The sequence below is a fragment of the Felis catus genome, chromosome C1 (genome assembly GCF_018350175.1).
Source record: "Felis catus isolate Fca126 chromosome C1, F.catus_Fca126_mat1.0, whole genome shotgun sequence".
In the NCBI taxonomy this organism is placed as follows: domain Eukaryota; kingdom Metazoa; phylum Chordata; class Mammalia; order Carnivora; family Felidae; genus Felis; species Felis catus.
The window spans coordinates 180,696,702-180,985,059 of NC_058375.1; the positions used below are offsets into that span (position 1 = coordinate 180,696,702).

The 288,358-nt window shown below is 34.6% G+C and overlaps 1 long non-coding RNA gene and 2 pseudogenes across 1 annotated transcript; 1 reads left to right on the plus strand and 2 right to left on the minus strand.

The window, feature by feature from the left end:
* The first annotated feature begins 19,556 nt into the window (after positions 1 to 19,556).
* LOC101085994 lies at positions 19,557 to 20,541 on the plus strand (annotated as a pseudogene).
* Positions 20,542 to 83,258: 62,717 nt separating this feature from the next.
* Positions 83,259 to 240,798, minus strand: LOC123379223. The gene is made up of 3 exons (XR_006583449.1): positions 240,389 to 240,798; positions 231,385 to 231,476; positions 83,259 to 84,004 (listed from the first exon to the last, which is right to left on the minus strand). It is a non-coding gene; the product is annotated as an uncharacterized LOC123379223 (long non-coding RNA).
* LOC101081916 lies at positions 154,472 to 156,733 on the minus strand (annotated as a pseudogene).
* Positions 240,799 to 288,358: the final 47,560 nt, after the last annotated feature.

Below are 288,358 nucleotides of genomic sequence, written 5' to 3' on the forward strand. Positions count from 1 at the left end.
TAATTTTGCATCCTTTCCCACGAAGGCCATTCAATTTTTATTGATTGTAAGGTACACACATTCCAGGGAGTAAAGTCAAAAGAAAACAGTCTATGCCATAGTAATCAGATCAAACAGGGAAAAAATGTGAAAGAACATCTACAGTAAATAGCTACATTGTGTCAGCCAATTAACAAAATTACCTTCTGTATTACTAAACTGCAGACATATGTGATAAGCCTTTTTTAATTCTCCATTTGTTTTAGTTATAGATTTATTTTAGGAAGTGTTTTTCCTGGTCTTTCCATTTATTTTGAATATGAAGAAATCAAATTTTCTCATGTTTAAAATGATGAATATAGGAATACTTGGAATATGGTGGCAGTGACAGAAGCCAATTTTGAATCTTCCCGAATCTGCACATAAAAACAGCACACTGTGGACAATATTTACAACAAACTTGACTGTAAGTATCTCTTCGAAACACAAAGAACAAAGTAGAGCTCATTAAGAGCCACAAGACCAGCCTTGTATCAGTATCTAAACAGGAAGAAGTAGAAATTAACAGGACCAATGGAGACCTGAGAACAGGCAAACCCCAAAAGACCCAATAGATACTCATTGAAAGTGAGCCAAAGTGAGCTGAGACATAATTACAGGCCTTCTTTTTAGAAGAAGAAAGATACCTATGCTGCCACAATGTGAGTACATGAAGAAAAACATGGTTGGATTCAGTTAGCAAAAAGGTCTGTGTTCCTTGGTCATTAGTGATATGGCAATCTAATAATAGTTCCTATTACTCAATATGTTATGCTTCATTATTTACTCTCAACAATGCCCCAGTGAAATCCTTCTGGCTAAATTTTTGTAAATATCCATCTTTTTTTTTTTTTCTTTAGACTAGATTCGTGAATGCTGCATCCTGGATTTTTGAGACAAGGGATTTAAGGATACCAGAATTGATCGTATCAGAGTTGAAAAAAATCTTGAGGAGATTATAGTAATATTTCACATGGTACCTTCAAACAAATCAAAACATGTTAAATTGCTTTTATGAAACTATTTTTTATGGTTTTGGTACAAACATTCATGCATATTTCTCCCTAGTTTCTTTAAATGGTTGATCAAGCGAGAAAAGTAGTATGAAATTTCGGACTAGAAACACAGCATGCTGCATTTGCTAGACTTTCTTACTTGACAAATGAATAGCACAAAATGCTATATGTAATTAAAAATTATTGATAATCTCTAAAACCTATAATATCAAGCTTTATTGATGGTTCCTTTTTCTCCATCAGTATTAAAAATAATACCTATCCATATAATTTATAGGATAACATTATTTCATTTCCAGTTTAAATAATACCTTTTATTTGATGTGATATATACCAAAATAATTAATAAATCTTATGGGTTTTTAATGGTTATGTCACAGTGTTCAAATGCTATTTCTAGATGTTTCATCTGAAATATTGTCCAATCAACTGCTTTCTTCTTTCAGTGGTCAAGGAGCAGTCGCAAGAAATTTTATTCAAACACACTGCCTTTTGAAATATGATGGGTTGATTCTTTCAAAATGAATTATACCTTGATATCTGAGGGCTTACTATTCAAACTGGGAGATCATAGGAGCTAAACTGGAATCTTATTAAATTGATAATTTCTGGCCTCTGCCTCATACTTGTGACTAATTTAACAAGGCTAGAGTGAAGATAAGAATTCAAGTTAACAGCAATCCAAATTTGGGAATCAAAGACTTAAAAGTCTCTATATAGTAACCCATGTGTTACTATACAATATATATATATACAGTATATATATACAGTATATATATACAGTATATATATATTGTATATATATATAGTCAAGTGTCTATATTAAAAAAAAGAAAGAAAGAAAAAAAGACCAATGAAACCTGTTGTTAATGCCCTTCATCAACTCTAGAAGTGAATCATCCTTGGGGTTCTTGATAGGAGTATATGGGTCTGAGAGAAAAGATGACATTTTGAGTTTGAAACGACTGAAACAGCCCACTTTGGATGAAAGTATGTTAAGATCTGAGGATTCAACAGCAGAGCCCTATGAAGACTTTTGAAGACACAAAACGCTAAAATGATTATGGTTCTCTTATACATAACTCAAAATAAAAATATTAACCATTATAAGATTATTTAAGTATGTTTAACCTTTCCCACGTTGACTTCATTAATATCTCCTGAAATATCAAATTTAAAATTATTTAAATATTTTACAATAGCTTTTCATTGAATGCCTTGGGCCATAATTTCTTCAAATATCTTTCTGGTCCTCTTCCTATATTGTTCATTGACTCTAATTACACATGTATTAGAGCTCCTGATGTTGCTCTAAAACTCACTGATTCTCTGTATATTTTGTTTATTTTTGAGTCATTTTACTCTTCGTTTCATTTTGCATAGTTTCTATTGCTATGTTTTCAAATTTGCTAATCTTTTCCTCTGCAATGCCTAATCTGTCATGAATTCCCTCCAGTAACCTTTTCATCTCATCAATGTAGTTTTTACCTCTAAAAACTTGATTTGAGTATTTTTGTGTCTTCTACATATCTGTAAAATATATTCAATCTTTCTTCTAACCTTTTTTTAAGTGTTTATTTTTGAGGAAGAGAGAGAGAGAGAGAGTGTGTGAGTGCGGGAGGGACAGAGAGAGAGACACACAGAATCTGAAGCAGGCTCCAGGCTCAGAGCTGTTAGCACAGAGCCCGTTGCGGGGATGGAACTCTCGAAGCCTGAGATCATGATCTGAGCTGAAGTCAAACACTTAACCGACTGAGCCACCCAGGCACCCCTCTTCTAACTTTTTGAACTAACAGAACACTGTATACTAACTGGTTTGATATTCCTTTCGGAATAGTTTATTCCAAAGTTTATTAGTTTATTGATTTGGTTAATTCAGTTTTCTCCTCATTCTTTTTGGTAGATTCCTGGGATTTGTTTTTGTTGGTTTTTTTTTTTTTTTTTTTGCATCCTGGGAAATCTTTGATTGGATGCCAGACATGGTGAATTTTATTTTGTTGGGTGCTGGTTATTGTTTACCACTCTTAACTTTCTTAAGCTTTGATCTGGGATACATCTCAATTACATGGAAACTGAAGTAATAGTTTGTCTGGAGTTTATTAATCTTAACTATTGAACAAAATCTTTCTGAGTGCTCTGCCCAGTGGGTCATGTGAATTATGAGGTTTTCCAGCCCAAATAATGGGAACAGGGTCTACTCCTGACTCTGTTTGAGCCCTGAATACTGTTCTCAAACATTTTGTCTACTTTTTTAGTTGTTTTAGACAGGAGGTATATCAGCCCTTATTATGATACATTGGCCCTGAATATAATTTTGTGATGAAGAAAGATTCAAAATTAGAAGAGCAATAGAAAAGGTAAACCCTATGGATTAATCTTTAAAATATATTGACCATATAAAAGTGAAAACATTGTGCTGGGGAGTTGGAAATATACAAAAAAATTTTAAACACAAAATAAAAGGACATACATGTCAAAAAGGTTCAGTAATGGAATTGAAGTGTACCTATGTCCTTTTATTATCTTGGGAGATGTAAATATGTCATTAATATTAGATATCCACAGGTAATGATGCATGTTAATATCTAGTTGAGAATAACATTTGAAAAATCATAAAACTATATATAAATTCCAAAGTAACAGGAAAAAAATTCCAACTAAAACACCAATATAGCTATACTGAATTATAAATTAAAAAACAAACAAACATAATTCAACTGTCTTCTACATACACGATGGCTACTGAAAGTAATAGAATACCGAATGGATGAAAAAAAAAGTTTATAAAGATATAACCAGAAAATATTAACAAAAGAAACATGGCAAACTTATATTAAAATCAAAGTGAACATCAACATAAAAAACATCTTCAGAGATAAAGAAGCATATTTTATTACAATAAAAAGTTTAATTCACCAAGAAGAAATAAACAATTCTAAATTTTTATGCTTATTTTATTAACATGGCTTTCAAAAATAAAAAGCAAACATTAAATAGTCTACCAGAAAATAAATGATAAATAGAAAATTATGCTAGGACCTTTTACCACATATTTCTCAGCAAGTTAATGAAAACAGGAAAAAAAAGATAGGTAAGACAGGTAAGAGTTTATAAATGAGAGAAACAATTTTAGTTAATATCAATATAGGGAATTCTCACCAACTATACTAAACTCAATCTTTTCAAGCACATCTAATGATTTTCAAAAAATAAAATCTTCATATTTTCTACTACAAGCATGCTGCAACAAATTTTAAAGACTGACAATTTAAAAAACAGTTTAAAAGCAGATAATGTTAAAACACATACATGTTTGGAATTTTGACATATGTTTTTAAGTGTTTATTTTTTATTTATTTTTGAGAAAGAGAGAAAGAGAGAAAGAGAGAGAGAGAGAGAGAGAGAGAGAGCGCAGAGTAGAGGCAGAGAGAGAGAGACAGAGAATCCCAAGCAGGTTCTGTGCCCTCAGTGCAGAGCCCAATGTGGGGCTCGAGCTCACGAACCGTTAAGATCATGACCTGAGCTGAGCCAAAATCAAGAGTCAGATGCTTAATCAACTGAGCCCACCCAGGTGGCTCTGAAATATGCTTTTAAACAACAGATGGACTAAAGAAAAAATAAATGGAAATTAGTAAACAATTTAAACTGAATGATAAAAAAACAAGTATCAAAATTTGTGGAATGTATAACTACAGCACACTTAGAGAAATGAAAGCTTAGCTTACTCAAATGAAGTATTAGGAAAAATGAAAATGAAAAATAGCAAAATATTAGATGCATAAATTGATTGTTCTAAAGGAATGTAAATTTAAAAAACATATCTATAAATCAATTTAATTAACTTCCAAGATCAAGAGAATTTTTAAAAATTACATCATTCTCAGAGCTCCTGGGTGGCTCAGTCAGTTAAGTGTCAGACTCCTGATTTCAGCTTAGGTCATAATCTCACAGTTGTGAGATCGAGCTTTGTGTCGGGCTCCACACTGAGCATGGATTTGGCTTGGGACTCTCTCTCTCTCTCCCTCTCTCTCTCTGCTCCTAGCCTGCTTGTATGCATACACACACTCTCTCTCTCTCTCAAAATAAATAAATAAACATTTAAAAAATACATCCTTTTCAAATATACATTGAAAGCATGTCAAAAAATTCAGCAATTTTTCTGAGTGAAAACAAAGGTTACCAAACTAGAAATCAACGGGTGCATCCCTTTAATCTGATAAAGGGCATGTACAAAACACACACACACACACACACACACACACACACACACACACACAAATAAAACTATTATGAAATTGATATTTAGGCACTGTATTTGACAGTAAAATATAAAAACTTTCTATACAACATTAGAAAAGCACAATTGTCTATACTGTCCGGATATATGTCCAGGTAAGAGAGACAAGAATAGTGGATTTGGTGGTTTTGGACAAATATATTACCATTTTTAAAGCAAGTTGGAAAAATTCTGTTCTCAATTATTATTTTCATTGGTAATGGATTTTGGTATCATTTCAACATCTTACCTTTCTTTTTGTGATTCTATCTTTTGTGTACTTTTACATTCTTTTACATTAATTGGTTTGTTAATACAATTATTAAAATATATGAATTACAGAAACCTATATATATTTGAGTAAACCACTATGCTTTGGTATAAAAGCTTACAGATTATTTTATCAATTTTTAATTTTCCATTTTAATTTATTTTGTATTTTGTTTATTAATTTAAAATGATTTTAATTAGCATTTTGTCTTTCATTTTGTAAATATCTTCTCACATCAAGGAGACATCACATATATGAGCTAAGAAATTAAGTTAAAATGTAAATTACTGTCATTTAAAATTTTCTTTTAATGTTTATTTATTTTTGATAAAGAGAGACAGAGCATGAGCGGGGGAGGGGCAGAGAGAGAAGGAGACACAGGATCCGGAAGCACGCTCCAGGCTTCCAGATGTCAGCACAGAGCCCGATGCGGGGCTCGAGCTCACAGACCACGAAATCATGACCTGAGCTGAAGTTGGACACTCAACCACTGAGCCACCCAGGTGCCCCATAAATTATTATTTTAAATGAAGTTCCACTAAGAAAACATGTTTTGTTGTTGTTTTGTTTATTTTTTTTTGTTTGTTTTGAGCAGCAAGCAAAAGTGTATTATAGTATAAAGTCAGAAAGTAAGAACAGTATGAAAGTTCTACCAAAAAGGGGACATTCAAAAGTGAGTGACCCTGGGGCACCTGGGTGGCTCAGTCACTTGAGCGTCCGACTTCGGCTCAGGTCATGATCTCACGGCTTGTGAGTTCAAGCCCCACGTCAGGCTCTGTGCTGACAGCTCAGAGCCTGGAGCCTGCTTCCGATTCTGTGTCTCCCTCTCTCTCTGCCCCTAATGCACTCGCATTCTGTCTCTGTCTAAAATAAATAAACATTAAAAAAAAAAGTGAATGACCCTAACAAAACCTTTAAGTAGTGAAACTTGATGGAAAATTTATTCATTTAGAAGTCATCATTAATTAACATATATTTCAAAAAATTTGATAAGCTACATTCATGAAATCAATCACATTATAAAATAATTTCAAATATACGATATATATGTAAAAAGATAAAATACGGGTCAAGGATTTTTTCTCTGTTCATATTGACAATAAACATATGTAGAAACTATTCCATAATTGGGAAAAGGCAGTTTTGCCTTTATGGAAGATTATTAAAATTGTTGTTACTCTCCAGGAGATGGAATTACATTTTATATGTCACTGCATAAATTTCTACAATAATGCGATCAGTAGAAAAATAACATTTGTGTCAATATCACATTATCCAAAAGAAAAGATTGGTATATAACTGAAGTGATAACCATAGAATTTTATCACAATGCTAACCATTTTATTAACTAAGAAAAGCAAAGAAAATTGTACAAAATAACTTGTTCTTGAGAAGTGATTTTGATTAAATGTTAAGTATCATAATTTGCTTTGATTACATACATAGTGCTGCCAATAGTCAAGTGTATTTTATGAGCAATACCCTATTTGTAATGACTTTACTAATGACTGGTCCTGAATTCTGGAATGTCATCATTTGACATGAGTTCTAAGCATAAATGAAAAGAGACTGAAGGTGACAATTATGTAATAAGGTTACTTACAAATTTTCCTAATGATAATTAATCAATTAGAGACTTAATCAAGGCATCTTGACATTTTTGGTGGGTATTTTTAGAATTGAATTTAAAAAGCATATGATATTCTGTCTCTCTATATAGTCAGAATGTTTATTCAGGCAACATTTACTAAAAAGATTACTAGGTACAAGGCATCTTTAAGTGTGATTGAGAAGAAGGAAATGATTGATTGTCTTAAAGGAAATTAAAATGTGGTAGTGACTAGACAACACTATCCAAATTATTACTAACAAATATAATCTAATAGGCAGTGTGCAAACCATAAACATTTTAAAGGGCTTGATATGAAAGGATAATCACTTCCAGGAAATCAGGGAAGATTTGAGGATAGTTTATATTTGTGACCATTAAAAATGCAAGATTTGAACAAATTATTGAAATGCAAAGTCTAATGGAAACAAAGTGGAGGAACTGCATACTTTCTAGAAAATATCTATGTAGATGGATGTATAATAATAGGATAAATGGCATAAAGGTAAATTTGCTTAACTGTGGTAGATCCTGACTTTTGAGATAATCTCGAAATACTGTCTCTGTATATTTGTGTAGCCACTCTAAACACTGGAAACATAAAGAAGATGAGAAATGATGTTTTAATATTTAATATTCTAATAAAATATTAGTTTTGTTTATTATCAGATCAGCATCCTCTCTGTGAATTATACACAGAAACTAATTATTTAGTGTTTATCTGCAGGTTGACTTCTGCCTAACAACTTTTACATTCTGCCTTTGGCTAACAAACGGGTAGTGTTTCCAGGCGTGATCACTTACAAGGAATATTAAAACACACTGTTCAACTGTTTACAAAGAGCAAAGGAAAGTTTCCACTTTCTGCTTTTGATTTTTCATACTAAAAAAGTGCAGTTTTGATATAAGAGTTTCTTATTTCAGTCAACAGAGACATCCAGGGGCAACTCTGAATTACATTTTTATCACTACCTCTTTATACTTGAATTCTTTAACAAGCACTATCAAATTTAACAATAGTTTTGAAAACTACCTCTAGGTTCTTGCATTTCTAATCAACTTTTATCCTGAAATATTTGTGATTTCTCTTGCACTTCTGATGCTTTCCACATTTTGCCTAGAAAGATATGTTAGAAAAAATATTTCTGTTTTCCTCTGTAGTTTGTTCAAATTAAGCTTATGAGAAGTAACTTGAATTTTGAGTTTTTATGAGACTTCATATAAAATGTAGTAAGGACTATAATTTTAGGAAGTATTGGTGGAAATAGCATCCCTATATTGCACAAATGAGAAATCAACAAATAGGAATGCATATATGAATCCTTCTACTTTCTGTTGATGTTTTACTTTACCAACCCTCTTACTATCCATTCCTCTTTTTCATATTTCAAGCAACATAACAGCTTCAGGAGGCTCTTTTAATTCTCAACGTTCTATCTATATTTAATACTTTCTTTCAATAAGCACTGTACATATCTCTACCCTTATCCTTCTAGAATAAAAATTTAGCATGACTGCTTTGCTCTGAAAGCCATGAGCTATAAGATTCAAGTTAAAAGGACAACAAATATGTGTATAAATTTGGCATGAAAAGAGAGTAGGAAAGATGTTCCATATATTTGGGAAGAACCAGTGTTACTGAAATAGATAAAACTGACACTCAAAAATCAGCTATTCTATCTTAGACATTCAGCCATTACTGGGAAATGAAAACCCTTTAGACCCAGAGGCTGTGTGATGCACATGCCATTCAAATATGCATGGCCCACTTGCTGTGGACTCTTGACTCTTCACGCCCTTCAATTCCTAGATCAATACTGATTTGTTTTAAATTTGATTTATGGAAAAGAAGAGCCCTCCTTGATATAACTTAAATACTTATCAGTTTATTTTGTAAAGTTTTCACACTAAGTACTAACCATGTGAAATGATAGGCAATTTCTTACTTGTGGCAATGAGAATGTAGTATTAAAACTATGTTCCAGAAATCCCCAAGGAGTTTAGATTCTAATAAAACATATCGAATTCAGGATAGATTAACAAGGATGTTCAGTCACATAGTACTGATCTGCTTACTTCTTGAGCTAAGATGGTTACTCAAGTCTATCTAGAAAATGTATGTTCTATTTTTATGGGGTTTTCTCACACACAGAACTTCTAGTGAATATTGTTCTGATAATTGCTTCCATTAAACCAATTTAGAAACTGTATATTTTATGTACGAATAAGAAAGGAAGCAAATTAGATTCAGATGCATACTGTGCTAAGTTCTGTGGCCACATATGGAAATCAAGGAGTATTGAGAAACACTACTTTCTTTTGGATGCCACTGTCAGTTGTGTGACTCTGCTAACAAAACAACAGTAGGAAAAAACCTGGTTTCACATTTTGAACGACAGCAACACAGTGGTTTTTCATTGAACAAAACTGCAGGAACAACATTGTACTGTAAATATTTTCTGAAGCCACAATTTATTTTCTTTCCCTGAAAGATGTTTGCAGCTTTCCTTGCAAGTCACTTTATATTATTAAAGAGAAAATAAAGTTCAAACTTTGTAATATGATTGAAGTAGGGCAATAATACGTACATACACAGGCTAAATTTAGTAAGTCCTTACTTAAGAACTCTGGATTTATATTTGAATTTCAGTAATTTGCAGGATTTATTTTCTTATTATTCCCTTTCTTTGGCCCTAATCACCCTCCTTTTTGTTATTATTATTTAAGCAAAAAATGTTCTGGAAAACTGGACATTAGAACCTCAATTGTAAGAAAAGATGTTATTTCAAGTACATCTGAGGTCCTGTCTATAACTAATGTTCTCTTTCACTTCAAAGAACTGATTACAAGTACAGCAGAATTATGCTAATGTTTAGGGAAATTTAGAAAACAAAAAAGGAGAGACTATCTCAATGGCGTTGAGTCCCTGTGTTTAGTTCTATCTTATGTACAGATTTACCTTTGCCTTTCTGATAGTTTTTTGACTCCTTCCTTAGATTCCATGAAGCAATAAATTTCTTTTTGCTGTTGTTAAAATTAATTTGAGTTGGGTTTTGTCTCTTGTGACCAAGAATCATAAGAAATACTCTAAAATGTTTGCATTTTATTCTAAAGACAGGTGAAATATTTGCTGTTGAAACATTTAAGAAAAACACCATAATAAACTTTTAGCTTAAAGAAGAACCTGGACATGCCATTAAGTATGACTTTAAAAAGACATAACTAGTTGACCAGTTAAATTTAACGCAATAGTCTAGAGAAGTGGAACAACAGAAGTATGGCCAGGCCAATAGGGATAAAGAGGAGGAGGCAGAACCTGGAAATATTTAAGTGAGATAGCCCACAATAGTTGGTGACAAGTTGACTGGGGTGAAGCAGAGACTTCTCTTCTCAAGGAGTGACTTCTCACTTGTTAAAGGCTTTGGCATGCAGAAGAATGACAATACTGTACATCAAGTCTCAGACTGGAGAAGACTGGTTTCGAGAGTATATGATGATTCTTATTTTGTTTATGAGACCTCCAACTACTACTATTTCCAACTTTTACTACTAGAAATATCCAGTAGATAGTTATTTGGTTTATGAAGACAATGAAAATCGATCACCCTGGGATTTAAATGTTGGTTCAACTATCATCCACAGTAGTTGAAATATTTGAAGTATATGGAATTATCCTGAATTGTTACAAAACAGGAAAAGTGCAGGAGAACAGAAACAGAACTGTGAATAACAGCTATATTTAAGGAACAAGTAGAAAATAACAGAGTCAGAAATGTAGAAAAATGTGCATTTAGTGGTATTTTGGAAATCAAAGAGTAGTTTCTTACTTGAATAAGTGACCTGTAGACATAAAAGTGATACCCTGTTATTAAAAGACATTTTTACAGTCATGGTAACAAGACCCAAAATACCAATAGCACAGACACTAGACTAGAAGATGGAAGACCTCACTCCTTGTCCGTGCTCTGACATTAACTAATGGCATGATATCAAACAAGCCTTTTATTCTGAGTCTTGGCTGGTAACAAAAGAATGACGTAGGAGACTTTAAGATTTATTCCAGCTTTAAATTTCAATGACTCCTCTGTTATCTCTCTCCAGTTCTCTAGTGTAGCGAAACGTACCACACTAGAAACTGCAACATTATTTGAATACTAAATCTTTAGGCAACAATAAGTTTCTTTGCCTATTATAAAGAAGCCCAGTGCCAGGTAACTGGGAATGAAGAAAGGAACAAAAAAATCTTCTGCGTTTCTCCTCCTTAGTATCTGGAGGGAGATAATGGCAAGAGTTAATAATCATAGCATTTGGGTAAAAATGGTATAAACGAAAATTACTCAGAGCAATGTGACATGCAAAGTCACAAGAGGAAATAGTCTACAATAGGATCAAGAATAAAGTGTCATTTGATCAGACATGTGGTCAGAAGATGGCTAAGAATACACCATGTGACGAGGCTGAAACAGAGAAGGCAGTAAGATATATGTGGCAGTGACAGTGTGATCAAGACAAAGTAAACAAAATTAACGTGGCCTGAAAAAAATGGGGAGATACTCAAGGACAAGGACCTACAGAAATGTATCAGTGATGTTTAGGATTCATAATATCACCCTTTGTTTATTACAAAACCAACTGAAGGATTTTAAAACCAAAAATAATACATTTTTTATTATTATTGAAGTATTGAAGTTGACACACAATTTTACATTACTTTCAGGTGTCCAACATAGTGATTGGCCAACTCTATGTATTATGCTGTGCTCCCCACAAATCTAGCTACCACGTGTCTCCATACAACACCATTACAACACCACTGACTCTGGTTACAATAATAAAGAAGATCTGAGGAATGTAAGAGGAAAGGTTGATAAAGATATTGTCAGGTGAGTAAATTAATAGAGATAAAAAATGATGACAGTTAGGGATAATGTAATAACAGAGACAATGGGGGAAAAGACCACGTGAGATACCAGCAGAATAAAAACAAAATAGCACAATTTGGTGATAGGTTGGGCGCAGGCAGTATGTGTGAGGAAAATGTAAATGATGACACCCAGATTTCTAGTCTGAGACACGTGAAAAGTGGAAATGTCATTTACAGTGACTGGGAGTATTATGGGAGGATCAAATTTAGAGGAGAGGAAGATCAAATTTAGAGGAAAAGATCATAAGTTCATTTTTGAATACATTAAATTTGAGATGTTAATTGGACCTTGTCATTTTTTTTTTGCTTCTTTATTTTTCCTAAATAAATTGCTTTGCACTTTTATTTGTTGTACTTAATTCTTTTTGTACTTTTTTCATTAATTTGACATCCTAAACTCTGGAAAATTAACTTCAAATACCAGTAATTTAATTCACACTTTTTGAAATTAAAATTTCTTTTAATTTCACAGATACAATGATGTGTATACACATATAGTCTTCAAAACTAAGCATATGTATTCTGAACCTAAGTGGAATTCTATATGATGTTCACAGTGATAACCATGTTGGATTTATACAAATCTATGACAGACTTCAGGATGTGGGCTGACACTATTAGAACATTAATGAAAAAAAAACTGGAAAATGTATATATGCTAACATCATGAAAAAAGTAAGTTATACCAACAACAATAGTAAGTTATACCAACAAATACTATCCGAAAATAAGTTCATGCAATTCTATCCTGTCAAATTAATTTGGAAAGGAATTCTCCCAGTTCACGAAATTATATAATAAATTAAAATCCATATATAAATTTAATATATTTATGATTTATCCTCACAACCAAAAGTAGCTTGGTTGCTCTACTGGTCTGCTAGTTTAATTTTAGTTTTTATTTTGTTGCTGTTTTCCCTTGTATACAATCAACATTTGTAATCCAAATTTGAACCGAATTTGTTCCAAGTTTTTGCTTTATTTTCTCCATCAGACACGAAGTTGTTTATTCAATACAATACTGAAAGTTGCTGGTTTGTTGAGTACACTGGATACTGGCACGTACAAGCCTTAGGGTTTGTTTTGATTTCAACACTGGGTCTCTTGGTTGAAAGTCAAATAAAAATAAAATTAGATTTAGTTTTATTGTTGCAAAGTTTTCTCAATCTTCTTTATCCCAGGCCCTATTCTACCTTGTCTTGTGTAGGATTTGTATTAGTTGAGTGCCAGAAGCTAAATTAAAAAAAGAAGTAAAAATTTAATTGCTTTATTGTGTCTATCTGTTTCAATTATCTTGAATCTCTACTGCATGTTGTTAGTTGAAGGAAAGTGCTATCATTTTTTTGTTGTTTTTTTTCTCACCTCTATACCTCACATGAGCATTGAGATTGAAATAAACACCAACCAAAAAGAGCAGTTAATATAAATGCTGAAACTCACAGTGTGCTCTGCCTTATTCAAGAAAATTGCTAATGCATGGCATTGATACATTGGGACAGAAATAGTGAGAGTGCAGAGGGAACACAAAACACTAGAATAAAAAGACAGAAAAGAAAAAAAAAAAAAAGAAGAAGAATGTTAAAGCAATAGGTATGGTGCCTGATAGATCTCACTGAAATTAGCAGGGTTAAATAAAGTGATGCCACTGAGAAATTGATCAATGTAGGATATCATACCGTTTAGAAAATATGCCATTAAACATCTCACCTAAGCCACTGGGTCATCATATGTTTTATTGCCAAACATAGCCCTTTGTATTGTACTGATGGCCTCATTTAGGGGACCAAAAAAAGAAAGTACTTTTTAAGTCCAGAAAAAATTTACATCCATTTTTCTCAATAATTTAATTGGTAAGATTTTACTTTCATTTTTCCAGTAAATAAAATGTCAGAAAATGTCTCCATTTTATTTTCCTTCATAGAATGAAATAAAATATGGCCCTTCAGAGTTTGACAAAAATGAACTCTGGGCTTTTTGTTCAATGGGGAAGATTGAGACAGTTTGAAACTATCTATAATGTAAAACTATCGACCATGAAAATATATTTGTTACAGAAAATCTGTTTTTATTCTACTAACATTCAGCACTCACTTCTCTCCATGTGGGGGAAACAGGCTATTGTTGTACTGTGAGAATGGCACAAACATCACAAGTTAACTCCCAGTGATTGACAACCTTGTAGAATTCCCTCGTTTTGAGTGTGGGTGGTTCTAATGACTTGCCTCAAGCGAAACAGAACATGGCAAAAGTGCAGAGATGTCACTGCTCTGATTAGGTTACATTATATGGTGAAGATGATAGTATGAGATTCATATACATGTGTCGTGTGTGTATGTGTGTGTGTGTGTGTGTGTGTGTGTGTGTGTGTGTCCACTGGAGACACTCTTCTGCTTTCTGTTTGAAAAAACCAAACTGCCATACTGTACGCTGCCTGGAGGAGATAGCAGTGCGCGTGGCAGGGGAATAACCGTACAATGCATCTAGGGGCTCAGAGTGGCCTCTAGCCAATAGATGGTAAGAAGACAGACTTTTGGACATACAACTACAAGGAAACGAGTTCTGCCAATGGAATGAACTTGCAAGTGAATTTCTCCCCTGTACAGCCTCCAAATGCGAACACAAGCTGATCAATACGATGATTTCAGCCTTGTGAGACCAAGAACTCAAGACTTAATTAAATCTTGATTGGAATTCTGACCACAGGAAATGTAGGATAATGTGTTGTTTTAGGCTGCTAAATGTGTGGTAATTCTGTTATATAGTAATGAAAAAATGAATTCAGAGGACGTTAGTAAACTACATGTTCTTTTAAATAATCATACACTAAATACTGTTTATATGCTGAAGTGTTTTTTGTGAATCTTTTATCACTTGAGAAGCTATATATACTCACTTTATTGTAAACCGAGAATGATTAATAAAATCTGATGTATTTCCTATAGTTCTCATTAGTGAGTTTCCTATGATGTCCTTTACACAGCATTGATTTTTAGTTCTCTTAAAAATCATTATTCTCCTTTTTTTTCTTTATAAAAATCTTGATAATGTGGTTTGCTGGGATTGTACTATGATGATATATGGCTAATTGATCTAAGAAAAATGTAATCCTGATAAAGAATACATGTTATCACTATCTACAAAGTTTCAGTGGAAACAAAGATTAAAGTTTCTTGTTGTCTGGCTCTGATTGTAGAACCCTACACAGAGAATCCTAAGTGGGCTGGGATATTTTAAGGATGGAAGCTCTTTTTTAAGTAAAACTATGAATCATATTCCATAAGTAATATTACTTTAAAAATGTATATTGTGATTATAATGGACCATTTTTCAACGGCTACATTTTAAAATCATGTTGGGTAGTTTAAGTGGAGGATTTGCAAGACAGGAGTGTGCAAGTCTCTTTCACTTAGGGTTTTTTTTTTTTTTTTTACTGCTTTGTTGATGACATACCATCCTAACTCTTATTTTTAAGTTTGGATTTAAATTCCAGATAGTTAACATGCAGTGTTATATTAGTTTCAAGTGTACAATATAGCCAACACTTCCATACATCACCCTGTGCTCATCATAACAAGTGTACTTCTTAAACCCCATCATTTAACCTATCTCCCGATCTCTCTCCCCTCTGATTAACCGCCTCTTACTCTTAAGAATAATTTATGCCTCTCCAACTTGTTGAGGAGCTGTACATCCTAATTTACTATTAAGCAGAAAACATAAGGTGGTAAAAAAATATGCTTTCTTATTGAGAAGGGATGTGAACTAGTATTATTTTAATTTTTGAGAACTGTCACTTCACTTGAAATCTACTAAACTATTAAAGCTCCATTAAATTACACAAACACTTATTGATTTCCTTATGTTAGGCATTCTACTAAATGCTAGTGATGTACTGATGAGGGTAATATGTCCTCTGTCCACAACCAGCTATAGTCCCACCAGAGACACCCACATGCCTTACTATAACACATAACTAAATGAGGAATAGAAACACATAGGTCAATAAAAGTTATTTGAGTATAAAAGGATTATTTTTGATGGAAACTATGAAATACAAGCTACTTTTGAGTTTCATCTTAGAGTATCAGTAGGCATTTGACACAGAGAGAAGGAAAGGACATGCAGATGGGAAATTAACAACCAAATAAGCGCATGTTATCAGCAGGTCTAGTGAACTGGCAGCATGGCAGCAAATAGATCGGGGAATTTAGGTTACAGAGTTTGGAAACATTTAAAGGCTACACACCCTAATATCTGTTAACGAGCATCTATGCGATAGAACAAAATAATTTTGGTGTACTGGAGCCAGCTCTAGCTGGCTAGCACAGGATTAAAAGGGGAAACTGGGTACATATTTTTCCAATTCCAAATTCAGTGACATGACTTTGGTACCTTGAGATTGGCCATGGTGGGAGTGTTTATCTATCCTGTGGAAATCAGCAAATGCTACAAATCAGGCAGAACTTTATTAGAAATACATTTGTTAAACATTTCCCAGCATGCCATGGTACACACACAACACACACACACACACACACACACACACACACACACACACACACACTTATTCACTAACTCAAATATTCAAGGAGTGTTTATAGAGTATCTTCTGTGTGTCAGCATCTTAAGGATAAAGTTTGAGAAAAAATAAAATGCTTCTGTCCTAGTGCAATCATAAACAAATATTTTAACTAAAATTGTTATAGGTGTTAATAAGTGAGATGAGATGAAAAAACAAAACTATGTAACAGATGAACTAGAACAACCAGGTTTCAGTGAAGGAGTTCTACCTTAGACAGGCATATATGAGAAGGCCTCTTTAAATTGGTGGTACTTTAGCTGAGGCCTAAATGTTGAGAAGGTAAATAGCATGTGAAGATTTGGCAACAATGTATTTCAAGCAGAGGAGGCAGTTCAAGTTCAAAATGGTAGAAGGAAGCATTTTTATCCCTAGGTGAATGTGGCTAAAATGCAATGAATAATGGTAAGAACAACAGAGACTGAGGACTGAGGATAGAAAGGTAATCAGTGATCACTTCAAATCTGGTCTTGTAAGCCAAGCATCTAGGCAGAAATAAATTAGATGTATACTAATGCATGTGTTCATTAATTTATTTGGCATATATTAGACAGTAGCTACCATGCCAGGTTATTAAGAAAAAGGAATAATATATAGTCTCTTCCTTAAAGAATCCACAGCCTTTTGCGAGGGCATGATGAAGGATCAGGATCTCTGCATGTCACAAACTGTATGGGAGGCTCAGGTTCCCCATCTTCACATTCTATCATCCCTTCTTTCCATGTCTAATTTAGGAAGTTCACTGGGGCATCTCTATCTACATGTTTAAATCCTATAAGAGATGCTAGTAAAATAAAATTAAAATTATATTAATATTTTGACTAGGTGTACTCAAATTTTAACACAGAAAATTTAACCTAAGGAGTCTCTGAGAGAATGTATATATTCAGTATGATGGCTGGCAAAATAAAGGAAAAAAAAATCTTATTAGTAAATCAGGTTTTACTCTAGTCTATGTGTAGAATTATAGTAAAGGACTTCATTTTTCCTATGTAGGTAATGCTCTAAATTTGAATCAAAGCTGTCAAAAACATACGTGTATTACCAAGGTAGAGTCAAGGTTTTGGTTTTTATCATTCTGCTTTGAGAAACAGTCTATACTTAAAAAAAAAAAAAAGAGAGAGAGAGAGAGGAAGTAAGGGAGAGACATCCTGTAATCAAGAAATAATGTTTTCTAGATTGTGTAGAGCTACCTGGCCAGGAAGACTAAAACAAAGCCTAGTCTTAAATATGCAGTAAAAAAAAAAAAAGAGAAGAAATTAAAAAGATGGATTCCTTAGCTCTCCCATAAGAGAAATTTTCAGTTATGGCTATCTAGGCTCCTGGGAGAAAAAGGACCTAACACATAAGAACAGGGGAAAACAGTCAGTGGCTCATCCCTCAACTCCGAGAAAGCAAGCAACACTTCCTTCCCTTCTATCTTGAAGCAACACCACTTACCAAAGTGGTGATAGGGTATGTGGGGAGAGGGTAAGGGAATATGGGGGGAAAAAAGAGAAAGAATAGTAACAAAGACTACCATCATTTATCCACACTATGTAAAAGCTCTGTCCACTAAATATGGCAAATAAAACGTCCTTAAACTTAGTAAACCCAAAGAAATATCTCCTTCTTAGATATAGAGGAAAGTCAAGGGAACAGTCTTGAGTGACACCAAGAGTTAAATAAAAAAAAAAATAGGATATTAGCAGCATGGATATAAAGGTACGTACAAGTAGTGAGAATAAATCTACTAGTATAGAGCAAACTAAGGAGATAAGCAAAAGTGTTCCAAAAGAATTGTGTACTTACATTTGATAATATACTCACATAAGTTTGAGTTTTGTTAAGTGGGCATTGGAAGAAGAAAATAATTTAAGAGGTGAATGCTCAGACAGATTATAGTTCTAGGATTCAAACTATCATTTTACTGATCACAACTTTATTATGTAGAGCTGAGAAATGTACTTAGAGCAGCTCTTTATTCCTTGATAATTTGTTTGGAGCCAATGTTCTATTTACTACTGCTGAGAACTGCTATCTAGAGGCACTGCATGCCTAGATCATAAGGCAAATACAAATAGAAGCAAAATTTGGTGTTTTTTCCCACTTGAATGTAAGCTCCATGTTTTGTTACTGTTTTTTTCTCATATATTCTACAAGGAGGGAGAGAAGACATTAAATGGCATTCAATCAAAAAAAGAAAAAAAAAGAGGCCTGATGTTGTTTGGAAAAAATGCTAAGACTAAGACTAAGTAGTATAACTAACATATATGATACAGGGGAGAAAAAGCAAGTTTCTTAATGCATTGAATTATATTCTATTTGTTAATGAAACACTCTTACACAGTGCTATAGTACATTCTGTACACAAAGTTAGTTCTTACCATCAATATATGTGTGTGTATGTATACATAGGGATGTATATAAGCATATATTTATAGATAAGTATGTATACACATATACATAAAATAAATATACATGCATGTATATATGTATATACTAAATTTAAATTAAAAAATGATCAAATGTATGAAACCGGATAGAAGATTTCAATGAGATAAAAAATGTTTTTCTTTTTTATTTGGTTTGTTATATAGATTCTAAATGTGTCTGGATATTTTTGGGTCCTAATTCTATTCCATGGGATGGTACTATGAAGGAAAGAATTCTATTGGTTTCATCTGAATGATGGTTCATTCTTATGTAATACTTGTAACTGTGAACCGAATATATACCAATCGCTTTGCTAAAATATTAAAATAAATAAATGAGAAAAAATGTCAGTCAGTTCAATATGGATCTAAAAACAAATGGTTGAACTCCTCCCCATGCAACAGACAGTCGCATCTTCTGGTGCAGTACCAGCACGTCCCCAGATACAATGGTGAAGGTTGGAGTAAACTGATTTGGCCAGATTTCGTCATCAGGGCTGCTTTCAACTCTGGAAAAGTGTATATTATAGCCATCGATGACCCCTTTGTTGACCTCAAATACATGGTCTACATGTTCCAGTAGGATCCCATCCATGGCATATTCAAAAGCACAGTCAAGGCTGAGAAAGGGAAATTTGTCATCAATGGAAAGCCCATCTCTATCTTCCATAAGCAAGATCCCACTAGCATCAGATGGGGTGCTCCTGGTGCTGAGTATGTTGTGGAGTTCACTGGGGTCTTCACCACCATGAAGAAGGCTGGGACTCACTTGAAGGATGGAGCCAAGAGGGCCATTATCTCTGACCCTTCTGTTGATGTCCCCATGTTTGTGATGGTATGAACCATGAGAAATATGACAATTCCCTCAAGATTGTCAGCAATGCCTCCTGTACCACCACCTGCTTGGTCCCTGTGGCCAACACCATCGACAACAACTTTGGTATCATGGAGGGAATCATGACCATAATCCATGCCATCACTGTCACCCAGAGGACTGTGGACAGCCTTTTTTGGAAGCTGTGGCATGATGGTCAAGGGGCTTCCCAGAACATCATCTCTGCTTCTAGCGGCGTCACCAAGGCAAGTTCATCCCTGAGGTGAATGGGAAGCTCCCTGGCATGGCCTTCCATGTTCCCACTCCTACTATGTCAGCCATGGATCTGACTAGCCACCTGGAGAAAGCCACTAAATACGATGACATTAAGAAGGTGATGAAGCAGACATCGGAGGGCCCCTCAAGGGCAACCTTGGCTACACTAAGGACCGGGATGTCTCCTGTGACTTTAATAGTGACACCCACTCTTCTACCTTTGATACCAGGGTTGTCATTGTTCTCATTGACTACTGGGTCAAGCTGACTTCCTGGTAGGACAATGAATTTGTCTACAGCAACTGTGTGTGGACCTTATGGTTTACATGGCCTCCAAGGAGTAACAGCCCCATGGACCACCAGCCCCAGCAAGAGCAATAGGAAGAGAGAGGCCCTCAGCTGCTGAGGAATCCTTGCCCCACCTCATCCCCAACACAATGAGAGTCTCTCAACCTCTGGGATGAACATAGTTTTCATCCAAGACACCCTAAAGAAGGGGAGGGCCTTGGGGAGCACTACCTTGTCATATATCCAGACAAAAAGAATTTTAAATACAAAAATAAAACAAATGGTAGAACTATGAAGTGCTAAATTTTATTAGATAAAGTTATGAATAAGGTTCTACGGGATTGCAAGTGGACATTTAGAAAGCAGAAACTGATTTTGTGAAATAATTACAAGAAAATTTATACCTCAAAATATACAGCTTAAAACTAAAAAAAAAAAAAAAGAAAAAAGAAAAAAGAAATCAAAGAAACCAAAACAAAAAGCTGCCTCAGAAGTAAAGGAACCCTTCAAAAAAGCCAAAAGGAAAAAAAAAAAGAAAGAAAGAAACGCTAAGAAACATAAACACAAATCGTGATATATAGATTATCTTGAGTGTTCTGAAAATTTATGTAAATTCAAGCTGCAATTAATGTCATCTTGGATAACTGATGCAAAGCCTTGGGCGTGTGCTGAGAAGATGGTCAGATGAGAGATATCTGCATAAGCCCATGTCCCCAAAATGACAACACACTCAGTGAACAAACAATCTATAAAAGTCAACCCCACAAAAGTAGGCAATAAAGAAATGCATTTGCTCACACCTTGTTTCTGAGTAAAGGAGGAAAATGTCTCCACTGAGAGACTCAACCAACCCTTACACAGACTCATGGCCTGAATCCACACTATCTGCATGGCACAAAATCCTTCAGGACCAGATAAACCTGTTTTTGGAATGTTTTTGGTAGTATATTTAACATAGAGAATCAGTAATACAAGAGATAACTAGAATAAATATGTCTAAGAAATTCCTTTGTAAAGTAGTCTCCTACAAAATGTTCTTCATTCTTGCCTGAAGGGCATACAATTTTTAAGAAGTTAGGTTATTTCCTTGAAGGGGGATAGGAGGTTCCTAACACATCTATTGGCTTCTACTGTGCTTTACTCACTGAGTTGAGACTGCCCTTAGCAATTATTTGACAGTATGAGATGTAGACCAAGTAAATGAGAATCATCCAGGATAATTTTTAAATTGCACACTTCTGTGCCCTCCTCCAGACCTGGGGATGTATATTCTTAATATTAAAGTTTGATTAATTGGACTGTGCTGTGGGGCTACCCTTAAGCAAGCTTTGGAAAAGCCAATAAATGTTATTTTTATCATAAGCAACAGATATATATATATATATATATATATATATATATATATATGATATATATATATCATATATATATCTCAAATATATATATACATATCGAGTATGTATGTGTGTATGTGTGTGTGTGTGTGTGTATGTGTATATATATATATATATATATATATATATATACACATATATATTTAAGGAAATATATATTAGAAGGAAATTTAAATTGTTATTAAAAACTGCCCCTCATTTTATGATGGGGACAATCACAATTATTTAGAAGTTGCCTCTAAGCAGAATGTCATAAAAGAAAGAGCTGCTGGCTCCTCTGGAACTTCACCCTTGGAGAAAGCATGGAAGGAGGAGGAGGGTAACAGACTTCAGAGCCAAAAAATCAAACTATAAAATATACACAGCCAACAACAATACTGCAACCTTGGGAAACCTTCTAGAAGACAGAATCTTGCAAGATTACTGTGTATATGTGGGGTGTGGGGCAGGTAAATTACAACCTAGGGAAGCAGAGGACCAGGCATCATGAATAAAGAAATGGTAAGACAGCTTTCCAGCTGTGCTCCTCCCTCTCACTCCTGCCCTGGGGGCATGATTACCTGGTCCAGTTACAAATGGAGTAAGTTAGAGTAATTCCAGCCACAGCCTCTGAAGGCATTCGAACACTGGGAAGTTGGGATGAAGCTGGGTTGAGAAGCATTGTAACCAAGTGCAGTTCATCTTGTCAGACCCTGGTGTTTCCCTTTCTTCTCCCAAAGTATAGAGTAGCTCAACGGGAGGAGATAATTTGTGGAAAAAAAACAATGCTTAGGGGAAGTAATGGGAGGCTTCCTAAGGTCGGAAGGATTGAACCCAGATTGCAACATGAAAGTTTACCTGACCTGGAGGGTTTCATCCTCCTTAATTCATCAGGTGGGTCAAAGCCCTCATATCCCAGGCACACCGTCTAATAATTTTTCAGGTATGAACAGGAAAATCTATAAAATCTGTGAGGAATTCAAGAGTTATAAAAACAAAACCAAACCTAAAAGACGTAAATCAGAGAAAACAGAAGAAATAAATGACCCAGAACAAGAACTCAAAGTGTGCATAACAAAGAGCTTAGAGTGTATGTATGTGTGTGTCTGTGTACATATATATATAAGCATACAGAGAGAGCATATATATAATCTATATATGATATGTATATTATATATTAGACAGAGAGCATATATTATATATGTAATTTAAAATATATATTATATTAGAGAACAAATATTTTATATATATTTATATTTATATAATATATTATATATTTATATATTATATATATTTATATATATTATATATTTACGTAATATATATTTATGTATATATTAGCCAACTCAAAGATTGGTAAATGCTCTATTTCAAAACTCATCTAAAATTCATAAAGATATGGTTGGGGCGCCTGGGTGGCGCAGTCAGTTAAGCGTCCGACTTCAGCCAGGTCACGATCTCGCGGTCCCGGAGTTCGAGCCCCGCGTCGGGCTCTGGGCTGATGGCTCAGAGCCTGGAGCCTGTTTCCGATTCTGTGTCTCCCTCTCTCTCTGCCCCTCCCCCGTTCGTGCTCTGTCTCTCTCTGTCCCAAAAATAAATAAACGTTGAAAAAAAAATAATTTAAAAAAAATAAAATAAAATTCATAAAGATATGGAAAGCATAAAGCAAAATGTAAGATCTATGGGAGTTCTAGGTGGACAGGAAAAAATTAAATAAGAAGGAGAAACACTTGAAGAAATAATGACTGGCTGTCACTTAGAATTAAAGAAAGATACAAATTATCAGACTGATCAGTTGCAGAGAGCCAAAAAGAGATAAATGAGAAAAAAAACAAAACTTCACAATTAGGTATGATATTAGAAATTTAAAATTTAGAAACAAAAATGTCAAATGTAGAACAAAAGACCAGGTCAAACACAAAGAACAAACCTCAGATACTTTAAAAAATACTTTAAACTTAGGTAAAACATTATAATATGAAATCTTTTAAAATTTATGATAGATTCTATTTGCTTTCTTGAACTCTTGACAAGGAATTTTTTTAAGGAGGGAATCCAAAAGGAATCAATGAAATTTTCAGTGGGATGTTTGTAAATCAATGGAAATTGATCAAATGGAAAGTCAAGTGAATAAAGAAAGTATATTCTCTACATGGATGTTGGGTTGAATTAATAGAAATTCCTTTCTATTCTTTGTCCCTTCCTGTAGTAATACCCTTTTCAGTGTCACTTTGCAACTTCATCCAGCAAGCCTTTCCCCACTTCTGAGTTGGGCCAGCTTTGTGATTTGCTTTAGCCAACAGCATGCTGGAGAGGTGGCAGTGCCCTCCTTCTGGGCCTGGACTTACCACGCACACTGCTTGCTCTCCTAGAACCCACACATGAGACCGCTAGAAGATAAAGGTAATGTGACCTGACCTTGAATGATTCACTGGTTGTCAGCTGGCCTAAGATTTCCTTAGCATATCCCATTGCTTTCACAAATGGATGGCTCCAATTCCTTGAAGAATCCATGACAGGCTCATCTGCCATAGTTTTTTCTCAACCACTCTTCCGGCTGAAGTTTTATACAGAATATTGCAGACTCTTAGAACTAAAAGGAAACTTAAAGGTCATACTCCTGTCTAAACTTTCAGATGCTCCTCTTAATCCAGGGAATATATTAGTCTGCCTGAGATAGATCACAATGTTTTCCAGGTCAGACCTTGATTCCTGTTCAGAACTCTTTACTTCCATCCAATCTGGCCTTTATTTGGAAGCAATACATACAGGCTTTTTTCTTTAATACTCTGGTTTACTTTTTTAAAAATGTAATATATATCAAATCCCTTGAGTGCTTTTAAACAGTGTTTGTGGGGAAATGATCAGAGACCTACTGACAAGACAAAACGACTATCTTTTAAAGTTGCTTTAGGGACATAATAGATAATCAGTTGAAAAATGTCCACTGTTTCATAATGTGATGTTAGTATGAATATGTACAAGAACAGAAAGGTAGTATAAATTTCCTCAGGCAACAAAAATAAAAGATAGTTGTTGGCTTACAAACACAAACTCCAGGAAAAATGAGGATGAAACCAGCAGTATGCCACTTTTTAAATAAGACTCACTGTTTCCTTTAGTAACAACAACAACAACAACAACAACAACAACAAATTAATTTATTTACTCAGAAACACCAACCTAGGCTATGCCTGAACAAAATTTACCATAAATCAGTCCTTGAAGGGAGAATCTTGGTACAATTTTGTGATAAGAGTTGGCCTGAGTGGAAAGAAAGCTCTATACTTTCTGCAGGGTTCTACTTGTGGGTAATCACAGGGCATCATCGGGGTGTTCCTATCACTTTGCAGTAAGCCGATAGGGGTCTGTACTTTAGATATCATTTTCCAAAACACATTAAACAACCCTAATGCACTCTGGTGGGCCTTTTATTACTGTCCATAAATGCTTTAAAGCAAACAAAATCAGATCCGTGAAAATCACTGTTATTATATATTTACCAAAAATCTATGCTGCTCTAAGTAAATGGAAGTTACTGGTAGAGCAAATCTGACATGTTAAGGTATGATGGCTCTGAAAATTTTCACAGGGAAAGTCATTTTAAATTAAAGACTGAAAATCTTTATACTCTTTGTACTTTTTATAAGCCTGGGTGCTTTACGTATTTGAATTTAAATACTTGATTGGTTAGTCCTGAGTGTTTGTTGCTGAACATCTAGTGAAAGTTACCAATATTTTAAACATCAATTTTCACAGAAACAAATAACACATTTTTTAGCATTACAGGCAGAATAAAGGGAAGAAATTTTAGGTAAAATGAAGCTCTTGTGAATGAGACTTCATTATTATAAAAGCAGAATGCTTATTTTAACAGCAAAACCATACTGTAATATAAAAAGTATTTCTAGAATATTTTGCAAACTCCACATATTAATGAAAGCCTTCATTTGTATTCGATAATTATATGATCTCTTAAGTTAATTTACTTGGACGCATCTTAGCTAATAAGCAGATAACATAATAAAAATGTAGGTGTTGTGGTTTTAGATATTTCAATTTTGAACAGAGAAGATAAAAGTATTTAGACTTCTCTTTATACCACAGTAACTAAACTGTATGTTTGATGTGTCCGTCTTATGTATAAAACTTTTAAGCGGAATTTAAGATTTTAACACAAAAATAGACAGTCTTCTGGTTTTTTCTTTAGTTATATTATTAACTTTTCAAGGAAAACAGGCCTAGCTCAATGAATAATTCATTATGAGTAGGAGGGAAAAACTGTAACATGAAAATCTTATTTGATATGATAAAACAGAACACATGTATTTATTCTTATGTCACTAAACATATACTATTCTAGGACAGTATCCCTTACAAGCGGAAATAACAAAATATGTGTATGACAATAGTAGCAAAATAAGCTATGCATCCAGTGTAGCTTATCTTACTTTTAAACAGACAGATGTTACACACACACACACACACACACACACACACACACACACACAGTTGTTTTTTTTTTTATCTTTCTTCCTTCCCTATGCTGAAGCCAAATATATTTTATTAACATTGGTTAAAATAACATCACATCCCAAATCTTTGAAGGAATAAAAATGTTCCAAAAGAGGAAAAAAAACTTTTAGTATTGCTTCTTGAGATTCTTCAAGACCAAATAAAACAATCCTAAATCAATCATTTCAATAATCCTTTGAGTTTCCTCTTTGCTGTATGCATCTATGAAGGCTTATAAACAGAAAACTAAAGGACACTTTAGGTTTTTCTGAAATTATATCAAGAATTGTGTAGTCATAGATAGCTTATGTTACTGAAAATTGCATTTTTAAGGATAAACAAAAAAGGAAACACATTTTTTTCCAAAAGCGTAATAGTTTTGAAAGCTAACACATCACACTTTTATATCCTTGACATTTAATTGAAATATATTATCCTACAGGAGTGTTTATTTTCAAACATGTATTTATAAATTTTAATGAATATTTACTGTGCATTTGATTCATTAAATGAAGTGCATAACTACTTTTGAAGATAAAGATGAATCTAAAAAATAGCATTGCATCTTATACCCTTAACCATAAGATGAGACACAGATCCTTGTTATTAAACCAATTCTATTAATGTGGGCAAAAGTAGATAACTTCATTTTTTTGTGGGGGCTTCCCCACTGACCATTGAAACCTGATATGGGAATTGATCTTTTATATCTTGGGTACAAATCAACTGAATTTCAGTCAATTTCCCAAGTTTTGTTTTTTTAAATTATGTTTAGTCCATCACAAAACAACCAAACAAAAAAATCCATGTTTCTAAGTCCCCAAAATGGTTTTATTTCATATTCAACAGTGCAGTGCAGTTTCATAAGACGACTGAAATTATAATTAATTTAGATCTCTATTTCAATATATTTTAGGCCCATCTCACTTAGAAGTAATATATTTTGGGCCCATCATTAATCAGGACCTGTGGGATAGGACTTTCTCTAGAAGATCAAGTCATTACATTGACAGTGTTTAGACTAAATTAGCAACAGGGTGAAATGTATTATCATCACATGCCCAATTCAAATTTCACCTTGTTTTATTTATCATATTAAATAAAGGGCCAATGTTAAGGTCATCTTGATCCAGTGGTCTCAACTAGTCACAGATGAATTTCTGTTAAAAGCAAAAATGTCACTATCTAATAAAAGTTCTTAGGTCTGCTTAATTATGTTAGATTAACTCTTCTATTAATACAATTAAATTCATGAAGTTATTGGAGAAAATATGTAAAAGTTAAAACTATACAAGAGCCCAAATACAGTAAGCCTATTTCAGTGATTAGAAATTCTTCATTTGAATTATAAATTGTTGTAAGTCACTGTGGTTAAAAACGGAACTACCTCTTAAAGTAAACTTGTAGACTATTAGAAATATCTTGAGTTCCTTCAGTAAAAATTTACACAAGCTTTTCTATCTTTCTTTAAAAATGTGTTTTGATATAATGATATATCTCTAAAGCAATACTTTCTAAAAAGAAACAAAAACTTTAATGTTTTCCTTTACCAAAAGCATTTCATGTTTATAGCTGTAACAGCATTGCAACCCGTCTTGAGGGTTAACTTGATTCAAGTTTATGCACTCCTTGCTTCCAGACCGAAGGCCCCTTGGTGTATAGTAGAAGAAACCTACCTTCCTTGAGATTTGCAGACCACGGGTCTTGAGGAGTGAAGGGCCAGACTCTCCCAGAAGATGAGGCCCGACCACATTCAAAAACAGCTGCCACTGATGGCAGCTAGTCTGTTCAGGGTCAAGTTGACATGGGAGTAACCACTTGGGCACCCACTTCTCTTGCATGTAGCTCTTACCATTTCCCACACCTCTCCCTTAAAACCCTCCCAGCTTCACCTGTCCCAGGAAGATGGTCTTTAGGATATTAGTCCACCATCTTCCCAGGTTGCCAGCTTCCTGAGTAAAACAACCTTTCCTTTCCTACCATCACTTGTCTCTCAAATATTGATTTTCAAGCGGTGAGTAGCTAACCCTGAGTTCAGAACCAGTTCTATGTCCAGTAACATAGCTGAGCAATTTTTTCCCATTTCCTCTTGACAAAATTTTAAGGAAATTCTTTCATTGTAAGTATGTATTACATGATATATTATGCATATACATATGGCACACATATATTCCTTGCAATACAAAGAAACAGTACATTTCCTCCTCGTGTGAAAACATGTGTATAGCATATTTTTCAATTTTTTTAATATTTATTTTTGAGAGAGAGAGAGAGAGAGAGAGAGAGCAAGCGAGCAAGCAGAGAAGGGGCAGAGAGAGAGAGGGAGACACAGAATCTAAAGCAGGCTCTAGGCTCCAAGCTGTCAGCACAGAGCCCGATGCCGGGGCTCCAACTCACAATCTGTGGGATCATGACCAGAGCTGAAGTCAGACACTCTACTATCTGAGCTACCCAGGCACCCCTATTTTTCAAGTTTTTTAAGATTATTACTTTTTGTTTTGGTAACTCAAGCAATAATAGATACTATAACTATTACAAACATCGTTAAAAGGAACATGTCTCTTGTTCTTAAGATGTAAAGTTCGCCATGAAGGGACACAGGATTCACATTCAAGTAATCAGGAAATATTGTATCTCTTCCTTTCTGCTCTGAGCCACCTACATTTCTGGCTTACAGCCCGAGCCTGTTAAGATTCTCTGCTTCGATCCTTGTGTGATAATCTATTCTCAACTTGGTATCCAGCATAATTCTTAAAATGTTTAAATCAGAGTCACTGATGATGCTCTAGAACTCTCTCTGCTTTTTCTGAGACTTTGATCTTTATACCCATAAAAATATTTAGTAAACCTTGATCTGGTAAAAGTTCTGAATCATCACTTTGACTTGACAACCTGACTTAAAAACTATTAAAACTGACTTAAAAACTATTGAAATTTCATGAAAAATACCAAAAACAGGTGTTTTGGGACCGATAATTCTTGGATATTTTCATGAAAATTTTCCAACTGATACTGAATACAATGAAAGAAAATTTGGAAATGTCATTTAGGAAATGCAGTATTTGTTTAGTATTATTTACAAAGTAATTTATAAAATAGTTACTCGAAGTATTAAATATTTTTAAATATTGATGATCGCTTTCTTATCAAAGAGAAATCAGCTACATCTGTGCTGAAGAACATTTATGTATATTCAACACCAACGTTTTAATACAAACATTCTAAATATCTAATTCCTGTGTGTATGTAAAAATATGTGTGAATTTTGGCAATTTTAGCTTCAAGTTAGAGTGGTGGATATTTGTTCCTTTTTAAATATAATACTATATGGCACATGGACCACAAATAATTTCTAATATACTCAGGATCCAGTGGTTTATTAACTTAGGAAGAAGAGTTAAAACGATGATCTACTCCACCAAAATTTGTAGTGATACTAGATTAAAAAATATAACTTTATCTTCAATCTTGAACTTTTTTAGATGTATAATAACATTCTTATTAATGCCAGATGTTCCAATTAGAATTTCTACATGCTTCACTTTCATTGCATGACTTGTATGAAAAAGTGAAAGATTAATGGAATTCTCTGGTTCTCTATCTGAAGCATCTGACAGCACTGCTTTAAAACTGCCACCTTTACGGGGTGCCTGGGTGGCTCAGTCGGTTGAGCGTCCGACTTCAGCTCAGGTCACACGATCTCACGGTTCGTGAGTTCGAGCCCCGTGTCAGGCTCTGGGCTGATGGCTCAGAGCCTGGCGCCTGCTTCAGATTCTGTGTCTCCCTCTCTCTCTGCCCCTCCCCCATTCATACTCTGTCTCTCTCTGTCTCAAAAATAAATAAACATTAAAAAATTTTTTTTTAAAAAATAAAATTGCCACCTTTAGGGGCATCTGGGTGGCTGAGCGGGTTAAAAGTCTGACTTTGGTCAGGTCATGATCTTGTGGTTTGTGAGTTCAAGCCTCCCATTGGGCTCTGCCCTGGCAGTGCAGAACCTGCTTGGGAGGTTCTCTTTCCCTCTTGCTCTCTGCCCTTCCTGAAATTGTCTCTGTGTGTGCATGTGTGTTTTCTCTCTCTCTCTCTCTCTCTCTCTCTCTCTCTCTCTCTCTCTCTCTCTCTCTCTCTCAAAATAAATAAGTAAACTTAAAAAATAAAATAAAATTGACACTTCTAAAATTATCACTCTTTGCTAGTGTAGCCAGAATATCAGTAAGTTCATATCCTGTGGCAAACAGTTCACATGCAAAACAAAACTTGGGTTAAAAAAAATGAGCTAATTTAGAAGTTATATGATCTAAAGGAAAAGCTTCACTCACTGATACGTAACAGCGTATCACTTCATTCACTGATACGTAACAGCATCTCTGCCACTGCACATATTAGTTATTTTAAAGGACTGTATAGTCTTATTTATTTTTTTTAGGTTTATTTACTTAATTTCAAAGAGAGAGAAAGAGAGGGCACATGAGTGGGGGAGAGGCAGAAAGAGAGAGAATGGTGAGAGAGAATCCCAAGCTCCATGCCTAGCTCTGCAGGGATCAACCCCAGGAACTGAACTGTGAGATCATGACGCACCAAAACCAAGAGGCAGATGCCCAACCAACTGAGCCGCACAGGAGTCCCTAAGATAGTTTTCTTCAAATAATGATAGAAAATGCTGGGTTCTTCAGTAGATTTGTGCTTTCTGATTTCTCCTTTTTTTCCAAATATGGTAAAATACATGTCTGCTCAATCTTATGGCAGTGATAATACCACAGTCCTCATGATGGATGTTAAATAACTGCAAAGATTTTGTGTAACTTACGTGTCAATTATCAACTGTCTTACAAGTAGAAAATCAGTAAACGTGATGTTTTGTTTTTTTAGCTCATTCCTTTTAGGTTTTATTGCAGAAAAAAAAACCTTATGTAACAATAACATGAATAGTAAGTTGAAAACTTATAACATAAAGTGATTGCAAAACTACTGTGACATTTTAGACGACTTCCTATATGCACACAGCAGAGATCCTCAACCTCCATTTTCTTCACATATTCCATATACAACCAACTCCTGATATTTCCTACTGACTTTATCAATTGTCTGGGCTTGTGATCTTCTATAAAACTGGCTGGTATGGCAAGTAGCCTGTCAGGGGCATCAAATACTTTTCTCAACACTTGCCCAAACTCCAAAAGGAGTTATCTCCTCATAATTATTACTATCTGAACACATCTAATTTTATTAGCCAGCCTCATACATACTTCTGTAAAAAAATAATGATAGAAGTGCTATAAGTGGATTTTTTTTAGATTTATCCATGTCTTAAATTAATACTTGATTCACTGCATGTTCAGCTACTAGAGTAATGAATTAGATTGAACACTGGGACACGGGGCATGAACAAGCAAATACAAATAAATGGTCATAAGGCTTGTGTTTTCACTTTGTTCTTTAACAAAAAATAGAGGTTTTTAAAGCTAATGAGTGGGAAAGATAAGAAGATACTATACTTGTGACTCCATATGACTGAAATACCTGAAAAACATCCATGCTCTCCACCAGCCACCAATATTTCCTAGTCTTCCTTAAAATTAGGTTGGGATCATGTGACAATTCTGTTCAAAGAATGGTGAGTATGTGTATTATTTCTGGCCTAGGGCACTAAAGAGGCAGTGTGCCTCCCCCTCTCCTCTCTTTCCCTGCCTTTAATTACTTTTTGAAGCCATAAGATAAAACAAACAAACAAACAAACAAACAAACAAAAAAACTGAGTTCCAAAGGGTCTCATTACAGGGCAGAAACTAACTTGTACCATCATCAAACTGGCACAGCAATTTACTAAAAACCATTTCTTGTGCCAAACCCTAAGAGCCGGAGGTGTTCAGGGTTTGTATTTTCCGCTGTCATTGTTGTCTCATTTTTGTTGTTGTTGTGGGGTGTTTTTTTTGTTGTCTTGTTTTCTGCGTTTTTTTAGTTACTACAGCCTCTTCTAGCCTAGTACCTCCCGACAAATACATGTCTTCTCCAGATATTCCATTGTTTGCTCTGTCACATTTTCAGGTTTTGTTTAAATATCCCCTGTTGGGGGAAGTCCTCCTTGACCACTGAAATAAATCATTTGCATTTTAGAACTAGATTAAGCTTTTGTTCAACACTATTAAGGAGAAGACTGTGAGTGGAAACTGGGGGGTTGGTGGACAAGGATGGGAAATCGGGTTGGGGGACATATGTTCCCTAATTCTAAGCAACTAATCTATTATTAATATTGTTACTATTTAGACAAAAATTCTGCTCTTCTGTTTTAAGATTTATTATGGTCTTGTTTTCAGAAATACACAAATGGTTACAACCATCACTAAGAGGGGGAGGTGAGAGGTAGGGCAAAAATAAAAAAAGGAAGCATCAGTCTTGAAAATGCTTTTTAGAATACCATCCATGTTTTTATAACACTTTTTAAAATACTATTTTTGCCAGTACCATACTGTTTGATTACTGCAGTTTCATAACGTATTTTGAAATCAGAAGGTATAATGCCTCTAGCTTTGTTCCTCTTGCAAAAGACTGCTTAGGCTATTCGAGGTCTTTTGTAGCTCCAAATGAATTTTAGGATTACTGTGTCTATTTTCTGCCAATAATGCCATTAGGATTGTAATAGGGATTGCATTGAATCTGTAGATCACTTTGGTAGTATGGACTTTTAAATGATATTATTTTAATCCATAAACAGAATGTCATTCCATTTATGTGTCTTATTTAACTCCTTTTATCAATTTTTTTTAATTTTCAGTGTACAAGTATATTACCTAATCAGTTTTTTCTAAGTATTTTATATTTTTGTAAATATTGTAAATGAGGTTGTTTTAATTTCCTTTTCAGATAATTCAGTTAGTGTATAGAAATGAATTGGCATATAGATCAATGGAACAGAATACAAAGACCAGAAATCCACACATTTATGGTTAACTGATCTACAAGGGTGCCAAGAACACACAATAGGGAAAGGATATTCTCTTCAATAAATGATGTTAGAAGATAAATGATGTTAGATCTACACAGAAACAATGGAATTAGACCTGAATCTTACACTTTATACCAAAATAAACTCAAAATGGATTAAAGACTTCAATATAAGACTTGAAACCATAAGATGGCTAGGAAAAAACAGAAAACCAACAGGAGAAAAGCTTTGTGACATTCCTCTTGGAAGTGATTTTTGTTGTGGTGGTGGTTTTTTGTTTGTTTGTTTCTTTGTTTGTTTTAGGGGCAGGGAGAGGGGCAGATGGAAAGGAAGAGAGAGAATCTTTATGCCCAGCCCAGAGTCGATACAGGGCTTGACCTCATGACTATGAGTTCAAGACCTGAGCTCAAATCAAGTTGGACACTTGACCCGACTGAGCCACCCATGGGCTCAGCTATAATAATTTTTTGTATGTAATACCAAAAGCATGGCAACAAAAGTAAAAATAGAGAAGTAGAAGTACATCTAACTAAAAAGCTTCTGTACAGCAAAGGAACAATCAACAAAGTAAAAAGGTAATTTGTGAAATGGGAAAAAATATTTACAAACCATATATCTGATAAGGGGTTAATCTCCAAAATATATAACTCAATAGCAAAAAAAAAAAAAAATCAAATTAAATGAATAAAAAAACAGGCAAGGGATGTGAAAGGGCTTTTCTCAGAAAAAGACATACAAATGGCCAAGAGGTATATGAAACGGTGCTCAGCATCGCTAATCATCAGGAAAATGCAAATCAAAACTACAATAATATATCTCTTTACATTTGTGACAATGGTTATTACCGAAAGAACAAAAGATAACCATTTGTATAATCATTATAGGAAACAGTATGATGGTTCTTCAAAAAAAAAAAAATCAAAAACAGAGCTACTATATATGCAGCAATCTTACTTCTGGGCATATATCCAAAGAAATCGAAATCACGATCTTGAAGAGAAATATCTGTACTCTCATAGTCCATGCAGCATTATTCATAATAACCAAGATAAGGAGACAACGGAAAAGTCAGTTAACGAATGAACGGACAGAGAAAATGTGGTCTAAATAGTACCTGTACCCTGGCGAAGAGCCAAAAAGGATGGGCGTTTGTGTGGTGGGTGACGTCAGACAGACTCCTCCTGGATGAGCGTCTTCGAGCTTCCTCGGGGGAGTTTCGCAGCGTGGGACTCCCCTGCCAACCCCCCTTGACCTCCTGAGATCCTGCGAGATCCCGGGAGAACGGGATCCCTCTGGGAAAAGTGGTTGCAGCTGCTGTCTCCTGATTTGGCCATTCTCTGAGCTGCCCAGACACTCAGCATGTGTCAGCACTTCCTCGACTTGCTCCTTCCTTAGGACCCATGCTTTCTCCCGAACACACCCAACGCCATTTGGAGAAGCCACACAGCACACCCCACAGACTCCCAAGTGTGCCCTGCTTGCCTTCCTGGGAATCCCGACACTCCATCCACCTGTATCAGGTCCTGGCTCTGGCCGGAAGTCGTCCTCAGCTGTGTGAAACAAAGGCGCCCCTAATGATATTCAGCTTCTTAAAAAAAAAAAAAAAAAAAAAAAAAAAAAAAAAAAAAAAGAAATCTGCCATCTGTGACAATACGGATTAACCTGGAGGACTTTACACTAAATCAAATAAGCCAGCCATAGAAAGACAAATACTGCATGATCTCACTTGTAAGTGGAATCTAAAATAATCAAACTCCTAGAAACAGAGTAGAATGGTAGTTGCTAGGGTCTGAGGAAGGGGGAAATGGGATGATGTGGGTCAAAAGGTACAAAGTTTCAGTTGTGCAAGATGAGTAAGTTCTGGAGGCTCTAATGTGCATAATGGTGACAACAGCTAACAATACTCTACTGTATACTTGACATTTGCTAAAAGAATAGATCTTAAGTGTTCTCACCAAAAAGATTAAAAAAAGAAGAAGAAAATAACTGTATGAGGTGACAGATATATTCATTAGCTAGATTCTGGTGCTCACTTCACAATTTACACATATTTTAAAACATCAAATTACACACCTTAAATAGATGCAAGTTTTGTTTTTCAAGTATACCTCAATAGAGCTATTTAAAAAATACTGTCCACTAGGCCACTGCTTATCTGTGCCCACTTTAAATTTCTTCACAGCATGTTACACATCATGGCTTAGGTTATATAGTTATTTATTATGTACTTATTATATGAGGGGTCTGATATAAGTTAATTTCATTGAGAACTTTAGATTTAACTTTAGAAAGTTAATTCAGAACTTTCTTATACTGTTTCCAGTGACAAGAATAGAACTACATATTTAGTTGATGTGAACACACAATAAATGATTTCTAACTACATGAAGAAATTCTCATTTCATTTTGGATAGAGAGGATAGCATTAAAAAGTGAGTCTTTGCTGGGGCGTCTGGGTGGCTGAGTCGGTTAAGCGTCGGACTATTGATCTCCACTCAAGTCATGATCTCGCCATTCAGTGATTCAGTTTGTGAATTTGAGCCCCATATTGGGCTCTGCACTGACAGCGCGGAGCCTGCTTGGGATTCTGTCTCACCCCTTCTCTGCACCCCCCTCAAAATCAATCAATTAATTTTTTAAAATGAGTCTTGGGGTACCTGGATGGCTCAGTCAATTAAGCAGTGGACTCTTGGATTCGGCTCAGGTCATGATCTCATAGTTCATGAGTTTAAGCCCTGTGGAGGGCTCTGTGCTGACAGTGCAGACCCTGTTTTGGGATTCTCTCTCTCTCCCCCTCTGTCTCTGCCCCTCCTTCACTCTCTCTCTCCCTGTCTATCTCTCTCTCACTCAAAATAAATAAATAAACTTTTAAAAAAAAGTGAGTCTTTGCTCTGTCAGTGACCTTCTCACCTGCAGCTGTGGCTGCCATCAATATCAGGGAGAAGTAAATGTGAAAGTAAAAATTCAGTGGGAAGCTGAGTCAGGGGCATTGAGGAAAGAGATACACCATCTGAACATACCACTAAAACTGAAGAGCAAAACAACACAACCAAATTTAGGAGTAGACAAGTGGCCACAAGGAGATAAACAAGGGAATGGAGATAAAGAAGTAGTGAGCAACAGCCTAGAAATCTGTCGAAAGAAATCTTGTTTTCCTTGCACACTTGAGTTGTTGCTGTAACTCCTGCTGTACAATGGGGCAACCTGGAGAAGGGTTTTTACTAGAATGTGATCAGTAGAGGTGTTAAGATATTAACTGTCTAATAAACCAAATTTAAAAAACTATTTATATAGAAAATCCATAAAACATTACAGGATGTGACCCTATCACTTTCTTTGTCTTTTTTTATCTTGTTAAATTTAATATTTTCTATGAACTAAACAGCATTTATATTGAGAACTATGGGCAGGTTTCAATTTAAAAACAAAAAGGAGTCAAGACAAATTACTCATATCAAATAATCAGGAGTTAAAACACCAAACCAAAAAAGATTAAGAGAAGGCTTGATAATTCCTTAAAGTACCATGGGTAAGCACTGGTTGGCTTTCCATGTACAACTTGCAAAGTGAAGGTATTTGCTTACTGATATAGATCATTTTTCACCTCACTATTTTATAAAATACTGAAACTTCTAATGCTTATCATCTAATAGTTCTATAGATTTCTGTACTCACAGCAATTTTCACACATCTTAAAACCCAATCAAAATTTAAATAGGACACAAATTTTATGATAAATCAGTTACAATACCATTACTATTCAACTGGTTTACATGGTAGCAGTTTGAAGGAGCAAAACATCATCTCAGTGTCAAAAAGCACATGCCTTTTACTGTTCCGATTTCCCGTTAGTAATTATACTATTAAATTGATCATTATGGCATCAATTCTGCAGAGGTGTCTCAAAGAGTGCTGTGACAATTCTCACTCATTATATTTTACAATGTTCTGATATAATCACAAATATTTTGTCTTAATTGCATTTAACTGCTAAAAGACACTTGCTTACTTTGTGAGCTGTGCAAATCAGGAAACAACAGATATTAGCGAGGATACCAGGAAAGGGGGACACTTTTGCACTGTTGCTGGGAATGCAAACTGGTGAAGCCACTCTGGAAAACAGTATGGAGGTTCCTCAAAAAATTGAAAATAGAACTACCCTATGACCCAGCAATTGCACTACTAGGTATTTATCCAAAAGATACAAAAATGCTGATTCGAAGGGGAACATGTACCCCAATATTTATAGTAGCATTATCAACAATAGCCAAATTATGGAAAGAGCCCAAATGTCCTTCGACTGATGAATGGATAAAGAAGATGTGGTACACACACACACACACACACGCGCGCGCGCGCGCGCGCTGGAATATTACTCGGCAATCAAAAAGAATGAAATCTTGCCATTTGCGACAGTGTCAGTTGAACTACCGTGTACTATGCTAAGTGAAATAAGTCAGTCAGAAGAAGATAAATATTATATGATTTCACTCACATGTGGAATTTAAGAAACACAACAGATGAACACAGGGGATGGGAAGCACAAATAGGATACAAAGAAAGAGGGAGGCAAACCATAAGAGACCTTTAAATACAGAGAATAAACTGAGGGTTGCTGGAGGGGAGATGTGTGGGCTCATGGGCTAAATGTATGGTGGACATTAAGGAGGGCACTTCTTGAGATGAACAATAGGTGTTATATGTAAATGATGAATCACAAATTCTACTCCTAAAACCATTACTACACTGTATGTTAACTAACTTCGATTTAAATTAAAAAAAAAAAGACAAGAAAAAAATAAATAAAAGGCCTGCCTCTTTATTGATACTGTAAATTGACATACTACTTTTTCTGAGAACATTACAAGTATTTCCCAAAATAATTTGATGATAGCCTAGGTAATTATTATCCAGATTGCTGAGATATGTATGTATGATTGCAATAACAACAATAGACTTTTCCAGCAACAATAAGTAAATAAAAGTGGCAAATTATTAAGTACCCATTATTTTACTTATGTATTTAGTTCATTAGTTAGGTTTTGTTTATAGAGACAGAAAGTTACTTCAATTTATATATAGATTAAATGTGTTGAAGTGAGAAACAAATTTTGTGCGTTCAGTAGAAAACAGTTACATTACAACTTATTTTACACAGGCTAAAATACTAGCAATGTCTTCATTTTTGTTTGTAAAGCAGAAATATATAAATCTATATATTTTTAAAGTTTTCCTTCTTCCTAATATATTTTGTACGTTGTCTTAAAACATATTTTAGGCCAGGAGTATCACAGCTCAAGTAAAATAATCAGATTCCTTAGCCAGAGACAATTCTCATATACATTCTCTGAATCTGATTTTGATCTTTATGAGAAGTTTGAGCATGTGCACTTGTTTTTAAATACACCTATAAATTATCATATCACTATAATTTTTTAAAATATCCCTGGATTTTTATTAAAATAATGATAAAATGCCTACCTAAATTTCTCTAGGACAACAAACACAAAGAAACATCGACTTCTTACAGCAACATTTATTCCTCACATATTTCATAAAGCAATTTTGAAACTAGGAACTAGAATGACGAATTTGTCAGCACAGAATTAATTTGTGCTTCTTTCAATGTACCGATTGTTTGTTTCTTTACTTATTTTTACCAAAGGAAACCTGTATCATTGTTACATCACCAGGAAAATTATCAATAAAGTGTGCCTCTTTTAAGTGGTTCCATTTTATACGTGGAATTGTAAGATTTTCTCAGATGTTTTTGATCCACTTTCATATCATTCATGGTAACCCTGAGTAAAAAAAAAAGACATACACATTAACATAAGCTGAAAGAGTGTGAAAGTCTGATTAAATGAAAGCACTGATGGGTGTTTAGGTAATATTTCCAGGGCTTCCATTTACTAGGCTCATCAGTGTTTCTGTTGTCTGGTGAACAGATTCACCCAGAAGTGGACCCAGTTGTGCAGTCTGGATTTCCTGGACCACATGCTAGATGGGAACAGAGCTGCCTTTTTCTCCCAGTGGGAGGGGTTGCAACTGAAATCAGCTTCCCATAGGGTGGCTTCCTCACCCTATGTGAGTGCCCTATAAGAGCGCACTGCAATTTACCAAAGATCCCAATCTCTCCAGGTGCTACAAATGCCAGGTCACTCAAATAGCATCATGTATAAACCAAACAGGATGGTTCTCACACTTCAATACAAAATGTAAAAAACAGCAGGCAGTCTCTCCTGTACAGCACAAACCCACTGAATGTTTGATCGTACCTGGCACAGTACACACCTTGCAGGCTGATGGCAGGATTGCAGGACCTGTGCCCTCTCTTGCTAATCTGTGGTTTGTAAGTTTTCTCCGTAAAGACTCTTTACTGGGGCGCCTGGGTGGCTCCATCAGTTAGGCGTCCAACTCTTGGTTTCAGCTCAGTTCATGATCTCATGGTTTGTTAGTTCAAGCCCCCACCAGGCTCTGTGCTGACAGCGTGGTACCTGCTTGGGATTCTCTCTCTCTTTTTCGACCCTTCCCCATTCTCTCTCTCTCTCTCAGAAATGAATAAACTTAAAAAAAAAACTGTTAAACTTTAAAAAAAAAAGACTTGTTATTAACCACATCATTAACATTGTAGATTTGAATGCATAATTATTATTGAGACAAAAAAAGCTATTTTCAAAAGCCTATAAATTTTTAGAAAGATCAATAATTCATGATTTAAAAGCAAAGATTTTTTTATCCAACAGTCTTATATACTCTTTCAGTAGGTGAGAATAATTCATAAAAATGAAAATAGTTTAATTCTAAAAATGCTTGACCTTTGATTATTATACAGGAAGTAAAACATCAATCAAATTTTCTGTGGTATGAAATTAAATAATCTTCAGAATTATGCCATGTATAAAACAAATTAACTATTAGATAAAAAAAATCTTTATGTTGTTTTAATATTTGTTTTTAATTTCTTTGTGACATTCTAATTTATACCTTATAGCCCTCTTTTGTTTTGTACATGGATTTTTAAATAGTACATTAGTAGTTTCGATCTTCCCTTTTTTTGTAGCAAAACCTTGTTTCAAATAAAATTTTACACACAATCACAATATATAAAGTATTGACACAGTTTGAAATTTATTATAGAAACCATTCCCAATTGATGACCACGCATTTTTTTTTAAGTTTTTAATTCCAGTCAGTTAACATAGAGGGTTATATTAGCTTCGGGTGAACAATGTAGAGATTCAACAACTCTATACATTACTGGGTATTCATCATTATAAGTGTACTCTTAATCCCCATCACCTATTTCACCCATCCCCCTCCACCTTCCCTCTGTTGAGCATCCATTTGTTTTCTGTAATTAAGAGTCTGTTTCTTGATTTCTCTCTATTTCTCTCTCTTTTCCTCTGTCTCATTTTGTTCCCTTTCCTCATTTTTGTTTCTTAAATTCCACATATGAGTGAAATCATATGGTATTTGCCTTTCTCTGACTGACTTATTTCACTAAGCATTATACTCTAGCTCCAATCATGTTGTTGCAAATGGCAGGATTTCATTTTATGGATGAATAATATTCCATTGTGTATGTATATCACATCTTCTTTATTCATTCATCAATCAGTGGACACTTGGGCTGCTTCCATATATTAACTATTGTAAATAATGCTGCTATAAACATAAGAGTGCATGTATCCCTTTGAATTTCTTGTATTCTTTGGGTAAATATCCAGTAGTGTGATTGGTGGATTATAAGGTAGTTTCAGTTTTTATTTTGGAGGACCCTCCATACTGTTTTCCACCACGGCTGTACCAGTTTGTATTACCACCAATAGTGCAGGAGGGTTCCTTTTCTCCACATCATCGCCAACACCTGTTGTTTCTTGTGTTGTTAATTTTAGTCATTCTGACAGGTGTAAGGTGATACCTCATTGTGGTTTTGATTTGTGTTTCCCTGATGCTGAGTGATGATGAGCATCTTTTCATGTATCTATTGGCAATCAGGATGTCTTCTTTGGATAAATGTCTGTTCATCTCTTCTTCCTATTTTTAATTGGATTATTTGGGTTTTTTGGTCTTGAGTTGTATAAATTCTTTATATTTTTTGGATACTTACCCTTTATTGGATATATCATTTGAAAATATCTTCTCCCATTCCGTAGGCTGACTTTTAGTATTTTCTATTGTTTCCTTTGCTAGGCAGAAGTTTTTTATTTTGAGATACTCCCAATAGTTTATTCTTGGTTTTGTTTCCCTTGCCTCAGGAGACATATGTAGAAAGAAATTGCTATGGCTAATGTCAAAGAAGTAATTGCCTATATTCTCGTTTAGGACTTTGATGGTTTCCTGACTCACATTTAAATTTTTAATTCATTTTTAATTTATTTTTGTGTGTGGTGTCAGAAAATGGTCCAATTTCATTCTTCTGTATAGTGCTGTCAATTTTCCCAACACCATTTGTTGAACAGACTTTTTCCCATTGGATATTCTTTCCTGCTTTGTCCAAGATTAATTCACCATATAACTGTAAATTTATTTCTGGATTTTCTATTCTGTTCACCCGCTAAATGTGGGCAAGAGATTTAGCTTCTCTTACACTCTGTTTTAAAATTAATAATAATAATGATATAGTTTTCTTTATACATTATAATTTTATAGAAAAACAATGAATTCAAAAAATGTCTTTTTAAAAATATTTAATTAATTAATTAATTAATTTACTTATTTATTTTGAGAGAGAGAGAGAGAGAGAGAGAGAGAGTGCATGCACGCATGCGTGAAACAGTGGGGCAGGGTCAGAGAGAAAATCCCAAACAGGCTTTGCACTGCAAGATCATCATCTAAGCTGAAATCAAAAGTCAGACACTTAACAGACTGAACGAACCAGGCACCCCAATAAAATGTCTTCTTGGGCAAAGGGAGCGGTATATTGTGAATTTGGTTAAGAGCATAAGCCCCGGTGCTGTACCACTTAGGTTTAGATAATAGCCAAAATACCTATTAACTCTGTTATCAGGCAAGAAATCCAAGTCAACTGTGCCTCGGTATCCTTAGCTGTAGAATGGAAATGCCAACAGCACTTACCTTGCAGTGTTGTTGTGTTAGGAGAAGTCTACTTATGTGACCACTTAGAACCATGATCGGGTTTCATAAGTGTCCTCTCAGGGGAGGACACCTATGAAATACTTACCTATTATTAAGTTAAGTATATAACTGATGATCCAAATCACAATACTTTTGACATAAAAGGTATTTCATTAATAAGTATTCCCAAACACAAACCAAGAAACTCCCAGTCAAACTGGAATATATGATTAACTTAGCTAATAGACTCTTAACTTGATTACAAGATTCAAAAATATCTTTTAAAAATATAAATATAACATTAATCAATACTAAAGGGGTATTAAGAAAAATAGTCAAAGACGTAGGAATTTATGATGTATTAATTCTGATGAGATTATGCTTAGAAAAATAGTAACAATAAAGTGAAAATGAAGGGCTGACAGTTAGACAACTAACAATAAAGAAGAGAAAGTCTACCAGAGAAGGTTATAAAATATACAAGTATGTATGCTTCAAAAATGGCCTTTGTCATACTTGATAAAGCCCTCAAATATTTGTTTACAAGAATACTGTTTCTCATAATTATGCCATTAAAGTGAAGCGAGAAGTAATGAATGCCATTTTTTTTTTACTGTCATGTCTTTCTCACAAAAATTGTGCCAAACAATATTCTGTTAGGAATTAGCCTACAGTGGCAGTTACAACCTATATTTCATTAAATGAAAGGCAAATAAACATACTTTCATTGCACTTATTACTTTTTTCAAGCTAAATACCCAATGTAATTTTAACATTAAATATGAAATGTTGCTTTCAATTTTAAGTGGATTCACTTTGATTTTCTATTTTCCAATGCCAAATATCCTTGACTAATAAGGACCTGCAGGCCCTTCTCGAATAAGGACACTGCAAAGATTAAATAAAATAAGGCACCATCAACACTTACCAGAGTGCTTAATGCATGCAATAAAGTTTAATACAGTTTAAATTTTATTATTTATACTTGCTTCCTTGCTAAACACAAAGATTAAAAAAGTGAATGAAATATAGATTCTGCCCTCTTAGTGCTTACTCTGCAGTTGGAGATTCTGATATTCCAAATACATATTACAAAGCAATCTAGTAAATACCATAATAGAGATTAGCCAAAAATTCTGGATAAAGGTGTAGAGGCAGATGATTTATAGAATAATTTTAAACCATTTTTAAATCACAGAGGTATGATTTTCAAAGAACTAGGAGAACTGCAGAATTCTCAGCACATAACAACGTCTTCCAAACCACTGCCTCAAGAGACCTGGCCAAACCATCATGGCTTCTAGCAGTGTAAAGCCATTTCCCTAGAATGACCTCAGCTCCCCTTAAAATGCCAGGAGAATTGATTGTTTGTTCCAGCCAAAACCTGATGATAGACAGATAGGCTCCTGAACCCCTCTGTAGGGCAGTTAGCTAAAAAGGTTGTAATTTTAAATCCTTTCTGTGTCCTTAGAGAAGTAAATCTACCACTGAATACTGTTTCTGCAAGTACTTGAGAGCTGTCTCTTTGAAATGTAAACATTCAGGGAGATGACTCTCCCTCTCCCTGCCAGTCCCTGTGGAGGATAAGGACCTAAATTGATGGGTGCCTTGCTCTAACTTACACCACTGCCTCCTGTCATAAAGACAGGAGGAGTCTGTTTCCCCTTCAAGTAAAGCGCCAACTAACAAACCTAGAAGGTCTAGTCAACCCTTTTAACAGCCATCAGTGCCTTCCCCTTAGCACACCTCAGCCTTTCAAGTCTCTCAATTTTTGTTTGGGCAAAATGCGTTTCTATCATGCTGGACCTTCTTCTTTATTGAAGTTATTGAATAAAATATAGTCTTACCACTTTAGTGCCCAGCTTCAACTTTTACACGGGAATACCAAAGAGAACTGAAGAAAACTTTAGATCTATTTCTTAACTTCTTTGAATGGCTTTAAAAAGACCTATCATGCCCTTGTACTTATTATCTTTGGACAATAGAACAAAAATATCTTGTAAGTATAATTAGATCACCTGAGCTTCTGTATTTAAGTAATCTAATGACACTTCTCACCATCATTTCACTAAGGGAAAATAGCACTGATTATTCAGCTCATATGTTATTCATTTTTAAATTCTTAGAAAAATACTCTCTGCAAGCTGATCAAACTGTACTTTTATGTCACTCCAAACCTGGTGCTTTTTTTTTATTTTTATTTTTTCACAAAGAAGTCTGAGCAGAATGAGGTGCCTATGCAGAAGGAAAGTCTGTGCAATGAAACATTGTGCACATCCTGGGTCTTTGTCCTCGGGTCCAAGCCTTGTGCTCCTTGTTCTGCTCTGTAACTCAGTGTAGCTGCTCTCCTGGTTCAGATATTGTCTGGTTACTTTCAACAAAGGCATTTGAGCAACACTAGAGGGAGGAAACTAGGCCAAGTCAGGGTTTTTCTCACTGCTCCTCTCTGCCTCAGGCAGCATCTCTCCAGGGTCTAGCCCTGAAGAAGAATGCCCCATGGTTCCTTCACCCCCAGGGACACAGGCCTGGCCTCCAGGAGTGCCATCTATACTTTGTTCAACACCCTGGGATAGCTTTTGCTACTCTTAATGTGGTCTCCGCTTTTCCACGACCCGTGTCACCACGTCCCTGCAGTACATTTTCTCTCCTATAAAAATATAAAGCTGTGTCCGTTTTTCTGGCTAAACCCTGATGGAGACAAAACTCCCTGGAGGAAAAATGAAGTTAATGATGTGAGAAAGCACGAGGAGACAGTCAGAAATGTCTTAAACCGTAAAACAAGTCAATTCTTGGTTTAAAATAGTGATTTGTATCTTACAGTTTCCCTGCAATTACATGACAAATCTCCATTTGTGTGGCATTTTAATATAATGAATACAGTTAACTTTTGAAGACAGAAAACATAGAGTTAATCCATGTTTCTGGGATTACAGTTCATCTTATCATAGCTATCATGTCATCTAAAATAGCAATGCTGATAATAAGCATGTCAATACATAGTTATTAGAGCCCCATCTGAGAGTTTCAGAAGTTCAAAAATATCAAGGACAGCAACAACCATGGAACCATTCATGGCCTAAACTGGCATTCTCCTACCTAAATCAACTTCTAATTAAAGCTAATTATTTTCAATTTTTCCCTCAGCACAAACACATTTATACAACCATTATTCAGTCATAAATATGTATTGTCACCCAGAGCAGTGCAGAAGACCTATTTATGACTTAAAAAATACATTAATTTGTACCTTATAAATTACCAAATGTAAAATCTATTGTCTTATAGAGAATTATTTTCTTTACTTGTAGTGTTTAATTATTAGCTAGTCTTATATATGACGATTTCTAAAAAACAACAAAACAACAACAACAAAGAACCTACATCTTTTTACCTTCTAAGACATCATTACCTATGATTCACAGATTTCTTAAAGTGTGGTCAGCGAAAGAGCTCATGAAACAGAATCAGTTGAAGGGCTTGATACAATTACAGATTCCTGGGTCGATATAGAGGAATTAAATCAATTTATCCGGCTCCAGTTGTAGCTCATTTCATGAAACAGACCGTACAATGTTTCGAAAATAACAATATGTGTATATCAATATAGAGATTTAATAATAATGAAATAGTGAAGAACTTTCAGATGTAACAAATGTTTGCACTGAAATATAAAAGCCCTCTGATGTGCCTACTTCCTTATAAAATCAGATCAGAAACTTAAAATATGGAAAATAAAGTGTAAAAGCAGGACACAGGACTGATACAGAAACGTCTATCCTCAAAAGGAAGTACACTGTTTGAATGTACATTTAATAAGCTAAAATGGGCAATAATCAGAGAGAAGATTCTAACATAAGTGATCACATTAGCAAAGGCAGTTGGAACATTTAGTGCCGATTTTATTTAGTGCTACATAAGGACACTACAAAACAAGTTTCAACAGAAATAGCTTCTGCTTTATGTCAGCTTTCAGTTTTAGACTATTCCTGACAGTTGACCTCTCCAACTGGGGTTGAGAATTTTAGTTTGACCATTTGGTCAGGAACCCTCCCCAAGGGATATGAGACAAAGGAAAACTTTTAAAAATCGTAAATTAGGTACACCACAGTTTGCACCTCAAACTAAGGTTCAGTCTATTTGCTAACGGTTTTAAAAAATGAAGATTTACTCCATAACCCTCAAAATGCATGCTTCATCTCTGTCTGCCATACTCACCCCTCTATTGTCATACTAAACTCTAATAACATGAAACTAACGGCAGTTCCTGTAATGAGTGCTGCTCTTTCAAACAATCTCTCATTTCCACAGGGAGTGTATTTTTTTTTTTAAGTGAAATTCTTTTCTCTCCCGACTTCCATTCTTCATGAATGCTACTTTCTCCGTGATGGCTTTTCTAAGGCACAGACCATGAACATTATTGTATGTTATCATTTTCCTTGGAATATTCAAAGTATATTCTGCAAGAAAATAATATTTTAGGCATCATTTGGCACGCGATTATCATCTTCAAACTTGCTCTGTACTCGTTGAAAAGTAGGCCTTTTAATTTTCCTTTTGGTTCCCTGGTACTTACAAATAAACCATGGTGAAGAATTCCCATTTGATAATGTCACCCAGAGAAATGCTTCATGACACACAGATATCCTGTATGCTGTAATAATTAAATAATTTGGTTCAGCATTTAAAATAATAACAAGTAGGATACATGAATTTGGTGAAGTGAAGAATCACGACGTCATAATCTGCATATCATAACAAGTCTATCTTTGCAAGATTTCCTGGTAAAAGTGAAATTAAATAATGTTTACATTTATGTGACTGAAATACATTTTTAAAAAACATGACAGAGGATAATAATTATACATCAGTTTGGAGAAATGGTAAATATCTGAGTTAAGTTATTTTGGTTAAATTCATAGATAATCAAGATAATTTTATGATGAGAGCATGATAAAAAACATAATTCTACTGACTTTTTGAAAGAAAGGCAATATATATCAATATTTTAAAATATCTAGAAATGGTAATCACACTGAATTGAGCTGGCCAGTGAAACACCAGTATTTTTTGTAGGCCTAAAGAATAATTCTAACATAAAAAATGTGTGAAACCAGATAGAGAGTTTCAGCATTTAAGAAAAAAACTTAGCAGTCCATAAGACTTTGTAGCCTATTAATTTTATTCAGAAATTTCTGGTCCACTTCCAGAAACAAAATGGACCTATGTAATTCATTTCTTTCTCGATGCCCTCAGGCACTATTTAGATGGCAATATTCAAATGAATCAATTTTTAAGAATAAGAACGTACCATTAAATATAATATGGAAACTTGTAACAAAATGCTTTGGCCAGCATTAGGATATTTTACAAGATAATATAAATATGTATAATATATGCAATATAAATATAAAAATATGTATGAATGCACAAAATAGTTATGATCATGGACTTCTGAAAACATCTTCCATGTATCAATGAACTATATTTCACTGGTTTTATCTGCACAAGTCAAATATTTCCTTATAATAGATGCTTTTAGTTTGTATGGACAAGGCACTCTTAGAGAGTAATGATTTTTCACCCCATTTGTACTGATTTCTAAGTACCTAATGTCATTCAGAAACACTGAGCTAAACTAAGGGATGTCAAAACATGTTGGGATCATATGGACAGTTCTGTCCAAGTAGTACCTTAAATCTGTTATTTTTTTTCTTTTTCTTGTAGAAAATCTGTCAAATATATATTCTATGAGGAATCGCAAAATTTCAAGTATATAAAAGTATCAAATTCAAGTTTTAGCAATGTGACTTTTAATATTTAAATTGTCCTTCAAGAAATGTGAAGTGAAGCAATTTTAGATTCAGTTAGATATTTTATAGTACTATATAATTCTTCTCTTTTAAAAGTCAAGCACCTTTAATTTTTAGCTAATTCAAGCAATTTTATTAAAAATAGAATAGAAACTGTAAATCTTTTAAAATAATGAAGAGTCTCCACATTCTTACACAAACCTAGTAAAACTGGTATTTTAGCTTTTACATGTTACCATACATATAGATGAACAATTTTATTTTGTCGCATTTCCTTAAAATAGTGAGCTTTTAAAAATATAACAGATATCATACGTATTTCTATATTTCTACACTGTCTAAACTATTTTAATTACTAATAAAGAATTAATGGATTGTTTTGTATTTCATTCATGAAGAACTCCAGTAGATATATGGACAAATGACATTATCAGATAATGTACATAAAGAAAAATATATTTTTACTGGTTTAATGAGATATTCTTGATAGATCAAAAATAGAACATAATTTTCTTTTCAAATAGGAAATGATTCTAATGTGCATTCATATTATAGCCTTTCCCTTTATTGACACATCCTCCTATTATGAACACGGTAGACATTTGGAACAGAACATGTAAAGATTTTAAACACTTTCAGGTATGAACAGTCTCATTTTAATTTCTAAAACTGAATATTAAAACTCAAAATCAGAATATTAATCTGCAGTCCATTTCAATGACCCCCATCCCTCACCACCACCATTAGCAGTTTCAGCCCTTCTGGAGAATTCTGAAGACCAGCAGGGTGGGTTGAGTTGAAGTCTGTTCTGTCATTCTTCTTACAGGACCTCCTCTCTTACTCACCACATGCTCCATTAATCCTTCACTCCATCCTTCCTGTCTTCTTCCCTCACTAAAATTTCTTCATTTACAGAAATAGTTAGGGGAGAGCGATGGAAGGAAAGGACCTAAGGTTTTCTACCACGCTAGGGTAATTTTTGATTCCTCTTAGCTTCTGAATGCCTGCTTGCATGCCATGAGACATTCTCATGGGTTCTTTAGCGGACTTCTGCAGGTATCCCTACAAGAGTTTCATGCTGTACTGTTCCAACAGTCCTGACATGGAAGTAGACAGTTATTACTGCAAATGTTTAAATATGACCTTCATTAATGAGGAAGCTATCATCCATGATTGTTGGTTTACCACTGGTTTTACCTCTCTTACAGAATATTACTCAACTTCATGCTCCAAATGGTGAATGCATTCACTTTCTTTTGTATCTTTTAGGTAAGTAAACATTGATTATCCAAATGATGTTTGTAGCTTCTCTTTCAGTCAGTCTTTATCTATGGCTGACACTTTTCATGCTGTGGATATACTAGTTAATTGCAGATCTGGGATTAACACAAAGAATCTGATCTCTTTATGGCTAAATGTCTCTAGCAAAATGCTAGATGTGAACAGAAGAGATATTGTTATGATGACTCATTGGTCTTCATACCATTTATGATTTGAGAGGGCTAAACCTTGAATATGATTAGACATAAAGCTTATTGAGATTAGATGTTCCTGGGAAAAAAATAGAAGAATATATAAAACTTGGTATATTAGTGGTAAGGCTGGATCTGTGGGAAAGGTCTCTGTTGGCTTGACATTCTTGGTAAATAAAGCAAAGATAAGTCACTCCAATGGTCCAAGTTATTCCCTGTGTGCCTTTGATTTACCTGGCCTTACATTCAGAATACCTTTATCAAGTATTCTCAATATCCAATCCCAATTATAAGATGCATATTCATGGCTACCACAACAAATACAAATCTAACTAGAAGAGACAAAGAGTACTGTTTCACTCTCACATAGTTTCAATATGAACCGCTGCCATCAGGCTAACACTATAAAAGGTAACCCGGCAAATCTCAGAGGCTGATTATCAGAATAAAAATAGACATAACATCACAGAGTAACAGAGTTGAAATTAATTATCACTATGTGCAATGTTTCATTGCAAGGGTTTGGTGAGTGTTATTTAATGCTGTGATTCAGGGTACCAGGTTTCTCCCATTTTGTATTTCTGATATGAGAGAGCCCTGGAGAGCTCTGCTTCTGGTCAGCTCATTGCCAAAGACAATAGAAAAAACTACATCTTTACTACTATGGTCTAAAGGGATATGTGTTATTTTGCCTCCTTTCCATTAGTAATAATTAGTTACAGAGCTCCTCTTAAATGTGAAAATTTCTGGAAAATGTATTTCTTGGATGGGCATCAGCTTCTCAGAAACAAATCTATACTGTAGAAGGAAAACATGACTCCTTGCATACTATGATCTGAGTACAGTAGGACATACAAATAAAAATGCAGATATAAAGAAAAAAAACAAACTCATATATTTGAATTTGTCAGTATATCACATGAAAATTGATGAGAAATTAATTTTATAAAAATTTGAATAATACACATAAATATATACGCAAATATGTTTTGTTCAGTAAAATTTCTTGTCCAATGTTCATGAAATATTTAATACATGTCTAAAAGCAATAATTTCAGGGTATTCTGGAGAAATAAAATTCTTAGATAACAATGAAATTTAAATGGAATAATATCTTCCATTTATAACATTATTTTATAAGCTTTATCTGTGATATGCTATAAAAATAATAGGACATATATATGAAGTCCTGATAATATATCCATTTCACCAAAATGAAAAGTAAAGCGAGAGTAGATGCATTACCTTTAAGTGATAAACGCTGATTTGAATACATCCTGTCCACAATCTTCAATTTACCCATAATGCTATGTTGGCTACTTTACATAAGATATTAAGTTAAAACAAAAATTTAAAACTATTTGGAGTTTAAACAAATGAAATTTTGAGCAGACCAAATATATTCAGACAGTGGTATATTAATGTTGCACGTGTATGTTGTCCTTTTCAACCCAAGTTACACAGTAAGTGCCTGAGAGCAAAGTAGGATAATACAAACAATAATGAAACCTGTCAAGAACCAGAGCTCTTATCAATTTACTGATAATTAAATCAAGAGGCAGAGAGATGTTCAGGATGTTCAGGTTGGCACTCCAGATTATTTTCTTTCACATTAGATGCATTAGGCACAGTATAAGATTTTTACCCTGTGATTTTTTAGAGAGATGTGGAGTCACCTCATTTACATGAAGGAGCCACTTAGGTTATAAAACTTCTCCATCTTAAACATTTACATAAATTGTGCAACTTTTTTTTTAGTGAGTTATCCACCATAAACAATAGATTCCAACTATTTTCACCATAAGTAATCCTATCTGCTATAAGCAGTCTAGATTAGCATTTTTCTGCTAGAGGTATTTTTTTCCAGATGATCTGCCATTAGTATGTTTATAAGAAGACAACACCAGGAGTCCCACTCCTTCAGATAAAAGCAGCGAATGAATTGTATAGCTACAGTTTTAACCATTTATGTCCTATGAATTATATTGCTTATGCATTCAAATGTTAGTTTTGAATACGCACTATTCAATAAATAGGTGTTTACTTATTACAGTTAAGAAATTTTGAGATGGCCTAAAAATGAGTCTAATATTATTTAGCTAATTTTTAAAGTCGTATTTACAAATTGTTACATTAAGCATGTTTTAGAAACCTACATTAAGGGGCACCTGGGTGGCTCAGTCGGTTGCGTGTCAGACTTTGGCTCAGGTCATGATCTCACGTTTGTGAGTTCGAGCCCCGCGTCTGGCTCTGTGCTGACAGCTCAGAGCCTGGAGCCTGCTTCAGATTCTGTATCTCTCTCACACTCCCTCCCATGCTCGTGCTCTGCCTCTCTCTGTCTCTCAAAAATAAATAAATGCTAAAAAAAAATTAAAAAGAACCTACATTAATAACAAGGGTTTTTTTCCTCCATTATTCTGGCTTATATATCATAACTCAATCTCATTGCATGTATACAACCCTTCTTCAGTGCAAGAGTTCAATATTGCCAGTAGGTGATTTTTTTAAATCAATGGAGCACTATAAAAAATATAAAGCATAGGGCTATTTCAACAGAGAATACTGATTTCAGTATTTATTACTTCTTATAAAATTTAATGTAATTGTTGATAGAGACTGACATGATAAATGGGATAATCCATCTGTAACATTCAATTTATTTTTCAAAATGTTCTTAGTTGTTTTTATCCTTACAGATAGCAATTCAAATTGTCTTTGCTATGCAAGACACCTAAAATTATTATAAATATACAATATGTATAATATTTAAGTATGTATTATATTCAGACTATTTGTGTCATTTCAGATAAATTTCTTTTTTTTCATTGTTCTTGAATTATCTGCTTGATGCATTTTTAATATTTTCCATTTACAAAAAAATAACAGTGATAAAGCGGCAGTTAATTAAATGATAACTTTCTCCAAATGACTTCTATGTATTTAGTGTGTATATGCTGAATAGTATACCATTTTTCTGTAGATTGCAATTGTTTCTATTCTTTTCAGTGTCTATTAGTGGAACATAAATAAATGACTCAGAATAATCATTTGATATTTTTTTCTCATGACAACAGTTAAAGGCCCAAGTCATACCCAAATGATTTCTTACATTCACAATACCTCTGTAAAGTGCATAAAGGATTTAAGGGTAAAGGGTCAAAGATAGCATCTAATTAGCTTACTCTTTTGCATAAGAAATAGAAACAAAAAAAGAGCAATAGAAATCAAAAGCATAAATCTGACACTCATAGTGACTCTTTTATTATTGTTAAATGCTAGGGAACAAAATATAATCAAATTTTGAAAATTAAGCTTCCATTTCATCTTTATAATGGAAAATAGGTCCAACATTACTTAAGCTGTTTTTGAAGGAGAGCAGAGCAGAACTTTCCAACAATTTAGTCTTTTGTTATGTAAACTGATTTTACTTATTACTTTAGGTTATACTGCTAAATTCAACAATTTTTTTCCTCTAAAAAGTATTTAGGTAATGTTTTCAAATAAATAGTGTATTTTTCCTTTGTACTATATGTATCAAATAATGCATGAGATGAGTTCAGGCCAATACTCATGAAGGGAGTCACAGGCTGACTTTCTATACCCTGGAGTACATTATTAAATAGGCTTGAGTCTACAGAACTTGCACTGTATTTATAGATAGCAAACGGAAAGACTATGACCTTGAACTACTCTTTGACCCATACAAAAGATGTATACACATACATATATAAATATGCTTGTGTGAACACATATACATACATAAACACGTATATACATACATATTATTTTAGTCAATAATTTTATTGATTTGCTCTTATAACAACAAAAATCTTCACTCCAACTTCTCACCTATACAGTTCAACCATCATTTTGCTGGAAGAATGATTCTCTCTGAAATGTAAATTCTGCTCTCAACCCAAATCCATCTTAGTTTCGAAATTCACTATTGAATCTATAGTGAGACTAACTTGATCAGCCTCATGGGACCAATAGATTGGTTCTGCCCCACATGGTGTTATCTGTCAGAAAAGTGGAGGCTATCTCAACTCCAGAGACCTACAAATTCTTGGCATTACAACCTGTCTCTCTACTTGAGGCTATAAATAGCAATTTCCTGTCCTCTTTGCCCTGTAGAGCTGCCATATGCCATTACGCTCACAGAAGGCCAAAACAACTATAGCCTAGCTACTGTTTATCAATACTCAACTGGCAGAGATGAGACCACACTAGCAGCTACTGTGCAAAAACACAATAACTTTTCAGAACACTTCATTTGGCTATGCAGCTTTTTTGTTACAAGCACCATTAATGATTGAAACTAGTTTCAGGGTTTGGGTAGTATAGCAGCACTGTTAGTTGCCTACTCAACACCAACCTCCTTCTTTCTCTTTAATTAAATCACAGACTTTTACAGGTAAACAGGTTTGAGTAACTATTTCCAGTGGAGAGGTGAAGACTATCCTGGGATCTCATTTCCCTTGCCAATGATTGCTTTAGAAATTAGAATGTGATACAATTCCAGTGAATTAGATAAAAGAGGACACTTACTGGGTGCTTCTGGAAAAGGTTTCCAGACTCATAAAAAGGAACACATACAGGAATATATAGCCCCTTTTCCTTCAATGAATGCTTTTGTGTCGGTAAATGATGCCTGAAGCCTCAGGAATTTTAGTACTATAAAAGGAGCTGGCCTGGGGTCAAATCTGACAATGGCAGGACAGAAAAATCCTGGATCCATGATAAAAGAGTTTAGTCACCAAATGAGTCACTCTGCCTCTGGATTTCTCCTTAAAGGATATAATAATACATTTTCCTTAAATGATAAAAGAGGCAGTAGGAAGTTTCTGTCATTTTTTTTTTTAACATTTGTTTATTTTCAAGAGGCACAGAGTGCCAGTGGGGGAAGGGCATAGAGAGAGGGAGACAGAGAGAGGGAGACACAGAATCCGAAGCAGGCTCCAGGCTCTGAGCTGTCAGCACAGAGCCCGACGTGGGGCTCGAACTCACCAACCCTGAGATCATGACCGGAGCCAACATGAGCCGCTTAACCGACCAAGCCACCCAGGTGCCCTGGAAGTTTGTCATTGTATCTGTTTGTTGGTTTTGGGTTCATCTTCCTCTTTCTTGCCTATTGTCTAATTGGGAGAAGAAACAATTGGCCTGGCTACACAGATGCCCTGGTCTATGAAAGTCTTCTTTCGTGAAGGTTATAACGGAGTATAAATTCTTAAATTAAATATTTGAAACTTCAACCGTAGGGTCTAATACTACAAACCATTGATTATGGCAGCTATCAGGCTTGTTACACATGCCCAATCTTCTTATATAAAAGTAGAGCATTATGAAACATTAAAAGCCATTCTGAAAATACTTCGGGTGACTGCCTTTTGATAAAATAATCAAAACCCTTAATTTCCTTACCCTTTTTGAACAATGAGCAGTCTGACAGAGATCAGAAACACAGTCCCATACATATCCACCTATACCCAAACACTCCAGTAGAGTGGAATCTGTGCTATTGCCATTGTTGATCCTTCTTGGGTCCTTAATAGAATTAGCAACTCACTTTGTCTGGAAGTCTCAAACAGGGTGGTAGCCAAAGCTCGATTTAAAATTGTTATTGTAAAGGACTGTAATTGAATGGATATAGCATCGCTTTGCATAATTCTCACCATTCAACTCCTTGGTATCCTTCCCACCAAAAGAAATCTCTAGAGATGTTTCTCTATTTGCTCATTTATTTATTGCGACAGAAGAGTCTTATTTTTTGTGCGTGTGCATAAAATGTATTTGGGGGAGGGAGCGCCTGGGTGGCGCAGTCGGTTAAGCGTCCAACTTCAGCCAGGTCACGATCTTGCGGTCCATGAGTTCGAGCCCCGCGTCAGGCTCTGGGCTGATGGCTCAGAGCCTGGAGCCTGTTTCCGATTCTGTGTCTCCCTCTCTCTCTGCCCCTCCCCCGTTCATGCTCTGTCTCTCTCTGTCCCCCAAAAAAATAAATAAACGTTGAAAAAAAAATTAAAAAAAAAGTATTTGGGGAGCATGTTGGACTAGAGTATAGGGGTGTAAGCTTTCGAACTTTTTGCAACTTTCTTTGAAATTCATTTTTTTAACAACTTGTTTATCTCTGTTAAGTTAATTTCTATCTGGAACTCTATCTGAAGACTCAGATTTTCCTTCAGATCAAGAGTTCCTTCTATTGTTAATTGACATTTTAAATTATCACCTCCATTCTATTCTACCATCTATTTCTTATTACATATAGATAGGATCTCCTAGATACGTTCGTCATATAAATTTATACAAGTTTAACTTCCAGTGCTTTTTTTTTTTAGCCATAGGCGAATGTGTTCTACTTTTGTTTTTCAGTTTTCTGTACCAATCAGTCTACTATTTACTGCTTCAATCAAGGACTTGCATTTACCAATCAAGTTTTCCATTTACATGTAATTACTTTTTATCTTAAGTTGATTTTTCTCCATAACTGCTTTCTCTCTTTTTATGGATGCAGCATTTTCTTATATCTTTTAGGGAATAGAAAATAGAAAATTTCTATAATTGCCCCGTTTCCTTACAAACGTCACTTTGAGAAAGAAAGAAAGAAAGAACAAGAGAATAATGGATTGATTTTTTGAAATTTAAATGTTTACCTAGGACCTGAAATATCTTTCACATTTGTAATAGTTTTTGTGTTTTTCTGATATTTGCTAATTTGCAAAATAGTTCAGTTTCTTGTTCTTGGAGGAAGCTAAAGTGTGATGGATTTTACTTAACAATCTATTCAACAAAAACTAATGGAATACTTTCTGTGTGCCTAGAACTTGTTCAGACTCTACACATATGACTGTGAAATAATTGGCAAAGACTTATTTCTTGATGCTTTCATGATACAGCATCATTCCCCACTTGAAATTTCTGCAGTAACAGAAACAGTCTGTTTGATATGGTATCCACTACCCCACATTTAGATATTAAAGCAGAAGAATCTTAAATTTCGATTTAATGTGGGTAATGTGACCGATCAAAGAATTATATTTTAAATTTTATTTAATTTATAAAATTTAAAGTCACAAGTAGTTAGTGTCTCTGTACAGGACCATTGAGGTATAGAAGATGAGATATAAATAATAAAAAAGAAAGACATTTTCAGATAAGGAGTTCTAAGGGCAAAATAACACAATGAAAGAGAATAGACAATTGTTGGTGGTAGAAAACACCACTTTTGGTTTGTATTATAAGAAAAGCCTCTCTGAAAGGTAAGAAGTGCAATGACACTTGAACAACATGAGGGAGCCACTTATGCAAAGATTTGCTGTAAAAATTTTCAAGCAGAGCAAAAGCAAAGGTCCTGAGGTAGATGCAAACTTAGTGGGATTCAGAAACTAAAAGGACAGTATGGCTGGAGTACACACACACTATACACACACACACACACACACACACACACACACACACACACACAATTATATATCAAGCTTCTTTCAAAATTTCCAGTGCACGAATGTGGGAAAACTAGCCTAACATCTAACTTCCATTATAATCATCTCCATGGGTATGCTTATTATAAATACTCTCTACCATGCAACTATGGAGCCTTCTCTTGAACAAGTTTGCAACTTAATGATACAACTGGGATGAATTTCACCTGCTCATTCAGATGATCTTACACAAGGATAATATGGAAATGTAGGTGTTATTGTTTTTTAGAAATATACTCATTTTTTTAAATTTTATTTATTTATTTTGAGAGAGGGAGAGAGTGAGAGAGAGCAAGAGCAGAGAAGGGGCAGAGAGAGAGAGGGAGAGAGAATCCCAAGCAGGTTCTGCTCTGACACCAGGAACCAAACCCATGAACCATGAGATCATGCATGACCTGGGCTGAAACCAAGAGTGAAATGTTTAACCGACTGAACCACCCAGGTGCCCCAAATATTGCATTTTTAAGTAGGCTTTACCCCCAGCATGGAGACCAACATAGGCTTGAACTCATGACCCTGAGATCAAGACCTGAGCTGAGATCAAGAGTAGGATGCTTACCTGACTGAGCCACCCAAGCACCCCAATGTGGGTGTTATTTTTATCAGTCACTAATTTGTATAATTCCAGTGATGATTGACTCATTTTTTTCTAAGTGTAGTGCAACTCTATATTTTTCATCTTCGTTTCCCTTAGGACCTAGCTATATGGGACCATAAAATTATATCATTTTGAAAACTCTTTTTAAGATGAATAATAAAAAAATGAGCAAAATTAACTATATGAGTGAATATTTAAAATAAAAATAAGTTAAAACCAAATTACAAATTAAAAAAAAACTGGAAAAAGTAGGAGTGCTTGGGTAGCTTAGTTTCTCATTATCAAGTGTCCAACTCTTGATTTTGGCTCAGGTCATGATCTCATGAATTCATGAAATCAAGTCCCACTTTGGACTTTATGCTGTTAGTGTGGAGCCTGTTTGGGATTCTCTCTCATTCCCTCTCTCTTCCCCTACTCTGCTTGTGTGCTCTCTCTCTCTCTCTCTCTCTCTCTCTCTCAAAGAAATAAACTTTAAAAAAGCTTTATAAAAAAACTGGAAAAATAAATAACAACAAAACACAAATATATTAATATTCTTATAATTTATTACACCTGACATAAACTTAGAGTACCAGAGTACCTTTATCCTAAAATTGTTGATTTTTTATAATTTGATTATCTCTTCTCATGTCAACTATTTTGTAATATATTCTATAGAGAGAAGAGAAAATAAGTACCACGTTTTCTTCTAGCTTTATTTTTTTTTTGTTTTTGTTTTTTGTTTTTACATTAAAGTCAGTTTAGGAAAAACAATAGCATCAGAATTTGTTTTTCACAATGCTACATTCCTAACCTACACTTCCAGCTTTTATTCTGAATGTGCTTCTTTTGGCCTAGCCCATACATCTGTTTTTGAAGAAATTGGGCCAATGGGGCTAGGTCCTCAACTCCTTTCCCATAGATATGGATGTCAGTGGAAATGGGTGCTAATAGGAAGCAGGGAGGTGGCGGTTGAAAACCAGGCAGATATGAAAGCAATTCATATAGTTTACCAGGCACTTTCTTTGTCCAAGACAGCCACAAACCTCTGACACTTATGTGGAGATTCCACTCTCTCCTGTTATCTATGGAAGAGAATAGAACTAGACTTGGGAGTAACCTCTCAAGTGAAGCCCAAGTGAAGTCAAGTGAAGCTCCCATATCTAAAGCTTCACCAGCTTCATGGTTTACTTTTTCTAATCATCATAGTCTGTTCCCTCTTGTCTTAAAAGACGATTTGGGTACTTCTTGATTTTGCAGTTTTATCATTTTTTCAGCATGTTTTTATTTCTTAGGAGATTGAAGATAATATTTTCAAAGTTCATCAAAGCTGTTTTATTCTGTTAGGCATAAGAAGCATGAAGTAGATGCTTATATTGTGAACAGTGGTGGCATCTGAGTCTTGTTAAAATTTTGAATAATTCATCTTGATTTCTGATTATCAGGAATGTTAAAATGAATGACAAAAGGAATAGTTTTGTGGTCAAAGATGGGTGGGTCAATGAAGAACTAAGAGGCAAGAAAACTTTCCTTGACTGATATTACTATGGTGTGTTGTTGACTCCGTGTGATGGGATGGTATACAAAACTAATGCTTTCTCATGTGGGGTTGTTGGGGCAGTTCATCCAGATGATGTATGTGCCAATTGACCTGTGAGCTCGACCCAGGCAATTGTATGTTCTTCTCTACTCCTAGTCTTTGGAATATACTTTCCACCCAACATTCCCATAGCCAGAGCTATTTGAGGATGCACTCTTGAGAGAACAATATGCTGTTTATACTATCTGGGCAGTATATTTGACTAAACGTAGGTAAGGTCTCTCTATAAACTCGAGATTCTGGTGGGTGGGTATGGAGATCTACTCACCTTGTAGCCATCCAAGACATACCTCATTTGGTTTCTTAAACCTGCTGCCTACCAGTCTGGAGTGGTTTGCTCTCTTCTCCAGTCTTTCCTTGCTCTCAGTATATGGGGGTCAGTTTCAGATTTCACCTGGGGAACTTCTGAGATTGCAAACCAACAGAAGTGTTCTTGTCATTTCCTCAAACATTTCCCCACTGGAAAGGTTCCCAAGTAACACGTAGCTTGGACTCTGCTTTTCATCTTGTTGCCTAATTCGTACCATTTCCATCTCAGATTCTATGCACAATAGTAAATTCTAGTTTCTTTCTGCTGATGTCACCTGTCAGTCTTGGATGAGATCCTTTTAAAACAACCCAGACTAGTTCTTATCTGTAGAACCTATTTCTGGTCTTCAGGAATGAAGCCACAGACTGTTATTCCAGCACTTCACCCCACTTCAGAGGCCACTTTGGCCATGCTCTTTCCTGAACTCTTTTTAGACATAAATTGGATATTAGGTTCCCATATTCCAAATTATAGTTTGCAACCTAAATTTCATGCAAACTATATCAAATTCTTTCTGGGGTTCTTATACAGCTAAATACGACAGAACTCGAACAACCTTTCTCTAAAAAGCATCTTCAGCCTTTTCTGTTTTCCCATCAAGGTGCAAGGTGTTGCTGTAAGAGTCTCAAAAGTGATTTATTCATTGGTAAAATTTTTGACAGTTATTCAAGTATTCTGCATCTTTATTGATTTCCTACTTTTTCTATCAATTAGTAAGCTAGAATTATTAAATCTTTGAATATAATTGTGAATTTGTCTATTTCTCCTTTTAGTTCTAACAGGTTTTGCTCCACGTATTTTGAACTCTATTATTTAAAGTGCAAGAACACTTAGGATTATGTTCTCTCAATTAAATGTCTCCTTTATAAATAAGAAATGAGCTTATTATCTTTGGTAATATTCTTTGGCCTAATAACCTGTGTCTTATGATAATATAACCTAATGGTTTTCTTTTTAAAAATAAATGTTTTATTTGGAATATTTTAGATTTAGAAAAGACTGTAAAGACTGCCCCCCCCATGTCTTTATTCAGCAGCCCCTAATATTAAGATCTTTCATTACTGTGGTATCTTTGTTAAAGCTAAGAGATCACACTGGGTCATTACTATTAACTAAACTCCAAACATTTTTGGATTTTACCAGTTTCAAATGTAATGTCATTTTTCTTACAGGATCCGAGTCAGGATGCCACATTGCATTTATTCATGTTTCCTTAGTCTCCTCAGGTCTGTAACGATTTCTTTGTCTTTCCATATTTCTCATGATCTTGACTGTTTTGAAGCCACTTTAGTCAGTTATTTTGTAAAATATCTTTATTTGTGTTTCTCTGATGATATTTTTATGTTTAGACAGAGTTTACAGGTTTGAGGGAAGAAGATCACAGAGGTTAAGTTGCTCTTCTCATCACATAATATCAGAGAGATACAAAAATGTCAACATGAATGACACCACCAGTGATGTTAACCTTTATCATGTGATTAAGGAGTGTTAAGATATATCTGCCAAGTCTATTCACTTCAAAGTTACTGTCTTTCTGTTTCCATACTCCATTCTTTCAAAGTGAATCACCAAGTCAAGCCCCACTCAGGTGGCATGGGGAGTAGGGAACATGATTAAGTTTAATCTCCTGGAAAGAAGACTATCCAGATATATTATTTGGAAATCTTTTCTAAGGAAGATTTTTCTTTCTCTCTCTCATTAGTCATTGAGTCTATTGTTTATTTATATCAGGATAGACTCATACATTTATTTCACACTCTGTGTTACAATCAATAATATGTTATTGGTTTCATTGCTCAACTTGTTTATCTTTTCCTATGTTCATAAGAAAATAGGTAGATCCCAACCCTTTCTTCTTTCCTAATATAAGCAGTTCATGTTATAGTTATCTTTATATCTTTCAAAGCAGTGATTTATTTGTTTTACAAATTCTGAAATGATTTTTTTTTACATACGAAGTTATCTAATTATACCTCTAATATCTCTTGTGATTTCTTTTTCATTTAAAACTACATCTTTTAATTTTCACATTTAGGGGATTTTCCAGATAAGTATTCATTACAGATTTTTAGTTTAATTCCATTGTAATCAGAATGAATGCTATGATTTCAATCCTTCGAAGCTGAGGTTTCCATTATGGCCCAGAATATGGTTCTAGTTCCATATATGTTTGAAAAGAATGTTAGCTGGATATACTACAAGTGTCCTAAATGTCAATTAGAACAAGCTGGATTTTATTGTTCTTCAGGTCTTTCACACTCTTATTTATATATGTCTATTTGCCCTTCCAATTTTAAGAAAGAAATGTTTATAACTATAACTATACTTTGGATTTATCTATTTTTCCTTTCAGTTCTTTCAGGTGTTCCTTCATTTATCTTAATTCTGCTATGTTCATACAGATTTAGGTTTGTCTTCTTGTTAAATTAGTCCCTTTTTTTATTGTGAGATGTCCTTTTTCATCCCCATGAGTATTACATGTTTGGTAAGTTAACTTCTCTAATACTAACATAACAACACCAACTTTCTTTGGATTAGGAATGAATTTAATACTTTTCCATGCTTCAACTTTTAATTCATCTTTGTCGTTTTATAAAATTGCAAATCTTGCATAGAAGATACAGTCGGTATTGAATTTTAAACTAGTAGACAATCTTTAACGTTTTATTTCCATGTTTATATAATCCGATTTAGTAATTATTGTATGTCTGGGTTTAAATCTGCAATCTTGCTACTTGTTTTCTATTTGCGTTTTTTTGTTTCTTCTTTCCTCTTTCCTTGACTAATTTTGAATTATATTTTTTAATGATCAATTTCATCATTACTCTTGGTTTTTTAGATATTTTTTCAGTGTTTGCTCTGAGTTTTATAATACACATCTGTAATTTTTCAATCTACCCACAACTTCATGTATAGTTTTAGAAATACAGCATATACTTACATTTCCACTCCAAATATTCTTTTATAGTTTTCATGCATTTTCATTCTATACATGTTATAAATGTCATATTATACTATTTTCTCAATTATCTTTAAAGTAGATTTAACATAAAATACATCTATTACATTTTCCCACATATTTTCCATTTTTGAAGCGTTTTGTGTCTTCTACCCTGGATATATTCCAGTATGTATTTTTTGTCTCTATTTTTTTTAGTAATTTTATTATGATGTATATTTATGTGGTTTTCTTTATTTTTCCTCTGCTTGGATTTAGTTGACTTTTTTAGGTCTGTAGGATATAGATTCCAACATATTTGGAAAACTTCTGGGCACTATTTTTTTAAGAAACTTACTACCTTTTCCCTCTCCCCTTTCTCCTTCTAATAGTCCAGTTACATGTATATCTTTCTCTTGGTATTCTACTGGCCACAGAATCTATATCCATTTATGTTTAGTCTTTTTCTTGTCCTGCTCCATTTGTATATAAATTCTATTGCTATTCCTCCAGGTTCACTGGTTTCTTCTTCTGCAAGCATCTAATGTTCTTTTTGATACCATATAAAGTCTCTCTCATTTCAGATATTCTCATTTTCATCTCTAAAAATTATATTTGGTCTTTTTAATGCCTTCCATTTCTTCTCAATTATGTATATATTTTCCTTTACATCTTTGAATCTATTTACAAGATTTATTATGTCTACTCATCTCATCTTCCTCACAATTTTTGCCTTATTTCCACTGATTGCTATTACTTTTATTTCTGGACATGAGTCATATCTTTCTTTTTTGATGTTGACAGTGTTTTACTGGATTCCAGGTATTGACTGAAAGTTAACATTTTTGACTGAAAGGGATCTGCTATATTCCTTTGATGAGCATTAAGTTATATTCTAGTACATGGTTCAATTACTTGCAGATGTGTTTGGTCTTTATGAGGCTTCGTTTTAAAGTTTTTGTTTTTATTTTAATAGTGGTTCCAAGGCAGCTTTTATTCTGGGTCATTTTAACCCCTTTCTGAAGGCATATTCCTGAGGCTCTACTCCACGCCCCATATTTAAAGATCCTTATACTCTACGAACACAGATGATCCTCAGCCTTGTTGGATCTCTGAGATTTGCTCATCCTACTGCTTTCTGGTGGTTCTCTGTCCATCTTGAGGGTTTCCTCTCTCAACTGTTTACATCAGTGCTCAGCCAACATCTTCAGCAACCCCTCTGGAAGATTTCTAGAGCTCTTTCACTGTGTGGCATTGTCTTCTTTTTACTTTGTCACACAAATTCTCAGCATCTCTGAATTCTGATCTCTTTCTCCTCAACCCAGGTGAAACCCCAGGACTGTGTTTTATTCTCTCTAATTGCACTGGGGTCTGGAAACTACCTCCAGGCAATAAGTTAGGGAAGTGTAGCATCCAATCTGTTTCTCTTTCTCAGGTATGATACTCTTATAGTGTCTTTGTCTAAAATTACCAAATTATTGCTTCATATATTTTATCTAGTTTGCTATTTGTTTATGGAGGGGGACACTAATTCCTAAAGTGGTTAATCACTCATGAGTGCAAGCAGAAGTTATATCCAGTTCATCAGTTTCTAACAAGTAATTTAGAAATAAAAATATTTTTTAATTAAAAATTCATCTAACCAGCCAAAGAGGCAAGACAAGAGAAAACTAAACTTTATAAAAATATTTGGATAAAATTAAATATTGTGTCATATTATACCAAAGAGTGTTTCATCACTTTTATTTATATTAAGTAAATATTTTAATTAACACCTTCTCACTGTAATTTGCTTATAGCAAACTAACTATAATAAATGAATCACAGCACCCATGTAGACAGTTTTCTTACTACTTTAGTTAGCCTGCATATATTCTCTAAAAATTATTTTTGCATTCAGGAGCATAAGGGAAATTGCAAATGTATGTATTTCTAGAAATTACCCCAGTCTTATAATATCTACCTTTATTTCTGGATATACACCACAAAATAATTTAGAAGTAAAAGATTTTTAAAAGTTGGTAACATCCACTAATATCGAAATTTTTAGTTGTGGTTTGTGTATGTGTGTGGAGTTTAACATGTCTAATCTTTTGATAAAATGTTGTACTGTTCCACTTGCTCTGTACATATTTAAAAACATCTGTTTTCTTTCTAAATGAAATCTGTCCTTGTCTTAGTACATTTGGGTTGTTATCACAAACATTTTTGTTCTAACAAAAATACTGCAAAGTAGGTGGTTTAAAAACAACAAATACTTATTTCTCACCAGTTCTGGAGGTTAGAAGTGAAAACCATGGCACCTGCAGATTTGGCAGATTTGATGTCGCCTGAGGGCTCTCTGCCTGGAAGGCTGTCTTTACTTCTATGTAACCTCACAGCAAAAGAACTCCCTCTGTTCTCTTTTCTAAGAACGTTAATCTCATTCATGAGGGCTCTGCCCTTGTGAGCTGATCAGCTCCCAAATGCTCTACCTCCTACAACTACCATCTTGGGGGTTAGGATTTCAACATGTAGATTTTGGGGTGGACGCAAATATTCGACCTAAGCATCCTCTAGGAATATACCTTGAAACTAGCTCCTTTTAATATTGTTGTTGTAAGCTTGACGTGTACAACCTGTTGGTTTGATAAACATATATTGCAAAATGATTGCTACCATAGCATTAGCTAGCACTTCCATCCGGTCACATAATTACATTTCCTTTTTGTAGTGAAAACATTTAATATTTACCCTTTAAGCACCTTTAAATATATAAGGCAACATTATTAGCTATCATCATCATGCTGCACATTAGATCACAAGAACTTATTAATCTCATAACTGGAAGTTTGTACTCTTTGACTAACATCATTCCACCCCCAACAACCCCTAGTAATCTGTTTCTATGATAGTTCTTTTTTTAACTAAAAATAATAATCCCTGCAGAAATTTCCCAGTTTTAGTTTTTAAGTTTTTACTTACATTCTAGTTAGTTAACATACAATGTAATATTAGTATCAGGAGTACAATATAGTGATTTAACACTTTCATACAAAACCCGGTGCTCATCACAAATTCATTCCTTACTCCCCATCACCTATTTAACCCATCCTCCCCACACCCACCTCCCCTTTCTTTGGTAACCATCAGTTTGTTCTCTATGGTTAAGAGTCTATTTCTTGGTTTGCCTCTCTTTCTCCTTTTTTTCCCTTTTGTTCATTGGTTTTGATTCTTAAAATCTACATATGAGTGAAATCATGTGGTATTTGTCTTCCTTTGATTGACTTATTTCATGTAGCATAATACTCTCTAGCTCCATCCATGTGATTGTAAATCACAAGATTTCATTTCTTTTTATGGCTGAGTCCCACCTTTTTTTTTAAGTAATGACTTACTAATTCTTTTAAAAAATATCCAAAGTTACAGACCTGTTGCCTGATTGAATGTAATCTATTCTATCCCTGCAGACACAAAAAGCTTCTATCTCCTCATCTATAAGAAAGAACTTCTGGTATACTATATTGTTAGTTACTGTGCATTTCAAAGTTCAACATAATGTTTAAAATTTTCTGGGTAACTAGTTTGTATAAGTTTTAAGGATTTCCTTAAAACTTATTTCTACTATTGTTATATTTGCAACCCCCCCCCCAAAAAAAAAGGGCAAGAGGATCTTCTTCCTTCTCAGAACTTAATGGAAATGTCTTTGTGGCAGCCTGCCCAGACAACACATGCAAAGGTGAAATTTATTACCTCTGCCAGGACAGTGTGCTCCAGGAAGAAATGCTCTCTCTGCTGCTTAAGCAGGGATGACTGTTTGTACCACTGTGCTTCCAAAATGTCATTTCTATGACTAGTGTTCTCACTTACTCAACTCTAGTTTTTCTTGTAATGAAAACACATGACAGTTGTAGTTTCTGGATAACTTTCTTTGTTAATATTTAGGAAAAACTGAACTGTCTCTCATTATCTTCTTGTTCATGGTAGGCTAAAGAAATATATTTACAATGCCACAATGAGTGCTGATAGAATTCCTTATTATTTCAAAGGTGGGTCCCAAAGTTTTAGGAAGGAGACCTATGAAGTAAAAGCACAGCTTGTGAAGAACAAAGAAATAAAGCACAATCTTTTCTCTTTTTTTGGATTAATTTTGTGTGGTCTCTGCATTGTAAGTAAATATACCTCATAGTGGTTTTCTTTAGGTGTTCCAGTAGAGTATAAATAAAATGCTCAAAATAGGTTTCTTCATTTATTGTCAGAGGTAGATAAAATGCTGACTTTTGGAATACACTGATAGAAATACCCAGAGACAAACCAAGAAACAGACTTTTAACTATAGTGAACAAACTGATGGTTACCAGAGGGGAGGTGGGTGGGGGAAATGGGGGGAATATGGGATGGGGATGAAAGAATACACTTACCATGATGAATAAAATAAAGTAAAATACTTTTGAAAAGACAGTTACAGTTAGAAAAAGGGAAATATCCATGGATCAAAATCTACTTAGAATTCTGCAGAGTAATAATGGAAGATAATTTTATCCTTTATTTAATAATTTTGATCAATGTTATCACAACTCAAAAGTTTAGGATTCAGACTACCCATGATTTCTCCTATAGATAGAAATTTGGAAGGGCAAATATGGAAGAGGATATCCTGGGGGATAGGATTGCTCTTTGTCTTATAATATGGTTCTATATCCAAACTCAGAAGTCAAACCCATGACCCTACTGAGCTAAGCTGAATTTTGGGGGTCCCAACTGTCATTTTTGCATGAGCAAGGCAATCCTAAATTGCCTAGGATAAAAGCAAGCTAAGATGCCTCTGGTCCTGATCCTCTATGTCCCATCCCAAACTGAAAGCCAATATGTAATTTTGTTATGATTTTTCCCCCATTGCTCATAAAGAAGAAATTGAAAAAAAAATGAAAGGGTTACAACTCTGAAACAAAGAACATAAAAAGTGATATCATTAATTTTATTTGCTTTTTAGCTGTTGCTCATTAGAAAATAGATGTTCCTATGGAAAAAGAAATAATCTCTGCAAAATCAGGCGATGAAAATGAATTACTGCATTTCACAGATGTTTTCACTTTAAAATGGAATATTATGATGGTGCTAAAACTTTTTACCACCATTACTGTAATTTGCATGTCATTACCAGTGATGTTTATATTTTGAGAAGTTGAAATGTTTTTGAGCTCATCATAACCTAGTACTAATGATTCTTAGTACATCTGTGGAAAACCAACATCTAGGCAGTTTTCTCCAGCTCAATCATCTTTGATGAGTTTGCAGTGTCTTCTAAAATATTCAACTAAGATTTTGTATGTACTTAAAGATTCTGCTTTATGTATACACAATCTGAAACTTAAATGGAAGGTAACAAATCAAAATTATGTGGCAACATATGAATATACTTGAATTCTGGCATCTGTTCTAATAAAAGCATTCTGGTGGACTCATGCTATATTTTCAGAATAGCCAGAGCATTTTAATTCTGGATTCATAGAGAACTGATGCTTTGTTTGCAAATAATGAAGTGAATTAGCCTTAATTTAGAGTCTGATGTTTGGAAAAAATATAAATGCTGCAGGTGCCAATAAAGGAATACTCTAAAGGAAACAATTTCAAATGTAAAATATTTCAGGACAGAAATAATCAGCAGAATTGATGTGGAAATTAAAGAGTGAAAACCAAAGGTAATAAACAATTAACAGATGTATTTTTTTAATAAAATACCATAAAGTGGAACCAGAGCTCTCAGTGCATAGTTTCATTATCTATTATCTTCAAAATAAGGGTAATTTTCAAATGCCTTTGAACTGTTCTGAGTGCAACTACATTTTTCATTTTCCTATTTTCCACATAATCATGAAAATATCTTAACCATTAACCATGCACATAACAGTAATGCTAAAATTATCCAAGCAGCAGCTTGCATTATGCAGCATTTCCTGTATAAACAAAGTTTCAATTGCATGAACCTTCTCCTTCAGTACTATATATGTATTTGATTAGCTTCAAGCAAAATAAAAACTAACTTAAGCAACTTAAATGTGAATTACCCTTCATGTAAAAAAAGTCCAGAAGTAGGCAATCCAGGGCTAGTATGACTACTGTTCAATGATGTGAAGGATCCAGCTCATATCTATCTGCTCTATCCTCTGTATATTTTTTCCATTGTTTCTTAAGGTCACCTCATAACAAGCTGGTGAAGCAGCAACAATGCCAGATTTTCAGAAAGAAAGAAAGAAAGAAAGAAAGAAAGAAAGAAAGAAAGAAAGGGAAGAGTACATGCCTTCTCTTTACAAGATTTCCTCAAAGTCCAACATTGTATTTCCCGTGTGTTTTATTTTTTAATGTTTATTTATTTTTGAGAAAAACAGACAGCATGAGCTGGGGAGGGGCAGAGAGAGGGGGACAGAGGATCCCAAGCAGGCTCCATGCTGACAGCAGCAAGGCCGATGAGGAGTTGGAACTTACAAACCTCAAGGCCACAGTGGGAGGCTCAACCAACTGAGCCACCCAGGCGCCCCTTACATTTTGTAGGTCAGAATGTAATCTCATCATCACACTGAGCTGCAAACATGGGGGAACATACAAGAATAAAAATTGGAGCTCTGATATTAAAGATAAAGAGGAAAATGAACATGGGACTGCAGCTAATAGTTTCAGCTACAGACTATATATATATATATATATATATATATATATATATATATATATATATATAAAATTCTGGGCAAAAATTCTGGAGCTGGAATATTTGTGTCCTGACTTGGTGGTGTCAGATCCAGAATCAATGTCTAGAGTGTCATGACAACATGATAATATTGACTATAGATTTTCTTAAGTGTCCCAAATATTTCACTGCATGATGCTATTACTTCCCATTATGTCAAGACTAAATCAGAGACACAGAGGAACTTAATCTTTTGATATTCAGTATTATCTGGTTTAAATATGGCTAGTTTCTAACTAAGCAGACTCATTTATTTCTGATCTACTAATTGTGCTTTCTGTTGTAGTCAAACCTGACTTCTCCGATCTTTCATAACACCATTTCTTGTTATTCAAAATGGTTTTTTAAAGAAATCTCTCTCTTCTTGCTTACCATCCTTTATAATTTTGAGGTTCAGCTCACGTATTACTTCAAAACCTTCTTCGAAACTAGTGAACAATGGTTAAAAATAGGGTCTTGAAAAATCAGGCATTCTTGGCTCAAGATCTGCCTCTCTCCTAAACTAGCTATGTTATCTTTCATAAAACTGTCAACACTCATTTTCCTGCATCTGTAATGTGCAGTAATAATAGTACCTGCTATTTAATGTCACTGCGAAGTTTAACCAAAACAATGCACTTAAAGTAGTTGGCGTATTGTCAGTTATATAATAAGTTCTAAATATATTTACATTGCTATTACTCTTAATGACTCATCCTTCATTGATTCACCTTTATGATTCCCTAGGAATTCCCTTGTAATCACTAGGATTACATAATTTTAGTGTGTTTTAAATTGTTTTTGATGTATATATGACCCCCATATATTAATTTTATTTCTCCAGTAGTTTATCTTTATAAATATGTTTCATGAGGTATAGCATCGCTCACTATATCTAGCAAATTATTCAATAAAATGGGATTTATTTTGTGAGAATATATGTTTTGGCACTTAATGATATTTATTAATTGTTTTATTTGAGATTATATAGATGAATATTACATGATTTCTGGTATCAAGGAGCTCATAATAGGTGGAGGCAATGCGAAACACAAAATTAAAGAAACAGGCAGTAAACTCTTGGACATTGGTCTTAACAGTATTGTTTTAAATCTGTCTCCTCAGGCAAAGACAACAAAAGCAAAGACATATACTCAGAGTTACATCAAACTAAAAAGCTTTTAAAAAAATTTACTGTTTATTCATTTTGTGAGAGAGGGAGAGACAGGGAGACACAGATTCTGAAGCAGACTCAGGTTCTGAGCTGTCAGCACAGGGCCCCATGCTGGGCTCGAACTGTGAGATCTTGACCTGAGCCGAAGTCAAATGCTTAACTGACTGAGTCACCCAGGTGCCCCAAAAGTTTTTTCACAGCAAAGAAAACAATCAAGAAACCAAAGGGACAACTTACTGAATGGGGGAAGATATTTTCAAATGATATATCCAATAAGGGTTTAATATCCAAAAAATATAATGAAGTCAGATACCTCAACACCAAAAACTCTAAACAATCCAATTAAAAAATGGGCAGAGGACCTGAATAGACCTTTTTCCAAAAAAACATATACAGATGGCCAACAGACACATGAAAAGATGCTCAATATCAGTTATTTATGAAGGAAATCCAAACCAAAAACCACAATGGGAGATCGCCTCACACCGGCAGAATGGCTAATACCAGAAAGACAAGAAATAACAAATATTGGCAAGAATGTGGAGAAAAGGGAAGCCTTGGATACCATAGGAGTGTAAATTGACGATGCACTATGGAAAACAGCATGGAGGTTCCTCAAAAAATTAAAAATAAAAAACAATATGATCCAACAAGTCCACTTCTGGATGAAAATGAAAACACTAATTTGAGAAGATATGTACACTCCTGTGCGCATTGCAGCATCAGTATGTTTGCTTTCTACGTGATTAGATAACACTAGCACTGACATCAGCAAGGACTACCAGCTAATGTTACATCAACATTTTTTGGTAATTGGATTCATCACAAAGCAACCTGTTTGGGCTCCTTATTATCTTCCTCCTTACAACTTTGAGTACAGTATTTGCTGTTAAACTCTAAGGAGATTTCTAAAGTCATACACACTACTGCTCTCTCTGAAGAATCCATGAACAATCACTGAAATCACCGCCACACCAGAATTTTGTTTTTTTTAAAGGGAAGTACACCTAATTGCAACATATTTCCCCCCAAACTCTATGTGCCTCAATTGTCAATCAGATAGACTCCTTACCACTGAATGTGATGAAATATATAAAGCTTTTCAAAAAAGTATTTGACTGACAGGAAAGTTTGTTACACATAAATCTGACACTACAGTTGAGTAACAAAGGTTTTGACTGACAGCTTAACAAGTGAGCTATCCACCTTTACTGTTTGTTGCTTTCTAACATTCCCAAAATTGAATAAAGGATCCCAGGATTCTAATGCCTACAGGAGAAAAAAAAAAGGTAAGCCTTTTTTTTTCTTTTTTTTTTGAAAAAGGTAATAGATTAAAATCAGAAGAAAATGTAGATAAAATTATAAGATTGGTAGAGAACTATTTTGATCAGTCTACTTTGGAAAATTAATTTTATATTTAAGATTTTTTAGGAGTCAGGAAAAAAAACACCCAATGCAATAAATTATTGCATTATAAAAGCTAAAGAAAAAAATCAAAACAAACTAGCAAGGAAACCCTGCCAAATAAATGAAAAAAAAAAATAGTCCCGATACTATTTAGATTTTTAATATGATAATTTATTTCTATGAATTATTAGTAATTGCCTCATTTTAGTTACAACTCAAATTTTTGTTATGAAAGATTGTAAAAGTTTATGGGAAAAATAAGTATCAACTGTACATATACTATTTCCAGTATTGTAAATTCAACTTGAATATACGTGCTTGTATTTTTAATGTAGTTTCATTACAAATGGAATCAGAAGGTTTCATTTTTACATTCAATTATGTTCCAAAAGAAGAATAAATATGCTACTCATCAAAGTAAATTTAATATCTATTATTATTTTCTTAAACCCTGCAACACAATGATTTCATTTTAATCAATAATTGTGTTTCTGTTTGGCATGACTCAATTGACTGGTGTACAAACCTCTTAAAACAATGGGTAATCCATGTTATGGCAAAACTTGTAAGAATCAATGTGTTTAGAAAGAAAAAAAAAATACTGGGACAGCTGGGTGGCTCAGTCGGTTAAGTGTCTTGATCTCAGTTAAGACTCTTGATCTCAGCTCAGGTTGTGATCTCATGATTCATGAGATCAAGCCCTGCTGCAGGGCTCTGCACTGCTGGTGCAGAGCCTGCTTGGGATTCTCTCTCTCCTCTCTCTGCCCCTCCCCGGCTTGTGCTGTCTCCCTCACTCAAAAATAAATAAATAAATAAATACACATAAAAATAAAAGTTTTAAAAGAAAGAAAAAGAAACTCCAAAGAAATGAAATTACGCTTCAAAATAAGAAGCCAAAGATAAAACTGCTTTGCAGACAGGCACTAAACTAGAATATTAACAGTTATATTTTTAAAAAGAATGAAATAACATTTCATTGAATCTTTTGTTAATAAAAGGAAATTGAATTAAGCTTTTGTTTTTTTTCTATCATAAGGCACTTATGGGGCGCCTGGGTGGCTCGGTCGGTTAAGCGTCCCACTTCGGCTCGGGTCATGATCTCACGGTACGGGAGTTCGAGCCCCGCGTCGGGCTCTGTGCTGACAGCTCAGAGCCTGTAGCCTGTTTCAGATTCTGTGTCTCCCTCTCTCTCTGCTCCTCCCCTGTTTATGCTCTGTCTCTTTCTGTCTCAAAAATAAATAAATGTTAAAAAAAAATAAGGCACTTGTGTTTTTTTCTTTCTTTTAAAATATTTATTTTAATGTTTATTTTTTTTTTTGAGAGAGAGACAGAGACAGACTGTGAGTGGGGGAGCAGCAGAGCGAGAGGGACACACAGAATCTGAAGCAGGCTCCAGGATCTGAGCTGTCAGCACAGAGCCGGATGCAGAGCTTGAACTCACAAACAGTGAGATCATGACCTGAGCTAGTCAGATGCCCAACCGACCGAGCCACCCAGGTGCCCAGGCACTTGTGTTTTCTATTGTTGCTATAGTGGAATTTATTGGAAAAGCATTAGGGAGTCGCAGACATTTTGCATCACTTAAGATTAATTCAATCTGTAACACTAAACCCTAAATAACAATGGCTTATTTACAAGAAAAACCAAGAGTTTCTCTCTGCCTTTGAGAAACTTCTATCTCTGCTCTACTTAGGAACTATATAATACCTTAAAAAACTAATAATACTGATTCAAATGCTCTTAACTCTGTTTTCTAAACATGGTCACCTCAAACAATCTCATTCCCCCATCAATCCTGTTGTTTTTTCTGATGGACACATGTCTATAATTGCACTTCTTAAATTTTGGCACTAAGAACTAATAAATATAAACAAAAACAAGGATAAGCTTCAGTTAAGTATTTTGTGTTAGGCACTGTTTTAAGCAGTGGCAATTCACAGGCAAATAAAACAACCAAATCTCTGCTGTTATGGACCTTATACTCTACTGGGTGAAGTCAATCATAAACCAAACTAAGTAATATTTTCTTTCATTTTATATAGTGCAATATGTTTTGGAAGTAAAACCAGGGGAAGTAATTAGAAAAATGTAAGAGTTGATATCGTTTTGAACTGGTGATTATTGGGTAGACAAAAAAATGAAGACAGGGAGAGAGATATGTAAGTGTACAGGAAAGGTCATTCTACGAGACGGAGATTCTGGATCAGAAATATCCTACAAAGACTTGAAACCAGAAAAGAAAAGCGAGTGAGTGAGTGTGTGAGTGTGTGTGTGAGTGTGTGTGTGTGTGTGTGCATGTGTGCATGTGTTGGGGGTGTGCATGGGGTGGAGGGGAGTGGATTACACAGGCCTCAGGTCATGAGAACTGTAGAACATAAAATGAAGGAGAAAAATAAGGAAAAGTAAGGAAACAAGTTGGAAGGCCTGTATCAAAAATAATAATTCTTGGGGAGAGATGGTAGTACTGTGTAAGATTGCGGCAGTGTGAGAGGTTTGTTGAGAAATATTCAGCATTAAGATAGTTTGAAAAAAAAAATGACTGACTTGATTTTGACTGTGAGAGAGGACTAATCATCAGTAGTTTTTTCTGGGCACCTGGATGGCTCAGTCGGTTAAGTGTCAGGTTCTGGATCTCGGCTCAGGTCATGATTTCACGGTTTTGTGAGTTCAAGCCCCGCGTGGAGCTCTGCGTGGACAGCATGAAGCCTGCTTGACATTCTCTCTTTCTCTCTCTCTACCTGTCCCCTGTTCCTACTCTCTCTCACTAAATAAACTTAAAAAAATTTATTTTTAAAATCATCAGTAGTTTTTCATATATCCTTACCAAAAAAGAACAACTAAATGCTTTCTGTTGCATAAGCATATAGTGTGAATAATTAAAAATGTGGAATTTGACAGAAGTTATATACACCTGCTTCCTTAATGTATCTTTAAACGTAACTTGGATATTTCATTTTCAAAAATTAAAAAAGAAACTTTTTTTAAAAAATGGACTTTTTACATTATAATTTGATTTGATAATATTTCTAATATAACTAGTATCTAATTTTATCTGTACAACTTATGTAGGCAGAAAAAAATGTCCTCTAAATTTCACAAATATGTGGACAGGAATTTTGCCTAGTTGTTTTATTTATAATAAGATTAGTCATCAAATTTAATGAATCAAACATCCTACAGCTGATGGGTATTTTCAAATATAATTTCCTTTGACAAACACAGTCTCAATTTTAAGTGAACAAGTACTACACTTTGCCACAAACATGTTTTATGAACTTACTTTCATATAGCATTTCAAGCATCAGATTTACAAAAAAATTGAATATTACCAAAAGCAGGATTCAGTCTTTTTTATTAAACACACTTAGAACAAAATTCAACATTATAATAAGATTCAGAACAACTCTGAAGCTCTGCCTTGAATTTTCTGAAAACAGTTATCTAAATATTCACCAATCTTAATTCTTATTTTTCTCCAAACAAAGGCAAAGGGATGCCATATTTGTGTAGTGCGAAAGTCTTTCTAAACAGCTTCATTTAACTTCTTTTTCGAGATTTTCTCATTTACTATGAGTTGAAACTTATTGTCCCTGGAGTCAACAAAATTTTAATTAAGACTGAAACAAGGAATCTGACCTGTATAGTAATTTATTTCCACATAATGAATTCATCTTTGAGCTTGAAACCATAAATAGAGGAGAAGAGGAAGTGGATATTAATCAAATGGAAGAAAGTAATGGAAACTAGAACCATGTTGTCAGTAGTTATATTCACCATTTTGTATAATTACTGAGAGAGATACTCAGGATTCTGTTTCATAAAAAGTCTCTTGAAAACATTTATGTTTAATATAGAAAGGATAAATCTCAATCCACACAGGCAGGAATAAAAAAAAATAGAACATTCTTCCATTTTCAACATATCTTTTTTATTTCTATCTGGAGGCTGCCATTAAGTCATAAGACTCAGAGACTTAATTTCAGTCAATGAGAAATCCTCACATCTCTCTGTGTACGTTTTTCAACTACCAGGACACTGATATCCCACCAACGAATTTTGGCTCATCAACCATCTGTCCATGTATGTGGGCATTGAGAAGGCCTATATTTCAGCTGCCCTGGTTTATTCAGAAAGGTCTGGTATACACAAAATGAAATCTTCAAGCAACACATATAAGTTTGCCTATTGTCTCAATAATTCTGATAAATGTATGACTCTCACTCTTTAATCATGATTCCATTTATATTGACATCATGGAATTATGCTATTGTGTCTAATTTCCTAATATAGTATAAGGGGAAAAATAGTCTCACACAATAGTCTTTTTTCCCATCCACCTGTCCATAATTTGGGGATAAATTTATAATATCTGTTTTTGTTATCTAAGGGAAAAACTTGAAAAAAAATTCTTTCTCAAATGATGACTGTTACTGGCTCTTTTTGTATCTGAGAATCACAAAGAGAAATTTTTCTCCATTTTCCCCACTGCCAATTTCAGCTAGAACTTTTCACACAGCCATCAACTGTTCTCTCTTAACAAGATTTTGTACATAGTTCACAATTTCCCCCCTCATTCTTATTCTCTAGTTGGAACTTCAACGCCTACGTTCATGGCCCTTACAATCTCTGAAAAGAGTAGTTTTGTAGCCTATTCCTCAATCTCAACAGCCTTCATGAATTGAATCTGATCATCATTCTGAACTACTCCAACCTCCAAAATTATAAATTCACTCTTGCATGTTAAGCTTTCTTTCAAGGGAACTACATCCACCATAAAATCTTTAATTATAATCTCTATATGAATAATGCTAAAACAGGCATGTATGGGAGGCTCAGTTAATCATCTGACTCTTGATTTTGGCTCAGAACATGGTCTCATGGTTCGTGAGTTCGAGCCCCATGTCTGGCTCTGCACTAACAGCACAGAGCCTGTTTTGGATTCTCTCTCTCTTCCTCTCTCTCTGACCCTCCCCTGAGGGTCTCTCAAAGAAGTAAATAAACATTAAAACAAATTTCTTCAAACAAATTTTAAATATTAAAAAATAAAAAGGAGTAATGCTAAACCCACATATTGGTTCTTATCCTGTCTCCTCAATCAAGACATCTATTTTCTGCATTTATCAGAGATAACACTGATAAGATAAATCACAATTGTTTACCTTATCAAAATACCTTCAAAAAAAAAAATAATCCTTCTCTGTTTCCTGCATTGATTAAGTTTCCTATTATACTTTCAGTCACAGGAGCAAAAACTTTTTGAAGTACCTTTAACTTTCAATGTACTTTTCAGATTTTTCTCTATGTTTCCACAGACTAAACTAAATTTTTTTTTCTATATTTGTTCTAACTCAAGACCTAATTTCCTCTAACCCAGAAAAGTACAAACATTTTCTAATTTTTCATCTACGTTTGCCTCTTTTTTCTATATGTTATCTCACACATTGTTATCATGGTTGATTCCCAGACATAGCTAGATCCCATCATACCACTCTAAAATAAGGAAGACAATGAATGCTTCCCTTGCCATTAGAATATATTCAATTTTTTACAAGATTGAAAGCGTTCATTGATCCATATCTTTTATTTGTACACTGAAACATCCAAACTCCTAGAATACTTCTCTCAATATTTTAATTTCTAAGCTTCATTCACTTATTTGTGATCCTCATCTACCCTACTATTTCCTTGCCCCAAAACACTGCCAGAGACCATATCACTTAGTGGTTTCACCACCTTGAATTAGACACACGTGAATATGTGCACATGTACACACACAAACATACACACGATTGTTCTTTTGAAAATAATAATGGGGGTACCTGGGTGGCTCAGTCGGTTAAGCATCTGACTCTTGATCTCAGCTCAGGTCTTGATCTCAGGGTCGTAAGCTCAAGCCCCAGGCTGGGCTCCACACTGGGCAGAAAGCCTACTTAAAAATAAGAATAATAAAAAATACCATATGATCCAATAATTCCACTACTGGACATTTACCCCCCAAAACTGAAAACACTAACTTGAAAAGATATATGCATCCCTATGTTTATTGCAGAATTATTTACAATAGCCAAGATGTGAAAGTAACCTAAGAGTCCACGGATATATGAATATGTGTGCCTGTGTGTGGGTGTGCACACCGCACCAGGATAATATGCACACCACATGCACACCAGAATAATATTACACAGTCATAAAAAAGTATGAGATCATGCCATTTGCAACAACATTGATGGACGCAGAGGATATTGTGCTAAGTGAAATGAAGAGTAGTGTGCTAAGTGAAGGGTAGTGTGCTGAGTCAGACTGAAAAAGATAAATACCATAGGATTTCATTCATATGTGGAATCTTAAAAAAGCAAACAAATGAATAATCTAAGAAATAAAGAGCAGAATCAGACCTGTAAATAAAGAATAAACTGATGGTTGCCAGAAGGCAGGGGTGTGGGGAGATGGGTAAAATGGGTGAAGGGGTGTGGGGATACAGGCTTGCATTATAGAATGAATAAGTCATGGAATAAAAGGCACAGCAAAGGAATATAGCCAATGATATTGTAATAATAGCATCGTATGGTAACAGACGGTAGCTATATTGTGGTGTGCATAAGCATAATGTGCAAACTTGTCGAATTACTATGTTGTACACCTGAAACTAATGAAGCATTGTGCATCAACATACTCAAATTAAAATGAAATTAATAAAAATAAAAATAAAAAATGCTCTTGTGAAATGGTTTCTATATGAATCTAAATTATAGACTATCACATCCATCTGCATATTATAAAATAACTAAACACTTTTTATACAAGCTAATTAAGGAGGAAAAACACAGCCTAATAATATAGGTGTCACAAAGAAAAAAAAGTGAAAAAAACAAACTTTGAGCCTCTGGATTAGTGTCCTTTTTCTCCAGTCTCTCTGGTCACTGATGTACTTCATAGTTGGGCATCTGGGCTGCAGGAATGGCAGGGGCCCAACCTAACCAAAGATGCAGTGCTCTTGTTCCTTCTGGAATATGACCAAGTTCTACAGCTGCCTCAAAGATTGGTGTTGGGGGTGAGATTTTAGGGATAGGCAGGTAAAGAAAAGGGAGCTCTATAAAACATCATAAAAAATGCATGCTATGAAAAGTTCAGGGGCCATGATGAGACCAAAACTCAAAACTTTCTTGGAGTTTCCTTCCTTTTCTAATTTCTCTTTATCAGCACAAGTCTACATGTAAAGTTAGTACTTCCCCAAATCCCTTTCAGAAGAGTTCATGTCAAATGATTATTGTTTCAAATATTGTATCATATTTAGGGAAATATTAATCAAGACATTCTTTTCTGTTGGTTCATATGACTTACATAAGCCAAACATATTGAAACTCTAAATACAGGGGCAGTTTTCAGGATCTAATTCCTTGGGAGAAATTCATATCAACAGGCCACAGGACAAAAAAAGAAATCATTTCACTAAATTCTACTTGTATTGTCTCTCTTCCAGTGGCTGAAATAAATGAACAAATGAATAAATAGATAAATAAAACTAAGAAATCTTATAGAGACATTCATTGTTATGTACTTGGAGAAGCATAGATTAAACTTCAATAGATTAGAAAGTTTGAATCGTTAGATTATGTTGCAATGAATTTTGAGATAGACAATCAAAAGAATACTTTTGTCAAAATTCCACATATTGTGAAATGGAGGTTTCAAACTGAAATTAAATCCGTACAGCTTTTATTCATCATTCAATGAGAAAATAAATGGTTACTTATCTCTGATAGTAGGATAAGCAGGAATGCTCAAAATTTGGATGTGCATTAAATTTTACTAAATCTCTGTAACATATTTTTAGCCGATCTTCCTGACTTCCTTCCCTCTTTGATGTGTGACCATATATATCCATATACTATACACATATATAGTATAAAAATGCCACAATACATAGTATAGAGTGTGTGTATGTACATGCATATAGATATGTTGTCCAGTATATAGACAGAATGATAGATACACGACAGACATGAGAAAGTGAGTTATCTGCTGGGGAGACTACATGTTCTAATACTTGAAAAAACCAAAAATACTATAAAGAATAAAAAGGTAGATTGCTATATTTCTGTTCATTTGAAACTGCATTTCCAGTATGTCATGTGGAATTTACCGTTTGTAAGTTTTCTTACAAATGCCACCAGCCATATGTGGCAATTTAAATTTAAATTAAATTCATTAAGATGAACTAAAATTAAAAATTCCGTTTCTTCATCACTCTACCAACATTTCAAGTGCTCAACAGCCTCAAGTGACTCATGGCTACAATATCGCAGAGCCTTGGACAACACTGTAAAGACTTCTAGATTCCACAAAATTCCCAGAAGCACATTGAACTACTGCATTTTAAACAAGTTATTTTTTTTTTCTTAAAAAGACCTGTATAGGGTAACTTTTCTAATTTCATTCTAGTAGGAAAAACACAAACTCAATTTATTCAGTTAAATAAAATCTTCCCTAATTTTCAGGTCTTCTCGTACATTTGGAAACCGCACTTCACAGAGAAGTACAGGCTTAAAAGGAAAGTGATGCCTTGTTCAAAATTGAACGAGTTATGGAAAAACTCAAAGATAAATAAAAAACAAGGAGACTCTGATGAACACAAATTTCTTCATTAGTTCAAAGTTTTTAAAATGCGCTTATGACTTAGAAATACCTGAAGATTTTCCCATAGTTTAAAAATGAAATGACGGAGCAGCATTTGCATGTTTCTACGATGTTTGTAAAACTGGCTCCTTCTTGATATTTCAAATACCATAGGACTGGGCCACTTAAAAGACTTAACTAATTGGATAAATTACTAAATTATTATGATCTATAACCTTCATTAACATCACAAATCACTGTCACATTCTAATTAATTCTAGTAATTGTATTTTAAAAACTAACAATTATAGTTTATATTTACTGCATACTTACTATGTAGATTATCTCATTTAGAGCTCATTAGAACCCTATATTTATTACCTATTTTCTGATGCAGAAATCAAGACTCTGAGCATTTAGTTAACTTGCTTAAGATCACACTTCTAGAAAGTAGTGCATCAAGATTCTGAAATGGGGCAGATTATCTCAAAGGGCTCTACTTCAAACTTCCATAAGACCGATGCCTCATCTATTTATTCAACAAAGGTTTCTTTAGCCCCCTTTTTGTATCTTGTGTGTGTATGTGTGTGCGTCTACCACCATTTTATTTTTTTTTTTACCCTGGAAATATCACAGAAGACAAAAAACACACATACATACACATACACTTTTGAAACAAAATTGAAGGTTTATGTCACTCACTTTAATTTATGAGGGTAACATAAATATAAATTCTAAAATTTAATGCTTTAATAAAATGTTTTAAATACTTGAATATTTGAGCCCCAGGAATTACTTGGTGTGGTTATATAAAGCAATCTCTTTGTATATAATTTTGTTTAAAATTTGGCAAGCAGTGAGGAAAGAGGCAGATCACAGACAAATGAAATATTTTATCTTTCATAATAATAAACAAATAATAAGTGAAACTTTGAAAAATATTTTCAAAGGCAACTAATTATAAATCTCTAATTTTGCAAGACATCAGCTTTGCTAAAATTCTGTGACTTAAAAGGGAATTCTGGACTCCAAACTGAAAGCCTACTACCTAATATTTAGTATGCATATGACATATTTCGAAGACTTAGCTACCTGAATAATGTATTTAATCAAGAAACTTAAATGCAATGTGTTTTTCAATGTCTGCTGATTAGAAAAATCATTATCAGCTCCCTAAAATTTAAAACTAAGTGCTAATAGTATGCATAATGTTCATTTAAAGTGTAGATTTAAGTCTTGAAATGAAAGCTGAATATAAAAACTCTGGTATATTTCTGGGTTTAACTCATAATGCATTCCTCAAACTCCATAAACAGCAGTGAATAAGAGATATCCTCAAACTAATGAAAACAATATGTAAATTTTAATCATAGTTTTTAGATGAATAATATCAGTTTTTTTAAAAAACATTTTTTTTCTTCTCAAACGCACAGTTGAAAGAAGTCTCACAAATATCTAATAAATATGAAATGCCGGATATGGACTTGTTCCACAGAATAACATGATAACAAGTTTCCTAGAACACTATACTTGTAGAGAAAAGAGAAAAAAAATTATAACATGCCCCAACCAGTTAGATTATTTGAACTTCAGTTCATTCTTTTCTCATTCCTAAGACATTCTTCTCCTACAATCAGTGTTAAGGATAAGAGACTGAAAATGTTGCTGAATATTGTTCAAACATTTCAAAATGTGCAATGTTGCCCCTATTTACTGATATAACTGCCATGGCTGTTGTCAACATGCCTAATGTGTATTTCCCTTCAGGAAAGGTGTTTTTTCAGAATGCTTTACACATCTTTTAGGAGGGAGCACTCTCAGTGTGCATTCTAAGAAACCCTAGCACAAGCTACTCTCCATAAATAACTCACTTGGTAGGGTTAGATCTTTCCTAGGAAAGTAAAAACCCCTGAGCTCCCACTTCCCGAGTTTGAGATTATGGGCCTTGTATCTTTAGGGTGAACTCCTTTGAACCTCCTATAAACAAACATACATACTTCCTATCTGAACTTTCCAGGCTGCGTCTACTTCTCTTACCAGTATGAGTAATGAATTCTTTGTTTCTGTGAGGATTGACCATGTGCCTACTCTGTTCCAGGCACTGTGCAGGGAACAGCACATTAATGGTGAACCTGCCCTAAGGAAGCTTAGTCCAAAGGACAGAAACAGTATTCAAATGAAGGCACAATTGACAGGGCACTTGTTTTTTTAGGGATTGTTCATATTCTCTTCATTCAGAAAAACTTTGCAACACTTGGAAAGTTCTGAATAATCTTCCTGGAATTGGATGGGAGACAGAGAAGACAAAAGTCCTAGTGACATTGTTGAGATTCATCTGAAACGTAACGTCTTTTCTCCCCTGTTTCTTAAAGCTCAAACTTTAGTGCTGTCAACACAAAAAAGAAAAAAAATCTAGCCAAATATTTCAAAATGCTAATCCTCTGTGAAGTGAAAATGGATTGAGTATAGATTCCGTTGTGTTGGCTGACTAGAGCAATTCACATACTACCCTTCCTTCCATTCTTCCTATGAGTTGGTGCATTCTGACTGGAAATCCATATATGGAACCCATTGCATATATGTCTAATGTGCAATGTATATTTCTTCCAGGCTGTACAAGTAACTATGAAAACCTTTTTGGAAATGGCTGGTAAATTCATATCTTAGCATATTTATGACACCAAGATTTCTACTTTCTGAATTCAAAAGCAAAAATTATTCATCACTAGTCCTTTAACCCATGCGACTCCATGTTCTTTCAAGTAAAAAGTACATGGATTTTGAAACAATTTTCACAGTGAAATATGCACCATCAAGTTTCCTGTAGTCTCTGTTCCTTCAGTTTTACATTTACAAGTCAGGGATAACATTTTGTAAAATAATACAATCCACGTAAAACACTTGAAGCCATCCATATCTTGCACATAATACATATGCAGTTATATTGTTTGATTGATACTAGCTGCACATTAATTGATATATAAAAGAATACTGTGTACACTAATTCTAAAGTTTTGCTGTTATGAATAGTTCTCAAATGTGCTACATCAATTAAATTTATTTTTTTAGAAGTGCACCTTTTAAAATTCCCGGACGTACCTCTAAAGACAATAGATACTTAACAAGTAACCACGTAATGTATTCTTAAAAGGTCACCTGTATTATTGCAATATGCATTGGTAGCATAACATATAAGATATTGTCTTTTATACACACAGAGACCATTTATGGAAAAATGACTATTGTACATTTTAAGTTTCACTCCACTTCATTTGCCTTGTCTAAAATTTCCCAGGATAATTCCTGAGATCTCTTAAAAAAGGCAGCCCCATTCTAGCTTGGAATTACTGTAGAAAACATCCTGGTCAGCAATGACATGCCTTCAGCATCTATAAAGTCCTTTTGCACCACCTTCACTTACATTTATCTGATGGCCAGCTTTTCCAGTCCTGTGAGAGGTGCTAGAAATACAAAGATGAGTGCATCTTCTCCCTGCTGTAAGGACCCAACATCCATCAGGTAGATACCCTTGAAAGATGATATGCAATAAAAAAAAGGGGAAGTCCTGATTAGTATCACAAAAGAAGGGCTCAGAATATAGAACATAATTAAATCCAGCTGATTAAGGTCACTTTATAATGAGATCGCATTGGACATGTGCTCAGAAGAGAACCGCTGAAGGGAGAGTATTTGAGGCTGAGGGCACAAACAGCCCAGTAGAGGTAAGAAGATGTAAAAGACTGTGCTGTGACTGCAAGAACGGTGAGTGCTTCCGTTTGGATCAGTGTTGAGCATCCTGCAGAAGGAAATAAAACTGAAGCACGAGCCAATATTAAGTGTGAATTCTATAAGGAAAGGACAGCATCTGTAAAAAGTATTTTATGTGAATAAATAGGGAGCAGACCGTAGCATAGATAGCATGAGGTGACAATGGAAATATGGAGACCACATAGGAAACAGTTCAAAAATTACACATGGATATGCTAGTGATAAAAGCTGATGAGGAAAATAGGGGATTAATGAGAGAGAAACAAGGGAAGATTTTACTAGATGTGGAGCCTGACTGGACCTTGCAGTAGACAGAAAAAAAGAGAGACATAAACGTAAGGGGAATGAAAATTGCGGCAGATTGAAATGATTTGGGATGGAAAGTTTCGTTCTACGTATCTTGTATAATATGCAAAATTCAAAGAGTCACAGATCAGATAATGTGCCATGCCACGATTTCCACAATAGACCTATTTTGATGTGTCCCATTTTCATTCTAGAGTAGAGAAAAGCTTTCAGATATAATAGTTTATTCTGTCTGAAACAATATGCCATTTAAGGCCATATCCAATTAAATTTATGTATAATTATCTCAGGAAATGTCAGAGCACCTCCAATCTTCTTTATTCAAACATTTGTGTCTCCCCTGTATGTTAGCTCCATTTCTATTTTTAACAGAGTTTATATGTGTTGATATTCCCATGATATCAAGAAATACAGGAAGAATGAATTGGCATATAGGCACATAGATTTTAGGGAGGTTTAAACACATGGCGCTTTTATTTGGCATATGGGAAGCTCAGAAATTGGGTCCACGTGAAAATCATCTCTAAGAGAAACCTGGAGAGAACACTCCCTCCACTCATCCCACCAGTGGGTGCCGAAGCTTCTCACGCCAGCTTTAACGGTCAATTGTGTACAATCTTCTCATCTTCCTGCTCAGTGACCTCATATGGGTAGCTTGAGATGGGCCATGGTGACGATATTTATGCTGAGGAAATCTTAGCAAATCCTATGTACAAGGGTACTCTTGTCTCATCCCCAAAGCAGTTTGTTAAACATTTCTCAGCCTCTCCTAGCTCCCCTGCTTAGCTATTTTTTTCTGATTCTTCTCCTCCGGAAATCAACAGCAACAAGCATGTTTGTGGGGTCTGTCACTCAGAGAAGTCCCCATGATAGGCGGGTGTTACTTTTTTTCAGTTCATAAACAATTCCTACATATTCTTGGGGTGTTCTCTTATATACCTATCCCCAATCTTTCATCTGGAAATCATGTCTGGGATAAAAGACACACTTTTCTTCAATGTTCTCGATAGAGTCGTAGAACTTCCCTCATGGAAGTTTCATGGCAGGAGCTAGAGCACCAGTTCTGAATCTGCCAAACTCTGTTTGACTCAACCACTTAGAATCTGGTGGTTCCACCCACTTCCCATGCCTAATTGTACACTTATGTGAGAAGTATTCTGTGTCTCCGGTTTCTGCCTTACACAGAATTTATGTTTAACCTGACAATGAGAAATGCCACAGTAATACAGGATGAAGTTCACTACACATAATTTAATATATTTCTCAGTCTATCCTAAATAAGTGTGATGTCTTAAATTAGCATAAAATCCAGGAATTAAGTCACCAAAATGTTCAACACTTTGAAGATGTGAAAATTACTATTTAAATCTTTTAATTCATTTAATAATTTAATGGTATTTAATGAGTACTCTAAGTCAACTATGACTTAGGTGTTATACTGTATGATCAGTGGCCTCAAGGTCCTAACAGTTTAGTAAAAAGTCAAAATTTAACTACCCAAAGTTTAAGTAGTAAAAAGAAGTTTAGTGAAAGAGAAACAAAAGCCTCAGTGAGAAGTTTAATAGATTAAAATATCCATTTGAAATCACAGGGCTGGAGACAGATCATGAATGATTATTCCTAAGAGCAGAATGAGAAAGAGGCTACATAAATTATTAGGTATATATGAGAGACAATGAGGACTTTTAATGGTCAAACATAATGGAAGAATCCAGAGAAATTGGGGAATATGGATATCAAAAGAAGGAGGGAAACGTTCATGAAGTATCTTCAAATGCAGAGACTTTAGGAATTGATGTAAAAAATGGCATATTATAAGTTCTTAAGTGGCAGTAACGCCATGATAAAATGTTGTCAGTGAACATTTCTTCATCACTCTTGATATTCTATGTGAAGGCAGCCACTCTCTGTCCCTCTAATCCTTTGCTCCAGGAGCACTAAAGTTTATCTGATTGAGAAATTAAAAGAAAACACTTCACATGAGTTCACCTCTCCTCTTTTCTTTCTTGGCAGTAGGCTTAACTTTATTCTCCTCTCTCCTCCTGGATGAAGCTGCCACATGGGGGGTCTGTGCCAGGCAAGTGTTATCTCTGTCTAGGTTGGTAAATCTGTCATGTTCCTGGGTTCAGATATCAGGCACATTTGAGTCTACTATTAATTAGATTGTCCAACATTGTCTTCATTGGTTTATGGATATTTTGCTCTATTTGTTTTATGCTTTTGTCTTATTTTCAAAGTAGTTGAGAATTTGAGAAAGGAAGAACGCTCTTTATTGAACTGGTTAATAGACATTATCACCAGCGTGTTGGGAAGAATAGTTTCATAAATTGGTAAAATGAGCAAAGCAAGCGATTGAAGGGTAAAAACCCAGCTAACCAGCTAATTATGGAAGTATTTCTAGTTTAGTGAAATGTAAAATTGGACATGGTGGTGGCTTTAAGAATAAGAATGAAAAAGTATATTTGGGAAAAAAGAAGCAGAAAAAGAAATTCTAATGTATGAAAGAATATGTCAAACCTTAGAAAAATCAAAGAGGTGGCTCTCTTCACTTGAAGACTACCAGTTCATAAGAGAATGGAATTTCCATATCTCAGAGTTTAATTTTTTTTCTTTTCATATATATGTCTTCACTTTTAAGAAAATATGCTCTTGGTTGGGATCTAGTATTTTCAACCATGCAATAATAAAAAAAAAATACCTGTCCACCTAAATGAAATGTTTTCAAAACATTTTAATCACATTTGCATTTTTCTCCTTCCTACTTCTTAATCGTGGTTCTAATCAAAACTGAATGAATTCCTCCATAGAAGAAAATTTACAGTCCTTACACACACTGTTATACTTGAAAGATTCCAACGAGCCTGCTAATTAGGTGATTGCAATTCCGCCTGAGATCACTAGAACTCCTAGACAGAGAGAGAAAGGGAAAAATGCAGCATCTGAAATCAAATGAAACCAAAGTCTCTCTCTTCCTCATTTTGTTTTGGAAAATAATCCTGGATGAAAATGTGACCTCGTGATCCTTTTCACTTGAAATGTGTTTCAGTGGGTCAATCACTTTTCACTTGGGGGTCTAGAGATGCAATTTCCAATAAGGTATGGAGCTTTTCATGTCAAATGAGAATACTGTACTAATTTACATAGGTTTATAGTTGTCATCATTTTATGAAACAAGGTTTATAAAATTAGTAATGAAGAGATGATTTCCCCAAATCAGGTTGTTTCCCTCTGGTGTTACCTTCTGTAATGGTTGCTTAAATAAACCAGATGGGCTTTGCCATGCTAACAGGATAACTGAGATAATAAAGATAATAATAATAATAATAATAATAATAATAATATCATTAATAACTATAATGACATTTAGCTATAGCTTACTGTATGTCAGATATTTTCTAAGCAATACTACTGGTTTTTATTACATTTAGCTCAAAATTTTCCAGCAATGTATATAAATTACATGTGTTTGTATGCACAGTAATGGGTAGAAGTTATTCTTCATTAGTAGAATAATACTTTTTTTTAATTTGAAGAAGCTTCTAGCAACATATCTGGATGGAAACATTGACACAGTTATAAGCACTGTGTATAACTCCTTTCTTTCCCCCGTCACATTGTTTTCTAATAAATTCAGAGGAGAGAGAGGTTTTAGTTTTCTTAAGAAATATTCCTTAGCTTTTCAGTTTGTGACACAGACTTGTAGCAATTAGCTAATGAGATGGGCAAATAAATGAACTCTGCAAAGATTAGGAAGGGCCAAGATGAAAATTCAAGAGACTGAGTTACATAGTAACAAACTGATAGAACAGGCAAGTTTGAAAATACTTATATTCTGTAACTAAGGACAGGAGTAGCATCTCCTGGCCAAAGTCTATTTCCCTCTTTCACATCTTAGTGTTATCAAGAGAAAAATAGTCTCGGCTGCAACATGAAAATTCTAGAGACAGAGAGTTTTGCCTCTAAAGGCAGGCAAGCAGATTAATATTTTGCTTCGTGCCATTTTGCATATCCCAGTCAAAACTGAAATCAACGCTCTGGAATGTTTTTTGTTGTTGTTTATTTTTTATAAGACCACAAATATTAGAATATGTTATTTTAACCCAAAATTCCCACAGATGAAAGAAAATGAAATGAATAAATGAGTAAAATTAAGAGGCTGTGAATAAAAACTGTCACACTGTAATAGTGATTAGAAGCACAGACTCTGGAGTCAGATTACCTGAGATTAAATCACAGCTCTGAACTACTGTGTTGAACAACCTTATGTAACTTATTTAACTTTTCTGTTCCTCCATTTCCTCATCTGGAAAACAAGGAGAGCAGCTACACCCTCCATGGGCAGGAGATGGTGAGGGGTGAATGAGTTATCGATAACATTGTCTTTATGACGTTATTGACGCTACTTGAAAGCTACTTGAACCTTGAATAAAGGGATATTTTCAGATCTATTCAATTGTTTAAACTCTGCATAATGCTTAATAATCTCATAAAATCAGATTCATATCAGTTATTGGGTCTAATTACAAAGCATGCTCTCTCTTTTTTAAAATAGAGACATGGAGGGGCGCCTGGGTGGCTTGGTCGGTTAAGCATCCGACTTCGGCTCAGGTCATGATCTCACGGTCCGTGAGTTCGAGCCCCGCGTCGGGCTCTGTGCTGACAGCTCAGAGCCTGGAGCCTGTTTCAGATTCTGTGTCTCCCTCTCTCTCTGCTCCTCCCCTGTTCATGCTCTGTCTCTCTCTGTCTCAAAAATAAATAAACGTTAAAAAAAAATAAATAAAATAGAGACATGGAAATATCCCCAATGATGGTTAAGCCTTGAACACAGTAACAGTTGTTCCCACGACTCAAAGTTATTCTTCAAAAAATCAAATAGTTCAAAAAGGCTTCTCTATGATATTTTCTAAAAATATTGGGAAGACTTTTCAAATTGACAGCTACTCTTATGACTTTGCCACTGCATCAGTTTCATGTTTAGGGTGATTTTCAGGGGCTAATTGGCAGTGTAATTCATACCTGAACCTAACACTGAGGTCTGCAATATAAAATCTAAATAGAACTTAAAATCTGGTTAATATCTATCAATGTTAAATTGATAGAACATGAATGAAAAGTGAAATGCTGTTGGAATCAGCTCAAAATGATGATAATTTTTCATGTTCACTCTGCTTACCTTAGATTAGATTTATTACTTGAGATTTCCATTTGGATTTTTAGTACAAAAGATTTTTCCTTCTTATATTTACACAATTTAAAGGCAATGATGCAGGGGCGCCTGGGTGGCTCAGTTGGTTGAGCGTCTGACTCCAGCTCAGGTCACGATCTCACAGTTTGTGGGTTCGAGCCCCGCATCAGGCTCTGTGCTGACAGCTCAGAGCTTGGAACCTACTTCGGATTCTGTGTCTCCTTCTCTCTCTGCCCCTCCCCCGCTCACACTTTACCTCACTTTCTCAAAAATAAATAAATGTAAAAAAAATTTTTTAAAAAGGCAACGACGCAATGGGGAAAAAATAATGAGTGAGCAATTGTTAGTAGTACTTGCATCAATTATGGACAGTAAAAGGGGAAATAAAATGATAAAAAAGTATTTAAATACATATATACATATATTTATAGTATTCATTGTAGGAAAGTGAATCATTCAATCAGAGTGCAGTCATTAAAACAGAGCAGCCAGGTTTAGTGTATAGATTACACAACTCTTAAAGAATATTAGCATAACTGAGAATTCCAATAAAAAAATCTAAATTTTCAATTCTCCTCATGATTCAAAGAGCAGAGAGGGCTTATTAATAAATTACATAAAATTAAGAAATGTTTCTGTGCTGCATTATCACTTTAAGGATTTTTCTTTTATTTTTGCCTCATTGTTCATTGACACGTTTGGTAAACACAGACTAGTGTTTTCTCTGCCATCTTGGTCAAGGCCTACTAGGCATATACCCAGCAGATCAAAAATGTTCATTTGAAGATAAAAAGCATTTATACACGGAAAGGCAAAGCATTTGTCCTTAATCTTTTTCCCATTGAAACATATTAGTCCTATCACTGATAAATATCCACTTGAAAGTTAAAATGTCCATCAGTAAACTTCATATTAATGTTTATGAAAAAACTGTGACTCTTCATGTTCTGCACAGAGAACAGATTGTTATTATAAAATTCTGCTTATAATAAGGGCGAAAGCACCTTGAAAGATCTGTTATATATGAAAAAGTCATCTCTGATTATTCGGAGAGCACATTCTATCTCATGTAACAGAGTAAATGGATATAATATTTGCTGGGATTTAAGAAATAAATTGGAGGGAAATGACTGCTCTTTTCTATTATTCTTTAACTGTATCCCCAGTAATAGTTTGTGCTATAATTTGGGCAATTAGTGTATGTTTTATTTTTCCTCCATCTCCTGTTTCCTGAGCACTATTTCCCTTTGATTGAGGAGTTGCTGTGACAGAAGATAATGGCGCTCATGGCACTCGGTGGGACGCCTGTCACTGCTGACTCCAGCTGCTGCCTTTGTTTTCTTTCCTTCCACTCCTCTGATTTTCTCAGGCACGGTGAGAAACAATTATAAAAGCCATGAGCCATTATAAAATATTATACCACAAAATGGTTATTTTTAAGAGCCCGTCAATCTTCTAGGTCTCTTTGTTTATCTTTAGAAGTGGTAAATTGTATCACTATTTTCTATTCAATTGGCAGCACTGGGATGAGAGGTTGTTTTCTGCCTTGGGAGAGGAAATACTTTTGCACCTTGTACCTAGTACTAAAGTTTTCCCTTGTTGACCTTGCTGAGGTGGTTTCTTGTGAATCCCCCTGTCAGGAACGACTAACTTTTTTGAGAGGATGATCTGATAGACGTTTCTAGTGTTCACCAGAATCCAGTTCTTTCTCTTTCTGTCAAGTCAAGGAAGACTGTCTGTCAAGGAAGACTATACTTTTCAGGCCATGCATATGTGGATGATTCAGGAAACTGCCCGTACCAAAGAAATATGGGAAAATATGCATCTATCACTTCTAGATTGTGAAAATATCATGGATAATTCCCCATGTTTCATCTCCTCCTGCCATGGCAACTAAGGAGACCAGACATACAGATGATGACTTATATGTTTGATACTTCCATCAGCATGTGTGAAGGTGAGACACCTTATCCCACCCAGCCACAAATACCATCATGTAGACACACATAGGACATATTGAGTAAGGAAACAATTATCTTTTGTCTGGTAAACCACTAAAACTTTAGCATAATCCTATCCAACACAGAGTAGTTTTTTTTCCTTTCCATTTTTCTAAAGAATTAAGATCACTAGGCAGTATGAGTATTATTGACAACCTAGAAATACTTAGCAGGCTATACGGGTATGGCAGGACTAAAATGTCCCAGTATTTGCTGACTTACCTCTCCCTACAAAGCAAATTCCTTGCAATAACCATGGAGATAGAGAATCAAGTGTGTGTCATTGACAAGATCTTGACCTAGATTAAGAGGAGTGGGGCGCTTTGGAGAAAGCACGGGATTCGGATTATAACCCTACTGTATACTGTGTTCCATTGAAAAAGTTGGACAAAAATACTTGACCCTGAGTTTACTGTAAACAATTAAACATAGTTAATGTAATGTAACTTGCAAAGTGCCAGTAAGATATTGGGCACTCAAAACATGTATTTTTATTATTATTATTATTAATTATTAATTAGGTTAGCAGTCCCATATGTATGCTAAAATGTTTAGGCTTATTACACATTTGGTGTAATTAGTGTAAAATAATAATACATAAAAATTCTCATCCCTTCTCAACCATAAGAAGTGTTCTTTTCCATTAACTTAGGACTTTTTTTAAAACATAAATTTGAGTACTTTCAGGTTTGCTATTTATTTTCAGCCAGCATATTGTTGGAAAAAATGTGAGTTGTCACTAACTTAGTGGAACTCACCAATAAACTTCCAGCTGTGAGAAGAAACCCAGCAAGCCAAGAGACTGCCTGGCATTCGAACTGTTTGTCTTGCTGTTGGTCCTAACTTAGTCTCCAATTTGTGGTCAGTGTTCACTCAAATGAGAGGAGGGGAAAACTGCCCAGATAGCAACTACAAATTCAGGAGATGTAAAATCACATTATGTATTCTTGAGAATGAAGTCCATACATTATTAATTTTTCCCCTTTAGCATATAACATTGCTCACCATTGTGATAAATAATGAAAATACTGTAAATAACTTTGCAAATGCTGTACATCATTTATGACATATTTTCAGGATTTATGGGTCCCTTTTCAAATCTCCTTATGTTTTCCTTTAAATATTTTTTAATTCCATGAAATTAAAATGAATTTTATTAAATCTGTTAAATGCTCTTGAGTTTATTTTCATATAACCTATCTTACATAATCCCAACACACAGGTGAATATAGTTTACTAAGTTAAAGCATTAAAGCATAATCCTTAGTCTGTTTTCCAAAAATGCAGATTTTCATGATATTATCCATTGTTTCTAAATCCACATTTCACTGACCAATTTCTATCCTGAGGGCTCTACAAGAAAATACATAATTAATTGCCCTTCTGCAGCACCAATAAGTGGAAGAGAAACAAAAAAGTAAATATAATAGTATATTTCACCATATGTTTCCTCTGAGCAGAAATATTTTAGGTAACCTTTTTGGCAAGAAACAACAAATTTGGGGGGAAATTAAAAACAATATTTAAAAATCCCTCTATATTCTTTCATTTTTAACTTAGTAGCAAATAACAACTATGAGAATCAATCATGCAGCAAAATATATACCATATAATAAGTGATTCAAAATTATGACCATTCAGCTTCTCTAGTCTCTGGGAAATGTCAGCAAAAATAATTTTACATTAAAGTGTCAAATTCACAGCAACCCCACATAAAAAAGTCACATTTACGGATCTTATTTTGACAGTTTTAGTAAAAATTGATTGACTATATTGAAGTACCATTTTTTCTCTCATCGTTTCTCTTTCTGTGTTTGAAACACTGCAATAAAGCAAATCTTAAATCTAAAAATTGCCTTGAAATAAGAAGACATTGTTCTTGATACTGTAAGGAACTCTTTTTAATAGTTTCAAACAGGGTAAGAAAGGAACTTGAGTCATCTGACATAATGTCTGTAACTTATGAAGATGCAGTGTATGTGTATTTCTTGAATGTCATGCTAGCTCCATCACTTAATGCTTACTGGTTTTGGGTAACTTGCTTGAACTCTATATGACTCAGTATCTTCACCTGTAAAACAAGGTTAGTGAAAGTCACTGATGCAAGGATGTATATGAAAATTAAATGAGATTATGAGTCAAAATACTTAATTACTTTCCTAGTAATTGCGAACAATGAATCGTAGCTATCACTATGGTCACCATTCCATTTCCAAATATCAGCAAAGATTAAATCCTCACTAAATTTCCTAATGTAGATAGAGTTTTATAGCATATGCAGATGGTCACTTTCTTTCAAACGCTTATTTTATGTGGTGTTTTGATATTCTATTCTAAATCTCCTCTGATCTTTCAGAGAGTTTCAATTTTTGTAATTTGTAATTCTGAATGATACTATCTTCTAGACCCAACAAAAAATCAATATATTGATGTATTGTATAGATGCATTGCCCATCTTTACTTATTTTGTTAGTTTAAATTTTGTAATATTACTATGAACTTTTAAAACATGCTTGAGTCAATCTGTTGATATAGGAATATTTATCCTAGTTTTGAAATACATTGTTTACACTATTTATTTAGGTAAGTTTTGCATAATATTAGCTGTTAGATTTATCTACCAACTTTTGTCTAGATTATCAGAAAGTACAGAAAAGAGAACTAGAATATTATATTCACAAAAACCATGTATGGGAAGTCTATCTTCATAAAGCTGTTAAATGAATATATGACTAAATAAAAAGGAAATGTTACTATTATTAGTCCTTACTATCGGATAATAGTGTGACAATATAAGGGTAATAATGTTAGACATTATGATTTACTAATTTCATTTTAGGCAATGCTTTATCTGAAATATAGTGCCTTTAAGTGTGGTATTGTATGTGACTCTGGGTTGAAGTGGGATTGGGTCTTTTCTTATACGCGTATTTTTTTTTTAGATTTTATTTTTACCTCTTACTATACACTTTTCCTAGCTTGTTCCAGTTTCTCCAATTTAGTTTCTTCTTAACTCATCATGAGAACTTGTAAGATATTTGTAGTTGTATTGTATGCTTGAATTAACTATTTTAAAAAGGGCATTTGCTCTAATATCCTAGCTTGAAACCCTTCTTTCTAATTCTTTATATACCTGCACTTTTAACATATTCAGAACTACACAAAGAAATTTCTCCATTTATCTATGTAAACATTCTGTGCAAAATAGGACTATTTTCTCACCTCCTTTTCCCAGTTTCTGCTGCTGTAAGATTAGGAATCATCCTGGGTCTAGCTGAAAAACGATCCTATTTATAATCTAGAATTCCCCTCTTGTATCTCTTTTGAATCATGTCTCTTCCTCTCTGTTTATATTGTTTCAGATTACCTTATAATTTCTGATCAGTTAATTATTCTTCTCATCATTTACTACAAAGATGGTAATTACTTTGTATCAGGCACTATGCTCTGTTTTATGTTTTGCCTCCGTAACCAAACCAATTTAAAGCCTTTGGACCACCCAGTGAGAAAACTACTTAAAATTTCATATATAGTTTGGGGGATATTAGCTAGAGAAGGATGCTGTCCAAGATGACATGGCTGTAAGTGGTAGAGTCAGTATTCAATCTTGGGTCTGCCTGATGATAAAGTTCCAGCTATTCGCCACCATACTGCTTATGGCAGGACAACACAATATGTAGTATATTTACACTGTTCTTATTTAATGTTTTTAAATTTTCTCATGGCCTTTTGGCTAAGAATAGAGTTTCAAGGGCCCAACTCATCATCTGGGAATCTGATATTTTCCTCTCTCGAGCCTTTGGGGAAGTGGCTTATCCATAAATTAGTGTGTAACTTGTAAATGAAGATCAGCATACTACTTGCCCCTATTTCTGAAATGTAAATCCTCATAGAGTTGATTAAATCCAAACTTCAAATTTAGATTAGACATACTGTCTGCTTTGAGGAGACTGGCCATACACGTATGAATGAATGAATGAATGAATGAATACAAACAGGGTCAAATTTGTGATTGTGCAGTTATGCAGAAATGGGAATGACTCACATACAGTCATGTGTTAATTTTAATATGTATCCATATAGCATAGTCTTAAATTTACAGTAAAAAAATTATGTGAAGTTGTTCCTGAATTAAAGTAAGACAGACTATTCTTGTATAATTTAGTCAGCAAATATTTTAACTTGAGATAAATCTTTGAAGGCAAACTGGAAATTTTCAAATTAGGAGAAAATAAAAATGACTATTCTGCCAAATTATATACATAAGGGTATAGATTATTGTTTTCTTGATTTTCTATTTTTCTTCTACACGTTCAGCTGACTTTGTCTAAAGGTCAATTACTTTGGCTAATTTTGAAATTAGTTTACTTTAATTCCATTTTGATAGGTACACAGTTTCTGAAATTGTGACTTTTTAAATATTTGTTATTAAACTGTTTATGCATCTTTAAGGTAAACACTTTAATCAGCCCCTTCAGATTATAATATGAAGGTACACATGATTATAGATACTTCTAAATCACATTCCCTACTTCTGTAATCATATAAGCATATGTTCACCATAATGACGAACATCAAGTTAATATAGATATGTAATTCATTTTGGAAGTTAGCCACAGTCCTGCCTGTTCTGAGCACAGAAACCCAGCCATATGAATGCATTTTTCTATGGGAAGTGACGATCAGAATGAATATCCATTTCTTTCTAAATCTGGAAAAACAAAAACCAAAGCCTAAACAAAGACCAGAATGAGCAAACAACAGTGTTGCAGCCTTACATGGATCTCCAACTGAAATTAGGTTCTGTTGTTTACTGTTATTGCATTTTATTTATGCTTTATTTATTTACCTATTTTTAATTTCAGCTTTAGGACATAAAAAAAGACATATTCAGTTAGACTTCTTAAAGTAAGACTGATGCAAACCCTTTTTAATCTTCCACCTGATTAAAAAAAATTGTTAATGGTTATCTTATTTTTGACAGAGAGAGAGAGAGAGAGAGAGGCAAAGAGAAAGCGAGACACAGAATCCAAAGCAGGCTCTAGGCTCTGAGCTGTCAGCACAGAGCCCTACATGGGGCTCAAACTCATGAGCCGTGAGATCATGACCTGAGCTGAAGCTGGACGCCCAACCGACTGAGCCACCCAGGTGCCCCTTCTCCACCTGATTTTTAAAGTTACTCCACAATCACATTTCAAAACTTCTTTGAGAAAGAAACTGAAATGATCTATGTTCAAAAGACCTTCTTCCATATAATCATATATCATTGTGCAAAAAATAGTTTATTAATTGCATTTCAGATGTTTGAAATATGAATGTCTGGTAGTAACTTCCTTAAAAGAAATATAAGATGCAATCTTCCTTCAAAAGAAGTCTGATTATCTTGGTAATTCTCTTATGGTTTGGTTTAGTTATTTCTATTCCTTATTTTTATTCAGTTGCTATGGTTTTTGGACAAGGTTTTATAGCTTTGGGCAGAAGAAAATCAGTGACAAAAACTTAGTGGAACCTTAATCTCATGTATGAAATAAATGCTTGTCAATCAAGCAGTTATGACCTTTACCATGTCTTGACCTTTACATTTTCAAGGTGAGCCTATTATTTGGTAGGAAGTAGCACAAAACTCCACAGGATGCTCTATGATCAATACAATCAACAGACCTTCACACTGTATGTTTAAAGGTATTAAGAAGATAAACAAACACATCAGAATTTTACCAGTTGGAACAATCCTGTATTGGAGGCTTGCCTCATTTGGGGATTTACAATCGATCGTAGCTCTGTCCCAAACTCCACAGTGTTATAATTCTCAATGACTCCACAAAAGGGAAGGAGAGCTGCTCGTTAATTGTTAGCAAATGTTTTGGAGTCTAAAGTTGAAGGCCATTTGCATATTTACCAGTTATATCAACTGAAACATGAGGAAGGCAAAACTATCATTTTTTCAAAATTACATTTGATAATCATAAGGTTTTTTCCCCTTTATTCATCTATTAAAAGTACTTTGTATATCTGTTCTGTTCTCTGGAACATGATGATGAATAAAACATACTTATCTTCCCCTCTAGAGCTGACATCCTAATGCAGAGATCAAGTTTGAACACTGAAGAGAGTATTAAAATATGTAATCAAAATTATGATAATAACCTCAAAGGAGAGGCATGTGGTAAAACCATATGATAAGAGGCCCTGACGTAGTCTAGATGAATATGAGAAAACTTGTTTGTTGAAATGACTACGAAAACTTGTTCCCCAAACTTGTTTGAGGAAGAGTCATTTGAGCTGTCTTAAAAGATGCAAAGAAACTAATGAGCATGCGAGCGTATGACTTAGGTCAGAGGGTGGATTTGGGAGTGGAATTTGGGAAAGAAGATGTCCCAGCAAATGGATCACAAAGTTCAACATTCCTGAGATGGGAAAGAGCCTGTCAAGTTTCAGAAACTGGTTAAGAGTGCAGACACTGAAGGTCTAATGTTGCCAAGTTCTACTCTTGAAGGGCATTTTCCCTGGGTAGGCTCAGCCCGCAGGGACCTCTGGGTGAAAGCTTTCTCTGCATTCTCAAAGAAGAGCAGATTATAAAAGCACATACTTTAATTTTATTTCTTATTCATTCTTATTCATTTTATTTCTGATTTCATTAGTCCATCCTTTTTAATGACAAAAATAAAACAATTTTAACAAAAGATGAGAAGTACATTGACTATCAGTATATACTGTACTATATAATACTATGAGTATCAGTATCCCACTGTCTAGATTCAAAAAATGTTAAAGTTTTTTTTAAAAAAAAATTTAATGTCTATTTTTCAGAGAGAGACAGAGTGCAAGCTGGGGAGGGGCAGAGAGAGACAGAATGCAAGCTGGGGAGGGGCAGAGAGAGAGACAGGGAGACACAGAAATCGAAGCAGGCTCTAGGCTCTGAGCTGTCAGTACAGAGCCTGATGTGGGGTTGGAACTGACGGGACTGCAAGATCATGACCTGAGCCAAAGTCAGATGCCCAACCAACTGAGCCACCCAGGCACTCCAAAAAAATGTTAAAGTTTTGCCCTTTGTGCTTCATATAAATTGTGACATCTCACTGTTAAATTTCTCACGGTGCATTTCCTATTTAAAAGATGAGAGTCTTATACAACCATAAGGTCATTATCACTTTTGAGGAAACTAATTAATCATATGAACTAATATGCCCATATTATATTTCCCCAATTGCTTGCCAAATATGTATTGCATATCTTAGTTTGTTTACTGTCTGTTTGAACAAGGATCCAATCATGGTCGCATAATGCATTTGACTCCCATATTTCTTTAACCTCTTTATTTTTGCCTAGCTTTATAACTAACAAGAAAATTACATGTATTTAAAACATACAATGTGATGATTTGATGTATATATACATTGTGAAATAATTATCACAATTATGTCAATTAACACACCCATTAGCTCACACACTTATCATTGTTGTGTGTGGTAAATATGCTTAAGATTTACTCTCTTAGCAAAACTTAAGTGTACAGAACAATGTTACTAACTTTAGTCACCATGCTGCACATTAGATCTCCAAAACTTCATCTCATAATTGAAGGTTTTTACCCTTTGACCAGTATCTCCTCACCATTTTCCCCACTCCTAGCCCCTGTCAACTACCAATCTACTGTTTTTAAGAATTCACGTTTATAGATTACTCACATGAGAGAGATCATACAGAGATCATCTCTGTCTAGCTTATTTCATTTAGCCTAATGTCCTCTGGGTTCAATCATTTTGGCAAAAGTGGCCTTTTTCATGGTTAAATACTATTCCATATTGTGTGTGTGTGTGTGTGTGTGTGTGTGTGTGTGTGTATCTTCTTTATCCATTCATCTGATGATGGACACTTAAGTTGTTTCCATATTTTGGCTACTGTACATGCAGTTACCTTTTCCGTATCCTGTTTCAATTTATTTTGGATATATATCCAGAAGTGGTATTGCTGGATCACGTGGTAGTTGTATTTTTAATTTTTTGAGACCCCTCTCTACTATTCTCCACAATGGCTTCACTAATTTACATTCCCACAATGTACAAGAGTTCCCTTTTCTCCATATCCTTGCCAACATCTGTTATTTTTAGTCTTTCTGATAATATCATGCTATTTTTTATAAGATTTTGTTTTTAAGTAATCTCTATACTTAATGTAGGGTTCAAATTTATAACTCCAATATCAAGAGTCACATACTCTGCCAACTGAGCCAGCCAGGCATCCCTGATAATAGTCACTCTAACAGGTGTGAGGTGATATCTCATTTTGATTTTGATTTGTAGTTCCCTGATGATTAATAATAAGCACCTTTTCATGACCTATTGACCATCTATATATCTTCTTTGGAAAAATGTTTATTCATATCTTTTGCCCACTTTTTAATTGAAAATTTTTGCTACTGAGTTAAATGAGTTCCTTATATATTTAATACATTCATCTGTAATCAGGTATATGGCTTGCAAATATCTTCTTTCACAGTACAGATTGTCTTCATTTTATTGTTTCCTTTGCTATGGAGAAATTTCTTGGTTTGATATCTCATTTGTTTGTTTTGTTTTTATTAGCTGTGCTTTTGATGAATATATATTTCCCCTAGACATTTGGCTGGATATTGTTTTCTATTTATTTTTTATTCTATTTGACAATATCTGCCTTTTAGTATTTTTTGATTTTCATTTAATACTATTTAGTTGAAGTAATTCTATCATTATGACATTTGTTTTCTATTCAACTTACCAGCCTTTATTTTTTCCCTATCCTCATAAAAAAATAGCTATTTTTAGAAATTCAATTTGATCTCTGTTATTAAATGATTAGGTAAAACTCTGATTTGTGCACATGCATAAGTGTGTACTATTGTTCCAAATTTTATAATATACACCTTTAACTTGCTACACTTAAAATATTAAGCCACTTAATGTGTAAGAAACTTATTAAAATAAATTTCCATTTTCTCTCATGCTTTTTTGATATCTTTGTCATAAATTTTTACTTTCCTTAAACCTCAAATGTATTGTTATTGTTTTATTTTAAACAGTCAACTAACTAAAAATAAAAAATAAAAAAAGTATATATTCCAACATATATACCAATTCAGGCACTCTCTGCTACTTATTGAAATTTTAGGAATTTCATTCTTTTGGAAATGTGAAGAATTTTCATTCTGATATCACTTATCTTTGATTGGGAGAACATCTATTATCACTTCATAGTGAAAATGTCTTTTGGCAATAACTTTCTCATCTTTTATTCTTCTTAAATATTTTCTATTATTCTTTAACTTTCGAAAGATATTTATGATGAATATAGAATCCTATATTTTTTTTCTGTATACACTTTTAAAATGTTCAACTTTCTTATGCTGCCCTTTTTCACATGTTGGGTGTTTTTCTTATTAAATGCTGGATATTACTATGTATTACGTTATGGAGTGTGTATATATTATTTTCTACCTTTAAGGAATTTAACAGAAGTTTCTGGCACAGATTTAAGTTACTTTCAGATCAATTGGATCATTTGAGGTTTCTTTTATGCTTTATTACAGTAGGTCCAGGATACATCAGTTCTAATCTATGCTTAACACTAAGGCATGCCATTTTAGGTCTCTTAGGATTGCTTAATGGTTCATCAAGGTCTCTCAGGCTGGATGGAATTTGAACATCTCCAAGCCCTGTGTATATTTCAAGAATTGCTTAATTTATACCTCCCTGGCAACTTGTCTTTACTCACTCATATAATTTCATGTAACACATGATATTATCAATATTCAGGAAAGACTTAAGGAAACATGTCTGCAGATTTCCAAAATTTTCTTTTTTGTTGTTGTTATTAATTTGTTTGTTCCTGGATAACTCTTTTCTCTGCAGCACTGCACTTAACAAACTTCAGCCACCTTGCCCTCTGTCTTCTTAACACAAAGAAACCTCCATTCTCTGCTTGAGTTCCCATCCCTTTCCCATGATCCAGAATTTTTCCATAGGCCCAAACCCAGAATGATTACTAGGGTCTCCTGATTTGTTTTCCTTCCACACGACCACAAGCCTGCACTGCTTACTGTTCCAATGTCTGAAAGCAGTTTTATATGTATAGTCCAGGGTCCTAGATGTTTATGTTGGGCTGTCAAGTTCTATACCCCTACCTCCTTTCTTGCCAGAAGTCTTACTTGTTTTTTTTAAAGTTGTTTTAGTGATAGTGTTGCTGCAATAATAACTTATTACATACTAATGGAAAGAAGTTCAAACTGCCTTTTTCCTCAGTTTAGTATTGTTTAAGTTTCCTGACTTTAACAATGTCACTAATAAACAACATATGGCTATAAATAAAAATGCTTTTTTAAAAACTCTATTATGATCAAAACCACCAAAGCTGTTAGTGAGTTTCATTTAATATACCAACTGTATAAATAAACCAATAACCACCAATATACTCTTATTAATAATTCATACTTATATAATTTTAAGTGTTTTTTTTAACTAGAAATAAACATTGAAACGTGTGCCATAACCACATTTATCTTTTAAGGCTCCTCTATTTTCCAGTTTGAGAAATCTCTACTAAATAACCTTCAAAGAATTTAGAATTCATATGCTTGTGTGTAAATATATATATTTGTATATTTATATAATATTTATATAATATTTATATAATATTTATATTTATATATTTATGTATTTATATATGTTTATATATTTACATATATTTATATAATATTACAATATGTCATATGTAATAAATTATATAATAAATAAATATTACAATATGACATATGTAATAAATTATATATAACATATATAATTATCTATAATCAATTTACAAGTATGGTGGTTATAACAGCTTCCTTTTCCTGACCTGAAACAGCTGGGCCTCAGACTTTCTATACAAACAAACAATTCAGGTAAAGTTATTTTCGTGGTGCAAAAATAAAGCTTCAGTACAAGTCTTCAGGTTTACTTTCCACAAGTTTGTATCGCATAAACTCATTTGAACTAGAAATTTCATGGCTTCTCTCATGAGAAACATTAAAGCAGTGAAGTATAAACTAAAATTATTGAGAAGAGAAATTCAAAAATAGAAAACAGAAGAAAATAGTGTACAGGTTCTTTTTTTTAAAACTAACTTCTCTTACAGAGTGACTATCTCCATGGCTGAAATTGCACTTGCTTATATTCACACTATTTATAAATCAGTCATAAAGGTTTACGTCAGACCAACGTTACTTAATATTGGGACTGATATATATAACTATATTAAAAGGTTTTTCTGAATACACTTTAACATGAGTGACTTTTAATGGTGAGTGCCAAAGCAAAGTTCTAAGTGGAGATAAAAAGTCTGCTCATAGTCCTGTAAATAATAATTTTGCAAGGCTTAATTTCAATATATCCCAACATGCAAAAATGGCAAACTAAAGAGGTTTAAAAGGAATTTGTTTAACTTTCTCATATGTCATTTTCTGTGTCTCACTCTTCAAATAATCCTTTTCCAATAAGCCTCAGCTATCTAAACAAGTTCACGTATGGACCCTCTCCAGTGTTGTATTACTGTTCTCTGCTGAAAGCACACCAATGAGCAACGCTAATAAGGTTGCCAGTCATGTAAAGAATGTAGTTGCCATGTGTTCTTATTGTTATCTGGCTGTCTACTGGTACTAATAGTGACTACTCTTTCGTGCTCATTCCATGAGCTCATAGTACTTTTCCCTACTCCCACTTAATTAAAATGTTCATCCTCCCTAGCTAGCAATTTGGGAGACCACTGGTTTTAGTCAGTAACATAACATAAAGGTATAGAAGATATATGCGCTGGATTTAAAGTATTAATCGTTTAAGGAATATTTAAATTTCTCTTTTTTAACACAAAAGAATGAACCACTAGGAAAATAATAGCATTTGAAATGCAAAGTGAACTGCAGAACTGTGGACAGGCATTATTACATGCAGATCATTTCAAACAGGATGAGAAAAATTTTTTTTAAGTTTATTTATTTGCTTTGAGAGAGAGAGAGAGAGAGAGAGAGAGAGAGTAGTGGCGGGGCAGAGACAGTGGGAGAGAGTGGATCCCAAGCAGGCTTCATGCTGTGCTGCCAGTGCACAGCCCAATGGGATACTCAAACCCAGGAACCATCAGATCATGACCTGACCAAGATCAAGAGTCTGACACTTAACCGAAGAGAAATGTTTGAAACAGGTGATACATCAATTTATCCCTAAAAGAGATAATTGTCTAATTTGATAACTACCACATTTAAAAATGACTCCAAGGTCAATTCCTTGGTGTTTTATTCATTTGTGAGAAACAGAGCACAAGAGGAGGAGTGGCAGAGAGAAAGAGGAGGACAGAGGATCCACAGCATGCTCCGTGCACAGCAGCGAGCCCAATGTGGGGCTTGAACCCAAGAACCACAGGATCATAAGCTGAAATCAGACGCTCAACTAGCTGAGCCACACAGGTGTCCCTCAAATTCAATTTTTAAGTGAAGATCGAAGCTAATTTGGCTGTTTGAAAATTGGGACTTATATTCATACATATGTGTAGCCCTGGTGATTAGAGACAATTGGGATTATAAATACCCTTTGTCACAATCTTGCAAACAGTAGGCTTCAATAGCAGCAAGGATTAATAAAAAACAATTATGTATTGTCCAATGTACAAATACATAAAAGCAAATTGGCACTGAATGTGTCAAACAACTGGTGTTAGTGAATTTCTTCTCTGAAATTGACTTTCAAAGCATATATCATATGTCTACATATAAGAAAGCAACTTCCCATAAAGACAAGATAGGACAAACATTTCATTAACCAATTCAACTGTTTTCTTCTTTCCTCAATGTTCATATTTGTTGTTTTTATTACGTTTTTATTATTACAGAGTAGATGTTCATACGGACTTCAAGAAATTTTACTCTTTTCTTTGTACCACTCAATTTCTATGTAGATCCAATTACTCAATAATGTAATTAATGACTTAAAGACAGATTTTATGACTATTTTTTCACCATACTTATCTATTTAAAGAATAATTCTTTAACTTAACATGTGCTATCATTTATGTTGCATTTGTAAAACAATGATCAAAAAATTAAGTTTATTTAAAATTTTTTTAATGTTTATTTACGTTTGAGACAGAGAGAGACAGAGCATGAGCAGAAGAGGGGTAGAGAGAGAGGGAGACCCAGAATCCGAAGCAGGCTCCAGGCTCTGAGCTGTCGGCACAGAGCCTGATGCAGGTCTCAAACTCACCAGCTGTGAGATCATGACCTGAGCCGAAGTCGGACACTCAACTGACTGAGCCACCCAGGCGCCCCTAAGTTTATTTATTTTGAGAGAGATGGAGATAGCACAAGTGGGGAAGGGGCAGAAAGAGAGGGAGAGAGAGAGAGAATCCCAAGCAGGCTCCACACCCTCAGTGCAAAGCCCAATGCAAGTGTGGAACTCACAAAACTGTGAGATCATGACCTGAGCAGAAACCAAGAGTCGGACGCTTAACTGACTGAGCCACCCAGGCAACCCTGTAAAAAGTAATTTAAACTAACTTTAATTTCTGTCATTATAATGCTTATTTCCTGACCTTTTTGTCACAGCTTTCACTTCTTAAATGTTTTCACCCTCATTATACAAATGTATTTCATTATGTATTGATTTCCAGAAGGTGATTTGAATGGTTTCTCAGTCCCTAAAGACATACGTAAATTTCTCTGACTTTCCAAAACAAATGATAATAGTACTGATTATATATTCATAGCCCCTCTATAGTCTTTTCAAAAATATTTAAATACTATTCAGTTGTCTTTTCGCATTTAGTATTATTGAGAAAGTGTATAAGAAATCTAATTTTTGTTCTGTAGCTGGCAAATATTTTGAGCCTGCATATTTCTATTTTCTGGGAAAGTTCACAGTGTTATTCACATCACTGTTATTGACCTGTTTTCTTTCTTCAGTGATGTGGAGGAATCTATTCCCATCCATGTTTTCACAATGGACAGGTTACAGGGTGGTTTTTGCCTCTGCCCATTTAGCCATTTCTTAAAACTATAGCAGATAATATCACTAGTAACCCAACTTATTGTGTCTAATAGACACTCATCTCATGTGCTTCCTCCTCAACTGAAGTAGAATCTCCCCACCCCCAACACACACACACACACACACACACACACACACACACACACACACACAATTTTAACTTACAAAATACAGTACATTTCACATTCTTCACTATCACAGATCTTAATGTCCATGTACCTCAGTTGAACTATTATACTAACGAAGTCAATAAATCACTTCCTCATCTTCACTCACCCATAGCATTCTCCTAATTTGTATCTCATTGGCTTTGTAATGGAGAATGGAAACAACAACAACAACACCACTTTATGTGCATGGGAGAGTGAGATTAGAGATAACCTCAGTACGTTAGTTATCTACTACTCTATAAAACTTACCACCAAACATGAGGCTGAAACACTAACAAATGTTTATTATCTCACAATTTCTGGGTCAGGAATCTTATAGAGGCTTTGTTGGATGATTCTGACTCAGGTTCTCTCATGAGTTGGTAGTGAGGGTGTTAAGCTAGGGATGCTGTTGTCTCAAGACTTAATGGGTCTAGAGAATCCACTTCCAGGATGGCTCACTCACATAAATGCCAAGTCATTATGTGACTCCATGTTATCTGCTGGCAGGAGGTCTCAGTCCCTTGACACCTTGATCCCTCCACAGAACTGCAGAAGTGCACAAATCATGGCTTTGGCGTTCCCAACAGTGATTGACTCATGAGAGAACAAGATGAAGGTAGCAGTCTTTTATGATGTGAACTCAGAAAAAACACTGTAATTTCTACAATACTTCATTGGTTACATAGGTGAGCTGTAAATGCAGCTAGGAAAGAATTGTACATGGATGTGAATACTAGTCAAAAGGATCATTAGGGGCCATCTTGGCAGCTTAAATCATCCCTATCTTTCTCACAAATAGCCAACAGAAGGAAATACACCTGTCTATTTTTGTGTTTGGAGCAGGCTTTGCATTGCTAAACCCCAGAGCAAAGAGTGTCTGAATATTAAATCACCTGACTTTTTTAGGTATTTATATCTTTTTTTTTTCCTGTGGGAATACTTCTTACATCAGTGATCTTGGATTTATTGAGTATTTGGACCTGATTTCTCAAATGGCTTGTGTTTAGTAAATATTTTGTCCTAATTCTGATAATGAAAATTCTAAATGCCAATGTTGTGAGTCTTCAATTTTTTGTCTTTATATATACTTAATTTTGGAGAAATTGATCCAGCGATTAATAGTCGTATATACTTCCCATTATCCAAATAAAAGTAAGTCTAAACTTGGTAACCTGTTTTATTAATTTACATTTAGTAAAATCAATGTTAAGACTTTTAATGTTATTAAAACTAATTAAGTGTTAAGAAATCTTAAGATCTTATCTACACATAGAAAATTATCAGTAAGTCTATTTATTATCAATTTACTTTTAATTTTAATCATATTATATGTTATTGGCACAATTATATGAAAGGAGTGTAAACCAAGAACATGACCATAAAAGAATGTAAACTAGCTGGACAACATATATACAGTAAAAGGAAGTTTAAAGATAAAACACACTAGTTTTTCAGAGAATGGAAAGTTAAAGGTAGATTCATTAAGGCTGTAAAATTTTTAGATAAAATATTAAGAAAAAACAATATTCAGAAAAATTGAATAATCCTTTTTGTGATTTCTTATTCGGTTGACTTATTTTTGAATGTCATACCATATTAAGAAAAAAAGATTTAAAAGATGGGCTGCAAGTCATATTCATGACTATTTTAAGTAAAGTATAAGGACTATACTTATAACTTCACTTGCTGATTTTCATGATATAATGTCTGATAACAGAAATTTTTAGTACCACATAAAACACTGAATTATTTCTTTTCCAAGATTGAAATACTATTTTTCTTCCCTGGTGTGATGTTGAAGCTTTAAAGTCTTGTCATTGATGTTGTGTTTCATCTGCAGTGATCTACACTTGAATAATAAAATGGTAGTTGCTGACAAAAAAACAGGTAAGAAAAATGCTTGTCTTGCTGATTTATGTACATCTTACATTTATATATAATCCTGCCTGAATCTATGTCATAATATGGAAGAGTGTGAAAAAATATGAATTTTTTCCTGATACGCAACTATAAAATCTACTTCTTATATTTTATCCTTGAAAGAAATTTTACCCTAATACATAATCTCTAGTAAATGATATAAGTAGCATTAAGAAGAATCAAGTGGAAAGTGTGAATTAAAGTTACTAAGTAAAGTACTAGTAGCTATATTTTTAAACATTTTTTTAAATGTTTTATTTATTTTTGAGAGAGACAGAGACAGAGTGTGAGCAGGGCAGGGTTATAGAGAAAGGGAGACAGAATCCAAAGCAGGCTCCAAGCTCTGAGCTGTCAGCACAAAGACCAACGCAGGGCTCCAACTCACAAACCGTGAGATGATGACCTGAGCCAAAGTTGGATGCTTAACCGACTGAGCCACCCAGGCACCGAACTACTAGTAACTATATTGAAATTTTGATTAGAGATGATCCCCTTTTATTTGATTCATTTGCTATAATTCAATTGTGGGAAATACCGACATTTTGCTTTAAGTCTAACTAAATTTCTCAGAAAACATATTTTATCTCTCCATCCAAACTGATTTATAGTTTTTTCTCTTTCCTTTCTTCTATCTAGCCTAATGAATTAACTTCTTAATTTTTTAAGCAGATTCATAATCATTTGAAGATCACAATGTTTGGTTAAAAAACAAGCATACTAAAACCTGTTAACCTAATTATTTTGGAAATATGGTGGCACCTTCAAATGGGCATATATCTAAAAAAAAATCTACAATTTAATAGACTTCAGTCAGTAATCTCTCCCTCAATGTGAAGTTAATACTCTTCCCTGAGATAGACTGACAACTGTATTTGTGGCCAAATAATTGATACAATATTGTGATTTTTTTGTTTTAATATATTATATTGTCTCTTAAAAACATCAATTATTTTTACTTACAAAATAACTCATATGTTATCCCTAGTTTCTATGCTTATGGTAGATAGATTATTACTTGTAAATAATAATTATCAATATAATGCCAAGTTTATACACAATATAAAGTTGGAATATTTAAAAGAAAATTATAATTAATTAAGAAAACAATAAGAACTTTGATCTTGAAAATTTCTTCCACATGACTTTAAAATCAACAGTGAGTGGCGCCTGGGTGACTAAGTCAGTTAAGTGTCTAACTCCTGGTTTCAGCTCAAGTCATGATCTCACCATTCATGAGTTTGAGCCCCACATCGGGCCCTGGGCTGGCAGTGCGGAGCCTGCTTGGGATTCTCTGTCTCCTTTCTCTCTGCCCCTCCCCTGTTCTTGTTCTCTGCCTCTCTCAAAATAAATAAACAAAAATAACAGTGAAATTTTCTCTCTTTATTAGAAGCTTATAAAACAAATATATTATTATAACTAAAATGGATATTTATAGGTAGAGTGTTTATTATTTGTGTCCACAAAAGTGTGATTTCACAAAGAGGAAAATACTTCATTGCATGACTGCGATCTAATATAAGAATGCCAAACTTAGGAAACAAAAATTTCCAAATATATATGTTGTAAAACTGTATAAAACCTAATATTGTAGATATGTTTGTGTTCAAGAAAGTGCACTTTGACTAAACTGATTATCTAAGTTGGGAAACCTCACATTTTAATTTATAATGTATGACTTTATACTTGATTTTTTTATTGGCCTTCTTCTCCAAACTTCCCAGAATATTAATGATATAAATTGAAATGATTAAGAAGAATATTAAAACTGGCTAACACATTCAAGAGTCAAACTAAAAAACATACTTCTATGTTAATGATTGCCAGCTGAATATTGATACATCTATGAAGATCCCAAAAGTCTGACTTATGAGGGGCTCCTGGGTGGCTCAGTTGGTTAAGCCTCTGATTTCGGCTCAGGTCATGATCTCAGGTTCGTGGGTTCGAGCCCCACACCGGGCTCTGTGCTGACAGCTCAGAGCCTGGACCCTGCTTTAGATTCTGTGTCTCCCTCTCTCTCTGCTTCTCCCCCGCTCACACTCTGTCTCTCTGTCTCTCTCAAAAAAAATAAATAAGTAAAATAAATAAATAAACATTTAAAAAAAATTGACTTCTGAAATCTAGTCTCTAGCTTAGAAAGCCTAGGCTTTAGATGCTATGTGTTATTGCTTCTGTACTATTTGCATGGATTTGGGGGTAACATAAAAAGATAAAATATAATAAGTGTTGGTGAGAATGTGGAGGAAAGGAAACCCTTGTACACTTTGGTGGAAATGTAAACTGGTAGGGCCACTATGGAAAACTTTATGAAAGTTCTTCAAAAAATTAAAAATGAAACTACTATATGATCCAGCATTCCACTACTGAATATTTATCCAAAGAAAGCAAAAACATCAATTCAAAGAGATATTACATTAGCCAAGATGGAAAAAAACACAAGCATGTCAAGTGGTAGATGGATATATAAAGAATATGTGAGATATGTATATGAGATATATATACAGAAAGAATAATTATATATAATAATGGAACTATTATATACATAATGGAATATTACTCAGCCATGAAAAAGAAGGGTATTTAACCATTTGCAACAACATGGATGGACTTACAGGGTATTATGCCATGTGAAATTAGTCAGAGGAAGACAAATACTGCATGATTTCACCTATATGTGGAACCTAAAAAACAAACATATGAAACAAAAGAGACTGATAGATATAGGAAACAAACTGATGTTTACCAGAGTGAGAATGGGTTGGAGGGAGGCAAAATAGGTTAAGGGGATTAAGTGGTACCAACTTATAGTTATAAATATGTCATGGGAATGTAATGCACAGCATAGGGAATATAGTCAATAATACTGTAATAACTTTGCATGGTGATAGATGGTAATTAGACAATGTGGGAATCATTCCATAATGTATAAAAATAGCAAATCACTATCATGTACACATGAAACCAACAGCATGTTGTATGGCTATAATAAATAAATAAATAAATAAATAAATAAATAAATAAAACTTGGAAAGGAAAAACGTGTGGCTTATCGAGTGGCTTATCAGAGAACTTTTGTAATGTTAACAAAAAGATCTTTCCCATATGATTTTTTCTCAAAGGAAGTTGGATATATGAGGATCAAAGTGTAAAAGCAGAAGGCAAATTACTGGTAATAAGCAATGTTGAGGAAATGTTAAAAAGTATGATTGAATATGTACACTTTGTAATTATTTTCTTTTAATTTTTATTTTTTACAAGTGTTTATTTAAATTCAGTTAGCCTACTGTGTATTGTTAGTTTCAAGTGTAGAATTTAATGACTCATTTACATACAATACCTGGTGCTTGCCACAAGTGACCTCCTTAATACCCATCACACACTTAACCCATCCCCAAGCCCACCTCTCCTCCAGCAACCTTCAGTTCTTTCTGTATAGTTAAGAACCTGTTTCCTGGTTTGCCTCCTTCTCTCTTTTTTCCCCCCTTATTGAACATGTGCATTTTAAATTATCACCTTCCAATCACTGTTGGTTGTATTTCAACAGAATGGGTGAAAGGGAAGTATGTAAATTACCAATTATTTTTTAAAGACATTCTGGTGGCAGTTTGTTAAGCAAATTTGCCATTTGGTGGAGAAAGAACTCATGAATTTTCCCCAGGGTCAAATGGGTACTGCAGAAGGAAATCAAACTTAAGTTGTTTTTGAAACTCTGCAGCAAAGAAGGCTGCCTGCAGACACAAGGGCAGCCTTGGGAGAAAACAGTTGAAGACGTATTATTTGGGACATAAATGGTAAAGAGATTTTGGTATCAGGGACAAGGGGTCACAGATTTGCCCTAAGAGGACAGTCAGTGTTTGGGTACCTGTTATACAAGGGGATACTTAATAATTAAAAGAGAATTTTACACAGTACCACGTAAGGACAAATCATTTCATCCTGTTACTCTTCCCTCTTCTGTTCCTTCCTCCCACCCATCCAACATCAGAGAGTTTACAGGAGATGCAGAGGCAGAAAAAGAACAACAGTTCACGGCTGCCACCATCTTTGTAAGTCAGCCTGAGATGTGGTGAGAGGAGATGCTTTCAACTACAAGAATTAATGTCACAGGATAGGACACCATCAACAAAATGAAAAGGCAACTTGTGGCATAAGAGAAAATATTTGCAAACCACATATCCAATAATGGTTCAATAACCAAAATACACAAAGAAGACTCAGTAGTAAAAAACAAACAAACAAACAAACAAAAAAACAAACGGCCCGATTAAAAATGGGCAAAGGATCTGAATAGACATTTTCCCAAAGACATACAAATGGCCGACAGGTGTGTGAAAAGGTGATCAACATCACTAACCATCAAGGAAATGCAAGTCAGAATCAAAATAAGATATCTCACATCTGTTAGAATGGCTATTATCAGAAAGAAGACATAACAAAGGCCGGCCAGCATGTGGAGGAGAGGGAACCCCTGCACTTTAGCAGTGGGAATGTAAACTGGTAAAGCCACTATGGAAAACAATGTGGAGGCTCCTCAAGAAAGAACTGCCATTTGATCTAGCAATCCTGCTTCTAGGTATATATCCAAAGGATATGAAAAGAAGATATTGAAGAGATAGTTGTACTACCATGTTTATTGTTGTATTATTCACAAAAGCCAAGGTATGGAGACAACCTAGGATGAATGGATAAAGAAAATATGTTATATCATTATATAGATATATACCATTATATATCATTATGTATATACTTTTACATATATCTATATATATAAAACAATATAATTATATATGAATATAATCTTTATCAATATAATTTATATAACATAATACATACAGTATAATGTATAATATATATTGTATATAATATATGTGATATATATAATAGAGTATAATTCAGCCTTAAAAGAGAAGAAAGTCCTGTCATTTGGGACAACATGAATGAAACCGAAAAGAATTTTGCTAAGTGAAATAAGCAAGACAGAGAAAGACAAATATTGCATGGTATTACTTATAAGTGGAATATAAAAATCAATTTTAAAAAGTGCCACTCATGAAACAGTAGAAAAATGAGGGGAAATAGGGAGAGAATGGGTAAAAGATAGAAATTTTCAATTGTAGGAAAAATAAGGTCTGAGGATTTAATGTATAATATGGTGATGACTATTGTTGATAACATTGTATTTTATAATTGAAATTTCCTGAAAAAGAAGAATGTAAACGTTCCGGCCAGGGGGCCCTGGGTGGCTCAGTCAGTTGAGCATCTAACTCTTGGTTTCAGCTTAGGTCTTGATCACACAGTTCGTGGGTTCGAGCTCCACATCCAGCTCTGCAACTGGCAGCATGGAACCTGCTTGGGATTCTCTCTCTTCCTCTCTCTATGTCCCTCCCCTGCCTCTCTCAAAATAAATAAACTTAAAAACAATTTTTTTAACGTTCTGGCCAAAAAAAAAAAAAAAGCTAAACATGTGATGTAGGGAGAAGAAATCCTTTCACAATGTAAATGTATAGCAAATCATCATTTGTACACTTTAAATAACTTAAAATTGTATTTGAAACTTTACCACAATATAGATTAGAAAAAAAAAATAAGTTAATGCTCGGATTCCCAGTGGGGAGATCAGTTTAAATTGAGATGTCACCAGGCTACAAGGAACTAGATCCAAAACTGAATTTAAAGATAGTGATGAGGGAGCATGGGGCAGGCTGAGGACGAAGTACAAGCTAGCCCACCACCTCCCTCAGGGTGGGGTATGTATTATATTCCTCAGGCACTCCTGGCTGCCCCCAAAAAAATGAAAGGAAAGAAAAAAGTGTTTAACTGACAGCGATCACAGAGATCACAGTCATACAGGACATGGGTCTCCATCAGTTTACAAATATCTTAGTAATTCTAAGAAAAAGGCAATCTTATCAACGGCCCAATCTCTAGAAACCTATAGACCCAGTTTTCTGGAGCCCCAACATGACCCCTCCATAGCGATATGGGGAAAAAAGGCAAGAAGAAAATGGCAGGTAAAATTAAATTTTGTTATAACCTCAGCCCATTGACAAATACTTGAGGCAAATATAGAGTATAACCCTCTGCCATCCTAATGTTAATGTCTTACTAGAGGGAAAACAACCTGAGCTTGACAATAGCAAGGCCTCAAGTATCTTAGGAGTCCTCTTTAGCATATCAAAGTCCTCTGGAGGCCTCCCATTTGACTCTACTCCCCCAACTTCATAGTATATAGGAGCCACTCTTTGCAACCCCAGTGCACTTCTTTCTGCCTATGGGTCCTATCCCTGTGCTTTAATAAAAATCACCTTTTTGCACCAAAGATGTCTTCAAGAATTCTTTCTTGGCCATCAGTTCAGGACCCCATGAACTCCCCATCACCCCCAAACCTCATCAATAGCAGTGAGAAAAGGGGTGCTTGGGTGAATCATTCATTAATCTTCCCACTCTTGGCTTCAGCTCAGGTCATGATCTCATGGTTTATGAACTCGAGCCCCTCATCAGGCTCTGCACTAACAGTGCAATTCTCTCTCTCTCCCTTTCTCTCTGCCCCTCCCCTGCTCCTGCTCTCTCTCTCAAAATAAAGAAATAAACTTAAAAAATAGACCAAAAAAATAAGCAGTGAAAAAAAAATCAAAATCAAAAACAAAAATAGAAATTTTCCTGTGTTCCTATTTCTACATAGGCTGAAAGTGCCTACTCTTTCAGGGATTCACATTTTGTAAAATAAATAGTAGCAATGATATTACCCAAGGAATATTCTACTTTTAAGATTAAAATCTATATTTAAAAAAAAATATTTACTTATTTTGAGAGGGAGAGAGAGTGCTTGCACACACAAACAGAGGAGGGGCAGAGAGAGGGAGAGAGAGAATTCCAAGCAGGCTCTGAGTTGTCAGCACAGAGCCCAATGTGGGGATCATTCTCACAAACTGTGAGATCATGACTTGAGCCAAAACTAAGAGTCCAGCACTTAACTGGTGGAGCCACCCAGGCATCCCAAGATTTTTTTTTTTTTTTAACCAGGAATTTCTCCTGACATTCTTATCATACCAAGATGAAGAGTTCCTCTGTTAGGTACTGCAGACCCTGATGAGGAACCTCACCAACTTGTTAACAGTAACCACATTGGGAATGAATGTGTTTGGAGTACATCACAATTTTTAAATGCTTTAATTTCTGTAGACGTGCCTCAGGGGCCATCAATGGGTGAGGGTGGCTTAGGAGCAGAACTCTGAAGTCTAACCTAGTTTCATTAGTAGTAGTTCCTTTTATAGCTGGATATACGTTGAGTATACACGTTTCTTAGTATGCATATAAATAGTATATGTATTTCTTAGTACATTTTCTTTAAAAGGAAGATTTCAAAGCTAAAATACATTACATATTGGAAATATTATCAAGATTACTGGGATTATACCAAAACAAAGCACAGGAATAAAAAGTTTATTCACATGAATCAAACAAATGTTAAAAATAAAGTCAGCACCCAGTGAATAAATAAACTGTAAAATGGAATTAAAAGATAAACATGTACTTTTAACTGATAAGTCCACTGCTTTGCTAAAACAAATTATTTCATTAAAATATGTGATTTTTCTTTACCAAGGGTTCTTCTTTGAGACTTAATAGCGTAAACATGGATCAGAGATTATCAGTATCGATTTAATAAAATTAGGGGAAAAAATGGTTTGGACCATTTGCTTTGATTTCTGGGCCACAGTTTCCATTTACTGCATGTTATTTTCCTTTGAAGTTTTAATTGCATGTGAATTGACCCAATTTAATGCATGATTTTGTATTCATTTACTCTGGTTTTCTCTGTTCCTCTCCAGTTCCTTCTTCTACTTACATTCCACCAAATGACACTCAAGTCGCTTTTGTATACTGTGAAATAGAGCCAGTGAAGACACATATAATTTTAACAGTATTGTCTATTCCTAATGTATAATTTAAACAATTAATCTTTTATGTTGTTGTTAAAATGTTCTCTCAGGATAAATTAGTATCTCTATAGAAAGTTGATTCATTCGTCTAACCTTACCTTTCCAAAAGTTTACAACTAATATAATTAAAATAATTAATGACAATTAAAAAATTAAATAAAAAATTAAAATTAATTAAAATAATTAAAATTATTCCTGTGAGAACAAAAATAAAAACTTAATATTAAGAATAACAGACATATTATCAATTACCAATAAGTGCATTTCATTGATTAATAATTAATTAATGTCTATGCAATTTACATGTCTAAAGCTCTTTTTGTGAGAGTCTTATTGGAAAGGAATGCATTCTGGTTATTTGATTTAAATATTACATTTTTTTACAAAATTTAAAGTATATATATATTTTTTCTTTTTTTAAAAAAACTTTTCTTTATTTTTGAGAGACAGAGCGTGAGTGGGGGTGGGGCAGAGACAGAGGGAGACACAGAGTCCTAAGTAGTCTCCAGGCTCTGATTTGTCAGAGTCAGGGCAGATGCGGGGCTCCAGCTCACAAACCATGAGATCGTGACCTGGGCCAAAGTTGGAAACTTAATCAAAAGAGGCACCCAGGAGCCCCTAAAGTATTTTTTTATAGTTACTTTAAAAAGTTCCCAGGGCACCTGGGTGGCTCAGTGGGTCAAATGTCTGACTCTTGATTTTGGCTCAAGTCATGATCTCACAGTTTGTGAGAACAAGCCTTGCATGGGGCTCTGTGCTAATGCGGAGCCTTCTTGGGATTCTCTCTCCCTCTCTCTCTGCCCCTCCCCTGGTCTCTCTCTCTCTCCCCAAGCAAACTTTAAAAAAGTAAAGTAGAGAAGAGTAGAGTAGAGTAGAGTAAACAAAACAAAGCAAAGCAAAGCAAAATAAAATAAAACAAAATAAAATAAAATAAAATAAAATAAAATAAAATAAAATAAAATAAAATAAATGTTTGCAAAGCAGAGCAAACATTTATTAGAGTTTACAGGTAAAAACAATTACAAAGCATAGAGGTAAAAGATTTTCTGGCCCTCAATATATTTTAAACCCTTGATGAAGAAAGACCCAAGAGTAAAATTAACTTGTGTTAGCACAATTTGAAATGGTCTCAAATATTGTCCAATAGATGGTGCTTTGAATAATACATCTTATCTATATTTTAATTTTATGTTAATAATTTCTGTGGGAAATTTGGAAAAATATTTAAAGTTATTATTCCTGATATTGGAGGTTAGCATCAGGGGAAAAGGATATTAAAATCAATAGTCTATTTTCTTAATCGCCATTTGCTTTTATTTTTAATAGGTTTAATACAAGTTTGATGTTTTCCCCAGAAAAATAAAATGTGTTGAGTCCTATAAATGTGCAACTTACTGTTCATATTATTCTCATATCAATGGATTTATATAATGCCAGCTGTTCTTTTATTAAAATGGTTTTAATACTTGTGAAAGATAGCAAAACACTGAAGGCAGTAAGCATCTGAGGCTTCTAATTATGCATAGCACAGGTAGAGCTGAGGAATTAAAAATAGAGTGAGTTAAAATTTAAAATGTTCGAAAAAGTATATTGTGAATTAAGAAAATGAGAAATGTTTTGATAAAGGTAAAATTATACTTTCCAGCCCATTTTTCTTTAAGTCTTGAGTATACAAAGAATCTTAACATACTATCTATGGGAATTTATGATCATGCTAAAACTGCACATAAACGTTGTGCCTGTGGATTGGAAGGGGATGGGGAAGAATTGGGGTGGAGGAACAGGTCAGTTGGATAATGTTTTCTTAAATAGCTTTACTGATATATAATTGATATACAAAAACTGCATGCATTTAATGTGTAATATTTTATATATTTGGACATACGCACACACCCATGAAACCATCACTACAATCAAGGGGTTAGTGATATCCATCACCTCCAAAAGTTCTTTGTGCCTTTTTGGTTTTTATGTTTGTGTGTGTCTTTTGAGGTAAGAACACTTAATATGAGATCTGCCCTCCTACCAAATGTCTAAGTGCACATAAAGTTCTCTGCTTCTGTGAGTCTGTTGTTTTAGATGCCTCATATAAATGGTATCATGCAGTATTTCTCCTTGTGTTATTGGATTATTTCACTTAGCATAATGTCCTCCAAATTTAGATCCTGTTAGAGATGACAGGATTCCCTTATATTTAAGGCAGAATAGTATTCCATCACACATACATACCACATTTCATATTTCTACTTATCTGTTGATGGCCATTTACGTTGCTTCCATATCCTGGTTATTATGAAAAATGTTGCAACAAACATGGAAGTCAAGATATTTTTTTGAGATCCTCATTTCAATTATTTTGGATATATACCCAGAAGTTATATTGATCATACATATATCTGACAAGGGGGCTAATACCCAAAATATTTCAAGTCTTTTAACTCAATAGCAAAATAAAATAGGGGTGCCTATAAATGGTTAAGTGTCTGACTTCAGCTCAGGTCATGATCTCACAGTTCGTGGGGTTAAGCCCCGCGTCGGGCTCTGTGTTGACAGCTCAGAGCTTGTAGTCTGCTTCAGATTCTGTGTTTCCTTCTCTTTTCCTCTCCCTTGCTCATGTGCTGTCTCTCTCTGTCTCTCAAAAATAAATGAATGTTATGGGGCGCCTGGGTGGCGCAGTCGGTTAAGCGTCCGATTTCAGCCAGGTCACGATCTCACGGTCTGTGAGTTGGAGCCCCGCGTCAGGCTCTGGGCTGATGGCTCAGAGCCTGGAGCCTGCTTCCGATTCTGTGTCTCTCTCTCTCTCTCTCCCTCCCCCGTTCATGCTCTGTCTCTCTCTGTCTCAAAAATAAACGTTAAAAAAAAATTAAAAAAAAAATAAATGAATGTTAAAAAATTTTTAAAAAAACAAACAACCCCCCCAAAACAAAAACAAAACAGAACAAACAAAATAAATAACCAGATAAGGAATAAACAAAGGACTTGAATAAACATTTCTTCAAAGAAGACATAAAAATGGCTAACAGGGATATCAAAAGGTGCTCAATATCACTAATTAGCAGGGAAATGCAAATAAAAACCACATTCATATATCACCTAACACCTGTTACCATGACTATTTAAAAAAAAACAAACAGGAGCTCCTGGGTGGATCAATTGGTTAAGTATCCAACTCTTGGTTTTGGCTCAGGTCATGATCTCACAGTTCTTGAGTTGGAGACCTGCATTGTGCTCTATGCTGGTGCTGGTGTATTCTCTGTCTCCCTCTCTCTCTCTCTGTCCTTCTGCTGCTTGCTCTGTCCCTCTCTTTTTTTTTCAAAAATAAATACAAAAACAAACAAACAAAAACAAATGACAATATGTTGGACAGGATGTGGAGAAACTGAAATTCTTGTGCACTGTTGGGAATGTAAAATGAAAATAATATGGAAGTTCTTCAAAAAGTTAAAAATATAATTACTGAGTCTGGGTGGCTCAGTTGGTTGAGCAATAAACTTTTGATTTTGGCCCAGATCATGATCCCATGCTTCTTGGGGTGAGCCCCCTGTTGGCCTCTGCTCTGACAGCACAGAGCCTGCTTGGGATTCTCTCTCCATCTCTCTGCTCTGTCCCCACTCATGAAATAAATAAATAAACATTAAAATAATTAAAATACATATATAAGATTATATATATATATATATATATATATATATATATATATATATATATTTACCATCTGATCCAGCAGTCTCACTTTTGGGTGTATGTCTGAAAGAATGGGGGTGCCTGTGTTGTTCAGTCAGTTAAGCATCCGACATTGGCTCAGGTCATGATCTCATGGTTCGTGAATTTAAACCCCATGTCGGTCTCTGTGCTGACAGCTCAGAGCCTGGAGCCTGCTTGCATTCGGTGTCTCCCTCTCTCTCGGCCTCTCCCCTGCTTGTGCTCCTTCTCTCTCTTTGTCAAAAACTAAACATTTAAAAAATTTTAAAAGAATGGATAATGTTTTAAGTTCTCAATAAATTGGCTCTCTGACACAAACAAGTTTAAAGATAACTTTAATTTCACATCTAATGTACTTAATAAGAAATAAATAATAATCTAATATTTATTTGAAATATAGATATCTCTATTAAGACCCATTAAATCAAGGAGCTGTTGTTATATTCATATTAATCAATTGAACAAATATAGTAGTTTTACAAATAGCATCCTTATTCCACAAATTTAGAGTTTATTTTTTTTAATTTTTTTTTAACGTTTATTTATTTTTGAGACAGAGACACAGCATGAACGGGGGAGGGACAGAGAGAGAGGGAGACACAGAATCAGAAGCAGGCTCCAGGCTCTGAGTCATCAGACCAGAGCCTGACGTGGGGCTCGAACCCGCGGACCGCGAGATTGTGACCTGAGCTGAAGTCGGATGCTCAACCGACTGAGCCACCCAGGCGCCCCACAAATTTAGAGTTTAAAGATAAACTTCCAGTTTGACAGACAACAAAAGGGAAAAGCACAGCACTAAAGCTCATTATATATGAAATTAGAGGTAAAACCATGGTGACAAACTGAAAATCATTTATAAAGTCATTACTGTAAAAAAAAAAACAGAAACAAAGAAAACACAATGGTGTGCTATATCCCAGACTTAAGCTCTTGACATATCACTCTTTTAGCACTGGGGAATCTGCCTGAATTTATTTTTGCTGTTGATAATTGCAAGCAATATAATTGTGTAATTGGCTAATTGCAGGTTCAGTGAGCCTTGCTTCCTCTAAAATGATCGGCAGATGGAAAATTGTTTATAAAATTATTTTCACATAATAAAAAGTCTGTGTTTAAATTCTATAAAGAAGAAAACCCTTATGTTAAACTCTGTCTTCATATTTAACACAAGTGACAAAGTTATGTAGACAGTGTCATAACTATTAAATCCAGTAAAAATGTCTTCTTTTTCAAGAGAATTTCCACAATTAAAATATTTTCTCACAAAAGACTAAGAAAAAAATAAGCAGTGGGAAGTAGGTAAGGAAGTATATACAAATTTCCTATAATAAGGCACTTGGTTATCAGACAGTCTGTTAATTGAGACAAGCTAAAAAATAATCAGAAACTACAAGTATTTGACAAAGTAACTTAAACAAAGAGAGAGGTACAAACACTTGAGAATCTTTATGAGAAGAGGTTGGGAGTTACAGCAAAATTGTACCACCAAAATAAAGCAAAGAATGCTGGAGATTACAGAATATATAGTAATATGCCAAACGGCATAAGTTCTGATTAAAGCAACATGAGATGTATACGTCTTGAACAATATTCCTTTTTGAAAAAGACACTGAGGTTTATAGTTTCTTGAGAATATTTTATAGGACACTGGTGAAGCCATTAACAACCTGTATTGTTTATTAAATAAAGCCTTTTAGAAGTTTAGTAAGATATCATTAAAAAATACTGACATTATCTGATTGCAGAGGCTAAGACTTCCAATACTATGTTGAATAACAGTGGCGAGAGTGGACATCCCTGTTTTGTTCATGACCTTAGGGGGAAACCTCTCAGTTTTTCCCCATTGAGGATGATATAACATTGGGTCATTCATATATGGCTTTTATGATCTCGAGGTATGATCCTTCTACCCCTACTTTCTTGAGGGTTTTTATCAAGAAAGGATGCTGTATTTTGTCAAAAAGCTTTCTCTGCATCTATTGAGAGGATCATATGGTTCTTGTCCTTTCTTTTATTCATGTGATGATCACGTTAATTGTTTTGAGATATTGAACCAGCCCTGCATCCCAGGTATAAATCCCACTTGGTTGTGGTGAATAATTTTTTTAATGTATTGTTGGATCTGGTTGGCTAATATCTTGGGGATTTTTGCATCCATGTTCATCAGGGAAATTGGTCTACAGTTCTCCTTTTTAGTGGGCTCTCTGTCTGGTTTTGGAATCAAGGTAATGCTGGCTTCATAGAAAGAGTTTAGAAGTTTTCCTTCCATTTCCATTTTCTGCAACAGCTTCAAGACAATAATTGTTAACTCTTCCTTAAATGTTGGTAGAATCCCCCTGGAAAGCTATCTGGCCCTGGACTCTTGTTTTTTGGGAGATTTTTGATTACTAATTCAATTTATTAACTGTCTATGGGTCTGTTCAAATTTTCTATTTCTTCCTGTTTCAGTTTTGGTAGTGTATATGTTTCTAGGAATTTGCCCATTTCATCCAGATTGCTCATTTTATGGGCATATAATTGCTCATAATATTCTCTTATTGTTGTTTGTTTATTTCTGCTGTGTTGGTTGTGATCTCTCCTCTTTCTTTCTTGATTTTATTTACTTGGGTCCTTTCCTTTTTCTTTGTGATCAAACTGGCTAGTGGTTTATCAATTTTGTTAATTTTTTCAAAGAACCAGCTTCTGGTTTCATTGATCTGTTCTACTGTTTTTTGGGTTTTGATAGCTTTAATTTCTGCTCTAATCTTTATTATTTCTTGTCTTCTGCTGGTTTTGGGTTTTATTTGCTGTTCTTTTCCAGCTCTTTAAGGAGTAAGGTTAGGTTGTATATCTGAGATCTTTCTTCCTTCTTTAGGAAGGCCTGGATTGAAATATACTTTCCTCTTATGACCGCCTTTGTTGCGTCCCAGAGGGTTTTGGTTGTGGTGTTATCATTTTCTTTGGCTTCCATATACTTTTCAATTTCCTCTTTAACATCTTGGTTGGCCCATTCATTATATAGAAGGATGTTCTTTAGTCCCCAAGTATTTGTTACCTTTCCAAATTTTTTCTTATGGTTGATTTCAGTTTCATAACATTGTGGTCTGAAAATATGCACAGTATGATCTCGATCTTTATCTAAAGAATTATGAAATAAAAGGTGGATGGTCTTCATTTTGTATCAATTGTTTTGTATTTGAAAATTAAGAATACAGCATTACAATTCAGTTGCCATCTTATTGATTGCAACACATTTGAGTTTATGACATTTTTACAAACAAAACTTTAGTTTTTCTTCCACATTCAAGAATAATGATGAATATCAAATCATTATGTTGTACACCTGAAACTAATATTATGTTATATATCACTTATAAATTGTGACACACACATATATAATGATGGTGAAGAATAAAGCATATTATGAAAAAATTCCCAATCTGTGTTTCTTTAATTGGAATGTTATTACTGTATTAATTAATCTCACTGATACACATCAATCATTATTTTCTTTTAATTTTTTTTTCAACGTTTATTTATTTTTGGGACAGAGAGAGACAGAGCATGAACGGGGGAGGGGCAGAGAGAGAGGGAGACACAGAATCGGAAACAGGCTCCACGCTCTGAGCCATCAGCCCAGAGCCTGACGCGGGGCTCGAACTCACGGACCGTGAGATCGTGACCTGGCTGAAGTCAGACGCTTAACCGACTGTGCCACCCAGGCGCCCCCATCAATCATTATTTTAAAGTACCTACTCCTCATTATCAAGAATTTAAGAGAATTGTAGCAAGGAAGACAAATGGGAAAGTCCACTTGGACAACATCTTATTTGACTCATAATTTAAAGCCAGTTTTTGGCTCTGCAGTGTTAATTATCTGTTTTTGTTAACCAAATAAAGGTCCCTATGAAATGATCTCAAACCATACAATTCAAAAGAGATCATTGTATGAAATAAGATGCTAGAGTATTGTTATGTCACAATGTCAAATGTAACTCTCAATTACACTGAAATACTGGTAATACAAATAAACTGTAACTGTAAACACTCAAACACACACACACACACACACACACACACACACACACACACTGCCAGAAAAATAATCTGTTATAATATGAAGGCTGTTTGATGTTTATAAAATCAGAATAAGGGGAGTGGTTGTATCATTCAAATACAGTTTGGCATCAAACACTTAAGCCTATTACAGCTCTTTTCATAATAAGAATATACCTTCCTCTGGTCTGGCAAGTTCAGCCACGGGGTAAAGCACTAACTTGCAATGTGAGTTCCATTTTTATACTTAATATAAAAAGCCATGATAAAATCCATTTTTCCTCTTACATGTATGAAAACATATCTCTTTAAGATAACTGTATATGTAAATAATATTACCCATCACATATTAACATCTCTTATCATTTAACTGTTGAATTTAACATCTCACCTAGACTTCAATTAATAACAACAACAATAAGAACCAAGGAGCCTCTTTAAAAGAGAAAAACAATGCCAGGAGCTTAACATTTTCTTTAATACACTTATATAACTTGAAAGAGAGAGAGAGAGAGAGAGAGAGAGGAAGAGAAAGAGAGATCCTAAGACAAAATAGATACTTTCTCTCTTGAAAAAAATTTCCTTTGCATCAACAGCAAATATATATATATTATCTATTATCTATTATCTATTATCTATTATATATTATATATATTATATTTATATATATATATATATATATATATATATATATATATATATATAAAGTTTTGAAAGTGGATGGTATGCTTTTCATACTCTCCCTTTTCCCATAAATGAAAGAATTTAAGATATAGTCTGATCAAGTAGACTGGTTTCTACAGTAAAGATCGAGAGGTAAAGCCTGGAAGAACTAAATCTAAGGTTCTTGAGTTGTTGGTTAGAATACCATAACCTAATTTATCTTAAGTAATCCTGAAGTTAGTATCTAGAAATCGGTCATGTATGGTGTGTGTGTGTGTGTGTGTGTGTGTGTGTGTGTGTGTGTATACATACACATATCTGCATACATAGAATGTGTACATACACAGGTGTATATACATATACATATGCATTCACATGTACATACACACATACATAAACCCACAAGGCCTGAACAAAATAATGATAATCAAATGCTAATGGGTATTTCCGAATAATAGAGGGGTTTTTTAAACATTTCATCCTTTGAGCTTTAGCTATTGCCTGAATTTTTTCAGTAAGAATGGTTTATTTACTTTTCCTAAAAAAAAAAAAGAGAGAGTAAGACAATATTTTTTCAGAACTTAAGAAAATAACATATAACCATGGCACACCTGGTGGGGAGTGGCCACAGAGCACTGGGCATTACAATTTAGGAAGGAGGATGGAAAGTAAAGAGATTGCAGGAACTCTGAAACCTGGAGAGACAGCGCTTCTCTGCAGCAGAGATGACTCATCAGTTTCAGCTCTGTGGACTAATGTGCCCCATCATTCTTTACTGCTCACCATTCACCTCTAGAGAATCTTGAGAAATTTGAGGACTTTCTCACAAAATACTAGACTCAGAGCTGCAGCTCACCAGTCTGTTTTCTTCGGCTCGGCCTTTAATGACCTCTCACTCTTTGCCACTCCATGATTGCCAACTGCCTTCATGGACTGAGCTGTATGACAGCTGGGGAATCCATAATGACTGACGTATGTGGACAGGGCAAGATCATTCAGTAGCTTAGCAGATCCAGAACAAATTGGAGAGAAAATAAATGAAATAGAAGGAAAAATTTTAGGTGAAGATTTATTACAATTACTGATTAAAGATTAAAGTTAGAAATGTAAATTAAAATTTCTATAATTTAAAATTCAACAGGAAAACTGAATAGTGGACACTCGTTAGTATTAAAACTACATTCATTATTTGGAACATTTAATGGAGAAAATATGACAATAAAGAAGAAAACATAAAAATTACTTACAAATATAAAAAGAATGTCTGGAGACAAAAGCAAAGGGCATCATACAAAAATAATAGGAGACACCAAGAAAAGAATGGCACAGATTGTAAAAATTATAATCATATAAAAATAGAAGTAATATCCTTATCTAAAAAATGCTAATTTTTTGAATGTCAGGCCAGCTAAATAACATCCCAATTTGAACTGAAGTTTTTCAGGCAAGATATTACCCCAACACCGATCTTAAGCTCTTGGCAGGTTTAATTAACTAGAAAGGTAGAAAGAGCTAGAGCTAGAACTAGAGAGAGAGAGACAGAGAGAGAGAGAGAGGAAGAAAGAGGAAAAAAAAAAAAGAAGACAAGAATATGAATACATTGTAAGAAAACTGCTAAGACTGGGGACAAAGGAAAAATGTTCCTTGCATTCCAACTGGTAAAACAGTTGCTTCAAAAGGAGTAAGAACCAGAATGACCTCATATTTCTTGTTTGTTAAATCATATTTCTTACTGAGTGTAAAATGGAATGCCACAAAGCAGTGAAAAGATCTTGAAGAGCTCTGAAATAAGAGGCTGAAAGCCAGGGATTCTATTCTTTCAAGATGGTATTTCAGATGAAGGCAAATAAAAGTTGTTGTTATTGTTGTTATTTTTCATGCAAAAGCTCAGAAAATATGTATAATTTATGAGAATAAACCTAAAGGAAGTACACCAATATAAAATAAAAAATAAATCAAAGCAATGACCTCCAGAAAGTACAGGAAGAAACTTATGAGAAAGATTTTCCTAATAACTTATACTTTAAATGAAAACTGAGAATCAGATTGAAGATGCCTTTATAAATTGTTCAAATTTTCACCTTATAAAGTAATCTATTGCAAGCCACACACCATTAATATGAGTGTTAGTCTCTGTTCAAATTAGCAGTGAGTTATGTTCAAATCTTGGACTAAAATATAAATTGATACATTTGGTTGCTCTACTTTCCATGGAGTTTCAGCTGAAATTTATCTGGTACTACAAGCATACTCTTACCATTTGTCTATGGCCAGCAACTTAATGGACTGGTTGGTACTGATGCTGTAAAATTTCCTAATTATTTTTGAAATCACTTCCACGTATGGAAATAATTTTCTTTATAAACTTCATAAAATGTAGTTTTCTTTCTTTCTTTCTTTCTTTCTTTCTTTCTTTCTTTCTTTCTTTCTCTTTCTTTCTCTTTCTTTCTTTCTTTCTTTCTTTCTTTCTTTCTTTCTTTCTTTCTCTCTTTCTCCTTCCTTCCTTCCTTCCTTCCTTCCTTCCTTCATTCCTTCCTTCGTTCCTTCCTTCCTTCTCTCCTTCCGTCCCTCCGTCCCTCCCTCCCTCCCTTCTTTTTTATCTGCCCTGTTTTTCATTAAGGGTAATTGAGAGGTTTCATATTTAATTTCTAGTATAGAGACTGTTTTTTCTTTGTTTAGTTTCAGTTGATGGACTAACTTGTTGATTTTCATTCATGATGATACTCTAACATATTTTCTTTTATAAATGTACCCTAAAGAGTTACATTTTTATTAGATTGATTTTCCTAAGGCAGCTTCATGAATCTGAGCCGAGGAAAATACCAAAGGCAGATTTAAGAATTCACTTATAATTTACTGGTACTAAGTACTTTTTAAAATTACAGGCTAACAAAATAACTTCCAAATAGGAACTGTGGTTTTATTCCAGGACATAATATCTCAACACTAATTTAAGACTGTTTCAAAAAAGGGAGAATTTTCACAGAAGGATTAAATCAACATGATATGGGGGGTACAAAAGTAACTATAATCGTTCTACAATTTTTCTATAACATTCAAATATTTGACTACCTTCAGTATCTTGTTATTTTAAAATAAATTTCATAATTTAAACTATATATCTTAAGAATCACTGTCTAATTAATAAAGGCATGTTTGCACATATTTTTCTTTACTTTCAAACACTATATTTATCCTAGAATATTGAAGAATCAAACAGTACAGAAATCTTTTGTTTTATTCTGCAGATAGCACCAGGCTACAAAAAATTATGTGATTTTTTTTTCTTTTTAGCACTGATGTTACTAACCTGTCTCAACTGTTCCCAATTTTCTATTTATAAACTTGGCTTCTTTTAGTCCTAACATGTTGAGACAGTATAAGCAAGATTAGTTTGCAACACCTGGCCTAGAATATTTAGCTCATGAGAAATCCTGTCCCCAAATTAAAATAACTTAGAGTTTTATCTCATGGCCACTGTGTAAAACCAAAGCCACTTGAGAGTGTCTCCATGAAAGTAGGTATACTAAGAAAAAGTATATCGATTACATAAATAAATGGAATTCCTCGGTGAAAGCTGCCATTTCTGCTTACAAGCCCAAGTCAGCAAAAGATTATTTGAAAAGTAAATCATCGCCAAGAGCCCTTGAGTTCCAGATCTGTTTTATACACACAAGTTTTAAAAATAATACCTAAAATAGCATCACATTTCTGTAGAAATCAGCTGGCTGAATTACCTAATAAAGGTTGGGAAATTAATCCATTTAATATTGGCATTAGTTTCTACTTTCAAATACAAAGTGTAAATACTTAGTTTCTCCGAAATCAAGTCGCAGGGTGCCTGGGTGTGTCAGTCAGTTGAGTGTCTGACTCTTAATTCCAGCTCATGTCATGATCTCACGGTTTCTGAGTTCAAGTCCTGGGTAGGGCTCTGAGCTAACAGAAGGGAGCCTACTTGGGATTCTCTGTCTCCCTTTCTCTTTGCTCCTCCCCAGAGTGTGTGTGCTCTCTCTCTCTCTCTCTCTCTCTCTCTCTCTCTCAAAAGTGAATAAACATTTATTTTTAAAAAAAAAGAAATCAAGTCACAAGTTGTTTTTAATTCCACCTCTACCCGAATAGTCGTGTATATAATTATGTGTCAAAAGAGAAAATACTTTGAAGTTTGCACCGTATTTTTAACAACCCTGAAACTCATTCTAATATTTTGTACAAGAATCTGAAGTGTACTGATTATAACATAAGCCAAATAAAGGAGTGCGTTGGTAGAATCTACTTAACAAAGATACTTTGTTACTTAACAAAGATGAATATATAGACCCCTGGAAAGAAGGAAAGGTTCTGACTCTGCAGCAAAAAAGTTCATGGGTCTTTTTGTTCTCTAACGAAATACTAGCAAATCCTAATCCCACAAAGTTTCTAGAATTTAGCTCAAATTTTCATGTGAAACTATCTGATCTGTTCAACCCAAAATACAGAATGGTTCATTTAGGATCAAGCATGTACTTGGCCCAGTTGGTTATGACCTATGAGGCAAGATAACTTGGCTAACCCAATTTCTCTAAGAACAACACAGATGAGGAGCCAAGGTAGGCATTTTAACTTTACAGCATACATATTTTTCCCTCCTCAGATACATTTCTAAAAATTTGTTCGCATAACTTACTTCAAATATCACACAAATATCACAAGTACAGATGATAAATGTGCACTCACTTCCCATCAAGAGACACAAAGCCTATCCAGTTCAGTAAAATAGGAGTGGGATGGGGCACCTGGGTGGCTCAGTAGGTTAAGCATTTGACTTCGGCTCAGGTCATGATCTAATGGTTTGTGAATTTGAGCCCCACATCAGGCTTTCTGCTGTCAGCATGAAGCCGGCTTCGGATCCTCTCTCCTCCTCTCTACTCCTCCCCCACTCTCTCTCTCAAAATAAACATCAAAAAATAGGAGTGGGATGGCGATAGGCCACATAACTTCTCTTTAATTAGAAGGTTAATTACTAATATTTATGTTCATCTGGTTGAAGACCATCATTTTACCATTTATGTTCTGTGTTTCCTCATTTTTAATTGTGTTCCTCAGCTCCTCCTTTCTTGCCTTTTTTTGAAATAACTGAACTTTTTTATAGGCTATAGTTTTAATTCATTTTTATCTTTTGCTTTATTTTATTTTAATTTTTTGGTACTCTAGAGAAAGGTTTCTCAACCTTGGCACTACTGACATTTGGGCCGCCGTGGGGGTTGTCTTGAGTGCTGTAGGAAATTAAAAAACATCCCTAGCTTCTATCCATTCAACATTAGTAACATCTCCACCTTCAGCTGTGATAGTAACAACGTCTCCAGGCATTTGCCAAATATCCCCTATGATTGAGACCACTATTCAGGTAACTACAAAGTGTCCTTAACGGCTCACAGTCTACTTAGGGTTAAGATAACATAGTATTCTCGCCACCATTTTCCTTTTTTGTTTGAGGGGTCAAATACAATAATACAATATTGTAATTCTGTAATTATATTCTGTAATTAATTCTGTAATTAATTCTGTAATTAATTCTGTAATTCTGTAATTATAACCAAAGTTATAATTTTGATTATATTCCAGGATAAAATTTTACGTTTTTTGGTTATATTCCATAATACATTTTAATTTTTGCTGTGAATAATTACCTCTATTTTAGAAAAGAATAAGAGGATTTAAAAATTACATTTAGCCAAATATTTTCAATTTCTGATGCACTTCGTTTCTTTCTGACCTGAATTCCATTGGTTTTATTTTCTTTCAGGCTGGAAGAACTTCCTTTAACATTTCTGGTAGTGCAGATCTACTGGAGACAAATTCTCTTAGTTTTTATTGTCACAAAATATCTCTCTTTGATTGTATTCTTGAGGGATATTTTTTCCTGAATATAGATACTGGTGTGACAGTTTTTATTTTCTTTCAATGTTTTCAATAGGTTTTTCATTGTTTTCTGTCATCCATTGTTTCTGATGAGAATGCAGCAGTCATTCTAATCATTGTTTTCTATGAGATATGCCTTTTATCTTTCCTTGACTGCTTTAAAAGTTTGTACTTATATTTTTATTACGGCCAAATGCGTTTAGGTATCATTGTCTTTGTATTAATCCTGCTTGGTGTTTGCTAAAGAAACACTTCAAATATCAAGTGATTTCTTTTTTTCTTAGCCACCTGGAATTTATCCCAAACATGCCCCAAAAGCATGATTCAGGGGTCAGTATGCCCCACACGTTTGGTACAGGGGCTACCTTTCTCTGGATCTCTCCTTCCACAGATATTGCCCCTTATTTTCTCTCATGTGTGATTGACCTGAACCATGTCTTACAGTTCTTCAAAACTTCAAGACTATAGGTTTTCTATCAGAGATTTAACTGCCCATCTTGGACAGACTGGGGCTTGTGAGGCTGGACACCATGAAAATGGAAAAATCCTCCAGAACGTGCTCGTCTAAATGCCATTTCCTGCCCAGTTTCTTACTTTCTTCACTCTACAATACCTTCAAGTAGTCCCCTACCATTCAGATTTTGTAGTCATTTTCTCTGGGAGGTTTGGTTTGATTAAGACCAAAGTGTGGCTATTGTGAACCCTACATAAATAGAAAAACAAAAACAAACATTTGGTGAGATGTTTATTCACGCTTCTATAGTAGAATAGAAAGTAAATATTAAAACCTTTTGACTCCTCTGATTAATAGTCAGGAAGTTTGTCTTGTGGTGACTATATATATGTTGGAAGGATTCGAGGAGAGAGAGAAAAAGAAAAAATGGAGGATAATAAGAGAGTTGAAGGGAAAAATAAGACATTGTATCATTAAGATGCATACATGTGTGTGTTACATATTATAAATATGTGTATATAATATATAGAGATATAGATACAAAATGTTACATCATTAAGAAAATCTGAGGTATCCAACTCTAAATAAAACAAATAAGAAAAATGATTTGGTTGAATAAAGGCATAAATATAGTTGCCCACATGACTTATGACTCATCATGTGTGTGCTATTTCCAAATGACTCTATCAAGATTATATGTAAAATGTTTCAGAGTAATTTTTAATAAACTGTTACGTAAAAACACTAAGCTCTACAGGATACATAAGGAATTAGAATTATTCATATAAATGCTGACAACTCAGAAAGCAAAAAATGAAAACAAACAAACAAACAAACAAACAATTTAATACTCCCTATCAGAAAAATCTATTCTATCCAAAATCTATATGGCCTGTTAGAATAGATGAGTACTTGGACCTTAGTCGTAGGCAGTAAGTTGCAGTTTATCTTACGGCTGTCTTTCCTGTCTCATCATTTGCGTTCAGGGCACTTCTGGTTCAGTGATGCGGGTTACTAGCCAGAAAGCCAAGATATGTGTTCTGCTCTGTCACCAGTCCATAAAAGGCTGGGAGCAAGGCTTCTGATCACACCGATTCCAGAGAAAATATCAGTGCAAAGCAAAACTTAGATGTAAACACATTTAATGGAATTACACTAGCATCTGCCAAAACCTAAATTTGCCTGCCATTTATATATATATATATATATATATATATATATATATATATATATATATATCAATCTAACACCTAGAGCAAGACCCCTTTCATGTTTAGATGATAAAAATTGTAAAAGAAATTAAATTCTAATAGATAGGATTGCTAACTTTAAGTATCACATTTAAAATACGAGTGTTTTCAGAGAATAGGCTTAACTTTTACATTCTGTTTTCCAGAAAGATCGTACCGTAAACTCATTGATATGACTTTAAACAACATAAATATTTTCGTTCTTATAGTGGGCAGTAACTAAAGAAAGTTTTTATTTGCTTTGTATTAAGAAGACTTTGGAAAGTGCTCCTTGATTTAAGTGTGAAATAAAAAGCCATGTTGCAATTGCTTAATGTCTTTATGCAATTAGCTGTGGAGTTTTCTAATGGTTGCATCTGCCCCACTGTGTTTGTGTATACTTGTGTCTTTGTCAGAGCAAGACTGAGAACTAGAACGAGACAGTGAGCAAAAGAAGATGTATCTCACATGCAAGGGAGAGTCAGGAGTGGTTCTCACCCTTCTATGAACTATGAACCTCTAACCAACTTCTGTGTTAAATTAGGTTTTTCAGTTTTTAACCATCCCTTCTTTTTTATAAGCTTATTTATTTATTTTGAGAGAGAGATGGGGGCAGCGAGACAGAGAGGGAGAGGGAGAGAGAATCCCAAGCAGGTTCCATGCCCAGGGCAGAGCCCAACACGGAGCTCAATCCCACCACCATGAGATCATGACCTGACCTGAAATCAAGATTCAGACAATTAACCAACTGAGCCACTCAGACGCCCCTAACCATACCTTTAAATACAAAGTTTCATGGCCCTGAGCTCCTGCAAGAGTTCGAATGCTGACTTCTCAGTGAAGGTAAAAGTAAAACAAGGAATTATCCAATACTGCTCAACTTTTATTTCTAGTGATTCAGTTATTGCACCAAATATTCAGATAATTAGTTGTAATTTTTATGATGACCTATTTAGAATAAAAGACAATATTAATAGAGGAACCAGACCAGGTCTGTGAATGGAGATGAAAACCTTGGTAAGAAAATTGCCCTGTAATAACTTTTCTTTTTTTTTTTAATTTTTTTTAACGTTTATTTATTTTTGAGACAGAGAGAGACAGAGCATGAACGGGGGAAGGGCAGAGAGAGAGGGAGACACAGAATCGGAAGCAGGGTCCAGGCTCTGAGCAGTCAGCACAGAGCCCGACGCGGAGCTCGAACTCACGGACCGCGAGATCGTGACCTGAGCTGAAGTCGGAAGCTTAACCGACTGAGCCACCCAGGCGCCCCCTGTAATAGCTTTTCTAACTCTTAAGCAGTATGTATGCATGTATATGCATGTATGTATGTTTTTTTTTTAACTTAGGACTTTCAGGATGGCTGAAAATATCAAGTTGTACATAGCTACATACTAGTAAAATTACGTTGGTAAATTTTATGGCACTGCAATAATATTTATTTGACAAATCTTGAACACTGATAATAAAATAAAAGGAATATTTTTTAACACAACCCAACTACACTGAAATGTTTACATTTGAGATCACTTTACTGTATTCTGTATTTTTTATCTGTTGTGTAATGAAGATAAGAAAATAAATAGTAAAACCACATTGTGTCATAATATTTCAATATTACACTGAAATATAATGTTTCTTTTGCTTTAAGTATTTCTACCACAAAATTAAAAAATGACAATCTGTAAATGAACTGATATTTTATGCAGCTCAAACTGCTTTCCTATTCAAAATCTACCTTGTGTAATTTAAACCTCATGGACAGTAAGTCTGGGGCATTAGAGCATTTTAGTACTATGTAAAAATCAATTACACCCAAATTTGTAATTCTGGCACTTTATTCCTTTTCATATCTAATTGCTTACTCAATAGAGCTAGCTGCATTTTAATAAAAATACCATGTAACGTGTCCGAAATCAAATTCTATGTCACCTATAAAACATACTCCCCCCACAGTCATCCATATTTCATTAAATTCCAAAACCCACACACAATATCTTAGCAAGTCATTCAGGCTCTTCCTCTAAAATACTATAATGCAATATATGATTTGTCACCATCTTTACTGCTACTATCCTGATACAAAAACCTATTTTACCTGGGTTTTTCCATTCTAACTGATCCTCAAGCTTCCTAGTTTCTTCTCACCACAGCAGCCAGAATGATCCCTTTAAACATAGACTGATTGGATCATGTTGCCCCTCTACTCAATACCCCAAGAGGGTTGTCATTTCACTGGATTTAACTTCAAATTGCTAACCAGGTGCTGCAGGACTTCTGTGATCTATACCATGTAACTTCCATGACCTCAGTTCCAAGCACTCTACCCCCTTCCTCTCAACTTGAGTCATTCATCTATCTCATTGCCATTCCTTGAAAACACCAATTGTCTTTCTGCCATCTTTAGGTAATTGGAGATGTTGTTCTCTTTGAAAAATAAGTACTTCACCTTCATTGGCTATCATATATACAATACTTCTGCATACCTCCGATCATTCCCTAGATTTCCAACCTTCCTTTATTTTACCATATAGCACCCACCATCATCTGATAAACTATATATCTGTTATTGTATGCCTCTTCCCACTAGAACATAAGGTCCCAGAGAGGAGAGACTTTTTTTTAAATATATTATTCTAAGTGCATGAAAAAGTAAGAGACACCACATACTATGTGGTCAATAAATGTTTGCCTAAAAATGTATCTTTTTTTCTCAGCATAAAAATATGCTACGTATTTCCCAACTTAAAAAAAAAAAAAAACTTCAACCTGATAGGTCTTCTAATTAATGCCTCATTCATTTTCTTCAGTTGGAAATAAAATTTCTAAAATATTAGTTATATTTACTGTCTCTATTTTCTCATATCCCATACTCTACTCAACTCAGCTTTTGAACATGGATCCTCACATGACCAAATAAAATACTTAACAATAAGATTTCATCATACTGAAATGTTAAGCACTGTTTGTTAATGCTAATTATAAGTTCTTTCTTACTTTGTCTCTAGGGCAGAGCTATTTCTTAATTTGTTGCCTACCACACTGACCAATTCTCAATCTCTTTACTAGTTGTTTCTTCTCTTTCTAATGTGTAAGTATGGAAGGAAAACTAGTGCTTCATTTTTATCTCTCTCCTTCTCTCTCAGCACACGCGCGCACACACACACACACACACACACACACACACACATTCTTTAGTAATAATCACCCCATCGAATGTCTTTAGAAATCATTTTACTAAGACTCTAAAATTTAAATCCTTAATTTTTCCTTTGAACTCCAGACTTGTATACCTGTCTACACCTTATCTCCATTTGTATGCCCAAAGATTAAAAGGTTATCACATTTAAAGTTTAGTTCTTAACTTCTTTTTTCCCTCAACATGATATACCACAAGTAATCCCATCTCCATACAGAGTATCATTGTCCTCCTAGCTATTCTTTAACTTTAGAATTATCTTTAACATCTTTTTTTTTATCTTTAACATCTTAAATTTACCCCCAGCCTAACCATGTCTCACCTCCAATACTAGCCAAGACATCATCATCTCTAACCAGCATAAGTCATTAACACACTACCTTGAGTTTCTGTTTCTTCTCTTGCCCTATCCTAGCTAAATCTCCACATAGGGCCAGAGAATTCCCTTAAAACAGAAATAAGATCATGTGACCTTCAAGCTTTCAAACATTTCCATGATTCTGACCTAACGTGCAATCGGTTTCCTACATACTCAACCGATTTTTGCCCCACTGGCTTCTATTTCTTTCTTGAGTGGAAAGTATGTTTTCTAACCAACATACAAGTTTTGCTCTTCCTGCTCACCCATTCTGCACTGACTGATCATTTCCTAGACTTCAAGTGGCACGGTCCCTCACTTCCTTTATGTATCTGCTCATCTTTTACAGAAGTCTACATTTATGCCAGTATTTAATAGGTGTTTCTTTTCCTCTCTGCCCTTACTCTTGCTGTGCAGATAATTATATATTTAGTAATTTCTTTTCCATTTCTGGAACTAGAATACCAGGGCCAGGACCACATAAGTTTGTGTAGCACATAGTGAGCCCTCAATAAATATTTGTTTAAATGAGGAAAGGGATGAAAGGATGAATGACTCATGGGATACAACCTTAGGCAAAAACAAGGAACAAATGGTTAAATCCCTTTCAAAATATCATGTATCTCCCAGAAAACAACACATCTACTTTCAATGTGATATGCATTGCTTCACAATGGTATGTGCTTCTGTGTCCCTACATGTATATGTGACCTCATGACTTCCAGAAGCCGTGCCAGAAGACTGGCAATGGGAGGAAGACAGAGAAAGAAATGTAAATATGCTTTCCACTATTTGAATAAGAACCTTTCATTTTTAGATATCTTAGTCTCAAATTTCTAATTAAAGATTATTTCTCTTACAGATCACTTCTATTCTTATTTAAATATGAATTACACTAGTTAGATGAATAGGCCATATTTTAATCAAGAAGATGCTACAGAGAGTAATAGAGTAAAATATAGTAATCCAGAAAAAATTAACCTGCATATTAGAAGATTTCCTCTCTATACATTAGGAGAGTGTTTGAAAGATGACACAATTCATCGTGGTTCATTAAGTACTTTGCAGAAAATGTAAGAGGCAAAGTAGTACATTAGGCTTTAAGTCAGAAAATAGTGACTAGCTCAAACTGAGTCACTAATTAGTTTTGTGACCTGTGGCAAGTCACCTAACCTCTCTGGATCTCCATTTTCTTATCTATAATATGAAAGTGTTGGATTCAATTATCTCTAAAATTCATTCCATGTCTGAGATACTCTAAGGATTTGGAAAAAAAAAAAGAGTCTCTGGGGATTCAAAGTGATAAATCATTGTCTATTAAAAAGAGAAATATGAATTTATCAAATTGGTTAACTTTAGACCTTATTCAAGCTGAAAGTCTGAACAAATTGAATAGCCATATGGACTAAAACCTTATTAAGTTATATAAGCATCAGTCAAATTTTAAATTATATGATGCAGGGATAACTAATAATATTAATAATAATAAAAAGAAATAGTAAATATGACTTGATACTTACTAAATGATTTCTTTATGAAATGGTTAAGAAATCATCTTCTGGGATGAACTGGCCTTGAATGAAAAATGTATAGACTATATTCCTATAATATTCCCTTGTATTAATTTTGAATAATCTTGAAAATATAAATTGAGAATTATTTTTCTGTATTGTCCGCCAGTTCCAGCATCAACTCTTTGTCTTTCAAAATCCCCTACTTCCTCCCATCATCTCACCTCCCCAACAGACTAAACACCCTGTTTTTTTTTCACTTTTATTTTTTTTTTAATTTTTTTTTCAACGTTTATTTATTTTTGGGACAGAGAGAGACAGAGCATGAATGGGGGAGGGGCAGAGAGAGAGGGAGACAAGAATTGGAAACAGGCTCCAGGCTCTGAGCCATCAGCCCAGAGCCTGATGCGGGGCTCGAACTCCCGGACCACGAGATCGTGACCTGGCTGAAGTCGGACGCTTAACTGACTGCGCCACCCAGGTGCCCCTTTTTTTCACTTTTAATATCACTCTGAAGATATACTTTTATATCAAGCTATTAAAGTGAATTTTAATGATAAAGGAAAATAAATAGGAAAATAGAATTTTAAGAAAGAAAAAAATACTAGTGTCCACAATATTATTACTCTAAAGACAAGTAAATAACGTTTTTTGGTTCTGCAGACTGTTTTCTGGACCTCTACTGTCTCTTATGGTAGCCATTAGCCACATGCGACTGTTGAGCTCTTGAAATGTGGCTCGCTTAAAATGATATGTGTTATGAGTTTAAAATGTACATTGAATTTCAAGACATGGTAATCCTCCAAATAAAAGTATCTCACTATCATTTTATATTGAACAAATCTTGAAATGATAAAATTTTTGAATAATTGGGTAAAAATAAAACATTATTTTCACTTACTTTTCTAATAAAGTTAGTAGAAATATATAAAGAACTTATACAACTCAATATCAAAAAAAAGAAACAATCCAATTAAAAAATGGACAGAGGACCTGAATAGACATTTTTCCAAAGAAGACATACAGATAGCCCAGAGGCACACAAAAAGATGCTCAACATCACTAATCATCAAGGAAATGAAAATCAAAACCATTTAGCATTTTAGAATGCTAAGATCACGAAGAAAAGGAACAACAAATGTTGAAAAGGATACAGAGAAAAAGGAACTCTTTTGCACTGTTGGTGGGAATGTAAATTGATATAGCCACTGTGGAAAATAGTTTGGAGGTTCCTAAAAAATTAAAAATAGAAATACCGTAGGATCCAATAATTTCACTATTGGCTATTTACACAGGGAAAATGAAACACTAATTCAAGAAAGATATATGTACCCCCAATGTTAATTACAGCATTATTTACACTAGCTAAAACATAGAAGCAACTTAAGTGTTAACAAACAAATACACAATGGAATATTACATAGCCATAAAAAAGGATGAGATCGTGCCAGTTGAGACAACATGGATGGACCTACAGGGCATTATGCTAAATGAAATATGTAAGCTTAAGGCAAATACTATATGATTCCACTCATAAATGGAATCTTAAAAAATGAATAAACAAACAAAAGCAGAATCAGAACTATAAATACAAAGAACAAACTGATAGTTGCCACAGGGGAGGGTTGTGGGTTATTGGGCAAAATGGGTAAAGGGGAGAGGGAGATACAGGCCCCCATTTATTGAAATGGTAAGTCATGGTAATAAAAAGCAGAACGTAAGGAATACAGCCAAAGATATTATAATAGTGATATAATGGGACAGATGGTAGCTATACTTGCGGTGAACACAGCATAATGTATAAACTTGTCAAATCACTAAGTTGTACACCAAAAACTAAGGAAACATGGAGTTTCAACTATACTCAAATTAAAAAAAAATAAAAATAATAAAAATAAATATGTGATTCTGATTAGATTTCTAATGGAAAACACTGATGTAGAATGGTAAATAGTATGTTTCTATTACAGTCATTTAAATAGTTAGAGATAGTATTAAAGGTCATAAACACACTTAGTGAGTTGTGTTTCTAACTAAAGTATTTATTAATAATATCTCATGGCACTTAATGCATCGATTATACATAAAGTTTTAAAAGAATATACTGTTATACATGTCTTGACATACCTGTGCCCCAAGCCCATTATTTTCACAATATAGAATGGATTAACACAACTAAGAATGATTTCCTTTAAAATGTTCCTATATATTGATTTTTAATTTTCAGAGAATACTTGTATCCTTCCATATAAGTTTCGGTCAATTAGAATTTTAATGTCATGGTGCTCTAAAATAGCATATTGTAATAATTTAGGGAAAGTTAAATACCCACATGAAATAATATAAAACAATAAAAGGAGGTAATCTTTAAAAATATGTATGTCTTATTTTTATGTAAATTACTCCAAATTATGAGTATTAAGGATGAATTTATGTTTAATTTTGTAATTCCACTTAGTACTTTCCATTACTCTTGGGCTTAGCAGATAACCTTCAGTAGTTTAAAGTTTTCATAACGTGTGGACTTTTACTAGATATGTTTCGCATTTCATTATTTTATGAAAAGAGCCTTCATTATACAGTTGTATATATGTATGTGTAACATAATATATGCAAACATATATATCCATTTTATTTCTTCATTAAACCTAATTAGATGTTTGAAAAATAAATCTTCAAATATCAAAAGTTAAATAATAACATTCACAAAATATTTCTGAAGAGATATGACAATACAAATGGTTTTTGCCAACAATGAGTAGCTACTTTAAATTTTTCTCTTCAGAAAATAAATATTTGATGACAATCAAATACATAGTTTAAAAGTGGAGCAGTCTAGGTATCAGATATTAATATAGATGCTTTTCTATTTGACAGGCATGATGCTTGGTCAGGTTTACTTCAAGGCTGACATAGTTTGCACAGCTGTACTAATAAAAGGCAATTGTTGGAAAATAATTAGAATGGAAGCATTGCCACTGTAGAAACTTCCTTCATTTTGCTTTATAATTAATCAAATTCTTGACAGCTATTTTCCATCTTTGAACTTATAAAAGTAGTTACTCTGGAGTTTAATGCTATTCTCCATTATATGAATGATTCTGCCATCTCTAAATCGGTACTTATAATCTTACCTAGGTAAGGTTACCTAGGGGCACCTGGGTGGCTCAGTCAATTAGGCATCCGACTCTTGATTTAGCTCAGGTCATGATCTCACAGCAACAGCTTGGAGCCTGGTTGGGATCCTCTTTCTCCCTCTCTGTCTGCCCCTCCTCTGCTCACTCTCTCCCTCTCTCTCAAAATAAATAAATTAATTAAAAATAAAACCTCACCTAGTGTTTTACTGAATTGTTGTGCAAGTTAAATGAGATAATTCATGTAAAGTATTTAGCATAATCTCCAGAACATAAAAAGCACATAATAAATGTTACTTTTCAGATATCCAGTTTGTAACCTATTCACAAAATACAAGGAAGTATCTGTCATTTTATGAGGATTTGTTTTTATTTTTAGAAAACATCTCATATCTACTTTTATGCATGTTTGGTTTCACTGGAATCTGGAATATCTATGGAGAAACCATTTTAAAATCATTTATACATTCATGATTTGAACGTTAGGGTAAAGCATATGAAAGAGCTGGGTTAATTTAGCATCTCATTCCAATATATCTATTGAAAAGAAACAATCTTCAGACTATAAAATAGAGGGTTATGGATAGATGAATAAATCTACTGTTTGATGAGGAGAATAAATTTGAATCATTTTCCTTGACATACTGTCTGCTATTCCTTACTGAATGGGATATAGCTTTCTCATTTACTGGGAAGCTCTGATTTAAAATTTTTCACAAAGTCTGTATGTTCCTGGAGAAACTAACTCCTGAGCGCCATAATGATGAAGTAATCTCACCCCTCAGAAACCCAAACCCTGGATTTCTCATTTCAAGTAGTTCACAGGTACAGAGGAGACTAAAAGCTGTTGATGCACAAGAAATGCTTCATCTTACCCAAATAATTATTTACTACCCACTGTGAATTATGCAGCATACATCAGAATATATATATTTTGGCTGCTCAGATTTATTTTTCTTTCAATTATAATTTTATCTGTATTCCAGAGGGCTCAGCTTTCAATTAAGTGATGTCCTATTATTTCTTTAAGTGCGTTTTTTTTTTTGTGTGTCTGCTTATTTGCTAATTTTCTCCCCTTTTAATAGACAAGAATAGATTTATCACTTTGAGTCTCCAGAGACTTTTTTTTTTGTTAAGTATGGTATTTCAGACATGGAATGGCTTTGTTATATTTATAGTTAAGAAAACTAAGATCTAGAGAGGTAAGTGAATGGCCACAAATCACGAAGTAATTAGTGACTCAGTTTGAACTAGTCTCTGTTTTCTAACTTACGTGATAAGCACACAGTCCTTCTAGTTATACTTAAATATGTTTTGCAAACTGCTCTCCCCTTCATCATCAATATTACTGCCACATATCAGACCATAATCTTCTCCTATAAAACCTTAATCAACTTAATCTCAAGAGGTCTTCCCACCTCCATTTGTGCTATTTTATAGCTATTAAATATATTGGTATATAATCCCTTTTCCTCCTTCTCATTCTTCAAATTATAATCTTAGATGAGACATTTAGTAAGACCAAAACCAGAAACAATGTATGAAAGTTGATATGTCTAGGTACATATTTTTAAATTCTCTAAACCTCTAGCATAACAAAAGCAAAAGATGAATGATATAATGGAAAAATTATATGCAGTACATGCAGCATATGGATGATATCCTTAATTTCCAAAGAATACAATGAAATAAAGAAAGAAGAGGTGATAGAGAAATATGAGAAAGATTTGTCAACTAGATTTTAAAGCAATGGCGACGTGAATAACAATCCCTCTATTCCTTTCTCATCATGTAATCATATCTGGTTGGGTTCAGTTAATCTTTATAAAACCCTATAATGTATGTGCTGTTATTCCAGTTTGTGTTTGAGGAAAATGAGTCTCAGAAAGTGATTTTTCAAAGTATGTTCCAGTGAGTTCATGGGTCTGAGACCATATGATTATTCAGGCCAGACCAGGGGTCTGAGATACCTTTAGGTTTTAAGTGGTCAGAGAGCCTGAGATATTGTAGAGATGTTTATAATATATATATATTTTTTAAGGATGCCAATTTTTGAAATTAATTGTCCCAAAATGCTTAATTGGATTTGACCTCATTTACTATGCAATTCCATTTCTTTTCGTATGGACACAAAAAGCAAACTTGTAAAATCTACTTTAGCTGAGAAATGGTAACAGATATCAGTTCTAGCATCTAATTTCAGTTTTCTTGAAATTAGAAAGGGTGGTTTCAATGTCCACCACCCAAATTCTGAAGGCATACATAAAATTCATTAGGATTATATGAAAATAAAACAATTTATGTGAGAAAAAATAAGACTAGATACTTGAAGACAAATGGAAACATCTTTTGATTTTTAACAATAATAATTATCTTGATTAACCAAAATAAACAATAAAAATTGTATTTGACTTTGATGGATGAGAAGATGTAATTCTTTCAGTGACATTCCTTATTTAATCATTTATTTTGCCATTTGTTATTTGATTTTTCAAATAGTCATTTCTCATCTCAAAAGAATTTCTAAAAGGATGCAGAAGATCCTGTGTATATATTTGATATTATTTTAACAAAAGAGAACATTGAAAAAGTTTGAAGACATATTTCCTCTTTAAATATTATCTTATGGACTTTTTTTCTAATCAACCCTAATTTTGCTTTCTATAATAAAGCTTAAAAACTTTTGAATCTCTTTCTAAAATTAAGCATCTCTAGGCAAGGTTCATAATTATGCCAGTCTTCAAAATAAAAGTTTTCAAATGTTAACATATCATATCTAACAGAGACCTGTAATTTATTCTGAAATTCTAACTAATAATCCAAAAGGAATAGAAAAACCATAATGGACTTATTTATCTACATCAGATATTTTAAACTTTAAACACATAATGAAGTAACAATCTCATTTCATCAAATAAGAAGTATATTCAATTTCATTAGAAATGGACCAGCCACTTAGTATTGCCACTGGCTCAGGCATGCAGAGGAAGTTTAATTTTCTCTTTTGTGTTCTGTGTGACTCCTTCCCCACCTCCTTGCACACCTGGAGTATTATAATCTTGTAAACGCAACATTACATTACATTCCCTCCTCTAACTTCTTCTCAATCAAAACAAACACAATAGAAAAGAGAGTTATAAATATTCCCCATGGCAACATTCTTCCAACAGCTTATCGGCTCACTAGGTGTCATACTGTCCAATAATCTCAATGTAAAATATCTTTACAAATGGGTCCTGTAGATTCTTTACACCATGAAAATCATTAGCAAGGATAATTAACTGAACTGTGGTGATGAATAGAGCTGCATTTCTGATCAGTGTAATGAAGAACAGAAGCCACTAATTACAGATACAGAGCCTTGAAGCTGCCGAGAAATGTAATTTAACATTGCTGCCCAGATTCCACACAGCCTAATATAAGTGCACAATTAAAACAATAAAGTCTTCCCATGGATAATGCTTTTGGGATCATTCCAGGTGTAAGAAAATGGGCCCATCCGCACAAAGTGGCTTGTGATCTAGTAAGTAATGCCTTAAAAAAAAAAATTAAAGCTGCCTAAATGTTTTGTTATGTACGCTCATCACAACATTGACCTTCTATTGGTTACCATATACTGGTAATTTCTTTGAATTTTCAAAAATTTATATAGACTTGCATCTTTATATGCACTACAGAAACAGTATAACAAGACTGCATCCACAGAACCACTTAGAATGGTCTGTTCTTTGGATACAAGGAAGGCATTTTTTTTCAGCAGATAAAGTAGTAAGTTGTAGAGCAGAATTTCCCAAAACTACATGAGACTCTTGTTAAAATTCCTATTACTGCAAAGTACCCTAGGCAACCAGAATATATTCTAGAAGAGGGGGGCCTGGGATAGTGAGAGATCCAGATCATTCTTACCAACAGACAAGTCTGGTGCAGTAGAAAGAAATTGAGTTTGGACCTTAACCCTTGTTCACTGAATCCCAAATCTGCCATTTAATAGTTGTGTACCCTATTGAAAGTCATTTCTTCTGAGTCGCAAAGATTCTTTATTTGTAAAATATGGAAATATATCACTTCATTGGGTACATATTACAGGTGTATAAAAATTGTGTATCAGTTCCCTACTTTGTTCTCACCTCTAAGGTTCTTTCCTTTAATAAATCTACACAGCCTTACTAACAGTAAGGAAGCTATGAGAACAGCATCTGCTTCACAACTTAAAGCACCTCATAGGGTAGATGTCAGATAATTAGTCTTACTATAAAGAGGAGAGAGTAAATTAAAAAAGACAGCCTTCTATCGTGTGTCTGGACATCGTGTCTGACAATATCAAATGAATGTATCTGCATAGACAGTGGCCTTCTTCCGTCATAGCTTTAGAATCTAGTAGCTGGTTTCTCCACTCTCAAATCAAGAGAATTTTAGCATAAAGTAGGGATTTTCATCTATTATATGAAATATCTTATGATAAAATTCTACTAGTATAAAAAATTCAGAATACGTCAAGTAATATTAAAGACGAAAAATGTTCATCATTAAAGAGTTATCATACACAGTCTCAAATATCCAAACCTTTAGAAACAACTTCTCATTATTTTCATGGGGCACAAGAACATATTTTGGATTCTACTACCATATTTTAGAGTCAGACCAAACATAATAATCATAATAAAATGCTTATCACTGAGTTATGTTTTATGATTATCTTCTGGACTCTGATAAGATTATAATTGATATGCTAAATTCCTAAAAATTTTTAATAAGAAGCCATAATGGACAGAAGTTTACTCCTTAAAAAAATGTGATCTTATTCCCCCAAAGTATAGCCTTTATCCCTCACCTGTAATAATATATCTGTTTACTTAACCAATATTTCTTGATGACACATATACAGAACAAGTGGGGTAATATAAAGATTATTTCGACACCAAAGAAGTCATAGCTTCTTTAGTTCTACAAGTTATGCATATACATTTTTACAAAAGGGTTCACAGATGAAGAAATATGTAACTACCTATGTGAATTCAGAGGAGGGCTAGATTATATACACATGGGATGACCAGCTGGGGACTGTAACACTTGACAACTTATTTAATGGAGTAGTCAATTCATAGCCAAATGAAAGCTAACAATGCCAAGAGTATTTCACAGTCTTTGATTAATATTTATATAATTTCCTGATGTACCTACCCAATAGTAAAATTAAACTCTCTCCAAAAGGAAGTTAAGCAACCAATTAATAAAAAGTATCTTTAGTTATTCTTCAGCTCTTTTTTACTTAATATTTCACAACTTCAACACCACATTATTTTTATTTGTGTTTTGATAATACAAATTTCATCTATATAAAGCTGTTTATTATATTGTTCACCTCTTATCAAACTGATTAATTTTCACTCTCATGCAAAAATGTCTTCTTACCATAGGCTTTACTATCTGCATTATTTTTTAATCCTACCATTTGCAAAGAAATGTGGTAACTCAATGAACAAATATTTTTGAGCACCTACTTTTTGCCAGTCTAGGCCTTTGTGATAAGTTAATGAACAAAAGAACCCACAGAGCTTACCTATTACAGGAGAGAGACATGTAATAAATAAACATACAAAAAACCCATATAACCTTAGACAGCAGTAAGTTTGATGGAAAGACTAAAGGAGATGAAGACTGTGGGAAAGTACAGTGCTAAGTAGAATTACCATGATAGGCCTCCACAGAATAGTCACACATGAGGAAAAATGTGGAAGAGGTGAGGGAAACAACAATCGAAGCACAGACAAGAGCTGGTGCCAGAACCACAAGGTAAGAGCATATAAAATGTATTGGTAAGGGTGATTTTTAATATCAAATAAATTAATAATAGAAATCAAATCTCAGGGGCACCTGGGTGGCTCAGTCATTTAAGTGCCTGACTCTTGATTTTGGCTCAGGTCATGATCTCATGGTTTGTGGAATGGAGCTCCTTATGGAGTTCAGTGCTGACAGAATGGAGCCTGCTTGGGATTCTCTCTCTCTTTCTCTGCCCCTCCCCTGCTTACACTTTCTCTCTCTTTCTCTCTCTCAAAATCAATCAATCAATATTAAAACAGACAAAAAAGAAATAAAACCTCTATGTCAGGACCCATGCAAACTATGGCTACAGAGGTTCTAAATTAAATTTATTTTATTAGTTCAGAGCTTTAGGTCTCAAGTCAAAACATACATGTTCATGTCTTTGTTCAATGAATACTATTAGCCCTCTTCCACCCTGAAAAGGAATCCACAATTTCCATCCATAAAAAAGCCATTTCTTCACAAGTATCATGAGCCTTTTTTGAAGATGGAAGACAACAAAGAAAAATGATAGGGTGATCACGGCATATCCTGAACATTTGAAACAATACACGAACAGAACTGGAAAACAAAGTGTCCTATTTCAATTTGTTAATAGTCATTATATCCCTTACACAGAACCACTGATATCCCCACCTACCAGCCTTTTTCAGGTATATCCTTTTAAAGAAATCAAACAAAATGTCAATTTTATAGTTATTCTGCCTTCCTCCTAGGCTTAAAGATTATTGCATGTCTATTTTAAAAAGTACGAAAAGACGAGAAACAATAATACAGTAGTCCCTCCTTATCCATGTTTTTGCTTTCTGCAGTTTCATTTACTCATGGTCAACTGTGGTGAGAAGCAGATGATCTTCCTACTGACATTATCATCATAAAGTCAATAGTAACCTACCACCTATATTACTCACCTCACTTCATCTCATCAAGTAGGCATTTTATCATCTCACATTATCCCAAGAAGGTAAGAATAGCACAATAAGGTATTTTCAGAGAAAGGGAGATGACATGCACACAACTTTTATTAGAATGTAATGTTTTAATTGCTTTATTTTATTATTAGTTATTGTTGTTAATCTTGCTGTACCTAATTGATAAATAAAACTTTGTCATAGGTATGTATTTATGGAAAAACAACATAATATATATAGGGTTTGGTACTATCTGCAGTTTCAAGGATCCCCTGAGGAGTGTTGGAATGCATCTCCCATGGATAAGAGGGGACTGCTGCATAAGGTTGAGGGTTGTAAATACTAACAGCAAACCTAGGTACGCAAGGTAAAATAATTGAAGTGGACATAAAGCAAAGCTTTGAGCTTTCGAGAAAACTGTAAACAGAAAGTTTAAGGTTCCATCATTCTCACAATATAATAATAAAAATAAATAAGAGCATTTTCTGCTCTGAGCTTCAGTTCCTTTCTAAAAGTACTATTTTATATATGTCTATCTTACTATTCACCCATGATAATTTATATGTCTATTAAAACAGGGAACACTACAGAGGTCTGACAATAGTTTATTGCTTTTCAAAGGCTAAGAAAAGTATTTTTAAAGATCTATATACTGTAAAAAATTCAAATATGATAACTGTGCCTGGCATATAGTAAATATGCAATAAATGTTAGCACCTTTCTCCATGCCTTAATTTTTTTCACTCATTTTCGTTTTATATATACAACTAATCACACTACTCTTTGGAGATTTCTATGAGGTTTTCCCTTGTGCATTAAAAAATGTGTTGAAATAACATTTGATAGAAATGTTCTATGTTAACATCAATAGTGTACTGCTTATGCCCCTAGGCACAGACATGCAACACCTCTCAGGGACTCATTTATTACCATATCCAATTAGTTTATTTACCATAATTAATTGTTTGCCAGTTTGCTATTTGAAACCTCAAGCTTAAACTGTACAACAAGAAATTTAGAGATACTTGTAGGAACACTGAAAAGCTTAGCTTGAGAAGAATATGAAACCAGCAAGGTATAGATACCTCTTTAGGAGGTAGGAGATAAAAAAGGCATAAAGCTAAAGAGGAGATCATGGTCAAGGCTTCAATACATATGTTGAATCATTATGTTGTATACCTGAAGCCAATATAATGCTAGCTGTCAACTAAATCTCAATTAAAATTAATACACAAAGGAAAAAAAAAGTAGTTCACTATCACTGCTATGTCCCCACTTCACCCTGTCTGTAATAGAGGAAAGTGTTTAACCCACTAATATTTCAGTTATTAATTGTAGAGAAGCATTTGAGTTTCAGTTATATACAAAAAGCCAAAACATCTTTTTGAACACCCTATCTCATTCAATAATTGCTTTATATGTTTTATATTTTAAAGGCCTGCGATGTAAAAATATAAAAAGTTTAGAAAATCATGAGAAAGGAAATAATAAAGTCAGGATCAACATTAACAGACAGAAAGACCTACAATGAAGTCTTGAGCAGGCACAGAGACGTACCAAAATGCCGACTCTAAACTTCCTGATGGCCGAAGAAGTTGGGTTAAAATTTAGAGACAGTATTTATAAGATTAGGGAAGTGAGAAAGGAGTGGGGGCTGTGTTCAAAAGAGATATACCTTCTACTGATAGCGAGGCCTGAGAAAAATGTCTCCTTTGGGATACTGTAAAGAGGAAGCTGTTCCATACATTGACTGATGTCCCCAATAACACTGACACAAAAGAAAAGCTAACAAGTTCCTTATGATTGTTTCTTTTAATGTCCATAACATAAGTTAGTGATAAAATGCCTTAGTGCAATTTCAGTAAAAGCAATTTTATCAGGGGCCAAGCATTGACATCCAAGTATATAGATCCCTGGTGGTCTCAAACCCAGATTTAGTCCCTTGAGATCTAAGAGAAAATATAACCTTTTTAGGTGTACAGAGTACATTCATCATGATGGGAAGAATGTCTTTATTTCACTCTTTCTAAAATTATAGGATTAAATTTTTTTTAAAAAAGGTAATTCCCCCAATTAAGCTTCAATAGAAATAATGCCATACTTCTATAAACTATGTGAAACAGCATGATGGTTTAATGATCCTTTCTCCAAAAAGGGAATCACCGTGGGAAATTTCTGGTTTGATTTTTTCCTTCCTAAGGCCAGAGCAGTAGTAGCATTTTTATCTGTCCATATTCTCTATCAAGGTTCACTTTGAAGATTTCAAAGGCAATGTTTGGAAAATGAAAATAGCACTCATTTTTATTCCTTTTCAGTTCAGGTCAGCATGTAAAAATGGCAATCCTTTCAATCCCAGAGAAAAATACTTTTAGACAAACTATGTAGGTATTCTTTTTTTTCCAAGAATAAATTAAAAGTAATGTGGAGGAACTATTATAGATAATGCATTGGCACAGTAGGGCACTAAAAACAGAGCAGGTGGAAACCATCATAGTTCTCTACGAATTTAGACTTTGTACATTTAAAATGTGACACATTTAATGGAAGCTTTGAGGGCAACAATAAAATTAAATAATATACTCAAAGATAAAGATTTTAATTTTTCTTTTAATAATAGTTATTCTACATATTGCCAGAGACTATAAATTAGCAATAGATTTATTTAGGGTACTGATATTTTGCATGAAATATATTCTCCTTATATGAACACATTTCAGTCCCAATCTTCTTCCAGTATCAAGGGATTGCTGCTTTGACAAAAAAAAAAAAAAAAAAAAAAGGAGAACATGAAGATCATATAACACCTAGTAGAGGTTTCCCTGGCAACAAAAATTTCCCATTCATCTTGCAGTTTCAGTGGTTTCATTCAACATCCTATCACCTCACTGAATAGCAGGGTGATGAAGAGGAGGAAAATTATCAGGGGTTATCCTTGAACTAGGGAGTAATGTATTTTAAATAAGGGCCAGCAATTAGTTTTAGTTAACCTAATGTATGTTCCTGTATATCTTTTCTTTATTATTACTATGTTTTCTTGTTACAAAATCTTTGGAGAGAGAATTCCTTACAGTAAGTTGTTTATTTAAAATTCTCAGATTTGCATTTTATTGCTAACATAGGAATTACTTTTCCAATAACTCTCAGTAGATTAATATGTAAAGTTTTACAAGTTTATATGTTCTTATACACATAACAAATTCCCCAGAATGCTATTAGTACTGTATCATACCACAACTGACTTGACAACATGTAAATCTAAATAAACCTTTTATATTTCATGTATGAAAGCCATTAATATAAATCTTATTGGGTTTCCATAGATATTATCTTAAATAATCTTTATGCTTTATTAGAAGATTTTCCTGAATGCTTTCTAATTCTACATACATTTAGATTAATCTAATTTGTGTAACTCCTAAGAGAATCTCAGAATCACATTCAAATTCTAGATTTTATAACTAGCCTGGATTTCAGATTCTGAAATCCCAAAGTCTTTGAAAAACAAAACGTTCTCTAATTTAATTTAGGGCAAAATTTGACTTTAATTAACTATGATACTATATATGTAGTCTCTATTAATCACATTTAGTTGGATATTAATATAATTCACATGCAAACATGTATTCACCCAGGTTTCTCAATGTATATATTACATATGCAATTTATGACCTTTCTGAAATACAAAAAATTCTGACTTTTGTTCCCGTGGGATAGTGGGCCTGGATAGATAAATCACCCTGGACAGATAAGAGCATCAAATGGACAATTTGAATATAAAGTAAGTGGAGTAATTATTTTAACTTCCTACACAAAGTAATGAATTATGAATCCATATTAATATAAATAAATCAATAAACAAAGAGAAAGCTCTCCTTACAATAGAAAACTAACACATATAGGTGTACATATATATACAGATTTATATACAATATATTATACTCTATGAAAATAATATAATATATAATTATAATATCAATATATTAATATATAATTTTAGATAATATAAATACACAGCAAAGCACATATTTTTACATACATACATATGTATATATAAAATTATAAAATCAATGGTTGGTAACACTTGTGGGTAAACATTTGATGAGCAGTAAGATATTGACATAGTTTCAAAATATCTTTGTACTATTTTTAATACATTACATAACAAAATACAGTAATTTTAGAGCAGAGAAACCTATTAGATACCACCTTAATGACCAAATTTAGCATCACCAATACCAAGATAAACCAAAATCTTTTTCCTCTCAAACAAGAAAGACAAAGCAAAGCTGAGGAACAAACTTGCCAGATTATAGAAGAAACATGACAGGCGAATGTCATTCCAGATCACAGAATTTTGATAAGGATGACCTCTCATGAAATTTACTCCAGTCAAAATAAATAATCTTGAAAATTATCAAGTGTGTGAAAATAGCGCTAATTTTTAGTGCAAATAAAAAGAACATTCAGTTCCCTCTAAGTAAATGCAACAAAGGGAATTATTTAATGAGGGAAGTTAAAAAGTGCCTTTTCTTTGGCCATTAGCAGCTGGGAAGAGTGTAAGGAAAAGAAGCAAATATATGAATATAATGGAGGAAACTGAGAAACAGTAAAAGAAGAGGAAATACAGGCAGTATGGTGAGGGAAATAAAAGTCTTCTAGAAATAATCAGTCCTAGATATCCAGGAAACAACTTATTGTATTATTGTATAAAACACAGGTTTTAGTCAATAGGAAAAAAAAGTTTGAAACACTTATATTTAAGAATATTTAAATGACTCATTAGGTATCAAAATGTTTGAAAGCATTAAAAAGTAAAGCAATTTTAAGTAAAAAAAAATGCATATTTTATGAGAAAAAGACCCTTGATGATTTAAAGAGCCAACACTGGGTCTCAAATATATTTTTCTGATAAGATATTTCTGTTGTGAATGATTTTACAAATTGTTATGTTAGCTTTGTTAAAAAGAAAGGGGGGGGGAGAGCCAGGAGATTTTCATTCTGCAAAGAAATGGGAAAAAAAAAATGAGTCTTTAGATGTTACTTCTTCCTCTATATTTTTTGCTCTAATGATATGACCATCCACCAAGCCAAAATTTGAGATTGACTTTGTCCCCAGAATCTCCTCATTAAATCAGTCACTTAAACATGATTAGTCTTTTCATTCACTGCTACATACTTTCCACTACCTTCAACTAACTGAGACATCCTTAGTTCAAAAATTTGTAATTTATCAGGGTGCCTGGATGGCTCAGTCTGTTGAGCGTCCAACTTTGGCTTGGGTCATGATGTCACGGTTCATGAGTTCAAGCCCCACGTCGGGCTCTGTGCTGACAGCTCAGGGCCTGGAGCTTGCTTGAGATTCCCTGCCTCCCTCTCTCTCTGCTCCTCCCCTGCTCACACTCTGTCTCTCTCTCAAAAAAAACATTTAAAAAAAATTGTAATTTACCTAGTGAATTAATTACTTACTTTCTAAATTGTTTTTCTGGACTCTAACTCTACTTCATTCTTATTAATGCATCATCTACACACCTTAATTTTTTTCCTATTATATAAAAGTAAACTGATGCCTTCCTATTGCAGAAATCTCTTCAGCGGCTTTCCACGGTTTGTGTGATAAGGTTCAAATTCACTACCATGGCCTACAGTTTTGAAAAAACAAAATTCAAAGTTCATACATATGAAAATTCAGATGCTTGAAATTTCAGTTATCTTATAAGCCTTATAGTCATACATGATCACTGAACAGAGATGATCGGTACTACAAGTATAAAATTGTGTGTTTTGCAATTTTTGGTTTGTACATTATAACAGTAAAAGTTCTTTTATTGAGGATTTAGGAAGAAGATATATAAAGTATAATAAAGATAAAGGAAAGAAGAAAAGAGGAAATATGTACTAATACATGCTCATTTTAAAAAATAACACCATGGAAGATCTAAATTTTCTTTGTATGATTATTAACTATCTGAACAATAATTTTCACGAGGTTGTTATATTAGCACTCAAGTTACAAATATGTCTAATCACAAGCATAAACATTTCAAAAATTCCATTCTACATTTTTGTAGCTAAATGTATTTTTCTAATATATTTTTATTCACACCATGCCCTTCAATATAGAAACAGATACTGAATTTGTCCACATTTATTTAGGTCTTTCCTCAGCCTTATCAACTCATGTGTCTTATTGTTAGCTCAGTGAGCTGGCACTAGCTTTGCACCTCGGGATGTTTACTCTGGCTAATTTAGCCACTGAACTTGTGATGTCTGGTGTTTGGCAATAAAGTCCCAGTTGGAGTTTCTAACCAACAGCGGTTTGCATTTAGTTTCTGAATCTCTGTTTTACAATCTTAGTACCTTCCCTTCCAATCTCATGAAGACAATTGCTCCTAGCGATACCTGAACCTGAAATGAACTGAAAATATTTTACAGCTTTTCAACTTGCCAGCAGTAGAAGAAAAATTCATACCAATCCCAGCGCTCTGAACAGCTGTTGCTATAAGGTGATGCTGCTAAAAAATCCCAAAATAGAACAGGCAAATACCATCCCTGCGAGGGTTCTACTATGTTTTGGAGATCTCCAGCTGGAAACTTAATTGTAATTTAAACAGAGCATACAGAAACAGCTTTCCTGAATCTCTTCACCATACTTTTATTGAATCAGATAATTTAATCAATAAGTCACAATACACTCTAATGTGGTACTAAGTAATATTCTAGGAGCAGAGAAATTTGACCTTTGCTGCCTATTATTTCCATCTTCCTGCACTGCACTCCTCTAGGATTTAGATAATATATTTCTCCATTCTAATGAAGTCTTTAAATACTTGCAATCTATTTCCTTTCTTGTGTTAATGCTCATCAGCCAAAGACAGTTAGGAACACACCTGGGCTTATTCTTGTCTGCAGCAAGAAAGGCAGGGAGAAATGCGCAATGTCTTGGTAAGAAGGTGTATTAGAGTTCTCAAGAGAAGCAGAACCAAAAGGACAAAGAGGACATGGAGACAGACATAGAGGTGGATTATAGAACTGGCTCAGGCAATAATGAGGCCAAGAAGTCCCACAATCAGCCATCTGCACATCTGCAAGCTAGAGAACCAGAAAGCCAGTGGTATAATTCAGTGCAAATCAGAAGGCTAAGAACCAGAGAAGGCAGGTGGTGTAAATCCTGGTGAGAGTCCAAAGGCCTGAGGACCAGGAATGCCCACTGTATGAGGGAGAAGATGTCCCAGCTCACGGGGGGGGGGGGGGGGGGGGGGGGGGACTTATCCTTCCTCTGCCTTTTTGTTATATTCAGGTATTCAGGCTCTCAAAAGATTGGAGGATGCTAACCCACACTAGGGAGAGTACTCTGCTTTACTCAGTTCACAAACTAAAATGCTAATCTATCTTCCAGAAACACCCTAAGAGACACACCCAGAAATAATATTTTACCAGCTATCTGGATATCCTTTAGCCCAAACAAGTTGACACATAAAATTAACTATCATAGAAGGTATGATAAAGAGCTTATTACAGGGGCATCTGGGTTGCTCCATCAGTTGAGTGTCCAACTCTTGATTTTGGCTCAGATTGTGATCTCACCATTGGTGAGACTGAGTCCTTCATTGGGCTCTGCCTTGACAGCACAGAGCCTACTTGGGGTGCTCTCTCCTCCCTCTCTCTGCCCCTCCCCTGCTTACTCTCTCACCACCCCCCCCCCAAATAAACATCTCTTTAAAAAAAGAGCCTATTACACAATTTAGGTTTTGATTATTTGGTGAAGAGTTTAAGGAAGCAGGACTTTGTCCTGGCTTGTCTACTATCTAGAGGTGGGGACAATTCAATAATTGAGTATCTCAAAGAATCTTATGTATTGAAAGGATAGACTAAAGAGAGGCTAATAATATAATTAATTTTAAGAAGCAGCAATTGCTCCTATTAACCAGGGAAAGGTTATGCTTGGTACCTTGTGGTTTGGACCATGCTTCACCTATGTTCACACATGGTAATAAAGTGGTCTCATTTTTGTCTTTATCCATTATGGTTTCAGAATGGTCTTACCTAATTTTGAGATTCTATGAAAAAATTTATGTTCAACAAGAGACTCAAAGACCTATAAGTTCTAGGTTAGCTTCTAGCACCACCAAGGCCTGGCTGAAAGTACCAGGCCAGGTCCAATATGTCTAGGGCTTACTCTTTCTTACTTGTTTCTATTAAAGAATGTTAATAGAATGTTAAATAGTAAAGTATAAAATGTAAAAAAAAAAAAAAATTAAGAATTCCCCATAGAGGTATTTATTCACTGATTGATTTATGTTTTTACTTACTTTTGGAAGTTAAGGCAAAATTTATTCAATTTCCTTTCAATCATATCATCTAAAGCATGTATTTTGGTTATGGCAAGGATACGATTTCTTTTAGGGCCTTCTACAATTATATTTTAGTTCAGAAATGCATATTTGACAGGTACAAATTAGAGAAAACATTTCTGGCCTGAGCCCTTATCCAGGATGAGCACATCTTTACCTGTTTTTATGTGGCCTAGCCAAGTAAAGTACCAGAGGGCCTTGGCGGTATCCTTATTCTCCTCAGGCTGTCCTCTGAATGATGAGCACCTTGGCCACCCCTCCAAAGCAAGCTGATCTGGCAGCATGTTTTCCACTATCACATCTTAGTTCATGAACCAGGTATGCAATAATCTATATCTGGATCCTTGCAATGGCTGACTCAAAGCAATGGCTCTTCTATTCACATTGGTTTTACTTGGGTCTAGATCTTGTTGACTGTCACGTACTGGAGAACAAAAGCTTCATTCACTTCTACCAAATCCATGTCCTTAAGATTCGGTCTTTTTTTTAAATTTTTTTATTTACTGCCACACTGATAGTAGAGAGAAGTCCAATATTCATGATAGAGGAATCACATCCAGACACAAAATAGCCCATAATTCTTGCCAGTCATGTGAAGCTATGTTTTTTTGTTGTTGTTTTGTTTTGTTTTGTTTTGTTTTGTTTTGTTTTGTTTTGTTTTCCTTACCAGCAACTTCACGAGCTATGAAAGTGCCAGACATTCCCAATGTATTCCTTGAAGTGAGGGTCCCTTCTTTCTTGAATACTACAGGAAGTTTATTTAACTGTTTCAGGCTTGTTTGGGGCCCAGCACACTCAGCTACTTGCACTGCCTATATTCCCTTCTCTGTCTTCACCTCAGTTGGTAACATCTCATTATTAAAGTAACCGGCATCATTAGCAGCTTTTCCCCTCTGCTGTGATTACAGGGCATATTTGTTACATTCTTCTTTGCCACTTTTATGTTTTGCAGCAAAACTCTCAGCAGTAATTCCCATGGGAAATCGGACATGTTGCTCTGTTAATGTTGCTCACAATGAAACTTCCAGCTTAAAAGCATTTCCAAAGTTGGTTCTAAAATGCGCGTTTCTGACACAGTAGGGAACCTGGCTTATATTTTTGGATCCTCCATACAACTTTAGCTTCTTAAATACAAATTTCCTGACACTGATTCACAATGGACTGAAAAACAGAGCCACAAAGCCCATTAACAGGGAGGGCTGAGGTATCTTTGAGATTCCCACAGTCAAACCAACATGCCTTGCCAAGTATGCAGTGTCTGAAGAATTATTTGCCAATTTATTATAAAGCATGCAATTCAAATGCAGACAAATGGAAGACATACTTTTAGCAAGGTATCGAGAGGTGGGGAGTGGGGGTTCTATGCTCTTCTGGGCACACCACCATCTAGCAGCTTTTATTTGTTAACCAACCTCAAATCTCTGATTCATTCATTTCTCATTCATATCAGAAAGACTTGCAAAACAATGAAATTAATCTTTAATAGAATTTTTTTAAATTCTCAAGTATCATTTGAGGCAGCAACAGTTGTAGGTAATTTTAACATGTCTCTAAACTCTTGGCAAATAGAAGTTCAGTCTCTCCTACCCTATTATTATTTGCACTTGGAATTTTCTCTCTTTTTTAATGTTTATTTATTTTTGAGAGAGAGAAAGAGCACATGCGCTGAGAAAGGGCAGAAAGAGGGAGAAAGAAGATCCAAAGTGGGGTCCTCACTGACAGCAAAGAGCCCCATGCGGGGCTCAAACTCATGAACTGCAAAATCATGACCTGAGCCAACGCTGGATGGTTAACTGACTGAGCCACCCAGGCGCCCTGCGCTTGGAAATTTCTATATATTTAGTTTCTAAGTAAGGACAATTCTGACTTAGAGGAATAAAGACACGTGTTTAAAATACTGAGATCAAGTATATCTTTCAGTGCCATCACCATGTTATACTTAACAAGATCTATATTTTATGCCAAATTCATAACAGGAACCTCCATAATAGGAACCATCTTATCTTACTTGATTGAGGTAATTGTTTGGCCAGTTAATTGAAGAAGTAGAGTAGGAAGTACAAACAAAAAATGTACACACACCTTAAAACTTTAGTTCAAATTAAAAACATATGCAGCTACTGGATGATGAGTGGAGAAACCCTTTTCTGTAGTTTGCTGATTTGTGTTTCATCTTTTTACAGAAAAAGACATCCTAAGACCTCATCTGCAATATCTAGCAATGGTTTCATGAGGAGAAGTAAGAGGTCCAGAAGACAGGTGCTTACTAGGCATGGTAGTTTAGTCAGTACATTTTCAAAAGGGGATTGAAACGTCCAGTCAACTGCAAAGATTATTTATGTGAAGATACATTGAGAGCTTCTGTGTGTTCTGTAAAATGAAGACACAGTCTTCATAATTAGTAAGGATCTTCTTTATCATCTGAAAGGGGTGATAATTATTTGTAAGTATGTAAAAGTTTTATGCCCTACATGTTAATGCCTATTCCTTAGATAGGAAGTGTTGTAATTCTTGTTTTTCCCCTATATCTCCTTTCCTGAAGACACTACTGCAAAGTAGTTTGGAAAATTAAGAATAGAAAACAGAATTCTCAACAGCAGTTGGCTGTTTAGTTGGCGAAACATACAGTTGGCCAAGATGTATTTATAACTTATATTTTTAGAAAATATATACTTATAGACAATAAGGTTATCAATCTATTTATCGATATCTATATAATCTATAGGTAATCTATATGTATGCATTAAACATATAACATACATATGTATATACATGTATATGTATGTTTTTCCCACAAACACCAATGATATATTGACATTCATCCTACTTATTAGCTATGCTGTCAGTCAAAAAAGCTACGACTGCTCTCTAATGGCATCTGGCAGAAGTAAACCAAGATTAGAGGATAAAGTGATCGGTCAGGCCTCCAAGCCAATCTGTGCAGCTTTCAGTTCCAACGAATCAGTGACACCTGCATGTGGTAATCATTCTCTGGTTACAAGTGCTGGCAGAAACAAGAGACCTGTTTTTCAAGCTAGAGCAAAATGAGCTAAATATAAATGTGAAAATCCTCTTCACAGTAAAATTGTAATCCTATTTTTTAAAGGAGGAAATAGCAGAGCTGTCTTATTCACATTTTCAATTATTTTGTAGCAAGGTAGATTAAGCTTAAGCACACCAATGAAGGACAGATAACCATGGTGGGGATGTTATCTTCCAGCGTCCATGATAGGGATTCAGACTCTTGTCCAGTATCTTGCCGTGGGGCTTCAAACTGCTGTGCTGGTACTCGCTACACCAGTATCCTTTTTAGTTACTTGTTAGAGATGTGTGAACCTTTCATCTTGTGAAACTTGCCAACCTCAGGAATATTTTATGAGTTACCAGCTTTGCAACTTTTGCAGAATACATTCGAACATCACTTTTACAGGCAACAGGACTACAAATGTTTCTCCAAAGATTAAAAAAAAAAGGTATATAAAAAAAGAAACCTTGGAAAGATAACCATGGAAAGACAGTATTTTTCCATTGTTTCCCAGTGAACTCTCCTGTTTTTTTTTTTTTTTTTTCTAACTGGAAGTCAGACCCTGACTAAGGGGTCAGCAGACCTTTGGTCTCATTCTCAATCCATTCTTTCTCGAGAAAAGCAAAACCATTATAGGTAATGAGCTTCTCCCATTTTTTTTACCAGTCATTTATCTGTAATTCTTAGGTAAAATAAGATACTATTTAATAATTTAGTATTTTTATTTTCCCTCTTTTCCAACCAATTATTCCTATGTAATCTTTTAACAAATTCTCAGTATTTACTTACTAAATGGTGAAATATGCCAAAGTTTTTTTAAATAAACTTTCAAAGATCCTATAAAAAATGCACTATTCTTTTTTCAAACGTCCACAGTAGTACATTGTTATTTTTAACCAAAAATAATGCCTGTGGAACCCCAGAAGGCATTACGGACAGCTGGATGTTAGATCTAATGAATAGGGCAAGCCTGGCTTTAGATCTTGAATTAAACTGCTCTGAAAATTTGACCTGTCTAACTAGTTCAGTGAGAAAGAGTAAAACTGATTTGAGGAACACATTTTTGGGAGCAGACCTATACAACTGGCCTCGCTCATGAAGAAAAAAAAAAAAAGGAAACGAATAGTTATAGAACATCTAGTACATTTCTCAGTGTCAGGGTCTCAGTGTCACAGATATTTTTATTTGCTGCCTTATATCCATTCTCCCTCTAGATATTATTTAAGGTCAGTTTATGACGTCTCCATGGGAATTTGCCTCTGGATTGTTCTGGAGAGGGGGTATACATGACTTAAGCCAAACAGCATATTGAATGGTGAATATCCAAAATCTATCTATTCAGAATAAATCTCAGAAATTTGGAGGATTTATACAAAATATTTCCTTTGTTTCTCCTAAACTAAGAATTTAGGAGCTGCAGCCATCTTGATACTAGGAAGAGAGTCTGAGGGTAATTGCTCCAATTTACTGGAAACAAACTTGAGATAAGGTCAGAGAGAAACCAAGATCTGGAATATTGTTTAAGCCACCGCATCAAGCTTGATCATAAGTTGTTCCCTATGTTCATAGACTTTCATCTAATCAAGCACTGGCCATGGAACACATAGCACAGTTTACTGAACCATATGGTAAACCAAGGGGCCAGCAGAAGCAACAGCATCTAAAACTCCCCACTCCCCACAGAATGGAAAATGTAGCACTCTTAACTTGCTTCTGTTAGAGCACACGACATTTTATGGGCATGCTGTCTTAAAAGGGAAATGTTGGTTGTTCTGCCTGGAAGGTGGAAACAGATAAATGAGTTATTGCTGCTCAACTTTCAGATATCATCACCACTTAAAGAGAGGACAATATTCACTGCAATATGTCTCAAGCGTTACTAGATAAGACGATGCCTTAAACTGGATGAAACCATGGTTTACACTGAAAACACAAATTAGAGGTTTAACCAACCAATTAGAGGTTGTATAGGTTAGTTGTATAGGTTACAACTTACTTTAAAGTAAGTACTCAAAAGTATGGCCCTTAAAAATGATAAATCTGGGAAAAGCCTAAGCCAGATTAGATGCTAGGCTAATAAGCATAAACTATGACGGCCCTGGAAAATCCATAAGAGAGGAATGGTCTAGCTATGAGGAATTATAAAACTGAAGGATGAGTGAGGTACATACAATTACCTGTGACCTTCAGCTAGTATGTAAAAAAATATGACTTTTTAGTCAACAAATGTTCTTCTGTGGAATATCATGTACCACTAAGATACATCTTATTATTAAAGAGATATCCAGAATAAAATTTCTTAGCCTAAAATAACACACATTCATTAATGGAGAAAGACATGTCCACAGATGGCTACAACACAAACATTACAAAATAAGGTACAGGCAAGTTATAATAAGCGGGCAGGATATTGACTACTTAATTTTCTTTGGGGAGTTGGGAAAGAAAGTAACCAAAAAAGCTTCAAAAAAACAGTACAATTTGAGCTGCATAGCAATGGAAAAGCAGCTATTTAACAGGCAACTAAGAAAAAGAAAAGTCTAGTCTCGAGTAAGGGAATAGAAGACAGGGAAGCATGAGGTCTAAAAGGAAATCCTGTATTTCATACTGTGCAAATCATTTAGTATAACGGAGAGTACCAACACACTTGTCATAAGTGAGATTGTGGAGAGTTTTCTTGCGGGTATATAGTTTAGGTAAAATAATCATACAGCTAATATTTATAAACCACCTCACAGTTCACCAAATAATTTCACGTGCACCACTTTATAACCCTGCTACTCTGGTAAAGATGTCAAAAAGTGGCTTAGAAACTTCAGGTTAATTTTCTTATGAAAACATTAAAACATTAAGTCCTTCTAATAATTTTTCTATTATTTTCACCAAGATAAAATTACTAAGAATGATGCAGAGAGAAATTTTAGTGAATAAATATGCCACATCTTTTCTGAGTCCATTCCTTGGTAGTTTTTCAGCAAATTCATTGGTATGTTAGGATTTCTAAGATCTCAATAAACTTACAATGGTTCGTTTATATAGGTGAACTTAATAAAAGATTTAAAAATTTTCAATGTAAAACTGATTTAAGTTCTGGGAGCCAAAGGGGGTATATTTTATTAAAACTGGGGAGGGGGGGAGAACAATAGGAAATAAATTCTCTAAGGACTTAAGGAACATTTTATTCCCCTTTATGCAGTAGAGCAGTTTCCACTTTTAGTGTTCATCTTTAAAATATAGAAGCAACCTCACCATGCAAATTTTATGCATAGAACCAAAAGATGAACAACTTTCACTGATTCCCACTGGTATGCCCAGAGTCATGAGAGCCCTTTCATTTAATTAAACCAAATGAAATTCTAAAATAAATTTAGAAACACCTTCAAAATAATCGAGGTGTGCACTTCTCTCTAAACCCTCTGCCTGCCAATTTTTCTCTTTAGTTAGGCAAGCATTTACATTATGTCATTAAAATCCTTCTTTTTTACTTAATAGAAAATTTTCAATCCAGAGATAGATATTTTTACCCAAGCACAACATCTTCTGTTTTCTTATAATGACCTACTGTTCTAATTGCTTATTTAGCTTATGGTGTAGTTTGTTTTTATTCTAATGCATGGTATTAATGGTTGATATTTTAAATGTCTGCACCATTAAGTATATAATGAATTGCATCATTTCCCCCCTACTCTTTCAAATGAGTTAAATAGAAAGGAAACACTTAGCACTATTTATGATCTATACAGATATGTAGCATCGTGTGGAAATTTGAGAACACCCTACTTTTTAGTTCTGTTAGTTTGCTGCACTGCCATAACAAAGTATGAAAAACTGTGTGGCTTAACCAACAGAAAGTTTTTGTCTCACAGTCTGCAGGCTAGAACTCCAAGATCAGCGAGTTAGGAAGGCTGGCTCCTACTAAGGGCTGTAAGGGAGCCTCACAGCCCATATCACTCACCTAGTTCTGGTGGTCTACACACAGCCTCTAGTGTTCCTTAGCTTGTACATGGATTCCCTGACTGCTGCCTTCATCTTCCCTGGGGTTCTGTGTGTGTGTGTGTGCGTGTGTGTGTGTGCCTGTCTCTATGTTCAAATCCCACCCTGCTTTTTGAAAGGTACGGTCATATTGGGTTAGAGCTCACTTTAATGAACTCATCTTAACTTGATCATCTGCAAAGACTCTATTTCTAAATAAGGCAAATACATAGGCACTGTGGTTTAGAATGCCAACATCTTTTTTGCTATTCAACCCATAACAATGACTGAGTTTTGAAATGCTTTTCCTTAAGCATACTGAAAAAATGCTTAACTATGAGTCAAAATATCTGTGTTTAAATCCGTCCCTCTCGATCATGAAGGAATGCTTTCTTCATGAAAGCATTCCTTCATGAAGGAATGATTTCTTCACATTCTAAGATTTCACAAATATACTTTGGTAGTCAGGCTCTGCTTTATCTTATCTGTATCAAATTGAAGACAAATGTCAAGGAAAAAAAGACTGGAATGAAAACTTACAAAAGGGACTTAAGAAGCAGAAGTATTAAGAAAATAAATGAAGGGTGCCTAGGTGGCTCAGTTGGTTAAGTGTCCGACTCTTGGTTTCAGCTCAGGTCATGATCTCACAGTTTTGCAGTTCCAAACCCCATGTGGGGCTCTGTGCTGGCAGTGTGGAGCCTACTCAGGATTCTCTCTCTCCCTCTCTCTCTGCCCGCCCCCACTCGTGCTGTCTCTGTCTCTCTCAAAATAAGTATATAAACAAAAAAAAATGACATAAAATAAAATTATGAAATTAAATAAAGAAATAAAAGGCATCCCCCCCAAAAGTGGTTGAAATGGAATAGTGGCAAGGAAAATCCAATTTATGATTGGATTTGCTGAAGATAAAGAAACAATTCATGGGGAGCCTGTGACTCAGTCAGTTGGATGTCTGGCTCTTGGCTTCGGCTCAGGTCATGATCCTGTGGGTTCGTAGGTTCAAGCCCAGTGTTGGGCTCTGTGCTGGCAGTGGGGAGCCTGCTTGGGTGCTTGGGATCCTCTCTCTCTGTCTCTCTCTGCCCTCCCCCTGCTCGTGTACTCTCTCTCTCTAAATAAAAATAAATAAACTTAAAAAAAAAAAAAAAGAATTCATGAAGTCTCAGTTCCAGTTTCTGCCCTCTGAGGGACACTAGAAGCAATGACAATCAAGTAACAATCACAGCCATATCACAGCCAGACCTTCCTTGCTTTCTAAATAGTAACTCTTCAATAATAGAAACTAGGACTTTTAGCAGAAATGCCTGATTCCACACTAGAGCAGGGAAAGTAAATGAACCTGGATAATCTTGTTATTTGTGAATGAATGTAAGGAAGTACTCAAACTAAGACACATAAAAGGACACAAAAACCAACTTGAAGTAGCTCCAATGGCCAAATATGGTTCAATTCAGCATCAAATTAAATGATAGTAAATATTATAACCTCTTAAGTATATCAATCTATTACATAATTTTAATAATATTTTATAGGTCTATATTTATATGAAAAGCCCTTTTTACAGCCGAGGGTCAAGTAATAAAATAGAAGGAATAAAAATATCCAAAAAAGTCACCATTTGGCAACTATCAACATTCATGCAGGCAAAACTCATAAATGGATACTAGAAGTATTAAGTGACAACTTGAAGTGTCACAAAATATTTATATCATCTCAGAATAACTCTTCACAAGATAATGAACAAACATGACAGGAGTAACATGATAAAGTGATCAAGTTAACATAACCAGTAATGAAAGGCATCAATACCGTGTGCTAATTGGCACAGGTATTGAGGACATCATAACATCATTTCTGTGGTATTCCTGGCAAAATATCCATAACCTAATCCAGACACATCAAACAACCAAAGAGAAATGCATTTTATGAAAAATTACTGACATAATCTCTAAAAAAATAATAATGTCCCAAAATAAAAGAGACTCAGGATATGATAACTGAAAGCAATACATGATCCAGGATTTTCTTCTGATTTGAATGGATGATTCAGACAGTTGCCAAAACCTGAATAATGTCTTCAAATTACATAAAAATCAGTTAATTGCTTAAAGTAGTTAAGTGTGCTATATACTCAATGAGGTACTTAGAGAAAAAGAGATATAACATCAGTAATTTATTCCTGAACATGAGAAAGGGGAAGGGGGGAAATCTGGGTGAAGAATATATGAGAATTTTTGTACTATTCTTGCAACTTTCTGTATGTCTGAAATGATTTTAAAATTAAAAGTTAAAAGTTAGTAATTTTACCTCGTATATTGTAGATAGCAGGACATGAAAAGAAAACAAAGGTGTTATTCTTGAATTAGGAGAAGGAAATAGGAGGTACTTGTAACTGAAAAACAACAGGGGGGATACAGGAGAGTATCAGTACCACTTGGACATGGAAGAGATGGGAATACTAGACAGAACAGAACAGCGGCAGCAGATGCAGAATCTCCAGGGCTCCAGGATCCAAACTATCTGCGTTAAATTCAAGTGCATTTACTAGCTGTATGTCCTCAGGGGATTTACTTTTCAATATAGTTCCCCTTATCTATACAAAAGAGATGCTCGATTTTAGTCCATGCATTGATCATAGTGAAAATGAAATCAATTAATCCTGCTTAATAGGTAATATTCTAGGGATATCATGCCAAAATATCACAGACAAGGAGGCTTAAACAAAAGAAATTTATTTTATCACAGTTCTCAAGGATGGAAGTTCAAAATCAAGGTGACAGCAGATTTGGTTTCTGCTGAGGCCTCTCTTCAGCTTGAAGAGGGCCATCTTCTCACCATCTTTCCCTAGCTATGTGCATCCCTGGTGTCTGTTCTTATAAGGACACCAGAAAGGGGCACCTGGGTGGCTCAGTCGGTTAAGCACCTGATTCTTGGTTTTGGCTCAGGTCATGATCTCACTCTTGGTGAGATCAAGCCCTATGTCAGGCTCTGAACTGACAGCGGGGAGCCTACTTTGGATTCTCTCTGACCCTCTCTCTCGGCCCCTCCCTCTCTCAAAATTAATAAACATTTTTTTAATGACACCAGTCATTTTGCTTTAGGGTTCCATTCTTATGACTTCATTTCACCTTAATTACCTCTTTAAAGACTCAATCTCCAAATACACTTACAGTGACAGGGCTTCAACATACAAATTTTAGAGGGACATGGTTCAGTCCACAACAGGTATTAAGTATTAGTAAAGATCCACAAATGATATTTGGACCATGATTTAGCAAAACATAATGCCCCAAATGGAAAAACTGAATTTGTGCTCAAATGAATAAAAGTTGTATTTATTGTGCAGTTTAAAGGTCTGAGAATAAATACATTGTGAAGCAATTTATAGTTCCTCTGCCTAGAACCTAACTTCAGTATGAAGATGACTTTTTCAAACTACACTCAAAGCTTTGACAGGTGGTCCACAGTGTCATTCAATCTAATATTGGGTTCCAAAAACTCATATTGTTTCAACTGTCAGTAATAAAACCAAATAAATGTTACCTTAAGCACTTTTGTCTGGCTTCAAAAATGACATTATGCTTAAAGTTTCCTGTGAAGGCAAAAGAAATGACTGACCACTTTTTTGCTCATTCTACATTGTGCAGTCAAGGGGAATACTGGGTATCACCACATTATCTATTTGCAGTTGCTATCCTAAGGGAGATAAATTAAACACACTGAAATATTTTTCACAGAAAGGATTTTTCATATTTATATCATTTTTGATAGAAAGATCATTTTCAAAGTAATTATATTACAATATTTTGATATTGCTATAGATTTAAAATCCAATATTTTATTAAACTGCCAGGAATTATTAAGAATTTCTGCTCTTCCAAGTAATATCAATGGTTAATATACTGTATTTAGCCAATGATGCTATAGAAAGGAATTTTAACTGAAAAGATGAATGTTTGTGTACATACACTATATATATATACGCATATACATATACACATGTGTATATGCGTATATATATGTGTATACACACACACACACACACACACATATATATGTGTGTGTGTGTGTGTGTGTGCCAAAAAGCATCAAAATTGTAGGATCCCTTATTTTTCTCAATTGAATAATGAAGTCAGTGATTGATTTAAGTTCTCTGTATATCAGGTTTAGCATGCTTTATCCTCCTCAACTTAACCTTTAATTCACAAGCAGTCCCTTTATTCCTCACATATTAAAAGAGCTCATTTACTTCCTTTGTTCTCTATGATTTTTATTGTGTTTTCCATTTAGCCTTATCAGTTTTGAACACTTGGTGCATTTCCATCTGTATCTTTTTCTATTCCAATTATTTTCAACAAAACAGACACGCATATTTTGTCTGCTTAGTCTGACCTTTGACATAGTTAAATACCATTTCTGAAACGTCATGATAAGACAGGGAAAATATAAAGAATTGGACATTTTGTAGGTTGAGTTTTTTCAAAGAAGAGCCATTGCTCCATTGTGAAAGACACACAAGAGAGTAAGAAGAGGGCACATGCAAATAACTGATAGTTTGCAAAAGGCAATCCTTGAGGGTTCCATGTTAATCTTTGAAACCTAGGTTTTGTCTTTAGTTCAATTTTTTCAAAGTATGTTCATGCTAAGATTCTTTGGTCTTATAAAAGGTTTTCCTCATGTGTCCCTTTCATTTTGTCAACATTCACCTCAGGTTTCAAAATCGGTTGATGCCCCGCTATTTGCCAACACTTGTAGTTAAAAGAGAAATTTGATTTGTTATATTTTATCTGTGTGTCTGGGGGAATCCATCTGATATTATTCACATTACACTCCAGATTAAAGTTCATCAAAATGCCACAGACACTTTACTGATTAATATACTAAAATTACTACCTTTCAGAGTGTATTCTAATTCCAGAAAGACTGTTACCAAAATTTCCAGTAGAAATTTGTGTGAAACACATTTCAGTGACTCAATCTGTGTACCTTCTTTGGAATATTTTGTGAAAAAATAAAACATCTGTGATTGACGTCTTTATTTTTAGATGGTGTTTCCAGCACTTTATCTGAATTACATATACTCAGAAAAATGTTGAGAATATTTTCTTACATACACACAAGTCAAGTATGGTACTCTAATCTGGGTTATGCAGCTAAATCCTAATACTAATTATCATATTTCAAAATATTTTGATAATGGAAAACACTTTTGAGTGTTATTTAGTGGTAGACATTTTGGAAAGTCCTTTCAAACAGGTATTTCTCATTTATTGTTAATGTTTTCCTTCATGTTGATGAAGCTCATTAGTGGAACACTTCCATTGACTTCCTGTCCATTTTCTCAATTTTGTTTTAGGAAAGGTGTGGTGGCTTGTCTGGTCAGTAAATCTGGCAACAGAAGAACAGGCATACTCATCTTGGCTCTGGCCTTGTGCCTCTTGGATTCTGCATATTCACAGAAAACACACATCCTGCTTTCTTCGCTAAGGAACAGGTTTGTACTTTGGTCAAGGCACATCCTCCCTAGCATGGCACTGATGCTCTGTGCAGCTCTGTTAACACCCTCATTTGACGAGAAAACCTACTCTTAGCCTTTCACCAGTAGTAAGTGTGCTATGTTAGTTTCATGTGGCTTGTCACTTCATAATACTTCAAACATTATGTACCTTCAAACATTAGAATGTACCTGATGAAATTTGTTAAAAATTAACTAGAAATATGTCTAGATTTTAATATACTTCTAAATTTGGCAGAGAAAAACAACAGTAAAGAATATGTAGACGACTTACATAATATGATCATCAAATGTTATAGATATTGTGTAGATGTATACACTCGAGTAAAATTTCTCTTTTCTTTTTTTCCGTCTTTTGCCTGTGAAATAGTTTTAAAAAATAATGTACTTGGCAACAGACACAGAGAGGAGTGTTGAAACCTCTGGCCAACACTGTGGCCACTGTGTTTCTTCTTGAAGTTCTATCAGTTTTCATTTTGTGGATTGTGATTCTCCTCAATTTGGTGTATAAATATTTAAGATTCTTATATCATCATAAAGAATTGACCCTTTAGCAGTATAGGATGCTATATCACATATTCATCCTTATGTATATAATTTTTTTCTATATTTATGTTTAAAGTGAATTTTGTTTAGGCAGTGTCTTGATTCTCCCATATAACCTGAAAACCTCTGCCATTTAATTGGGGGTGTTTACATTTAATATAACTATTTACATTTACATTTAACCTAACTATCGATACATTTGAGTTTAATTTACCAGCATACTATTTGTTTTATATTAATTCTTTGTTATTTTTCTCTTTTCCACATATTTCTGCCATCTTCCTTTGTTACTTTTCATTATAGGTAATAATGACTGTTTTAGAGCTTACATTTATATGACTTCAACATACCACATTCTATTTTCAACTAATAATATAAAATCTCACATATGATGTAAGAACCATATGTTATGCTCTAACATTACACTTGCTTCCCCCTACTGGTTTTTGTGTTATTGTGACATATTTTACTTCCACAAATGTTCTAAATCTCACAATATATTGTTAATATTTTTGTTTTAATAGTTACTGGTCTTTTGAAAAGAATTTTAAAAATGACAAATTTATCCACATAATTACTTTTTCTCAGTGAGCTTTATTTCTTCCTGTAGATTCAGACTTCCATCTGAGTGGGCTTTTTCTTCTGCAGAGGATTCTCTTTAACATCTCTTGGAATTCAGGTCTGTTGGCGATTAATTGTGTCACCTTATGCATGTTTCAAAATAGTCTTTATTTCACCATCATGTTGGAAAGATACTTCTGCTATATATAGAATTCGATATTGACAGGGCTCTGTTTGTTTTTCTTTAAGTAGTTTAAAATTGTAGCTCCACTGTCTTTTCACTTGCATTCTTTGAGGAGAAGTCTGCTCTAATTGTTCTCTTTGGTTTCCTCTGTGGAATGTTCAATTTATTCTGGCTGTACTGATTGAACTTTTTTTTTTTAATAATGAGGGATATTATAAGTTTATTTGAATATATCACTAAGGGTCTTTTTGTGTAGATATAGGTTTTCATTTCTCTTGGATAAACTGCCGAAGGTTTTCCAAAGTGGTTCTAGCATTTTAAACTCCTAGCATACATTTTTGAGTATGATTTCTCCCAACACTTGGTATTACCAGTCTTTTCTATTTTAGTCATCCTAGTGGGTTCATAATAACGTCTAATTATGGTTTACTTTGCATTTCCTTGATGACAAAAATTATTGAACCATTTAATTTTGATCTTGTTTATTGGCTCTTAGTATATTATCTTTTTTTTTGAAATGCCCGCTGCATTATTTCTCTATTTTAAACAGGAGATCTTTGTTTTATTACTGGGGTCTAAAATCTTTTTGAAAAATAAAAGTGCTTTATCCTATCCATAGAAAGGATGGATAAGGACATGGATGTGTATACACACATTTGTATTTCTTTTCTTTGAGCTGAAGACATTGTGTTTTCATTTTCTTAAATGTTTTAAAGAGGAGGAATTTATTTTTGAGAAAATTCAACTTAAAAGTGACTTTTTATTTTTACCTATAGTGCATTTGTGTCTGTTTCTGATATCTAAGAAAAATCTGTTATTGCAAAACCAGGATGGTTGATTCAACTGCATTTTTCTAGATATAACATAGGTTTGACTCTTTATATTTAGGTCTATGATAAGTGATTTTATATTATTTCATCAAAATATAATTTACATCCAATAAAATCATCCAACTTTGCATGTATAATTTATCAATTTTGGCTAATGTACATATTGTGTAACAGCCAACAAAGTTAATTAGAACATGTTTATCTTTCTACGAAATTTCCCTATATTCCTGTGAGGTCAATTCTCTTCCTCTCCTCTGGCTGTTGGCAAACAGTGATCTGCTTTCTAAAATTATACATTAAATTTACAATCCAGTGCTCTCTATAAGACAATGTAAAAACTAGTAATTTTCTTCAACATTTATTTATTTTTGGGACAGAGAGAGAGAGAGCATGAACGGGGGAGGGGCAGAGAGAGAGGGAGACACAGAATCGGAAACAGGCTCCAGGTCTGAGCCATCAGCCCAGAGCCTGACGCGGGGCTCGAACTCACGGAGCGCGAGATCGTGACCTGGCTGAAGTCGGACGCTTAACCGACTGCGCCACCCAGGCGCCCCAAAACTAGTAATTTTCTTATATTTTATTTAATTTTTAGCTATTTATGGTGGAAGGGCTAATCCAGTGTATGCTTCTCTATTGGGCTGAAAGCACAAATTTTCATTTAATCTTTTTCAAGACCAAACATTAAAGAATATAATGACTTCTTAACTAGACAACAAACTTAACTGGATTAAGAAACTCAAAGCAAATGAAATGGCTTCAAAGACTAAATCCAGATTGACATTTATTTCAGTGGTATTCATTGAGATAGAGGTACTCGCCTACTCTAAAACTTTCTGACCAGGGGGCCAAGGTCAAATGTGATTATTAAAATATAATAAAAACACTCCCCAAAATGCTTTACAATTATTTTTTAGGTGGAAGTGTACTTTATACTGCACCCACTCTTTGTAGCAACAGCAATTTTATTGCAAATCCAAGGTCTTACAAATCTAGACAAATAAATTAGCATTGCCATTGCAAACTTTTCATTTAGAGCTAACAAATGATTCTCACATTACGAAGAATACGGAAAAACAACAAAAGTGGCCAAGGAAAGAGAATGTATAAAAAAAGGCATTTTATGGCAAGCACACATGGATATCAGCAACTTTCTTTTTAACAACAGAGAAAAATCACCAGGAAAGGGTATGTACTTTCCTTTCATGAGGAAAGAACCTTACTTTGCACAGTGCTATATATTTTACTTGATTTATTTTTTCTTTGTGTACTTTCACTGCACTTCTGATTCTACCTCCAAGTACAATTCACACAATTCATTGAAATAATAATAATAATCTACAATATTTTATCCTTCTTTCAAAGCTAGTACATAGAGTTACCCACTCACAACTAAATGTGTATGTTGCAGGAAAAAAATCCATTAAGCACATTTGGAACCAGAATTTCTATTGAAATTCACAGCACGATATAAAGCAAAGGTAAAAAAAAATGTTATCATCATTATAGGATTGGACTTAATGGGAATCTAGAGTATTGCCCTGTCAATTGCAATACAGAAATTGATTCACCTTATGTTTTTGCCTTGGAAAAAGCACTTTAATGTGACATTAAAATATGCTTTATTTTGTGTTTTAAGAATTTAGAGAATTTTTATTTTGAGGATCGCATAAAACCATAGTCTCCAAAGGAATATGCATACAACTAACAAATATACGTAGAAGGATGAAAGCATGAACAGCTGAACTCCAAAAGAAAGCATAAATAACTAAAGTAAATCATTTAGAATGAGACACTGATATAATAAACTATATTAATTTCAAAGTTCTAGGAAGAATGTCTAATTTATACTAGAAAAATGTCTAATTCATATACATGTGTCTCTATTGAAAGAATCACTGACGATTATTTAATTTAAATATTCAGGATTTCAAAATATTTGCTGTCATTTTTATTTCTACATATTACTAACTTTCAATCCTTAAATTGGGGTTACTTTTCCTCAAAATCTCTTAGATGTTTGTGTAGATTCATTATTTATAAAGGAGTCTAGATATAGCTACCATGCAAATGGTTTAAAAATAGTTACAGAACTACTATTCATTGCGTACATACAATGAACCATTCAGTTGTGTGCTATGAAAACTGTCTGGGCAGGGGGAAATGTGATGTCTTGGTTTTTGTGCTGTGAATACTCCCCCTAAGGCTGCTTTCAAGCTGCCAATGTGATGTCACTGAACAGTGAAAAAGGACGCATGCAAACCACTTTGCATGTACTGTGAGCTGGTCCCTGTACAAAAATATATTTGTTGAGAGGATGTTCTGCAATACTTTGAGGTACGATGTGGGAATTGTAGTGTTAAGAACTGGTGAATTTATCAAGGGCATTCACTTAGAATGGGAGAGCGAGCCCCAGTCTCTTTCCCTTCAATACCTAAGATCTGTATGCATACAAGTTTGAACACACACACACACGCACACACATACACATTAAAGTTGGATTTTTCTATAGACAAAGGAAGACTCTCACTCTTATAATAATATTGTTGCAGTTATTATTTATTTATATTAGCCATTCGCCTTTCCACTTATTTAATCATGCAGATTCACTGAACGCAAACAGGAAGTAATGAAACTTCAATAATTTTTACCAATGTTTGTATCAGGTTTTGAAATTTCACTGCATGTTTTAAACAGGAGTTTTTAAATGATTCAAGATGTGTGATGCAATTGTAGGTGACTAGCAGTCAGTTACTTCAGTGTTCCTCATGAAGCATCACAGTGCTGTGCAGTGCCTTCGCAAACATAACAATCTCCCTTCTTCCCTCTCAATCTCTCCCTCAATCTCTTTCTTTTCATGCTTCCGTCCCTCACAAATTTTCAAGCTATGTGGACAATTACTAAGCTACTCTTTTGGATACACAGACAAGACTATTCTTTTTGATGAAACCAATTGAACCCTACCTACATATAATTTATAATTTAAATTATAATTTCTTTTAAATACACACTTAAACATAATTTATAATATCTAATTTATTTCCATACTTCATTTGAATCTATGCAGGTCAGAATTTATAAGCAAATATTTTACTACCATTCATTTGATAAATAAATTAACAAGTCACAGAAAGTCATTTAAAATTTTCATTAAAGATAAGGCAACTCTGAAGAATGCTCTTTCTATATGAAAATCCACAGTATTAACACATAATTCTGCAGGTGAGAACTTATCAAGCATTTTAGAGTCAAAATTAAGACTCTGAAATGGCAGAGCAGCAGGCAAAATGGCAGACTGACTAAATCAGAATGTCCATCTTCTTTTAATAATCTATTTAACATTCTTTTTAAAATTATGACTCTTGTTTCAAAGGAAGGCTTAAAAATTTCATAATGCTACCTTTTATTTTGGCCTTAAGGTTACGGTGGAAAAAAGCAGTCAAGAAATATGTTTCAAATCTCTATCCTCTATAATCAAGCTATTTAATACAGTTTCTTTGGTAACTTTGATTCAGTGGAGAGAGTCAGAGCTTACACTATTCCTGATAAATTCCATCTTTGGAAACATTACACCAAGTTTATGAAAATGAATACCATTCTAAACATTGGCTTTTAGATTTCAGAGAGACAGAGGAAGATTCTCACTCTTATAATAATATTATTTCAGTTATTATATATTTATATTAGTTGTCTGCCTTTCCATTTATTTAATCATACAGATTCACTGAATGCAATGAATTTGAGAGATTAATTTCACCAAATTCTGAGTCTATGTGTCGTTATTAAAGGGGACAAATTTTCTTGGGGAATACATTCTATCTATGCTAAGCCCACCTAAGAAGGTATTTCCTTACTCAAATCTGGTGCTAATAGTATTGTTCTCTTCAACAAGCCTTTTTATATTTCTTATTCCTTGAAAAAGAGTTACATTAAATCTGAAATTTCTTATTGGCTTAGAATTTGCCCAACTGTTTCCCTAAGTGTGCTCCATAGGACTGATCTGAACCATCTTGATAAGATTTACATTTAAAAAAAAAGGTCAAATAATTTCCAGAAATGTGTACCTGAAAAAAAGGTTAATATTTTCTTAATCACATTTAGTTATCTGTCTAGGGTATCTTCAAAAACAAAATCAAACAAGTTAAAACAAGCAAACAAACAAACAAAAACTATGTTCTCTGGAAATTACCTCAGGAAACTGCCACAGAAGCATGTGAGGCAAGTGAGCACAAATTCTGACTACTAGGAACAGAGCCAAAACAAACTTTGGGTCCCCATTTTCCTAAGAGGAAATGAATCACATTCAAGCTAGATAATATTTGAAAACAAATATAGTATGAAATTCTAATTATTCGTTCTTTTGTTCATGACTGCTCCAATCCTGGGTAAGAATGTGCAGTGGACACCCGTAACGTATTTCTGCACCAGTTTATGGTTCACAGTTGAATCTAAGCCCTAAACTAACTTTCTGAGATCAACTTTTATACATTTCTGACATGTTCATCATGCTCTTTTCTTGTGTGCTTTTCTCTGTCTCCTAAAAATACCAGCCAACTTTCTCTAGACTTGCCTCAGAGAGCCTCCATTGCTACTGCATGGATTAATGCGTACACTAGCATTGAACAAATTAGTAAATATATTTTAAGTAATGAGAACCAGGTTGTCCATGATTTGGGAAAAAAGTTAGAAATACGGAAAGGTAGAAGCCTAGATGAACCTTAGGACGTTGGATTGGAATTGGAGAAGTCCTGCTTGGCGGGGGGGGGGGGGGTGGGGGGGGTGGAGGGGGGGGGTAGGGGAGAAGCTGATAAAAATCTACTCCTGCCAAAAAAAAAAAAAAAGAGGGAGGGAAAACCACAAAGCAAGAGCAATACTCCATAACTAAAAATATGAGTTAGCCAATCTATGTAATAATTTTCAAATACAGTAAAACTGACTTTGAATATCTTTTTTATCTAACATTTTCTCTTAGAATGTTTTACTCCCCTTAATTTTTTGTCCTTTCTATGCTCTATCTACACACACACATACCCCACATGGAAACGTACTTTTATGTATATATTTAGACTCTGAAAAGCAAAACAATGGAAAAGAATAGTGTGCACTGTATAATCTACAAAAAAGCATACAATAAATAAAAGTATACCTGAATCTGCACCTTGAAAAAGCTTATAGATCTATCAGTGAACATTAACCTAAAAACTTAAACTCCAAGATGAGTCCCATCAAAACTGTTAGGCAATAAATAAAACAGGGTTTACAGACTTCAAGCAAAAAGACCATGCTTGCTAACAAAGGGGAACAAAATCTGGTGTCAGATTCCTTGATTCTTGACAGAAATAGGCAATGCAAATCAACAAAGAATTCAAATACACAGAAGAATAACATAATGATTTTACAAAGAGCCAAATTTCCCTTCAAGGATCTAGTCTTTAGGAAGCCAGCCACTGAACATGCAGGAACACAAGAAGAACCGTGTTTACAATACTCCTGAGAAATCTTCTAGAAAATGAGCTTCAGTAAACCAAGAGATGATACTGGACATTTTAGCAAAATGTGTACATTGACTATAGTTACATATCAAAGACTAGATGTTTGGAACAAAGGTTATAGCCAATATAAACACTAACCACGTATTGACAAGGTATAATTGATACAATTAAAACTGTGGAAGAAGAGAGGAAGGAAAAGTCAAATAAGCTCAGGGATCTTTACATAGGTATAGAAGAGTATCCCTTTGTTAGCTTGGGGTGCCATAACAAAAGTACCATAGACTGGAGAGCTTAAGCAACAGAAATATATTTTCTTAAAGCTCTGGAGGCTGGCTCTTCCTGGCTGCAGATGGTCACCTTCTTGCTATGCCCTTACATTGTAAAGGGAGTTCTGTGGTATCTCTTTTTCTACGGGCATTAAATCCCATCATGAAGAACCTACCCTCATGAACTCATCTAAGACAGGATCTCCCAAAGGCCCCACCTCCAAATACCATCACACTAGGGTTTGACGTTTCAGTGTGTGAATTTGGGGAGGACATATTTCAGTTCATAGCAGAGTCCAGAGATATTTTTATAGCTACAAATCCCAATGTCAAAAGTTTAAGCAGGGAAAAAGGATAAGAACTCTACATAATGTTATTAGTATAAACATAGCCAAGTGAATAAAAATATACACTTCATAAATACAAGAGCAATAACATTGGGACAAAGAAAACAAACCACATAGAGAAACAAAGTATATATAACATGAAGGCAAAAATTATCGTAACAAAACTATCATGATAGATTAAAACCAAGCATATCTGTTATATCAATAAAGGAGAATGTAAATTGACACTTATAAAACAAACAAAAAACTATAAATTGTCTCACAAAGTAAAACCCATGTCAATACTCTAATCAAGAGGCATAGCTAAAGCAAAGTGACTCCCAAAGACTAAATAAAAGATAAGAAAATTATACCTCAAAGAGAAAGAAAACAAAGAAAGGAGGCATTGTTATTCTGATATTACACACACACACACACACACACACACACACACACATACACACACATATATATACACACACATACATATATATGTATGTATACACACACACACACATATATATGAGAAGAACTTAACAATACTAATATCAGTCCAACAAAAGTCGAGAACAAAGAATAAACAGAAATGTAAAACACTTCAACAAAATTATAAAAAGATCATAGATTTTATAAAATATACCAGCACTTAACGCCCAATATTAGAGGATATAATTTAATCTCAATTAAACATAGGACTCATAGAAACTGATCATGTATTAGCACATAGAGAAAATGTCAATAAATTCCAGAGTAGAAACGATGCAACCAATATTTTAATTGCAATGCAACAAAAACTTTGAAAATTTAAAAAACAATCACAAAAACAACCAATTCAAGTACTTCAATAAAATGGGCAAATTCATTTAAAAATGCAATGTATCAAAACTGACACAAGATGGGGGCGCCTGGGTGGCACAGTCGGTTAAGCGTCCGACTTCAGCCAGGTCACAATCTCACGGTCCGTGAGTTCGAGCCCCGTGTCGGGCTCTGGGCTGATGGCTCAGAGCCTGGAGCCTGTTTCCGATTCTGTGTCTCCCTCTCTCTCTGCCCCTTGCCCGTTCATGCTCTGTCTCTCTCTGTCCCAAAAATAAATAAACGTTGAAAAAAAAAAATTAAAAAAAAAACTGACACAAGATGAAATGAATATGGCATTTACTAATAAAGAAATTCAATTTGTTGTCAAACTCCCAAAATAAAACCCAGGTTCAAAAGGTTTAACTGCTAAATTCTGTCAAAAGTGAAAGAAGAAATAGCCTCCTCCCACCCCAGTTTACATAAAATATTTCAGTGAATAGAGAGAGATCCTTGCCTAACTTGTATTATGAGGCTAGTATAATCATTAAGAAAATGTAGTAAAGACATCACACAAACACAAAAAAAGAACTAGACCAATGTCCCTTACGAATACAGACAACATAATATTTATTATATTAGCAAATAAATTCCAAAAATATATAAATAATACGATACATCATGACCAAGAGGGATTTATCCAATATTTCAAGCTGGATTAGCATTTAAAATCAACAAATACAATTCACTATTACTGACAATGAAAAGGGAGTACGTGTAGAGAAAGCATTTGAAAGCTTTTAAATCATTTAACACCTGGGGAGCCTGGGTGGCTCAGTCAGTTCATTGTCTGACTTCAGCTCAGGTCATGATTTCCAGGTTTGTGAGTTTCAGCCCCACATCAGGCTCTCTTCTGTCAGCATCAAGTCTGCTTTGGATCCTCTGCCCCCCTCCTCTCTGTCCCTCCCCTATGTGCACGCATGCTCTCTGTCTCAAACAATAAACCAACTTTTAAAAAATAACAAAAACATTTAATACCTTTTGGTGATCAAAACTGTCAGTATACTGAGAATAGTGGGAAACCTCCACAAAGTGGTAAAGGGCATCTTACCACAAAGTGGTAAGAAAATGCTAGAGTTAATAACATGCTTAATGGTGAAGGACTGCACTGATGTGCTTTGAGTTTAGGGACAAGATAATGATACCTGCTTCAACCACTACTGTTTGGTATGATACTGAATAAATAACACATCTAGCTTTCATGATTGCTTCATTCTTTTCAATGAGGTAAAAAGCCATGTTATCCTTTGAAACAGGGAAGACTGAAGATGGTTTATCAGGAGTTTGAAGAAACAGGAAGAGAGTGCAAAAAAGTCAATTCTGCATATGAATAAGTGAATGGGCAATGAAAGTACAACATAATGTCTGGTTGCATCAGGGCCTCTTGTTACTGTGCTCAAGCTATGATGTTGCACATCAATATGGCAGAGGGTTTTTCTCTAAATGCACGGTGGTGACAGGTGGGTAATACTTCAAAGGTATGCTCACTCTAACACATTTTCAAAATATGCTAGTCATATTATTTTAGAAACCACAATTGGTTTGGACGTGATTATTAAAATCTGTAGTAAACTGCTTTAGAATCTCTCAAAGTAAAATTAATGAGAACATATTTTACAGTTGATTGTCTTTTTAAAAGGTAGACACTCAAATTTCGTAACACATGGAATTAAGTATAAAGTCTAACTTTAACCAAAAGGAGAACATTAAACAAAATTGATTTTTTGTAAATTGCATGGATAAAAATTGCTCACATATTTCTCCTTAAAACATTTATTTTTAACATACTTAAAGAAACTGTCACCAAGGAAATTACATCCTTTTTTTATGAAAACAGTAGATCAGAATCGAGTCATCAATATTTAGCATTTTAGGCAATAGGAACTAGTCCTCATTTTGGTAATTCCAAAAATATTCTTAGGAGTCCTATCACTTGAACACAAATGGAGATGGTTTCATTATTATGGCAACATTGTCAGTGTATTGCTTTAAAACAGATTCATGTTATGGAGAAGAAATGCATTAAAAGACCTTTTTAATTCAGGACTGCTTCCAAGAAGAAGCAGTAATGTTATTTATGGCTTAATAATTGTAAATAAATTTATATTAAATTTAATTTTTGCATGTGAAATCATAGTTTACGGAAAAGTTAGGCAATTACAGCATGAACTACCCTCAATAAAATATACAGATTGGGAGTCTATGACACAGAATACCAAGTAAGTGTAACAGTATTAGAAGACAATGTACTCTAAAGCAAAGCATCTGATATAATATGCCTTGCTTCCTATAAAACGCTGTCTTCAATTTCTTGGCAATGTACATTAATTCAGAAAATGTGTTCCATACTGTGTGGTGTGACCTAGATCATAAAATGGAGCAACAAAGAGTAAGATTGTACTTAAGTGAACTCATTAAAATAGTCCAATAAAATATGCATGCTTTTCAAATAAGTGCTGTTCAGAAAATCAGTTGTAATTTGTTAATAATTTAAGCCTTTTCTACACGAATAGTCCAGACTAGTGCATTTTTCCTTCTACTCTTTTTTTTTCTTTTTTAACCTTTTTTGAGGAAAAAAATAATAATCTTACAGCAACAGATCCAAAATGAAACCCAGTGTGGCTAAACATAGAGTACTAGAGTACAAATCATGGTTGTTTATGTTGAATTTAAGAGAGATTTGCATCAAATAGGTTTTAGTTTTTTGGTACATTTTATTACAACATAATCCAGAGTTTCAATGAGACCACTTTGGGACACAATTGGATGACAAAACACATTAGAAAAGCGGCAAAGATCTCTCAAAAGATAAAGCCTCGGGCTTGTCAAATGTCCTGTGTCTTGCCAAACAAAAGAAGAAATAAACAGTTGTAAATAAAATAAAATGAGGTGAAGTAGAAATAGTAAATAGAGCTGAGGAAGCCAAGGAACAAGAAAATAGAATAAGAATAAATTCCTGGAGCCTTCATAAGCAAATTGAAAAAAGCTTTTAACCTTTCTTATTTGTGTCCATGTATGATGTGTTTTCCAGTGTTCTTAGACAAAAGAAATATACTGCAGCCGTGTTGTTAGGTAGTTAAGCACAAACAACCTCTTAGGATTTATATGTTCTAACAACTTAGCAGCCATTTGAGAAAAGTTGTACATAGAATACAAAATTATGCCATGATTAAATAATCACAATTACTAATACAACATAAATTAAATGTTTAACATTTGCTAAAGCCTTTCCCACTTACTTCCACACAGACCCCTTAAATGCCATGCTATTTTTAATTCTTTTTTTTTTTTTTGCTCTGCCCTATTCATTCACTTTTCCTTTCAAAAGCCTCATCCTGAGACAAGGACCTGTCTGCCCACATAACCTCAAAGAAGTATAGTTTAATGTCAGTTCTGACTCAACTCTTGCCTCACTCTGAGGAACAGTCTTCCTAGAATTCTCATGCATAAAATTTTGCAAATCCTCACACACACAAGTAAACAGTAGACTACAATCCATTTTAAAGGGGAAAGCAGAGAGACATACATGAATACATTAAAAAATGCACATAACCCCATTTTCTGCCATGAATTGAACTTTCCAGAGATTATATCACATAATTTGATAATTGACAAATGAATGAATATATAGCAGATAAAACCGGGGATGAAGAAATACAGTGTGACTATAGTACAGAGTAACAATGTTAAGAAAAGAGGTTTGATATGCAGTCCATGTCATATCACAAAGTGCTTGTAAGTCATATTCTGGTAACATGTATATAAGACTGGAATTATTAAAAGATGGAGGCCCTGGCTGCAGTATGGATTATAGTGTTATAGCTAGGTATTTTTGTTTGTAAGGAATAGAAAGTCCCTTAGACTGGCTCAAACAAGGGAAGGGGGTGATTTTTGTAACTTCAAACATAAATATTCAGCAGTAAAGGGACAAAATTTCATGGCTAACCATGAACGTGAACAGTAATGGAGAAAAGGTTTATGGAGACTGGAAAAATGGGCAATTCTAAAAAGCTCAGTAGAAAGAGGATACAGACCTTCTCTAATATACTCATTTTCATCAGCCTCTTTTCTCTTTTCATTTGTTGGATGTTTGTTTTTACACCCTGTATCTTTCCTATACCATTATTTATTTTTGCACATAGCTTCTGGTTTTATGTCATTGCTTTGATCAGGATCCATTTATGGCTTCTAGTGTATCTCACAGCTTATTTCCATTTATGCATCTTTCAGCTTCAGTTCCCAGGATTAACTGAACTATTTACTAAGTATTTCCCAGTTTGGATTCCAGAGAAAGAGGGAAAGAGATTAAGACACCAAGAGATAAACAGATAACTGAGAAAAAGAGATTGATAAGTCTAACTTTACTTGTAACAACAACAAAAACACAAGTTATACCTTAATTGCTTTCAAATCAATGATCTTTCTTAAGACACAAACTATAACCATCTGAAGGGTAGTTATGGGGTAGATTAACCATAACTATCATAAGGTAAACTCTTATGGACACAAGTTTACAACATGAGCAAAGCCAGAAACTAGAATGATTTCCCTTAAAATAAGTTGTAAGTAAGGCAGATAGAAGCCAGTGAAAAAATTTAATGGTTTTCCATACAGAAAAGGGATGGCAATAATTGGGAGTTATGACCCAGGGGAAGAAGATCATTAGATGATGATTGATATCTTTGTTGGTCAATTATACAATCCTGTTAACTGGCTAGATGTGAGGCTGAGGTGAAATAAAGGAGTTAAGCATCAGTGACCACACAAACTATGGAGACACTGATAATTTTCGGTGATATGCTGCATACAATAATAGCAGCATGTAAAAGGGCTGGAGTTAACCTTCTATGCACACTTGTCAAAAATGTCTTTCTGTGTTATGGGATGATAATTGATGATAATCATATCACATAGGTTAATTTTATTGTTAGCCATTGACATTGATATAGATCTATTATTAATGTAGGACATACACTCATAACATAAAAAATATGCTCATAATTATTTATTGATATAAGTTTTTATCATACGTTTTTCTAAAAGTCCCTCGCAGAGTAGAGTATAGAATTACACTGGGTAATTAATATAACACTCTCAACAGTGGGGCTAATGAGGCAAGACATCAGAATATACATATTTATAATAAAAAATAAGGTGAAAATAAGGGATGTCAACATCATGGTGGCATGAATTGTTCCTTTTTTTAATTCCCCTTTGATTTACAACTAGTTTGACATCCACAAGTGCAGAAAGAAAATGTGCTTTGCACAGCATACCAAGATGCTGGAGAGATCCATCCATCTGTGCACCTGAAAGTGGGCAGATTGGACCATTGAGAAGATGGTGGAGTGAAGGAAATGGTGGCCAAACACCCATGGCAGAGGCAGTGATAGCAGAAAAGGCAACAGCTGGTCAGACAAGACAGCATGATTTTTCTGGCAGAGGAGGTGGAAAGTGAAGGCAGTGGGGGGTGGGGGGGGTGGTCTCCCAATCCATACACTGCAGCTGGAGGGACCAGTTGCTCTCTCTGAGAAAAGACTCCAGTGACAGATGAAAAGGAAAAGAAGGGGCAGGAAGCAGATGAAGAGAGCTGATGGAAAGTATGTCCTCCTGTCTGGTATAAAAGGCAGGAGAAGCAGCCACAGGTTTCTAGAACACGCTACTCCCTATTTGAGGATCCCCTACCAGGCTTGGGCACACCAAAGTCCGAGTGCTACTTACACATTCCCCTCCCCCAACTCTGCCAGTAACATTTGCTTTAAAAAGAATAATATATAAAAAAGATGTACTCCCAATCTTAGTGCCCAGTGAGCTATAGAATAGAAACGAAAAACTTATGCTGCAGTGTCACCTTCTGGAAAACAAAAGGAAGGTTCCTAACTACCAACCTGTTGAACCGTAGGAATCAAAGTAAACAAAACTTTGCCTAACAAAAAAAAAAACGTGTAGCCTACTTCAAATGCAGTGTCAGAGGGACTTTTCATTAAACATCATGAAAAAATCACAGTAATATGATGTCATAAAAATAAAATGGTAATTTTCCAGCAACCAAACCCAAAAACATGGAATATTGTGGTCTGATAAAGAATTTAAAGTTGCTATTAAGAAGAAGTTCAACAAGTTACAAGAAAACTCAGAAAGGCAATACAATGATCTCAGGAATGAAATTAAACAGAAGACTACTTTACCAAAGAGACTGAAATTCTTAAAAAAAAAAAAAAAAAGAAAGAAAAAAACCAGAAGTTCTATAGCTAGAAATTTCAATAAATTCGATGAAAAATGGATCAGAAAGCATTGGATAGAGCAGATTATATAAAAGAGAGAATTGTCACACTCAAACATATAAATACAGAAATATTTCAGGAGGATGAAGACAGAACTGAGATTTTTTTTAAAGTGAAGAAACTCTATGAGAACTTTTTGACTCCAGTAGAAAAGCCAACATAAGAATAATAGGTATCACAGAAGAAGAGAGGGAGAAGGGAATAGAGAACAAATTTAAAGAAATAAAAGCTGGGAACTTCCCATACCTGGGCAAGTAACTATATATATAACTTCATGAAGCTAAGATAACGCTTATTATCTCAGTGAAAAAAAGACCTTCCTCAAGACACATTATATATTAAATCTGTCCAAAGTCAATATTAAAGAAACAATTTGAAAGGTAGTTGGGGGAGGGGAATAAGACAGCAACCTACAAAGGTATCCCAATTAGGCTATCAACAGATTTCTCATCAGAAGCTCCACAGGCCAGCAGAGAGTGGAATGATATATTGAAAATACTGAAAGATAAAACTGCCAGCCAAGAATACTCTATATGGAAAAGTCATCAAGGTTTTCCCAAACAAAAGCTGAGTGAGTTCAACACCACCAGATCTGCCTTATAAGAAATGTTGAAAGGAGCGCTTCAAGCTGAAATGAAAAGACAAAAGTACAAAAAACTGGTTTTTTTAAATACAATATTAAACTCTTAGCTGTAAAGGTTAAAGGAAAAGAGCATTAAAAATAACTATTGTGGGGCGCCTGGGTGGCTCAGTCGGTTGAACGACCGACTTCAGCTCAGGTCGTGATCTCATGGTTTATAAGTCTGAGCCCTGCATAGGGCTCTGTGCTGACAGCTAGGAGCCTGGAGCCTGCTTCGGATTCTGTGTCTCCCTCTCTCTCTGCCCCTTCCCCACTCATGCTCTGTCTCTAACTTAGAAATAAATGAACATTAATTTTTTTAAAATAAATAAATAAATAAATAAAAATAACTATTGCTACTAACTGGTAACAAAATTACAGCATAGTAAGAGATAATTTGTGACATCAAAAGCATGAAAGGGGGAGGATAAAAAGATGGAACTTTCATGGTTAAATGAAGATAAACTGCCATCAACAGAAAAAGGACTAAGGCTCAAAGTGAATGGATGAAGATGATATTCAAGCCAAATGGAAATAAAAACAAGGCAGACATGGCCACACTTATATCTGACAAAACAGACTTCAAGCCAAAAAGGATAACAAGAGATAAAGAATGTTGTTATATAATAATACAAGGGTCAACACATCAATGAGATATAACAATTGTGAATATATATGCTCCCAACACTTGAGCACCAAAATATATTAAGCAATTAATAACAAATCTTAAGGGAGAAATAGACAAAAATATAGTAACTGTAGGAGAATTTAATATGCCACTACTAGAAATGAACAGATCATCTAAGTAGAAAATCAACAAGGAAAGGTTGGTATTGAATAGAATTTTAGAACAAATTGATTTAATAGACATATACAGAATACTCCATCCAACAACAGAATACACATTCTAATCAAGTAAACATGGAAAATTCTGTAAGATCATGTGGTAGGCAACATATCTTAACAAATTTAAGAATAGAAATCATACCTACTACTTTCTCTGACCATAATGGTATGAAACCAGAACTCAATAAAAGAAAAGTGAGAAGATCAACAAATATGTGGAAACTAAACAACATACTTTTAAATAACCACTGGGTCAAAAAACAAATCAAAAGAGAAATAAAAATTATCCTGAAACAAATGAAAATGTAATATATCAAATATAGTGGGGTGCAGCAAAACAGTTCTGAGAAGAGAGGATAGCAATAAAGGCATATATTAAGAAATTAGCAAGATCTCAAATAAGCAATGTGACTTCATACCTCAAGAAACTAGAAAGAGAAGAACAAACTAAACTCAAAGTGAACATAAGTAAATAATAAGGATCAGGGTGAAATAGAGACCAGGAAAACAAAAGAAAGGATCGATGAAACTAAGAGTTGGTTCTTGAAAAAGATAAACAAAATTGACAAACCCTTAACTAGACTCAAAAAAAAAAAAGAGCGTAGGCTCAAATAAATAAAATTATAAGGGAAAGAGGAGGCACTTCAACTGACAATGCAGAAAAAAAAGAAAATCATAAGAAACTATCATGAACAATTATATGCCAACAAATTATATAACCTAGAAGAAGTGGATACATTTCTAGAAACATACAACCTACCAACACTGAATCAGGAAGAAACAAAATTTGAAAATACCACTAACAAGAGACTGAATCAGTAATCAAAAGCTCCCAACACAAAAATCTCCAGGACCAGATGGCTTCATTGGATAATTTTACTAAACATTTAAAGATGAATTAACTTCAATCCTCCTCAGAATTTCCAAAACACAGGGAAGCAGAGAACAATTCTAAACTCATTCTATGAGGTCAGCATTACTTTGATACCAAAATTAGATAATGATATCATAAGAAAAGAAAACTATACACCACTATCCCTGAAGAATATACATGCAAACAATTCTAAAAAATATACTAGCAAACCAAATTCAAGAACATATTAAGAAAATTATACACCATGACCAAATTTGATTTATCCCTAGGATGCAAAGATGGGTTGACATACACAAATCAATAAATAAAATAAATCATATCAATAAAATGAAACATAAAAATCATATGATCATCTCAATAGAGAGAAAATGCATTTGACAAAATACAACAGTGTCTCCAGATAAAAATCCTTAATATACTTGGTACAGAAAGAACATATCTCAGGGCGCCTGGGTGGCTCAGAAGTTTAGTGCCCAACTCTTGATTTTGTCTCAGTCATGATTTCATAGTCTGTGAGATTGGGCCCCACATCAGGCTCTATGCTGATAGCATGGAGCCTGCCTGGGGTTCTCTATCTCCCCTCTCTCTGCCCCTCCCATACCCCTCTCAAATAAACAAACTTAAAAAAAAAATAAGAAGGAACATACCTCAAAATAATATAGGCCAAATACGACAAACCCACAGCTAACATTATACTCAACAGAGAGCAATTGAAAGCCTTTCCTCTAAGATCTGGAACAAGGGAAAAATGTCCACTCCCACCACTCCTATTTAATATAGTTCTGGAAGTCCTAGCTAGAGAAGTTACACAAGACAAAGAAATAAAGTGCATCCAAATAAGAAAGGAAGAAGTAAAATAGTTGTTATTTGCTGATATGATCCTATACAAAGAAAATCCCAAAGAATCAGTCAAAAACTGTTGTTAATAATCAGCAATTTTAGTAAAGTGGTAGGATACAAAATCAACATACAGAAATCAGTTGCATTCCTTTACACCAATGACAAAGCATATAAAGCAATAAAGAAATAAAGAAAAATATCCATGTATAATAGCATAAAAAATAATAACATTTTTCATGCAAGAAACTGAAGAAGAAACAAACAAATGGAAATACATTCCTGTTCATGGATCAAAATTATTTATATTGTTAAAATGGCCATGCTACCCAGAGCCATCTACAGATTCAATGCAATTGCCATCAAAATACCAAAGGCATTCTTCACAAAAGTAGAAGAAACAATCCTAAAAGTTGTGTGGAACTAAAAACGAGCCTGAATAGCCAAAGTGATCCTGAGGAGAAAAAAAAAAAAAAGAAGAAAGAAGAAAAAAAAAGCCAAAAGTGTCATATGCTTTCAGATTTCAAACTATACTACAAAGCCATAATAATGAAAATAGTATGGTACTGGCACAAAAACAGGCATATTAGTCAATGAAACAGAATAAAAAGTCCACAATTAAACCCTGGGATATACAGTCAACTATTATTAAACAAAGGAGGCAAGGATACCCAGTGGAGAAAGGAGAGTCTCCTCAACAAATGGCACTAGGAAAACTGGAGAAATACATGCAGAACAATGGAATTGGACACTTATCTCACAATAGTCATAAAAGATTTATTCAAAATAGAGCAAAGACTTAAACATAAGACCTGATACCATAAAACTCCTTGAAAAAGATGTAGGGAGGAAGCTCATCAAAATTTGTCTCTCAATAATTGTTTAGTCCTGCCAAAAGCACAACACAAAAATAAAAATCAATAAATAAGAATACATCAAACTCAAAAGCTTTCTGCATACAACAAAAATTAACAAAATAAAAAAGCCAACCTACAGAACAAGAGAAACTTTTTGTAAACCATTTATCAGATAAGAGATTAATATCCAAAATATATAAAGAACTCAGTCAAGTTAAAAAAAAAAAAGTACAAGAGAAAAACTAAATAATCCAATTAAAATGGGCAGAAAAAAAAACATACACATTTCTCCAAAGAGGACATTAAAAAAGTCAACAGACATGAGAAGATGCTCAACATCACTAATCATCAGGGAAATGCAAATAAAAACCACAATGAGGTATTATCTCACAGCTGTTAGAATGTCTATCAACAAGAGATAACAGGTACTGGTGAGGATGTGATGAAAAGGGAATCCTTACATATTGTTGGTAGAAGTGTAAATTGGTCCAACCACTCTGGAAAACAACATGGAGTTTCCTCAACAAATTAAAAATAGATTCTATGATTCAGCAATTCCACTTCTGGGTATGTACCCAAAGTAAATAAAAACAGGATTTCGACAAGATATAGGCACTCCCATGCTTACTGCAGTATTATTCACTGTAGCCAAGATGAAAAAAACCCAAATATCTATCAATGAATGAGTGGATAAAAAGATGTTGTGCATACTTATACACAATGGAATATTATTCAGCCGTGAGAAAGGAAGATATCTTCACATTTGCACCAGCATGGGTGGATATGCAGCACATTATGCTAAGTGAGATAAGTCAGAAAAAGACAAGTACTGTACTATATCACTTACATGAAAGCTAGATACCGTTAAACCTATTAAAAAAAATAGATCAAAATGATGGTTACCAGAGGATGGGGAGTGAGTGGGTGGATAAGAATGATAGTGTTTAAAGATAAAACTTTCAAGGACTAGTAAATAAGCCATAGGGATATAATGCACAGTATAAAGATATAGACAATAATACTACACTATAATTATGTGATCACATCACATTACACAAATGTAACAAAGTAACATGTTGTATATCTTAACCTTCAAGTTACAAATCTTACACATCAAATGTATTCAGTTAAAAGAAAAAGGGAGAGGGGCGCCTGGGTGGCTCAGTGGGTTTAGCATCAACTCTTGATTTCTTTGGCTCAGGTCATGATCTCACCAGTAGTGAATTCCAGCCTCGTGATGGGGTCTGTGCTGACAGTGCAGAAAGAGCCTGCTTCTCTCTCCCTCTCTCTCTCTCTCTGCCCCTCCCCTGGTCATGCTCTCTCTTTCCCTTAAAATAAATAAACTTTAAAAACATAAAAGGAAAAGAGGAAATAGTGTGATCCCACTTTGAGCATTTAGTGAATCATTTTTTACATAGAGATGACATAAAACAGAAAAGAATACAATTCTGCAAACACAACTTTGCCAAACTTTAGGTTGTGCCATTGTAAGAGAAGGCTATGCTGGGACATCTATTTTATTGGAGGCTGGAGAGAATTTGTCAGTTTAGATGGCATTGGCTCTTTTTTTGTCACTGCATAAAAGAGGCCAAGTTTTTTACTGTGGTTATGTGCCATTATAAGAATTTATAAAAACCTTGAAAACATGCTTCTTCGTGGTACAATGCAGAATTAACAAGTTTTACCACATCAAAACATTGTATTTCTCCTCTCTATCAGGATTCATACCCGAGTAACAGAGATCATCTGTATGCTCATACCTTTTAAAGCCTGCTCCTCCATATCCATTCTGGTGAGCCTAGAACAGTCCTAGTTGAAACGTGCTGCCCCAGCACAATTAGCACCTCCTTTCCTTTCAAAACTTTCCTGATTTGGAAAATATAATGTATGGCTTCCTTGTTGATGACATCACCTAGTTCCAGATCAGTGCTGTTTTCAAATCTCTGGCTTACAAACATATTACTCAACACATAGAAGTTAAGAGCACAGGAGAGAAAACACAAATTAGATTTTCCTGAAAAGATGAAGTAAAAAAAAAAAATAAGATCCAAATATCTGGGTTTTTTTTTAATATTACACTAACATTATATATCTTCAGTAAATAAAACTTATTTTTTATTTATTTTTTTATTTTTTAATACGAAATTTATTGTCCAACTGGTCTCCATACAATACCCAGTGCTCATTCCAACAGGTGCCCTCCTCAATACCCATCACCCACCCTCCCCTCCCACCCATGCCCTCAGTTTGTTCTCAGTTTTTAAAAGTCCCAATAAAACTTATTTTACTTGCTCAATTAAAAGCTTTTTTGATATATAGTGTGCTTAAATATGTAGAACATTGGCTTACCAAAAAAATAGTAAAAATGAAGTATATATAAAATGCAGTTAAATTAACATAATTTTGCTTTGAAAGTAAGAATTCAGACATGTATTTGTTGCTATGCTTTCCTAACACTTCACATTTCCAACACATCTTCCCCCACTTTTAATAATGACCTTATGTGTACATTTCATAGATAATATGGAACTAATCAGAAAAAACCTATACAAGCTGGCCTCCCTCCTTCCCGCACCAACACAGCTTAACTACTTGTATCTGCGTCCTGTCTTTTGCTTTGAACTTGTTTCCGTGCACAAGCTGTCCATGCCTCGGGATAAAGCCAATCCCTCTATTTTTTAGTAGGTCTTTTCCTCCTCTCACCTGTTTAGGGATATCACTCCAGAGTTTCTGCCCCTTCATCTGTCTGTAATTTCCTCTTACCAGATTGGCCACTCCCTCTCATCATCCTTTGGTGTCTCCTTTTCATCTCAAACTAACCACTAGGATGCTCAGGCTCCTTCTTGAACCCTTCTTCTTTCCTACAGCTTTACACATAACATAAAATACAGGATACAGGGGTGCCTGGGTGGTTCAGTCGGTTAAGCGTCCGACTTTGGTCCAGGTCATGATTTCCTGGTTTGTGAGTTCGAGGCCTGTGTCAGGCTCTCCATTTTTGGTGCAGAGCCTGCTTCTGATCCTCTGTCTCCCTCTCTCTCTGACCTCCCCTGTCTACTCTCTCTCTCTCTGTCAAAAAAAAAAATACAGGATATAAAATACTAAATGCCCAGTTAAATTTGAATTTCAGAATAACAAAAATGTTTTAGTAAAGCTAGTTCGTGCAATATTAAGTACTGCATGAAACATAACTACAGTAAAATTAATTGTTTATCTGAAGTTTAAATTTAACTGTGCAAAACATGTACATATACATATATATTTATAGTCTCTCAGACATGTATAAAATTATAAAAATTCTCAATTTCTTTTCAAATTTGATCTCCCTCTGAACCCAAGAATATTTCCAACTTTCTACTTGAAATATCCATCAATATATCTCAAATTTTGTACTTTTAAAATAGGACGCCTGACTTTTCTCCCCACATCTTGTTCTGTCTCCAGGTTCTTACTTATTAATGACAAATTCATTCTTCATGTTGCTGTCGTAAAAGGAAAAAAAAATCATCTTTTTCTCTCAAACCCATACCCAGAGACTGATCTCTACCTGAGCTATCAACAAAGATCCCACTTTCATCACTATTAAGTCAGACTCAGTTGTCAAACCTGACCTTCTCAGTGAGGCTCCTCATGACCATCTATAAAAAATTATACCTCCTTCACCTTGGGCAATTTCCTAATTCCTCCTTCTGGTTTGTTTTCTTTTGTTACACATCACCATCTAACAGAATGGGTATTTGACTTCTCATTGTTGTATGTTAGCATTCTTTTTTTACTACAGTGTAAATGTTAAGGAGGTGGATTTAGGATTTTTCCTTTGTTAAGATTTTATCACTGTTGTATTCCCTAGAGCTTATAATTGTACCTGACATACGGAAAGTCCTCAGTATGTATACTGGATAAATTAATAAAGGTGTAAATATATATCTATGATAGTGATACAAGCAAAGGGATGATATAACTAAAACTGCAAATAACTTGGATTTTATTAACATAATGGAAATGTTAGCGACTACTCAGACATATTTTGAGGACTCTAAATAGATACAACAATAAATAATAACTTTGTTTTATCAGAAGCCTATTGGAACAATTATTGACATTATTTGTTTCATTATGAATACATACCCAATTTCATATTTAGGTAAGAAATCTGAATCATTATTTCTTAAATATCTTCTGAGAACAGGTCACAAACATACTCCCTAGAAATAAAATACCTCTTTAATCTTATACTGTTATTTTATGTGCTCTTTTAAAACTAGTAAGTTTATGTAAGTCAAGTGAAAGAAATTCCAAGTCAGAAAAAAATATTTAACGCAATGAAATTTTACATGACTTAAATTCCAAAATCCTTAACGGTTGTCATGTGAGGGTTCTTTCTTGAATTGCTATTTTATGTATCCTTCCCCGACTTTTGCCTCTCTCAGTTATTTATTATCAATATTGATCAGCAAAATAAGATCCCTAATGGTCTCACTGTTAGAAATTGAGAAGAGAAAGCTTTCTATTATTTTTTGTACTTAAAATATTCTTGCAATAGACGAATGGCTATTTCAATGATCCACTGTTACCCAAATTATCTTTCAAGCCCATCCATTTAGATAAAATAATATAGCTGATGTATAATAAGCACTCTATATTGAAAGCATCTTACTAGGTTAACTAATTTAATCCTAACAGCTGCACATTAAATTTAACATTATTATTTCCATTTTGTAAGTAATGAAACAGAGACAGAGGAAAGTAACCACTCGAGGTCACAGTGGTAGTACAGACAGAGCAAGAGTGACTATGGTCTGTTCCTTAACTACTGTGTTAATGCCTTTGACCTCTCTTTTGTCCTCTGCTATCATACTGCTGTAGGCCTTTTTTTTTTTCTCTCTCTCTTTTGAACCAGTTCGCTAACTGGTTTTCCACTTTTGCTCTTTCTTCCAATTATTTCACTCTGAACACAATAACCAAATGAGAATTTATGGATGCTCTGCCTAAAACCTCACACTGATGTTCCACTGCCTGAGGGTGAATTTTAAATCCTTTGCAACACCAAAAAGTCCCTGCATCGTCTGCACCATGTTGAAATGTACACCAGAGTTTTAGATATGTGTGCATAGAAGAATCACTCAGGTGCTTTTAAAAACTACTGATATCGGGGTCCTACCCCAGACCATTTCAGTAGGATCTCTGAGCATTGGGCCTATCCAGACCATTGCTAAATTCAGTCAGACATGAGAACTCCACCCTTAATGGCTCCCTTGGGACTACTCTTCAATCTCTAAATTCTATGAGCCTTTTTGTTGTGTTAATTAATTTGTTAATTAAATGATTTAGTGTATTTATACTCAATAAGTTATATTAATGTCTAATCAACATAGCCTTTGCTAACACCCTGAGTACAATTCTCAGAGTTCATGATCCACAGTAGGATTATTTCCCTAATGTTTTATTGTAAGAAAGTCCTGTATTTAATCTAGAGCAGATAATTTAACAGATTACTAATTTATCATGAAGTTTCTAATCATATGATAGCAAATCATCAGCTCTAAATGTAAATGAAAAGTAAACAAAATATTCTACAAGTTATTTTGTAAATATGGACAATCTTTTACACTGAAACAGTATTTTGTTGCATTATTCACAGTAAGTTAAATAACCATATATTATAGATTCAACATTTCATGATTCTGAGAATTCATAACTTCATTAAATTATTTACTGACCATATATCAGGGGCCTGAAATAAGAGTTTGAGACATATGTAGAATTATTTCAATTAAACAAGATTGATTCTTGTTTTCAAGATGATTATAATTTATTAAGGAAGATAAACTAGGCATGACCTAAATAACTAATTTTCCAACAGGAAATCACGCGGCACAATGGGAGAAATGAAATGGCTATAGGATGAGGGCACACAGCAGACAACTCAAAAGCGGTAAAGGGCAGCTATCTTAAGTTCCCAAAATATTCCTGGAAGACAAAAGACTTCTAACTGTATCTCTCCACTGAGACCAAAAAAAAAAAAAAAAAAAAAGTGCTTCATATGCTTCTATATTGTATGCACACAGAAAACCATCTACTATTTCCTAGGACAATATTTGAGTCATAATTTAGTTTACAATTCTTCTGATATGTTTGGAAATAACTAGGAAAAATAATTGGGAAAAATATATTCCTTCCCATAACCAGGGCATAAAATATGTATTTTAATCATCAACAGATTTAAGAAACTACTCCAGAAAAGAATTTGAAACACAAATCTCTCACACAGCTGGCAGTTAGAGTGTGTTATCTCCCTAATGCAGTGCCATCATAGGTAAATGAAGAAAATGTTGTTGTTTTTTTTTATATTGTAGATTAGCCACAAGAGGGAACTCATAGAGTCCTGTTAATGTAAGTGAAACATATTAACAATGGTAAAAAATGTTAGTCTGCAGAGTTCAAACAAAGTTCATTCTCTTATTATGTTTTAGTCCTGTGATGCTTGAAAGGAAATTTGGAAGAAACCAATGACTTTTTCTACAATTCCTGAACTCATGTCATAACTTTCCAAGGTTTTGCATGTGTCCTGTTATAAGATTTCCTTATGTGATTAATTTTTTTTTCCCAAGGCAAGGACTAGAGGTGCTTTAATAGATATGATTTTGCACAGACTGAGCTCTTTCACTTCAGTGTTACTCTGGGATCTTGACAGTCATTTATTTCCTCTGCGTGTGATCCCATCTGTCTCTTTCCCCTGATATTAGAGGAATAACAACAAAAATATTGATCTTCATACCACTTTAAAAAAATGCTTCAGTGTCTGTGAATGATATAAATCCAAAAGTAAGTAGGAGAGTAATTGTATTATAGCATCGGCATTTAAAGTTTCATAACATATTTGGCCCTGTAAAGATTTTGAAAGGGATCCTATCCCCTCCAAATTTGACTATAATAACTACTGAGACTGAATCTGAAGGCTTAATACTTCTTGAGGTTTCTTTCCTCTGGGACAAGCATCATTTCAAATGTAAATCGGTGAAGGGATGTAGTGCAAGCCACCTGCACCCAAAGTGAAACTCAAGATCTACTGATCAGAGAATCTGTAGGTAAAGCTAGTTTGCTGGCCTTCTTCCTTATTTGGTGACATCATTTTCTCTTTAGCTCCTGGTAAATATCTAAAAATATAATTATCTGATTAAGTTAATGTTATAAAAAACTTCTGTACTAGTTTTGTAGTTTAATTTATTGCTAATCTTGGTTTCTTCTTCTCTCCTTTGGATGAAAATGCATTTGTGGCCAAAAATATATAAGAGAAGAAAGGGGATATTTAAAGTATAGTTTAAAGATCTTTACTCCCAACTCCAAACACTTAATAAGGACCTGAAGCAGTGGCTAGTTTATAAGAATCAGATTGAAGAGCATCTCAGCATCCTTGTGGACATTTCTTAAGCAATCATTTTTGAAAGCAATTCAGGAAATTAAACTTATTTTAAATCTTTTACTTTAAGATAAAAGGTGTAATAATAAAAATTTAACACCTTTACATTAACAATACTTCCATCATTGTTGTATTCATTGTACTTTCAGATTCTCCACATTCCAGAAAATAAAACTTATGTTAGAAAAATCAAGGACCTATATAACTTATAATAGCAAAACCTAACCTGACACTTAGATGCCATAATTAATGCTCAGGTTATCTTTGCATTACTTTTTTACTTGCAACCGTGCCAAGTTCTGGAGGAGAATATATCACTGTATACTTCACAATGTTTGAGACCTTATTAATTTTTATTGCAAACTTGACTGATCATATACTCTATGGAAATATTTTCCTTATATAGCAATTTATTTACCCTACTCTAGAATTACAGAATGGGAACCTCTGTATGTTGGCATTTGAAAACCCTCTTATGGGGAGGCAAACCGTAAGAGACTCTTAAATACTGAGAACAAACTGAGGGTTGATGGGGGTGGGGGAAAAGGAAAAGTGGGTGATGGGCATTGAGGAGGGCACCTGTTGGGATAAGCATTGAGTGCTGTATGGAAACCAATCTGACAATAAATTCTATTTAATATAAAAAAATAAAACCCTCTTATATATGATAGCATTGTGCATAAATGACATGAGTGAGTGGATTTGTTAATCCCTATAGCCAATATACATTCATTTATAATACCTTTCTTAATTCTAATGTAGTAGGCTGGTAGGCAGAATTGTCTTCCATAGATGTCCATGTCCTAATTCCTGGAAACTGTGCATATGTTAAGTTATACAGCAAAGGGGAATTAAGGTTGCACATGGAATTAAGGTTGCTGAACAGTATTCCTTAAAATAAGGAGATTATCCTAGATTAATTAGGTGGACCCGGTGTAATTACAAAAGTGCTCAGAAGTATATGTAGGAGGCAGGACAGAATGAGAGATGTGATTATGCAATGGTCAGAGAAATGCAACACTGCCACCTTTGAGGATGGAGAAAGTGGCTATGATCCAGCGAAGGCACTGGAAGGTGGAAACTGATAACACTAAGAAATGGATTTCCCCCACCCCCAGAGCCTTCAAAAGGGAATGTAGTCTGCTGACACCTTGAATTCAGCCCAGTGAGAACTACATCAGCCATCTGATCTACAGAACTATAAAATAATAAATTTGTGGTGTCTTAAGTTATTAAAATTTGTTACAAAGCTATAGAAAGCGGCTATAGATTTTAGTACCTAGAAGTGGGGCGCTCCTGTGATAAATACCTACAAATGCGGAAGTGACTGGAATTGGACAGTAAGTAGAAGCTTAAAGAGCTTGAAGGAGCTGGATAGAAAACCCGCAGATTGCCTTAAACAGACTGTTGGTAGTAGTATGGATATTAACAATTCTGCTAGGGAGGACTGAAAACAAAGTGAGGAGCATGCAGAGAAAACATATATTGCCTTTAGAGAATACCTAACCTGTTCTGAACAGACTAGAAATATGAACATTAAAAGCTCTGCTGGGAGAATTTGGAAGGAAATGGGGAAGTGTTATAGGAAATTTGAGGAGAGGGGATCCTTGTTATCCAGTGACAGAAAGCTTAGCAGAGTGATGTCTCATATGAATAGCAGAACTTGTAAGTGAAGAAAATAAACGTTTATCTTGAAAAAAAAAATTCAAGCAAAATGTTAAAGACATAGCCTGGTCTCTTCTTACGGCTTTAAGTAGAATAAAAGAGAAAAGAGATGGATTAATGTAAAAGCTGTAAACGCAAAAGGGAACAGAATTTTATGATCTGGGAAATGTTCAGCCTTCCTAGATAGCAAAGGAAGACACCATTAAGAGATTCTCTCTCAGCAGAGAAAATGCTGAAGGTGTGATGATACAACCTGTTGAGGAATCAAGATTTGAAGAACATGAATAAACCACATTGAAAGTAGCAAACGAGCCTTTATTTACTTCCTGCTACAGTGAGACCAGGATGCAAAAAGAGGCCCTGGCTCATAATGTTCCATTTTTCTCCAGGGCAAAGCCCCATGGGAGACAGTTAAGTGGATGCAGGACAGACAGAGGAAATTAACACACTGACAAAGACCTTTGAACAAAAGGCTCCAGCCGATGAACCCACGGGCTAAGATGCCTGGAGACAGGGAAGGTCTAGGAGCGGGATAGTGCTGGGTAGAAGTTGAGAAAAGTGCCTCAGTAAAAACTTCCAATAATGAAACGTTAGCAAAGGTATCTGGAAAATGTCTCAGTTGAGTTCCCTGATTAGGAGGTCTCTGAATAGATGCACCTGGGTTAGGAATGCCACTATACATATGGGCATGGTGGGCCTAGGGAAGGAAGGGGGTTGCTGAGACCTTGAGTGAAAATTCTCTCCAGAAAACTACAATGAGCTGGCTGTACACCAAGCGTGATGTGGGTAGGACAGCTTATCCTCATGAGGTCTTCAAGGCAAAGCCTTGTAATTGCCTGTAGTTGGACCCCAAAGGTCCCACATAAAATTCTGGTCTGTAGTCAAACCCCTCACAATTTTCTGCTAATATTTCAGAAAGATTAAAAGGTCAGAGTATTCATCACAGAAAAGGGTACTTGAAGCAACCAGGTATGTGCTGCATGAATCCCCCTCAGCCATCCCAGTAGAAGATGAAAACAGATCTAGGGTTATTTAAGAAAAAACTGTGAAGAGACCTCTTGTCCAATGGAGTGAATTCCTCTGACATACACTGGACTCCCATGAAATTCCTGAGAAATTTGAACTAGCAGAAATACTGCTATTTTAGACCTGAAAGGACAGAGTGAAATGAAAAAGACTTTTTACCACCCCCCCCAAAAGTCCAAAGGCAAGGAGGTCTGATAACGCTACTCAGCTACAAATGCGTGCTACCTTTCATAAAAAGAACAGGATGACTCAGAGTGTAGCCATGAGCCCAGAGTGCAGAACAGCACCACCAATTCAGGAAACCAGTTTTCTTAGCTTAGGGCTGGTGATTCATTTGTTCCTCCCATTTTTTCCCATTTTGAATGGGAATATCTACCACTGCTCCTATTCCTTCCTTACCATTGTATTTCAGAAACAGCCTGTCTTCCTGTTTCCCAGGCCCACAGATGGAAAAGAAGTTTGATCCAGGATGAATTACTCCCAACGCCTTTTCCAGATATAATTTAGATGACTTAGATGATGAAATTTGGGACATTTAGCTGATGAGATTAGGATGAGATTTTTGGACCTTGAGTTGATGCTCAAATGGGCTGAGACTTTTTTGCATGTCTGGGAAAGAGGTGAATGTATTTTGCATGGGATGGATATGAATTTTTGGAGCCTAGAGGGCACGGTGTGCTAGGAACAATAATGCCCCACACCTCTACAAAAAATGTTTACATACTAATTCATGGAACTTGTAAACATGCTAAATTACGTGTAAAGAAAAATTAAGGTTGAAGATAGATTTAAGGTAGCTAATCAGCTGACTTAAAATTAGAGACATTTTCCTGGATTACCTAAGTAGGCCCAATATAATCACTGGATACTTAGAGCTGTAAGAGGGAGGCAGAAGAGAGTCAGAGGGAGATGTGACTATAGAACAATCACAGAGAACAAAACTGCTGGCTTTGAAGACAGAGAAAGGAGCCACGATCCAACTGACTTGGGCAATCTTTAGAAGCTGGAAAGAGCAAGGAAAGGGATTTGGTCCCTAGGAGCCCCAGGAAGGAATGCAGCTCTGTTAGCAGTCTGATTTTAGCCCAACGAGATCTGTGTGCAATTTGTAACCTTCAGAACTGTAAGATAATAAATTTCTGTTCTTATAAGCCATTGTTTGCAATAATTTGTTACTGCAGCCATAGAAATAGAAAATTGGGGCACCTGGGTGGCTCAGTCGGTTGAGCACCTGACTTTGGTGGTTCCTGAGTTTGAGCCCCGTGTAGGGCTCTGTGCTGACAGCTCAGAACCTGGAGCCTGCTTAAGATTCTGTGTCTCCCTGTCTCTCTGCCCCTCCTCCACTCACACTCTCTCTCAAAAATAAACATTAAAAATTTTTTAAAAAAGAAAATTAATACACTGGGATGCTGAAAGACATGACTTACTGCACATCAGTATTTGCAATTTAGGCAAAAATGCTACAACCTGACATTAATTCAACTTAATGTGTAACTTTTTAAAAAATGTTTATTTATTTTGAGAGAGAGAAAGAGTGTATGTGCCTGTGTATGTGCAAGCAGGGGAGGGGCAGAGAGTGAGGGAGAGACAGAATCCCAAGTAGGCTCATCACTATGGTGCAGAGCCTGATCTCACTAACCTGTGAGATCATGACCTGAGCCAAAATCAAGAGTCGGACGCTTAACTGACTTAGCCACCCGGGCCCAACTTGTATTTTTTTATGCATTGATTTACCCGTTTCAAAAATCCCCCTAAAATTATATTTTAATTGTAAAAATCAGCTGATGTCTATCTTTTGAGTAAAAACCTAAACAAATGAAAATCACCATTTGCACCCTCAGAATATCAAACAATTTTAGGGATTCTACATAGATATCATTTTCCTCTACTCATTGCCTATAAAACCGCACAGAAGGGGAAAAAAAAAAGTAATAAAGACTCTTTGAATCTCAAGATTGAATAAGACTTTAAAGGCCAGGATCTCTAACAATACTTCTAATGCTTTTCTCTCTCAGCATCCCTTTCAATTTGTTTCTGGTCTCTCTTTGTAATACTCTCTGCATTCTGAAGCATCTTATTCTGTCCCTGGATTCATCAAATCAATACAATTTTTCATTATTGTTATCCATAATTGCAATAATGTTGAAGGTGTGATTAACTGGTGATCCTAATGCCACAAACCTTAGCTAAAGTTTTATTTTTAATGGCAGAATAACATTTTTGTTCTCTTGGCCTTCCACTCAAGCCTTTTGTATATGATTCTGCTGCACGGAAAGTTGGCATTTACTGCTTTTGTCCATCTGTCATAACAACATTTTGCTGGTTTTAAAATATGAGAAGACAACTATACTTGAACATGAGTGCCAGCAAAACATAGATATAATTTTTAACTCTGCATATCATTTCTAGCTATACTTTGGGCATTATGAATTCTGTAGCCCGGTTTGATTTTTAATAGAAAAAAAATAAAAGATCTGTTTTAAACTTCATGTCCTGCTGGATTACATGTTTTTGTTCACATCAGATTTTGTTTTTATCCTATGCTATGTTCAGCAATGGGAAGAAAATAAATCACTATTGTTTTTGTTAAAGATCTAAACTCCATATAAAAATACTCAAGTCAAACCAGATAATTTTTGTGTAAGCTAAAGGTATTGGATGTGTAGCACTACAGGTATTGGATGATGTTATTTTAAAACCAAAATATCACTGAACTTCAGGTAACAATAATCTAAAATATTTTTCCTTCAATCATCATTTTGAATAATTTTTTTTTGAAATATTTAGCATAGGAAGTGATATTTTTCAGAACAGAACACATTATTCAACACATAAAGACTAATCTGTGTACATGGTACTTTTGTCTTTAAAAGCAATGTAACTACTATATAGATAAGATGCTTAAAGTTAGGAAACACTATGCAGCTGCTGGTGAATACACCAGAACATGCTTAATATTGTTTTTTTCTGATTTTCTAAACTCTGAGAAAAACACTGAATGCTAAATAAGTATTTGTGTTAAGATTAGATAAAAATAGGTTAAACACAACTCATTAAACATAAAAAACAAAAACAAAAACAAAAATTACTTTTATAATATACTAGAGTATATTATATATATTATATATATTATGTTATATAATATAATATATAGTATATATTATATATATACTATATATTATATTATATGTAATATATAACATACTCTAGTATGTTATAAAAGTAATTTTTCTAGTATTTTCTTAATTTCTTCAGGTAGACTAATACATATTAAAAGTGAAAAATAATTTTCAGTTGCATATGGTTTTTAGTAATAAGCAATCTTAATATTTTAATCCCAAACCAAAATAAAGGGGGCTAAATGGTTGAGATGAAAAAATACTTTTATAATCCAAAATAGTTTAGATTTTAGACTAAAGCCTAAACTTTAGTCTAGTCTAAACTAGGTGGCCCAGTTGGTTAAGCATCCAACTCTTGATTTCGGCTTAGGTCATGATCTCAGGTTCATGATTTTGAGTCCCATGTTGGACTCTGCTGACAGCGTGGAGCCTGCTTGGGATTTTCTTTCTCTCTCTCTCTCTCTCTCTCTCTCTCTCTCTGCCCTTCTCCCACTTGGGCTCTTTCTCTTTCTCTCAAAATAAATAAAATGGACATAAAATAAAATAAGCTGATGAACTTTACTCAATACTTACATATTTTAAAAAGCAGTAAATCTTAACTGCTGAGACTTCCTCACTTTCGTTTTAAAGTTTCTTTACCTATGACCTCTTTAAAGAATCAGGAGGGATAGGGAAGGGGGCACTTTACTTAGCTTTCAACATAATTTATTCATCTTTGTATTGGAAATACAGTCCCATAGTTCATAATCGAAAGAGCACCCAAGGATATACGAAAGTTTTTCTTCTCCCTTTTGGAAAATTCACTCAATTATTTTCCCCAGCAGCAACCAGCAGTATCACTTTCTCATGTATCTTTCTAAAACTAATTTTGCATTCGTTAAAATATATATACATATTTATTAAACAGTATATCAGTTCATAAGGAATTTCTACATTCTCATCAGTGGCTGGAGGAAATTCAGTTACTAAATGCTATAATTTGTAATTAATTTAAAACAATATTTTACAAAAATTTTGTGGTATTCTCAACATAGTATCTCATATAATTTTTCAAATATCACTGTGAACAAATTATTCTCATTTTACACGTAAGTATTTCAAGAGTCAGAGAATTAAGTAAGACCTGGTTATGGGTCTAGGGTTTTCCAGGGCCAATCTCACATAGAGCAAATTCAAGCCCATTGCTGCCCAATTTCTATCCCACACCAACATCCATTTCACCATATCATTGTGCCCCATTTTTTTTGAATTATCATCAACATATTCATAGTCATTTTATGTTTTATATGACTCTACAGTAAAACTAAAGGTTGAGGCATACAGTAAAACTAAATCAGTTGAGTTATGGCAAAATTCAAAGTAGTTTTCTTCTGCTGCGTGTTATACCTGATGTGGCCATGCTGTAGACACTATAGAAAAACCAATACCCTCAAATAGTGATGTCAATAGTGTATGTACTATTGCAGCTGAATATATTTAAAACCAACAACAAAAATTTTCACAAATTTCTTTTGTCTTATGAAATACATTATTTGATGCTGGAATTCTTATACTACCCTCTATTATATAAAGCTGATCTTTTTCTCTTTTTCTTTATCATCAACAAAATGTACAAAATACACACTCCACTCTCTTTCACCAATATTCTCTTCCCTCAAATTTTTGGTGTAATAAGAAAATGTGACCTAATTAATCTGAATTAATTGTGACTCAGCAATAAATAACTAGTCTTCAAATCTTCCAGAATAAAGATATATTAATAGAGTCAATTGTTAATGTCAAACTGAACAATGAAATATTTCATCAGTAGAGTATGAGAGGAACTATTGTAAACAGAGGCATTGTAAAGGTCCACTTAGTTCTTATGATTATAATTAACGGATAGTCTCCTCTTTGGTTTTCTGCTGAAATCACAGCTTTCTATCATTTCTGGGAATGGCAACAAATTACGGATGTCTATGGTGTGTGACTGCCATGCTGGACCCGGTAGTTTGATCCAGGTATAATTACCTGTGCTAAAGTTGAGCCAGTCCACTTCTCTCTAAAAGGAACTTCAAATCTCATATGGGGAGAAAGAAGTCCTCATATGGACTCAGAAAGAGCAAGGCATAAGAACAGACTCATAATCTATGCATATCATCTGATATCCCACTAACTGTCTACAGTCTTTTATTTCCTTAATCTTAATTGTTTAACTTTTCCTTCTTGTATTTTTCCAAATGATTATCTCCTCCCTACATTTTTTGGTATTGTGACTTAATCTAAGCATTTTTTTCTATTTGTTTACTCAAAGCATTTAATATAAATTATGTAACGCAATATGTTCCATCTTATTCAAGGCACTGAAGAGCATTCAGAAAAAAAACATCTATTTCTATTTTTGCTTAAACTACATTCTAGTGAAAGACTGAGAGTAACAAGAGAACTAACATATATTAAAAATTAATTCAGTGATAAATTCTATAGAGAAAAGATCAAAATAATAATATATATTATTATTATTTATTATTATAAAAAATAATAATATATAAGAGAAGAAAGGTGAGCAGAAAGGCTATTCCAGATAAAATGGTCAGAAAGAGAGGGCATCTCCTCAGACTTAAATGAAATAAGAAGTGAGGGGTGCCTGGGTGGCTCAGTCAAGGGTCTGACTCTTGATTTTGGCTCAGGTCATGATCTCAAGGTTTGTGGATTCAACCCCCCTGTAGGGCTCCGCCCTGACAGTAGGGAGCCTGTTTTGGATTCTCTGTCTCCCTCTTTCTGCCCCTCCTCCACCCCTCAAAAATAAATAAGTATTTAAAAAAAAGTGAGGACATAAGGTCTGGAGAAACACTGTTTTTCTTTTTTTTAATGTTTATTTATTTCTGAGAGAGAGAGAGAGCACAAGAAGGGGAGGAGCACAGAGAAGGAGAGAGAGAATGCAGAGCAGATTTTGTGCTATGAGCACAAAGCCCAACATGGGGCTCAAACCCACAAACCACAAGATCATGACCTGGGCTAAAGTGGGACATGCAACCAACTGAGCCACCCAAGTGTCCCTGGAGAAAGACTGTTTTAATCTAGAAAAATAATATGTTCAAAGATCCTCATGAAGCACTACACTATGGCAGTTAGTGGTAGACAAACAACAATGCCTGAAATAGTAATAGTAAATTTGTGTAAAGTATTTCTTGGCAGTTTAGTATCTTGGTTTAAAAATGAAAACTCTTAGGGTGCCTGGGGGGCTCAGTCAGCTGAGCATCAGGCTCTCAATTTCAGCTCAGGTCATGATCTCACTGTTCATGAGATCAAACCCCATGTCGGGCTCTGCACTAACAGCACGGAGTCTACTTGGGATTCTCTCTCTACCTCTCTCTCTGTCTGTCCCCAACTTGCATGCATGTGCTCTCTTGTGCATGCTCTGTCTCTGTCTCAAAATAAATAAACACTTAAAATTGAAAACTCTAACACTTTGGGGGAAGATGGCAGAATAGCAGTATCCTAAGCTCAACTCATCCTATAGGTACAATGAGTTCCCAAATGGAAACAGATGGAAAGATAGGAGTTTCCCAAATAAACAAAAGTTAAAAGAATTCATCGCCACTAAATCAGCCCTACAAGAAATGTTAAAGGAGATTTTTCTTTGAGTGGAAAGAAAGGACCATAAGTAGGAGTAAGAAAAATAGGAAGCACAAAACCAGTAAAACTAAGCATATCTATAAAACCCCCCCAAGGGATTCATGAAATAAAAAGATGAAAAGTTTGACACTATATATCTAAAATGTGAGGGGGAAGCAATAAAAATATGACTTCAAACTTAAGCAACCATCAACTTAATGTAGATTGCTATGTGCTTATATATAAACCTAATGGTAACTACATATCAAAAACAAGTAATAGATATTGCAAAAACAAAGAGAAAGGAATCCAAACATATCACTAAAGAAAGCCAACTAATTGTGAGAGAAGAGAGCAAGAGAAGAAAGTTACAGAGAACTACAAAACAACCGTACAACGAGCAACAAAATGACAATAACTACATACCTTTGAGAATAATTCTAAATGTAAATGGACTAAATACTCCAATGAAAAGACATAGGGTCATAGAATGGATAAAAATGCAAGACCCATCCATAAGCTGCCTACAAGAGGCTCATTTCAGACCTAAAGACACATGAAGATTGAAAATGAAGAAATGGAAAAACATTTATCATGCAAATGGAAATGAAAATAAAGCCAGGGTAGCATTACTTATATTGGACAAAATAGACTTTAATTCAAAGGCTGTAACAAGAGAAAAAGGACAGAAGGACACTATATAATCATAAAGGGAATATCTAACAAGAAGATATAATAATTGCAAATATTTATGCAACCAATATGGGAGCAACCAAATACATAAAGCAGTTAATAGCAAATATGAAGGAAGTAATCCATAGTAATACAAAAATAGTAGGGGAGTTTAACATCCCATTTACATCAATGAATAGAACATCCAAACAGAAAATCAACAAGTTAACAGTGGCTTTGAATGATGCATTGAGCCAGATTACTCTAACAGATGTGTTCAGAACATTCCAACCCGAAACAACAGAATACATATTCTTTTCAGTGCACACAGAACATTATCCAGAATAGATCCATATTAGGCCAAAAAACAAGTCTCAACAAATTAAAAAGGACTGAAATGATACCACGCAACTTTTCCAACCACAATAAAACCATAACTCAACCACAAGAAAAAATTTTCATAGACCACAAATACATGGAAATTAAATAACATGCTACTAAACAACAAATGGGTCAACTAAGAAATAAAAGAAGAAATTAAAAAGTACATGGAAACAATTGAAAATGAAAACACAGAGGTTCAAAACCTCTGGGATGCAGCAAAAGTGGTTCTAAGAGGCAAGTTTATAAGCCACACAGGTCTACATCAAGAAGCAAGAAAAATCTCTGGGGCGCCTGGGTGACTCGGTTGAGAATCCAACTCAACTCAGGTCATGATCTCATGAATTTGAGCCCCGCATAGGGCTCCCTGCTGTCAGCACAGAGCCTGCTTTGAGTCCCCTGTATCCCTCTCTCTGCCCTTCCCTTTATCTCTCTCACTCTCAAAAATAAACGATAGAAAAAAGAAGCTAGAAAAATCTCAAATAACCTAAATTTAAACCTAAAAGAGCTAAAAAAAACCAATAAACAAAACCCCAAACCAGCAGAAGGAAGGAAATAATAAAGATTAAAACAGAAATAAAGGATACAGAAACTAAATGCAATAGAACAGATCAATAAAATCAGGTGCTGATTCTTTGAAAAAATCAATAAAATTGATAAACCACTAGCCAGACTTATCAAGGAAAAAAAGATAAAGGACTCAAATAAAATCACAAGTGAGAGAGCAGATATAACAACCAACAATAAGGAAATACAAAAAAAATTATGAGAATGTTATGAAAAACTCTATGCCAACAAATTGGACAACCTAGAAGAAATAGATAAATTCCTAGAAACACATAACCTATCAAAACTGAAACAGGAAGAAATAGAAAGTTTGAATAGACCAATAATGAGCAAGGAAATTGAATCAATAATAATAATAATAATAATAAATCCCAAAGAAACAATAGTCCAGGACCAAATGGCTTCACACATGAATTCTACCAAATATTTTTAAAAAGAGTTAATACCTATTCTTCTTAACGTGTTCCAAAAAATAAAAAAGGAAGGAAAACTTCCAAATTCATTCTATGAGGCCAAAACTAGCTGATACCAAAACCAGATAAAAACACAACAATAACAACAACAACAAGAACTACAGGGCAAGGCCTCTGATTAACATAGATGCAAAAATCCTCAACAAAACAAGAGTAGACAAAATCCAGCAATATATTTAAAAAATCATTCACCATGATCAAGTGGGAATTATTCCTGAGTTTCAGGGGTGGTTCCATATTCAGAAATCAATCAATGTGGTACATCACATCAATAAGAGAAAGGGTAAGAACCATATGATTATTTCCATAGATGCAGAAAAAAATCTGACAAAGCACAACATCCCTTTACAATAAAAACTTTCAACAAAGTAGGCTTAGAGAGAATATACTGCAACATAATCAAGGCCATGTATGAAAAACCCACGGCTAACATCAGCCTTAATAGAAAAAAACTGAGAGCTTTCCCTCTTTCCCTCTAGTAGCATGTTATTTCCTTTCCTTAGAGAGAGATGTTCACTCTCACCACTTTTATTCAACATACCATGGGAAGTCTTAGCCAAAGCAATCAGACAACACAAAGAAATGAAATGCATCCAAATCAGTAAGGAAGAAGTAAAACTTACACAATTTTTACATGACATTATGTATAGAGAACCTGAAAGACTCCCCCAAAACACTGCTAGAAGAGATATACAAATTCAGTAAGGTCACAGGGCACAAAATCAATGTACAGCAATCTGTTGCTTCAATAATGAAGCACCAGAAAGAGAAATTAGGAAAACAATCCCATTTGCAATTGCACCAAAAATAAAAATAAAAATAAAAATAAAACAACCCAGAAATAAATGTAACCAAAGAGGTGAAAGACCTGTACTCTGAAAACTATAAGAAAAATAACAAAAGAATTGAAGATGACACAAAGAAATGGAAAGACATTCCATGCTCATGGACTGGAAGAAAAAATATTATTAAAATGTCTATACTACCCAAAGAAATCTACACTTAATGCAATCCCTATCAAAATACCAGCGGCATTTTTCACAGAACTAGAACACACAATCCTAAAATTTATTTGGAACCACAAAAGATCCCATATAGCCAAAGTAATCTTGAAAAAGAAAAGCAAAGCTAGAGGCATCACAGTTTCTGGACTTCAAGTTACATTACAAACATGGAGTAATCAAAAAGTATGACACTGGCACAAAATATACACACATAGATCAATGGAACAGAATGGAAAATCCATAAATAAATTCACAATTATACGGTCATTTAATCTCTGACAAAGCAGTTAAAAATATACAATGGGAAAAGGCAGTCTCTTCAACAAATAGTGTTGGGAAAACCGGACAGCAACATGCAAAAGAAAAATGAAACTAGACCACGTTCTTGGAACACACACAAAAGGAAATTCAAAATGGATTAAAAACATAAATGTGATATTTGAAACCATAAAAATCCTAGAAGAGAGCACAGGCAGTAATTTCTCTGACATCAGCTATAGCAACATTTTTCTACAGATGACTCCTAAGGCAAGGGAAACAAATGCAAAAATAAACTACTGGGACTATACCAAAATAAAAAGCTTTTGCACAGTAAAGGAAACAATCAATAAAACTAAAAGACAACCTTCTGAATGGGTGAAGATAGTTGTAAATAACATATCTGATGAGGGTTAGTACCTAAAATATATAAAGAATTTATAAAACTCAACACCAAAAAACTCCAAATAATCCAATTAAAAATGGGCAAAAAACACGAATAGACATTTCTCTGAAGAATACACAAAGATGGCCAATGGACACATGAAAAGAGGCTCAACATCATTCATCATCAGGGAAATGCAAATCATAACCACAATGAGATACCACCTCACACCTATAAGAGTGGCTAAAATCAAAAACACAAGAAACAACAAGTGTGGGTGAGGATGTGGAGAAAAAGGAACCCTCGTGCACTGTTGGTGGGAATACAAACTAGTATAGCCATTCTGGAAAACATTATGGAGGTTCCTCATAAAAATAAAAACATAATTACCATATAATCCAGTAATTCGACTACTGGGTATTTACTCCAAATGTGAAAACACTAATTTGAATAGATACATGCACCCCTATGTTTATGCAGTATTATTTCCAATAGCCAAATTATGAAAGCAGCCCAAGCATCCATGAATAGATGAATGGATAAAGAAAAACTGTGTGTGTGTGTATACATATATATATGTATATATATGTACATATATATATATATACATATATAAATATCACTCAGCCATAAAAAAGTATGAAATCTTGCCATTTGCAACAATATGGATGGATCTAGAGTGTATAATGCTAAGTGAAATAAGCCAGTCAGAGAAAGATAAATACCATATGATTTAACTCATATATGGAATTTAACAAAACAAAGAAAAAAAGAGACAAACCAAAACACAAACCATTAACTATAGAGAACTGACAGTTACCAGAGGGGAGATGGATAGGGAAATGGTGAGATAAGTGAAGGGGATTAAGAGTACACTTATATGATAAGCACTGTGTAATAGAACTGTTGAATCACTATATTGTACACATGAAATGGGGCGCCTGGGTGGCACAGTCGGTTAAGCGTCCGACTTCAGCCAGGTCACGATCTCGCGGTCTGGGAGTTCGAGCCCCGCGTCGGGCTCTAGGCTGATGGCTCAGAGCCTGGAGCCTGTTTCTGATTCTGTGTCTCCCTCTCTCTCTGCCCCTCCCCCGTTCATGCTCTGTCTCTCTCTGTCCCAAAAATAAATAAACGTTGAAAAAAAAAATTTAAAAAAAAAAAAAGAAACTAATATAACACTGTATGTTACTCACACTGGAATAAAAATTTTTAAGAAATAAAAACATTGAAATCAACACTCTCATTAGTGAGTTCGCTGGCACGTTTATGTATAATAACATATTAAATAAGATAGCATATTGTTCCACATATAATATTTTCATTTCTTCTCTTTGTTCATTATGCTCTCATTCACACTTTAAAGCTGAAAAAGCTGAAGGAAACTCCTATACTATCATATTATGGAATTAAGAACATCTTCACGAGGTTGTTCAAAACAATAAGAAGACAAAAACAATGCATAATTACATTTAAGTTGGTTGAAACCGTTCTTGCTCTTCCTTGCACAGAGTTAACATGGAAATTTGAATGAATTAATAGACGAATGAAAGAAACTAACAGACATCAACTACCTCAAATACTTCTGGTATTAGGAGGAAAGGAAAAAATATACAGCCTTTTTAAAAGCCTGATAGATATAAAATGTCAAAGCGTAAGTTGAGTGTACCATATTGTAATAAATTGTAGTACTGAATTCAATCACTTAGACAGGTTTATTTTACAAAGAGGAATTATTTATAAATCTTATTGTTTTGCCATCTGGTGACATCATGTAATGCTTATTTGTGTGATGGCATATTAAAGGAAAAGATTTCCTCAGAATGATGTTTAGGCTTCATAACTGCATTGGAGAGAGATTATGAATGAATGTGTGTTATTTATTTGCAAATGGATTATCTTATATTTTATTACTCACCTGACAACCAAACAACATCAACAACAACAAAAAAAAAAACAATAGAAAAATGTGTGTTTACCTCCTTTTACTTTCCTGCCTTGTAGAGCTTGATTGGAAAATGAATTATTTTATGCCTGGTTAGAGATCATTGCAGTACCTTCTCTCCATGGCTTCGCTGTAATTGTGGAATATTAAAGTAATCAGAAGTAGAACATGCTCATTTACATGAAGATGAAGTAAGGCTATTTTCAGTGATGGTTTCTGAGTTTCTCTGAACACAACTGGATAGAGTACCACAGCCCAAGGCTCCTTTTTCTCAAAAGATGGTGTATTCTCTGAGTTCCAACTTGGTATCTGACAAATATGCAGTGGATGCATTTCTTGGTCACTGCAAATCCTGTCAAGAATAATTAGTTTTGCACTTCTTTTAGCCTTGTATATTGTAGAAGTAGTGGAAGTCTTTAATCACATGAAAAAAGCACTAAAACATGAAAGCAGTATGTATAGTACTTCTCCAAGCACATTGCCCAAAGATATCTAGTTCCTTCTTCTTTAGATCACAATTTTAACAAAAATGGAAGGCAGTGCTAGGTTTATATGTCTGCATCTATTTTGTGTATGTGCATGCGTGTGTGTGCAGCAAATGTTAGTTGGAAAATGCTAATAAGCACTAATTTAATCTATTTCTTCAGTTGTTGAAATATGAATGATTTTCTCAGTTTTGCTCCAATGCTTCAATTAAATGTTACTTCGTTTTGCTGTGAAAAATCATTCTAAAGTTTTGTGAGTGCTTTGCAATTATGGAATTTTTTTTTATACTTTAGAGAGGCCAGAGCCAACTACAATTGACAAACAGCTTTGCAAAGAAGAGAATTTTCTTCAAAGGATAAATAACCACATCAATTCAAATTGGTCCAAGACCTTATAATTCTGTGAGAAACTATCTTATGGTAATAGATTAAATATGTGAAGTTCCTTGCAGGTTGTTCACTTTTATGCTTACTAAGCGTTTAATGAATTTTCTTTTACATTTTTGAAGTAAACATAATGACTGACAGAATCAGAATTACTTGAGAAGGTGGAAAGAATTCTATGTTATTTCTCAATCTGCCACAATTTGTTCAAGGGTTTTCTTGTGAAAAGCAATTTTGATTAAAATAAAGAGGAAGAGAGCAAAGAAGAGGATGAAAAAGTAAGGAAGACAGGAAGGAAAGAAGGCTACATCTTATAATTCTCAGTTTGGAAATGAGCTAATGATCCTAGATTGGCAAATCTCAGTGGAGACTCTTCAACCCAGAATGTAGATTGATCATAAAATAGTGGGTGAATAATTGATGGCTTATCTCTTCATGCATGGACCAATTTACAGATACTCTTTAATTATCAACCCAGTCTCTACATTTGATCTCCAATGTCAGAATCTAATAATAAACAGATGTTACATAAGTTGGTATAACCCTTGTTATATATAATTCATCAATGACAATTCATCAGTGCTTTAAAAATGCCATAAAAATAATGTTTTAACAGTTGTGAAATTTAAGTAAAATAATTTACATAAACTAGCTTGCAAAATATAGAGTGGGAATTCAGCAGATGATATCTATTACATCCACCCAGCATTTTGTGAGTTGAGAAAACTCACCAGTTCTGTAATGGGATAAAGACAAATTTCATGAAAATATTCCTTAATAAAAAATAATTAAAATTAGTTTAATAGTAAAATATAAAATTGGGGTTTTCTTTGTTTTTTTGGTTTTTGTTTTGTTTTGTTTTGTTTTGTTTTGTTTTGAGAGAGAGGGGGAGCACGAGTGGGGCAAGGGTGGAGGGAGAGGGAGAGAGAATCTTAAGCAGGCTCCACACCCAGCATGGAGCCCAATGCAGGACTCAGTCTCACAGACCATGAGATCATGACCTGAGCCAAAATCAAGAATCAGACACTGAACCAACTGAGCCACCCAGGCGCCCCAATTTTGATGGATTTGAAAGGATTGAGACTGTATGTGTGTGTGTGTGTGTGTGTGTGTGTGTGTGTGTGTGTGTGAATAAATGAAAGTTAATCCTCATAAAGCCACTATAAAGTTTGTTCTGTATTCTTTTATTTTCTTCCTTCTTTTTTTCTTTTCTTTATCCTAATTTATTTAAATTCAAGTTAGTTAACATGCAGTAAATTCAAGTTAGTTAACATGCAGTGTGGTCTTGGTTTCAGGAGTAGAACACAGTGTTTCATCACTTACATAACACATCCAATGCTCACCCCCAACAAGTACCCTCCTTAATGTTCATCACCCATTTAGCCCATCTCCCCTCCAGCAACCCTCAGTTTGTTCTCTGTATTTAAGAGTCTCCTATAGTTTGCCTCCCTCTCTGTTTTTATGTTATTTTTCCTTCTTTTTCCCTATGTTCCTCTGTTTCCTAAATTCCATATATGAGTAAAATCATATGATATTTGTCTTTCTCTGACTGGCTTCTTTTGCTTAGCATAATACACTCTAGTTCCATCCACGCTGTTACAAATGGCAAGAATCATTCTTTTTGATTGCTGAGTAATATTCCATTGTGTATTTATTTTTATTTTTTTAATGTTTATTTGTGAGAGAGACAGAGTGTGAGCAGGGGAGGGAAAGAGAGAGAGGGAAGGACAGAATCAGAAGCAGCTCCAGGCTCTAAGCTGTCAGCACAGAGCCCCATGCGGGGCCTGAACTCACAAAGTGCGAGATCATGACCTGAGCTGAAGTCGGACACTTAACCGACTGAGTTACCCAGGCGCCCCTTCCATTGTGTTTTTATACCACATCTTCCTTATCTATTCATCAGTCAATGGACATTTGGGCTCTTTCCATAATTTGGCTATTGTTGAGAGCACTGCTATAAACATTGAGGAGCATGTGCCTCTTTGAATCAACATTTTGTATCCTTCGGAAAACTACCTGGAAGTACAACTGTTAGAGTAGTTCTATTTTTAATATTTTGAGGAACCTCCATACTGTTTTCAAGCAGCTGCACCAGTTTCCATTCTCACCAACAGTACAATAGGGTCCCCTTTTCCCTGCATCCTCTCCAACATCTGTTGTTTCCTGAGATGTTAATTATAGCCATACTGACAGGTGTGAGGTGGTATCTCAATGTGATTTTGATTTGTATTTCGCTGATGATGAGTGATGTTGAGCATCTTTTCATGTGGGGTCTGTTAGCCATCTGGAGGTCTTTTTTGGAAAAGTGTCTGTTAATGTCTTCTGTCCATTTCTTCATTGGATTATTTGATTTTTTTGTGTGTTGGGTTGGATACGTTCTTTATAGATTTAGGTACTAACCCTTTATCTGATATGTCATTTGCAGATATCTTCTCCCTTTCCATTAGTTGCTTTTTAGTTTTATTGATTGTTTCCTTCACTGTGCAGAAGCGTTTTATCTTGATGAGGTCCATTTGTGCTTTTGTTTCTCTTGCCTCTGGAGATGTATCTACTACAAATAGTTCATTTTTGCTTTTGTTTCTCTTGCCTCTAGAGATGTATCTACTAAGATGTTGCTGTAGCCAAGGTCAAAGAGGTTTCTGCCTGTTTCCTCCTCTAGCATTTTGATGGTTTCCTTCTTTCATCCATTTTGAGTTTATTTTTGTGTCTGGTGTAAGAAAGTTCAGGTTCATTCTTCTGCATGACGCTATCCAGTTTTCCCAGCACCGTTTGCTGAAGAGACTGTCTTTTTTCCACTGGATACTCTTTCCTGCGTTGTTGAAGATTAGTTGGCCATACATTTGTGGGTTCATTTCTGGGTTCCCTATTCTATTCCCTTGATGTAGGTATCTGGTTTTTTTTAATTTTATTTTCTTTAATGTTTATTTACTTTGAGAGACAGACAGTGTGAGTTGAGGCGGGACAGAGAGAGAGGGAGACACAGAATCCGAAGCAGGCTCCAGGTTCTGAGCCATCAACACAGAGCCTGACACAGGGCTCAAACTCACGAGCTGTGAGATCACGACCTGAGCTGAAATTGGGATGCTCAACCAACTGAGCCACCCAGGCACCCCTATGTATCTGTTTTTATGCCAGTACCATACTGTCTTGATGATTACAGCTTTGAAATACAGTTTGAAGTCTGGAATTGTGATGCCTCTACATTTGGTTTCTTTAAACATTACTTTCATGAAATGGTCCAACAGGTGTGGCTACAAAAGGGAACACAGGATAAGTGGCATAAACACAAAGGGTTATAACACTGACAGATCCTAGAATGACAGAGCCACCACCTGCCAAAAGGGGGAGCCCCAAGGGAGTGGGCTTTGGTACCTATGGATGGAGTACACAACCAAAAGGCATGAGGGATTTTCATTGGTGCATTAGATCACCATCAGGTGGGGGCAAGGGAACTTGTGACAGGGGCCAGCCTTATCATACTGGTGCACCTAGTCACCTGGGTGGGATGCTCACAGTCTGTGGCGATGCTGAGGCAACGGAAAATATGTTTTACGATTTATAATACAAGGTCATAAACTATTATTATTATTTTACAGAGGGCAAAGGCAAGTTACTAAAGAGGTGTTTTTTTTATCACACAGCTAGCCACCCGTGGTAAAGCTAGGATGTGAACCCAAATTGTCTGATTTTAGATTACTCACACATTTAACTACCTCCCTGGCATAGTCTCAAACTCAAATAATATATGTGTAGTAGAAGAAATTCCTTATAAACTTACTTTTTAAGAAAGTTAAATTCTGAGGGGACCACAATGTGACAACTTCATTGCTTAAGATGAGGGGAGAAGTGTCATGGCTCTTTGTGAAGAAGGAAAGGTAAGAAAGAAGAAAGAAAGAAGGTGGGCAGGGGTTGTGTCACTAAAAAGGCCTTACTATTTTTTTATGCTTCAGGGTCCCCAAGTCTTCTATCAAAATATATGAGAGTCATAAGGGGCTTGAAGAAAGTGGGCTGTTGTAGAAATCACCAAAGGTTAAATAAAGACCCTTCAGCACCTAGATTTCTGTTAATTAGACATTTTACTGCCTTCTTTCAACATCTTCTAAGAGCTAGGTCATGTTCAGGACACAGCAGGAGTTTTGAACAAGGATTAGAAACTCTGGGACCATCTCAAGCTCTGCCACTAACTAGCTAGGGGAACTTGAGCAAGTTACATGATCTGTATTTGTCTCAGATTTCTAGTCTTCCGGCCCTAAGTGTTTATAATCTCATAACTAGAGCTCTTTCTTAAACTTTTTTCTAAAGTGCAAAACATATCATAATGCCTTTTCAAAAAGAAATCTCCCATCACATGATTAAGTAACAAGTTGTTCATGGACTAAACCACAAATGCAAAATGATATTCTATTCACACAAATACAAAGTTATATATCATCAATGAAGAGAAATATTTTGGAATTATTTTTCTGGTTTCTTATCTATTTTTGAGTTATTTACTGTAATTTGCATTTCTCTTTAGTTTAAAAATCCCCATAATTAGGGCACATTTGTTTAAATGAGCATATCCAACTACATAGTGGGTAGAAATCTTATTAACTCTAGTGATTGCTCTCATAACCATTTCAATGGAAAAGGCATGTTGCTGCCAAATATTATCCAACATATTAAGTCTCTTTGGTTGCATAAAAAGATAAAGTAACCCTGGAATATAACATATTCCAAAAATCTGGTGGTTCATGAAGTGAGAAATTATGGGCTTGATTTTTATAAAATTTGAAAGGTCAAGGGGGTAAGCAGATGGCTAGCTGTAGAATTTATTACACATTAAGCAATTGTTTTGATGTGCCAAGCAAAGTCCCAGTAGCTTATGAGATTGTAAAATCCAATGACCCTGCATTAGACTGAGGGTTCAGCTCATGACACACATGCAATTTTAGAGACCGCATCTTTCTTTGGTTTATTATCTGTCAGAAACTCACACAATTCAACACGATTAATACCCTCCACTGTAGTTTTTACTATTGCTCTTTTTTTAACCTCTTTTTTTCCCCATCTTGCTATTTTATGCTTCTTTTACAATATTACTAAGTTCAAGATAATGAAGTGCCAGCTCAGCAATGCTGAATGATTTTCCAGTAACTTTCCAGTACTCGTAAGTAATAAAATTTTATAAGAGATATAAAGAATTTAGATACTCAATCCCACACTGTCCTCAATGTACATGAGTAATTTTATTATCATCAGTGGGAGCTTTTGAATATACAGACTACAGTAGTTTTTTTGTCTTTTTTTCATAATCGTATAAAATGCTTAAGACAAATTATCTTCAAAAAAATTCTAAAATAACAATCTGGGATGTTATAGTTGTAGTTTACCAAGTTAAAACAAAAACAAATAAAACAAAGACAAATAAATGTTTCACAGGACTAAGGAAACACTTTCTGGGGGATGTCGTGAGTGTGATGCTATGAGAAGTTTACCAGTATGCTATGAAAGAGTATGCCGCGGTGTTTCTTTCGGGGGTTTCTAGGGGATAATGTCTAATAACTAAATATTGACCCAAAGCAAGATTATAACAATTTCCACTCCCCTCTGAGTGTCTGAGTGTTAAAAAAATTTTAAAATTTTTTAACGTTCATTTATTTTTGAGACAGAGAGAGACAGAGCATGAACGGGGGAGGGGCAGAGAGAGAGGGAGACACAGAATCGGAAGCAGGCTCCAGGCTCTGAGCTGTCAGCCCAGAACCCGAAGCGGGGCTCGAACTCATGGACCACGAGATCATGACCTGAGCCGAAGTTGGAAGCTCAACCGACTGAGCCACCCAGGTGCCCCTGCATTTCTCTTTTTTAAGAATATTATGTGAATAATCACAATTCCATTAAACGTACTATTAAAAATTCAAATGACTTAGAATTCTGACGTAGTAACTAGACTAAACCACTGCTCATCATTCTATGCATTTTATTAAAATTATTGACTTTAAAAGCATTTAATTTTGTTTAGTGGTAGTTCCAATATTTGGATATAATTAAATGGGCAGTCTTTCATAAAACACGGATGCCTTTTAAAAAAAATTTTAAGTGACAACATTTCTGTTCTAGATGTTTTAGTGAAAACAACGTAAATGCCAGCACATCACACCTAAAAGAACATTTTCCAAGCTAAACCTTCATTCAGTATCCTCATTGCAGACTTTTTTTGTTTTTGTTTTTGGTGTAGAGGACTGTGTTAATGAAATCTTTTACTCCTCCTTAGTTTCATGAGATGTTCATTAAAGACAGCTGATATTTGATCCAGTCAGCATGTTTATCTCTACGCCAAATTAAGATACCTTCAGGATTTTTTAATTGCAGATTGTAAAGGAAGCTACTATTGCTCAGTAGCAAGCTCTCTTGTTTAGTGAAGTTTCTTGTTTGAGGAGAGGCTTCAATACATATTGAACTATTTATCAAGGCAGGAACTACTACCATGTGAACATTTTTAAAAATGTACTACGAAAAAAAAGTTCTGTTGAGTGGGGTGAAAGGGTCAGTGTGATCGAAATCAGAAAGTATTATATGACTCTAGAACACTGGAGTATGATCCTGACCGAAAAGGAAATTGTGCAAGACATTTTACCTCTCTAGGACTGAGCCGAATCCTCTATGAAAAAAAAAAAAAGTTGAGATTATATATCATCTCTAACGTGATGCTGCAGTAGCATGGCTCCAGTGGGAAGTACTTTTGTTTGGAGACAAATCTAACTCAGTTTTTCATCTGTTTCATCCATATCATGATATCCTCCATAAAGCACTGCTACCAAAATTAAATAAGATACATTTATCAAATATCTAGTTGAGTGCATGATACACAGAGGATGTCATTTAAAACTGTCTATTCCTTCAACTTGCCCTTTTTCTCCACTGTCTCTCCCTTCCTAAGTTTGAGTGATTTACCTCAAGATATTTTATACATAGGTTTACAAAATTTCTTGCAGTGAGAGAATTATTATAGTACAAACATTCAGTTGTAGAGCACATACATGGCTTCAAATCAATTCAATACAAATAACCTAAAATGTAAGCTATCTTTACAAACTTTTAAGAGGATGCACATGATCTCAAAGTAAACTATAGAAAATATCGCCTAGAGATAGGCACAGCCTTAACTCCAAAAAAAAAAAAAGGATGTTTTTACATCAAACAGTATTCTGAGATTCAGCAGAAATCTTTAATTTTTTGATAATCTTTAAAAATGCGTGCCTCTTGTAAGTGACAGTAATACTATTATAAATCAGGCTGCTGTTTGATAAATCCATGTAAAAAGCCAAAATTCAAACACATTACATTTTAAGTATCTGTAAGAGTCATTATATCTAAAAAACATGAAAGATTGCAAAAGTATATAAAGTTCAAAGTCTTAATCACTGGACATAAAATCCTTACATATATTAGGACACTGCCTAGATCAAACACCTTTTGAATATGTAAGGAAAAAAGTGTATGTATCTTAGCAAAAGAATTTCAAAACCCAGTTTAATGATCAAGTTTGGTAGGATTGGCAGATCTTATAAGTAGAAAATAATCAGGTAACATGTATATTCCAAATTTTAGAAGTTTGGTTACATGAGTCTCTTCTCCGTGCTATGAAATCATTGACAACAAACTCTAAAATAGAATTTTACTCGAAACACCTATATCACGTACACAAATCTGGTAAGTATTCTAGTCAACATCCTTGGTCTATATTAACTTCATGCATGTTGAAAAAGTCAGTCCCATAATTACTTGGGAAGGTAAAATGGTTTCATTGACTAAAAGTGAGAAAAATTGCTCTTGATGTCTGCAGATCCAGATTTCACACAAGGCCAAAAACACCTGGTCTTCAGTAATCTCAGGTTATTAAGATAGTAACTTTTTTGGGGGGATAAACATTTACAACAGAGGAAAATTTCGAATTCAGTGTAGAGTCTAGTTTCAAAAAAGAAACTAATAGCATAACATTAATATTTTGTTTAAGAAGCAATTAGTGGCTTTATATGTTTACAGTGAATTTTGTCTACTGGAGTGATGGCCTTATAACTTCAGTTTAAAGAGCACAATTTAATGATTTTTATTTTTAATATCAAGTTATTTGTATGGTATCATATCATTTAAGAGAATTTTAATTCCCTCATATTTTTATACTTAAATTGTTAAACATTCAGGGCTATTTAAAGTCAGACAACTGAAGTACTTATGAAGAGACTCAAATATGTTAAAATTTAAAATCCAGTGAAAATATTTCAAGATGTTTAATTAAATTTGTAAATGGGGTCAGGCATTCCTCAAAGACAACAAAGTGATCCTTAATATAAAATGTGTAAACAAAATAATAAAATCTGTATGCTGAACATAAAGGCTTAATGTATTTTTGCTTTACTAATTTAAATTTTAATATTAAAAAACTAAATTTCTGAATAATAACTTTAAATTTGGGGGTGTGTGCTAAATCTTAAATAATAATTGAATACAATACATACTACATTGTACTGCTGACTACAATACAATGTTGTTAGCAGATCTCTAGAAGCTATTTGTCTCACTTAACTAAACATTAAACCTGCTGATTAGTAGCTCCCCATTTCTTTCTCCTCCTAACCCCTGCTGACCACCATTCCAGTCTTTGATTCTATGAATCTGACTACAGTCATACCTTGGAGATATTGTGGGTTTGGTTCCTTCCAGAACACCACAATCAAGTAAGTACTACAATAAAATGAATCGAGTAATTTTTTTTTTTTTGGTTTTCGAATACATGACTGTAGTCTATTAAGTGTGTAACAGCATTCTATCTAAAAAACAATGTGCATACCTTAATTGAAAATATTTTATCCCTTAGAAATGCTAACTATCATCTGAGCTTTCAATAAGTCATAATCTTGTTGCAGGTGTTTTGCCTTGATGTTGAAGGCTGACGACTGATTGGAGTGGTGGTTGCTGAAGACTGGACAATTTCTTAAAATAGAACAATGAAGTTTGCCACACTGACTCTTGCTTGCACTAACAATTTTTCTGTAACATGAAATGGTGGTTGATAGCACTTTACTTACAGTAGACCTTTCAGAATTGGAGTCAATCCTCTCAAAACCTGCTGTTGTGTTATCAACTAAGTTTATGCAATGTTTTAAATCCTTTGTCCTCTTTTCAACAATCCCCTCACCAGGATGTAGGTTCCATCTCAAGAAAGTGCTTTATTTGTCTATAAGAAGCAACTCATCATCTCTTCAAGTTTTATCATGAGATTGCAGCAACTCTGTCACATCTTCAAGTGCCACTACTATTTTTTAAGTGTATTTTGTTTATTTTGAAAGAGAGAGAGAGAGAGAGAGAGAGAGAGAGAGAGAGAATCCCAAGCAGACTCTACACTGTCAGCATGAAGCTCCACATGGGGCACAAACTCATGAACCATGAGATCATGACCTAAGCCAAAATCAAGCGTCGACACTTAACCAACTGAGCCACCAGGCACCCCCAGGCTCCACTTCTAATTCTCTTTGTCTTGCTCTTTCCATCCCATCTGCAGTTACTTCCTCCAGTGAAATCTTGAATCCCTCAAGGTCATCCATGTGGGTTGGAATCAACTTCTTCCAAATGTCTGTGAATATTGATATTTTGAATTCTCCCATGAATCATGAATGTGCTTACTGGTATCTCAAATGGTGAATCCTTTCAGAAGGTTTTCAAATTGCTTTACCCAGAGTTACCTAAGAATCGCTATCTATAACAGCTCACAGACTTACAAAATGTATTTCTTAAATAAAAAGACTTTAAAGTAAAAATGGCTCCTTGATCCAGGGCTGCAGAATAGATATTATGTTAGCAGGCATTAAAACAACATTAATCTCATTATACTTGAGTGACCAAGTGCATTGTCAATGAGTGGTAATATTTTGCAAGAAATCTTTTTTGTTTTCTTTTTATTCCTGAGCAATAGGTCTCAACGGTCGATTTAAAAGATACAGTAAACTATGCTATAAACAGATATGCTATCATCCAGGCTTTGTTGTTCCATGTACAGAACACAGGCAGAGTAGATTTAACATAATTCTTAAGGATTCTAAGATTTTCAGAATGGTAAATGAGCTTTAGCTTCAACTTAAAGTCAGCAGCTGCATTAGTCCCTAAACAGAGTCAGCCTCTCCTTTGCAGTTTTGAAGCTAGGTGTTGATTTCTCCCCTCTAGCAATGAAAATCCTAGATGGCACCTTCTTCAAATAGAAGGCTGTTTCATCTACATTACAAATCTGTTTTTAGTGAAGCCACCTTAGTTAGTTGTCTTAGCTAGATCTGGATAATTTGCTACTACTTCCACATCAGCGCTTGCTCCTTCAGCCTGTACTTTTATATTATGGAGACGGCTTCTGTCCTAAAACATCATGAACTAAACTCTGGTAGCTTCCAAGTTTTTCTTCTGCAACTTCCTCACCTCTCTCAGCCTTCACAGAATTGAAGAAAGTTAGGACCTTGCTCCAGATTAGGCTTTTGGCTTAAGGGAATGTTGTGGCTGGTTTGATCTTCTATCCAGACCACTGAAACTTTCTCCAGATCAGCAATAAGGCTGTTTCACTTTCTTATTCATGTGTTCACTGGAGTAGCACTTTTAATTTCCTTCAACAACTTTTCCTTTGCCTTCACAACTTGGCTGTTGGCCACAAGATGACTAGCTTTCTGCTTACCTCAGCTTTCGACATGCCCTCCTCACTAAGCTTAATCATTCTAGCTTTTGCTTTAAAGCGAGAGACATGACACTCTTCATTTCACTTGAATATTCGGAGGCCATTGTAGGTTACTAATTGGCCCAATTCCAATATCATTGTGTCTCAGGGTATCGAAAGGTCCAAGGAGAGGGACAGAGATGGAGAAACAGCTGTAGGTGAACCAGTCAGAACACACACATTTAATGATCGATTCTGCCATCTTCTTTGGGCATGGTCTGTGGTGCTCCAGAACAAATGCAATAGTAACATCAAAGATCACTGATCACAGATCACCATAACAAATACGGCTGATCCTTGAACAATGAGGGGGTTAGGAGTACTGACCCCTTGCACAGTCAAAAATCTGCATATAAATTTTGACTCCTCCAAAACTTAATTACCAATAGCTTCTACTGACTAGAAGCCTTACCAGTAACATAACTACTAGATATTTACTGAATATCTAGATCATTTCAAAATAAAAAAATGAAAGATTAATTACTTAACATTGGTTCTACTTAACATTGGTTCTGTCTTTTATTAGAAGACCATATTATGAAGAAGCACGTTTCAAGAAATTATAAAAGATATTCATAAATTTGCCAATCTAAAGAATGTTGGTTTAACAGTTCAAAACTACTAACTTCGTTTTCATTACAAATTAAGGTCTGTAAAGCTAAGACTTTTAATTGTTAGAATTTATAAAACTCAACAGCCCCCAAAAACAAAAAATCCAATTAAAAATGAGCAAAAAAAGGGGGGAAGAAGATATGAATAGGCATTCTCCCAGAGAAGACAGACAGATGGCCAAAGGGAACATGAAAAGATGCTCAAAATTCCTCATTATCAGGGAAAATGCAAATCAAAACTACAATGAGATATCACCTCACATCTGTCAGAATAGCTAAAACCAACAACATAAGAAATAACAGGTGTTGGGGAGGATGTGGAGAAAAAGGCACACTCGTGCACCCGTTGGCAACAATGCAAACTGGTGCAGCCACTGTGGAAAACAGTAGAGGTTCCTCAAACTAGAGTGTATTATGCTAAGTGAAATTAGTCAGATAAAGATAAATATCATATGATTTCACTCATATGTGGAATTTAAGAAAAACAGATGAACATAGGGGAAGTGAAGGAAAAATAACATAAAAACAGAGAGGGAGGCACCATAAGTGACTCTTAAATACAGAGAACAAACTGAGGGTTGCTGGAGGGGTGCTGGGTGGGGGGATGGGCTAAATGGGTGATGGACATTAAGAAAGACACTTGCTGGGATGAGCACTGGGTGTTACATGTAAGTGATGAATCACTAAATTCTACTCCTGAAATCATTATTACACTATAAGTTAACTAACTTGGATTCAAAAAATAATAAATATTTTAAAAAATTAAAAATAGAAAACTACCCTATGGTCCAGCAGTTACACTACTGTGTATTTACCCAAAGAATACAAAAACACCAATTCAAAGGGATACATGCACCTCTATGTTTATAGCAGCATTATTTTCAAGGACCAAGATATAGAAGCAGCCCAAGTGTCCACTGATAGATGAATGGATAAAGATGTGGTATGTGTGTGTGTATATATATATATGTATACACACATATGTGTATATATATACACATATATGTATATGTGCATATGTATATATGCACGTGTATATATGTATACGTGCATATGTGTATATGTATATATGTATATGTATATATGTATGTGTATATATATACACACACACATAGACACACACACACAATGGAATATTATTCAACCTTGAAAAAGAATGAAATACTGTCATTTGCAATGACCTGACTGGAGCTAGAAAGTATAATGCTAAGCAAAATAAATCAGTCAGTGAAAAGCAATTACTGTATGATTTCACTCATATGTGGAATTTAAGAAAAAAAAAAACAAGCAAAGGAAAAGAGAGAGAGAACCCAAGAAACAGAATCTAATTATAGAGAACAAACTAATGGTTACCACAGGAGAGGTGGGTGGGGGGATGGGTGAAATAGATGATGGGAATTAAGGATTGCACTTGTTGTGATGAGCACTGGGTGATGTATGGAATTGTTTAAAGGAAAAAAAAGGAATTCTAATTGTTATATGTGATTAAAACTACTATAAATAGTAAGGATATCATCTAAGGTTGACTTAATGGAGTCACTAAAGCCCCTTGGAAATGTTAGCCTTGTACCTTGTTTACAGGGTTCTCAGAAGCCTTAGCAGAACTAAAACTGCCCTTTTTCTTGAAGCCCTGTAAACTGAATATGAACAACTTGATATAAACTTTAGAGAAATTACCATAATAGCTCATGTATGGATAATCTTCAAGTCAGTTACTATGTGGCCACTCAAAAAACCACCAGAGATACTCAGACTGCAAACCAGGAATATCCATTAGATTGTAACTCCCTGTCTGTTTTCACTCCACCTGAAGATGATTCGAGCCAGACATCTAAAAATATCAACTGGCTGCCTTCAGAACTCAGAAACAGGGTTTATAATTTGTTCCAATCATAAACCATTGCTTTTTCTTTGTTTCCACAGAAAGGCCTTATTAAATGCTTGATTGCAAGCATAATATAGGCCTGTATTTGGGAGCCTACATCATTGCCTCTTAAAATGTGTTTAATGGAACCCACCTATTCTAAGGACTAAGAGACTGGTTCAATGAAATGAAACAATCTACCAACTCAATATCTGGACTATAAAATTTCTTGGAGAAGTTTCAAAGGTGGGCCTGTAAGGGAGCAAATGTCGCCATCCCAAAAGGTGTCTAATTGGCTTGTGGATTTTTTTAGGCTGATTATTCTTAAGAAACAGAATTTTTCTTTTGGTTTCACCCCTAACTGCCTAAAATAATTTAGATAGAAGACCTTTTCCAGGAAGGAAGCTATCACCATAAATAACTATTGTATAATATGAACTAGGTATGGCAGAAAGGGAGAAACCTAACAATGCCTGTTTAAGTTCTTTCTTCCTATGAACTGCCTTCCTTCCTTAAAAAAAATATTTATTTATTTTTGAGGGGTGGGGTGCAGAGAGAGAGGGAGACGCAGAATCCAAATCAGGCTCCAGGCTCCAAGCTGTCAACACAGAGCCCGATGCAGGGCTCAGACTCACAAACTGTTTTATCATGACCTGAGCCGAAGTCAGACATTTAACCCACCTAGCCACCCAAGCACATCTTCCTTCCTTCCCTTTGAGGCTTTAGACCCCTACCACATTTTCATTAGTCAAGAATGACATGTATAACTCCATTTTGCCAAACTGTTTTGGCGATCTCTCCTGTTTATGTAGATTCCCTGTATGTATGTAATTAAATTTTATTTTCTCCTGTTAATTGGTCTCATATAAAATTAATTCTTAGACTAGCCAGGAGACCTTAAAAGGTAAAGTAAAACCTTTCTTCCCCAACAATACTCTTTTCAATTAGTTCCTAAAAACAGGGGCATCGAGAGGATGTAATAAAAAATTATTAAAGTCAGATGCTGATAAAGAATAAATTTTGCATAAGATAAAATAAGTTTTCCCTCTGTTGTAGGAAAGAATTAAGCAGATGAAAGCCAACATTTTTCACTATTCTTTTTACTTCTTTCACTGGCATAAGAGAAAATTGGTGCACTATTCATTTCGTCACCAACTGGGGTGTATATTTTGACCCTATAATTACAAAATGTTCAATCAAATGAGTTTATATATATCATTAGTCTGGGGTCTGTGTATGTGTGTGTATTTATTTTTAATTTGATAAAATTAATAATTATTAATTTTCCCAATGTTCTGAGAGATTAGAATCAGTCATATAGTAGGTACTTAGTTAATAATAATGAATATAATTAAAGATACGAGAATAATGATTTAAAAAAATATAATCAGTGTGTTAGATATAATGATATAACATGTATATTTGTATGAAGATTACTTAAACATGTATCTTCCCAGAAGGAAACGTAGATTAATTAAATGTAAACATACATTTCAGACTTGGATTTGTGCTAAAAATATGCTTGAGAATATGTGTGGGAAGAAAATGTGGGTAAAATTTTGTATTGCTTTGTTTGCTTTGTTTTACTTGGTCATTTTTTTATATCTCGCAGGTATAATTTTCCTTTAAATTATAATTTACACTATTAAATTCATATACATGAATTTATTTTATTAACAATTATTATATAAAAATACTGCAGTTCAAGACTGCTCTAGACCACATGGCTATGAATTTTACTTTTTACAACATGTTCTTTTAAAACCTGCTAAAAAATAATGACCTTTTGTTTCTCCTCCATATTACCTTTCAGGGTGTGTTTACCATTAATCTGTACCCAATTAACACTTCATACTAATTCCTCAGGCATTCATGAGCAGGGAATCATAAGGACTAATTCCCCTGAAAGTCAGAGAGAAACAGTGAGTCATTGGGAATTAAAAGAACTATTATTTGATTTTTCTTTAAATGTTAAATAGGTTTTAAAGAAGCATTTATCAACAGGTAGTATGAGAAGCAAACCCTTTAATATGGATAATGAAGAACAAACACTGGCAACTAAAACTTGCTGCACACAGAACTGCCTTGAGCAACCATACAATTCATCATCTAAACTTTATCCTTTTGAAAGGGTGCTATTAATTACAATGAGCCCATATGTGTGACCTGTGTCTGTGACAGGCAGATAGGATATGTGATCATCTCAGTACTGCCTACTGAGAAGTTTTCAATGTATACCAATACAAAGGTAACAGCTTGGCTATTATGGCAATTTCTCCAAGGCAACAAGTAACATGGTGTCAGCCATCTCTACACTCAGACAGCTCCTTAAAAATTTAAATAATAATTCACATTTTAAATAATAATTAAAAATAGACGCTTTGAAAATCACTGGACAATTGGTATGGTAACATCTTGTTACTTTTTAAATGGACATTTTCTTTATATTTAAAGCCAGAAAGAAAGAAGTCTGAGAAATAAAATGAGCTATTAATAATTTCCTTCAGAGTAAGAAATATTCTGAATGTGTTCTGACAAAAAGGAAACAGAATACAATTCATTAAAATATTATCTACATTATAGAAGTTATTTCATGTTTCTTAATCCTGTTAAAATAGCTTTAAAGAAAAAAAACGTAAAATAAAATACCTTGAAAGAATAAAATATAGGAGATAAACCTTAATCATAATTTTAGCATGTGACATAAAATAACATTTTTGTCAATGGAATTCTGCTGGAAATATCACTTTCTTTAAAAAAAAGTTTTACAATTTAAATATATTCTAAATAGCTTTAAATGGTTATTATATCTAACCTACTTGTTTCATATTATTGCTCTCTAAAGAAGCAAAATATTAGTCCTATTATATGGCTCTGCATCATGTATTTACCTTTAAATTAAATAATATTGAAAATTAGTGGGGATTTTGGCATAAAGTTCACGTCACACTCAAAATAACTGATGATAATTTAATGAAGGGACTATTTTCCAAGGTGTGGTCAAGGGCCAAAAAGAGCAAGGAAATTTACCACTCCTGTAACTGAGCTGACAAGAGAAAGAATTGATGGCTGGCACCCAGAGGTAATATTTTTACCAGTACGAAGTATTCTTCCTACAATCTCTCACTGACCAGGGCCATAAGACTGCAGAGTACTATGAGGGTCCCTAGTGAATTACCCTGGATTCTTGATATCCCTTATACATAGAATCTAAGGAAAACAAACAGAGAAACAAAGAGTAGAATGATGGTTGCCAGGGGCTGGGGAGTGGAAGGAAATGGAGAAATACTGGTGAAAGGGTACAAACTTCGGTTATAAGAAAAATAAGTTCTGGGGATCTATTGTACAGTATAGTGATTATAATTAACAATACTGTATCATGTTCTTGAAAGTTGCTAAGGAGATCTTATATGCTATTATCACACACGCACGCGCGCGCACACACGCACACACACACACAAAAGATAATTATGTGAGGTGATGGAGGTAACTAACCATATTGTGGCAATCATTTTGCAATATACAAATATACCAAACTGTCACATTGTCCACTTTAAACTAACACAATGTTAAATGTCAATTATATCTCAATAAAGCTAGGAGGAGGGGCTCCTTGTAGGTATTCTGTAGCAACAATTGGGATTTACTACATTGGCCAATAATGTACCCTCATTCTTCCAGAGGATCACAAAGTGATGAAGGAGAGTCACATTTAATGTTCCACTTTTGCTATCTTGACATCTTAATAATCTTAGTTTTGAACATGTATTTTGTATGAGAAATCTGTTGGGACATTTGAATACGCATATGAGCAGAGGAGATATGTGTACTATGCATTTTCACCACTGTTTCTTATCTCTTAGTCTGCATATAGTATTTTCAATACTGCATAAGCACAGAATTCTGTTAGATTATGTGAGGGAGTCCAATGAGATGCAAAGCAAGTCCAAGGACAACATGCTGTCTCTACAACTTGCCATGCTCTGCACTGAAACAGAACTTGCTTCAAATGTAGAAAGAAGGCAATGGAGTTATACAAAACTAAAAGACCAAGAAACCCTATCATACCTTTTCTCATTCATGTTACTTCTATGTATTCACTATACATTTATTTTGGAAATGGTGACAGAGTGAAAAAAAAAAAAAAAGCAACCACAGGTCCTTTGCCTTTCAGTTTTTCCTTACTCATTAGGTAAGCCAAAAGTAGAGTGTTGACAGAATGTGCACATATCAAAAAGTAAAAGAAAAACAATTAAATTAGTTTTATGCAGCATTTCCACTCTTCTGGTCAGACCAAAATACATACTCAGGTACAGCTATGAAAAACAAAGTGTGTACTTTTTATGATTCTAAGTATGAGTTTAATATTTTTATATTTGCATTTAAAATTGTCATTACACAATATAAAATGAACATTAAAATCCATTTGCTAATAATTTATTTTAGTTTTAAAACCTACGAAGATATGAAATAACAAATAAAAACCTATCACAAGTTGACCGAGACTGTGAAAGAAAAAATGCTTTATATTTTAGTACTACTAAAGGTCCTTCTTCCTACTTTTGAATATTTTCATTTTGCTTTGGGGTCCACAAATAGCAATTCCCTTTTTCCTATTGCAATAGGAAAAACAATTCTATTGCAATCTTGCCCTTGAACATCTCCAGCCTACTGAAGAGTTTTGCAAGCTCTGATGCTCTCCCTTCATAACATATTTTTAATTAACTTTGTGAAGGATAGGGTTGAGAATTATATGATTATATTGTGCATAAACATAAGTTCCAGCACTCTTAACACCCTAGCCAGGGTTGGCTAGGGTGTGAATACCCAACGGTCTTAACACCCAACCCTAACCTTGGATTCCTTCAAGAACATTTCAAAGAAACCCAGGTTTTGCAGCCTCGTTGACTGTATGTAACTTTAAGAGAAGGCTTCAATTAGCTAACACAACTGACTAATTACACCACTCAATTATGATGAAACCAACACATCGAAACCAGAGTTCTGGATGTGGGACATCCATTAATAAATTCAATCTAATCAAGCTTTACATTTCATTCTCTTTTGGACTACAACATTTCCACATACTTATATGCTTCCCACTCTTGCTGATACAAATTAGCCATTCTTTCCTGTGTCAGCTGACTCCTCCCTGTGCAGAATTATACTAGGGTTTCTGTTTTGAGATCAATCTCTCCTATTGGCTCTAGAGGAATAGGAGGTGGGGTGTGGGGAGTGGTGACCTGAGGATAAAGGCATCTCTGTGTAAGTCAAATTATAGTTATTAAAGTCTTTTACACAGAGGAAGGTTGAGTCTTTCATTAGGAAGGGAAGCTGAATTTGGTCAGACAGCTTCAGGAGCATTTACAAGTTCACATTTCTACCTTTGTTTTTGTTTGCCCAAACATCTCTATGTCTCAGGGTTCCTCTCCTTTCACACATCTTCCCTTAACTTAGTATATCAAGCACAAATATAGACTTTTTAGTATGATGCTCCTCATTGAGACTCTGATCTTGATTCTTAAACATCTTCCCTGCAATTCTAGAAGACAAGAAATTCTATCAAGCCTGGCAGAGAGGTTTTGTGATTTTACACCAGTTGTGTTTTTAAGGGCACTTGGCATTTTACTTGTGTATATTCTCAAGGGTCTTTGAAACTAGCCACCCAAATCACAACCTTTGTAATCACTGACCTGATGCCACTCTTGCTATAGATTAATAGTGCCCCATTATGTCCCTTTAAAAGTAAGTTACCTACATACTCAAAAATATGTTAACAAATGAGTATCAAAATTTCATTGTGAAGGTCTGCCCACTCCAAATACCAGTGAAATTTCCCAAATGATAAAAATAGCACACTCTGTATAAATTGCACACATACTATATAAATTAAAAGCTGATAAAGAAAAAATAGAATAAAAATAACAGACTATTTCAAAAGAAGATACGAAAGGGTAAGTAAATTTACAGGAACAGATGTGACAATAAAAATAATTATCAAGGTAGTAGAATTCAATCCAATATATCATTAATTATATAAAAGTAAACAGATAAAACACTCCCAACTAAAATTCAAAATTGTAAAATTTATTAATAACAAAAAACAAGATGTTTCAAATGAGCCATCATTATTTTTATCTCTTTTTAATTTTTTAATGTTTATTTATTTTTTGAGAGAGAGAGAGAGAGAGAGAGAGAGAGAGAGAGAGAGTGGGAGAAGGGGAGACACAGACTCTGAAGCAGGCTCCAGGTTCCAAGTTGTCTGCACAGAGCCTGATGCAGGGCTCAAACCCACGAACAGTGAGATCATAGCCTGAGCCAAAGTCGGATGCTTAACTGACTAAGCCACCTAGGCACCCCTTTTTTCCTTTCAAATCTATATTCTTTTCTAAAATTATGTTCACTAAAAATTTAACCTTGCCAAACTAAAAACCTATTAAAATACTGAGTTCTATGAATTCATAAGTATAGATAATTGCTATGAAATATTTAAAGCATTTTAAATGTGCCTGGGTGGCTTAGTCAATTAAGAAGCAAACTCGATTTCCACTCAGGTCATGATCTCACAGTTGCTGGGATGCAGCCCAGAGTCAGGCTCTGCACTGATAGCAAGAAGTCTACTTGGGATTCTCTCTCCCTCTCTTTGTCCCTCCCCCACTCACACATTCTCATTGTGCACGCTCACGCATGTTATAGCTAAAGAAATAAAGGGGTGCCTGGGTGGGCTCAGTTGGTTAAGCATCTGCCTCTTGGTTTTGTCTCAGGTCATAATCTCACAGTTTTGTGAGTCTGAGCCCCATGTTGGGCTCTGCACTGGCAGCAAAGAACCTCCTTGGGATTCTGTCTCTCTCTCTCTTTTGTGGTCTCTCCCCTACTTGTGCTGTCTCTGTCTCTCTCAAAATAAATAAGTAAACTTTAAAAATAAATAAGTACATAAATAAACTTAAAAAATAAAATATTTTACATTATCATGCTTTAATATACAAATGCTTTTTGAATGCTTAATTTATCTGTTTTTAACTCTGTAAAGTATATACAGATAGATTATTTACTACACTTACCATTTGGCAGAAACAGAAAAAACCTTAATCAAGCTTTACAAATAATTCAGTTGGTATTATTCTAATTTTAATTTTTCAAAGAATGTTGAATGATAAAAGCAATCTGAAGTATAATAATATCTTCAATAATGGTAGTTACTATATCTTTTTAAAAGAGCTTTATATAGCTTTATAGAAAATGAATAAAATCATATTTTATAGTAGAAGCCAAATGGATAGAAATGGTGTAATTAAACAAATGGCTATGAATTAAGTAATTTTAAAAGATAAAATCATATGCAAACCATTTGGAAAGTCACTGCTAAATCACTTCATTTGAAAACACATTGTTGATAGCTTAAGAATGTTAGAGATTTGATATTAGAAGGCTTCTTGATCATAAGAGCAAAAAATATAAATTATAGAAAAAACTTTTTAAATACATTATAATATCTATATTCAACAACATGTATTTTCCAATGGAACACACAGAGAGCAGCTAGATATTCCTTAAATAATAAGTAATTTGTTTTTAATTTTTATCAGTGATCTTTGATCACAAAATGTCCATGAGGAAACAATACTGTTCTCTGATGAAAATGTAAGCAAAAGATAGAAGACTATAAACTTTGGTGAACATGAGATACCAGAACAGAACTTTAGTTTCTTTTCTAAACTACCTCATATATGAGAACTGATTTCTCATCATCACTTAAAGTAATGCAGGAAAAAAAAAAAATATATATATATATATATAAGTGAGATATTAAAACTATATAATAATTAGATTTCAATGAATGTAATCCCTATGTTGATGCTTATATTTACCTTAGGACAAGATCACTCAGGCTGTCTTCTCTGTGTATTTGATAGCTCTCTTTCATCGAGGTAAGCCAAATTTCTTCTACTGTGTGCTAAGACTGGAACAGAATTGTATTATGAACTTAACAATAGTAGGACACAATGAAAGGCAAGATTAGCTCAGAGACTGATATGTTAGGTTAAGTACCTCCTACTTCCCTATGTCACTAAATATTCTGCAGCTTTATGGGGCGCCTGGGTGGCGCAGTCGGTTAAGCGTCCGACTTCAGCCAGGTCACGATCTCACGGTCCGTGAGTTCGAGCCCTGCGTCGGGCTCTGGGCTGATGGCTCAGAGCCTGGAGCCTGTTTCCGATTCTGTGTCTCCCTCTCTCTCTGCCTCTCACCCGTTCATGCTCTGTCTCTCTCTGTCCCAAAAATAAATAAACGTTGAAAAAAAAATTAAATATTCTGCAGCTTTAATTTTTAACCTGGACTTTAGCATAGAAGGGGTGGGAATCACATTGAATCCGTCCTCCATTGAACACTTCCCTCACACTTTCCAATCCCCTGGTTTGTGTAATTTGTCACTTGATTGCTGAATCTCTTACGATCTTTAAGCACCTTTAAATGAAAAGACTGTCCACACCTTTTGTCTACCATCTTCCTTTCCTGCTAACTTCTCAGTGTACATGTACTAAGCACACATGTATTCGCCACAAGGACTGCTCTAGTCATGGTGCCAAATATTTCGCTTAGATCATCTTATTAAATCCTTATGGCACTTACATGAATTATGTATGATTAACATGCCCATTTTATAGAGAAGCAACATGAGACCTTGAAGCAATTTAAGAAATTTACCAAAGGAAACAGGAAGAGCTTACTTAATATTAAAGTTCAAAACAAGATGGATAGCGTTCATTTTCTGATTAAGCTTTTTTTGTTCTCTGAGGAAAAAAATTATGATTTCACAACTTCTTTGTACATCTGTTCGTTTATCTGTTCAAAATTCTATTCCATGCTTTCATTGGTGTTGATGAGAAGAAACAAGGGATAAGATCTGTCAGTAAAAACCCAGTGGGGTTTTCAGTTTAAGCCTGCCTGACATTCAAAAGGAGCAAAGGTTACCAATTGCCTCTCCTATCATAATTCACACTGAGATACTTACTACTAGCCTCACCCAAGACTGAACTCTAGGGAGTTTACAGTTCATAGGAAAATATTCTCTCCTAATGATTCATGTCTCTAATTGAGTAGAAAAGTAATAATGAGGGAATTAATGCAAACCACCTTGTCCAGTTTTAGAAAGAAGATTCACAAGGAAATAACATAAAAAATTGCTTTCTCAATAATCTGAACAGATTTTGCTTTAAAAACGGTTATTAAAAACCTAACATACCGGAGCCAATAAATTCTATGAAGATTATTTGCTGTGGACTTCTGAAGAATCAGTAGCTTTTGTTTGTAAAACTGCTGAAAAGAGGTCTGGGAATTTATATTTAATAAAAGCAAATTATTGTGGAGAACCAGTAGTTTTAGTATAAAAAAGAAGATAAGGGTGCCTGGGTGGCTCAGTCGGTTAAGTGTCCAACTCCTGATTTCAGCTCAGGTCATGTCCTCATGGTTCTTAAGTTTCAGCCCTGCACTGGGCTCTGAATCAACAGTACGGAGCCTGCTTGAGAGTCTCTCTTTCTCTCTCTGCTCCTGCCCCACCAAAATAAATAAATAACCATTAAGAAAGAAAGGAAGAAAGAAAGAAAGAAAGAAAGAAAGAAAGAAAGAAAGAAAGAAAGAAAGAAAGAAAGAAAGAAAAGATAAAAATTATGCAAAAACATTGTTGTAATTTTGAAAATGAAATGTCAGGGTCAGATCAAAATGTAAATTTATATATTTATATTTATATACATTTTCTGGTTCAGTCTCTTAAGGGACTCTAGAAGCCATAATGCTTTAGTAGCAATGTATATGTTTACGTTCCAGATTTAAGCCTATAATTATCATTTGATCTTAAATCCTCCTACTTGGAGGATTCTAGGTCTGGCGGAGGGAAGTTATATAATATGATTCTGAACCATCCCGTTGTACAAGAAAATAAAGAAATAAATGGGAATTGTATGAAAAGACCAGAGAAGCCTGATTAAAGCTGGATCCACAGAAAAGAGTGAGTTAAGTTGAACAGCACATAGAAGAAAGACAGTTATTGAACAGAAACACTTTTCATACGTAAAATTCCATTACTCCATAAAATATTCAAAATAGTAAATACATAAAAAGCCTATTTGCCACAATTTTTAGTAACTATAACATGAACTACCTACTTTCAAAAATTATAGTTAAAAGGAAAGAATTGAGCATTAACCCTATTTCACAGTAGAAAATGTACAGTCCTACTTAATCAGAGAAATTTTTTTTAATTATTTGCCCATACTTTCATAAAAGTTTGTTTATTTTTGAGAGAGGGAGAGAAAGAGAGAAAGAGAGAGAGAAAGAGAGAGGGAGGGCTTGTGCACGTGTGAGCAGGTGAGGGGCAGGGAGAGAGAGGGAGAGAGAATCAAAAGTAGTAGCCTCTACACTGTTCCCATAGAGCTCGAAGCAGGGCTAGAAATAACAAACCCATGAGATCATGACCTGAGCTAAAATCAAGAGTCAGCTCTTAATCAACTGAGCCATCCAGGTGCCCCAGAGAAGTATCTTTTTAACAGAAGAAGGATCACAATTAAATTTACAGAGGATGATAGAATTAGAAAATCACCATTTTGTACTCCCAAAGAAATAATTAATTCAGACAATCATCATCATTGGTCCTGAGCTAGTAGCTAAAAGATTGATGAGATTCCACATATTTGTGTTTTGCCAAAGTATCACCCTATCGATTACTTGTTCACAACAAATGGGAGTGAATTTTCATTACCTTGTTTCAGTGATCAGTCTTAGTATTATCCCTCAACCAGATGTTACACACCTCCTGACATCTTCCAATCTGAAATTCATAGGACCAGCTCTGAAGGATGTTTCCAAGAAATATTACACCTGAATCTATTCAGTCTCTTAGATCTAACTTTTTACTTACAGTAATTCCAATAATCAATGAAAAATTCATGTAAAAATTTTCAAATTAGGTGGGGCATTCTAGGAGCTCTTTAACAAGTACCATAGAGGAAATAAAGGGTTTGTATGAGTGTGTGTGTCTGCGTGTGTGTGTGTGTGTGTGTGTGTGTGTGTGTGTGTATGTATGTGTGTTTGGCCATGTGTGTTTATTTGTACGGGTGTTGTCTTTTAAACTGAAGTGAGATATGGGGCGCCTGGGTGGCGCAGTCGGTTAAGCGTCCAACTTCAGCCAGGTCACGATCTCGCAGTCCGTGGGTTCGAGCCCCGCGTCAGGCTCTGGGCTGATGGCTCAGAGCCTGGAGCCTGTTTCCGATTCTGTGTCTCCCTCTCTCTCTGCCCCTCGCCCGTTCATGCTCTGTCTCTCTCTGTCCCAAAAATAAATAAACGTTGAAAAAAAAAATTAAAAAAAATAAAATAAACTGAAGTGAGATAAAAGGCATGCCAACCAAGTGAAATGCACAATTCTTGATGAACACTGATCCAATGTAACCAGCATAAAAGATATTTGGTGAACTTGGTAAATAAATGTGACAAGGGCCATATTTTAGACAATTAGGTAATTATTTCTTTGGTTAGGTCTGATGACATAGTGGTTATGTTAGGAAAATGACCTTATTTTGTACAGATGCCAACTGAGTTATTTATGTCTGATACAATATGTTTTACAGTTTTAACCAATTTTAAACACCGTAGCCAAAGCATAGATGGATCAAATGTTCTAAAATTAATTATTAACAGTTGCTAAATGTTACTGAAGGGAATATGGGTACTCTTTGGTTTTGTGTTACGTCCTCAATATGCATTATGAAAAACAAAAAACCTCATTAACCAAACAAAATTTGCACTATAGTCAAGTTGGCAGCTATTTATGCCTCAATATTAAATTGAAATTAAAATCTGGTTACTCATTATATTTTTATATAATAGTGTAAGATCAAGATTACCCTAAATTATACTAATAAAGCCAAATTTGTGGAAATGACTACCTAATGATAAACTCAGAAACCTTGCTGATTGTGCTTAGGTATCCTACTCACAACTTCACCACTAGGAAAAAGCAAGAGTTCCTGTAAACATGCTAATTACCTGTTTCTGAGTGTAAGGGTAGAATATATACATTTTTTCTGGCTTTCTAAGTAACCAAAGATCATTCATAAATCAATTTAATACTGTGTCACCTTGAAAGGCCAATATTTTGACTTTGAATAAGTAAGCTTGTGAAATAGAGAAGGACATTATCAGACAGAGTATGGTCTGTAAGCAGAAATGTTAGAATCCTTATTCTGTTATTGATGCCTCTCTCAGGATAGTTTTGCCTCTGTAAAGAGGAACCAGCTTTGGGTACATACTGTGGAAGACACAGTGAGTGCCAAATGGAAAAACAGCACAAGAATGCATGGTACAAAAGAAGGCAAGCAAAACAAAAATAAAAACAAATCTTTCCTATGACACAGTACTGCTGCAGTCAGCTCTTTATTCCATTTCTATATACAGTTCCAAACCCCCCAGAATGTTTCCTAAGAACAATATTTTGTCTTTGAAAGATGAATGCTGAAACTCTAGTATTTTTCTTGACCCTTAATTGGCTTTAGCTTACTTACATCTTATAGTTACCCGGGTCTGAATATATATTGCATTTTGAAAAACCTTGAAATACGAAGGGGGAAAAATGAATTCTGGCATGTCATCTAAACTGGCAGCTCCAAATTCAGAATTATTCAGCTTAATATATTATTTCTTGTCAAACACATTTGAAGGCTTAGGAAACACCTTCAATTTGTCTTTTTAATTCTCTAATACCACCTTCACCCTGTCTGTAATCCATACTACTGGAATTGTTCCTCAGGGAATCTGACAATCTTAACAGGTAAATATATAATTATAACCAGAGTAAAAAGCAGAAGATTTTATAACTGCTTATAAATTGATTTATTTTTAATGTCAGATCTGAGGCACTAGCAGTTCTGTAGAATTTACAGATTAAGTGTTAAGAGTGTTGACATTTTTGAGCACATTCCAGTATTCTTATTCATTCATCCTGAGTGATTATAGGGTCTTACAAAAAGTCATAAAGGTTCCTTGCTTGGGCGAAAGATAACCTTCTCTTATTTTGTATATTACCACCCATAATGACAGCTTTATGTGATAATGTTTATTTTACAGAAAGATGTTCACACATCAGAATGCATTTGTATGTATGAGTATTTCATAACTTAGAAATCGTGCTGGCTTCTAAAATTGGTAAAAAAAAAAAAATAGAAACCAATTACTTTATTGTAACTTTTTACCATGCATCTAATACATTCTCAGAACTGAGAGCCACTGCAGTTGATGCAAAAGTGGTACTGCATGCAGGATTTGAGGGCTAAGACTAACTTTGAGGGACTCAAGCAGAGACTCCCCTGTGTTTCCCAGGTTTCTGTTCATTTTTAAGAAGGTTTAGGAAATAACATAATAAGGGCCAAGAATGTCTGCCTTCAAAATCCTGGCAATACTATCAAGAGACATAACCTTGTACTTCATCAAAGAGGAAGGTTCTCTTGACTCTTGTAAAGAATTAGGTAGGTTTGTAATGCTGGGTAATTATGAGTATGTAGTCCCAGCAAAATTTCTCATCTTCAAATAATATGTATACAAATAATATGCACATGCCTGGTTGAGATTAAAAAGAAGGTTTAGCCAAAAGAAAAGCAAACTCTGAAATGAAAAAGTCAATAGAGAAATATACGAGATGTAAAACTAAGAAAACAAATGAAATTCCAGGTTAGTAGATAGGATATCTCAACAAATAAATTTGAAAGTCTAAGTGTTACATGCATGCAATGATTAAAACAGACCATAAAACTTGGGATCTTATTGCCTGGGGGGAAACAGACATTTGAAAATGTAATTTCAACAGAAGGTATAAAATGCAACAACACAGCCAAACATAGCAATTATAGAAATTAAAAGTCGGGCATCTAAACATTTTTGGGAGAAATGAAGTGAGGAGTAAGCTGATTCTTAGAAGGCAAGTAGAGGTGATCCATGTTTACAAAGGATGAAAAGGAAATTCAAGAATTATCGTTACCAAAGTCAGAGGCATCAAAGAATATATCTTCTGGAAACTACCAATAATTTTATACTGAAGAACTATAAATTATACAGGGGAAATGGTAATAAGACTTAGAATATGGCTACATTTCTGATCTTGAAAGGAATGGTTATTTTAAGAAGTTTAAACTATCCTCTATGAAATAGGAGATATTAAAGCACTATGGACACTGGGTCACTCTGCCCAAAGTTGGAGAATATAAACTACAGGAGGACAGGGGCACCTGAGTGGCTCCGTCAGTTAAGCGTTCAACTTCGAAAGAGGTCATGATCTCACAGTTCATGAGTTCAAGCCCCATGTCGGGTTCTGTGCTGATAGCTCAGAGCCTAAGGCTTGCTTCAGACTGTGTGTTTCCCTCTCTCTGCGCCCCTCCTCTGCTCACACTCTTTCTCTAAAAAATAAATAAACATTAAAAAATTAAAAAAAATAAACTACAGGAGCACAAAACTGGGTGTATAAAGAATAATTAATGATTATTGTATTGCAGGCAAGAGATGACAATGTCAAAGCTAAGGCATTAAAGGCAAAATGAGTTTCAAGAGGCTGTGTGTGTGTGTGTGTGTCTGTGTGCATGGAAAAGATATACACAGAGTATCTTCATGGAGATATATATATTCACATAACATGCAATTAGCTATTTTACAGTATACAATTTAGCGTTTCACAATGTCAGTAGGTAGCTCTAAGTTTTACCCTATATAAACATCTTGGGTCATTAAGTGATCACTTCTCATTCCTGCCTTCTCCCATCCCAATAACCTATAATCTGTTTTCTGTTTCTATGAATTTGCCTATTCTAAAAATGTCATATCAGAAATCATACAATATGTGAGTTTTCGGTCTGGCTTCTCTCACTTAGCATAATATTTTCAAGGCTCATCCAAGCTGTAGTACATATTCACAGTTTGCTCCTTTTTATGTCTAAATAATAGTCCATTGTACGTATATACCAAAATTCCCTTATCTGTTTATTGATGGACATACAGGTTGTTTTGACTTTTCATTATTATTAATAATGCTGCAACAAATATTTGTGTAACAATATGTTTGCATTTCTCTTGGATATATACCTAGGAGTGGAATTATTGGGTCATATGGTAATTCCATGTTTAACTCTTTGAAGAACCACCAAATTAAATGTCTTCTATAGTGGCTACACCTTTTATATTCCTACTAGCAATGTACAAGGGTCCCAAGTTCTTCACATCCACACCATGTTTTGTACGTTGTTTAAAATTAAAGCCAACATAGTGGGTGTGGAGTGATATCTCATCATGGTTTTTTGCATTTTTTGATGTTTATTTATTTTGAGAGAAGGAGAGAGCTTGCACGCACAAGCAGAGGAGGGGCAGAGAGAGAGACAGAAAGAGAGAGAATCCCAAGCAGTCTCCATGCTGTCAGTGCAGAGCCCATGAAAGGCCCGATCCCACAAACCATTAGATCATGACCTGAGCTGAAATCAATAGGCGGGTGCTTAACTGACTGAGCCACCCAGGTGCCCCTAGATTTGCATTTTTAAATGACCAATGATGTCGAACATCTTTCATGTTCTGACTGTCCATTTTCAGTACATATGCCTTATTTATATGATATATAAGTATATATTATATTTTTGGAGAACATGTCTATTTAACACTTTTCCTCATTTTTGATTGTGTTATCTTTATTGGGTTATAAATGTTTATTATGTATTCTGGATATTAAATTGTTGTCAGATATGATTTGAAGACATTTTCAGCAATTATCTAGGTTGTCTCTCCACATTCTTCATAATGTTCATTGACATACAAATGTTTTTAACTTGAATGAAGTCCAATTATCTAGTTTTGTTGTTGCTGTTGCTTATGCTTTTAGTATCAAAACTAAGAATCCATTTCCAGTCTTAAGTTCTGAATAGTTGCCTCTATATTTTCTTCTAACAGTTTTATGGTTTTAGCTCTTACATTTAAGTCATTTGTCTATTTCATGTTAATTTTTGTATATGGAGTGAGACTGGGTTAATATCTGGAGTCTCAACTCAACGACACCAGTCTTTATGTCTCTCTTTATGCCAGTACTGTACTGTTTTAATTACTATAGCTTTGTAGTAAGTTTTAAAATTGGTGTGAGTCCTACCTTGGTTTTATTTTTTCTTTTCTTTTTTTAAATTTTTTTTAATGTTTATTTTTGAGAGAGAGAGATAGTGTGAGTGTGGGAGGGGCAGAGAGAGAGGGAGACACAGAATTTGAAGCAGGCTCCAGGCACTGGAGGGCCTGAACTCATGGACCGTGAGATTGTAACCTGAGCTGAAGTCAGACACTTAACCAACTGAGCCACCCAGGCGCCCCGGTTCTATTTTTCAATATTGTTTTGAATATTTACAGTCTCTTGCAATTCCATTTGATTTTAAGTATAAACTTTTCCATTTTCGCAAAAGATGTCATTGGAGTTTAGACAGAGATGAATCCATAGATCTCTTTGGGGAGATCTGTATTTTAATATTAAATCTTTGGGGCATCTGTATTTTAATATTAAATCTTTCAAATGCATGAATATAAGTGTCTTTCCACTTATTTGGGTTTTCTTTAATTTCTTCGGAATGCTTTGTAGCCTTCAGCATACAAATCATTCACCTACCTACCTGATCAGATTTATCCCTAGGTATTTTATTCTTCTGGATATTATCGTTAAGTAAAAATGTTTCCTTAATTTCCTTTTTGGATTATTAATTGCTGGTACATAGAAACACATCCAGCTTTTATGTGAACAGAGCTTTTAAAGACGTATATTTAAAGAACCTATTAGTTGGTAACATGGGGCTAAGTTTTAAGGACTATCTCTAGCCTTACCAGAGAGCAGGAGGCTGGTGAGCGGTACCTCTCGCGCACACATAGTCCAGAGCCCTCTCGCGCCTTGCACCTGGCCCGGCCTCGAAGGATAAGTTCCACCGCAAAGTGATTTTCAGGGAGACACAAGTCGAGGAGTTCAGGAGCACTGAGGATTGCGTCATAGGTGGTGTGAGCCAACCTCCTCATGGAAAGTCCAGGAGGAGGGACTGACAGCAACAGGACGCCCAAGTATTTCTCTACCCGGGACTCTCCCGCCAGCACCCGTAGAACTGCCCAAGATCGCGCGAGATTGGGCTTCTGGGAAGTGTAGTCCTGGCTGCGGTGCCTAGGGTGTGACTTCACCAACCTTGGAGCTCTCCTGGAGGCTTAGCGCGTCCCAAGCCCATCCTTATCCTGACGCTCCATCAGGCTTTCACTTTGCTCACATCCCTGGAGTCGCACACCATATCTGTGGGCTGGAACTTTTCCCTGTTTTTTTTTTTGTTTGTTTGTTTGTTTTGTTATTTTGTTTTAACTTAGGAAAAAATAACAGTTATTGAATACTTTATATAAATGTATTCTCACAACAGTAGTGAGAACATTAACCCAATTAGCAGACGAGAATAATCAGGGCCAAAGACACAGAGCTAGTAAAAGACAAGCCTTCGATATAAATTCAGACCTGCCCAACTCAAACTCTCTATTGTACCATGTGGCACATTTGATTTTACCTTTGTTTAACTCTGAACTTTGTTTTATTCCATAAATATATGCCATTGATCTCAGGCAGCTATATGTAGATGATTGAACACAAATTAGCTAAGGGTGGGGGAGGGGTTGGTGTATGTATTATGAGGGAGCTGGGTAGTGAGAACTTGAGAATTAAGTCGAAATCTATGTGTTCAAGGGTATATTTTATACTGTGTACAGTGAAGAGGCATGAAACAATTTAGACAGAGGAATGAAATAATATATTTGAATTTTTAAAAATCACTCCAGGGGCACCTGGGTGGCTCAGTCAGTTCAGCGTCCAATTTCTGCTCAGGTCATGATCTCATGGACGGTAAACCCCCATTGGGCTCTGTGCTGGCAGCTAGAGCCTGGAGCCTACTTTGGATTCTGTGTCTCCCTCTCTTCTTTTGCTCCTCCCCTGCTCGTACTGTCTCTGTCTCTGTCTCTGTCTCTGTCTCTGTCTCTCAAAAATAAACAAACATTAAATTTTTTAAACGAAGAAAATCACCCCAGTAGCAAATAGAAGGAACTGTATTAAATGACAGCAAAACTGCAGAAACAGCACAGTTAGGAGGCTCTTGTTTTCAGGCAGTGGGAGAAGAATGTTGGCATGAACTAGGTATCAATGGTGTCAATGAATGTTTCTGAGAGGCTGTACTTACATATATGATGAAGGATAAAGGGGAGAAGAGCATCATGGATGGCATCCAGCAAATTTACTTGGTTCACGCAGGGGACGAAGTTGTTCGCTTGACTGAAATACAGCAGGAAGAGAATTCTGTTCATGTTTTGTCTAAAGCCTGGGGGAAAACATAATGTGTTTCTTGGATTAGACAGTCTGTGGCATTGGGTCTGAATCTGGCTTGAGAAATCCAGAAAAGCAAGCAAAGGCCTGAGCACTTTCTTGGCATCCAGAAAAGCCGGGCAGCAGCTGCAGCAGCGTGTCTCAGGAATCATAAGGTCAAGGGGCAGAGAGTGTTACCAGAGAGAGAGGTGGGCCAGCTGGGGTAAAGGATCATAGTGGGGTACACCCATTAGGAACACCCATTAGGAAAGCCTGCAGGGTGAGGAGCGAAAGCATGAGGACCCTGAGGGATTCCCAGGACAGAGGACAAAAACTGCAGGCAAGAACCTTTCTGATAAAGGCTGGCAGTGCCCGTCAGCAGACTGAGTTTGGAGAGCAGGATAACCCAGTCGCACCCCTTTTTCCGCTTGGAAAGCAGCCTGCAGCAGTTGCAGACTTCCAGTCAGAAGCAGCCTGAACGGGGAGAAGCAAGAACATTAACCTAAATATGGTGCTGTGAAAAAAATCTTGTGTCCTGTCCCATTATTAAACTGACATGTTAATTATGACATAAATCATAGGACCATCTCTCACTTAAGAATTAACCAAGTATGGATACTGGAGTTTTCAGCAAGGCAGAGATTACTCTGGGTAAAGTCAAAAGAAAAAGAGAGAGAAAGACTCGAATTGAACTTTGATCAAAATTTTGATCAGTGCATTTTCTTTTTTTAAAAATATAATTTATTGACAAATTGTTTTCCATACAACACCCAATGCTCATCCCAATAAGTGCCTTCCTCAATGTCCATCACCCACTTTCCCCTCTGCCCCACCCCCCATCAACCCTCAGTTTGTTCTCAGTATCCAAGAGTCTCTTATGGTTTGCCTCCCTCCCTCTCTGTAACTTTTTTTTCCCCTTCCCCTCCCCCATGGTCTTCTGTTAAGTTTCTCAAGATCCACCTGCGAGTGAAAACATATGGTATCTGTCTATCTCTGACTGACTTATTTCACTTGGCATAATACCTTCTGGCCATTTGCAGCAACATGAATGGAACTGATCAGTGCATTTTCAACATGTCTGTTAACAACCATATCGCCCTTAGTCAGCTCTGCATCTTAACCTTTCAATATGCTTCAGATGTATATGAGGCCCTCTTTGGTTCCTAAAATGCACCAAACTCTTTCCTAACACGGGATGTTCACATATACTGTTTCCTTGGCCAGGAATGCTCTTTCCCTGGTCTCCTACATGGTTGGCAATTCAGTATCACAGAGCTTGGATCTTTGGAATATCTTTTCTTAGCTCCTGTCACATAGATCAATGGACAGATGCAGAAAAAGATGGAAAGAGAAAGAGAAAGACTACTTACAGCCTCATTCATTTTCATGTAGCATGTCACATTTTGTAATTTCATGTTTGTCTCTGTTTGCTGTATAGCTTCTCTGGTAGACTGTGAGACTCATGAGGCAGGAGTTTTGTCCTTTTCACATACATTTTACACTTAGCATTAAGCTTAGTATGGTCACTTATTAGATATTTGTGGGATGAGGGGCGCCTGGGTGGCGCAGTCGGTTAAGCGTCCGACTTGAGCCAGGTCACGATCTCACGGTCCGTGGGTTCGAGCCCTGCGTCAGGCTCTGGGCTGATGGCTCGGAGCCTGGAGCCTGTTTCGGATTCTGTGTCTCCCTCTCTCTCTGCCCCTCCCGCGTTCATGCTCTGTCTCTCTCTGTCCCAAAAATAAATAAAAAACGTTGAAAAAAAATTTAAAAAAAAAGATATTTGTGGGATGAGAAAATAAATGTACTGGGAGATATGCTGAATCACTATAATATTTAAAAACAAATGCCACTAAAGACAAATTGAATAAATTATAACACATAAATATACCACAATGTTAGGAAGCCATTAAAAACCATGTCTCAAATATTTCCCATGACTAGGGGAAACGTTCAACATGTAACAATGAATAAAAATGCATAATATAGTAATATTATATATATGTATATATATATGTATATATATACATATATACATATATATATACATATATACATATACATATATACATATACATATATACATATATATATGTATATATATATATACATTATACACACACACACACAGTAAAATCAGTATTTTATATATATATATAAATATATATAAATAAATATATATATACATATATACATATATACATATATATATGTATACATATATATATATATATACATTATACACACACACACACACACACACACAGTAAAATCAGTATTTTATATATAAAGCTGTTTCAGTAATACTGAGTAGGATGTACTATATGGTATATTAAAAACTATTGTTTTAATTTAGATAACTATGAGATTGAAATAATGAAATTTTTAATGTTATAAAACTATGGTTTATAGAGATTAAATAATAATCCTAACATCATATTCCTAGGAATAGTAGTTTTGCAGAAAATATGAATCCATTTAAGGCTTAAAGTTCATGTTCTTTGTCTGTACACTACAAGGTTACATGTTACCAATGATTATCTCAGACTGGAAGAAGGTTATTTTTTTAACAAATTCCCTAAATTTTCCTTAATGGCTAAATATTACATTTTACTTCATAAGGAAATAAATGTTCTTTAAAAAAGGAAAAAGAAACCTAAATTTTGCTTTTAAAGATAAGGATACCATTAGTCTCAAGATTTTTCTTTTCCTCCTCGTGATGTTTGCACTTTTAAAATCTGTGAGCATTAACACTTACATTAGCTTAATTGTCCTACTTAATCATTTCAACATTAATTTCAAAAGACTTTAAGTCTTTTTCAGAATTACATTCAAAGTTAGCTATTCTATTTATCTTGTTTCATTTCATTTCATTTCATTTTAGAGAGAGAGAGAATGCAAGCAGGGGAGAGGCCAAGGGAGAGAGAAAATCTTAAGCAGCCTCCATGCTTACTCAGTACAGAGCCTAACGCAGGGCTTGATCCCACAACCCTGGTATCATGACTGGAGCCGAAATCAAGAGTCAGACAGACACTCAACCAATTAAGCCACCCAGGTGCCCCAATTTTATTTTTATTTTTTTAAAATTTTAGAAGTGTTTAGATGTAGAAGACTATTGGGAAGTTTATTATAGGAAGCATTGTGCTTATCCCAAACTTTAAGAATTAGCAAATATCTACTTTTCCACATATTTGGAATATTTACCTTAAATGTCCAAGTTTATACATTTCAATTTTTATAAATATACATAATAAAGAATTGTAGATGGATATTAATATTAATAAGTAGGTTTGCCTGGTGCAGTATTATATGTTAACAATTTTAAAACCGCTTTCTGTGTATTTTATACATACATACATATGTATATATTCCATATATATATGTGGAAATTCAGAATGAAGGAAAGAGAAATTGACAAAGAAATATGTGTGTGGCTGTATGCAGCCCACCAAATATTATATATATATATTTTGTATTAAATATGTATTATTTTATTTTATATACTCATATATTTTCAAAATAATTTATATATTAATTAAATGAATAAATCTATTCATTAAATATTTATGTATATACATCTTCTATATTTCTTGTATGCTTATGTCATGTTTTATATTTTGCAATGCACGGCAGATTCTCATCATTTATTGGTTCCGTCCTCGTCAATTCACCTACTTGCTAAAATATATTTGCGACCCCCAAATCAAGATCACACTGCTTTCATGGTCATTTGAGGACATGCACAGACTGATTAAAAAACTGGAGTTGCCTGAGGCCTACATTCCTGGCTGAGGTTGAACAAGAGGACACTGCCGTCTTGTTTCATACACATGTGTCCTTTTCATGCTGTATTTAGTGCCACATTTTCTCACACTTGTGGGCTTTTTTTCTCTTTTTGGTGATTTTGCTACTTAAAATGGTCCCCACGTGTAATGTTAACGTGCTGTCTAGTGTGCCTGAGAACAACAAGGCTGTTATGTGCCTTACTGAGAAAAGACATGTGTTAGATAAGCTTTGCTCAGACACAGGTGAGAGTGCTTTCGGTGGTGTGCTCAGTGTTAATAAATCCACACTAGTATACATTCAGAAAAAGGAAGAGGAAATGTTTCAATCTGTATGTGAGTTCATTCTAGAAAATGCTAAGGTAGTATCATAGTATGTGATAAAGCTATGGAAAAAAAAAATAGAAAAGCAGCTAGATCTTTGGATTCATGAGATGACAACCAATAGCCCACTGAATAGCATTGTTGTGAGGGCGAAAGCCAAAGAAAGTTAGGGTCATGTTACCCAGGGACGAGAAAAGGTTAAACCCTTCTTGGTAGTGTTTTATGATAAACAAATACTACATAATATTAATTATTTGTAATAAATATACAGTAAATTAAGCAGAAGCACACATTAAACAAATTTATTTTGTTTAATTAACCAAATTAACCAAATTTGACTGGTTGACAAGAATGTTATAACCAGAGGCTTGTAGGAACCTAACCTTACATTTTTTCCCAGGAGCAATGACTTAATACTGACTAATTCAGTGTGTGTGGCCACTTTATAGAATTTAACTGCTGTAAATGAGGAGAACTGACTCTGTTTCTCTTTATGATATACATCTTTTATCTTTATGATATAAATACATCTCTTTATGATGTATTTAACTTCTTCTCTTAACATGGATAATACTTAGAAACAAGGAAATACCAGTTGCCCTAAACACATCTAGCACAAAGGCCTTGCTTTCCAAAATCCATTCGTAACTAAGAGTAACCAGAGAGTTGACGCAAGAAAATACAAGATGACTCTGGTGCATTTTATTGTGCCAGGAAATTAGGAAATACTTAAGGAATCATGAGATCATGTGAAGTGAACACTGAAACCTATTAAAGGGGCATGCACTTGTCAAATCTAGGGCAATATGAGCATTAAAATAAATTATAATATCAGATTACAACTCACTGAATAAAACAAGGATCTATATTTAATACTGATATAAATAATTGGAAAGACAGTAATGTCCTTCCTTAGGACACAGTTCCACTTAATAAATATAGAAGGATTGATGGACTAAAAAAAGAAAAATAAAATAGATGCTAAACCTAGTAAGTACAAGTTGGATAAGTAACAGAATACATGCAATAGTCTCAAATCATCTCTCAACAAAATATTTACTATTGGAAAAGAAAACAATAACTTTACAAGGGTGAAATCTGGAGGATCCTTAGACCAACTGAATGATCCAATCTAACATCACTGTCGAGACAAACCTACATCAAACCCGTCCTGAGGAGATTCACTGAGGACACTATCCCTTCAGTGACATTGTTGCCAAAAATACATGACCTACTTCTAATCGTGAAGAAACAGCAGAATAACCCAAAACTGTTCTGTAAAATAACTGACCTGTTCTCTTTAAAAAAGTCATGTTTAAGAAATACAAAGAAAGTTTGAGAGATTGTTTCTTACCAAAAAGACTAAAGAGTTATAGTAACTCAATGAAGGTGTGATTCTGGTTTGTATATTGAGCTAAGAAACTTGATGAAATTCACATATGGATTTTGGATTAGATAATAGTGCTATATCATTACTAAATTGTCTGATTTTGATAACTATACTGTAGTTAGGCAAAAGAATGTTATTTTACTTAGGAAATATAGACCAAAAATTTTAACAGTAAAGGGATAAACTATTTCCATGTCTCTACAAAAAGTTTATAAAGTATATGTTTTATACAAATGTGTAATATATGCATCTATACAATATACGTACATATATATGATACATACATATGAGTGTTTATGTGTGTATACAAAATACTAAAGCAAATGAGACAAAATGTAAACAATTCATGACTCTGGATAAAGGGTGTATGGGATTCCTTGTACTACTCTTGGAAAATTTTCTGTAAGTTTAAAATTACATCATAGGAAAAAGATGGATTTTTATGAATGACATCACGTTGTATTATGTCAAATTTTCCCCTCCTTAAAGAAAAAAAAAAACATTTTAAACAAACACACCACATAGTCTGAGTAATTTTTGAAAGATCTCATTATAATTTTTTTTTCAGATAATAGTTACAAAAAAAAAAACCTGTTTCTTTCCTCTTTAGAATCTAGTCAAAATGGGTAAGAAGGTACAAATTGAGAGAAAGAAAATCCAGCACTTGCTGATGTGAATGACTTTTAATTTGGAATTCTTTATAAATGTGTTAAGAGGATCTAGTTTACCGCCAATGAAAACTATTGCTAACGATGAACTTTCCTAAGAAAATGCCCATTTAAAATCCATTTATCACAACTCATATCATGTTAATATTTAACACTTTTTAATCTTTAGGCTTTATATATGCTTCTTAGTAAAAAGTATTACATATCTTTCTCTTAGTTTAGCCATGTAATATTTACAAATGTAAAATATGTATTTGGGGAGAGAGTTGGTAAGTTTAAACTTGGTGAAAAACTGGCTAACTCTTTAAAAACGATATAATGACAAGAAAATCATGGGTGTGTACTAATTACCATTTCTTCAAATGCAGGTTGTTATTTGAGGGTTATTATGAAATATGTGTTAAGAACATTGTCTCTCAAGCCACATTACCACAGGAAACTCTCGTGTGGATGTTTACAAGTTGTGGGATACTTGGCAAACTTAATTAACCTGTCAAGATCTTAGTTTTTTCATCTGTAAGGTATGAATAATAGTGATACCCACTTCACAGGATGGTTGTGATGAACACATACATTAATTTTTGAGCTATATTACATATGAAGCATATCAAAACTGTTAATAAGAGCTAGCAATTGTTATTCTCAAAAGTAAAAAAAATAACAATCTTTCAATTTGTTGAGATAAAAAAAGGCATGTTAACTAAAAATATTTCCATGAATCTATACCTACCTGAGAGTAATTGAAAAGCAAAGGAGTTCATCAAAATTATGCAATGTAAATGAATAATTGTCACCCATTCTTATTTCTGGTGTGCAATTTCCATTATATTTCACATAATCGTCACCTATTCTAGGTCTAATTCACACTTTTCAATATTCTTCATATGTTTTTATTTTTATTGTCCTTCAACCAGTTCTTTGTCTGTCCTACCTTGGCCTACCTTCTGCCAGAGTCTGGTTTCTTCTACGTTCTGCAAAAGGTCCCTCATAGATGAAAGATCTTTAGAAGCAAATGCTACAGTGCTAATTTCTTAGGGCGTCATCTCCTAGATTTTGTCCTAACTATTATTTTTTTAAGGTTATTTATTTACTTGGGGGGGGGGCGGAGGGAGGGAGAATGAGCAGGGGAGGGGCAGAAGGAGAGGGAGAGAGAGAATCCCAAGCAGGTTCCATGCTTAGTGTGGAGCCCAGCCCGATGCAGGGCTCAATTCCACAAACTATGAGATCATGACTTGAGCTGAAATCAGGAGTTGGGACGCTTAACTGACTGAGCCACCCAGGGCCCCGCAAAGCATTAAGATTATGCCTGAATAATTTTCACAACTATTACTTCCCAGTGAGAGTGGAGGCAAAGAGCAGAGAGTTAAAGGCCTGAGTCCTCACAGGGCCTATGCATACAAGCTTCGTGGCAGTTGAATGGAGAGAAACTCTGCCAGACAGTCCCTTGAGGGTGCTAATTGATGGGGTACTGTGCAGACAACTCACTCTTCCATCCATGTCACCTGCTGCTTCTTATCAAGGTAATAATTCTTTGTGAGTGCGACATCTATTCATAACTCATCTCTTAGAAAATATATATTTGAGGAAGTACATGTTTCCATATTTGCAACTTATATGAATAAGGATAATATTGACAGCAATGCTTAAAATTATAAAAAACATTTTTTTCTTCAGAATGATCGGCTGAAGATTTTACTCAAAAATTCGGGGAAAATGGTAAATATCATTGCATTGCTCCAGGCATGATTTTTAAAAAGCAAGAAAATGTTAAAAGAAAACCAATCAGGGGCACCAGGGTGGCTCAGTTGGTTGAAAATCCGACTTTGGCTCAGGTCATGATCTCACAGTTTGTGGGTTTCAGCCCCACGTTGGGCTTTGGGTTGACACTGGGGAGACTGCTTCCGATTCTCTGCTCCCTCTCTCTCTGGCCCTCCTACCCCACTTGAACTCTCTCTCTCTCTGTTTGTCTCTCTTAAAAATAAATAAACATTAAAAACATTTTAGGGAAAAAATCCCAGATTTGTAAACATCTTTGTGTGTATATTTACATATCAATTCACAATAAATTACTACTATCAATATTAGTCAAAAGTAAACCACCAACTCATGTTTACTATCTTCATTACATTATATATAAATATGTTTTTAAATAAACATGAGATGAATTGCATGAGTTGTTCAATGTTAGTAGGTAAGGCTTTAAGTATCTTGAATATTCCTTTAAGGAACAAGGTACAAAAAGATCTCTAAATGGTATGTTTACTCTCAATGAGTCCATTTTATTCTTTGTTTAATAAAGTTTGGAAGAATTTGATTATAATTAACAATGCATCCATTATGAAGTTATTAAAAGATAGTTACCTTACATAATCTCTTGAAAACATCTGTACTATTTCTCTGAATTCAATTCCATGGTAATCAATTATTACTAAAGTCATCTTATATGTTTTTCTTTTTTTTAAGTTTATTTATTTATTTTGGGGTGGGGAGGAAGAGGGGGAGAGAGAGAGGGAAAAAGAGTATCCCAAGCAGGCTCCACGCTGTCGGCTCAGAGTCCCATGTGGACTCCATCTCACTAACAGTGAGATCACGACCTGCGCTGAAACCGAGAGTCTGAAGCCCAACCGACTGAGTCATCTAGGCACCCTATGTGTTCTTCATTTTGAATCATAATTTGGTTTTAAGCTTCTGAAGTTTTGGCAAACAGGGATCTTACCTGTTAGAAATGCCAAACTTTGTAAAAGAAACAGGAAAAATTGATATACCATTCTCCAAAGTCTTTCATTTGCTACTGGTCGTAGCTTTTGGTGATGAACCATGAAACAGCATTCTTATAACACAAATCTTGCCGAAAAATACACTTTCACTTATTGTTTCATAGAAATATGGAATCAAGAAAAAGCAATTTTCTTCCTTTCCCAGATATACCTTTTTGTTTTTCTTTTTGGTTGAGAAAAAAGTTAAAATAGAAAGACAAGCTATTGATTTGGCAGACATTTTAAAATTTTGGATTTCAAATAAATAATAATAAAGGAAATTTCAGCTGCAAGAAGGAAATGTACAAATGCCTGTTCATCAAGGAAATTCTATAGTCAAGTACTTTAAACTTAAAAAAAATGCGTGCCTATAATTTGAAGTCGATGCTTTCCTCAGTGGCCCTTTTCACGTTTTCTTAATTTCTGTCCATTAAATTAGATTTTTTTAGTTGCATCTTTAGTATTGAAAATCTTCTCGTTTTTTAACTTACTTTTTTATATTAATTTAATTACTCCAAAGAACGAGCTGTCAGGATTTGTGGTTCCAGAAGTACAAAAAGATACTCATATTAATTGAAGTACTTCTGTACTGCAGAATAATACTCTCCATTAGTCAATCTACATCAATCTAACCAGGTGTTCCCTTCCAAGTATTTTTTTAAGTTTATTTATTTATTTTTAGGGGGATGGGAGGGGCAGAGAGAGATGGAGAGAGAGAGAGAGAATCCCAAGCATGCGGGGTGGAAACCACGAACCATGAGCTCACCGACAGCCGAATTCAAAAGTCAGACCCTCAACCGACAAAGTCACCCAGGCTCCCCCTTCCAGGTATTTTAACTTCAGTCTGAATACACTTTTTGGCACTACTTTAACATATTCCTTTGTTGTAAGATATAAAAGAATCTTTTCTAGAACTCATAGTACCTGTCTCTAACTTTTTAGTGTGCAGAAGACTGCTATGAAGAACTACGAATTGTGAATTGTGAATGTCTATTCCAGAGCCCTATAGTAATTCTTATCACCCAAGCCTGATTATTTCCAGGAACTTTTCAATGTAAGTTTTTAATATGCATTTTTCATGTTTCATATTCTTGTTTTCATATTCCTGTTGTGTGTGTGTATATATATATTTATATATATACATATATGAATATATACATATATAAATATATATACATATACATATATATATTCCTATGCATTCTTATATGTTCATATATATGAATTAGAGACAGAGAGAGAGAGAGAGAGAGGATTTAGAGGTTTTAGAGAAGCTCTTATAAATAACTCAGACAACATAATACAGTGTAGATTTCAAAGATGTTGCAAATAAAACAAAAGAATAACATTATAGGAAAACATTTTTAAAAAATATTATCTTTACCTCACTGATACTTTGGTGCTGTGGCTTCTACAAAATTAATTTCTTCTGCAACTAATTTTTTTTTAACTTTCAAATCTCTGTCAAGCCTTCTATGTAAACCTAATCCTGAAAGTTGTAATCACCTTTCATTTAGCCAGGATACTCGCTGAGGGCTGGAGATGGAGATCACAACTATTTCCAAATCACATGAAACAAAACTAGTGGGAATGGTACTTAATATGCTTACTAAAACCATAGATAATGTAGGTGATGAATTGCAGCAGGAAGCATTATCTTCTTTTGCTTGTTAGGTCCTTCTTTATCATTTATCTCTTATACTTCTTTCTAGCAAACGCAACTAACAGAGGCTCAAGAGTTCAATGTCACCCAATTTCATTACAAGCAGGACTTTATTATGATTTGTCACAACTTGCCACAAATCCCATGTTTTTGTTTGAAAAGGTGGAACTATTTAGAAGATGAATCACAGTAACCACCCATTCAGAGATCTTCAAAGGGAAAAATCCTTTTCCAGTATTTTTTACTCAAGCCACTGGATTTTCCTGTGCCATCTGCAAATTGAACCAAAGAAGCTCTTTTAACAATGACTCTTATGATGTTTTGCTCTTCTTAATGATGCTTCAACAACTTACGGGATATACAAGAGAAACTGCACTGTTAAAATGTGTTTATAATGCAAGGATATTCATTCCTCCATTCTATATTTAAAGCAAATTATTTAACACCGCTTTTATCTAATCATTCTAAGAATTTCAAGGTTTTTATTTAATGTTAAATACTGGGGTGCCTGGGTGGCTCAGCTGGTTAAGCATCCAACTTCGGCTCAGGTCATGATCTCATGGTTTGTGAGTTCAAGCCTGTCATCAGACTCTGCATTGACAGCATAGAGCCTGCTTGAGATTCTCTCTTTCCCTCTCTCTCTCTCTGCCCCATCCCAGTTCGCACTCGCACTCTTTCTCTCTCTCTAAATAAATAAGTAAACTTAAAGAAAGTACTATATACTTTTGTTAGCTTATAATTACTTACCAAGATGTTGAATATTCAGAGAGATTTATCAGCACTGTATATCGATAAACAGAATGTGGTCTCTAATGTTCACTATGAAATTTTAATGATAGCCATCTTCTAACATACAGATGTTTTGATAATTAAATATATTGCAATTTAATTATTCAAGAAGACAAATTAACTTTGAACCAGAACCATACAGAAATGAGGCAGGCCACACTCAAATAGATACAAATTGACTTAGAAAGAAAGTAAATTTAAGACACACAAAAAGCTAATAGGTAGAGAAAGGCCAGTTCTGCCTGTCCTCTTTGAGCATGATTTGAACAAGTACAAGAGGATAAGATGACATCTTTCTTGCTAGCTATATACCTAGGACTATTTCTTTGACAAAAGAAGTAAATATCTGTCATCTCTAATAAAGGAGTGTTCCAAAAGAAGGAGAGGAGTGTTCTGAATTTTAATTGAAGTCACTCACTCTCAGAAATTGTAAAATGGTAATTTCTGTCTGTACCTACAATACCAGGATGCGACTCTGAAGACAGTGAGCTTTCACAGTAGGAAGAGTATAAGCACAATTATTATTATTTTTGTTGCTGTTATCATTATCATTACTTTAATTTCAGCGGACTGAGGAGGTTAGGAGAAATCAACATTTAGATTTCTGCATGATTTTTGAACGAATCAAATTTACCTTTATCAGAAGTTACCCACTTGTGCTAAAGTGTTTTGATATCTTCTCTTTTCCCAGTTTATTCAACTCTTAGCTGCATTAAATAATATTTATATGGAAGCTAAATATTCCTTACTAACTTCCCACATGTGGATTAAATAGAAGTCAATGTATCAATTAAAACCAAAATCCAAGACTGTCATAAACTACATCTGAGCCTTCTTGGAAGTTCTTACTTCATTCGACATTTTCGTGGGAATCCCATCTCCAATAGGTCTCCCTAAATACTTGAGAGTCAGATTCGCATACCTCTGGTCTACCTCTGCCTTTGGATCTTCTCCATTGTTTTTGGACTTCTGTTTGTTCTTCCTTAAACCATACTTAACCTACAAAACTATCTGCCCAGCAACTTGCACTGTCATATTATGAAAACCTTTCACTGCTTAAAAGAAAATAACTTAAAACAGAAAGTTTTAAGTAGGATTATGCATGTTTTTATTTCTTCAACTATGTTTCTATTTCTCAAATTCTACATAATGAGTGTATATTATTTTATTATCAGAAAAAAATGTTTTAAGTATATGCTAATTGAGAAGTTGATCTGTATCCTATTTAGAAGGGATGTTTTCAGGGCACCTGGTTCTCAATCAGTTAAGCGTCTGACTTCACCTCAGGTCATGATCTCACAGCTTGTGAATTTGAGTCCTGTGTCAGGCTCTGTGCTGACAGCTCAGAGCCTGGAGCCTGCTTCGGATTCTGTGTCTTCCTCTCTCTCTGTCCCTCCCTCACTCGCACTCTGTCTCTATCTGTCTGTCTCTCTCTCTCAAAAACAAACATTTTAAAAAATTTATAAGAGACATTTAAATTTGGGGGATTTATTTTAAACTTATAAGTGCTGGAATAGCAATTGCTTTAAAATTTTATTGAGATATGATAAAGTCAAAAGAAGAAAGAAATTTCTTAAGTACTTAGAATTCACCAATTCTACAGACTCTACTATATTACTTTAACCTTTTGATTTAGTTAAATATTTACAGAATATTATTAGTGAACATCTATCCTTGGAGACTAATTCAGAATAAATATAGAAATTAATGAGAATATACAAGAGATATACCTCAAAGTAAAATTTATAACTTCAAATGAAACCCAAAAAATATTTTTAGAAAAGTTGGGTTTTAGTAATTTAGAGATTTAGAACTCAAATCACAAATATAAATGTGTAAGGACAGTTTCAGAACTCTCTACAAACGTTTTATTTGTTTATTCATTTACTTTGAGAGAGAAAGCATGATCAGGGGAGGGGCAGAGAGAGAGTGGGAGAGAGAGAATCCCAAACAGACTCTGCACTGTCAGTGCAGAGTTCCATGCAGGCCTCGAACTCGTGACCTGAGCTGAAACCAAGAGTTGCACGCTCAACCGACTGAGCCACCCAGGATCCCCTCTCTACAAACTTTTTAAATGGAACTCTTTCAGGAAGTTTTAAATCCATAGGTTAGTTCTAAGACTTTGCATAATTCTTAGATAGAGATATACTTCATTAAAACAAGAATCCTGAACTCTAGCTACCAGTGCATGGCCCATTTAATAGAACTGAAATTTGATTTTTAAAGGAAATAGATTTAGTGCTGTCAATGAGGTAGACTCCCTTGAGACTGGCGTATTAGTGACCATGCATATCCCTGAGATAACTTTCACTCTCCATGCTCTGTTAAAGCCTGGGCAACTGCTTGTGAACACTGTTAATAGACAGTATGTACAAAGAAGTTAAATGAAGTAATGGTAACCACTTCTATCTCCTAAATCGTTCCCCAGCTCATCTTCTCTTCCAGTTCCCAAATTTTATTTCTGCCCCTCATCGTTTCTATTCTCAACGATAAGGTCTTCCTAAAATGTTCTACTTTTTTCTCTTTCTGGTCCTCCATCATTTATCTTTACACTGGTTCCAAATTATTTTTCTAAAAATAAATATGATGTTATTAATCTCCTCTTAAAATAGTTTCATAGGGGCGCCTGGGTGGCGCAGTCGGTTGAGCGTCCGACTTCAGCCAGGTCACGATCTCGCGGTCCGGGAGTTCGAGCCCCACGTCAGGCTCTGGGCTGATGGCTCAGAGCCTGGAGCCTGTTTCCGATTCTGTGTCTCCCTCTCTCTCTGCCCCTCCCCCGTTCATGCTCTGTCTCTCTCTGTCCCAAAAATAAATAAAAAACGTTGAAAAAAAATTAAAAAAAATAGTTTGATAAGTCAACCAAATATAGTTATATAAGTGACAAGTTATATTCAGGAAAAGAAGTCCACCTATATATGTGTCTCCTACCACAGGCCAACAGTAAAGAATCTAAAGAGGAAATTCATGCCAGTTGGGTACATAGCACTTACTTCCCACTGATTTTAAAGTTTAAAAAATAAAGAAACTTTCCACAACTATCTTATTTAACCAATAGATCATGTATTTTATACCAGACCATTTTATTCTCTTTGTTATGGTCACAAGAATCTGGATATAGATATAGATATAGGTATATACATATATATATACACACACATATATATTTTATCTATCTAGCCATCATCTTTGATTTATATATTATAGATATCTATATATAGATAACTATGTCTATCTTCTATCATCTATTTATCTATCTACTATCTATCTATCATCCATCTAATCATCTTCTATCTATATTTATCCATAGTATATTTATATAGATAGGTAGGTAGATAGAGAGATAGAGAGATAGATGATAAATAAATGACAGATATCAGTTATTATATATCCTGCTTATTATCTTGTGTTTTTTATTGTATTTTTACACTCCTTAAGAGCAAAAAAAATACGCATGTATATCCTTCATCACTTCCTAAAATGCTACTTGGCACAAATAATTCTTATTGAATAAATCGTTGGTTACTGAATGCTGTCTGGTTGTGAGGTAGAGGAATGGCTAAACTCACGGATATACTACTTAAAGGTATGAATTAGCACTTTCTCCTAAAAGTCATTTTGCCCATATTTCTACAGCTAATTGGAAATGTGTATTCCTGGGCCGCCTGGGTGGCTCAGTCGGTTAAGCGGCCGACTTCGGCTCAGGTCATGATCTCGCGGTCCATGAGTTCGAGCCCCGCGTCGGGCTCTGGCCTGATGGCTCAGAGCCTGGAGCCTGTTTCGGATTCTATGTCTCCGTCTCTCTCTGCCCCTGCCCCATTCATGCTCTGTCTCTCTCTGTCTCAAAAATAAATAAACGTTAAAAAAAATTTAGAAATGTGTATTCCATTTGGCTCAATAATAACTATTTTGAGAGTCTATGCAGACTACTACTACCATATTATTACTTCACAGAGAAGATGAAAGCACTTTTTTTTTTTAACTTACAAACTTACTTCATTGGCATCCATATTTCCTTTCCTCTTTCCTGTTATAATAGTGAAGCTATCTCTGCTCAATTTCAAGGGTAACCATTTAACTTGTATAATGTTGTCTTCTGCAACATACACATTGAAGTTGTTCGTTCCATTGATTTATTGATTTTGCACAGCCTCTCTAAATTCTCCTTCATTTAAACTCACCTGTCTTTGAAGAAATGAAAAACCAAAAAACAAACACAATGAAAACAAATAAAAAAAACCCTTCAAGACCCACAACAGCCAGTGATTGTCCTTCTTATTATCTTTCAAAGTCATTTTGGGGGGAATGTTTCTATAAAATAATTGTTTTCATTTCTCTCACCAGCTACCCTCTCCTAAATCTCCATAGAAAAATCTATGACTCGCTCAGTCTATCATATAAAAATCTTCAATGTCCTGCATATCACCAAAACAATAATAACAACAAAAACAGTAGTAATAGAAATAACTAGTGCTTGGACGTATACAGCTCAGGCAGTGTGATATGTATTTGATGTGCATATTCTCATTCAATCTTCACAGCAATCTTATGAGACAGATATTACCAGCAATCTTCCACATTTCAGAGTTGATGAAACTATGCACTAAAGAAGTTAAATGATTTGTCCAGAGTCACAGGGCAAGTAATGGCCAAATTGGGACTTACACTGTGTCTGACACCATCCCCAAATTCCGTTGTGCTAATTCCACAATCTTTTAAAATATTTGAGAATTATTCACATTTTTAGAAATTTTTGTTTGTTTTAATCTGAATTTTACAGGTGTTTTACTGGTGAAAAAGGGCCTATTTGCCACAATGTTAAATTCAATATCAGCTTTTCTATTGTTTTCCAGGTTGTTTAGTTTTTATCAGCTGAGTGAGAAAATCCTAAATGGAGGTTATTTTGATAGGATGGCAATCTTAGTACATAGTCAACATCTAAATTAATAATATATGTAGCAGAATAATTTGTAAGGTAATTTTGGTGATTTATATTTAATTTTTGAATGTCATTTGTAATTTGACTTTGACAGGATATTCCAAAAAAAAAATTTTAAAAAAGCACCTTTAATTATAAAACTCTGCAAGGGAATGAGAGAAGACACTGTTGACTTGAATGTAAAGACAAATATAAAAGGATTAAAATGATAGTAATTACCCATCCCCAACTCCATCCCCCTATTCCCAACCACATGATAGAAGACTGAGGCTCTGAGCATCCTTTTCCTGTCAATAGATACAGGCTAAGTTGCTAGATTTATGACTTTTTAATCTTGGCTCACTTAGCCCTATTTCTCTAATTTGGAGAAAGATAGAGATAGAGAGAGAGATTGGGAAATAAGTTAAGTACTGAATGTGTATTAGACTGGTTACAACACCCCTAGTTTATGAGACGTTTAAAGCACAATTCTTCTGACCTCCTGCTTTGGGTACTGTCTTCCAGAGTGTGAAGAAAGGAAAAGATGTATCTTCTATTACCTAGCAGTGTGGACAGTCTAACGATTAATGGTTCAGTTGCTGTATAGGGTGTCAAGTTTAATAAATCTGTGCATTTCTCTAGCTGGTAGATGGATATTTTTTCTCACCACCTCGTTTTGCTTGCAGATTCAAACGCTTTCGCATTTTGTGGGGAACCACAATTGTGAGGTGAGCAGTTTCAGAGACAAGATGATGCATTCAAATTTGAGGCCAAAGGGTTACATACTAAAAAATCACCTGAAGTCATTAGTTACATCAGCAAAAAGCTGAGGAACATGCTAGTATCCAAAATCTATAAAGAGCTCACCAAACTCCATACCCGAAAAACAAATAACCCAGTGAAGAAATGGGCAGAAAACATGAATAGACACTTCTCTAAAGAAGACATCCAGGTGGCCAACAGGCACATGAAAAGATGTTCAACGTCGCTCCTTATCAGGGAAATACAAATCAAAACCACACTCAGATATCACCTCACGCCAGTCAGAGTGGCCAAAATGAACAAATCAGGAGACTATAGATGCTGGAGAGGATGTGGAGAAACGGGAACCCTCTTGCACTGTTGGTGGGAATGCAAATTGGTGCAGCCACTCTGGAAAGCAGTGTGGAGGTTCCTCAGAAAATTAAAAATAGACCTACCCTATGACCCAGCAATAGCACTGCTAAGAATTTACCCAAGGGATACAGGAGTACTGATGCATAGGGGCACTTGTACCCCAATGTTTATAGCAGCACTTTCAACAATAGCCAAATTATGGAAAGAGCCTAAATGTCCATCAACTGATGAATGGATAAAGAAATTGTGGTTTATATACACAATGGAATACTACGTGGCAACAAGAAAGAATGAAATATGGCCTTTTGTAGCAACGTGGATGGAACTGGAGAGTGTGATGCTAAGTGAAATAAGCCATACAGAGAAAGACAGATACCATATGGTTTCACTCTTATGTGGATCCTAAGAAACTTAACAGAAACCAATGGGGGAAGGGAAGGAAAAAAAAAGCTGAGGAATATGTGTGGCAGTAGATTCTGAAGAAGGTTAATCTAAAAGATAAGAATGTAGACTTTAATCAGTGTCGTTCTTTTCCATATAGATGCACTTGCCAGAAATCCTGGATTCAGTGTTTAAGCAATTCTCATCATTTTCTTTACTAGTTGATGAAAAGTACTCAAAGGCATCTATGCTAGAAGGAATTGAAATGCCAGACACATCAGTCAGGATCCTGGTAGAACAGGCATTGAGGAGGTTTTAATAGAGTTATTATTTACCAAGATGAAGGCTAGATGCAGGCAAACCACAAGAGATGCCACTATCCGTTTTAATGAAGCTTAAATTATAAAGAAGGAAGACATACACTATAAGAATATGCTTATTAGTTCTATGAAGAAAAATAACATATAGAAACAGGATGGGATTTTAGGGAGTGAGGAGTGATAGTTTAAATAAGATGGTGAAGGAATGCCTCTCTGAAAAAGGAGAAAGGCTTGTATATAGTCGAAGGAAATGCCTTAGTGGCAAGAGTATTTGCAAGTGCACAACATGTTTAAAAAACTGAAAGAAGACAGTGTGACTTGTCTTCAAGAGTAAATGAAAGGAGTGATGCTATCCTGAACATCGAAAATATTTACACTGTTTTTCTCGGAATCCCAACCCCAAATCCTTTTCATCAAGAAAATCGAATTCATCCAATTGTAGTTCTTTGACCACTGTGACGCAATCCACTCTGCTGAGTTAGGATGAGTCGGTATAAATATAGCTGGCAGTGTTCCATCTTTTCAAACTGGAAGAATTTTGAGAGAAGAGAGTTGGCTTGGTGGTTATGAAAGCTTGCCAAGATTGTCTCCTGTAGAGTTAAGATTGAGCTCTCTAGGGGAAATTCTCAGAATACTGGATAGTGGCTTACATCAAGATTATGTGACACCACGTAGAGGAGGCTGAGTGTAGGAAAACATAGAATTATATAATATTAGTGTTGGAAAGGGACTTAGGTTCTTTTTTAAAAATTTTTTTGTTTATTTATTTTTGAGAGAGAGAGAGGGAGAGAGAGAGAGACAGTGTGAGCAGGGGAGGGGCAGAGAGAGAGGGAGACACAGAATCCGAAGCAGGCTCCAGGCTCCAAGCGGTCCGCACAGAGCCCGATGTGGGGTTCAAACTCACAAACTGCGAGATCATGACCTGAGCTGAAATTGGATGCTTAACTGACTGAGCTACCCAGGTTCCCCAAGTCTAGTCATTATAATACAAAGGAAGCCAGAAAGTTTTATAGAGGTTAAGTGACTTTTTTTTTCAAGGTTGGGATCACACAGCTAATTAATGACAATCCAGGGATTAGAACACATATCTTCTGATTTCATGTAATTGATGACCTAGAAAATAATGTGACTTACTTCTGAGGAAGCACACTTTCCTAGAGAGTCCCTGAGAACACTTCCAAACACAATTAATTAAAATAGAACTGGTGGCAATGTTAAAAGAAATCAAAAAACAGCATTAAAAACAGAATAAATTTAATGTACATCAAAGTGTGTCATCGTGGGAATGGCTCTTGAACCAAACCCTGAAGGAGAATAATGTGGCCTCAGATCATTTCAGAGCCTAAGGCATGAATCTTCCATGAAAAATGCTGTTTGTCTGCGTTCTTGTAGTAAAAATATGGGCATTCATTAAAGTAAAATCTCATAAGGAGAAAGCGAAACCCACCAACAATTTTGGAGCAAAATTTCTCCCCTGTGATCATGCAGCTGTAAAAAATAGCAAGAAGTAGGAGTTTAAGCTTTGGAGTCTACATTATCTTTATTTGAATCTTTGCTTGGTCATGGATTGGATACATAAGATAGGACAAGTTATTTAATCTCTCTGAACTGCAGTGTCCACATTAATTTTAAAAATAACAAAAGAAAACGAAAAACTTCTATTCCACTTACTATCACCAGCAATCTTTTGAGGATTATTTACATATGACATGCAAAATATCCTACACATTCATTGACATGCATTATGCCTGTGTAAACTCCTGATTTTCAGAATAGTCAGAGACATTATTTGACACACTTTCCAAAGGGATAATTTTAAGTTACTGATCTAAAGAATTTTTCTTCTGTTTGTTCACTATTCTGTTTCCTAACTAATAAAGTGTTTCAAAGGTAGTTACTGTGAGTGAAATTTAGTGAAAACATTTGTTGTTTCTAGTAACGGGCATGACTCGACTTTTGTGGTACCCAAAGACTGACACTCTAATAAAGACTATAGCATGTAATTGGCAAAGCAAGGTTAAATCAGAGAAACAGAAATTTCTGAGCTGTAAGGAGATGTTTGAAAGATTCAATGAACTAATTAAGAAGGCAAAGGAAAAGAGAAACCACTGATGGGTCTTGATGTCTTAAAGTGGTAAGAAACACAGTTGTCAAGGAGGTAACTGAAAGGCCAGAATGCTTTTCCAGGAAAAAAAATGAATTAGAGCACACAACGAGAAGGGCCTCAAGAAATGGAATGCACTGGGAAAATATCTGAATTACCGAGATTTATAAGAACTTTAGAACTTCCATTTTCCTCTCTGTAATTTATGAATCATCTATTTCAATTTCTACATTCACAAAGGAAGACAGTGAAACTTAAAAGTGGCAAGGGATATTCCCAAATCCATTCAGTAAAAGCCAAATAAATATTCATTAAATAAAAGTTTTACACTATAGTTCAACTGGAGATAATCAGTGGAGACTTGAGTCATCACAGATTGTGCCCTGGTGGAAAATTTCACGCTTAATTCTAACGGACCTGAGCAGTGACTAAGTGATGATGGGCACTTGTTCCTCAGTCACAGCCCTGGTTATGGCTATTTGGCAAGTTCGTATGTGTGTATGTATGTATGCATACATGCATGTGTGTATGTATTCTCTACTTTTTATTTTAGCCCTCTGTTAATATAATGTCAAGGAACACACATATACATAATTTTCAGCGTAAATATCAAAGCAACTTTTTATTGCTGCCTCTTGTTATTTCTTAGAGTCAGGTGAGGCTTCAAACTGAGAGAAACAATCCATAACCTCACTCTCTGGAACAGTCTGGCACACATTGGAGGGAAGGGACACCAGGAGTTCACCTTGGAAGTCTATGGATGCCTTGGATATTAGAGTAGTGTTTCTATTTTCTTATGACGTTGTATCTAAAAAATTCAACTGTTACCAATCAATATTTTTGTACCAAGATAAAAGAAACCTTATAAAAAAGGGTTCAGTCCAGTCTAAAAGAATTTCCTTCAGCATTTCCTTAAAGTACGACACCAAAGCTGTGTTACCTGCGACAATAGCAAAATCACACATACACACATGAAAACAACGACACTATAAAGGTATTTATACATATGTTCAAGTATTATACATTAATATTTATGTGTTTACTGTTTCAAAACATTACTTCTGACCCATCTGGTAATTTGTTGACAGCTCATTATAGTAATAGCACACCATTCTGCATTTAGTTTTCCCATGTATCAGATACTGTCTCATATTTTTCCCTCAACTTGGAACCTCCTGTATCCTCTAATTCATGAAATAGTGTTACTTACCATTAAATATTCAGCTATGGTATTGTCCCCCGCAAGAAGCCTTCCCTATACACTCCGATCAGGTGATGTTTCTCCTCTCTGTTCCCATCATGATCCTGTCTTGTCAGCACTTTTGTTATTTTACCTTTTTATAAACTGTCTACTCCACTCTTATATTTTTCTTTTGTTATTAGAGGGTAGTAGTCATTTTAATCTTTTACTGCCAGGACCCACACAATAACTGTTCCTAGAAGATGCTTAATCAATGCTCATTAAACAACAGGAAAATAAGTACGGTGTTTTAGTCTCTCAGACACACCCACTTATATGCAAGTATATTCTGGGAATACTTACTTGAGGCACCACAATCTTTTTCGACATACACTTCAATCAGATACACTGTGCTTTTTAAGGAATAGACAAATTCTAATTCCTCATCAGAGAGCAGCTACCATCTTTTGGGAGAAGTGGGAAGAATCCCCGCCCTACTTTCTGTAAATTGAGACCATTATTGTTAATGATATTTTGTGTATGTGAAAAGCATCTTGGGGAGAAACAGTTCTTTCCGATATTGAATATAAATTAATCGTAATGCCTGTTCTGCTCCTTTTTTTTTTTCCAAGTGGATAAAATATATTCATGATTCGGAAGCTGTAAAAAAGCTATTCTGAAACTATCTGCAGACAAGGTTGCTATGGAAACCACATTTTTTGGAGTGGTACAATAAATAGTCATCTAAAAGAATACTGAATACAGTTCACCTTGCTCTAGTAATTATAGGTGGTCTAGAATTGAAATATCTGTGACATGTTTTGATTTCAGGTGAGTCACTATAGCATATTTATTACCACAGTAGAATATTTTTTGTAAAGAGGTACGATACAAAATGTTTACTTGCAGTAGTAACTTGAGATAGAGAATGAAAAGAACAAAGATTTTGCTTCAAAGTTCCCTGGAGCCCCACCTCTCCTGCCTTACCCATACACACACTGCACATAGAAACCAAAGAGGCTAAACACTTGAGACAATAAATTGCAAGATTCACTAGAGGTCTAGCAACACAGCAAAAGGAGTATTTGAAGGTATGTGCAAGCCACAGGTAGTTATATATCATCTTTCTCTCTATCTCCTAACTTCATATTGAGAGATTAAATACTAAAATAGACCAGAGGAATGAAGAAAGTAGATATGAAGAAATGTTCATGAAAAAATAAAAATGACACACTTGCTCGGTCTTCTCCCTAGGTAATTGGTATGAAAGGCTGCCAAGAAGTTAGGGGAGAGCTTCCAAACAGACCAGTTTTGATTCTCAGCAGACATCTGCTACCTGCAACATCCACAGAAGTACTTGGTGCTCCAGGGGTTAAGAGAAGACAGTCTTGAGTAGTGGCATAGCACAAAGTGAAGAGACTAAGCTTGCCCAATCAGGGGCCTTAGTTTATCCAGGCAAGTCCTAAGGAAGGCTGGCAACGGGCTCAAGTAGCCACCCAATGGCATAAACAGAGTAGAATATTTGCTAGAGTTAAGGAATTGGGAAAGAGGTCCTGTCTCCATACCTCATTCATGCACAGAGGCAAAGTAGATACATGATCATACCGCACAACAAAGTCAACATCTGTCACTGTGTTTAGTGAAAGGGTAGAGGAGAGGATTCAAAGAATAAGGTTTGAACTGGACAGGGACCAAATTTGTAATACCCAAACCGAAATAATTCTTGACTTGGCCAATATATTTTCTACAGGCAATAAGACTGTATCTATTCTTGAGCAGAAGGAGAAGTTCTAAGGAAATGTAGTTTGTTGGTCTAAAAAATGTCTTTTTTTCTTTTCATATATGTTATTTAAACATATTATTACATTTCTGTCTCTATACATATTCATTTCACACGCAGATAAGATGTGAATAGTGGGAGGTGTCTAGTTCAGTCCAGCGTCCTAAAAAGATAGTACAAGGAAAAAATAAAATGAAATATTTAACCCGAGGAATTCTAAATTTTGTTTTTCACTCTTCTATTCATTCTTCCCATTGTAATGAGTTCTCCTAAGCCTTTCTTGATGTTAGAAGGAGGAAAGTAAGGCATGAATATGAGAGCATCAGTATTCTATGAGAAATTGATTTTCTCATCCACATTCTAGCAAGAGAAAATTAAAGTGCATTGTAGAAAATAATTATGTCATAAATATCTAATAGGTAATGCAAAAAAGAAAAAAGTTAGAATATATGTAAAACCAGGCATGTTATTTAATTTTCATAATTAAATGTCAAGACTCGCTAACATTCCATAATAATCCAACATAAAATATGGATTATTAGCTAAGAAAAAGAAATGGAAACATTTGAAATAAAATTCATTCCCAAAACTGCATGGAAGAAATAAATATATCCAAAGATCATTCAGGTATGGTACGTGTGTAACTTGAAACATCAGAAGATTTCTTTTATTCTTTTTTATTTTCTTGTAAACTAATCTGTGTCAAATTCCACTGTTAGGTTTCAAAAACATCACAAAACAATCATCAGTTGCTGTGAACAAATATAAGCCTGCATACAGTTAAAAATAGAAAAAACATTCTCTATTGCAATCACTCTAATTGTTTTAAGAAGTTTTCTCTTTTATCATTTTTTTAAAAAAATATGTATGTCAAATAAGGCAAATGGTATGAGATTGTGTGTGTGTGTGTGTGTGTGTGTGTGTGTTCGTGTATACACAGACAGAGAAAGGCAGAGAAAAATGAGAAATAGAACTCTACAAAGTGGGTCATTATTACCTTTAAAAACATTTTAAAAAATTTCTCAGTTTAAAAGAAAGCCCATTTTTATTAAAAAATTCCTCCAGACAGTCCATGGACTCCAATTATACTTTTCACATTCTTAAAGCTACACTTAATAAAAATAAATTTCTTCCTACTTCTGGTTGTTATTCTCCCCTAATATTTAGTTTTGATAGAAATTAAAATATCACTTCACTGAGGACATCCCTGGGCTGTACCATCAGGACGCCCTAAGGAAACGCTGACCCTGATAGGTACACTGGTTGTAGACATGGTATGGGTCAGACTAATTGATCATCAAAGATGCTGACAGTCTAGAGCAGAAATCCATTTCCATGTTTCCATGTCCAGTAACTACCCAGGTTGTAGCAACATGTGAGAAACAACAAATGAGGTAGGAAACCGCCAAATGAGATTTTCTTAATCTGTTCCATAAATGAATACAAATGTATAGAAAACTGAAACGGAACCTCTTAGCAAAGTTAAACTCATGATTATCTACTAAAGTGAAATTTTAGCAAAAGCTTTGTTCCCGAAAAATTGGATGACCTTATTTCAATAAAATGTGCTGACAAAACATTTAGCAAAACAAAAATAAATGGCCTTATTACTGCTACTGTTATTAATAGTTATGATTATTGATTTGTGCTTATTTTCTGCTGCAAACAAACAAACAAATGATGGTTGGTGCTCAAGTTATCTTATTGTTTCATAAAAAATAACCCTAAACTTATGGCCTTACAACAACAACTTATTACCTCTCATGACACTGTGGATTGACTCAGCTCAGCTGGGTACTTCCTGCTTAGGTCAGTTAGGCAATGAGATACTGGCTGTGATTTCAGCCAACTGAAGGCTCAGCTGGGCTAGCTGTTGAGCTTGATCTTCAATCCCTTGCCAGTATTGTTCTTGATCACAAATCTATACCTATTCTAGGTTACAGTAAAAACCAAAAATTCATCACAGTATGAACACTCTCTAGGCAAACTTACTCTTGATCTTTATTTATGACATCCCTGGAACACTTTTTTTGGTACAATGGTACAAAATTTCAGCTACAAGATGAATAAGGTCCAAAGATTGGATATATCACATAATGACTAGAGTTAATAATACTGTGCTGTATAACTGAAATTTGCTGAGAGTAGAACTTAAATGTTCTCACCACAAAAAAAGAGATAAATATAAAAAGTTAACATTGATTAAGTCATAATATCACTTAATACAATATTAAATAATTACATGAATTACCTCATTCGACCCTCATAGTTAGCCTATGAGGTTCATATTGTTACTCTTCTGATTTTGTGACAAGGAAACTGAAGCGTGGAGAACTTATTCCATGTCACACAGATATTACGTTTTGGAGCCAGAATTTGACACCAGTTTTAATCTAGATTCAATGTTCTTAACTGCAGTGTTATATGGATGGAAAGAGTCCTCAAAGAAGCTGCTGAGGGATAAATAATTAATTACACATTTATGGATAAAGAAGCACAATGAAATTCAGTGGGAGTATCCAACAATGCCATCCTTCTAAATATAATGTATTTGGGAATGATTACATTGAAGCATATGAAATTGGCATTTGGTAGGTCAAAAAGTTTGAATATTGACAATTTCACGTGATTTAAACTATTAGTGATAGTACAAACTAAGCATTATATATAGCATCAACAGAACCCTAATAACCAATACCTTATATTTTAATAGCATTGCACATAAGAAGAAATACACCAGTTTTAGGTCAGAAAGTTACCAACAGTATTATATTAAATATTACATTGTCTGAAATAATTAGTGCAATATTCAGAAGAAAGTTCATCTTAGTGATACCAAAACATCATAAAGTAAGAGACTCAAATAAGTTTGATTGTGCTTTTCATAACAAGTGGTAATAAATAATCTAGAAAGAAGAATGAATTCATTCTTTTATTGCCATTAAATAATCAAATTATATAAAATCACCAAATAAATATGTTCCCGAAATTTAATTTATGTAATAAAGAACAAATCTTTAAGGTGAATGCTTTTCTATGTAGGTAGATATAGATATAGATATAGATATAGATATAGATATACAGATATACAGATATATTTGTGTGTGTGTGAATATATATATATATATATATATATATATATATGAGTTTTTGTGTGCATAGGGGAGTATATGTATATCTTATATAATCACATTGATAAAAACAAATTAGGGAAAGAGTGATTTATAGACATATAAAAAAAGTCACTCAGCTAGGGAAGGTCAGCTTGCGAACTGGCTGTCCAGAGGTCTCTCCAATTGACATTTATCTTTGTGAATTTATCTCATTGCAGTATCTAGAAATCAGTTTTGCAGGCTCAGAGACTTGGATTTATGAGCTGACAAGGTACTGGTCACATAGATTGAAAACAACAAACATTATAAGAAACACTTTTATACAAAGTTTGTCTATTTATTAATTTGTAAATTGACACATATACCCAGTAAATCAGACCAACATATTCTCTTTCCAATACACATATTTTTCCCAGCACATAAACTACATTGGAACACACATTATAATTAGATGTTTGCTGGGAAAGCATAAAGTATGAATGAAAAGAATCAGCTTTAAGATTCACAGGCTTTATGGCATGAAATTATGGGAGATTGAGTCAGATTTCCAATATACATAGATTATTCTTGCCTTTCAGATCAAACAGACATGATCTTGATAAAATACACTCTGCCTGGACAGGGCTCGAACAGAAACTAAACTGGAAATGTTGATCTTTGTCTACGATGCCCTCAAAAGTCTTAGGGATATCTGTCCTGACCACATCTCTTGTTGCCAAGAGGTTACGTCTCTACATCTGCCACTTGCCTCACCTATTTTGGACCAAAAGTGAACACTGGACCCCAAACAACTGATCTCCAGGCTGACCAGCCATTTCTAACCACAGTGTGTATCCTGGTTCAAAATGATGAGTTAATCAGTTTTCTCCTTCAGGATTTTGAATGAGAATAGAAATAATGCCATTACTTTGGAATGGTGAAATTGAAATAATAAGAAAACTGTCATGTCAATGTTAGCAAAAAGGATAAAGAGGTTGTGTTAGTAGCAAGAATGAAGTCATTCTACAAAGAGAAACAAAGTAAGAGTTTGTGCTTACCGCTAAGTCCCTTAAAATCATTTCCTCAATACTCTTTAAATGATTTTGTTTTGTTTCCTTTTAAAAATTTTTAAAAATGTTTATTCATTTTTGAGAAAGAGAGAGACAGAGACAGAACATGAGTGGGGGGGGGGGTGGGCAGAGAGAGAGGGAGACACAGAATCTGAAGCAGGCTCCAGGCTTGAACTCACCAACTGTGAGATCATGACCTAAGCCAAAGTCGGACACTCAACCGACTGAGCCACCCAGGCGCCCTGACTTTGTTTCTTTAAAAAAAATGTTTATTTATTTTAGAAAGAGAGAGAGAGAGCAAGCTGGGGAGGTGCAGCGAGAGAGGAGGACAGACAGAGGATCTGAAGTGGGCTTGGTTCTGACAGCAGTGAGCCCAATGTGGGGCTAGAACTCACAAAGCCTGAAATCATGACCTGAGCTAAAATCAGACACTCAACCAATTGAGCCACCCAGGAGCCCATAAGTTTCTTTTAACTTATATCCAACTCAAAGAAGCACTGTCAAAATGTCCTCTAAGAATTTTTTTCCCATTGTTTATTGCTTACACATGCACATTTGTGATCAACACATTACTGGAATATGTCAACATAGACTTTTCTTCCACTTCAGTTACTCTTTCTTTTTCAAGAAGTATTTGAATGATTTCATTGCAAATTGTTTTATGAGTTAACACAAAGGGCAACCCAACTTCTCTCATTTTCAGCTTCTTCATTGACTGAAACTTATGGTTTCCCCATAATTTGCCTATGGTATATATAAAGTTACCAATGCAATTTCAATATAAAATATTTATCTTTTGTAACTGGGCATTTACTTTAAGTCCAGTCTGTTATAATAATCAAGTTTATTCTAGGGATGCATTTTCTTATTCAAAAAACAAACAAAAAGCTCATCAGGCATGAGAAATGTACCACTTGGATTTTGAGAAACCAAAAAGTAGTAGAGTTTAAACAATATATTTATTAAATAATTTTATTTATACCATACCTTTCATAAATTATAAAAAAGTAATTTAGTTTTCAGTAATTTCTAAGTATTTATATATATGAACTTTTAAACTTTTAACAAACATTTTAATATTCAATATATTATCATTACAACTGAAATTTAAAAAAGTATCGAAGTGGGACACTTGGGTGGCTCAGTCAGTTAAGCATCTGACTTTGGCTAAGTCATGATCTCAAGGTTTGTGAATTCAAGCCCTGCATCAGGTTCTGTGCTGACAGCTCAGAGCCTGGAGCCTGCTTCACATTCTGGGTCTCCCTCTCTCTGTGCCCCTCCCCATCTCATGCTCTGTCTCTATCTCAAAAATAGATGAACATTAAATTTTTTTATTAATTTAAAAAGGATCAAAGTGAGTGGATTAAGAGTACACTTAACCATGATGGGCACTGAGTAATGTATAGAATTGTCAAATCACTATATTACACACCTGAAACTAATACAACACTACATGTTAACTACACTGGAATTAAAATAAAATAAAATTTTTTAAAAGATCAAAGTGTATCTATGGTACCTTATCAAATGTAAATATGGGTATTGGAAGTGCTTGCTGCATTACAATCTATATTGCTTTTGCTAGAAAACTTTTTATCAAATTTAAGACTCATGGAAACCTAACAACATAGATTTGACACTTAAAGTGGTTTTATTTATTTTTACAGCAAACAGTATGACTTCAGGAATGGATTTCACTACATTTAAAAAACAAGTCTGCTTTTTTCCATTAACTTGAGTCATAAGTCATCTTTATCAATCTTATTCCCTTTGAATTGGTGCTTTTATGTTCCCTAAGAACATTCTGATGTACTTTCATTGCCTGGATTTGGTTCAAGGATCCTGGATGTACAGAGATAAGCTACCACCTCAAATTCTCAAGTCAACATTAAAATTTCAATGACTTTTATTATTGTTGGCTGTTGTGCTCAATCTGAATTATATCCTAAATCTGAAGTGGCCATCCAACCTATCAAAAAAAAAAACCTGAATGGTAGCTTAGTACATGGTCTTTGTGGAGTGAAGATTAGCAAGGAATTCTCAGAATTACTTTCTAAGTGTTAAACTGTTTAAAAGAAGTTATTTTGATGCAATTAGTAAATAATGTTTAATTTCCAGAATACAATGAAGACTCCTAACAAAGTAGCATGTATATAATTATTTACCTATCATTATTCTTATATATCTCTTTTCCATTTGTGAAGGAGAGAAATGCTATTGTGTATTAATATGTCAGAGACAGGGAGTTATCTATTTAAAATCTACTTAGGCTAATGATGTATACATCTTTATGTCTACCATATTTATTGTTGAATACTTAAAACAGTAAAAACTCAATGATAATTAGATTTTGATCAAAAATAATGACTGGGTCACAAAGAGATTGCCACCATACATTTAAAAACAAGCTATCACACTCTATTTCTTAAAATGATAATAAAAAGACACATTTATACACACCACACTTTGTTTCTCATCATTTTTTTCCCTAGACATGTTTCCTTAATTCTCTACTAGGTCCAACTGACCACTCAGATAACTTTTGCTTACTGATCACAGTAATAATATTGCTGTGTTACCAAAAGATATTCCTCCTCACCTACTCATTTGATTAATGATTTTCACTTGTATTGTCTCATAACATAATTGTAATTTTGAAATTCCTTTTTAGCTGAGCTTCCCTTAAATCAAGTCTTATTAGCCTTCCTAATTATTTTATTATTCTACATCTCAGCAGATAGATTATGAGGAGATACTGTGTTACAGCAAGTATTTGATGTCCATTTTCATGCTTCTAAGTGATCACTTCCTGCGTCTAACAACAACAACAAAATTGTGAAAAATACCTTTGTGGGTGCAAGTGAGAGTTCCCAAGTAAAGTCTAAAGGGTACCTGGTCCTAATAAATGCTAGCAATAAGTGCTCTGTGAAAGAAGTAACTTAATTAGAAAGTTGAAGTTTCTGGATTATTTTCCAGGAAAAATAAATATTGAAATCCCGCAAAACAAAAAAACACTTAATTTAGGAGGGTCATAGGTCCTGAAAATTGTCTTCAAGACTTCAAGTGTTAGCATGGTTTTCATCAAAATTAGGGACTCTTCTCTTTAAATAGAAATTGGAAATTGTTTTCACATTGTTAGAAGTTCTTGCTTGAATATATATATATATATATATATATATATATATATATATCACTATATATCATCATACATGCATGTGTACAGCACATAACATAATATATAACATGTATTGCATATGCTATACCTAATATATAAAATAATTTTAAAGGCTCTGAAAAATCCATTTAATTTTTTTTACCCTGGTTTATCTCAAAACTTTGTTTATATGGGACCATTACTTCTGCATAAGACATTTTAGCATATGTTATAAGAATCCCAAGAATACAGTTAAAAGATTACGATACTAATCTACACTTGATGCAGATCACCTTGATGAATTCAAAAGTTTCCATGTTTGAATAAAACACTTTTCAAAATTCAAAATACATTTTGGAACATAATCCATAATTAATACATAAGAGGCATTTTAAGCAATTTTATATTTATAAATACATAACATTTCAAGCAAAGAGTAAACACTAACTTTGATTTGACCTTATGAGCCAGACTGGAAAGGACATGGTTTTACAACTCAAGCATCCTTAAAAGCTTGTCCTGACTTTCCTATTGCTAAAAATGAAAGTAAATACTACTTGCAATAAACTGGTCTGTTAGGAGCTGCCATACAAAAGCTTCTGTAACTCTAAGCTCTAAAGTGACGTGTGTACTTTCAAAAGTTGCAGATTTCTCAAGGACTAGGTGAAGCATTTTCTCAAGTTAATGCATTTATCTCTTCCACAGTTTCCGTGACCCTCTCAAACATTTCAGGAAAACTATTCACATTCTGTGGTTGATTGTCCATAAGAACACCATTTAAGTCATGGGAAATAAACAGTTTCCAATGAACAGACTGACTCTTCAGAAAGTTCAATTTAAGTTAGTGATTTCATACTTGGAATTGTAGTTTCCTTTGCAAGCAGTGTTGGCACTATCTAGGCAATACAATACATCAAATTCTTAACCAGGACACCTCATCACCTTCTATAAAATGATTTCCTACAGTAAAAGTTAAGCAATGATAACCATAAATATAGCTTTCTTACTTTCTGTCATGAATTGTTGTGTACTCATCAAGTTAAAATGTTTCGAGCAGGCATTCTACTGGTTGTGGTAAAAAGTTTATCTCCTGGATTATCTGAAATAATTTCCTTTTGATCAAATTCTAAACCATGTGTGGCAAGCTAGACAGTAAAAATACTTTACCTTGAGTATAAACATTATACCAATAGGCTTTAGATTAATTTTCCAAATTTGTTCATGTAGTTGTGAACATCTTAGGTAGCGTTTCTTAATTTTGTGGTCAACATGCCCTTTGCAAATCTATTGAAGTTTGTAGATCATTTTCCTAGGAAAATAAAAGTTGAAATTCCCCCAAGTTACATCTAATTTAGTTGGCTTATAGGTGAGGAAAATTGTGTTCAAGGTCTCCAGTGTTACTGTGATTTTCACCAAAATTAGGAGCTGTTTTCTTAAAACATCAGGAATTGGAATTTCCTGCCTGAAGTTCCTGCCTGAATATCATTTTCTAATAAGTGTTCATGACTACAACTACTTTGCCATATAAAAATCAAATAACACCTATATTATTTTGTGTATAACTTGAAAATACATTAATGCTTATCACATAGGGAAGAAACATTTGCTGGGATAGCCAATAAAATCTGGTAGAGTTTGTAAATTAGCTGCTATAAAATACAGAGGATATCAAGGAAGTTGCAGGAAGGAACTTCTTGGAAGAATGATGTATATTTTTAAATTTTTTAAATGTTTATTTATTTTTGAGACAGAGAGAGACAGAGCATGAACAGGGGAGGGTCAGAGAGAGAGGGAGACACAGAATCCAAAGCAGGCTCCATGCTCTGAGCTGTCGGCACAGAGTCTGACGTGGGGCTCGAACTCACAGACCGTGAGATCGTGACCTGAGCCGAAGTCGCACGCTTAACCGAGTGAGCCACCCAGGTGCCCCCAAGAATGAGGTATATTTTAATGTTGAGATTTGTCAGTATTTGTTTTGGCATTCCTTATTCACTCCTCATAAGCCCCATCCACAGTATATGATGTGGGTAGTTTGAACTCAGATGAAACTGGAAGCAGATAAAAACTGAATTATATAGTGTAGAAGAAAGTTTAGAGGAATTTCTTATGGCCTGCATGAGTCTTCGTTGGAAATAGGCACCTCTGAGTCAGAATTGAGGAGGCATTTTCCTGGTTTCCCTTTTGATACTTTGATCTCATAAGGAAAATAAAAGCTCCCGGTTTACTGAAATCAGATTGATTGTTGTCTTCTTTTAAAATAGAAATCCAAAGTCCTTAAATATCGTAATAAAACAAGTGCCTAGACCCTGGCAACAATGAAGTTAAATTTTCTTATTAAAAAGTATGTTAGTGTGGAGTGCCTGGGTGACTCAGTTGGTTAAGTGTCTGACTTTGGCTCAGGTCATCATCTCACTGTTTGTGAGTTCAGGCCCTACACCCGGCTCAGAGCCTGGAGTCTGCTTGGAGTTCTGCATCTCCCTCTCTTTCTGCCCCTCCCCCACTCACACTCTGTCTCTCTCTCTCTCTCTCTTAAAGTAATACACATTAAAAAAAATTTTTTTTAAATAGTATGTTAGTGCAATTGCTGGGTTGTAGGGTAGTTCTATTTTTAACTTTTTGAGGAACCTCCATACTGTTTTCCAGAGTGGCTGCACCAGTTTGCATTCCCACCAACAGTGCAAAAGTGTTCTCCTTTCTCTGCATCTTTGTCAATATCTATTGTTTCCTGAGTTGTTAATTTTAGCCATCCTGACAGGTGTGAGGAGAACCCAAATGTCCATCGATTGAATGGATAAAAAAGATGCGATATAGTCTGTGTATATATATATACATATATATATGTATATATATATACATATATACACACACTACTCAGCAATGAAAAAGAATGAAATCTTGCCATTTGCAACAACATCAATGGATCTACAGGGTATTATGCTAAGCAAAATAAGTCAGCCAGGGAAAGACAAATATCATATGATTTCATCAGATGTGGAATTTGACAAACGCAACAGATGAACATAAGGGAAGGGAAGGAAAATTAAGATAAAAACTGAGAGGGAGGCAAACCATAAGAGACTCTTAAATATAGAGAACAAACTGAGAGCTGCTGGAGAGGGTGTGGGTGGAGGAATGGGTTACATGGGCGATGGGCATTAAGGAGGGCACTTGTTGGGATGAGCACTGGGTGTTATATGCAAGACATGAATCACTGGGCTCTACCCCTGAAGCAAGACTACACTGTATGTTAACAAACTTGAATTAAAAAAAAAAAGTATGTTAGCTTTTAAACAGTGTTCATGGTCCCACACAGAGATCCCATTAGTGAACTGGCATCATCATCATCTTCTACCCAAATGAGCTGATAATGATCATTCTGTCAATTTATGTAGGAATAGAGAGCTTGGGAATGATGATTCACATTTCTTTGCACATGAGTATTATTCTCACAGAATTCCTTCCCCTCTAACCTCCATTTATTTGGTTATCTGCCTAAATACTGTTAAATTTTATGCATAAAAGACATAAAAACAAAACACTTAGTTTTTCTAATTATTTTTACAGATGTAAGCAATAATCAAGATCTTGGTTCATGGAGATAAATTTTAAAATAGCCATTTCTGTTCAGGTAACAAAGTTAACTTTTTAGACTCAAATTTAAAATAAAAAGTTAATTATGTAATTTTTTATCATGCAAATGTTCAGTATTCTCCTTTAAATTAATTTGGAATACATATCACACACATAGATGAATTTATTTATAGACCACCTGACATGACTAAATTGTTCTCTTTTGCAGGTCTTTGCCTATTTATTTATAAGGTATGTAAAAATAAATGCAACTTTAGCACATAAATATTCATAGATTCTATGTATCTGAATATTTATATAGCACCTGCCAACTACTTTGACAGGCATGATAGGTTAGAATACATATTATGGGGGGGGGGAAGGATGTTTATTTGGCATTAGATTTCAGGCCACTTCTAAAACAAATGCAGTGTAAGTTAATATAGCACATATAGGCAAAAAAAAAATGTTGCTTAGAAATGGACAAACCATGGTAGATTTAATTGCTATAACACCTTTATAAATATTAGGCTAAGATAAGCTCTATATGGTGAAATGTTGGGACTCATTTTAATCTTGGTAGTTTTGCAGATGTAGTCCTTTCCTGAAAAAAATCCTGGCATCCTACCCATATGTAGAGATGAGATGCTCCTCTCAATAAGAATGTAGGACACGAGACTTCATTTTTATAATAAAATTCCAAGTAACCACCTTTTTATTCAGTTTCTAAAACACCCAGAACTACCTCAAAGAGCAGTCTTAGTCTCGTGCTGATTCTTGTTACACAAGGCAATCTTACTGCTTTATCTCAGGAAACCCTCGGCATAGAGAAAAATGAAGAGAAGTTAACATAAGAAATATGATATTTATTCAATACTTTACTTAAACCTAAGAATTAAATCACAAGATCCTTGTTAAATTCCATTATCGGAAGACTATGTATTTTGAGCACATAATACTTGCCTTTTGCATTTGCATGAATTGATTTTAGTGTGATGTCTTCAACATATATCAAAAGTCACCACATGTCCTTTCCATTTCCAATCCCTTAAACATTAGTGTTCTGCAGACTTCTGCTTAGAGTGTTTCTCTAGAATGTGAAGTAGGAGGATATGCTCTAGTGCCTAACTGGCATAATTTAACTTTCAGGTCTGACATTTTATAAGCAATGGGAACTTGGGAAACGTACTAAATTTCTCACTAAAGGAGCATGATAGTAGTACTCATCTCATAGGTTGTTGTGTGTATGAAATGAATTAAAATAAAGCATTTAGACCTGGGACTAAAACAGTAAACTCCCCCCAAATTTTGGAATCAATGTGTAAACTCTGCCCTTCTCATTCAAAAACATCCTCTTTGGCTAAAACTGGTGCCTACTCTTGGAAGACCACACAATTATTACCCACTGAGTTCTACTGACCTAAAGAGATTGTTACCTAATTGTTCTTTGAGAAAGAATTCCGCCCAACTTTAACACAATGCTCATCTTCGTTCCCTCCAGCATAGTCACTGCATTCTGCCTTCTGAGTTTTGTTTCATTTTATGTGTCAGGCCCAGACACTAATTCTGATCTAGCAACAGTCCAACCGTCCACCTTTAAGAACATAGCTCTGGGGGCGTCTGGGTGGCTCAGTCGGTTAATTGTCTGACTTCGGCTCAGGTCATGATCTCACAGTTCCTGAGTTCAAGCCCCGCGTCGGGCTGTGTGCTGACAGCTCAGAGCCTGGAGCCTGCTTCAGATTCTGTGTCTCCCTCTCTCTCTGCCCCTTCCCTGCTCATGCTCTGTCTCTCTCTGTCTCAAAAATAAATAAACATTAAAAAAAAAAAAAGAACATAGCTCTGGGTGAATATCCATTTGCTTTTAGTACTCATCCACTATGCCCTCGAGATCTCATTTTCTCCTTTTAGCTCTTTGTCTTTTAAGATCTAAACCTCTCTGAGAAGGAAAATTCTCACTTTGTCTAGCTAATGATTACTTCTGATACTTAACACTGAAGCATTCTTCCCCTAAGAAGATTTAGTTCCTCTTTAATTTTCTGAATAAATGTAATACCCAGAGACAGAATATTTAAGGCACAGGACTATATAATGTCTTTCTCTGCTTCTGGATTTGCAGTAGTAATTTAGGAATTTAATTGCTTTGTTTCACTAACAAAGTTCATAAAAATGAATGCAATACACTTTTAAAAAAGAATATAGGCTTTCATTTCTTTTTAAAAATTAACCACCCTTCTGTCCATGCAGCTCTGACATAAAAACTAATAATGATCATGACTTCTAAAATTAACAAATCCTAAGCCAACTTCTTACTATATGGTTAAAGTTGCCCTAATTGACCCAAAGAAAGTTTAAAACATTAACAGAAATAGAATTTTACTGCTAATCTAACACAACTAGTTACATGTTGAAGTAACATTTTAATTCCAGAATAGTCTTAGTCTTCCATAGTTCATGTGGATCTCAGGTGTTTTTGACTTTTAAACATGTGCCTTGCAGGGCTGGCTGAACATCTCAGTGGAAATAGGGAATATTCTTTTTCAAACGTCTTCCATTTCATATTGCAGTTTCACTGGGTCTAAAAGTCTCTCTGAGGTTCCCCCCCCATTTCTCTCTCATCTGAAATTTCAGGAAAAAGCACATGGCTTAAGGTCTTCTGGTGTAGTCCACACAGTGAGCCTCCCATGACTATGTCCACCAAGGTTTCCATGGCAGCCATTTGCCTATTCCCCCAAGCCTTTATTTGCCAATTTGCTAATAGCCAGTGATTGCTAAAGCTAACATAAGGCATATGACACGCCAAAGAAAAAATTTCATAATGGTCGTATTTACTAAAGCTTAAGGCTAAAATCACCTATTGCCTTTGAATGGACACCATTCATTTAAAGACAAACACACAAGTGTGAGACTGCTAACATTTCTGCCGCATTGTTCCTCTCTTCAAGACTTCTGTCCTATTAGGTTATTTTTAGTTCCTAGGGCACAGTGAGTTTCTATTCCCATATCTCTGCCTGGCCAACTTTATTTATCCTCAGGACCCAGCTCAATACTTTCTTCTGGATATTTTTCTTGACTCTCCTCACTAGATTAGTCTCCTGTTCCTTTGTGTATTCTATTTCTCCTAGTATGACATTTAGCATATTTTTATTGGGTTTTTTTTGTCTCTTTCTCTATATTAAAATCTTACAAGCTTCTGAAAAGGAGGCATTGGTGATGCACATGGACCATCAGATGAAGAGAGTAAGTCCTGACCAAGAGTGAGGATTAGGTAAATAAAATTCTCTGCCATATGAGAACACTCCCTGTTGCATGGCAGAATTCTTGATCTATAGTAGAGATACACTGAATAATTTTAAATGAATACATGAGTACAGAAAAATGCTTATGTCTTCTCTTCCAATTCACTTTGAAATTTTTAAATATGTTGCCTAAGACATATTTTTTCCAGTTTTGATTTGAGGAATATATTAAATTCTCCTCAGAAAGTAGTGACCAATTAATTTTACATTTTTTTGTTTGTTAGCCAGAAACCTAAGATCTCGTTATCTTCTTAATCCTTCCAGAAATTGCTTTAATCTCCTAGTGGCAGATTGAAAGAAAATGGCCATGAGTTCTTCCCTGACTCTATCCATGCCACTGAATAATAGTTTTTGGCAGGCCCTCCATTGAGTGGGGGAATCTATTTCCTCATCTCTTAAATCTGAGCTGGCCTTGCGACTTGCTTTGACTAACAGAATGCTGTGGTAACAGCTCTGTGACACTTTCAAACCTGCACTTCACAAGAGCTCACAAGGATTTGCTCATATTTTTGAACCTCTTTCAAGCTTCCAAGTGAAAAATTTTGAGTTAGCCTTTGAGATGATATATATGTGGTCCAGGCATTTTTGTTGACCCAGTGAATAACCTGAAACTCCAGGTATGTGAGGGAGGCAACCCACCATGTTAGTGTAGAGGCATGTATGAGTCTAGCCAAGAACAACTGACTGTGGTTCAGATCTACACAATTAACTGGCAGGCCCAAACTCTCATGAGCCATAATAATTGCTGTTTTAAACCAGTAAATTTTGAAGTGGTTTGTTAAGCAGTTATTGCCTTTAAGGAAGTCCTACCTAAGTGATCCTATTTTATATTTATTTATTTATTTATTTATTTATTTATTTATTTATTTATTTTAACGTTTTTGTTTTATTTTGAGGACAGAGAGAGACAGAGCATGAACGGGGGGAGGGTCAGAGAGACAGGGAGACACAGAATCTGAAACAGGCTCCAGGCTCTGAGCTGTCAGCACTGAGCCCGACGTGGGGCTCGAACGCACAGACCATGAGATCATGACCTGAGCCGAAGTTGGACGCTTAACTGACTGTGCCACCCAGGCTTCCCATAAGTGATCCTGTTTTAAAACAGCAACTCTGCTTTTGAGTAGCCCTTTCCTCTTCCCAGATTTCTATGTACATCTTTGACAATATATATTTATTTTACATGGTTTTCCTACTCTGAAATTTTAATGGAATCTCCATATTGACAGGATTTTATTTTGCTTTTTTTTTTTTTTTTGCTATCTCTCCAACATCTAAAAAAGGCCTTGCACAAAATGGACATGTGATATGTATTCATGTAATCAATTTGTGATTAATTTTGGCAATTTTATTTATTTTAATATATGGAATATTTGTTTCTTTTACCAAACTAAAATTTACCCCTCTCTTTTGCTCTTCATTTGATCAATTCAGTTGCAGCTATCAGATTTATTGTTACCCAACATATTAATTATATTACACAGAATAAAGTAAATGGATGCATGAGTGGCTTACATGAGTCATTGTAAGAATACATGAAACCTTGTTCTAATGAACAAAATTATAACTATTCCTAGTAAGATTCAGGCATAGCGCCTAATGAGAAAAATAAAATCCCTGGCTTTTTCTCAATGTTTTCTTTAAAAAGCTAAAAAAAAACTTTGTAAGAATCTTACACAGTATAGGTAGTTACTTGTTTTCCATGAATTTCTGCCTGTTTGTGATTCCATCATCTCTAAAACATGTGTTTGTAACAAAATAAGAATGGTTACTTCTTCCCTGTGTTTCGTGCCCTTCAAATAAGTTAGCATGCAGCTTTAGGAAGGGTACATGTGGTTTATTGATGGACATAAACCAGCCATATGATGGATCAGTGCTAGAAATTGATTGTTGCATGTTCCAAGTTGATCACTTTCATATTGCATTACATATGCCATTTAACATGCCAAGAATTGGGAATTATTTTCTAAAATAAATTGGCTATACAAACAACCTAAGAAATCACTCAACTTAATACAAACATCTATTAAGTGAGAAAAGCCACACAAAACAAGCATAGAGTTTAAAAGATAAAAGATGTTATTGAAATTCTAGTTGAATTACTTTCATTATTCTACATAGAGTTTATTCTAATATTAAAAGGGGATTTCAGAGGAAAATGTTCCAAAAGCTCTTTTTCTTAAAAGTTAAACATATAAAAATTCTGTTTAACAACCTTAGAATACTTGTAAAAAATAGAGAACATCTCAGAGTTCATGATATTAAAGCAAAGCATAATTTTTCAAGTCATAGTAATTATGCTGGCTATCACCCCATTACTGATATAATGTGAAGCTAATAAGCCAAGTAATTAGTATGCTCTGGGTCAGAATTTTCACCTCAGTAACTGAAGGGTAAATGAAGACAAAGCACTGTAATATTAAATGTACAAGCAAAGGAGTAGTAACATGTTATAATGAAAATCTGAAAGATCACATAAGAAATAGTGTATTTTTGTGGGCTTATTGAAGAAACATATGAGAAATTGATTTAGTTTTTAAGCTTAGTAAACGTTAAGACATATTTGATTGTGTTGCTAGTGATTACTATTAAATACATAAACAATTTAAATGTTCACATGTGTTGAACATCGTATAAATCATGCATTAGATAACTCATGCTTCTTTTAATTGGCAATTGTAGTGTCACAATTGTAATGAAAGTAAATATTCCTTTTTACTGTCCCAAAAAAGAAAAACAGATCAACTTGCATTGAAGAGCTGGTGCCCTCACAATGAAGAAGAGAAAAAAATCAAAGGTAAACAGATGTTGAGAGTTTTCCTATTCTAGTAATTGGGACTAACACAGCAGCTTTTCTTGAGGACAAAAGAAGCAAACTGCCCCCCAATTCTATGCTCAGAGAGACACTACAAATGACAAAGAATCTCCACTCCAAGAGACCTTTTAAGACCTACAAAACTGGCACTAAATTCATTAGCCCGACTCTACCACCATGCCAAAGGGAAAGTTTTCTCTTTAGGGTAGTCCGATGTTCTGGAAAGAGGATCTCCCCTACCCTCAAGAGTGGAGGAGTTTTTGCCATTTTCCTCAGGTCAAGTCTTACAGAATAAAAAAGATGTTTATTAGGAAGCACTACTGAAACCAACATGCTGGAAATAAGGGCAAGGAATTAAGAATGGGTAGGGAAAGAAGTTGAGTTGTGGTACAAGTTGGTTACAATGAAAGACCCAACTGATCCTACAGAAAGCTCTAGAGTTGGAAGTTCTCTTCAGAGTAGACCTAACATAAGTTGAAGGGCCATACCTTTATACCTGCACAATGTGAAGTTACTGAATGTAGGGGCACCTGGAAGAGGCATAACTTTGGGCAGAGCATTTAACCAGAAAATTCCTAAGAAGGCTGAACACTTTCCAGCAACAACCCCAGCAGTTGCAGAAATAAGCTCTTAATTCTTGAAGGTGATCTGAGTAGCCTAACACATCATCCATTTCACTAATTCTTTAAATCTTGGCAAGATGTGATTGAGAACTTCCACATACAGAAAGGGTAAAAATGCTACACTGACTCCAGCCCTTCCTCTTCTTTTTTTTAAATGTACATTCTTTATTCTTTTTTTTTTTTTTTTGAGAGAGAGAGAGACAGAATATGAACAGGGGAAGGTCAGAGGGAGAGAGAGAATCCTATGTAGACTCCACACTCGGCAGAGAGCCACATCAGGCATCGGGCTCAATCCCATGACCAACCTTGAGAGATCATGGCATGAGCCAAAATTAAGAGCTGGAGGCTTAACCAACTGTATCACTCAGGTGCTTTGACCCCAGCACTACTAAAGGCCTGACAGTGATAAAAATGATGGGTCTTAAAGTTCAAGAACTGACTGAAGAAAGTACATGAGACTAGGGACTTCCATCTTGTCCAAACAATGTTAGTATGGATGTGTGGGTTGTACAAAGCTGTTGTGTACAGGCTGAGAGCCATGGGTCAGATGAAAGGGATTGCCAGGTAACACAAGATAAAATCAATTTCCAGGGATTTGTATAGGAATGAGCCATTTTCTTTCACATCTAGCTCTAAGACATGGGTCAACCAAAGAGGGGATTAAAATCTTACTCAATTGAATGAGTAGACATGACTTTTTTCTTATGCTTTTCCCCTATCTCATGACCAGAGGAGGAAGGCCAAGAAAAATGAGGGAAGGACTTGTGAAGAAAACATCATACTTAATTCCCACTACTCCAAACCCCTAGAGCCACAGACAAACCTATATTACCCTAAAAGAGAAGGGGTATGAACAATCCAGAGGTGTTGGGAGATTTTAGGTCTCTAGGGTAACAGTTGACTTTTGAGGGATTGAAACCAATAGATAAAAACCTCCATCTATCACTGTCCAGGGCAGAAAATTCTAAGACTTACTGTAAGATTCCTTATAATGACCTAAAAGAAATCAGCACCAGCTGTCCTCAGTGTGACCAACTGAATACAACTTCTTTGTATTATCCTCCTCTCCTTTCTTATTTCACTCTCTTCCCCCTCAATTCTGTATCCTGCTATAATATTTCTAAATTTTTGTCTCAGGCTGTACTTTGCAGAGAACCCAAGTTAATATGCACAAAAGCACACTTTTCTTTGTTTTTATGTGAAACAGGAATCTTTTTATTCCTAGGTTTACAGAAACCAAACATTCTATTGACAATACAAATTATAGCAGTAACACATTTGATAGAAGATATTTTTGTCTTCAGTGCTTTCAGCACTTTTATTGAAGAAATTGAGATACTTCCTCTCAGGGGTCTTTGAATTGGAAGTATAATTTTCTTCTTTCCTAAATTTGATCAAGGATACTGGATTGCATATGTATTCCTCCCATATCAGAGATCTTTGTAAGCTTTATATTGTGGTTTTAGAAATTTGATGGGCTTAGAAATATTTCTACTTAAACTCTCTAGTACCAGAAAACTATAAAAATAATGTATTGCAACCTTGGTTTGGACTTGTATTTAAATAATCACAGAAACTATTCTAGGTTCTTTTTTTGAGAAACTACAGTTGTAGGACTATCAAAGTCACTCTGAAATATTCATGTTATAACTTATATATAATATCAGACCTTCCAATAACACACACTTTCCCTTGCACTTTATGGTTTCTGCAATTTTTTTCTCTCAGTAAAATGAATCCACCTTGGACATTTATATAAATCATCCGTAGAGAAATGTTTGTACCTGTCACGCTGAACAAATGTTCTACACCCCTTTCATTGCCATGAATCTACCAACTGACTGCTTATTTATTCATTGTGTTTGCATGTTTGATTTATAAAGGAACAAAACTACATGATTGGATACATTAAGTATTACATCATTTTTTATAGTGAATAAATGAGAAGCATTGGTAGGTTTGAGGGAACTTTCCATTAAATTTAGATGCTGAGGATCTTAACTCGAAATTAAAAGAAATTTGACCTAGAATAAACATTATTTGAAAGAAGTCAAGATAAACATTTGAAGCATATCTCCTGACAACTGAAAGTGAGGGATATGCCTTGGATAAAACAGCAACCAGACGTGACACAGGGAAGGGAAAGCAAGCATGTGCAACCATCATGCTTACTCAAAACTCCTCTGCAAATATGCATACTATAGTGTGTTTGTGTATGACAACATATGTTATCATTCATTTTAAGCCTATTTGTCATGATCCAAAAATGTCTTTTTGCTTTTTTATGAGAAAATTCCTTTATCAGAAATAATAATTACACTTGGAAAGTAGTTACTATATAATACAATCCTTCTGTTTTCAAAGACTATCCTTAATAGTAAAAGTAAATGTCTGGATATCCTGTTCTTTCTCTCTTCATTGCCCCAGTACTGACTTATCCTCTCTCTTTTCTATGCCATGCCCTTGATTGTATATCAAAGCTAATAAAGTAATGCTATTGTAAATTCTAGTCCCTCACTAATAGCTTCTTTTGATAGAATTTAATGGGAGAAGTAGATGAAAGGCTTAAAACCTAATCCAGCTCAATCCAGCTGTACAAGGGAACAGTTCAGAAATGGCTACCCCTTAATCTCCAACTCAACTGCTTTGGTCATATGTGAAGAAAAGATCAATTTACCAAATGGTACTTCAAAATAGAGAACTTCCTACCCAAGTCTTAAGGATAAGTTCCAGCTGCCAAGTCTATCAGAAAAATAAGCAAAATCAAAGGAGACACACGTACAAAACCTAAACAGTTGGCTCCAAAGAGTTTTTGATCTAAGAAAATGTGAGCCAAAAATGAAGACATTTCCCAAAGAAAAAGCATCTTCAGTATGAAGCACAGAAAAGTGAGTAGATGAAGTATAGATCATTAGCATTTCTGGAACTTACCAAATGGCTGTTCTAGACATGTTTATACAGTCTATGGGAGGAGATGTGTAATAAGCTATCAATGGAGAGCCAATAAATGGGCAAATAACAAACAGTCAGAAATAAAGCTCTAATTGTCTCTAACCTCAAAGCTATAGTTGCCTCTTTCCCTCTCTTTTGCTCATTTACTGTTCCAACACTTATATTGAATATCTGCTCCATGCCAGACACTTATTATTTTATTTATTAAATTCTTAGAATAAATCTCTAAAATAAAAATATTATTTCATTTTTAGGAAGGAAGAAATTGAGTTTTGAAGACATTATGAATATTGTGCAGTTAATATTAGAGGGTGTCAAAATCAGAATTCAATTCCTATCTTCTTCCGATAGAATTCCAGTGTGTTACTTCACCAGATCTAGCAAACTATATGCCAATCAACAAGAAATCTTTCAAAATGTATGAAATGCCTATCCAAAACCACCAACAGTTTAGTTTGCATCACCTTGCAACCAGATTATTCCCTGATAACTTTTAACTTTGTTCTTCTGATTTTTCCCACTCCAATTCAATATCCACATTGCTGCCAAAATTATGGTTATAAAATGCACATTTGTTCCTTCTCTCCCTTATACCACACCTCTAAATAATGACTTCTTAGATCATGACATCATGACTTCTACTTTTCAAGTAGGCTGCAAAGTAACAGGAGGCATGCTTTATAATCACATGTCACGGTTACGTTTCCTCCAGACTTAGAGAATCAATTGAAGAATTCTGAACCCCACATTAACTTTCATGTTGCTGTGCGATTATTTAGTCCAGGACAAACAACTCAGCATATATTTGTGTGCAAGCTGTGCTCTAATGAAAATATGTGCCTGTAGTCCTGGACTGATGCAAAGGGTGAGGAAGTATCTACCAGAGGAAAGTGAGAGGACAGCAGTGCCATGAAATCAGTGGATTTGCCAGCCCATGTCTTAGATCTCTATTTGCCTGCAAAATCTTTGTCCACACACTAAATCAAGCATTACCTCCTCCTGGAAATCATCGTCAACTTTGTGTAAAGCAATGTTAAACACAATCTTCTTTGGTTTCACAGGACAGTTTTTATAGCTATTGGATTATAGTCAAAATGTATGTGCTTATCACTTCAAACCTCAGAAGTTCTTAAGGGTAAAGGACCATGCTCTCAATTTGTGTTTCAATGCATAGTACAGTGTCTGACTTTTTTGTAGGTAGTCACCAAATATGCAATTGACTAGATTCTAGTGATTAAAGAGATATCCTTGGCTGATACTCTTAAAGTTTTCTATCTTATATTCTTTTTCTTGAGATGAATTAAATATATATTTAATAGGAGAAAATGACAACCTCCAAGTAAAACAAATATTTATAACTTGAGTTTAATATGTCTTTAAAATGCTAGGGTTTTGTAACAGTAATGATTCATATAGGTATAAAAAAAACCCTCAGTCAACAAAATATAAAGAATAAAATAAAACCTAAGAACCAAAAACAACTGACTAGTATATTCATAATTTAACAATGTAGCCACATAAAATCATTATTAATTTATGTTATTGGTGAAGAAAAGCTCCACGCTTGCATTGGTATACATTATAGGTAATGGATAATATTATAAATTATGTCCTAAAGTTTTAATTTCACATGTAAACAAATTAATTTATAAAAACATCATTAATTTTGATCTGTGGTCTATAAAAATTGGAAAGTTTTGGTTCGATTTTCATCTATGGATTGACTTCCAAGAGTTTGGCTTTCCCCACAGCTTAACAAAAGGTATCTCTAAAGCTATGCTGAGCTACTCTATCTATGTTTGTTCCCTGATAGAGTGATACCCTTTCATCCTTTCTTGTGAGAAATATCCATTATGGATGATTTCTACTTGTTCATGCATTCTCAAAGCATTCCACAAGTCCATCAATTTACTGTAAGTAGAGAATGAAGGAAGGAAAATGAAATTATTTAGGCAGCATTTCTGTTCTATATTCATAGATTTATAAGTTTTTGTGTGATGAAGAAATCACCATAAATGTTTTTCAAGTGATCAGGAAACACAGTCCCGACCTAAGGACAGATATGTAAATGTGACTGTTTGAAAAATGTCAAATCTTCTATTTTCCAAATGAATATTTTTAATGGAAAAATTTCTGCTGACTAGCATGTGTATAACAGCTTTTTGGTAAACCACTTTGTCTATGATATGCCATGGCATAATGTAATATGTACATCCAGGGCACGTATGGTACACATGTGACAGGTATGACATGGCATGTCACAGAAAAACTTGTTTCTCAAAACGTTGAGGGAAAAATCTGTTTATCAAAAAGCTGAGGGAAAAAGGTGATAAATATTTTTTTTTTATTCTTAAGGCATGGAAGTTGCTTACTGAAATTATATTGCCATTAAAACAAATGGGTTTGTGATGAATATTTGTAAAATACAGCAAAATCATATCTTCGTGATGATATGCAATTTCAAATTATTGCTCCTTCTGACTTCCTATTTTTCAGTTAAATAGTTACCAATGTCTCTGTGGTTTTGAAACTCTAAGGCTAAATCATACGGCCAATCTAAAAACATGGTAAATCAAATGGTCATGGAGAAGTAATATAGTGATTTCTTTCAATACCAATTATGTTTCAAAAAAAGGATAACAGAGAAATAATTAGGCACAGACATCAAGTATGTATTTTTTTTCTTTGTACCTTTTCTGGAAAACAAATCACTTTAAGAGATAAATTTTATATATAAGTAA